General features: G+C 41.8%; 16 protein-coding genes, 2 long non-coding RNA genes and 3 other non-coding genes across 45 annotated transcripts; 11 read left to right on the forward strand and 10 right to left on the reverse strand.

The window, feature by feature from the left end:
- The first annotated feature begins 8,897 nt into the window (after window positions 1–8,897).
- On the forward strand, window positions 8,898–12,381 carry LOC124062974 (transcription factor PU.1). Its single transcript, XM_046396134.1, has 6 exons — window positions 8,898–9,661; window positions 9,862–9,896; window positions 10,642–10,858; window positions 10,979–11,088; window positions 11,253–11,391; window positions 11,564–12,381. Exons 2-6 carry the CDS (start codon window positions 9,876–9,878, stop codon window positions 11,869–11,871), a joined length of 795 nt encoding a protein of 264 aa, XP_046252090.1. The 5' UTR covers window positions 8,898–9,661; window positions 9,862–9,875; the 3' UTR covers window positions 11,872–12,381.
- A 1,234-nt stretch (window positions 12,382–13,615) lies between these two features.
- Window positions 13,616–14,957, forward strand: LOC124062989 (adenosine receptor A3-like). The gene is made up of 3 exons (XM_046396158.1): window positions 13,616–13,953; window positions 14,079–14,542; window positions 14,716–14,957. Exons 1-3 carry the CDS (start codon window positions 13,616–13,618, stop codon window positions 14,925–14,927), a joined length of 1,014 nt encoding a protein of 337 aa, XP_046252114.1. The 3' UTR covers window positions 14,928–14,957.
- A 379-nt stretch (window positions 14,958–15,336) lies between these two features.
- LOC124062991 lies at window positions 15,337–22,744 on the reverse strand. The gene is made up of 2 exons (XR_006844030.1): window positions 21,977–22,744; window positions 15,337–15,970 (listed from the first exon to the last, which is right to left on the reverse strand). It is a non-coding gene; the product is annotated as an uncharacterized LOC124062991 (long non-coding RNA).
- Window positions 22,745–29,133: 6,389 nt separating this feature from the next.
- tead3a (TEA domain family member 3 a) lies at window positions 29,134–43,181 on the forward strand. Its single transcript, XM_046398156.1, has 14 exons — window positions 29,134–29,154; window positions 29,380–29,639; window positions 33,007–33,248; window positions 36,132–36,196; window positions 36,731–36,793; window positions 37,965–37,976; window positions 38,390–38,500; window positions 38,609–38,652; window positions 38,751–38,812; window positions 39,340–39,473; window positions 39,556–39,726; window positions 40,991–41,131; window positions 41,239–41,391; window positions 41,499–43,181. Exons 1-14 carry the CDS (start codon window positions 29,134–29,136, stop codon window positions 41,610–41,612), a joined length of 1,593 nt encoding a protein of 530 aa, XP_046254112.1. The 3' UTR covers window positions 41,613–43,181.
- A 2,707-nt stretch (window positions 43,182–45,888) lies between these two features.
- Window positions 45,889–61,387, forward strand: LOC124062951 (plakophilin-1). The gene is made up of 15 exons (XM_046396088.1): window positions 45,889–46,360; window positions 49,103–49,218; window positions 52,466–52,705; window positions 52,813–53,006; window positions 53,755–53,896; window positions 54,212–54,419; window positions 54,558–54,726; window positions 55,142–55,259; window positions 56,519–56,683; window positions 56,788–56,958; window positions 57,283–57,436; window positions 57,549–57,735; window positions 58,366–58,450; window positions 59,005–59,118; window positions 59,286–61,387. Exons 1-14 carry the CDS (start codon window positions 45,904–45,906, stop codon window positions 59,077–59,079), a joined length of 2,481 nt encoding a protein of 826 aa, XP_046252044.1. The 5' UTR covers window positions 45,889–45,903; the 3' UTR covers window positions 59,080–59,118; window positions 59,286–61,387.
- A 1,711-nt stretch (window positions 61,388–63,098) lies between these two features.
- Window positions 63,099–71,826, reverse strand: tnnt2a (troponin T type 2a (cardiac)). 3 transcript variants are annotated; one of them, XM_046396132.1, is made up of 15 exons: window positions 71,668–71,826; window positions 71,445–71,514; window positions 71,191–71,201; window positions 70,670–70,684; window positions 69,002–69,058; window positions 67,886–67,915; window positions 67,193–67,217; window positions 65,792–65,855; window positions 65,409–65,525; window positions 65,225–65,302; window positions 64,998–65,108; window positions 64,786–64,895; window positions 64,571–64,661; window positions 64,440–64,480; window positions 63,099–63,357 (listed from the first exon to the last, which is right to left on the reverse strand). In XM_046396132.1, exons 2-15 carry the CDS (start codon window positions 71,480–71,482, stop codon window positions 63,324–63,326), a joined length of 822 nt encoding a protein of 273 aa, XP_046252088.1. In that variant the 5' UTR covers window positions 71,483–71,514; window positions 71,668–71,826; the 3' UTR covers window positions 63,099–63,323. The 3 variants fall into 3 exon arrangements, with proteins under 3 accessions (XP_046252088.1, XP_046252087.1, XP_046252089.1); XM_046396131.1 differs by having other exon boundaries at window positions 70,670–70,687; XM_046396133.1 differs by lacking the exon at window positions 70,670–70,684.
- Window positions 71,827–72,175: 349 nt separating this feature from the next.
- lad1 (ladinin) lies at window positions 72,176–79,431 on the reverse strand. 5 transcript variants are annotated; one of them, XM_046396113.1, is made up of 14 exons: window positions 79,257–79,429; window positions 78,391–78,576; window positions 77,574–77,859; window positions 76,066–76,139; window positions 75,370–75,526; window positions 74,955–75,038; window positions 74,588–74,631; window positions 74,460–74,502; window positions 74,048–74,097; window positions 73,862–73,928; window positions 73,621–73,755; window positions 73,443–73,532; window positions 72,863–72,973; window positions 72,176–72,770 (listed from the first exon to the last, which is right to left on the reverse strand). In XM_046396113.1, exons 1-13 carry the CDS (start codon window positions 79,337–79,339, stop codon window positions 72,890–72,892), a joined length of 1,383 nt encoding a protein of 460 aa, XP_046252069.1. In that variant the 5' UTR covers window positions 79,340–79,429; the 3' UTR covers window positions 72,176–72,770; window positions 72,863–72,889. The 5 variants fall into 5 exon arrangements, with proteins under 5 accessions (XP_046252069.1, XP_046252068.1, XP_046252072.1 ...); XM_046396112.1 differs by having other exon boundaries at window positions 72,176–72,773; window positions 79,257–79,428; XM_046396116.1 differs by lacking the exon at window positions 73,443–73,532 and having other exon boundaries at window positions 79,257–79,431.
- A 1,928-nt stretch (window positions 79,432–81,359) lies between these two features.
- On the reverse strand, window positions 81,360–87,706 carry tnni1a (troponin I type 1a (skeletal, slow)). Of its 2 annotated transcripts, none has more exons than XM_046396155.1 (8): window positions 86,142–87,706; window positions 83,943–83,974; window positions 83,790–83,796; window positions 83,600–83,641; window positions 83,234–83,365; window positions 82,781–82,870; window positions 82,492–82,668; window positions 81,360–81,860 (listed from the first exon to the last, which is right to left on the reverse strand). In XM_046396155.1, exons 2-8 carry the CDS (start codon window positions 83,954–83,956, stop codon window positions 81,759–81,761), a joined length of 564 nt encoding a protein of 187 aa, XP_046252111.1. In that variant the 5' UTR covers window positions 83,957–83,974; window positions 86,142–87,706; the 3' UTR covers window positions 81,360–81,758. The 2 variants fall into 2 exon arrangements, with proteins under 2 accessions (XP_046252111.1, XP_046252110.1); XM_046396154.1 differs by having other exon boundaries at window positions 81,360–81,863; window positions 86,142–87,697.
- A 1,319-nt stretch (window positions 87,707–89,025) lies between these two features.
- On the reverse strand, window positions 89,026–91,465 carry phlda3 (pleckstrin homology-like domain, family A, member 3). Its single transcript, XM_046396156.1, has 2 exons — window positions 90,697–91,465; window positions 89,026–89,627 (listed from the first exon to the last, which is right to left on the reverse strand). The coding sequence occupies exon 1, from the start codon at window positions 91,127–91,129 to the stop codon at window positions 90,707–90,709; it is 423 nt and encodes a 140-aa protein (XP_046252112.1). The 5' UTR covers window positions 91,130–91,465; the 3' UTR covers window positions 89,026–89,627; window positions 90,697–90,706.
- A 994-nt stretch (window positions 91,466–92,459) lies between these two features.
- On the reverse strand, window positions 92,460–99,014 carry csrp1a (cysteine and glycine-rich protein 1a). 2 transcript variants are annotated; one of them, XM_046396150.1, is made up of 7 exons: window positions 98,705–99,014; window positions 98,575–98,624; window positions 95,969–96,078; window positions 95,005–95,173; window positions 94,786–94,915; window positions 94,585–94,681; window positions 92,460–92,917 (listed from the first exon to the last, which is right to left on the reverse strand). In XM_046396150.1, exons 3-7 carry the CDS (start codon window positions 96,075–96,077, stop codon window positions 92,841–92,843), a joined length of 582 nt encoding a protein of 193 aa, XP_046252106.1. In that variant the 5' UTR covers window position 96,078; window positions 98,575–98,624; window positions 98,705–99,014; the 3' UTR covers window positions 92,460–92,840. The 2 variants fall into 2 exon arrangements, with proteins under 2 accessions (XP_046252106.1, XP_046252105.1); XM_046396149.1 differs by lacking the exon at window positions 98,575–98,624 and having other exon boundaries at window positions 98,705–99,013.
- On the forward strand, window positions 92,797–187,994 carry LOC124062944 (neuron navigator 1-like). 8 transcript variants are annotated; one of them, XM_046396064.1, is made up of 35 exons: window positions 92,797–92,932; window positions 94,053–94,151; window positions 97,916–98,022; window positions 108,956–109,139; window positions 112,892–113,775; window positions 114,499–114,590; window positions 124,534–125,358; window positions 137,288–137,390; window positions 138,915–139,244; window positions 165,936–166,074; window positions 169,358–169,661; window positions 172,780–173,608; window positions 173,732–174,253; window positions 175,209–175,250; window positions 175,975–176,123; window positions 176,225–176,404; window positions 176,532–176,584; window positions 176,816–176,839; window positions 177,038–177,115; window positions 179,059–179,142; window positions 180,168–180,276; window positions 180,388–180,509; window positions 181,499–181,683; window positions 181,773–181,935; window positions 182,023–182,218; window positions 182,333–182,421; window positions 182,519–182,617; window positions 182,822–182,993; window positions 183,408–183,673; window positions 183,773–183,924; window positions 184,021–184,092; window positions 184,196–184,401; window positions 184,493–184,611; window positions 184,728–184,916; window positions 185,229–187,994. In XM_046396064.1, exons 5-35 carry the CDS (start codon window positions 112,898–112,900, stop codon window positions 185,322–185,324), a joined length of 6,867 nt encoding a protein of 2,288 aa, XP_046252020.1. In that variant the 5' UTR covers window positions 92,797–92,932; window positions 94,053–94,151; window positions 97,916–98,022; window positions 108,956–109,139; window positions 112,892–112,897; the 3' UTR covers window positions 185,325–187,994. The 8 variants fall into 8 exon arrangements, with proteins under 8 accessions (XP_046252020.1, XP_046252022.1, XP_046252025.1 ...); XM_046396066.1 differs by having other exon boundaries at window positions 94,053–94,126; XM_046396069.1 differs by lacking the exon at window positions 176,816–176,839.
- Window positions 187,995–188,301: 307 nt separating this feature from the next.
- mybpha (myosin binding protein Ha) lies at window positions 188,302–206,020 on the forward strand. 5 transcript variants are annotated; one of them, XM_046396099.1, is made up of 14 exons: window positions 188,304–188,624; window positions 190,428–190,487; window positions 190,771–190,827; window positions 191,360–191,494; window positions 191,897–192,064; window positions 195,464–195,552; window positions 195,664–195,859; window positions 196,250–196,389; window positions 196,982–197,141; window positions 198,429–198,565; window positions 202,255–202,441; window positions 203,033–203,095; window positions 205,489–205,531; window positions 205,636–206,020. In XM_046396099.1, exons 1-12 carry the CDS (start codon window positions 188,387–188,389, stop codon window positions 203,071–203,073), a joined length of 1,608 nt encoding a protein of 535 aa, XP_046252055.1. In that variant the 5' UTR covers window positions 188,304–188,386; the 3' UTR covers window positions 203,074–203,095; window positions 205,489–205,531; window positions 205,636–206,020. The 5 variants fall into 5 exon arrangements, with proteins under 5 accessions (XP_046252059.1, XP_046252055.1, XP_046252057.1 ...); XM_046396100.1 differs by having other exon boundaries at window positions 188,305–188,624; window positions 190,774–190,827; XM_046396101.1 differs by lacking the exon at window positions 190,428–190,487.
- Window positions 206,021–207,353: 1,333 nt separating this feature from the next.
- On the forward strand, window positions 207,354–216,700 carry LOC124062947 (titin). Of its 2 annotated transcripts, XM_046396079.1 has the most exons (20): window positions 207,354–207,557; window positions 207,631–207,711; window positions 207,823–207,861; window positions 208,662–208,709; window positions 209,424–209,717; window positions 209,831–210,103; window positions 210,350–210,649; window positions 211,378–211,641; window positions 212,495–212,785; window positions 213,029–213,298; window positions 213,433–213,702; window positions 213,864–214,154; window positions 214,395–214,667; window positions 214,748–214,862; window positions 214,966–215,123; window positions 215,215–215,316; window positions 215,551–215,619; window positions 215,821–215,880; window positions 215,978–216,046; window positions 216,155–216,700. In XM_046396079.1, exons 2-20 carry the CDS (start codon window positions 207,681–207,683, stop codon window positions 216,217–216,219), a joined length of 3,282 nt encoding a protein of 1,093 aa, XP_046252035.1. In that variant the 5' UTR covers window positions 207,354–207,557; window positions 207,631–207,680; the 3' UTR covers window positions 216,220–216,700. The 2 variants fall into 2 exon arrangements, with proteins under 2 accessions (XP_046252035.1, XP_046252037.1); XM_046396081.1 differs by lacking the exon at window positions 207,354–207,557 and having other exon boundaries at window positions 207,564–207,711; window positions 216,158–216,700.
- Window positions 215,513–225,233, reverse strand: LOC124062954 (C->U-editing enzyme APOBEC-2-like). Of its 5 annotated transcripts, XM_046396092.1 has the most exons (8): window positions 224,362–225,233; window positions 223,862–224,098; window positions 223,455–223,714; window positions 222,721–223,318; window positions 218,464–218,741; window positions 217,462–217,642; window positions 216,945–217,288; window positions 215,513–216,838 (listed from the first exon to the last, which is right to left on the reverse strand). In XM_046396092.1, the coding sequence occupies exons 1-7, from the start codon at window positions 224,509–224,511 to the stop codon at window positions 216,947–216,949; spliced, it is 2,046 nt and encodes a 681-aa protein (XP_046252048.1). In that variant the 5' UTR covers window positions 224,512–225,233; the 3' UTR covers window positions 215,513–216,838; window positions 216,945–216,946. The 5 variants fall into 5 exon arrangements, with proteins under 5 accessions (XP_046252048.1, XP_046252052.1, XP_046252051.1 ...); XM_046396096.1 differs by lacking the exons at window positions 222,721–223,318; window positions 223,862–224,098; window positions 224,362–225,233 and having other exon boundaries at window positions 223,455–223,573; XM_046396095.1 differs by lacking the exons at window positions 222,721–223,318; window positions 223,455–223,714; window positions 223,862–224,098; window positions 224,362–225,233 and adding an exon at window positions 219,735–221,441.
- Window positions 225,234–225,373: 140 nt separating this feature from the next.
- ccdc115 (coiled-coil domain containing 115) lies at window positions 225,374–227,738 on the reverse strand. Its single transcript, XM_046396136.1, has 5 exons — window positions 227,456–227,738; window positions 226,957–227,060; window positions 226,732–226,844; window positions 226,440–226,631; window positions 225,374–225,853 (listed from the first exon to the last, which is right to left on the reverse strand). The coding sequence occupies exons 1-5, from the start codon at window positions 227,573–227,575 to the stop codon at window positions 225,714–225,716; spliced, it is 669 nt and encodes a 222-aa protein (XP_046252092.1). The 5' UTR covers window positions 227,576–227,738; the 3' UTR covers window positions 225,374–225,713.
- A 349-nt stretch (window positions 227,739–228,087) lies between these two features.
- trnae-uuc lies at window positions 228,088–228,159 on the reverse strand. Its single transcript has one exon. It is a non-coding gene; the product is annotated as a tRNA-Glu (tRNA).
- A 420-nt stretch (window positions 228,160–228,579) lies between these two features.
- Window positions 228,580–228,651, forward strand: trnah-gug. Its single transcript has one exon. It is a non-coding gene; the product is annotated as a tRNA-His (tRNA).
- A 676-nt stretch (window positions 228,652–229,327) lies between these two features.
- Window positions 229,328–230,672, forward strand: LOC124062975 (EBP cholestenol delta-isomerase). The gene is made up of 5 exons (XM_046396135.1): window positions 229,328–229,405; window positions 229,629–229,941; window positions 230,018–230,054; window positions 230,140–230,270; window positions 230,368–230,672. Exons 2-5 carry the CDS (start codon window positions 229,632–229,634, stop codon window positions 230,586–230,588), a joined length of 699 nt encoding a protein of 232 aa, XP_046252091.1. The 5' UTR covers window positions 229,328–229,405; window positions 229,629–229,631; the 3' UTR covers window positions 230,589–230,672.
- Window positions 230,673–230,868: 196 nt separating this feature from the next.
- Window positions 230,869–230,941, forward strand: trnaf-gaa. The gene has a single exon. It is a non-coding gene; the product is annotated as a tRNA-Phe (tRNA).
- Window positions 230,942–231,104: 163 nt separating this feature from the next.
- Window positions 231,105–233,340, reverse strand: fkbpl (FKBP prolyl isomerase like). The gene is made up of 4 exons (XM_046396123.1): window positions 233,152–233,340; window positions 232,629–232,802; window positions 232,222–232,502; window positions 231,105–231,893 (listed from the first exon to the last, which is right to left on the reverse strand). Exons 2-4 carry the CDS (start codon window positions 232,798–232,800, stop codon window positions 231,228–231,230), a joined length of 1,119 nt encoding a protein of 372 aa, XP_046252079.1. The 5' UTR covers window positions 232,801–232,802; window positions 233,152–233,340; the 3' UTR covers window positions 231,105–231,227.
- Window positions 233,341–236,580: 3,240 nt separating this feature from the next.
- On the forward strand, window positions 236,581–237,422 carry LOC124062993. The gene is made up of 2 exons (XR_006844032.1): window positions 236,581–237,170; window positions 237,342–237,422. It is a non-coding gene; the product is annotated as an uncharacterized LOC124062993 (long non-coding RNA).
- The last annotated feature ends 13,444 nt before the right edge of the window (window positions 237,423–250,866 follow it).

The following is a 250,866-nucleotide window of genomic DNA, read 5'->3' on the forward strand; positions in this document are numbered from 1 at the left end:
CATTTGCAACAGTGTGTGTGTGTGTGTGTGACTGATGAATGTTTGTGCCAACATACCCAGTTCTGCATGATAGTATCGGCCATGTCAGTGTGGAGGGAGACTGATGTGGAATGTTAACAGTGACTGAAAGTATTGGACCATCTCCATAGAGTCCCATCCATGCAGAACTTAGATAGGACTGGCAGGAGACTCAACACAATATAGTGAGAGATGAAGAAAGGAGCCTTATTATTGTAGGATTCACACGAGCCTCAGAGAAATCCAGTCATCTGAGAAGTACATGGCAGCAGTTGAAAGATTACCGCTGTTAAAACAAAAATTAGACACCTGGGAAGTCTGAGACTTATCATCACAGAAAGCATGATTACAATAATCTTATTAAATCATACCATTATATTGTGTGAGCTGCTGTTTATGCGCCCCAGCGTTGACTTTTCAATTAGCTGATGAACTGGCACCATCTTCAGGTAAAAGACAGAAGAGCACCACCACCACAGCAGGTCAGGAAATGTACAAATGTTGCCCTCCTGATCCTCATTCTTCACATATATTTAATCATTTAAATCTATCAGAAATTTTTGTCATTGAAATCTGTGTATTCTGTGATTTGTTGATCTGTCCTGTACACATGACATCTAGTGTGTGTCTGTCCATCCAGGTAGAGGTTTCATTTTTCCCCCACTCAGTACACATCCTCACCACAATTCTTTAAACAGCAACTAATAAAAATAACAAAATAGCAAAAATGTTTTTGTATGTTATACATTTTGGGGTAAAAAATACTGAGTTTAAGAGCTCCATCTGCCACAAAAATTCAGATTCAGACATTTTATACAGTTTATAATTGTAAACGAAACTGGCTGGTGTTTACCGCCATGACAGTTAGGACAATACAGTAGTGTAGATTTAGAGGTTGTCTCTCCTTTTTATCCACCTGATCGATGAGCAGCCTATTGAAACACATCCAAGTCCACACCTTCCTTCCTGAGAATATGCTTTGCATCTGTGATTTCCCTCTCGTCAGAAGCCTCCTCGCCTTAAGCCTCAATCTCTTTCTGCTGAGGGGGCATTTTCATATGCAGTGGGATCGGGGTCTTTCCAGTCGTCTTAGACAGAGGTTCATATAGTCTATTGTACGGTCAAAGAGCCCCCTCAAAGTTCTGCTCTGTTGGATTGTAGCAGGAGTTGTGAAAACTTTGCAATGAATATATACCCTTAAAAGGCTAATTTTAGCTAATATAAAGTATTCTTCCTAACCTCAAGAGTTTTTCTTCCTAATCATTAATGATAAAATAAATAATTCCAAACCCCAATAACACCCACAGTGATTCATGTTTGTAAAACAATAATTCAAGATAAAGTCCAAAGGGGAGTCAGTAGTTTTTATAAGCGTGACTCTTTGTGCTTACGAGTCTGTTGCTGCACTTTCAGCACAAACAGTCAAACCAAAGAAACTCACAGCACATCTTAACACAGACTGCCTTCTCACACATTCTGCTGACCACACTGTCAATATTTCCGCCAAGCAGAAGTGCTAAATATCCAATAGTCGCTCAGACAATGACGTAGTCTTCTGTGGAAAGAGGAAGCCTTTCCCCTGCCATAATATCGCAAGCTCTTACTAGTGCAGCCACACGAACCGTAAAGTGCAGTACAAGCATTCTGACACGATTATCCTGTCATCACTGGACACCCCTAAAGGTGCAGAAATCACAGCAGAAAAAACCCAAGTGAATGTAGTTTCCATAGATTAAATGTTAATCAAATAAAACTATGAAGTGCATTGTCGTGATATGTCCTTTTTGGAATTTCTCCTCTTTTTCTGATGGATTGAGTTTGTGGCACAAATGTTTTTCAGTTTGTGAATTTTTTATGTTTTTTTTCTCTCTTAAGATCATCATACTCATCATACGCAGAGATGTAGACCCATAATCTGTCCTTGCGTTTCAGATGTAAATTTGAGGATTTAAGGCACAGTTTGACAAAAGCATAAACTAATTGCAGCTCAGTTTGACTGTAATTGCAAACACTTGACTTGATATCCTCACTATTCCTAATGTCAGTCGGTCAATCAGGTTCAGACTGAAATATCTCAACAGCTAGTGGATGGATTGCCATAAAACTTTGTATATACATTTATGGTGCCAAGATAATAAATCCGACTGCCTCTGCTGATTCCCTGAGTGTAGCGCCACCATGAGTTTCAGATTTATGGTTGAGACTAAGCTTTGACAGCTTCATGAAATTTGGTAGACACATGTCCTCTTCTGGATGAATTGTATTCATTTTGGTGATCCCCAACTTTTCATCTTGATTATGTCTAATTTGTTTATTAGATTAGATTAGATTCAACTTTATTGTCATTACACATGTACAAGTACAATGCAACAAAACGCAGTTTGGCATCTAACCAGAAGTGCAATATAGTCATATTTGTTCAATATCTTATGATGAAATACTTGCAAAACTAAGGACATTCCCAGCAGACTCAGCTGCATGTGGTGTTTAACACTAATTAGCAGAAGTTAGTATGCTAACAATCCAAACTAAGATGGTAAATATTATTATTGCACAGCAGCTTATGTTTTCTGTTTCCTTCCAGTTGTTCTGACAACACTATCCATGCATCATAATAGGCAATTTACAATTATAGTACATTCTACAGTATATAGTATGTCTGTTAGCAGTTGTCTATGGACTTGAGTCAGTCAAGCTGTGTTTTCATGTTACTTTATCAGTATCATTTATTACGGCAAAGGGCAGAGGACAGCAAAACATTTTGTTCTCTAATGTTAGGATCAAGCACCGTCAGCTTCTGAACAATTTATATACCACACCAGACAGATGTTATATGTGAGTTTGTTGCTAAAGAGACGAGTTCAGATGTGGGAGGTTGATAAGAAAGCAGACTATTGTTTTCATCTACCCTCCCTTCATGACAACAGCTGTAGAGTGGAGGTGTGGGCCTCCAGCTGGGAATACACTATGATCTGGTCAAGCTGTGTTTACAGATAAATATGCATGGTTTCACTGAGTGTGGCGTGTGTGGGTTTTCCTCTGTGCAACAGGGACTGGTCTCAAAATGGCTCATCAAAGACCCTCAGGCCCTACATTGTATTCTTTGGAAGCAACATGGAAAATCTCATGGAGATGTTTTATTTCACCCTCCGTGCTCAGATAAAGTTTCACTCTCTCACTCTAGCTCCCTTTGTCTGTTGCTTATCTTGCTGTGAAAACAGATGATTTATGTACAGTCTTCATACTCTAGTTTATGTGTTATTCTGATAAGGTCAAGGTGTGTGTGTGTGTATGTGTGTGTGTGTGTGTTTCCAGTTTATGAGTGTTTATTGAGACCACAGATTGTAGGACTCCCTGCTAGAGGACACTATTCCGTGGGAATGCAAAGTCCCACCAGTTCCCAATCCTGTTCCTTATCTTCAGCATTCCCATATGAATGATGGATATTATCCTTCTGAACAGGGACCACTTCACCATTGCACTACTAACCATATGCAAATGATGTGAATTAAGCTGCACACTGCAAGGCTTATTAGATGAGTTAAATTGGGATGAAAATCTTGAGAAATAATTAAGCTGTGGAAATTAATTCACATTCAAAAATATAATGAATTGCAACTTCCAAATGTGCAACAAGCGTAAAACTAAAGTAATTAGAAAAGAAAAGTAGAAATGACTTTAACTAAAAATACTGAATACATTGGCTTCTTTCTTGCGTGGAGTCAAATCAAGATAGAGAGAGTAAACACAGAAAAATAAAGCAACATAACTGTGTGAGTGTGGCAGAGAGGTGGTAATGCTGAGGGTCAACCTCAGGTTTTGCATACTTGCCAGTGTCTCAGATACAGAGTCATATATGCCAACATTGCATGTCCAACTGCCTTCTCACCTGCCAGGTTGTTCATCTGAACCTCCAGGGCCCTACCCATGGGTGTGTGAACATCAGACAGACTTAAGAAAAAAAAACTGTTGCTCCTCACAAGTCACTGAAATCATTGTCTATCAATAGATAACACACTTACATGTAATAATGAATTTGAATTTCTGCCCCCAAGTTGAATGTCATTAAATCAAATATGTGTATTGGGTTATTAATATCAGTTATTCCACAGTACATAATACATGTTGGTGTTTGTTCATGTGGGATTATGGTTTTATCACTTTGATACACACTTGCAATCACACATACACACACGCACACACACACACAAACACACACACACCTTTGTGTCTAGGAGTTAGGGGAATTCCCAGTAACCTGTATGTGTACAGGTGATTTGCGTATGTTCACTAATCTAAGGGGTTTGGCTATAACTGTAAATCCACTACACCTGGACACGCTTAATGACTGACACAAACACACACACACACACACACTTGGCCCCTCACTCATCAGTAACTGATGACCATGTTGATAATAGCCAGTACAAACCTTTCTTAAATGTTTCATGACCTGACACACTAATAGTCACCATTGTTTGCATGTGGCTGTGTGTGTGTATGTGCGCGAGTTAGTTTTCCAACTCACCTGTCATTCTGTGACCGTTAAACATCACAATGACTCAGATGTAACGCAGACAGAGGGATGATCACCTTTCTCTCACACACACATACATCGTTAGACATGCTCAGCTACGTAAGAAATACGCACATGTGATTGATATTCACAGTAACTGCAACAACGTGACTATGGTCACTTCTTGTAAATTGAATTCTGCCAAGAGATTGATATAAAAAAAATCATGTCATATGTATATATGCATGTAGTTGTTATGTCACTCCAGTGATTGTAATAGTGCTTTGTGCAGGGCAGAAAGTCAGTGACCCTTGACATTTGTTGGACTCATTGAAATAATACCCATATTCCATTGAAATCAGCCTCAGATTCAGATTCTCACGCTCTGTTGGTCCCTTCATTACGGTGAGTTTATTTTTAGATGCAAACTCTTATTTTTAGCTCAGACGCCCCCTCTCATTCTCAACAAAGAGGAATGACAACATCTTGAAGGCATTGTTCCAAATGCACAAATCAGATAAATGTAATACCTACATGTCACAGTAAAGCAACTGCTCTCAGGTATCACCTGTCTCACTCTGTGTCTTTCTGACTGCAAAGGTTCAGTGTCTCACTCTGGTCTTATCACCTTGTCTGAATCCTCCAGGTGCACGCTGAGTTATAGGAATCCTAACCGTCACCCATTTCACTGAACACTGAGGGTATTTCCAAACACGTTTATCAAGTCTGTTTATAAAGCTTTTGAAAAGTGTTTGACAACCAATACTATCTAGTGCTGCTCCTCTAACATCTACTTTCACTATTAGCACCATTACTAAAAATATTACTGTTGTTAGTTTAACAGCTATAGTTTTTCCCACTGTGCTCACACTACTTCTGGGTATGGATTTTCGTGCAGCTGCCTAATGGTAAAGTCTGCCTCTGACTTTCATGAAAAACACTGCTGCCACGTTTTTTATTATCTCTATGCTTTGTTATGAATCAAGGTGGGATATCCTCCTAGATTTTTGCACCGACCACTGTGGAAATGCATCTATTTGCTTTCTTGCCCAAAAGCCAGATGAAAAGATATTGCTCTCGTCACTGTATGGCAAGAGAGGCCACCACAGGCAAGCGTTTAGCCTAGCTTAGCACACAGACTGGAGTCTTGTTCTTATAGTAACTCCAAAAAGTTACAGTACTTCACCCAGCAAAAATTATTTAGCAAATAACTGGGAAAATCTGGGAAAATCACAAAAAAAAAAAAAATAAATAAATAATACTATACATGATACATAACTAGTTAACTTTAGAGGCCCTGCCTTTGGACAGAGCCAGGCTAACTGTTTCCACCTGTTTCCAGTCCTTGTGCTAACTAAGCTATGCTACTGGATGTAGCTGCAAATGTAACAGAAAGATATGAGAGTGTTATTGTTCTTCTCATCAAACTCTCAGAAAGAGAATATATTTTTGAAGGCGTATTTTTACATGTATTTCCAGCTCATTCACTTCAGCATTTCTGTGTCACATAGCGACTTAAAGTTTGACTGAAGACTTGATTTGAACTCATCAGTTTCATCAGGCTTGCCTTGGGAACCGGAGGGTGACTTGTTCAACACCAGTGGGGATGATAGTATTAAGTGTGGTCTGGTAGCTGAAGGGATGTCAGTTCAGCTTCTGGGGACGCGTTGTCATGTCTTTATTTCAAACTTTTGTGTATATACTGTGAAGTGAAAAAAAATTATTTCCCCCAAACGAATTGAAGAAAGTAATTCCTCTATAAGACAGCACTTGGCAGGACTTGTGTAGGCATATGTCTTAGCCTGCAAGTTCACATGTATTTAGAAATTTTACTGACTGATCTAAGACATACAAGACCACTCTAGGCATAAAGATTGGCATATTCTTTTCTGTAACAGGACCAACAATTCTGAAATGAGTTACAATACTTTACTACTCATTATTTATATTTGTGTCCTGCTTGTGGTTGTAATTGTACTGACATTGGAATTGATATTGGTATTTGTACAGGTATGGGTATTTTGAATTCGTAACAGCATTTTAAATGGCATCGATATATGTATGGTACTGTATGGTAATTATGACTTGTATTGCTACTGGCACTGATATTATTCAGGATGGCATAAGGATTTCAAAATCAAAAAGAGGTGATGTAAAATATGCTAGATATGCTGTAATATGCTTGTTTATTATTTTATGTATTTATGTTTTGTATTGTATATAGTAGCTTATAGTAGCATGCATGGATATATGTGTATCAAGGAAGTTACACAGACAGCAACATGTGGGCACAATGTCAGTTTCATGCAAAAAAAAAAAATCTGTAGTGTTTGCGTCACTGAGTTATGACAGCAAAGACTCATAAAAGAGAATTATGATGCATATTGTGAGGGCAGTGGAGGGTGGTTTTATCTTCGTTGATGGGAATTATATTTATAACTTTTGCAGTGTAAGCAAATATTAGAGATGTCCCACCACATCGTAAAGATTATGGCCCGCTCTCCACTTTGATTTGTTACTTATGGATGTGCATACCATGGTTTTACTTATAAAGTTATCGTCCTTACTGTTTAAAAGGCTTGACATCATGTGTATAAAATACGGGAAACACTCCTGATATTTCACAAAAGTTATTTCCCTACCTTGCTGAACAGGTTCCCCTGACTGCTTCTGATTCTGCTTTAAAAACCACAGCACACTGGAAAATAAAAACAAACAACTTGTGCGTAACAATCAATTTGTGATCAGATTTGTCAATGAAACCTGAATCTTGAATCAAAGTGTTTGTGTACAATAGGTTTGAACTTAGTGCACAAGATAAACAAAATGTGCTGTGTGCATACAAGACGAGCAGCAACATTTCACAGTGCATGTGCATACAAGCGCATGGGTGTGTGTCTGTGTTTTGTGTGTGAGCGAGAGAGAGAGAGAGAGAGAGTCAAGTTCATAAGGAGTGCTATGTTCCAGGTGGTCAGCCTATCAGACTGGGGGAAATCACTGGCGCTATTTGCTCAGCTGCTGCACTGTTTCAATCAATGTTCGGACATATACACTGCACATAAACATCTATGACTGGGCACATGCACAGGTACACATACATTTCTGTAGGTACTGTCTCGAACCGGAGAGAATATATTGACTGTTTGAACTGTTTATTTGTATACCCTGATAGGTTTACAGTGAAGGAGCCTGGGATAATATTTCAGTGTGATGAATTTCTACACTAAACCATGACAAGTTGTAAAGTTACCGCGATGCCATTCCTGTAAGCACAGTTTGACTTTCTATCACGATGAGATGACTGCCCAGGAACAAGACAGGTTGTAAATACCAACCTCCCCTTACATATGCATCACATATCATCAGTCCAAGGAGGTCACAGGTGACTGGTATTTCTCTTTATTATGACACTGCTTACCATGCCATAAACTTCTGTGTCAAATGCATTTTTAACCAATATTTGTTGCTGTTTTGTTTATTTCTTGAGGTTAAATATGTACCTGTGAACTTTTACATGCTTCATCCCAGCATGCGTTGCAGGAAAACACCTTAAACGGGTCATTAATCTCTCAGAGAGTTAAGATAACAGTTTGAGTCTGCACTTGTCCTGATCATTCATGTCTTTGGACTGTTTGAAGGAACTCAAATGAGTGTAATCCCATGTAGAAAGTATCAGTGCACAGGAAATTGAGAGTTCCAGCCACAATTTTTCACAGTTTTACCAACAATAATACTTTAATCTGGATGAAATATTTCAAACTGAGGTTGTGGCTGCGTGGAAAGTAAATTCTGCCACTGACAAATCTTCACATCCAGGATTTGATTCCAGTTCAGTCCTAATTTCACAATTGAATGGCTATCTTTACTTTGAATGCTGAGGCACTGAGTTAGTCTAGAGGTTTAGACATTGTCTCTGTTTATACAGCAAGCTCTTTGAGATCACATGGACAAGTTCTTCTTCTTCTGGTTCTCAGTGTGTGAGTTGCAGATCTAGAAAGGTTCGGGTAAATCCCTAAGCTACACACCCTGCGAAAAAGACACATGTTGCACTGCCAGCAGCATACTGGAATCTACGTGAAAAATAATAACACACGTAACAGCGGAAAAAAGGAACATGTTCACTGACAATACACAATGTAACATGTATCGAAAGTGAACTGTGAATGACACTGTGTGCCCCAAACATGGGATGTGATGCAATAACTGTGAGTGTTTGCTTCCCCACACTGGTTTATGAAGAACTGTGTCATTTTTATTTATGAGTCTTAGGAAGCTAATTAAAAATATATATATTGTATATCATTCAGTTATGTTCTTGGATTTGAGCCTGGGAGGGTTTTTAAGGGGGAGAAAGAGATACTCTGTGTGACTTTTACTTGCTAATTAGTCAGTTAGTTAAGCCACTGACAACAGCAATATTCTAGAAGTGTTGTGGATAATCTATGAGTCAGTGACCAAGGTGTGCCAAGAGGAGCTGATGATGAATAAGCCTGCTTTAACAACTGTCATTAAAGCCAGATTAAAGAAATCCACTAAATGAGGGACATAAGTGTCTTTAACCTCTGTTTAACCTTATTAATTGCTAGAAATTCTAAGCAGTACATAAATTTAATAGTTTATCTTCTTTGCTCCTCTGTCTCAGTTGTCACTGCATTGTTTTTATGCAGAAGTCTGTTATGTTTGAACCCACCAGTAATGTAATGTAACTGTAATTTCCCAGTTATGGGACTTATCTCTTATCTTATCAGGATGTAACGCCAAAAATGTAAATTCACATCATCATCTTCCATGGTACTTCAAATTAATAAAAAATAAAATGCCATGCACGGCAAGTTTTGATTACAGAAAATAACGCTTCAGAAGCTACAATCACTCACTGAAAAAGCTGTTATATTAAAGAGACAAACAATGACAAGAGAGACAACCTTTATTTTCTAAGCCACTCCCACTAACAACACTCCTTCAGGGAGGGGCTTGGCCAAAAGTGTGCAAAGACTTATAAGAGAGTTGACGTCCAGGTGGAGCATCATTCAGGTGAGCACTCTCGTGCTCATGTCTCCACCCTCTAGTGCCTGAGGATACTGCCCCACTGAACCAGACACAGGAGTACGGCTCGGACTTATCAAGGTACAGATTTCCTCTTCATTGTGTTCATTCATTCATCCCCTCATTTGGTCTGTTTGTCTTTTGCTCACACATGACGTTCGCTATCAGTCTCTGATAAGTTAGAGAAGTGTGAAGTGTGTACGATAGCTTTTTTCACTTCTCTGTTCACGAGTGTTGAGCTCTGATATCTGGTGTCTCACAAGGGTCTTTTCTCTTTATAGACTGTCCTTTGAGTATGTTGGCAGGAATGGAGACGGTGAGTCGGATATTATTTTATTATAATAAGTTGTTTGTTTTTTAAAGTCAGTCCATGAATGGCAAAGAAAAGTGTGTCTATTGATTTAACTGGATGATTGAGAAACAGTGTGCTCTAAAATATTACCTTGTCCACTGTCACTGATGTGTGTTGGCTAAAGGTTAAAGGTTATTTGTGAAAACAGCAGTTAAGCCACACAACACTGTTACCTGACTGTTACCTGTTGCTGGTGAAGGCAAAAAACACTTGCATAAATTTGCTAGTCAAACTAAAATACACATGGTCACATCTGGCTCATTTTCAACACACAGACCCAACAAGGACACAGCTCATATCAGGTTGAATATGATGCACTTCACTGCACCATGTAAATGTCTTTGTTGTGTGTCTTGTTTTGGAAATCAACGCTACACCCTGGCTGGGGAAAAAAATCAGTCCTATCTGTTTGATCGCTGCTTTTAAAAAATTATGTAGAAAATTGATGATTCATATTCAGTGCATGGTGCACCACAGCACAAAAGTGCACAACAAAACATTAATGGGTTCTTGTGAAAACAACAACAACAACAAAAAACCAGCAGGTGTTCAGTCTGATGATAATAAACCCCTCAGGTTATGACTGACACACTACCCATCATGCACAGCGTTTTCTCTTTGTCTGCATCACACAACAAGCACTCTCAGGTAAAAACCAGACTGTGTATGCTTTCTGAGCTCTGTTGCTGTCCTGCTCCGTCTCTGTCAGATGGCTTATGTGGCCGAGATCAGGCTGAGCGGAGATCGAGGGACCTGGAGCGGAGTGGCTCACTCCTCCTGCCCCGAGGTGGACCTGGAGGTCATTGAGGAGTATCTGCAGGAGCACTCCCTGGAGGTCCAGCCTGCATACACACCTTCGACTCCTCCAACAGCCATGGGGCAACACACTCAACACACACACTCCCACCAGGATACCAGGATCACAAGTTAGTGGGGATGGGGGCAGTGATGATGATGATGATGATGATGATGAAAAATATGATAATGGGTTATGTAGGTGCTTTCATATTTCTATACTTTTGACTGACTGTGTCTTCTTTCTATAGCAAATAGCTGGTCAGGTCAGCATCCATATGAGTGGCACTGTGGCTCTCACACTCCAAATGAGGAATATGAAGATCGAGCCCTGCCTCCTGCCTGGCCTTGTCCCCAATGGGTGAGTTCAGGGACTTCAGTCTCTTAGTAAATTAAAGCTTAATTAACCGTTTCATATCTGAATACAGCACATCACTGTGGGTCACATTTCAGTATTTTGAGGCTGACTTTAGACTTCTGACAGTCATTAGATTTGTGAATTATTTGTCTTTCTATCTGCTTCAGGACCACAATGGGTATTCCTACATTGACTCAGACTCCCAGTCCAGTAGCTCCCAGTACCAGGAATCCCAAGATTCTCCATCTCCATTGTCTGACAGTGGGGACAGGAAGGACAGAGACCTGCCTCTCACCCCACTTTCAGGTATACACACATCCTCACATCTCCACATGAGCACCAAAACACTCAACAACAACACATAGCAACACACCAATGTTCTAGGTATTTAGTGCAAAGAATACGCATGTTCGTGTACACTCATGTATGAGTCATTGTCACCTCATATTTGTGTTTACATCCCCTTCCTCCTTTGCAGGAAAGAGGAAGGAGCGGTTATTCCAGTTCCTATTTGAGATGCTCCAGACACCATCGATGCGAAGCTGCATCTGGTGGGTCCAGTCCTCCACTGGTACGTTCCAGTTCTCCTCCCAAAACAAGGAGCGCCTGGCGCAGCTGTGGGGCCGACGAAAGGGCAATCGTAAGACCATGACGTACCAGAAGATGGCACGAGCTCTGAGGAACTACTCCCGGACCGGTGAGATTCAGAAGGTTAAGAGGAAGCTCACCTACCGGTTCGATGAGAAAACGCTGAGAGGCTTACAAGGGGACTGCAACTTAGTGTAGGAAGCATGATGAAGAGTATATATAAGCATGGAAATAGCATAAGCACAGCAAGTCACTGTGGTTGTCACATTCATGTTCCTTTCTTCTAATTCTATTTCTATGTTATGTAGAAACAACTGAATACTGAGTATTTAAAAAGCCAGAAGATGAAACACTGTTTGTCAGAGCTTTCAGTGGACACAAAACCATATTGGAGATGTTATAAGGAGCAATCAAGAAACGTTGATTGTGATGTGGCGAAGCAAGCCTAGTGGACAGGCAATGTGTGAAAAGTCAGCTGGTTTTAAAAATTATGTAAATCTAAAAGGTTATCACATAATATCTACTTTATAAGTAGAACTTAACTCATTCTTGAAATAAAAGTTTTGGTGTTCTATTGATTCTGTATTGCAGATATTCAGCAGATACAAGATCATTTTGTAGACTTCAGTAGACAATTAGGTTGTGTAAACATAATCTGTTTGTGTTAAAATACCTTTTTTCAAAGTTGAATGAATAAATCATGAAATATTTTCGGAATACCTGGTATAATTGTTCATCTATCTACCTATCTATATATATAAACAAAGACACACTGTGAAGTGTGCATGTCATGACACACACACACACACAAACACACAAACCTGTAACCAAAATTGTATGCAAAGTTAGCATGCACTGAAAAAACACCATTAAAAACAGACCAGTTAATCAGTAACATCTGTGTCCCCAGACACACAACACACAGAATAGCAGGATACACACACACACACACACACACATTCTCTCCCTCCCTCCCTCCCTCTCTCTCGCTCTCTTTTTGAAGTTTGAAGTTGCCAAAGTAATTTTATTTCCATAGTCAAATGATGGGGACACACACTGATCCCACTGAGCCACAAGCTAATTACATAATATTCAGCACATATGGACTGTCTCTTGTATGAAATCAATCAGTAGTGGAAAGTACTCGTACTTTTCTTACAGTAAGTATGATTTTGAGCTACTTCTGCTGCCTAACAGCATATAAAATAGTTCAAATTAGTTCCAGAAGTTACAACACTGAAATGCTGCTTAACAACCAATATCAAAACATGACCCTTTTTTGGCAAAACTGAACCTGGCGGCATTAGATTTTTTATTTTATCATTAAGATTAAAATTGTTGTATTATGTGACTTACACCTTTGTATTCAACACACACGGAACTATTGACTGTTACGCTACTTAGAGGCATATGCTATAGCTAATATTCTAGCATAGCACTGCACAAGATTTCCTCCGCTGAAAGGGCACCATTGAGAGCATTTTACTATGTCTCCTATCATGTGTTGTCTACTTGCATGGGACCCTGCAGATCATTTTTATCTATCATATTTTTTTAAACATGGGGGAGCACCAGGTGAGGCAATCGCCACCGGCTCACCCACCTCTTTTGTACGCCAGTGCCTCAAAAGCTACTGAGGCACATTTATCAGCATGAGGAAAGTATTTTCACTCACTGATGAAATACAGATGGCGTCTCCATGGAGTACACGCCTGTTGTTGTGTGCGCACAGAAGCGCATGCATGTTTGCACATAAAAAGCATCTGTTAAATGTTTTTCTGGTCATTTGAAGAGAAGAGCCGTAAGCAGGAACGCACTACATGAACAGCAGACACAGGATTATGTTGGACTTAAGTCTGCTCTGGAATTCATCCCACCTGTCCACATCCTTCAAGGAAACCTGCTCTATCTTCACTGCCTTTCCTGAGCTCCATTTTCAGTGATGGCTGAATGGAGTTGGGTGGCCTACACAGTCCTAGAAGTGTTGATTGCTGTGGCCTGTTGCCTTGGCAATGCGTTGGTGGTGTGTGCAGTGTGTATCGGTATACGGGATTCCCTGCGGGAGCCAACCTTCTGCTTCCTCATTTCTCTAGCGGTGGCTGACTTCTTAGTGGGTGTGGCTGCTGTACCCCTGGCTGTACTACTGGATGGCTGGGTGAGTGTAACCCCTGACCTGTGCCTTCTTCTCAGCTGTGTCGTGCTCGTGCTGACTCAGGCCTCTGTGCTGTCACTGCTAGCTATCGCCGTGGACCGATACTTCCGGTTACACACACCCATCAGGTGAGGTCTGCACTCTGAAACACTAGTTTATATCTACAGAAGGCTAATGGATGACACACTTGTTGGTTAATGGAAAGAATCCTTTCTCTTTCATTGCCTCTCTCTGGTGTAATCCTCCCTCTCAGATACAAAGCCCTGGCCACACAGAGGCATTCATGGATGGCTGTATCTCTGTGTTGGACCCTTTCCTGTCTATTGGGGTTCACTCCTCTGTTTGGTTGGCACAACTATTCTTCTTCTCCATCTGAGTCCACCAGTACATCTTCTCCTTCCTTTGACTCTCCACCCTGTACCTTCCTCTCCGTTATCTCCCTTCCCTTCATGGTGTACTTCAACTTCCTGGGATGTGTCCTGGCGCCCCTGCTGGTCATGAGCTTCCTCTACACTCGAATCTTCTGGAGCCTCCAGGGCCGTCTGAAAGAAAGCTGTCCTCAAGCCCAGCCCTCTCTACTCAGTGAAAAGAAGCTGGCCTGCTCCCTGGCTCTGATTCTGATTTTATTTGCCGGCTGCTGGATTCCCCTGCACTTGATGAACTGTCTGCTGCTGTTTCACGGTCCCGAGGCTGTCACACAGGGGACCCTCTATACAGGCAGGTGACAGTAGTTTTTCTCATCCTTACAGACTGCAGTTGGTGGTTTTGGTGTTGAGAAATCTGTTTGAAAAGTTCCCCCACAGGTTTTTTTCTTTTCATATATGATGTTTACAGATCACAATACGTACCAGCAGTTACAGTGAAATCTGACTGGCTGACCGCTTTTCCAGGTATTCTCCTGTCTCACACCAACTCAGCAGTCAACCCTGTGGTCTATGCCTATCGCATCCCAAAGATCAAGCAGGCCTACAGTCAAATATGGAGGCGCTTCATCACGAACATAAACAGCGACCATGGGGACAAGCAAGTTCACCGAGTTAGAACAGGCAGCCGAGCCAATCACTCAGAGATGCGTGGATCAGGAGGGAAGACTACACCCTAAGGAAGCACCAAAGGCTCAGTTTTAGTCCAGTATGTTGGAAGTTTCCATTCATGGGACTTTTTTTGGTTAGAAGAAACACAGAAGAAAATCTGACCACCACTGTGTCCAACAATCAGTTCAATTGAGGCTTTATTACAGAAAATCAACTGAGAATGTTGAAGCAGACGCTGACTGTTTGAGTGAAATGCCTACGTGTGATGTTTGGTTGTAAACTTTCCCTCTGCCACAGCTTTTGGTTGCCTACCCTTTCCTGCACAACTTTATTTAAGTAAGTCTTATCTCATAAGTCCCCACTAGAGGATGCTGTAGACTAACAGACGCAACAGCTGTACACAACCGCAGTACCATCAGAATTGCAGTGGGTGACGAACAATGTCAAAATCTCAGTCACTGATTTCTGAACAATCGATATGAGGCAAAAATTACTTTATTGAGATGTACATGTTTTTGAGTAACTCATTTGACAGCTTCAGTCAATGCATCGCTAACCTTTAGCAGCACAGATCTACTCCCCTCCCCTTTTCCTGAAATCTGAAAATAAATGTGATACTTGGCCATGAGAGTGTGTCGATTATTCATTCGTGTTCAGTGAGCTCCTCAGGGAAGGCAATAGACTGTATAGTTATCACCTGAGCAGGGTGCAATCCCACCCACCAAACTATACAACCTACTACCTCACCCTGGCAGAACCCAAATCAGACATACCGCACGTTCACGCCCAGTTAAGGACCATGGAATATAACTCACCTGCTCTAGAAAAAATAAAACAATAATAATAATAATGATAATATTAATAATAATGCTTTTCACAGTGTATTATGTTGACTGCTGCAAGCGTATGTTTTGATCGGACAGCATGATTGCCCATCTGGAGACGACAGTCGACGAGTGGCTGACTCAGCTGTCTCCTTGGGAAAGACAGTAGATTGTATAGTTATCTCAAAAAGAGGTTACACAACCCCACAACTATTCAATCTACTACCTCAGCCCCAAGGACAGCATCCTCGCTGCTTCAGCATCAAAGATCCTCAAAGGTAACTCTCCTGCAATGGTACAAAGAAAAAGAGACAGAGAGGGTTATCTTAATTAAGTGTTCTTCACTATAAAATACATGCAGATGAAACTGGGTGGGATTGTCACTTCTGAAATGTATATTTACGTTAAATTTCTGACTGATGTGTTCAAATTCTGTCCCCGCACAAAAGAGCGTAGTCGTATTTTACAGCTTTATCTCTGTGTCTGATTCTTTGTTTTTCTTCCGGGAAATAGTTCAAAATCACAACATAAAGCTGAAAACCATGGGGGCTTTATGACTATAAGGCTTCAACTGCCAAGATTTGGAGAAACGTTTATCACTTCTCAACAGCAGAAGACCTTGTGAGATTTTGCATATTGGCACATCCTCACCGAGAAGCCAACATTTTTGCCTTAAAATCCCTTCCATTAAAATAAATCAAAGACAAGCAATTTAACGGTAAGCAGACACAAGAAAGTGAGCGCACTAATGTGTGAAAGCCCAACAAACAACTCACTGGCTTCCTGAGACTCGGGCATGTGATCGAAAGAAAAAAAAAATGAGCTGCTCAACTCTGTGCCAGGAATTCGTTTCCGTTTTTGCCAAAAACTGAGCTCATTCCAGTGGGCTATCCCTGTGTAGGCTGGCTGCTGCTTCGCAGACGGAGGTACACACACAGATGCCTGCAAATATGGCTCCCACCAGCTGCCTCCGATTGAATACAAGGCTGGGATTCTGCCCCCCAAAACACAACAAGGAAACACAAAATGGCGTTCGCACATCGGCCATTTTAGGGTTGCTTAAAAACGTTATAAGGTCTACCTTTTCAGGGGTTGTTTTTTTTTTCCCCCGAGCCTGTTGTATCACGAGTAAGACAGAGCGGCTGTTCAGTCGGGAGTGATGGAGAATCTTGTGCCAAGCACTGACAAGAAGCCAACAGATCCATACTCACTGACTCACAACAAGTACAAAGGAAGAGAGCAACTCTAACAAAACTTATCAGACAGCTGGAGAGTTCACTGAGAAAAAGCATCATCACACACAGGACGTCTGTGTTCCTGTGAATTTACTCATACCATTAACATTTGGTTTGATCAAAAAATTTGGCACTCTCACAAGGAAAGGAGGTTGTATTTTTGGTTGCTAAACTTTTATTAAAGTCACACAGAAAGACTTTGCTCATCCTCGGGTAGCTAACTTCTAAACTCTTCTGGGATAAAGGTTGGAATGGGCCAGCAGTTTAACATTGCAGCAACTGAAGGGTTAATTAGTGCCAGACTAAATGCCAGACCTGGGCCTCAGATCAACAGAAAAGGGACAGGGAGGTACACTGTTTGCATAAATTAGCAAACAGCCACAACCCCTGAGACTTGGTCCAGACCAGCTCATAGTTAGCATGCAGTAGACCCTGCTAGTCTGATTACCGAAGACTAGACAGACAGAAGCGAGTGGGGGGTGTGTTGGCATGATGCCCAACTCTGCCACCGTGCCAGCGACCAATCTATGAGCTCCGTTTAGTAGCCCAGAAGTGTCCCCTGACTGAAGCTCTACTTGGAGGACAAGGGGAACAGACTAATAGTGATATAACACAGTTTGCTAGGGCAAACGGGTGAAATTAATTAAGATTTAACAGGGCGTCTGAGCATGTCTTCAAATGAAAAAAATATTACATTAAATGCTTGTGGGGAATTCTGCACATCTATGTTAACTGAAAAAATTGGCATCTCACTCCCTGCACAACGCCGGTCTGCTTTGGAAACACTGGGGCCAAACTCAGTCAGTCTCTATTGGGTGCCATGTGTGTGATCATGGATTTTGTCAATGGCACATAAAAGGGGCAGCCATAGCTCGGCTGGGTCAAATCATTTCCTCTGTCAACAGTTCCACGGTAAATGTGCCTCCAGCGCGTGGGGCAGCTGAGAGGATCTTTAAGAAAAGACAAGAAATGTGGCCTGTGGAGTTAATCTCATCTTCCTATTAGGCCGTCTGTCTGTTACAGTAGACTTGTGGCTAAATGACAGTAAATTCAAATTAGCGGTATTTTGTGTCAGCCAAGGACATTGTCCCCTCTTGCCCACTGCTCTTCAACCAGGGTATGTTTTTCTGGAGACAACTTCCTACTTTAGTAAGGTCATTTGTCTGTGGGCAACAGTTACATGTGTTTCCACAACCCCATTTCAGCTGTAGCACTGGAAATTTTATCTTTTTCAACAAGTTTGGAACAGATGTACAGCGACAGTATCTATTCAAACATGCAACATCCAGTGTTTGCTTTGAATAAATTCACTTTTATTATACGACCACAACTATAAAACAGGAAATTTTAAGAAAATTATAATATGAACACCAAAAAAAGGCAAACTGTCAAATTGTCTCCTCATGTGCATTGAATTAAAAGAACAAATCAAAATGGCAGCTAAACTGAATACCCAGTGCTTATTGTGCACATTTTATAAACTTCTAACATCAATCTGCCATGCTATCGAAACACACTGAAAACCACCGCTCCTGCTCCATCTTTTATAAATCAAAACCCATGCGACGAAAAACGTGGTGGAAACATTAGGCCTCAGTTTCCTCCTCTACGCTGTGAAAGGATGGAAGGATTCGCCACATTTATTCCTCACGCAATACAAACGACGTAAACACACAGATTAATCAGCAAAACCCCAAACACACACACAGCACATTCAGTTGCCAATAAAACTCCCCAGAATTGGAGCAGGAAGCAGAGGCAGGGAAATACCTATTGGATTTCCTGGTCCCTTGGTCCACGAGACAGGATGAATGCTTGGCAGACACAACGGACGGGGCACCAGACGATTGGTACAGGTTCTTGTGTGTTTCTCCCTCTCTCTCTCTCTCTCTGTCTCTCTCTCTCTCTCTCTCTCTTTCTGAGCTTTGTGCCAAGAATGGGCAGTGTCTGTGTGCCAGGCAGAATTTCAATGAGGGAGGAAGGAGGTGGTGATGGTGGGCAAAGAGGAGGGGGAGCAGTGGGGGAGCTGGAGTTGGCAGAGGAAGTATGCCACACAATAAATGGCAGGATGAAGAATTCCCACAGATAAAAAAGATGCAAACGGATGTCTTGTCTTTACTCATGTCCAGTCTTAATCTAGACCGAAACTGTATGCAGGCATCTGGCGGATACGAGGAAGGGGGCTGATCCTCAATAGAGCGCTATGTTGATTTTATCATACCTGCCTTTTCATCTACACCACTCCCTAAGGAATGCCTCGTTTCTGCATTAAAGGATGAAGGATGGGAGCGCTAAGCCCCTTCCGTACCCACTTGGCATGGCGCCCGCTCTGATGTTCTGTATATCCCCATTAACCAAACGCAAACACACAGGGCTCATGCTCACATGTACATGAACGCAGAAATACTCTGCCATAAGCAAGTACTTAAACACAAACATGCAGGCACAACACTTGCTCAGTTCATGCATGTGAAAGGAGATCTTGATATACTAAATGTTAGTTCCAGTCCTTTGCTATCAACTCCTCTGTTTTGTGAGACACAGGGCTGCACACGTGAATGTTGAACTCACAGGCTTAAGAGCTAGGTAAACATGTCGGGCAATGTGTCTGATTATAAGATAGTATGACCCAGATAAGGCAGGGGTATAAGGAAGCCATTGTGTTGACTATCACAGCGTCCAACAATCATTTCAACCATAGATACACCCACAGATGTGGAGCGAAGTTGAATAATCTCTGTTTCAAAAGGTGGCAAGGCACACCCTCATTCCACTTTTGCAGATCTCCAATTTGCCAGATTTATACTACGTCACGATGACAGCAACACATTTTTAAAATATGTATATCAATTGTTTTCTTCAAGATAAGCTATTACAACAATTTCTGAACAGCTGTTGTATTAGCTACAGTATACCTTCCAACTACCCAGATGTGTTTTTTTAAACCTCTGAGTGAAGAAAATATACATCAAAGGTTTCTGTCCTCCTCTTCATTCACTCTCTCTATTCTCTCTCCTCTTCTCCACTTGTCTATGCTTCTGCTAATGTGCTGATGAAATGTGTGGTTACCATGGTTTCAAATGTTTCTGATAGCTCAGATGCCTGGCCTGGCACGTTGCTACACGCCCACATGTTACAGCATTCAGTAATGCCACACAGAGAAGGCCATACGCACACATGCACATGCACGCATATACATGGACATACACGGGGGAATGCCTTTTCGAAGAGGGTGTACTTGCAAATTTGCGGGCCTGTGTACAAAGGGTATATGTGCAAGAGTGCAAAGTGGCATGTGTCAGGACGCAACAGCTGCAGCTTCCTGCGAGAGAGGAGAAACTTCCTGTTGCCTCGCTGCAAACCGCGGCCGGTCAGCCAAGATATCAACCAATCAGCTATGTTGAGGCTGAATGCAGGAAGTTTGCCTGACTCAGAAACATTATGAGGCAACACGATAAGTTCATCTGAGGATAAGAGAGGGGCGGGGACAAAGCTCTCCCACTCCTACCTCTCTTTCTGTCTCTGTAACCCTTGTTCTCTCTCTTTTTCTCTAGCTTCTTCATTTTTCTCTCATCACAATCACATGTTGATATAAGAAAAGAGAGCTTCTTTCGCTTCTTTACCCCAGATTATTTTGCCACTTCGTGCCACAGCTGAGCTATCTGAAATGTCGGGGGCTGGTGCAGAGGAATTAGCAGTAGCATACCCACAAATTGTGAGGGGCATGTTGAAAGGGTCTGGCCATATTCACTGTTTCTTAAACACGTGGCACAAAGGCGCCATCTTAACCCACCCATATTTAGATCAAGATACAGTAGGGACAGTAAGTTAGAGTCCTAATTGTACATTTAGTATGCAGATATGAATGCAATCGTATTAAATCTCTCTACTCTAAAAGGAAGTCGAATGATTAAATCGATTGTTGATTGATTCACGTGTCATGTTTTATTTAACTCGAATAGTGAAACATCGATATTTCACCTTTTGTTTCATGGCATTCTGGCCTCTGACATGAAACTGTAATCGAAATATTCAGTGTAAGATGAATAAGTATTTTCTCGCAACTGAGTAAGATACACAACAAACAGGAAAACACCACTGCCATTTCTTTATCGACGGACAGATCACACTGGCGAAAACAAATCAACGGCGTCACCCATAAAAAGTGAAGAACACCAACATTGAACTGCAATTTTTGCGCAATAACCTGCTTTTTTATTTACGGCATTGTCTGTCTGTCTGTCTGTCTGAAACTCGGCTTCGTTTCTGCCTCAGTTTCATCTGAAGGGCAAAGTATCATGAACAGTAGCCTGTGACGCAGTGTGTTGAGACAAACATTGCAGTTGCAACCATTTGACAACCTGTCACACCTCTAGATGGCAGAGAGACAAAACTCATGTACATACATGCACATTTGTGTGAAACAGTTTTCACAGCTGCACACAGTGCAAACAGTGCATGGCAGGTATAAGAGATAAAGCAAAGAATGTCTTCGTATTAGTTATCATAACAGCTCAAGATGATAAGAATTCTGCAAAGCGACTCACTCCTGTGGGCGCAGCTCTACAGCGCTGGTCAGCCACTAAACTTGTAGTGACCTCAGCACAACAACAGCTCTCTGCCTCAGTCAACCCTCTGAGGTCGGAAAGTAACCAAGGAGGCCTGTCCTTCCTCCTACCAGTCTACTGAGAGACACCTGTTTAGTACGGAAAGCCACAGAAAGACAGTTCACACCCTGTCAGAGCCTGATGTCCTAGAGCAGACAGGAGAGAGGAAGAAGGGTACAGGGACAGAGAAAAAACAGATAATGGAAGCAGGAGAAAGAAGGGGGTCAGCGGGGAGTCGAGGGGGTCCCTCTGAGCTCTAGAAAAGTTTCTCCTGTTATGTCCATTGAATCAAAATGGCGGCGAGCGGAGTGCAGCGTGGCAACCAACGACGACAGACAAATTTTACAGTAGGAAGACCATAATGAAGGACAGTAAAAAGAACTGGAGGAGAAAGATTATAGGCCAGCGAGAAAGACGGGAAGAGGTGTCGCGGGATAAAAAAGAAAAATACCTGGAGCCTGTACGTGAGCGGCGGGCTGGGCCGGAGGACTGGAGGAGAAGAGGGCCGTGATGGCGGGAAGAAGGGAAAAGAGAGGAGTAGAGCACACCCTCTGAGAGCTACACCCCCTTCCCACAATCCCCTCCTACTGGCGTGAGTACGTCTGTCCGTACACAGGGTGACAGAGGGACGTCTGCTCAAACACAGCCCTACAACACACACACACACACACACACACAAAACGCACACAAGCAAGGTATCAAACAAGGTATCAAACACACTGTGCACAGCAAAAAGAGAAAAGCTCCAGAGCGGACTCACAATAGACTCACATTACTTGCAGTTGCGTATGACCAAAATGGAGACAAGCGCTCAGACAGACAGACAGACAGAGGACACTTCAAAACACAAACATACACATAATCAATTCGCCAGCCTTTGGATCGCCCTCTGCTCTGCCCTGTGCTGTGTTTGCCTCGGTCCGCCTGCCCACTTTGGCACCGCTGCCAAGAGGGAAGGGGAGAAAAGGGAGGGGAGGAGAGGGGGGGGGTGTGTAGAGACAGAAAGAGGAAGGGAGGGACATGCTGTAGCGAGAGAGGGGGAACAGAAAGAGGAGGAGTCAGAGAGAAAGAGTTAAGAAAGAGAGTGAGACACAGAAAGACGAGAAAAAGAAAAGCGAAGAAGCGTAAACAGTTGTGAGCAGACACAGTGGCACAAAACAGTGGGACAGCAGCTGGGAGCACTCTGACAATTAGTATGTTAATCATCTAACATCCAAAACACACCTCTCACCTTGTACTGTACTTATATACTATCCTGCAGCAGCAGACAGATGGCGAGAGAGACAAGCAGATCCCCGACACTTCTGCCATATTGTTCCGTCTCACCATAGTTTCACAAGCAATAGATCAAAAAAGCCCAGACTGGCTTGAGATTCAAACTCTAAACTGATGGACATTTGTTGCCAAGTTGTCTCGCCTCCAAGAGGAGTCCCGGGAGGATCACTGTCTCTTTTCAACATCTTTATTCTGCCTGCTTTTCTCCACTTCTCCCTGTATCCTTCCGTCAATTTGTTCTCTCCCTCCATCGGGGGATAATATCTGCCCTCCTAAGTGGGAGGGATTTGACGGAGTTCAGCTAAATGAATCAATGAGCGAGTAGGGTGGATATTTCAGAGAATGTCACTCCCCCCCCCCCCCCCAAGCCGCTGGCATCTTTCCCAGGTCTCCCTTTGCTTTCTCACACCAGCGGGACAGTTGAACACCGATGCAGATCTTGGATCAGTGAGCCGGCGCCTCTAAATGACCTCAATCATTAGCAGAGAAAACATAAATCCATCTGTTCATAAATGGCCGACCTTCTCTGTAGCCTGCTTGCGGACCAATCGCCGCCGTTTGAGCGGGTACCCTGAGACGAGCCAACCAATTAGAGTTCGCATCTGAGCTGACATCATTTTGAAAATGCTGAGTGTGGTTCTGAAAAACAGGAGTACTTTTCACCATTACACTGCAAGCAAATAGTTTTTCTTCTAATTCCAAAACTTATATTAACCACGTGAAGACAAAAAACACAGCTTGTTTTGTCTTTGGTATGTGAATCAGTTAATTCCCTTTTGCAGTGCCTGTAATTATAAAGTTATTGAGTCTTCAAAGTGACCAAAACACACATTCACACACGCATTTCTGGAGGGTTCTCCCGCTCCTTAAACACTCACCACGGAGACAAAACAGACCACAACAGTCCCGCTTCTCTGCTCAAACTCCAAGAGTCTTTTCTCAAGGATAGGACAATGGACAGACACACAAATTCATACTGTATACACACACATACACACACACAAACACACATGTGCTGCGTACAATTCCGTTCGTCCATGGAGGCTCAGATTCAGCCAGCAGGTTGGACAGCCCCTCAACCTGACGTCACGTCTCCTTTGTTGTTTATGCATTTATTTCTCTCCTCAGCTGAACTCTCTGAACCCAAAGTCGCCCCCCCACCCCCCTTCCCCATCCTGTCCTCCAGCCCTAACTTACCCCCTGCCAACAAAGGCGGGCAAATACAGTATGGCTTTAACAAGGAACAAGAAAAGAAAGAGAGACAGACAGACACAGAGAGGAGAGAGACAGGGAGAGGGAAAGAAAGAAGTTTAGATGTCTCTCTCTCACTTTTTCTATTCCTCCTTTTCTTCTTCGATCGTTCCCTGTGTCTCTTCCTGCTCGGCTTGTAAAAGTTTCAGCTGCATGGCGGGACGGCCTCTTTTGGCAACTGTCCAACTCTTGACTCTCCTGTCCCCTTGCAGAGAGAGAGAGAGAGAGAGAGAGAGAGAGAGAGGCGGAGGGGAGGACAAATATAGTCACAGCTAGACTACTGTACAGAGGCAGATGTTCTATGAATGCACTGCTTTTTATCTTGTACTAACACACACGGCAGGAGAGAAGTTTGTGACATTCCCACACCTCTTACAACAGCCAACAATGAAATATTATACAGTAGATCTAATGTCAAATACAAGTTGAGCATTGCTCCAGATGTCATGCAGAGTTTCAAAAGGTGTGCCACAGCTGTGATGTTAGTGTGCCTTTAACTGGCTGTGACAACTGAATCTGATAACAGTGAGTTTTGGTGCTCACACCCAGTTCACACAGGGACGCTCATTTTGAGATTTCTACTGATATCAATAACACGGGCAGCTCGGCTATTTGCATGTGCAGGCCGATTCACACAAGAACGTGTAAGATGACAAATATTTGCATTATTTTAAAACGTAAAGCTAAGTGGTTATTCAGTTTCATTGCCACTTGTGCACACACACACACAGGCTCAGGATATATTGTTATTTATTTACTAACTTCAGTTTGGTGTGCCGGGGCTTAGAAAAAAAAATAGCCGAAGCATTTAATAATCATTTTGTGTGATTTGTAGTTTTAATTTGCTGTCTTAATTAGCCTCATAAGAGCTCTGATTAAAATGCCTTTTATCTCCATTTTTTTAATTTGTTTCCACAGCTCTTCCAAAATGTGCAGTTGTTTCGTATCACCTATCTTAACATCATCTCAGGTAAGTGTAACATACAACATGACACACACTTAAAGTGGATCAGTCAGGACCTAAATCTGATTGAGGAAATGAGACGGGATCTGAATGGAAATGAGAAGTAGACCTTTATGTGCACATAGGCCCATTATAAAAATGACCAATAATTTTCTGAAGAAACTATTTTTGAGAAAAATTTAGATGTTGTGTATTTTGATGTATAAATGCTGTTGCAGTGAAATTCTGTTTCAAGAATATTTATGTTTTATCTCTTATCTCTATAGTGGATTGTGTAATGTAGTCTACATCAAGTGTGCTAAAAGGCCCAATATCATTTATTTTCTACTGTAACATTAACTCAATATTAGTGTATCGATCATCTGTGCGATTTTAAGAATTTTGTCAGATGTTTACCAACCTGGGAGAAAACAAGTTTGGACTTCTCAAAGTGCAAAGCTTTAAGAGAAGCAAACTAAGCAACATAAACATTTGATAAGTCCTGCACTGGGGAGAAACTTCTCACCTGGCTGAAATGCTTCACTCGGTACTGGAGGGACAACGAACAGGTCAGGGACAGTCGCCTTTAAGTGGCCATTGAATCCATGTGGCTCTTTTGAGTTTTCACTGGTCAAAAGTAGTTAAGCACATTTACTAGAGTACTGTAGTCCAGTTAATTAAAGTTTTGGGGTATTTGAATATTTCCATTTTCTGCTACATTGCTCCTATACTTGAATTCAGAGGTAAATATTGTATTTTTTACTCCACTTCATTTATTTGACAACTTAAGTTACTGGTTACTTTAGTTCACTTGTATAAAATCTAATCAACAAATAGAATCATGCAATATTAAAGGACAAAATAAAACTTAATTGATCATTGCAAGGAAAATTCACAAGCTAAACTGAAAAATAAACTGTATTAAGTCATTAAACCACCTTTACCATTTTCAACGTTGAAGTTATGAGCACATTAATCAGTAATTAACCCAATGTATACTATATCATATTCGGAAATATACTTTTACTTTTGGTACTTTAAGCATATTAAGTATATTTAAGTATTTTTACTTATGTACTTTTACAGAAGTAAACATTTAAATGCATGACTTTTACTTTTACTATATCTTCATGCTCCACGCCTGAGTAAGATTACAGAAAGATGAAGTGCTCTATCTAGTGGTAAACTCGTGTACATGCTTGAAGAGTAATCACACTTTTCTGCACATAGGTGTTTGTTTGTTTGTTTGTTTGCTTGCTTGCTTGTTTGTTTTTGATTTACAGGTTTGATTGTATTTATGTTATTCTAGGCACAGCACATAAGTGGGAAAGAAAAAGATCAATGGAGGAATCGAGAAGTGAAATGTTTGTTTTCTTTTTTCCAGTATGAAAAGCAGCCCAAACACTCTGGAAACTGAAATTAATAATCATGAAAATGATGCTTTCCTGGCCATTCCTGTGTGAGTGAGACAGGACTAGAGACTATTGAAGCATAAGGAATATTTTGAGGTTTACTTCTCATGTGCTTTCTCTTTAAAGTTCGTGCCAACGCCAAGGTGTATCGGAGCCATTCTTCTGCTTTACTCTTTGTAGTACCTAGGAAAGAAAACGAACCACCTGATCTCCACCGAGGGCCGCAGATCTCACTGGGAAAGGCAAAGAACTTTGTATAGGCAAGTTGTGATACAGACATGTTTGTACATGCCAAAAAGAAAGCAGGGAAATCAAGCTGATGTTAGTCCGTCTGTCATCTACTGTATATTTCCCAACACTAGACCACACACATGAGTATAAGCAAAGGTATGTAATTTTTTTAAATTTAAATTAACTTTTGACTTGACCATTTATCTTATTGCAACTGAAAGATAAAATGGCCCTTTGTGTTGAGAAAATTTTTCATAAACTTACCAGTAACAGACCAGTGACAACAAAACAAAACACCTCGAAAAAAAAAAACCTTGCTTGTTCACCATAAATGTGCGTTTATTTTATCAGTGCCATGTTAAGTGTGGCTTACTTGTCTCCTAAAATGCCCAAGGCTATGGTGATACTGCCCTCCAATGGTAATATGGGATGACAGCCGTCCCAAACGTCAAGGTGATGACCTTTATTCCCTGTTCTTCTTCTACTCCTGTGAGTTTTGTCATTACCGTTCTCGTCCTGTCACTTTTATTCTATAAGACACTTCAATCAGTCAGATCATTAAAGAACATTAAAGTGGATGCCGGAAGGGCAAGTGAGTCTTAAAAACATGAGGGTCATAGTGTTAAGAGTTCTGAATCACATCTCACTGACCGGTACTGATCTGACAACTGTTTAAATAAAAGGTCTAACCAGGAGTCCTGCAAGGTTCAAGATCTGATGTCAGCTCTTAATCTGTACCGTTTAACAGGAGCTTATTGTCAGCAGTTAAGGGGCGTGTTGAGGATAAGAGGGTTTAAATCTCTTTGTCAGTCTTGTGACATTTCATTCAGAGGCTATTACATCTCCTTTTACAATAGAGTCACTGTTAGGTGTCAGGTGCATAAGCAGGACCTTTTCCTCTAATTACTCTTACCTTGTCAGTACGAGAGAGTAATACTGTAGGTAATGTAAATCATTAACCAAGAGCCTGTTTGGATCTCTAAGCAGCTTCGACAAACCCCCCACCACCACCACCCCGCCCCGCAGTGTGCCACCACATCACTGGAAGGTGTATAGTTTCATGTAATATAAGGTATCATAAGAGGGGACTTCATAACTGGGAGTAAGAAAACAAACTAACCAAGAACACAAACTTAAGCAATGAATGATGTGAATATATAATTAGTATTTAAGATACTTGAAAATAATCATCATGAATGACTCTGTAATTGTCATGTTGCATTCAGTGCCTCCTGCTGTGTGGGTATATAGCCCTTAATGAGCTACATATGAGCACACACTCCATATATATTGTTATATAAACTGAAAAGCACAAATATTAGTGTTTGATTTCAGCCTCCTGTCTCCATATTAGGATTTCCTTGAGGTTCCTGATGTTTTCCAAATGAAGTTGCAGTTTATATCCATTTCTGTTCTGACTCATATATGTAACGACTAATTGAGAACTTTGCCACATGGTGCTATCACAATCCCCTGAGGCCTCCAGCCTCAGTTATCAACAGGGCACAAGCTTAAAAAGTAAGTTTGTCATTTCAGTCTGAATTGTTTTCATTTGATATTTCGATTAAACGTGAATGTGATCATGGGCAGAGATATTTTAAGACTGTCCAAAACTTTCAGGGCAAACATTTGAATTGAAATTGGATTAAAAAAAAGTTTAGGTACAGAACTGCCTTGAGAACCTTCTTACTTTTTATTAGGAATATTAACAAAATATGTTAAATACAACAATCACACATTACCATTGAGAGTCCTTCTTCTAACTGCTAAGAAGATGACCACAAACCCCCTGACCTCCACCCCCCACCCACAGTAACACAATGGAAGGAGAAAGTCAAGAATATTTTTTATCTAGAAAACATAACTGCAAAATTGCAATATCCGCAACTGCTGTATCTGTGGACGGTTGTTACTGTTCATTATTTATATTTTCTGTGTTTTCTCTGAAAGTGTTGGGAAGCATGTTTGTAATTTATTTACTTTATTCATCCCAAACTGGGAAATCACTTCTCTGCATTTAACCCATCACTGATTGAAACACACACATATGCAACATGCAGTGAAACACACAGGAGCAGTGGGCTGCATCAAGCGCCCGGGGGGCAAATTGGGGGTTAAGTGCCTTGCTCAAGGGCACATCAGCCAGCTAATGGAGGGTGGGGACATTATCACTCCACCACACTCAAATTTTTCCTGCCCGTCCAGTAGGGGAACCGAACCAGCTACTTTCCGATCACAAGCCACTTCTCCAGGCCACGGCTGACCCCAAAAATACGTTGAAATAAAATCCAGAATCCATGGTCTACCTTCTGAGACATTTATGCCTGAGTTGTGTTTTCAAACAAATGATTGCACAGTACAGTTGTGGTTGATGTTTGTGTGCACACTTGGATGTCATCAAAATATAGAAGACATTTAAAAGGACTTTACGCCTGCCATTAACCTGTGATGTGACAAAAAAAAGGGTTGTTGGGCCCCTTTTAACCCCCTACTGTCATGGCGTTGGACACACTTATTGTATGACAGATTGTTTGCACAGATTATTGCACAAAGAGTTTTATTTTGACACCTCTTCTAGGCCAGGGGCCTACCCAAGACCCTTTTCATAACACTTGATGTTATGTCAGAGTGTTGCATATTTCCAAACAGTTCAAGTATAGCTAAGTTGCTGTGACACTGAGTTGCCAACTGGGCCCGACTGGCAGTGGATCCTCAGTTTCTGGAACATAAGTCGTGTCGTAGGAGGAGTTTGCGTTGGGAACCACAAAACTTTTGCGTGTGCGCGTGTTTTCGACGCCACGCCTCTGTGCTGTGCGTTTTCCTCCGCGCGTTGATTCCATACCAAACTCATACTTGGCATTCCGCGTTTTTTCTGCCAAACGCGCTTGTTTTAATTTACCGAGGAACTACTCGCTATCCCGAAGGAAAATCTGCTGTAGAAACCAAAGTATACGGAGAGGAGTGTGCGGCCGTAGCAGCGGGGGTAGGAAAGCCATTGTGAGGTGAGTGCGCTCTCAGATACTTCTTTGTTGTATGCAGCAACTTTCATGCTGCAGCAGCTGCTTCGCTTCGTATGCGCTTGGAAGTTTTGGGATATTTGACATATTTCGCATTTTCCCGCTGGCACTTTGCTGATTCAGAACCTCGTGTGTTTAGCGAGGACTTCCTCTTTGGTTTATTCGTCCTCTCGTACTGTAATTGCCAAGACTTTAGAGGTGTCTCTCGGACTTAACCTAGTGTAGAGTTTGTTGAGGTATTATTAGCTCGCGAGCTAACAAACTAGCATGGCAGCTCGAGCCAGTTATCCACGGTCTGCCTGTAACTTAATACATCCACAGAAGTGACTGAAAATAACACTTCACCTTACATTTTAAAGTTATTACGACGTTACAGAGATTGTTTTTATCAACTCCTAGACTCGATTGCTTGTGAGGTTTTTTTTCCCCAACTTTCAACAAGGCGGATTTTGCCAACTCACAGCCTGCTAAACGGCTTCCAAACCGTGGAACGTGATTTCACCCCCCCCCCTCCCCTTCCATCGTTATATGCTAGCAGAGGTGATCCATTTGTCGTTATTGTGAAAGGGTCACCAACATGTTAAACTGGTCTTGCTGGTCCAACAGAGAGACAGATAGGAAGAATGCCACTTTAGTTCTTCTCCAGCACAACTATCCCGGCCGAGTTATCGTATTGGTCCATTATGATATGATCTTTATGTTAAGTGCTTCAAGCCTGATGGATTTGCTGTGTAAAATCTAGAAATGTTTAGCATTACTTCTTGTTGTAGTAGTGTTGGTAGTACTAGCAGAAGAAGGCATGAGTAGCTATGGAAATCAGAATCTGGAAATCTGTACTGTGATGAAATCTACTTTGGTTGATTATAATGTCACTGCTGTTCCCAGGGCAGCCCGTAATGTGCATGTGTCTTGTCAGTGTTTGCTGAGCTCATAGCTTTATTTAACTCGGTGCTCTACTGGCTCCTCACGGACCTAAACACCTGACCTTTTGGCCACTGGGAGCTATATTGAAACTGGCATATGCCTTCAGTACATAATATCCTACCTTTGAATCAGAACCACGCTGGCACAGAGGCTGTGATCCCTTAGTTTCATGACTTGATAAATCTTAGCCCGCTTGCTCAGCAATAACTTGGCCACTTTATGTATTACACTATAATGCAATCAAACAGAACAAATAAGTCACAAGTAGTGCATAAAGTTGACATGATTTAGTATGTGTAAAAACTTGAATTAAGGTTATTCAGATCCAGTCAGGACACCATCCTCCCCGCTGCAGTCGTCTGACACAGTCAGTTATATCTACCCCCACGTTCTATTGGCTTTGCTCTTTCTGAGCCCTCTCACCAGGGCCTGTCTGATCTTTATGGCAACAGTGCAGTCCTGTCTGCGATGATTGGAACCGGGAAGGCCCTCTGCCGAGTGTGTCCAATAAGCCCACCACAGCAGGAAAAGCTCTTTGACCACACTGATCCTCTGCGGTTCTTCTGTAGCAGGAACCATGTTAGCCTCACTCTGGAAAACATTACACACCAGGCAGCATTCATGTTGCATATGTGTGCCTGTGTTTGAGGAGACTTGGAGCATCCTCAACAATAACAGAAGAATGTGTAATTTCCTCATGTGGACTATGCAGGCAGAGTTGCAGGCATCTGGAAAGTTCATATGGCTCAAGCACTGCCTTTTTAAACTAGCTTCTAGGACAATTAGCTAAGGAAAATGACTGACTGTGGTAAATTTGTCATCTGTCATCTTCATCCACTGGTGTAACCTTAAGAGCTAGGCCAACTGGTGGTGTCTCCATTGATCTTGGCCAGTGTCTTAATAAAGTTACAAGCTCTTAATGTTATTGATGTTAATACACCCAGTACCCTCGGAAGCGGTGAACAATTGATATGAATTTGATCTTGCTCTTGGTGAAACGTGGAGACATTTGGAGTCCAAGATGTGTCTCACAGTTCTTTCCAGTTGTCCTGGTCCTGCCTGTCCCTCACAGTGTGTGTGATTTAAATCAGGGCCACTCTTTTGATTTTCTTGACCTGTCTGTCATTGGACTTCATTCATAAAACTAGCAGATTTTTTTTTTTTTATTGGGAGTAAATACAAATGAAGTACTTCAGTGGGATTCAGTAATATTCACTCATTCAGTTTTTAGGTAAGAATATTTTGTATTTCTATTTTGTGTGTATTTTTAAGTGTCAGCACCACAAATAGTGAAATAACAAGGCCGTTTTTAACCCACTGTCAATCTATAACCCAAAGACATGCAATTTGCTGTTATATACGGGAAAGAAAAACAGCATATCATAACATTTGAGAACCTGGAAAGTGAAATGACTTCTCAAAATGCTTGCCAATGAATTTTCCATATTCTGTCAATTCACTAGTGGATAAATTGACTGATGGAGTCAGAGACACCAGAGTTAGGTTGTAGTCCTCCAGGCTCTAGTACTTTTCCTTGGATATTTTTTTTCTGTAGTTCATGCTGCCACAGAATTCAAACTGGCTTTGGCATCATCTGATGCTCTCTGGTGCTGAGTGTTGTTAGTCATGTTGATGAAAAAGTTGTTTTTTTCATAATCAGTTGAAGGCTGTTTATTTTCCCTTGCTAACAAATTTAACAATCAAAGTAGATTTCCAAACTGCTTTTGTTGTGGCTGGTGAGTTCCAGCTGTTGGTAGAAAATTTCTCTCACCACAAAAATGTCTTTTGTTTATTATTACCTGTACACAGACTGTACACTTTTGGGCTTGCATATGTCAACGATTTAAAGCTGTACTGTGTTTTCAAAACATCCATGAGACAGCTGCATTAATTTCTTGAAACCTTACTGATTGCGATGCCATTGTTCCTCAGTTCATCAACTATCAAAACAAATACTGCTCTCTGCTCTCACATTGTGGTAGATATTTTGGGTTAATGCTTTTTTAATGTAGAAGAAAACCTGTCCTGAAACCTGGATCAGGACAAGCATTGCCATTTGCAATTTGTATTTGTGTTGGTATTCCATAATGGAATTTATGGTGATGATTATCGATTTATTTACCACTACAAGAAATACAAATCTCTCAGTGGAATTTTTAAATGTGACATGAGCTGTTGTTCCCTCTGTCCTACCTCAGCAGTCTCTACACTTAAGTCTAAGGTTAGCAGTCATATCCCAGTTACTCCTGTGTGATTTCAAAGTGCCATTTTTAAAAGTGTAATATCAATTTTGAGTATTAAATCTGCCACTGATATCTGTTTTCATGTCAGTACAGGAAGTTTACCACATGTAGTAGTAGTAGTAACTAAAAGAAAGGGTGTTAGCAAACAGAAAATTTTTATAAATGTCTTGTCCTGTGTGTTTTAGGTGTGTTGTGGCTGGAGCCGCCATCATTGCGTCGGAGTGGAGTTGCCGTGGCAGCCCTGATGGGGCGCAGGAGGAAGCTGGCGATGGCGAAGGCCTGGCAGACGGGGCGGACCGTGGATTGGATGGCGACCCCGAAGGGGTGTGGAGTCCAGACATTGAGCAGAGCTTTCAGGAAGCTCTGGCCATCTACCCTCCCTGCGGCAGGAGGAAGATTATACTTTCAGATGAGGGCAAGATGTATGGTGAGGAACACAAATGTCTGTCCTAAAATAGCAATTGTCATCCAGCTATCCTAGCCACCTCTTCCCTCCTCCGTCCCTCCGTCTTACATTCAAAGGCCAAATGTTAAATGTCTACTTTACATATGAAATGACAAAATGTAAAGAGAGAATATCAAGCTTCTTTTGCACAAAAATTAACGCATACATGTTTTTTGTTTTTTTAACTGCCAGTAAATTAGTTTGCCTTTCACTCTTTCTTTGTTTGTTTCCTTTTTTATGGTGTGTCACATTCAATGACAGAAATGTGCTGGAAAACAGGAAATGATAGAAAGCAGCATGGAGGCTTGTGACAAATGTTGTGGTGGTTATTGTCTCATCCTTTATTTCAGTTTCTCTGGAACTTCAGCATCCATGAGAACATCATGCCAGAAAATACATCAAGCAATGGGAGGGCAAACTGCTTATGCATTTAATACAATACATTTCAGGTCAAGTTAAAGTCTCCATATGAAGAAGTCACTTCATTGCTTATCCCTTTGGACATTAATTACTTTCAGACTGGTTCTTAATGGTCTTTGGGACTGCAAAACCAGTGCGGTAGTGTTTGTTTTTATTAGGATTTATTCTGGATGCTGCCTGCAAGTAGAGCTTTGATGTATTTCTGACTTTTTCTTTCTACCTTCTTGAAGGCCTTGGCTTGTGATGAACTTTTTTTTTTTTTTTTTTTTTAAACTGCTGAGGTTTTGCATTCCTCTCTGCAGCAGCCTGTGTCATGCATATGTGTATATTTGAGTGTGTGTGTGTGTGTGCGCACGTGTGTGTGCATGTTGTAAGTAGAAACAAGATATGTGATCCCATGCGTCAGAAAGGGAAAGTTTCTTTCAACATTGCGGGTTTTTCTCTTTTCGTGAAAGTGCTGGCTTTACTGGTGTCACCACCCCGACTCTCAGTTAACAGCGACAGTCCTACTAGCACACACATATTCACACATCGGAAAGCTACACTGACACTTTGAACATAATACCCATGCTCACTTTAACCCACTGAGGCCTCTCATGTTCAAACCAGCCTGCAGGACACCACCCTCAACACTTTGAGTCGTTGCCTCAAAACTGCGAGAAAGTTGAAAATTTCTTAGTTAATCTAAAGGTATTCTTGTATGTGCTTGAGTTGGCAGATGGCCAGTGCATTTTTCACATATCAGTGAATTGAAGTCCTTTTCAAACATGAGGTCAACCGGCAAAATTGGCAGAGTGTTTATGGATTGCATTTTATGTCTGAAAGCGGCTCATGTGGATATCATGGTAAAGCGTTTTACTGCTCATTTTACTTTACTGGAAATTAGATCACTTAGTTCAGCTGATAAAACTAATAGAACATTTTTAATAATGAAAATCAGTTTTTCTCTCAGTACATGATTTATTTACTTCCTGCTGGACTGAGCCAGTTGTAATTGAGTACCAATGTCTGCGCTATCTTTGTTGTCAGTCATATGTTGCCGTCATGATGTCACCCTGGATTATGGTGTCAAGCATGTCTTCCCAAATTAGGATGACCAGCAGACACATCACTTATGTTGCAGATGAGGGGAGCAAAAGAAAAGATAACTTTAAATGAAATTACAAGATTTTAGTAAGAACGAACAAGAAAGTTCGCCCTACAAAGTAATGTCATGTTTCCTAATTAATCTTCCAGTGTGCCTTCTATTCTTGTCTTGAGGTGTTAATCACACATTACAACAAATGGGACAGGAGTTGACTTCTTAAGAAGCCTTTTGCCTTATGTGGAGCAGCAACAGGCTGCAGGAAAGTGCATGTGTCCTGTTTTGGGAATTGAAGCAGACTGCTAGGTCTGACTCAGCCTCCTCTGTTGATTTGGGGGAATTCTGGTAACTCCACAGAACTGATGTGAGTCAGCCTGATGCGACCCAAGTCCCTACAGCATCACACAACTTCCCAGAAAGAAGGATGGCGATGCTGACGATATTACTGCATGTGTATATGTGATTAAATGATGACAGCCCTGGAATCAGTTTGTAAGGCTTCATTCAGTCACTTTTATCTTTAGCCTAGCTCTTATTCTGACATCTATAACAGGGTGAGTAGTTAGTTGCTCATCAGCTATGATTAGACAAGCAGATCATCAGGTGAGATTTAAAGCTGTAGGAGGCAGAGAAAGAAATAGCTGACCATGCAGTCTGTAGTGACCACATTTTGGAGGATAATTGTATGATGACCTTTCTTTTTTCCCCCCCTTTCATTCCTTCCATTTTCCGTTTACTTTGGTGTGTTATGATTGTGCTTCAGAAGATTAACGTTGCAAGATATAAACCAAAACAGAGACAGGGTGATTAGCTGTAGATTATAGTTCAAATACTGATTCATTTGGGCTTAATGTTAATGCCTGCAGTCATGATTTCCTTTTAGGTTTCTATTTGTTTCATTGAACAAATGAGATTGCTTGCACCAGTGGTTAGAGGGGTGTAATTAAAAACATGCAGTCTATTTTGTGAATGTACTGCAGGCCAAAACTAAGGAGGAGCAGGAGCTTTTGACATCTATTGTTTGGCTCTGGATGTGTGCCAATGGTCATTTTCTGTCAACAAAATGGTTACAGCTAATTTGCTTAAAAAGTCACAATGATGTTTTTGAAGATTTTTGATTCTGTCCATTTTGAGGTAATAAATTATAGGGCATTATAAGGCCCAAGATTTTAGATTTAGATTTTTTTTTCCAGCCGCACTTTTTCCAGTGATTTTGTATGAAAAGAAAAAAATGTCCAGTGTGCATCACACGAAGAACACCCCGAAGTTGCGATTCCTTATGCGGCCACCACACCCAAAGCAGCCCCACTCCTGGAGACTTTGTTTAAGTACTCCCTTCTGATTTCTGATCTCTGTTTCAGGTCGAAATGAGCTGATCGCTCGCTATATCAAGCTACGAACAGGGAAGACGCGCACACGCAAACAGGTAAGCACAGATGTTGTTGAAGACTGCAGTATTTATAGTGTGCTTGATGTATTTGGGGGCAAGTATAAACCAAACTTTGAAGGGTCCTATTGATTGGTGCAAGTGGGCATTGCCTATCATCTTTTTGCTTATAATTCAAGATGCCTTTGAGCGATCCTGATCAGACTTACTGAAGACACACTGCGCTATCTTCTCAACATACACATCAAGTTTTCCACAAATGCAGAGCTTTGAGTGTGTAGTTATTGAAATTCTGCAGGCTTTGCAATGATGAATCAAGTTAGACTGCTCTCACCCCTTCTTTAAACATAAACAAACTCTCTAAAGTGACCCTGCCTATCTTTGTTGCTGCTTGCAGCTTTAATTTTGGCCAGCTTTGCTGCTTCTGTTGGGCATTAAAGGGATTTTATTATAGTTTATCCACTCACCTTGTTAAAGTGATTGTCATTTGAAATCACTAAATCATCCTGTGAATGTGTGTTGTTGTTGTTTTTTTGTTTTTTTTTTCCACGGGTTGTAACCGTGGTCCCTTAGGTGTCTAGTCACATTCAGGTTCTGGCACGTAAGCGGGTACGGGAATACCAGAGCAGCATCAAGGTGGGTGCCCACTGAATCAACTCCCTCTTCCCTCTGTAGTCACATCCCCTCTTCTATTCTTTTCCTTTCCTTCATCCTGTCTTTCGTCAGGTCTCTAGTCACCTGCAAGTCTTGGCCAAGAGAAAGTCGCGTGAAATTCAGTCTAAGCTCAAGGTACACATGCTCACTGCTTGGCTCTGCATGTGGTCCAAATCCAACTTAACAAAGAAGTCTGTGTCAGAGCTTTCAGCAGATTTGTACTTCTCCGTTGGGGTACTCACTGTATGTTGAGAGGAGGCTCCAGATGCACCTTCTCTGAAAGGTTCTTACAAGTCATAGCCATAAGAGCTTTGTGGAGTAATTCTGTGATAAAGCAAGCCATTCACATTTAGTGTTGTGATGATACCAGAATTCCTTTAGATGCCTCTAAGGCAGGACCACTGGACACCTTAATGGAGAACTACAAATTCACCTCACAAATAGTTAGGCACATAATAGATAGGCTTTTAATTTTCACTTGTATGCTTTAAAGGTCTCACTGTTGTTTTTTGTCTGTAGTTGATTGCTCAGTGTTAAAGCCAGATGTTTTGAATTTGTTTTTTGTATAATATGTGGAGAAGAGTTTTTTTTTTTTGTTATAATGCATGTCAGTAACTTTGATCCGTTTACTTAGTTCAAGAGTCTTGTGGCTTTGAACAGATAATTGCATCAGATCTTCAGCAGCCGCTTTGGTTAAACTAAGCATGTGCATGGCAGTAGTATTTTACATGAAAGCTTACATACACACATGGAGGGGTTTTTTTGTTTGTTTGTTTTTTTGAAGTGCCCTTTTGACAAATTTCTGTTTTCTATTTTAAATCACTTCTGCTCTGCACATTCTGCATTCTGTCCTTTATAATATCTTTTTTTGTGTTTAAGCAATTTCCTTGTGGTTTTACTATGTTCTGTAATTAAGTTTTGTTGTTTTTCTTGTGACATTGTTTTGTATCAGGGGCATTTAACTTGCAGTTCTAATACACACTTGTGGACTGTAACGTATTCAGATCTAGGCTAGGAAAATTCCTGGTACAAGTGTGACTGTGTTCTGGGTGCAGGGTGAGCAATGTGTTTTTCATCATTGCAGTGAATCTGTGACCTGCTTGTATTTATGAGTGCACTCAAGTTAATTAATGATGTGTCTTCTTTGCCATAGGCCATGAACTTGGTAAGTTTTGGTTATACAACTATAGTTTTCTGCTTCAGGCTTTGTGCTTTGTGGTTGGCATCACATTACCTGATACTTACTGGTCCACATTGCCGTTCTCCTGCCAGACTCAAAAATTCTGCTCATTACTCCTTTGTTTTTAGTGACTTTAGTCATACGCTGGTGATGGCTCCAGTTAGCTCCCTTAGTCTGCTACTTGGTGCGCCTCTTGCTTTGGCATCCCCCTGTATTCGCTTTGCATCCTGTCCTGTCTTCCCTTATAGTTACTGCATCATACTGAAATACTGTATAATATGTTGGCTGGCTTGCTGTCTAAACTGACCTTGAAGGTTGGCTGGCTCTGGAAAGTTAACTGCAGTTATACTGGATTTTTTACGATGGAGAATTATCACTGTGAATTACTTTGTCTTCAGGACCAGGTATCCAAAGACAAGGCGCTGCAGACAGTAGCCAACCTCTCTTCAGCTCAGATTGTTTCTGCGAGTGTAATGAAACCCCAGACTCCGTTCCCTCCAGCAGTCAGAGTGAGACCCAAGCACACAGACACCACACACATCTGTTCTTTTCTGCCCTGCGCATATAGGTCTGAGTAATATGATCTGCTGTGTTTCCACTTCTTCCCCTTTGTTCAGTTTTGGCCCGGCCCTGTGACAGGACAGCCTGGCCATTCTCAGGAGTAAGTATCACTGGCATTTTGTTTGTTTAAAATCGAAGAGAGCCGTGTGCTCAAGCTGGTACAGTAGCTCATTTTTGGGTTTCTATTCCTCTTCACAGCATCAAACCCTTTGCACAGCCACCATACACTACACTACCAGCCTCTGTCCCTGCACCTATCAGTAAGTGTGTAATTACTCACCAATTTGAGAAATTACCATAAACTATTGTTATGGTTTTATTTTTGCACATAAAGAGATAATTGATGTTCATATCCTTTCTAAAATAGGCAGTTTTGGTTGTAGCTGGGCAGCCACTTGTTCCATGATGTTAGGATGGTTGACTTTTTGTCAGTGGTTGAGCAACAGTGGGAGGGTTAGACTTCATCCAATATTAATTATTTTTCTTGCTATCAAAAACAAAATATGCCTTTCATTGGTCTGTGGGAAACAGGTGTTCAGTCGATATTTGGAATAAAAACAACAGTGGATGCACGAGGATGTCAGTTTCCCAAATTTTCTCTTTCCTCTTTGATGTTTTTCCAGAATGTTTGTATTTTCGGGCAGTCCCAGAATATATGAGTATGATTTCCGATCACACCACAGTTCTCCCAGCATTTGTTCGTTGAATCGACCCTGCTGAAAAGTTGTTGGCGGAGTGCAATTATTGTTATGTTAATTGTGTTTTTTGTGGTTTAAATGTGTGGCAGGTTATGAGCCCCTGTCTCCCCCACGTCCTGCAGCTATAACAGCTCCTGTATGGCAAGACAGAACCATTGCCTCAGCAAAACTACGACTACTGGAGTACTCTGCTTTCCTGGAGGCCCAGAGAGACAGAGAGACGGTACAGACATCCAGACAGTGTAAAACATTGCCAAAACCAAGCCTTTCCTCTCTTTCTTATCAGCTCTCTTTCCTCCCTGCAGTATAAACACCTTTTCGTACACATTGGTCCATCAAACCCAGGCTACAATGACCCTGTGTTGGAGTCCATAGACGTGAGGCAGATTTACGACAAGTTCTCTGAGAAGAAAGGAGGTCTGAAGGAGCTGTATGAAAAAGGGCCACACAACGCATTCTTCCTCGTCAAGTTCTGGGTCAGTACTCTAATTAAAGCCTTGGCCAGAGGCGTTATGTTTTCAGCTTGTACATCTGTACGCCCCCTTCTCGTGAACGTGTTATCTCAGGAGCTCCCTGCGGGAATTCAGATTTGGCACAAATGTCCACTTGGATTCATGCATGAACTGATTAAAATTTGGCAGCCAAAAGTCACTGTGACCTGACAAAACACATTTTTATCCATGCCTCAAGAATTCATATGCTGGTTATGATATGGCATATGATATCTGAAAGGTTGAATTCACTGTGTGCACAAACACTTTTCTGAGCATTATTCAACACCATAACTCAGGAGGAGGAGAGGAGATTGTGACCATATTTCATATTTGATTGGATATTGAATTGGTGACCCTTTAAGAGGCTTGCTGCAGGAGAGGATGTCGGGGAATCTGATAAATCATCACAATAATTGGGGTACTGACACTAAGACATATTTTAGTTTTTACATTACATTTTATTACAACCAGTGCATTTGATAGTCTAAGTTCATGTTGAATGTTGTGTACACTGAATAGACAAAAGTGGGACACCTAACCATTATACCAGTGTGGACTTTGGAGATATCACATTCTAAGTAAATGGATATTAGTGTGGAGTCGGTCCCCTCTTGAGGTCAGGGTTCTGTGCTGGCCAGTCAAGTTCTCCACACCAAACTCATCCAGTCATTTCTTCTTGGAACTTGCTTTGTGTACTGGAAGTAAAGAGGGCCTAACCCAAACCCTAAAAAACAGCTCCATACCACACCTGAATTCAATAATAAAGAGGTGTGTCCCAATACTTTTGTCTATAGTGTAACTCCACTTACAGTCTGGAGTTATAACCTGTTAGACCACACGGGGGAAGCAAAACCAATGTGGAGTAAAGGTTAACACATGAAATGACTTATTCACTGATAGTTGCTTGTTAAACAGTATTTCACATGTTCACACGTGTGCCCTGTGTCTTTTTGTAAACAAATAAAGGTCATGTTTACCCTCATTTTTTGTATTCTTGAAGTCAAATGTTTCTCCCTCATCATAAAACATAAAATAATAGTTGAAAAAGCAAGGAATTCACCTTATTCAGTGCTTATTTCTTGTATAATTTAGAGCATGTAATGCGACTTAACGTAAAATCGCTGTGAAATTTTGCATGTGGAGCAACAGCAATAACAGTGAATGTCAGATATGTGCTGGAATACACAGAGATTAGATTGGTGTTGTCTGGTTTTAATCTAGTTTTCTCTTGCTCACCATCCATCAGGCGGACCTGAGCGGCGACATTGAGGAGGGTTCTGGCGTGTTCTATGGCGTGAGTAGCCAATACAGTGGAACAGAGAACATCACCATCAGTGTCTCAACAAAGGTCTGCTCCTTTGGCAAACAGGTGGTGGAGAAGGTTGAGGTAAGAAATTGAACTCTGTTTTTTTACATAAAGAATTTCATATGGGACCATATTAACATGTGGTTTTAATTGAGATGTGCTTGTCTGTATGGTTTCCTCCCATTCAGACTGAGTATGCACATATGGAAGGAGGAAAGTATGTGTTCCGCATCCATCGTTCGCCCATGTGTGAATACATGATAAACTTCATCCACAAGCTCAAACACCTGCCAGAGAAATACATGATGAACAGTGTACTGGAGAACTTCACCATCTTACAGGTATGTGTCTGTGCACTGTCTCTCTGGACCAGTGTTTGTTCATATGTTTTATTATTAAATCCTGACCTCCACATTTTTTTTTGTTTTTTGTTCCTGACTGTCGATAGGTGGTGTCCAACAGAGAAACTCAGGAGACTCTGCTGTGCATCGCCTTCGTGTTTGAAGTGTCCACTAGCGAACACGGAGCGCAGTACCACGTTTATAGACTAGTTAACGACTAGCAGCACATCGTGTGCATACAGAGACTCTCCACAGACTTTTTTTTTTTTGATACATACAGCATAAACACTACTTCCTGTTCAAACTCACAGAATCCCCGCTGCTCTAGACACGCATTTTAACAGACCAACAGTCGCGCTGTAGTCACACCTGTCGTTTCACGTGTATGCATTTGCATCAGACTGTGCACATATTTCAACTACGTCCCATGGTTTGAAGAATAAAGTGAGATTCATTTTTATAGATTTTGACCAAACTGTGGCACAATTATCACTAAGTGTTGTGATGTTATCCCATGTAGTTATTCACTAACGGAAATGTCTCATGGCACCATGGTTCATTAAAGCTGTTAGGTTTTTTTAAAAGTAGAACTTTAATTCACTCACTGACATAAGATATAGAAAACATAAAAGAGAAACCAGTAACAGAGCTTAAAACTTTGTAAAGTTTAATGTGTGATTTTAACATGTGATATTCTTCATTAATACACATCACATGATTAAATATTTGCAGGGAAATTTCCGAGCATATGCATTCACTTCATAGGTGTGACTGATGCGAGGCGAGTTTGAGTTTAGGTTGGCAAACAAAGCATTTAATCAGTGTTAATGGAACTCTGGCACAATGACTATTTCTTCTACAGTCTGTAGTAGGTGTACCAATGAGGAGGGAAAGATCTTTTGGTCAGATCTCAAGCAGGTGTTTGGAAAGTTTGGCTCATTTGTCTTTTGAAACAAAATAGCTCACAAACCCGTTTCAGATTCAGTTCACACCTTCGTGTCAGCAGCAGTTGGAATGAAAGAAGGAACTTTTTTACAGTTCATCAACACAATAATGTTTTTACGTAGACTCTGTGGGCTTGCTGCAGTATTTCTACCTCCATGCGAGTTGGAATGTGCTTTGGTTGATAAAGCCTTAACCTGAGGAGCACTGATGTATAGGAATTGTACACTACACAACACTTGTAATGGTACTGTTTCAAAGCCAAAACAAAGTATGAGTAGACTTGTTTTTTGTAAAGATGAGCTGAATCTTTTTTTTGTGTGTGTTTCACCACGGCTAGAAGTGTTACTCTAAACATCACATACGATGAGTGTTTCGGCTGTTTATTTTCTGATGTATGCACAATGTTGTATGGTACAGACCGTACCGTGGTCACCCACAGTGCACTGGGGTAGGGTTTGCCTGATAACACTAGCAGTTTATCCAGCTTACACATGCTTTTTTTTTTCTATGCAATGTTTTTGGTTTTTGGTACACGTTGGCTACCAGTATTTTTTTTTTTTTTTAATCTTTGACTCTGTCACACCCTCACTACAGGATTATGTTTTTACCATGTGGAAGGTGACTGGTGTTGATGTTGAAAGTAAAGTTTTAAAGGTAGGTTTTAAATAACCATATTCACTGTGTGGTCAGCCAGAATTGCTTTTTTTGTTTTGTTTGTTTGTTTCCTCCCTTGTCTGTGTACTCTGACTGGCTGTGCCGCATCACTCCTTTGGTCAGGTGTGGTCAATGAATTAAATCTGTGCCTTTTAATGCTGTACCAATAAAACAATATGTTGTTTGCAGAATCTTGTAGCCCTTAGAGTTTTCATAGTAGCCCTCAAACAGCTTTATGAGAGACTAGACGATTCTCATTGGAATATTTTTTTAAACATTAAACTCGTCCATATCCGTCAACATACACGGCAGAAATTTTCAGGTGTCCCTATAAAAAGCACATGTGTAAATGAGAAAATGGAGTATGGCTAAATTATATTTAACTGCTTCAGTTTCACAGTCATCAGCTTTTTGTACTGTGATAAGTCAAAAAATCTGTTGTGAAAAAGACCTTTTCCTGTATTGAAGGCGTTTCCATCCTTTCTTTTGCACAATGTCACAGTCATCTGGACAGTTTTAATCACTTTGATCACCTCTGGTGTTCATTCTGTCTTGCACACACTGTTGCCTCATAGGTTGCAATTCTCCTCTGGCCTGCTAGATGGTGGTGTCATCCTAAGATTTACAGAAGCTGTTAAGGATCTGGTGTGATGTAATTTCATGCAAGGACTTTACCCTCAGTGCCCTTACCCAATTAGTGTGTATCATTCCTCCACACACACACACATACCTGAACTCATGGTTATATAACCTCACTGGTATTCCAAGATCCACGATCTTGGTTTGTACTCTTGAGCAATGCTATTGTTGTTATGTTTTCTCAGTGTTGGGGAAAAATAGCAGTTGTATCAAAGGTACATAGATTTATGTGTTACTTTAAAGTATTGCAATTGTCTGCTTGGTGCTTTGGAAAAAGTAACTGTCACACGATACAGATTTAGACAGGTCTTTTGTGTCATCTCTTCACCTGCATGCTTCATACATGTACGACGCAGTACTGCGATTTTTCTGTAGGGCAAAGGTTGACATCTATCAACAAAAAAAGCTGCTGCTATATTTTATCAGTCTAGACCTGATGTAAGTTTTATGTTCAGTCCCATGCGTCAGACTTAAACCTATGCATTATGCTGTTTGGTGTGCATGTGTGAGCCTGTAAGTCTGCCTGAAGGCTCTAAATTTTTTCGTGATCTTTCAAAATCATATTTTAACATGGAAGGAAACTTGCCAACACGTTAAAGTTAGTGTGTAAGTGATAAGAGTGCTTTTATTGATTTGCGACTTCACACACTTTTCCGTCTGCAGGCATATCCAGACCCAGTAGTGACAGTGCTGACTCTATGTGACCTTGTCCCCGTCTCTGAGGTGATTTCAACAGAACTAGTTTTTCTTAACAAAAAAAAAAAAAAAATCAACAGTCTGTGGATATTTACACTTGCCTGCAACTGCAGAGCACATGGCAAATATTAAACATTTGTCTTTATAAAGATGTCCTAACTGTAGGGTCAGAGTTATGAACAACCTGTACACATGTGTTGACTACCTGTCACTTAGTCGTCTGGCTCTTTTGTCAGCAGACATTAGTCAGGGTGTTATCTGTCTGTGAGGGCTCGACTTACCAGTGCCAAGACACTGCCAAAACTTTAAGTGTAACAGTGAGACACACACACATACACAAAGCCCTCAGGCAGGGTGTGGTAATCAGCACATAAGCCTGCCAACATCGCAGCAGCCTAAGAATATAGCAGGTTGCTCATGTCTGTATCTCAATTTAAATCAAGTATCAAGTCCTGGACACACACTGATTTCACATGGCAGTCACTTTAAAATCTCACCAGTCTGACTAGAAGCTACATGTGGTTTGTCTTGGTTGTCCAACAGTATGGCCTTGTCTCCGGCCTATAATCTGCTCGGATGAATTTACTCTCAGTGGACCAAACAAATGTCAGACTCGTGCTGCTCCTCTCTTTGCTAAAAATGGCAGTTAGATGTATAACAATCAGAGTTTCTTTGTAGCCAGTGACTTAAACGGTCGTAAACGCGTGCGTGTTCACACATCACAGGTACATTACACACATCATATTCGTTTATTGCCTTGGCAGTGTTAAGGTGAAGGGTGTGGTGGGAAAATGTCATCTGTAGAAACTCTGCAAAAACAATCTGGTTCTGCAGGGAGGCATGTGCTCATATTCTTTCCCTTTCTCCATCTGTCTTTTCTCGATGTTTTTTTTTTTTTCTTCACCTCATCCATCTCTGTCTTCCTTTCTTTGTTCCGCGTGTCTTTGCTGTTTCCTCAAGTGGACTTTTGCTTGCTCGTGCCCTGACCAGCCTCACCTTTTGTCCTAAATAATCCGCCTGTGGATGCAACTCGCACAGTAATGAAAGAAATGTAGCCAAGGAGCTGCTGAGAATTTCGACTGAGCTTTACACACATGGGTTCATCAACACTTAAGCTGAGGTTAAAACCATGATGATCCAGTTCAGTGGCTTTTCTGTGTGCACATTTTACTTGTAACTTTAAGTGTTTTAAAAATGAAACTACTTTTTTTTTTTTTTTTTTTTAACAAAAAGATGCCAACAAAACACATAAAATTAATTAAATTTTACAAACTCATCATATTGAATGTTTTGTGTGTATAATCTTCAACTGTGAAATGTCGTCCTAACTATGGCTGTCAATAAGTATACTGTAGTAAAATACATTATTTCCTTTAAAAAGTAATGGAGTAGAAGTACCCTATGGAGTTGCATAAAATATAAATATGTAATATATAATTAACATGTACCCTACTTGGAATGAGTAACCTTAGATGCAGTTCTGCCTGCGTTTCACTGCTGGTGAGGCGCAACGCTGTCTTGGTGAGGGCTGCACACAATGTGAAGCTGTGACTTAGGACATGCAGTACAAAGGTATTCATGCTTATAACGCAGTTTGTATTCTGTTATGTATACGTGTCTGCCTCGGCTCCTCCCTTCGCTCGGCACCTGCATGTGAACCCTCCTCGGTCCCACCCCGCCGGGGTGCGGTCCGAGGGTGGAGTTCACTCCGCCGCCGCTTCTCTGCTGCAGTTCGCCTGTCAACCAACTAGGTACGCATCGCTGAGTCGAGCCGCGCTTGTCCTCCGTGTCGGGACCTTTTTCGGAAAGTGGTTCAATCGATCCATTCAAGAGGGGCTCCGAACTGGGAAGATGATGGCTCCCGAGCCGCTGAAATCCGCGATGATGAACCAAAGCGCCGAGGACACGTCGCTCGCGCTGCCCAACGACAACAAGCTGCGCTCGGGACAGCAGCGCGTGCTGGATCAGGTGCACACCATCAAAAGGAGCAAGTCCAAGCAGGGGAAGAACGGCACAATGTCTCTTTCACCAACAAGTAGGGCTCTGTTCAACATCTTTATGTTAAGAGTAATGCCGCTTAAACCAAATATGTTATGGCCTCGTTTTTTTTCCCAGGAATACTAACATTACTTTTACACCTCTTAAATGTTAACGCATTTCTTGCCTCAGTTTTCTCCGAAGTAGCTTAGTTGTTGTGGCCTGTCCTCCAGACGTGTTTCCCGTGCTGAGTCTGGGCTTGGCTCAAAGTGTGGAAACAACTGCGCTTGTTCACGCCGTAGGTGGAAGAAGCTCAAGCTAAAATAGTCTACTAATAAAACACCGTGAAAGTACGCCACTGCATGGGAAAAATGTAAAGGTACTCGTTGTGAGATAAGATGTTCCCTGTCAGTTTTCAACTCTTAACAGCTGATATTTTTGAATCAGTATTACTGCTTTACTCATGTGTCTGTTTCATTGTACTGCCAAGGTGGAGACACCTCTGAGATACAGTGGAGTAGAGGCATATAATGTTGAATGAATTGGAAATACTCAATTGAAGTTCAAGGACCTGGGATTTGTATAAGTACAGTATTTCATGTCTTTACTTATACTAGCTACTTTATGTAATTTTAAATGTACTTTGTGATATTCCACCACTGGTCTATGGTGGTGTAGTGTGAAAGAATGGCAGCTTAGTGGAAAAAGGTAATGCATTGGGAGTTACAAACTTTGTGTGTGTGTATGGGGGGGGTTTCAGGGTCGAGATGATAGGCAAAATTTCTGCTAGACTCAAACAGGCCATGCCACCAGTATGAAATGTGATCTTCGGGTCCCGTTGAACAAGAAAGGGATTTAGTTTTCCCCGTACTCATCCTCAGTATCCAAGTGCTGATTTTTTTTTTCCCCCTTGTGAGTTATGCTTCCCATGGCCTTTCAAAATCCCACATGCATTAAGAAAATTGCATTTTAGTCTTTCAAAACAGCCCTGGTGTTTGGCATTGCTACAAGAGGCATTATGGAGATCCACCAGTGTTGAGTAACAAAATATTTGGTTCTTGTGAAATGTGCAAGTCTTCCTGTTTAGTTGAGATTGCTGCATGGAAACAGGAATATATCAGTAGAGTTTGTTAGTAATCTGTAAATTAGGCTATCATATCTGTATATTGTTTTACAGTTTTGCTGACACTTTAAATGATTGTGAAATTTATAGCACATCATAAGGACACCTCAGGCCTGTTTAAAGAGAATGATTAAATTTACCTTTTTACAACGACAAGGGAAACTGGTCCGTTTTAAGTTTTTATTTGTAGTTCTGTCTTTCGTTCTGTTGTCATTATTTAAGAGAAAGTCTGAAAGGAAGAAAGTGGTCTTAAAAGAAAACTAAGCTTCTAAAAGTGAGATAAATCGTTTGCTCAGAGTAAATGTTCAAGCACGTAACAGGAGACAAATAATGAACGAATAATGAAACCGTATAGTTGCTCACAACCGTGAGGTTGTCAGCTTAAAGATATATTCCACAGGATTTTCCTGAAAAATAATCCCCAGGCTCTTCCCTCAGCCTGTGTTTTATTATTTCCTTTTTATTTTGCTGTTGTGTGGACTTGAATTTCCCTCGGGATCAATAAAGTATCTATCTATCTATCTATCTGCATTTCTGGCTTTCAATAATTCTTGAGATGCGGAGGGAGAGATACTGATGGCAATCCAAAGCCTCGACATTTGACACACAGCAGCTGACAAATCATGCAAAGCTTGCCCTTAACTTTAATACAGTGAGTTTTATCAGTATTCATCGGACCATCACCACTGGAAATGTCCCTGCTGGCAGCCAAGACCGGTTCTGTTCTGTCATGATTAAAGGGGCAGGTAAACCAAATATCAATAGCCTATCCCAAGTGTCAGCTTTGGTTTTATATGCTGAGGTTTTGAGGTATCATCCCTCGATTACTTTGCTTTCCCAGCACAATGGACGTGTCTGAATTTTTGTATGTCAAAGAATTAAAGGTAGATGGGAAAATATTACACAAGTAGGTCTACAAAAAGAGATTACCGGTATTCATGCACAGTAGAGTTTGTTCATCAAAATCAACAAGATCTTAGATCTTTCCGTTTCAGCACAAGGGAATTAAAAGCTCATGATTCAGTTCTTCAGTGTGAGATCTGTCCAATACTTTGTCCATTGTGTCTGGAAAGACGTGTTGCTGTTGTGTTTTTTTTTTTTTCTTTAAGCAAACCTAAAGCCATATACATTTAAAACAACCTGCTCGGCCAGATGCCACTAGGATTAGGATAAGAGAGAACGAGTGTGTGTGTGTGTGTTTGGGGGGGAGGGCTTTGAACTGACCCTTAAGGCCGTTTAATTCCTTGAGATACAATTTGGTCATTAGAGACAACCATAATTCTGTGAAGTCACGGAGTTACATTCGGCATGATGCGTAAGTAAACCTCACGTTCCCATGAGTCACCCAAGACAGTCAAACAAAGGACAAGAAACTGGCTAAACTTAAAGGCTGAATTTCCTTAAACTTAGACACAAAGTCCAACACAGAGCCTGCTGACTGTAACTAACACTGTGTCATGTCTGACTGAAGGATTAGCGGTCATTCATATCAAATTTTACACCTATGTGTTTGATACACATTTAAAGTCTTATTTTCCATGACATTTTTCCTGTATATGTGTGTTTCAGGTTTATTTTTATATATCATACGGCCCTTATCAATATCTTGAAGGTTAAAAAGTCATCCCTGGATTTACTCTGAGTGATCACATCCTTTTTCTCTCCCACTTTTAACAGGCCCAGTTCAGACTTTGACAGTAAATGAATTTGGATCATTCAAGTTTTCTCCAGTGAAAGCAAACGGCACCTTCGGCCGCATCAACTCCACTACGTCAACAAGCTACAACAAAGCGGTAAGTGTTTCTCCCATGACTTCCTTAAACGAAAACAAGAAGCATAGCACAATGTGAAGATAACATAACACTTGCGACAGTAAAATAATGACTACTATTGGCCATAGACGTGAAGAACAAGTAAGAGGAATAAGATGTTTTTATTGCTGTTGACTGGAAACTGTTAGCTTGGCTAACATATAACATTTCATTTGTTTAATCCATACAAAAACTGAGGTGTAAAAATGACAGGTTGTGGTTTCGAAAGGAGTTATGTGCAGGACGTTTGGCTGGGTGCAGTGGAGACTCCTAGAAGCCAAGAAATAGTTGGGCACCTAACCCAAAGGTGTTACTGGGCAGATTTTGTTACCTTCAGATAGCACCAGGCTAGCTGTCTCCCCTTTTTCAAGTCAAATTTATACCTGTAGCTAAGCTATGCTAACCGTCTGCTGGCTCCACCTTCATACTGAATGAACAGTTTGTTTTTTTATTGGTGTAATTATAATAAATAACAGAATCACAGAGATTATTGATCTGGTGTCCCACCAGAGCACAAACCATGAACCGATTCAGGCATGTCAAACTGGTCCACAGGAGGGCTGGTGTGGCTGCAGGTTTTTGTGCCAACCAACCAAGAGCACACCGTTTGACCAATCAACTGTCTGAAGACGGAGATCAGTTGATTAAATGAGTCAAGTCTGGTGTGCTGCTACTTGGTTGGAAAGAAAACCTGCAGCCACACCGGCCCTCCTGTGGACCAGTTTGACATGCCTGGATTAGATGGTTAAATTTGTGCATCGACACCTTACAGTTTAATTACCTTTAATTACATTTAAGGGAGTGTTGTGGGTGTGTGTGTATGTGTGTGTGTTAAACAAGAAAAGTCAATAGAACAAGCAATAGGACTTTGTATTTCACCAGGCATATGATTTCCAGATCTTTGAAATGGATAAATGTTGTTTTTGAATGTCATTCTCAAAATTTAATAGTTGTCACCAGGAGTCAGGGTAAGTTCAGCTTGCGATACTGGACTAATCCGAGTTCTGCTGAGGAGTAATGTTGACTTCGTTGGTGTGGGCTGTTCTCGATTGGCCTGACCTCACCTACTGACAGTGACATGAGGCATGTTTAGGCAGCGTGTTGATGTATTCTTGCTGATGAAGGCTCATAATCATCAGATCATGAAATGTGTTCGCGTCACATTGTTTTTGTCTTTCTGATTCTCTCAGTAGTATTACAGTAAAAGTTACCATATCACAGTACATTTTACTGTGTCACAGATCGATTGAACTCTAAAAGCTGCAGTTTGGAGACACTTCATGAACTATGAAACCGGTTTGCAGCACATGATATGCTGCCCAATAGAACAGCAGAGCAGACAAATGATCCAGTCATATTTTGCAGCGCTATTTGCCGCTGATATATTTTTTAATACTTGGCTATCCATTACAAAAAAATCCATGTTTGCCACCTTGACGTTTTTTAACCGTAATGATGGTGCCCTGTGCTGTCAGTGTGCCCCCTTGTTGCATCGCTGTCACTTCGCCTATCATCGTTCTCAGTTACGATTTCTGCATCAGCGATGGTGGCATTGCTTTTTAGGCTACACCGGTAATATCCTGCTCTCATTCATGTTTCCTGTCAAAGTAACAGCAATTACAACATATATGGTCACATTTTAGTATCCATTTTCTATACCTGCTTCATCAGTCGGGGGGGGGGGGGGGCTGGTGAATTGCAGGGTTGACACACAAAGACAGACAATCACACATGCACACACTCACACTTTTGGACAATGTACAGTAGCCAATTAACCTAATGTGCATATTTTTTTGGGAATTGTGGGAGGAAGCTGGAGTATTCGGAGAAAACCCCCGTGGGCACATGGAGAACATGCAAACTCTACACAGAAGGGTGGGGTTCCCAGGCTGGAATTTGAACCCTCTTGCTGTGAGGCGACAGTGCTAACACTGCACCACCATGCCACCCCCATATTTTAGTGTTGCTTACTTAAATCATGGACAGAGGACAGAGAAGCATCCTGCTGTTGTGCTCTGCTGAATTTGCATTGGTCTCTTGTGTCCAGTCTCTGTACGCAAATGAAGGGAACATGTCGTACTTTGAGGGTAAACACACTGTCAGGTCTTATCAAGCATGTTGTTGACAGACCTCTCCTCCATGATGTTTTTGCTGCTAAGTAGCAGAACTGGCATACAGCCGGTAACTGAGCAACGAGTCCGATTTCAAACAGGAAAGTTGTTCTGTACATAGAACGTACTCTCCGTGTGTGTGTGTGTGTCCATGAGCCAAAATCGCTTCCTGAGAAATTCCCCGAATCAAAACGTCAACATGCAGTGCTGCAGTGATTAACTGTGGGAAAACAGTTGTGAGCTCTTAAGCTATGAAGTTTATGATTTTTTGAGTGTCAGGAAAGGCAAAGTTTTTTCACATTTCAGTGGTGCACACCTCCGTCCCCTCTAACGTTCAGTGCATTCAGTGGCTGACGATAATATTCTTCTTCTGTCATTTTTTAAATAAGCCAGTAGGTGAGAAAGATTTAATTGCGAGTGACTAATCATTAAGGCATTAACAAGACATGTTCTGTCGTTTTACTCAGGCTGTGGCAAGTTTCTTTCTTGGCAAAGCCTGAATGTGTTTTGTACACAGAAACATACAGTACACAAACACATACAGCCAAAATTAAACAGTTCTAATGAATTGATGCGGAAGCATTATTTAATTACTTGAGATTAAGCAGGTTCATGGCATCAGGATTGTGATAACAGTTGCTGTGTCTGACTGCACAAAGATCCTCTGTGAGAAACTGCTCCTCTGCACCAGCAGTTTCATGGCATGACTGCTTGAGTTAGTCTCGAATGACAGATATTATGTTGCTTTGGTTTGTGCGATTGTTTGGTGCACTCTGCTGCCTTCAATATAAACTGAAGAAAAGGTTGAAAAGAGGAAATATGCAGGCTTTGTGTCTTGTCAGATTCCTCTGTCTCGGTTTACTGAAGATTTCTTTCGAAGCTCCTCAAGCGGGAAGTTGATTACCTGCTTTCTCTTTTTGTGACCTAGATTCTTGCTACAGAAAAGCCTTGAGGTGATGCAGTGATTTGCAGATAATGACGTTCCTGTTAGGTTTTGTCATAATGTGACTGCCAACTAAGACACAGTTTTCCACTAATGACCCATTTAAGCCTCCTTTAATGTGTTTGTGTTGTGTATGTTTGAAATAAAATACTGTTTTTACATTCTTTGTTTTTAGGTTAAAGGTCAGAAGAGTCGCTCTCTGTCCAGTAAAACTCAGAGACATTTCAGCAGCTCAGGCACATGGGAACACCAAATCAGCTCTTCCTCCTGGCCCAAGAGTCCCAATGGGCTGAAACCCAGTCGCAGTGACCCCTCCTTGGCTCCTCCGTTTTCTCCTGCTCCTGCTCCTGCTCCTGCCCCTGCTCCTGCTCCTGCTCCTGCTCCTGCTCCTGCTCCTGCAGCTGCACTCCTTATGGTGAGCAGTTATTATTTTTTCACACAAAATACATAAATAACATAAAAACTACAAGTACTCTACAGTACCATACAGTGTAAGAGGTTTAAATTGCTCCCTTTTTTTAGAGAGCCCGTGGGCAGACTGTCCAAAGCCAGCAGACCTTCCAGAGTCGAGTAAGTAGACACAGCACCTATTCTATCGCCAACGGGTCTCAGATGACCAACAGCCAGACCCGCATTGTCCGTCCACCTTCTGCTCAGTCTCAAACTGACGGCAAGATGGGTACCATCAAAGCATCCAAGATGGAGCAGCAGTCAGCGTGAGTTCAGCTGGTTTTTATTGACATATTCAGCCAATAAGAAGGGGTTGGCTTGGACAACATTATAGTTGTACATGATAGGGCTGACATATGTAACGGGTTACATCTTATTGGCACATTTACAGTAGAAATGCAGTGGCCTTTCAGCAGGGGCCTGTTCAATTGCTTGGCCTCTGGTGTTGCTGTTTGCAGCTTTCTTGAGAACTGCTCATCCAAATTATTTCACTGACTATGTAGGGTTATGAAAACATCATCGTCATTAAAAACCGATGCGGGGTATAATGTTATACTATCATAACAGCAGTGCCATGTTACCATAACAACAACAATAAAGAAACATTTAGAAAGTGCAGTGGCTTTGGAGAGAGTGAAATATCAGACACTTGGACTTTGATTTTTTGAGGTAGGCCTCCTTTTAAGTGGCTAAATACATTTTGATACTGCCCTGGTCCACAGCATTACATTTATTACTAACTCTCCAAAGTAAAAATGGGAGCATGTAATGATTAATGATGATTTTAATGATATGTATATGCATTCTACATAGTGATCATATGGCAATCTTATAGTAAAGTTTCACTTTCTTCATACGGTTTAGCCATGAATTTGTCTGTGATTGGGGAAGAAGGAGAGATATGCTACACCTACACTACATTAAATCAATGTTGTCTACTCAACTCGTAGCATAAGACTAATTAAGTATCTTGTTTCCAGACCGCTCTCACATTTTTTTGCCTGTTAACCGCAGGGTGAACAGTACGATAACTATGTCGGACCTGACCCTGAAGGAAGCTGTCGAGTACTTGTCTCACCTTGAAGAGAATTACCAACAGTGTGGCGCCTCCTTCATCCAACACGCTACTTTCAAAGAGGAGCGCACCAAACAGGAGGTATGAGCACCCCCTCGAACACTGATACTGTGTAAACGCTTGTTCTTAACATGTACAGACACACCCTTCAAACGTGCACACTGCAGTGTTGTTTATTTTCACATCATATTCGTGTGAGGATTATCTAGCAGAGGTGATACAGTCGTTGAAGCACTGAAGACCTTTTTGTAACCTGCCTTGAGGGAAAGGGAGGAGAAAGCATTTATTGTCGCACTTGGCTGTTAGTTCTGTTTGTAACTACTTAAAATGTCATAAACCCACCGACACGCCTCTTAAGTTTTCAACACGCTTTGCTTCCGTGTGTATCTGCTGCAGGTCTTCCAGCTAGGAGGTATCCCCACTCTGGTGTCCCTGCTGCGGAGCCCCAACACTGGGGTGAGCCAGGCTGCTGCTGGGGCTCTGAGGAACCTGGTGTTCAAACATCAGGACAACAAGCTGGAGGTTCAGCGCTGTGGTGGTATAGCTAAGGCCCTGCAGCTGCTGAAGGAGACAGATTCTTCTGAGACCCAGAAACAAATCACTGGTAGAACATTTTTATTGACTTACTTACTTTATTTTACTTATTTATTTCAGAAATATCGCATAGCGTATGTCTTGTCCCTAACATTTATAAACGTATAAAGTTATACACTTAAAACTTTAATTTTCTCACGGTGTGAAGGCCTGCTATGGAACCTGTCCTCTGCCGATGAGCTGAAGGCGGAACTTATAGCTACAGCACTGCCTGCCCTGACCGAGAATGTGGTGGTGCCATTCACCTGTTGGTCAGACAACAGCGCCAACAACAACATACACCCTGATGTCTTCTACAACGCCACAGGGTGCCTGCGGTGAGAACATTTACAGTAAATTTTCGTGTTGTAGGCAGAGATCAGACAAAAGACTCCGACGCAGTACTGACAGTTCACCAATAAGGTTAAAAATGAAGAGCGATGTTTTGTTGTCACGGACATCTTTGTGAAGGCGTCATGATGACATTGATAGCCAGATATTTAGGAAGGAAAACATATAAAATTTAATCGTAATGGTTATTTAATGGAAAGGTGTAGTAAATAATAGTTATCATTGCAGCTACTGCAAAATCGAGCTTTGTGCACCTTGTGCCTTATCACCTCTAACAAATTTGCTAACAGGGTGTAACCGTGCAAGTTACACGTTGAGGGCCTCACAGTTCTGTGTCCGTTATTATATTCAATATGTATTAGTGTTTCCACATGAATTTAAATGTATGATGAATGTGTGTAGGAACCTGAGCTGTGCCCAGCAGAAGGAGAGGCGGGCAATGAGAGAGTGCCGGGGCCTCATTGACTCCCTCATGAGTTACATCCAGTCCTGTGTGGCAGAGGAAAACCCCGATGACAAGGTACTTAGTCTCAGCTTTGTTAACAAGACCTTTTCCCATCCACCACTAGGCTTTGTAAACTTAAAATTTAAAGGCTCTGCTCATCAGACTGCATGAGTTGGTCAACTGATTTTTATCCTGGCAACTTTTCCAGCTTTGTCTTCTTTTGATAAGCCACTGCAGAGAATTTTTTAAAAATTATTTTTAATACTGATACATCACAAATTTTCAGTTCCTTCTACACAACCACAATCATCACTATGAACAAAATGAATGTTGTCATCAGAGGATAAGCAATGAATCAATTCACTGATTCATCGATTAACAGAAAATTAACAGCAGCTATTTTCTATTGGCAAATAGAAATGTCAAGGAAATAATGAGTAGCTGCTGACCTAGTGTCACTTACCACAGAGAGGAGTTGCCTTGTCTGTCAGACACATTTTCTTGTGTTTTTACTTTCTCTCTAACACTGAATTGGGGTTGTGTGAGCAGGCGAGAAAAGCCCTGAATGATTCATGTTTGCTGACATATTCTGGTTTCCTCGTAGTTGAACAGTCTAAGAGTTTGTTCAGTCTACATACTAAATATATCCTATACGCACACACATAGTGTACATACAAGTATGCACACTGGCCTGCACACACGCTTATCCAGTAGGGCGCACCAGTGCAAGCAGGTAAATCCAGGAGGCGGAGGCAGCATATGTATATATTTAGCAGGCTGAATGTGTACCTGCTCGTTTGTGGAAGTTTTGGGTGTGGACGTGTGCTAAATTCCATGTCTGTGCTAGTAGTTTAGCCTCTTTTAATGCAGTAGAGGGACATGATTGGTGTTGTCTGTGTAAAAGACAGAGGGAGAGTATATTATGTGGCAGCATTGTAAAGTTATTCTCTTCAAGTAAACTGTAACTGGAAACCTTGTGGTTATGGAAGAGGGCAACATGTTGGTTATCATCTATACTGCATGTATAGGATCTTTTTTTTGTATGATTTCATAGGCTTGTCTTTGAGTTCAACTGAGAGTAGTTCCCTTTGAGATCCAGATGTAGGACGGTTAAACACACGTGGGTCTTCCTTTGTAGTGCAGTTAATAAAATCGCAAATTAGACATATTATTTTTGCAATTTTTGCAAACAAGTATCATATTATTGTATCATATTTGCACATTTGTTTCTGTTCAGAGACACCGGTTTTGCATTGATAAGATAGGTACCATTAATATACCATTTGTGAGAATGATATGAAGATTAACAGTGTAGCTAACACTCTCTCTTCTAGTCTGTGGAGAACTGTGCATGCATCCTCCATAACCTGACATACCAGTTGGAGGCCGAGTGCCCTGAATGTTTCAGCAAGTTTCAACCTAAGACAGAGGACCAGTCTGGAAAGAAGAGCCCAACGATTGGATGCTTCAGCCCCAAGAGCACCAAGGCACAAAAGGAGGTAGGCATCAGCCACCGCACCTTTGTTGCCTAAATCGTGACGAGCCTTTAATCTAAGTGCCCACACCGTGTTCTCATTTCTCTTTTCTCTTCCTCTCTTCCCAGTTTTCATTTGATGCAGGAATGCTAGAGGCCAGTGCCCCATCAGGTGTGAAGTGGTTGTGCCACCCCTCAGCCATGCAGACCTACCTGACTCTGCTGGGCTCGTCACAGAAAGATGCCACCCTGGAAGCCTCCTGTGGTGCCCTGCAGAACCTCACTGCCAGCAAGGCACTGGTGAGTACAAGGAATAGAAATGTTAGGCTTACCGTTTGTGTGTGATATTAATGGATTATCTCAGAGACAAAGAGTTCATATGAATAATGTCTCCACAGCACAATTTACAAGAAGAACTGACCGGTTTTATGAGATGGGGTGGAGTTTTTTTTCTTCAGGGAACTACAGGTTATTATAAAATGAAAGAGGCATGATGCTTCAAGGGAAAGTGGAGGCATGAAAAGAGGGATTGGTGTCACAGTGGTATGAAAGTGCATTGTTACAGTTAAGAGTTAGTTACGAAGAAAATATAGCTCATATTTATTTTGTTTGCTTCTCTACCAGGGGTCGAATGCCATGAGCCAGATTCTGGTTCAAAAGTTGGGAGCTTTGGCACATGTGTCCCCTCTCTTAAAGTCTCCCAACCACAGCCTGCAGAAGAGCGTCATGTCTCTGCTTGGCAACATGTCTCGGTCCAGCAGTTTGCAGAGCACCATGGGTAACGAAAAGCATGAAATGTTGATGTTGTGTGATTGTTGTGCAGATACATAAATGTAGAGATTGTCCACGTGAAACTGGTGTGCTGTATGTTTCCTGTGTCTCCTCTGTAGCAAAGAAGATGCTGCCTGACCTCACCAGCCTCCTGTCCTCTAGCCCCCGGGAGATGGGAAACTCTGATGAGACTATAGCAACAGCTTGCAGCACAGTACGGACACTGTTGTTGGCAGATACTGAGATCAGCAAGAAGGTCATTAATAATGAACTGATATCATCACTAGCTGACCTCAGCGAGAATAGGTGAGTCTTTATGTATTCATCGCTGTGCATTTGTTTGGCCCGATGTGTGTAAAGCCCTGTGAACTCCCTCAGTGTACAAATAAGATAATCTTACTTTGCCTTAAGGGGTTGTTTTTTGTTTTTTCAGCGGCACCTCTTTCTAGAAACAATCATCCTGTTACTCTGGAGGACAATGCGTTCTGTGTATCATCCAGAGCAACAGGAAAATTGTATGTGCAAAGATTCAAAAAATTCAGAAAATTCAGTGCTGTGAGCACTACAAAGAAGTTTCCGCTGTATTGATGTGACAGCAGAAATCTCAGACACAAGCAGACAAGCAAAATAATCAGTATTGCAAAGGGAAATGAGAAAATGTGTTTTTATTTTATTTATTTATTTATGGTGACCCTTCAACATTTTCTGACATTCTACCTTCTTTATAACCTGTATGCATCAACAAACGTCCTGAACTTGTTTTCAAAAGGGTTTTTTGAACACATAAACTTCCTCTTTTGTCTTCTTTTGTCAAAAGTACCCGCAGAGCAGATGATATCTTCATAGTCTAAGTGGTGTGTGGTTTGCCTTATTTTCTTTCTGCATGTTCCTCTTCGCGATTGCTTTTCCATGATAACCTCTCCCTTTCTGTCCTAGAGCTTTCCCCAAAGGCAGCAAAGCGGCTTCCCTGCTCCTCTACAGCTTATGGAATGAGAAGAATTTACAAGGTGTTGTGAAAAAGGTAACTGAAATGTAAAGACACAACATGAACCGATTGTATTCGTGTATCGGGTTAAATCTTACACATCCTTGCACTGCCTTGCATGAGCAGTGGGAGGGCCCCTCTGAAATGTGTTTATTATTACTCCTCTGGCTCATACAGTCACTTTCCCTCCTGCCCCACCCAAAAGTTTAGTGAACACAGACACACTCACATTGGAATCCTGGCAGACTGGTTTCCAGTACTCATTGTCTATTATGGGAAAAGCTATGCATGTAAAATGGAAGTGAGATGAAGAAGAGGCAGTAGGAGTCAGAGGTAGACAGGGTGGAGGATGGACAGAATACATGGAAGATTTTCTTGAAATGCATGTATGAGTATGAGCAAGTGTGCTTCTGCTATGAACAGCAGCATTGCTTAGACGTGCTGTAAATTAAGAAAATGACTGTAAAGTAGAGCTGGTCAAGGCGCTGGGGTTTTCACAGAGCCATGATTCACCTCGGGCTCTGATAAACTACTGCTTGAATCCATGTGACACTCTTAACTGATTTCCTTTTAACCATTTTGATGCGCAGATGGGGATAAGCAAATCGCTTTTCGTCAATGACAACACCACAGCAGCTCACAGGTCGGTGCAAGTTATCGAGTGAGCGTAATTAACAAGCAGACCCGCACCACAGAGCAGAGAGGTATGACTTGCTCCTCAAAAGCTTGAATCTGCTTGTATGCAGACTTAAAGGCTCAGTGGGGCCAAAATGTACAGAATAGGCAATATGAGGATTAATACTCTTTCTCCCTGTGTGTGTCTTTTCTTCTCGGCATCTTTTCCTGCATGTGCTTGTGTGGGTTCTTGCAGATGGAAACCGGCATGTTCAGACACTGTTGTGGCCACACCCTTGGAACGAGGAGAGTAAAATTACATGTTTCACATGACAACTCCAAATGTCTTATGGTGTACATACTATAGAGAAAGGAGAGCTTTTAATTTGATGAATAATCCTGCGGCGTTGTATGTATTTAATTTGGATATGTTTCTGTGTGTGTATATAAGCAGGTGAGTGTGTTTTTGGCAGGTTAAGTGTGTGAGCAAAGAAACCCAGTTCTTACAGCTTTGGAACCACAATGCAGCAGTGGATAATGTGGAGACACAATGTTACCTGCAGTGAAGCTTATTTAGATTCATTAAAGGTATTTTTGTCAAATGTGTCTGTCTGCATTGGCTAAAAGAGTGTCTAAAAAGTGTCTATTGTGACTGTGAGGACTGAGCATCCAAACATGAAAGAAATAAGAAATATCTTTGAAAAGCTTAAGAGAAATGACTGCATTTGTGATCTTGTATGTCTAAAGGGTCCCCTTCATAAGTTTATAACAATTTATAACAACAACTCTTTTTAAGTATATTTTTTTTGTCTGTGTGCCTTATTGAATTAAGTAGATTATGTTCAATGCGCTTTATATTACTGACTGAGCAAACCCTCAGTGCATGTAACACGAAAGAACGACTTGGATTTCCAAGGTTTCCGTGCAAAAGCACAGAAGAAATGCTACATTTCTGAGGTTTGATACAGTGTGGTGGATTTAAAGTTACTTTATTATTGGTTCTCTTATTTTTGTTTTGTTAATAAATAACAAAAAAAATCTTTTAGCCTAAACGCTTAAACAGTTAAAGGAATAGTTAGGCATTTTGGGAAATGCACTTGTTTGCTTTCTTGTGAGTTAATGAAAAAGTCGATACCACTCTTATGTCTGTACATTCATTATGAGGCTGCAGCCAGCAGCTTGTTAGCTTAGCGCAAAGACAAAGAATAGGCAGAAACAGCTAATCTGGCTCCACCCAAAGGCAACAAAGTCCACCTAACATTATATCTTGTGTGTTTAATCTCAGCAAAAACTGAGGTGTTAAAAAGAAACCATGTTGTTTTACAGAGTTTATGGGACCTGTAAAGCCACACTGCGTTGTTTTTACACTTTTATTAGGCTATATACACAATATGTTAGTGGAAATATGTCACCTCTTAAACAAGATAAAGTGTTCCAGTGCTAAAGCAAGCTGAACAGCTGCCAGCACCAGCTTCATATTCATAGGACAGATGTGAGAGTGGAGAAAGTCATTAAGCACATTTCCCAAAGTACTGAACTTTGCTTTTAAGATGCCGTTCTAAGAGTCTTATTCTTTTCTGTTGCTTTGTTATTAACTTGGCTATTGATTTTTTTTCATATTGGTTGCTGAATTGGAGATGGAAGGATTGGAATATAGCCAGCGTAAAGTATACAGGTGCCCATTCACTTTGACTAACTATGTACAGAAATTTGGCATGAGAAATTCACTTTGAACTGTATCAATAATCGACAGAGCCTGACACAGTCAGTGTTCACTGCTGGCTGCACAATGAGAGTCTTTTATGTGCTCTTTGATTTAATTCAAGGGAACACACTAAGGAGTTAATGAAGGGGCTTCAAACGGTCTAATGAATTATGATCTGTGTGCAACACCTCAGATGAAAATAGTTGCACATTCAAATATATAGTGTTTAAATGTTTTATTTAGCAATGGACATGCGCTTCTACATCTAAAGCTTTTCATTGTAAACACAATAATGTATTATTTTCTACTTAACCAAAGTTTTTAGGGCCTACCACAGGGTATTTGTTCTCATAACCAAACTGCAGCTTTGTTTACCGAAACAGGTTTAAAATCAGCTTAAAAACTCTTGCATTCCTGCAAAGAGATGAGATGGTTTGCACCTGTGGGGATTCCCTGTGGTTCCAACAATAAACCACAGCGGACTGCTTTTACACTTGAGATATATAGTCACGCTGAGGTTAATTTGCCTCGGGCAAGACTGATGTCAGTATTGCTTAGAATGTATTTTTGGAGAAATGTGTGTGGCTTATCATTAAGAGCTGTCCTTGTCATTCGGTCTTTTCCTAGAATAAATGACACATATGGAAACAACATTGTGAGCGGTGGTCTTTTCTCGCTGACAAAAGGTGCACGCTATGTGAATATTTCATGAATACACAATACGAGCCATGCTCGGAGGATACTGGATTCTCTGTTTGGTATTTCTTGTAGGTCTCTTGAACTAATTAGGCTCCAAGTTTTCAGGGTTTTTTTGTGTTGCGTGTGCCATTCTCTGACTAAGAGAACAATTATGAAAACAAAATGAGAAGCCTTTCTGCTCCATTTTCTAAATCGGGGCTCAAAATCAGACTCCAGTGGGTTGGGTCAGATTTTTTGAAAGATTTAAATCCCCAAAAGTTGATTTTGCACACTGCACACTTTTCACATGATTCTCTAACATTAATTGTTTAAAGTCACATTATACTGAAAAGTTTTTAATGTGTTCTGAGTGATTTGGATATTGGCTACTTTTTTTTCCCCATTCCCTTTTTCTAAAGTTTATTCTTCACAAGATTTTTTGGACTTTTCTTTCTTCTTCATGCTTTAATTCTTCGAAGGAATGTGAGGGATGGCACTCTTTTATCTTTCTATCTAACCTGTTTGTTAACGCTAACACTACCAAGTCACTCTCAACTGTTGTCTGTCCCATATAACTGCTGACAGGCAACAGAATTTTTATTTTTTTTTTGTTAATTCATTTTGCAGCTGGCTCCTCTCCTGCCTCGGTAAGTGCTGAAGAAATACACATGGGGACACAGCAAATCCACCCTGTTTGTGTGTTTGCACTCTTAATTAATTAAGGTAAAGTTCATCCGGCAACAGAATTGTACTACCACTGAATGGGATGCTGGTTTCAGTACAAGTTGTAACCTCTCTATTACGTTTGGGGCCACACCTGTGGAAGCCAAGAGCAGCCGTGCTTGCAGTTTTTTTTTTTTGTTTGTTTTTTTTTTGATTATTTCATTTACTGCAAGACTCACACACACATCAGACTACTTCAGCTAAGGTCTAACACAGGCTGAAACTGGCTTGACGGATCAGACTTTGTCATTGAAGGAGAAGATTTTCTGCATGACTGCAGCTTTTTAGTTTTTGCAGATAATTAATTGTACTGTTCAGTTTTGAGTCCTCTCCAACATTCATGACAATAAGGTTTAAAGGCTGAAATCAGGTTTGATCAAATAAACCAGCCACGCACTTACAAGTTCTTCCTAATTATCCTGTGATAATGAGATAACCCATTAATTTTGTTATCTCAAGATAAGAGCACTTGAAAAAAAATAATTGCAAGCACAGCCGTTCTCAGCTTCCGTGCATATCAGATCCATACCGATGACTTAATTGGTATTTAGTTTTTCATCAGCATGCCTGATCAAAACCACAAGTGTTGTCACTTTGAGATGAGTTTTTACATGCTCTTTAAAGAAACTGAAAGCAATTAGAGGGATACCTTTTTTCTAAGAGAGGATTTTACTAGTTAAGTGAAAATGATTCATTCTCTTTCAGCTTTGTGTGGACATGTATACATATTGTGTGTGTGTGTGCGGGTTCGGTGGAGGTTTGGGTGTTGGCCCAAGGAGCGTTATGTCAATCCAAGTCCTGTCAGAGCCTGTCTCAAGACAGATGTCTGTTCCTATGTTTGGCTTCAGGCTTTTTGCATTCATGTCTTGAATGTGCTGCAGAATGTTTGTAGTCTCTGTAGAGTGCCAGTAAACAAATACATGCACCCACGCTCAGAGGTCTAAAAATTAAAGAAGCCACTGATTGAACTAAGATGGTTTTATTTACACCAAACACAGAGAATCTTCTTAAAGGGATGTGACTCAAAATGGAGGGAAGACTGAAAACCTGAAGTTAATGCTCTACAATAGGTGATGATATTAGAGGAACATGAGGGACTGGGGTGTGGCAGGAAAGCCAGGGCTTGGTTTGAGGCGGGTCCCGCAGGACTGGCCTGATGGTTACACTGCTCACACAGCACGTAAGCATCTATTTCCTCAGGCCTCTCTTGGTCCTTTTGGATCTGTTGAAAACAAGATTTACATGAGGCAGTAGATGCATTCTGAGGTTACAGTGGCCATCATCAGTTCCAAAAATAACACGGCAATGAGAACACGGTGACACATATTCAGACACTCAAACATTCATTCGGTGTATCTCTGACAGCTGACTTGCCTACCACACCTTTTGGTACGCATACAGCCAACTTTCCCAGAAAGGGGAACAGAACCTCAGGCAACTCATGAACTTTTCAAGGAAGATAAATGAGAGCTGACTGGGGGTGGTGGGGGGGTTGGTGCTACTGAACATTCAAAGGGCTGCTACATATCCACCATTACAACAAAGGATCATACTAACAAGTGCCCGACAGTCTTGTCCTAACCGTTTAATTAATTACAGGACAATTATAGCTCTTGACAACACAACTGTTGTGTCTGTGTCTCTGACTTGAATACATGTCTGCATAGCTGCTATATGTCTGAAGTAATCTTCTAGTTTGGAAACTCTTTGCCCATAGCTCTTTGAAGTTTTTCCAGTCATATTGCAGCATGATCTCAGGACCTCATCTGTGTTCCTACAACTTGATTTACAACATATAATTACTGATTTCAGTGAACTTTACTGAGTGAATGCTCGGTAAAGTTTTCTTAAAACTTTGAGAGAATAGGCCTAAGACCAAACTTCACGAACCAGTAGCTTCAGTAGCCTAAACTTAACTCTCACGTTAAAGGGGCTCTCAATACAGAATTTTACAAAAAATTAATTTAAAAAACCTTAAAACAAAAACTTGCTGCCTTAGTGTCAAAATGTTAAATATCAAGAGTTGTACTATACCCAAGTAGAGTTTTGAAGTACTTGTACTTTACTTGAGAATTTCAATTATTTGCTACTTTATGCTTCAACATTTTGGGGGTCAGACAAAAAAAATCCCACTGATACCGATAATGGAACCGATAAAGATGTTAAATATGTCGCTGATAATCGGCCCTAATCAAATAGATTGTTGGGACCGTTCTATTCTTATATCTGACTCTGTCTTTTCTTTATATCTAACCGTGTGGCATTTGACCAGAGAGAGACAGAGATTCAGAGTTTGGTTCTCACGTTTTCTGATGGTCGCTGACGCGGTTCCTCAGCACATTAATCTGGAACAAAGAAAACATGCAAATGTTACTCCAGCAAGCTCTATTAGATCCTGAGGCTTACTTCAGTGTACAGTACTGTAGCAAACACACCTCATATTTCTGTCTGCTGAACAGATACTGCAGTTCAAACTTCTCTGCCTCCAGCTGGTACATCCATTCCCACAGCTCTTGAGCTTTCTCCCTGTGACACACAAATATGGGACAGGTTGGTCGATGGTTGTCTCAAGAGTATCATGAAAAAAAGCTGCTAACAAAAAATACTTTATCTTTCTTGAGGTACAATGACATGACATCTCTCAACCTACTTGAGTCTTTCCTGGTTCAAGTTCTCAATGTCCAGAGATTTGCGTCTTTCACTGAGGATCTTCTTTTTCTTCTCTCTCTCAGTCTGCCTCTTACCACTTCGCTTTTCTGTCTGTTGGAAAGCGAATTGAAAAATTGCCCTCCTCAACCTTCACATTTTAGCTGGCAGTACTTTAACCTTAAACCACTCACGATGACCTGGCCATTTGCTCACCAACTTCTGCATGTAGCCTCCAAAGTGGAGGCTAGTGAGGGTTTTCTTCTTCTTGGCATCATCCTCTGCTCTCTTCTTGGCCTCCTCTTCCTCCTTACGAGCTCTCTCTTCCTAAAGAAACATGGGCGTAGAGGGAGAGAGGACCAGGAGGTATACGAGAGGAGGGTTGTTATCCAGTCAATGAAGGAAGCATAAATTACATTACAGCAGACCGAACACGACTATACCTCAAGACGCTTTTGTCGCTCTTTCTCTCTCTCACTGCGGATTCGTTGCTGTTCTGCTCGCTCTGAACGCCGCTTCTCCTACACAACAGATTATGGCATCTTAACGATTCTTGAAAGCAAATTTTTTATGTTATTTGCATTTGAATACGTTTACACCGAATTGGCTTTAGAGTAGGGCCCTCACAATCCTCTCCTTGAGATTAATGAGCTCGTCTTCTTCCTTCTTCCTGCTCTCAAAGTGAGCCTCAATCAAAGTCTGAAGCTCCATCAGGTCTTTCTCCATCCTTTTACGATGTATATCCTGCAGAAACAGAGGTTCAGTGCTTCTTGTACTTAACGTTATGGGTCTACGTTTCACTGGTTTCCTCATTACAGAATGACATGACACACATATATGTTTTTGGTCTCAAATTACAGACACTTGGACTAATGTAAAATGACTATACAGGGTAAAAACAATGTGGTCTTTGGTGTAACTTAGCAAAAATAGTAACAGAGACTCGAAAACACATTTAGCAGTATATGCGGAGAGGTAAACTCTGTTCTGATTCCCAGTCTGTCACTCACATCAAAATCCACCTTCTCTCCATCTGGGATCTTAGGAGGGATGAGGTTGGGCATGATAAAAGGCCTGAAGATTCAAAAAGGAAAAAAAAAGAAAAGAGTATGAGTGCTATATAATAAAGAATGGAAGAAAGGAACATAAAAACCGTTCACAAGTGATGATAAATTGCAGTTGGCAGGTTCAACATGCCAATCAAATGTCTCTTCAATGTATTCATGTATATGTGCCTGTGCATGTTAGGAATGCTTTGAGTCAGCCTCTTTATGTTTTAACTTTATGTTCTTTGAAACAGATTTGATTTAATTTTATTCCACAGTGTTACAGGATGAACTTTAAGTGACCCTGGTAATATAGACAGAGACAGGAACAAGTCATTATTTTGCAAACCAAAATATTTCTCCATAAGTATGTTGAGGTTAGCCTTAGGTTTAGGATTACAGTTACACGACCGTGTGAGGCTACATTGAGCTTTAGGTTATTTTTGGGGTTATGGTTCAGTTCAGACACAAAAAGCAATGGGACATATCTAGAAATATTTATAATAATACATATCTTATAAATATACATATGATATAGTGAAAATGTATTAAACCTATAATCTATTTATTCTTTCTATTTCTTCTGTTTGGTCAGTGTTCATTCTTTTGTATCAGTTGCCATAATGCTTCCCATCATGCTTTGGGGTATGTAAAGTGAAGATATGCTTTGCATTTGGCGAGTTATGCTAGAAGTTCTGTTTTCAGCCCTTATGTCTTTACGTGTTGATAAATTGACACCATTAAAAGTATGCTGAATTATCTGTTAACAGTTCCTGTTTGCAGTCTTCCCAGAGCCATATATCACTGGATTACATGGATGCTGAAGAAAACCTGAAAAAAGGTGAGTTACACAGAATCTTTTGTATATAAGATTTCTAAGCATTCTAAACAAGGATAGATGGATACAGGACACACTGGTATCCTCAGTGTTAGTCATTCCAAATTTAAAGATATGGCTGTATCATGTTTGTATGTTATGATTTAACTGAGAAAATTAATATGACTATTGACACAAATTGCAGATGTTGGTGCCAGTGGTTTTTAAAGTACCTTAATGTTAGCCTGGCTCTGCCCAGAGGTAACTTACACAGTAACTTACAGCACAGATTAAACAAAAAGGTATAAAATATTAATCAGTGAGCTTCAGAGATGCTTGTAGAAGGATTCAGTTGCTTCTGGACAGAGCCCAGGTAGCCTTTTTTCTCTGCCTCCAGTCTTTGTGTTAATCAGGGCTAAGCTAAGCTGCTATTGGTGGCATAGTAGATTAACATACAAATATGAGAGTGGTATTGATCTTCTCTATGAGTGAAAGCCAGTAAGTGTATGTTTTTTCTGTGTGTGTGTATATCATTGAGTGTTACTCACTTGAATTTTGGTTTGGCCTCCTCCTCTGTTGCAACAGATAAAAAACAATGAAAAAGAAAATACCAGTGAGCTCACTCAGACCACACACATTTTTCTCACTAAAAATGCACCAAAACATTTCATAATCCCACCAGAAAACATCAGTAAGCTATGACAATGGAGCCTGTGTACCCCTAGAAATTACTTTATTTTTTAAAGAAAGGCAAAGAGTTTGCACGGCCCAGGAGAGGAAGACTTTGCATTGCATGACTAAAACCACCCAGAACATCAGTGGGGATATCACTGAGGTGAGATGTCTGCATAAAGCCCAAAGGATATTAAAAAACAACACCCAGCCTAGCCATAGCCTGTTCATCCTGCTGCCATTTGGCAAGCAATACAGAAGTATCCTCTGCTGTACCACTAGACTAAAAGAGCAGCTTCTTTTTTCAGACCGAGAGACATCTCAGTTCTTCCTCCGCACTCCGCCATAAATTATCAATTCTTTCTTGCTTTGTGTGTAGCATAAAGGAACTACAGGGTGGATTTCGGTGTACAACCCTGTGTTGTTGAATAATAAATAAATGAACCCTTGTCTGTGCTCATACCAGCTGGAAATTTAGTTCAGCACAAAATTCATCTGGTGTAACTCAGATAAGGCTGAGTACATCCAAGAAAAACAAATCCACAAAGTGTAAGGCATGCCAGCCTAACCTTCTCCCTCCTCTGCTTCCCCTTCTCCATCTGAAACAAAAGAAAAGTAGAAAAAGAGAGGTTTGTGTGTTAGAATAGAATAGAAACTTTATTGTCATTAAACTAACTGTACAACATTTAACATTCACATCTGCACTGTTAAGATAATACATTGCACTGTCCCATAGATATTGCACTGTCAGAATAACATGCTTGCAATGACAATGTTAACATACTGATGTTAAGCATATGTACCAATTGCAGTGTTTACCATCTTATTTTAGTGTGTAAGCATGTTACAACAAAGTAGACTTGAGGCTGTTATTATTCTTCCATGTATTTAGTCATAAGTCAAATACCTAGATGACATTTGGAACTGATGGTGGTGCTACATAAAAAGGCAAAAGTTTCACCTTTCAAGTTTCAAGTCATTGTAAGATTCATCCTGTGGGCACCATGAACCTCTGTACGTGACATCCATCTAACAGTGGTTGAGATATTTAAGCCCGGACAAAAGTTGTGGACAGACCAACCGACAGAGTGACAACGCCCTCCCTGGCTTATGAAAAGAACTCTGGTGATAAACTGAACTGGCAGGAGCAAACGTTTTGGCAAGTCACCTGTCCAGTGCGTGATGCATCAGGTGACAGTTGACAGTAGCCACACAAGGCATTTACGGATTTGGATGTATTGATGAGACTGAAACATCCATCTTGTGTCATTGACAACAAGAGAGAAAAACGCCCAAATATTGCTGATGAAGTATAACAACAGCTAATAATTCCAATAATCCCAAATCTGACTAATAAGCAAGAGCCTTAGGGCTGGGAGGAACTGGGCCACCTGGGGATTACTCTCACCCAGTGACTGTGTCTGGTATGAGTGAGAGAGAGGACAGCAGGTATGCTTGAGTACATCAAGTACCTGTGAACAGTCACATACCAAAGTGCAGTGCAGATAGCAGATTATTTTCCTGTCTGACTGACTGATGGTTACAGGAGGTGTGAATTAATCATCATTACTTGGTTGTCAACACGTACATAACAATATACTTGGATCTTACTTGGTAACCGCTGACTACATGTCTGAACTCAAAAACTACCTCATCACAGTGTCTCCCACTTTGAAACCTCTCACCTTGTTCTTCGTTGGCTTCATCCTCTGCAGCAGGTTTGTCTTCTTCCTGCACGGCCTCTGGCAGAGAAGGAACATTAGTGACACGTCAGTGAGACATTTCGAGACTCACAGGGTGTGATACTGATTCACTGTGGTATTTGAACATTCACTCTCCCTTTTCGATAATCTCGATTCATTTTCTGTAAGTTCATGGCGAAAGAAATGAGAGAACAGCTGTTAGACAAGTTTCTGAAGACACCAGGCCATGCCTTGGCGAGAGATAACAAGTGGCTGGTTCAGAATGAAATATCTCCCTCTGGTATTTAAAGTGGACAGTATTAAAAGCTGGTGAAGTGTGTGTGTGTGTGTGTGTGTGGGTCAGACAGATGTGATGACACCACGTCCTCTCAACTCTTGACTTGGGATCTAATCTCAAATCAAGGGGAACGATTATGATTTAAACACAAAATTGCACGCGCAAGTTAATGAGCATTTCATTCAATATTTGGGAACTTTGTTGAAGAGAAGTTCCCAAATATATGATTTCATCACGTGATTCTGAAATACCTCTATAACTTTGTGAACTGGACCTTTGGGCTTTCAACAGCTCAGACTGCTAATCCAGGAAAGTTGGATTAGGGACAGCCGTACCCCACAGAGTACAAAAAAATGACTTTTCATAAACAAATAAATGCTGAAAAATATGTAAGGAATAATGAAACAAGTAAATCTAAATAAATATGTTAATACATACATGTTGGTAACTGTAGCTTAAATAAACACTCTTATCTTTATTCATTCTTTATTTCTGTACATTTACATTTCTTTATTTTTGTATTTTCTAAATTTCGACCTTTATTCATGTCTGTATTTCTGTAGCTGTACGTTAATAAGGCAGGTGATGCTAACCTCACTCAGAAACAGGATTGGTCAGCTGAGTGTGATCCAATTGGCTGTTACCTCTATGAGAGTTTAACACCACTTACCTCATGAACATAAACACACAGAAATAAATGAAAAAATGTACAAATCCATCAGAATTTATTTATGTTTTACTTAATGATCAATAAGTTGTTTCTTTGCTGACATTTCTTCTTTCTCAATAATACTTTTATGGATTTTAGGATATCATAACCCAGGACATTTCATTTAATACTCAAAATTCATTTGTATTATAATGTTTATGTTACTAGGCATGTGCAAAGTGGGCTTCATCATAAAGTTTCTGATCAGAAGGTCAACTTGTTAAAGGAGAAATAGCTGTCCACAGCAACAGCCCATTTATGGAGCTTCTTGAAAAGCGATGCTTTCAGCTCAAAGCGCAAGCAATACCTTCCTCTGCCTCCTCCTCCTCCTCCTCCTCCTGCTCCTCCATCTCATCCTCTAACCCCTGCTCCCCTGCTGAGCAAAAGCACAGAGCTGGTTAGTAAAGCAAACCAGCTAGCGCAGCAGCCAGCAACATCTAAACAAAGAGAGAGAAAGCAAGAAAGAAAGAATGATGTTGTCTTTTAAGGCATGATTAAATCAAGCGTGACTGATTTTAGTGTCACAATTCATGAAGATTTGTGTCAGAGCTGTAACTCTACAAAATCTTGCATGATGTGTTGAATTGAAACATGACCAAAAATCATCCACTGATGACCCAGAGTTTAATTTATTAATGTCAGGGCTAAAGACGCAGTCCCATACCTTCAGCAGCCTCCTCTTCTGAACCGCACAGCCAGCAATATACACAAGAGAAGGAATTCACAAATGTAATCATATAATGAGAGATGCAAATTGTGGTAATTACATGCAAAAGTAGAACAAGAAGAGGAAGTCACCAAGAAGACCTTGAACAAATAACTTTTATATCCTGTGGATCTACCTATTGCAATCTTTGACTAAACATGGAAGTGCTATAGTGCAACCACACTTTGTATTACAGTTATATTAGATTAACTGATCAATCGGACATTTTTAATTTATTTTTGGACATTTTTAACTTGTAAACAATGAGAATGTCTTTAGACAACGAGATTGTCTTAGACATTCCTTTGAAATCCATGTAATTCTGCATTGGAGAGTTTACTGGCATGAAGTTAGTAGATTAAGCCTGCTGGATTAGTCATAGAAAACAACTGTCAAAACAACAATGCTTTTAGTTTCAACAAGAGATCCTATCTATCAGTGCTGTACAGAGTGCGATGAGTCATGATGAGACTTCTTACCTTCCACCACCCTGTAAAAATCACAAATGGACATCATTATTCTGATACCAATCTGTCATCACATTAAAACAACATACAGCAGTCATCACTATAGATGTGAAGAATTGTCTGTCCATGTCCAGTTGTGCAACAGAGTGTATTTTCACATTCGCACAAGACACATCTTACATTTAAACAGAAATTATAGAAATATATATATATATAGCAAAGAACTTCTGTATGATCAATAAAACTGAAAACAAGCGTCAACCTACTCTTCATACTCCTCCACCACTTCCTCGCTGTCCGACATGGCAGAGAGCGCTCAGTTGTCCAACAGGGATTCTGAACATTAAACAAAGTCCATAAATTTTGCCTAGAAATCACGTTCCCCATCACATTCTCACGTCTTCATTTACAGCTTCATAACAGTATTTTACAGCCTAAATACTGTGCCTCTGGTTGCACACTAATGTTATAATCAACGACATTTTTTACCTGAAGTTCAGATGGAGCGATGAGGAAAGAGAGAGCTGATGTGCTGAGTGTGCCGCAGAGGAGAGGTCCCTGCTTTCACTCAACAGGAATGTGAGGTGAGTCTCAGAGGGTAAAGGGACGGACTGCAGAGTGGAGAAGAGGCTTTAGGAGCCCTTGTTGTGTTATTAATAACTTTTTAGATAGCATGCACTCTCCATTATCACCATTCCCAAAAAAGGCTGCTGTGTGCACAAATGTGGGTAGCAGTGCCAAAAAGATCCAGATAAAGCTGCAGTTGCTAACAGGCAATGATTCACACACACACACACACACACACACACTCATACTGAGTCATGCCCACATCATAGGCCTACACTTTTTCTCAGCCTTGTAGGGCAACCTGCCACTGACAAAAGGCAGGCATACAACTCTTATCTGCATCCTCCCTCACTGAGATAAGTAAAGAGCATTAGGCCAGACACCGTCCGTAGTGTTTAAGCAAGCACTTAAAATAAGTTTATGAGACATGTTTGTCATAATAAAACATTTTATTCCTCAGACAGGCAGCATCTTTGCCCACAAAACAAAAAATATATTTTGGCTGATTAGACAAAAACATATAATTACAACTCCAGAATTCCCACTACTGTAATTCAATAAACATAGCTATCATTAACCTTAAAACCCTCACCCGTTTAAAGTGCTTTTCAAAATTACACAAAGTTAAGGTAAGTAGCTCAAGTTTTAAAGCAAATATATCACTGCCTTCTCCTTTTTCTCACTTTTCTTTACGTCTCATGTCTAATTTTACTCTTTTCTTTACACATTGGAGTTTCAGTGCTTGAACTGGGACACATTTATACTTGAAGAAGCAATGCTAAAGTGTATGATTGAAGTTGCCTAACTTTAAAAGCAGTATCCTTCTTTTTAATCCTCTACAGCTAAAACTCAGCTCCCTTTATTCTCTATTTTGCATATCTGTTCCTCCTGTGTGCTTTGGCAGTGAAGAAACAAACAAACAAACAAAAAAAACCACACAAAAAAAACCACAAAATGCTTGAAGAAAGAATCAGTCAGACATGGCATCCATTAATCTTCCAGTTGTCTTCTTCTTCTCTCACCATCTTCTGAATCATGCAAAGAAATGAAGAGAAGGGAATGAAACGATTGCTCAAAACATAAAGTCCTGATTAAGTTGCTGGGACAGTAATCGGACCTGTTGGCTATTATAAATGGGCATCCTTCACTTTCCAGAGCTGGTTTTTGAGTCCCCTCCACTGCTCTCAAACAGGCTCCTCTTACTGGTGATGTCCACGTGTCTCAAGTCCTAAGAATAGAAAATGGAAGGATCATCACACTTATTTACACAATGCAATCAATCCTTAATAGAACAGACAGAAAAGGGAAACATACAGTAAATGCTCCATACATAAACCAGTCCAACCCGTCACCACACAGGGACATGTCTCTCAGAATATTACTTCAGAATCAAAATACTCATGTTTCCTGTGAATATAAATAATAAATAATAACAACTAGGGAGCTAAAGGATAAAACATGAACAACCTTACCACCTTTTTTTTTTTGCAAAGCTACGTATATAATAGCTCTAAGATACTTAGCTAATCAAAGTTAAGCAACAGGAACCAAAACAACCAATATAACCTGCTCAGGAGACATACAGTACATTATACTAGAGAGAGTATACTGCCCTCTGGCTGCCAAGTCCTACACTTGTATAACTTAGGTGTATAACATGACAGTTTTAGCAGACATGTCAACACAAGCAGCCTTACAACAGGACTGTGCGAAGGCCCAGTTTGGTTGGTCTTGTTGAGCCACTGGTTAATACGGTCTGACATTCCTGATGTGAAGCTCCTAAATTCCTGGAAACGACAGTGAGAACATGCTCATGGTATCAGTGTGCGTCCAGATAACATCAGATACCGAACAAAAAGTAGATTGTGAATGTACCTGTCTGGAAACTCCCGGGCTGGTGGGGCATGCCGCAGGCTGCTCCTTCTCAAAGAGGCCTCTCTTCCTGGACACCTCATCCAACAGGAAGAGGGTCCTCTGAGTCACATCTGGAGATCGCACCATTTCAGACTTCTATATATGTACAGGAAGCAGAGTCCAGCAAAAACATCAGAGCAACAAAATGATTGCTGCTTGCACAGTCACAGTAGCTTTCAGAATTATAAGGAGTTTTGCTGACCTGCGCAGCCTGAGCCAGTCTCTCCATCTTCTCCTTAATGGACCTGGACGAAATCCTCTGCCTCGAGCTGCACAAAATACAATGTGCATGTTCACAGGTCCAACTGTGTATACTTACTTTGACTCAAATAATTATTGAAACTTTCCCCAAAAGTTCATGAAAAATCATATAGCTATAAAAACTCACTTTCTCTGGAAAGATGATGCTTTGTCTTCATCTTCATTTTGGACCTGGTCCTAACCCAAAGATAATTAATATTACACACACTCTAAACCTTCTGTGTACAACATAAATAACATACATTTTAGTTTCAATAATATTTCAATGACTCATGATGTACATCAACATTTTGATCTTTTTACTCAGCCAAAATTGAAAGAATTCCTTTCTGTCCAGGCTGCAGAGTGATAAGATACTGCAAACCACACTGAGAAATAAAGCTAAAACCATAAAGCTACAAATCTAGCACAGCACCAATCTACCAATATTCCATTTTCTTAATTTTTTGATTGTTTGAAGTGCATTACAAAAGAAAACCTGATCGCAGTATTCCGATCACTGTCTTTTTACATCAGGCGAAGTTAAGAGGTTATCTTACTGTGTTGGTTTCAAACTTCTTGGAGGCAATCCTCATACTCGCACTATAAGGGGATAAAGCAGTCAGCAATCCAACTGAGGCAGACAGATACAAGGAAACTGAAAATAAAGACAAGGATGTTCCCTTACCTCCGGTGCAGTGGTGCACTGTCCTCTTCTTTCTTCCTCATCATCTGCGGAAAACCAGGCATGTGTGAATGTGGGCTAGCAGACCTTACAGTGATCCAAGTATCAGCAGCACATTCACACGGTCTCTTGTGGAGTGTTAGGATGTTAACAAAGCAACCAGTCAGCAGTAAAATTTTGGTAAATACTGCTGCAGGTATTAGCATAAGCCTGAAGCTTGAGTGGCACAAGCAAATTACCCTGAACTGATAGTCTAACGACTGATACGAGATTAAATTGTGTTTAGACAGTCAAATAGGCAAAAGTTAATGTTGGCATGTACCAGGGAGAACATGTGTGTGTGTGTGTGTGTGTGGCTGGATGTATTTACCCTGAAAGATACAGTCCTGGAGCTCTGTCTGACAAACGCAGGTTTGGTTGTTTGTTCAAAGTTGGTGCTGGAGGAAGACTCATTCTGGGGTAAAGTAAAATAGCTTAGAATTTACTGCTACATAGGATCAAGTTAAAACTATTCCCTGTCAGAACAATATTAGCTCCAGTGAGCATCTCTTCTTTCTTTCGAGAATGTTTACTTTGTGCAACTATGGAGCCATTTTTTTGTTTTTATTTGCAGAAGGCCTGTATCTTCTACTCTTTTACCACTAGAGGGTACTGTTGCTTTACTGCATTGATGAGCAGCAGCTCAGCACTAAGCAAGCGCTTTGCAGCCAGGTGACAAGCGAAACATGAAGCACAGATAGTTATGTTGCAAATGACATCATCTAAGTTTGTGTGTATTAAAATACCTCTCTTGCATGCCCATTCTGAGCAGGGCTTTGAGCTCCTTCCAGAGAGGGACTTTCACAAGGCGACGGCCAGTGTTCTTGAGGTGACACGGGAGAACAAGGGCTCATGGGAGTCGTGCAGGTGGAAGGACTTCTGTCGAGTGAGATGGAGACAGAACTGCAACACCAGAAATACAAGTCAGTTGTTTAAAGTTCAATTGAAGGTGTACATAAGAAAGCAAGCAATGATCTGGGACCAACTCGCAATCAAGCTGCAGAGTATTTAAGTCTTTAATTATCTGTGTCAACCTTTCTAGAGATAACAAAGTTAGTCTACCAAGTAAAAACCCTCAAACATTTACAAACACTGGAAACATCAGGTTGGTGGTAATTCAGGTATATCTCAAGTGTCCAAATGCTATAGTTACTGTCTCTCAAAGACGAATATGTAAGCACATATAGTTTTCTTTGTATGGTTGATCATTTAAACAATAACCAAAGCCATTCTGATGAGTGTAATGTGAGGAATTAGTTGCTTTCGGACACTACTCGACCGTTCCACTACACTGTTCTTCTGTTCTGTTGTACTTTAATTTCCCTGTGTGGAATCAATGACCTTTATCTTATCTTGAAAAAATGTTTGATCTGTATTTGATCCTTCCCAGCTCTCACCCTAACCTACAAAAAGAACAATAAACAGAAATTGTGCACATTAACCTGACAAACTTGCGAGTCGGGTTGGATGATGGCTTTGGATCAAGGTCCTTGCACGACGACTCTCCATTTTCATGCTGACAAAAAAACAAATAAGAGAGACAATCAACATGAGCACACAGCATACAAGCTTTTGTAGAGAGCTACCTGAGACACACCTTACATTATACAACACTGTACAGTTACAGCCTCTGAATTAAAGCCACATGCAAGTGCAATAAAAGATAAAGTTCAAATTATGACCTTAAGTATCCCTTATCAAAGTTTTATAGATGATTTGCATGGTCACTTGATTCACAGGAAGAGTCAAATAATAAGACAGCAGATGATCCACACACTATTTTTTTCTATTTTCTTTAATTATTGCGTTTTATTCTGATACCTGTATACTCAAAAAAGTTGTTTATAATGTTTTTCCCTCTCTCTCTCTCTCTGTCACCCTATGTCAGGATACTTTCACCTAATTCTCGCAATAATGTACGCAGAGTCATGTAACATTCATATGTTTCCCTCGGGAGGAAGCTGTTGTAAAATCTAGAAAATGATTACCATGGCTCTCTCTCTCTGTGTGGGGCAGCAGTTAACTGTGATTAACTACGCTGCAGGGTGGCACTGCTGGTGAACTGGGTTAGGACTGAGTGAAGTATTAATAGTTTGGATGTGAGTACTGGTTGGTCTTGTGTTTGTCTACCTGTCTTATCAGACGATTTGTCTGTAAGTGAAGGCAGTTATTACCTTGCCATTTTTAGCCCTACTAGCGGCTGTTTCTATTCAAAACTGAAATATCTCAACAACAATTTGAAGGATTTCCATGACATTTTGAGACTTTCATGGTCCCCAGAGAAAAATTCCTAATGACTTTGGTGATTCCCCTCCTGACTTTTCATCTAGTGCTATCACCAGTTCAAGGAACTTGGGCAATAAACTAGGTAAACAACACACCTGCTTAACATCAAAATGTTATACTCATCATTGTGAGTACATTAGCATTTAGCTAAAAACAGTACAGCCTCAAAGAGCTACCAGCATGGCCATAATCTCTTAGTCACAATGTCATATGAAAACTCAGTCAAGTTTAAAACTCAAACGATAACATTTTGACTAAATATTTCTTTAAGGTTTTGAGGTTTTCAAGATGCTGAGGTTTTCTTTGGGCGCGACCAGGATGGATAGGACGAGGAATGAGTACATTAGAGGGGCAGCTCAGGTGAGATGTTTTGGAGATAAAGTTAGAGAGGCCAGGTGGAGATGGTTTGGACATGTTCAGAGGAGGGATAGTGAATATTTTGTTCGAAAGATGCTGAGGTTAGAGCTGCCAGGCAGGAAGTCTAGAAGAAGACCAAAGAGGAGGTTTATGGATGTAGTCAAGGAGGACATGAAGGTAGTTGGCGTGAAGGAAGAGGATTCAGAGGACAGGATGAGATGGAAGCAGATGATTCGCTGTGGCGACCCCTGAAGGAAAAGAAGATTTCTTTAGCTCTGCTGAAAAGTAACAAGCGATTCCATCTTACTTGTCTGCTTGTGTTGTTAGTGCTGGTATTGCTGCTGTTGGTGTGACTGTAAGAGGCTGTTTTTGGAGGTGGTTGTGGTTTGGATGCAGAGTTCCCAGAGGGCAACACACTACCCTGGTCCTCATCTAAGTCCCCCAGTAGCTCCACCCTGGCTCCACCTCCGCCGGACATTGCTTCATCCTCCCCTAACTCCTTCTGTCGTCTCAGCGTCTCCACCTGCCTCATCCTCCGCTTTTCATCCCGCGCGCGCAGCATCTCCACAAAGTCCAGCTGCATCTGTTCCACACTGAAAATAAATGGTACACACACACACACACATGAATGACTGATATATATGACAGATAGTCTGTGTGAAGGGTGAAAGGGCCCGTCAGTGCTGTATCTGATCAGGTTTCTCTAATGAAAGCCTCTACAGTTACTCTCTCTCTTTGAAGACAGCTCCTGCTCAAGGTATTCAGCTGCTGGTGTTTTTGACAGCTTTTCATGCCTGGTGTCAGGTCTTTTTCATGTGTTCGAAAAGTATCTAGATGACACACTACCATGGGGCAAAGTGTAAGAATCATCTCTTGCACGATCAAAGAAGACAAACTCTTAGATACTAGTAACCCTGTGGTCTTACAGACACGAAACAAGGAAAAATGAGGGTGGAGAGCATAAAACACAGAAAGTCAGAAGAAGCGAAAGAATGTGTAAATTTAGTGTGTAAACATTACACACATCTACATGTAAAGCAACAGAATCATGTTCAGACAGTGTATTATCCAAGTTTTGACAAGCACAATAAGTAAACTGTGCTTTGCTAAACTGTGGGAATAACCTGTTGAGCCCCGGGGACGTCTCACTTGTGGAGCCTGTCCCAAAGGCACTGTCACTGGTGGTCGTGTCTCTGGGTGTTTGGCTGAAGTCCACATCGGCATCGGCGGTGCTGCTTGAGCTCCTCTCCTTCCTCCTCTTCTCCCTCTCCACCTCCTCCTCGTCCTCCATTGTCCACTGGCGTGCTAGGCTGAGGGCAGTCGTAATGCGAATCACACGGATGTAAAACAGAAAATGAAACAACGGCAGAAAAGGGACTCAGAAACTCAACTACAAAGTCATTCTTGAAATCTACAGAAATGAATCCAGTTATCTGCTTGTTTTGGTTGCTGGGAAGAAGATATTGTGGTTATAACGGTTACACAGAACCTGCTTTACTTGTTCATCAACTGTATATGAGCAGACTTGCACTTCGTTGCTGCTCTAAGCAACTTTAAATCTAACTACTAAGATCTAGTATTAAGCATAGTAAGAGTAAAAAAACACAGCATTTGTTCTTTTATTGGTGCAGCAATTCAGTTATTCGAGGGTAAGACAGTATAAATTTTCTGGTTATCTCTAGGTTTTAACCTGAAAAGAACCAACAACAACTTCACAGCATATCATTCAACTATCACAGCTCAGTGTCAGTAAAAATATGAATGACACCAAAGGAAAAAAAATGGATATTATGAATGGATATTATAAAATCATTTTTGCTTATGACAGTTTGCTTGGCTGTAAGAGTGAAATCGGAGAGCTTCTGGTTATGCGAGGCTAACTGAGTGAACAAAGTCAAACTCCATAACATCGAGGCTGCTGCTCGGCTGCAGATGGTGCTCACTCAGCCATTCCCTTCAGAAAACTCCAGATATAATGGTGCAGACGTACCTGGACAAAGCCGACCAGTTCTTCCGACTGATGGACATATTGGATAAATAAATGTAAAAGTTTCCGAGATGCACTTCGCTCATAGACGGAAAAGAATCTTCCGACTGGCACTGTGAGGGCGGCAGTCAAATTACAGTCTGTGCGCTACAATGCAGTCCACCTTTACCCCTGTGCGGCTCACCGAGGGGTCACGTGACTGGGGAGGTAAGCTACCCACCTGGGAGAGAGAGAGAGAGAGAGAGAGAGAGAGAGGCAAACAGGACAGACAAACAGGCAGGCAGACAGACAGAGAGCTTCTCCATGTATGGTGGTATTGTGGCGCTTATGATAGATGTGGCAGTCACTCTTTTGTGGCCATGACATAATGTTATAATAACTGCGTAATGATCAAGTAAAGCTGCAGTTCAGCAGCTATCCGTCAATTAATTACTATGTATAACTAAAGCAGAAAAATGGTTTTGGTTTGGTTAATACACCACTTCAGGAAGGACAGCCGCAGTGCCGCAAAATATCAGACTAGCAGGATATTAAAAGACACAATAAGAACAAAATAAATTTAAATTGGGACTTTAAAGATGACAAATGATCAAAATACATCAGTGAAAAAAAAAGAAAAAAGAAATGTCAGCTAAATTTGTCCACAGAGTGTCATGTAATGTTTTGACATGTCAGACTGGATTTTTATGCCTTGTGGCACTGGACAGCGAGTGTCTTTACAATGTGAGTCATTCTGTTTGCTCTTTTGTGCCAGGCCACACCTTTCACTGGAGCCCAGTGTGTCGGACTCTGACCCAGGATCAGGCTCAGTCCAACATCTGCACCCTACACCTCACCTGGATTTACACCACACCTGTGCCTGCTGTGTTCAGTGCAGAACATGAAGCCACAATAAAGAGGGTAACCTACTATTATGTTTACTGATAAAGTGTAGCACTTGATGCTCATCCAGATCCTTCCTTTTTGTGTGCCTGGATTAACAGGAGACTTCTCTCATATTTGGAAAAGGTTGGGTTGTAGTTGTACCATTAAGATGCTATCTTATGGAACTAGTTTGCATTTCACTCCCTGGACAAAGAAGTGAGGCATGCACCAGCCGCAGTGCTCTGTCATTCAAAACACTGAAGACTCTGTGTGTTTGTGTTGCTGCACTGTTCATTTCATATATTACAGCATTGCTCTGTGAGGGTAGTCTATATTTGGTGACATATGATGACATGCTCTTTGCATCCACTTGATTTGGCAAGAGTGATTAAAGTGCCATCAGAGAGAACTTTTCAGACCATGTTTTATGCGCATGCAAAGCAGATAGCAGCTAAAGAAGGTTGTTTAACAGCTGCAGATAGGATGCTGCCATGGACAGCTGGCACACAGGAGCATATCAGCAGCAATGTGCTCTATTGTAGAAGTGCATCTTTGTAGAACATTTCTGAGAGTCTGGGTTTATGTTTGCCCATATGTTTCTTTTTACAGTGCTTGAAAAAAAAAAAAAAAAAAAAAAAAAAAAAGATTAAGAGACTCCAGACAAGCTAGCAGTTCTTTGGGCGTTGCTTTGGCACTTTAAATTTGCTGATCATCACCAAATACAAAGAACAGCTGAGAATGATAATCCAAATGAAAAATCAGGGGATCAACAAAGTTAATGCAATTAATCCTTATTGGGATAAAAATATCTGTGCAAAATTTCCTGGCAATCCATTGGACTGTTATTCAACAGTTAACAGACATTTCTGACTTCACAAGAGAGGAGGGTCACAAGCTATATACTGACATTTTCATCCCAAGAGCCTCACTGCAAGCATAGCTACAAGCACAAAAGGCTGTGCAATTGTAAATTATTTGTGCATTTGCGGCTATGACTGAAAAGTCGCCTTTGATTCCAATCTGGAAAAGGAAAAATCATGACTGATTTAGTGCTTATAGTTCTCTTGCCAAAGGGATCCACATAAATCATAATCTATAAGGTGAAGCATTGATATCTTTGCTGTGTATGTCACATACATGCACTCACATTACATATACCCTACCTGTAATGTGGGTGAAGGTTGTTTTTCATTTAAATAAAGCTATTGTAAGAGCACACATCAGCACATAAAAATCCCACAATTAAATTAGACACATTTTGTGTGTTTTATTGTCAGTTTTCATATAAATCTGTTAGCTGATGAAGTGCACACAAAAAGAAGAAATCATGCTTACAGTGTGTGCAGTTTAATTCGACCAGGTCACATCACTGTTAGCTATAATATCATCTGACCTGCTGATTAAGCTACTATCCACATTTATCTTTCAGAGATACAAGTTGCATTTTTGACATTGTTGGGCAAATGTCAGTAATGAGAACAATGCAAATAATAATACATCACACAGAGATAAAGTAACATTTAACACCATGTCAACAAACAGCAAACAGATGGGTTGTTAAGGAAAGTGGAGAAAAACTTTTTGGGAGTCATTTCAGGAGCGTTCGTGAGAATGACAGCATTAGACTGAAATCTTCTGGGTTCACTGGGCAGGACCCTTCGCAGCATCGAACATCTTCTTCCTTCCCTCCATCCCAGACATGGCCTCCACATTCTTCCTCCAGTCACTGTCCTCAACTGGCCTCTTCTGTATATATGTGTACAGCAGATAGTTGGTACAACAGATAAAATGAAAGAATAAGAACAGTCTTTGTTGTGCTTTTTAAAGGAGACTGAAGTAGGGCAGGTTTACAAAAATCCTATTATCTTTATTGTAATGTCTTTGAGCCTCTGAGACCCATGATGTCACCTGGGAATCCCCTGTGAGAATACTGTATAACCATACTAGTACAACTGGTTTACACCATCTAATACACTCACAGACACACACATCCACACACACAGATATACAACAACACCTGCTAATCTGCACATGTGCAAACACATTCTCTCTCTCTCACACACACACACGGTGAGCAGAACCGGTCAGAAAAGCTTCTCTTCTGTGTACAATGGGATCTTTGTCTTGTGTGCTGTTCCTTCTCTCACACACAGCTGGCCTGCGCTGGCCTACCCTTCTTAGTATCTCAAACACACCCATAATCACACACATAAGCACACTTTTAAGGCATTCAATGGCCCTAACATAATGTGAGTATCTGACACCTCACAGTAACCACCTTGTACACTTGCCTTGAGGAAGGTACATATCTTGCATGGGCTGGTTTGATCGTGTTCTGTGTGTGTACATGCATCTTTTGTCCTTCTGCACACACCTTCTCAGTGTCCTCTTTCTTGACTGACTTGAGGTTGGCCCGGAGGTCCATGGAGACTTTGTGTTTGGAGCCCAGCAGAGAGCGAAGGATCGCGTCAGCAGATACACGAACACGTCGAAGGTTAGGCCTCTTGAATTTCCCCCTGAGGTCCAACACCTTGATGTTCAGGTCTTTAATCTGGACCAGGGATGAAGATTTTAACAGTGATTACTATAAGTACTTCAAGAATTTCTTATAATGATAGTTCTGCCCATAGATTTTTTGAAATAGGCTGAGTAATAATATATACCTCACGTGTATTGAGCATGACTTTGGCTTCAATGTCATATCTCTCCTCATCCACCACGTCTATCTTGATATGGAGCTCTCTGCAGAGGTCCTATACAAAAAAAAACACAAAAAAGTAAGTTAAGGAAGGTTAAAACATGTATTTTTTGATCACTTAAAATGCAGTTTACACCTCATGTTATTATTCATGTTCTCGCCTTCAGGAACAACTTCATATTTGTGCAGCTGGAAAACTTTAAGTTCCAGAGCATCATTCACAGAAACAATTTTAAGTGCCCTGAGATCCTTTTACTTGGGAGGATTGGCAAAATGTGACAAAATGTTGACAACAGTTGCCTGTGGTGGACGGGGAGATGCAGCCTCTTTAACAGGTTTTAGGTTACTGACAGGCCAGCAGAGCGACAGAAGAGAGGGGAGGAACATGCGAGATTTGGGAGAAATTTGGAGCAGTTACCTGTAGCTGCTCAAGGCTCAGGCCACTGGTGTTGAGAGGAGGAGCTCTCTCAGACAGATATTTCTGTTTCTCCTCTTCTTTAACCAAGATCTCCTGTTCCAATTCCTCCTTGGCCTTCGCCACCATCAGACTCTGCCAAAAATGTGAAGTGACATATAATACAAAGTAGGATGCAGTTCATCTGATACAACACATCAAATTTACATGCAAGATGAAATGTTCAGGTCTTCCAGTACGGACCCTGGATGATCAGGTTTACATGGACGGAATATGAGTAGAATATATATGAACTCTGCTGCTCTCCTGTGGTCAAACACGTGTATTACATTATCACAAGGCAGAAAAACTAGAGGTGAGCTGTCTTACCTTGAGCATCAGCTTTCTCGAAGCTGAGATCTTTGGTTTCCTCTGGACAATAATTCAGGACATTGCCAACATGGTTATAATGTTAGAACTTCACTTGCAGCATAAAGTATCATTTGAAATGTTTCTGTGGAATATTTTTTAGCAGCAGGGAATACTTTTGCAAATGATCAGTGATAAAAAATTGCATTACCTCTGGCCTGTAAAAGAAAAATAAACAAGATTTAAAGGAAACGAAAGACCAAAGATAATTAGTAAAGATCAAATAATATTTGTTTTGTGTTCATGTTTATATGTGTAAATGACTAAATGGTCTATAATAAGAACACAAAAGTTGATCACTCACACATGCTCAGGCATCCTGCTGATGAGATCTTACTGGAGGAGAGACAAAAGAGATTAGAAACACACACACACAAACAAACACTAAACAGTTGTCAGTGTTCATACATCAGCTCTTGAAGGACAAGATCAGCTTGCCACTGAGCGCTCTCTCAGTATGTTGAGTCCATTTCATTGTAGACCTATGTAAGCTGTCAGCAGGGCAATTATACTAAACTCTACACACACTCTTGTACCCTCCTGTTTGTTAACTCTGTCTTGACACTTGAAGATGATGCTTTATAAGGGTGTGGCCTCTGCATGGCTCACAAGTCAAATCCCTTCATTTTCACTGCATTAACACTGCGGGACTTTCCAAAAAGCAAAAACAAATCATAGTTTTACACAATTGGATTTCTTCACAGAGAGAGAGAACCTGTAAATGTCATCTCAAATCACACGTTTTAGCGACTGAGCGACTCTTGTAACCCAGAGGGAGTTGCTCATCAGTACGTAGAAAGGCTAAAATCATTTGAAAATATATATATGGTAGTTTTAAAAATGAAATTAATATCTGCATATTGAGTGAGCTGTTACATCTGAATGCCCCATGTGAGCGAACATTAAAACGAGTTAGCAAAAAAGCAAAGCATAGCTGAAAGTATTGGATAAACAGTTGTGAGTTGTCTGAAAGCTGTGTAGACTGTTAAAATAGACATGGGGAAGTAATAGATAAATAGTTGAAATAGATGGCTAAGTAATGGATAAGAAGTGTTAGCTAGAAATTATGGAAAAACCAACTGTAGTTGTATATCGTATAATCAAACATTTGGAAACTTAATTGGGTAAAAGCAATTCACACACAGTTAAAGAAGTTAGCTAAACATATCTGATAAATGGTTGAAATAAATAGCAGGCACAATGAAAGGGTACTTAAGTTCATCTAACAGGGCAGTGGGGGTAAACATTACAAAAAGTTACAAAAAAAAAAATCCATCTTTAAGACTAATATTAAAAATATAAAAGTTTTTGAGGTCTCTGCTGCTGAGTCTGCTATCTACCCCAATACAATGGAGATGCAGTTTTACTACTAGTGTATCAAACATTTCCCACTACATCACACTGTAGACTGGTTTGAAAAATGAAATACAGTCTACCAAATGCAAAATATCGCAAAGGGAGACTGCATTTTAAATCACACAGCCTGCCTTTTCAGCTCATCACTACAACATGGTTTGCACTTCTGTCATTCCGTTCCCTCTCCTCTCCCTTTGTCTTATGACCTTTTGCCCTTTTATCAAATCAACAAGCGATTTGCAGCACTCACACCTTCTCTGTCTCACCTTCTCTGACTCTTTCTATGCTTATGTCTCTCTCCCATTTCACTATTCAGTTTTAGCTGAGAATGACGACACCTAAGACCCTCAAGCATGATGGGGTTACAAACTGCTCCAGCGGATTAGGAAAATTCCAGAATGATAGCCACCTCTCCCGTCTCTCATCCCCATCTTTCTCTTCTGGATTATCTCAGGGAGAGGAATTTAGAGTGGTCTCTCTCCCCAAATAGACCAGAGGACATCTGATAGACAGCTGTGGAGGGTGATTGTGCTCTGGGGTGCCCAGTCTGGATCAGGGATTTACCGCCTGTAACTCATGTTGCTTATGAATCTCTGTGATGCAGCCAACTTGGCAATTCAAAAAAACAGCCAAAAGTGCTTTGGAAAATTCATGTCAGCCTCAGACTTGAACAGAGGTGCTTTGGCTACAGATTTAAACCGACTGGTTTGTATTATTTCAATTGATCAGCCTGTAGCATGTTAAGACATTTAAGGTTTGGGTGCAGCCATAGCCTCAAGGATGGAAACCAGGCTTCTGACAAAATGAAATTAGCACTTTATAGTCCTTTACAGCTCTACTCATACTCTTGTTTAGTGGGCTGACATTATCTAATGGAGACAAATCCCCCTAAAATACATGACATCAGCACTTCTCCGTCTGAAGGCAACTACATTTCCATTGTGTTAGATTCAGAATTGTTTGAAGATTTTGAATGAAGTCTGCAAGGCAAATTTTCATCAAATCTATACTTTTACCAGACAAATTCATATCTATTCAAACTTCCATCCATTCAGTTTCAGCAACATATATGCAGAGAAGGAAGAAATAGGCCTAACACCACACCTGAAAAGCTTTACAGACCATACCATGAAGGAAGGAACCTTACCAATGTATGAAGCAGGAGAAAGATGTGGCAACAGCAGTGGCAGGATGGAAAAATCAGAGATGAGGCCAACAATTTGGTGTCCCTCTATTTATCTGCACCCCCAATTGTCCCTCTCTCTCTTTCTCCTTTGTTAGTGGAGGCTATTAATAGTTAACCCCATCTATCTTACTGCCTAATCACGCTCTGTCCATTTGTCTCTCGCAGATTCATTGTATACCAGAGGCCAGCAGTTAGAGCACGGAGCTTTGGACTTGCACGACACAGGAGGAGGATGAACTGCAGGCAGGAGTTTAAATGTTTATACTGCTCAAATATTGCCTGGGAAGGAAAATGAAACTTAATAAAAATGGCATTTGTAGTTGTCAGACCACCACTTTGGTCCAGACTTTAACATCTCAACAATTACTGGGTGCAATGCCGTGAAATTTTGTACAAACATTTGTGACGGCCAGAGGATGAATCCTATTGTCTTTGAGATCCCATGACTTTTCTTGTTGAAGATGCACCATGAAGTTTTTATTTTTTCCCATTAAGCGAAATATATTGACATCTAATAAACAGATTGGCGCAAAATTTTGTAGCCTACAGACATTTGTGGTACACAATCACGTCAAAATTTTGTTTCTTTCAGTACTTTGGCCGACAAAATGCCTGTAAAACTAAGTTAAAACTAAACACGCCGCAAGCAGTGTCTAAGTACAACTAATCCTACTGACATTCCCATCAACCTCAGCTGTTTACTTTGTGTTTAGTGCTAATTAACAAATGTTAGCACACTAATAAGCTAAACTAAGATAGTTAACATAGCAAACATTATGCTAGTAACTAACACTGTCGTGGAAGTGCAAGCATGCTGACATTAACATTTAGCTCAGTGCGATGCTGTCCCCAAGGGACAACCTCTCAGAGCCGCTGGCACGGCTGTGCGCTCCTTTTTTACCCACATCTAAACCTCAAAGAGCAGATCAAAATGCTAGACATGATTGCAGGAAGCCCCTTGGGAGGTTTTGGGGTTTTTCCTATTTAGCTTGTGTTGTTTCAAAACGTAGCGCTTTAAGCAGTTCAGCTTATTTGATGATGTTGCTGCACTTGCTTGATTCTTGCAACTTTCCCTTCATATCCACACGGTTGAAAGCATTCTTGTAAGTTTGGATAAAAGCATCAGTGAAATAAAACCGGTGAAGTTTACAAAGATATTGCCCCATTGAGGTGGTGGCCAAATTGCGATGATGTCATTTTGCTGGTATTCCACTGGTATAAATTTGTAGTTATTGACAAAACAGTTCTTTATTTACCCAGCAAAGGCAAATTTATTATTTAACTTCTGCTGGGTTCACTTTCTCAAGATTTCCGTTTTTGTCTCTATTTCCATTTTCTTTTGCTTTAATCTCATTACATTAAAGCCAAATGAGGAAATTCCTAAGCAGAAACAGAACAGAATGTATGGCACCTTTCATGCTGCGATATGGTATGTTTATAAAGTATGTAGTTAGGAGGGTGTAAAGTATGTGACAGTGGACTGAGAACAACATAATCAAAAAAGCATAACAAGCATACACACATAAATATATCTGACAGATGATGTTATTCAAACAAGCAAATGGGAAACTGGACTACATGAAGGCTTGCTAAATATTTGATGCCTAAACCACAGAGATTCCTCTCTCTCACACACACACACACACACACACACACACACACACACACAACTAGCCAAACAACAGTGAACAGAAAAGTGCTCTTCGCTCAGCAGGAGAGAGACAGACCTCTAGAGGTTTAGCGCTCACACAGCAGCCAGCAGCTCCATTTGATAAAGCCTGAGAAGAAAAATGTGTCTTGTAAAACACTGTAAAGAGTAATCTTAAGTCCCTTGTCAAAGAAATATCCACACACAGGCTTTTCCTTTCTACCAGAACTGATAAATTAATCAGATGATGCCCTATCAGCATGTGTCAACACATTTATTCAACTCTAGACTGGCCCCCTGCTCTACGTTTATGAAATTGCTGTATGTGTCTGTTTATCTGCTGAGAAAAGCAGATATGCTGCTCAGACGTTATGGTGTTTAGACAGAGCATTCCACTGAGCAGTGTGAGCACACACACTCCACTTTAAGGACGTGCAAGGAGCGCATACACACACACTCATTCTCCACAGATCTCTTTCACATACATTATTCCATGTATCCACACCTGCCCACAGACACACACCAATGACCCTTCACTGGGTGTCTCCAGTTCTTGCAGTCCTCCTGGTCTCTTGCTGACTCATGCGATATGGCTAGCTTTGGGGTTTTCCACAGTAACAAGAGAAGTCGCTACACAATCAGGTCTTTATTCCTGACCCGCACTGAGTACCACAGTGGCACACAGCTCACACACAGAAGGCTATATTCTTGACACACACACAAAAGATGCTTGAATGAACAGTATATGCTAGGCCTCACTAAGGAGAGTCTGCTGATGCTGAGGCCCTGCTGAATTTCGTGCTGGTGATGCACATAAGCTTCTGTGGGTGAATGTGTGTGGGTGTGGGTTTGCGTGCACACGCCTCAGGCTCCCTGTGCTTCTCATTAGTCCTCCACTCTGTTCATTACAAAAGGTGCCCTGACTTCAGCACACACGCAAGAGCAGAACAGCAATGCCACAGTGTGTGTGTGTGTGTGTGTGTGTGAGCATGTGTGTCTATGTGTCTGCAGTCTGGTGTGTGTGTGTTTTCCAGAGGCTGTAACAGCAAGGTTACACCACAACTGGAAACAGATGAGCTTAGCAATTAATGGTCTGAACCTAAAATAAATTACAGCTGACCGTTTTGATCCACGAGACTTTATACGTTCCAGTGTAGAGAGCTGAACCATCGTCCAAAAACAGAAACTCAACGGAAATTCGCCAACACTTGAAGATAACTGACAAAGATTTATTTGATCTTCTTAAGGGTGTGATACTGTACATGGTTTTAGCAAATGTACTGACTAAAATGTGCAATGAATATGAGCAAAATAGTTCTATTATGTTCTGCTTCAGAAAAACATGCAGATCTGTTCAGTCTATAACAAAAGATTTCAAGGCCAGTCAAACGGCACTGTGTTTCCATCAAAAGCAAGAGCGTTGAAACAAAGTGACTCCTGTTTCAGAAGCGTTACAAAAACTTGTGTCCAAAATAGAAAGTATTAAGGCACACTTTTGCAGCTCCTCAGTTTCTGTCCAAATAATTCTGTCCATCTTTTCCTTATGCAGCGCTCTCCACAGTGACCTCGAGCAGTGAGGTCATGACATTTTCACCCAGGCGTACAGTAGATTCCTAGGCCTTGTATGACATTGTGATTAAGATCATGTAGGAAGACGTGAAGTGTGTCTATGACTCTTGGTCTCAGTCCATATTCGCCATCCGGTACATCCCATCATGCTGCGCACCACAGAATCAAGCCAATAGATCTGGTGACCCCTTTCTCCACTCTCATTGGTTCACTGCCGAGAAATAGAAAGGCTGGAAAAAGACGAGAAGATTTTTAATATTCAGTTGTTACTTGGGCAGCTGATGTTGTCTAAGTGCATTTGTAGTGAGTTACATTACACTGTTACCATGGCTGCTAAGCTAATTTGGGCCCTTGACTACTGCAGCTCTCTTAAGGAAGTATCACTGTGGATTCCTGGACTGTGAGCTCATAGTTCAGACTTACACACTCAGTTCCTGAGTATTTGAGATTTTAGTGACCTCCTTGAGAAAACGACGCTGTTGTCATGTGATAACACTGATTGAGTCCTCAATGCGGATAGGCTGAAAAGATGTATGACTGTCATCGCCCCAATATTTGTCTTAATGTCATTTAAACACATAAGACAAGGGTGAAGTGTGTGTGTGTGTGTGTGTGTGTGTGTGTGTGCGTTTAAAAATACTTGGCTGCCTAGTGAGGGATAGGCAGGCAGATGTTATTTTGGAAGCTTGCATTGCATCGTAATTATGTCCTCAAGCCAGAGTGAGTTTACATTGTGTGTGGTGCATTAAAGGACGATGACCATAGTAAGGAAAAACTGACATGACTTTCACCATACAGTGGAACATCTAAACACTGAAGCCGTTCTTGTAAATAACCTCAGCGTGAGCTTAGCCTCAGGCTTGAGGGCCTCCCAGCCGCTTGCCACCTCATCCCCAAGAGTCTGGATGTTTTCATTCCAACCAATCACTGCACCAGTTTGTTACTATTAACACCCCTTCAACCAGAGAGGGGGAGATCATCAGAGAAGTCAGCGACTGCACTAAATGGAGACTTTTTGGCACAAGGGCAAAATGGTTGAGAAGCTTCCACCAAAACCCTTGAGGTTTTGAAGATGCTTTGACTTGGGTTTCACTGTCAGTCTTGGTGACACAAAGTTGGTACTGGAAGTGAACCTGAGACATTCCACCTATAGGAGGATTTGGTGCCTCACAGTCTTCTAACCCACAATAAATTCACATACAATCCTAAACAACTATATAAATAGAAGCGCCTTTAACCTATGGGTTTAATTTAGTTGACAGCATCAGCCTATTTTACCTCCACCCAATGAAGGCTTACTTTAATCAGATCAGAGCTCCTCATCCTCCCCAGTGCTGCCCAGGTGAGTTGTGCACAGATGCCTGTTCCGTCCCGTTTGCACGGCCTGCAGGTTCTTGTAGCGCACCAGTGCCAAAGCGATCTCAGCGTTCCATGACGTGCCTTCCTGTGGACACCGAAAGTCGATCTCCTTCCCAGTAGCCATGACCACGGTGAAGTACACCAGACCTCGTTTGTACTCCACACAGTCCACCGTGGCCATGCGCTCAAAGCGGAGCTCCTTGGCTTTAGAGCGCCACGCCGAGCTCGGAGCATCGCCGTCGCCGCCCTTGCAGTTGTGTAGGCGCAGCCCTTCCTCGGTGAGCACACAGCGCTTCTTCTTCCACAGCTGGAGGAGCCCACTGCTGCGCTTCTCCAGCAGCCCGTCTCTCATCACTTTGGCGGGGAGAGACATGGCCACGCTAAACCGAAATCTTCACACCGGAGCCGAAACTATTAGAAAGTCTTAATCAGCGGTGCGTCTCAAGACTAATCCATTAAATACACATCTCACGTCTTACTAGGTTGATGTCAAGTGGCCCTCGTGAAAACATATCGATCTGAGCTATGACATGTCAGAAAACAGCCCATGCAAATACTGTCAATGTCTGCGTACAGCTCCAGCCCGTGCGCAATGACAGCACACTGTGGATGTTGGTAAGCTGCTCTGCGCGGATATGTTTGAACATGCCCGGTTCCTCTACGGACCTTCTGCCCCTTCAAGTAGTACTCCGCCTCCTGCTGGTGACGGCAGGAGATTTGCTGCTTGTGTGTGTGTGTGTGTGTGTGTGTGTGTGCGAGAGATAGAGAGAGAGAAAGAGAGAGAGAGAGAGAGCAGTCTGTGTGATGTTTGTGCGTTAATACTAGTAGGTGGGTTTAGTCACCTCCCACTTAGGTCACCTGTTTAGAAAAACCTGTCACATACCTGTGAGTGTAAACCACTAATAATAAAAAAAGAAGTTAGTAAAGTTACATTTAGCCGCCCGTTCAAATTCCCAGAGAGTCTTTATAACAAGCTGGCCTTCTTTTGTCTCTGGAATGTGAGTGGGAGGCAAAGGGTGGATGAAGAAGTCAGATGTTGCAATGTGTGAGACAGAAAGTGCAAGATTAACGCTGAGATGACTGATCAGTCACTTATTCATATTTGGAAACTATTTTATATAGTTTACTGTAGATTATATGGAAGGGAGAGATGGAGCAATTCTATTTATCTGATATGATTTTATATGTCTTACGTACACAAGATACTTACACCTCCTGAGATAACAGGCATGTTTGAAAGACAACTGAATGTCAATGGTTTAAGTGAAATTGGAGAAACAGGTTAGATTTTTTTTTAAGAACAAACAACATCAAAGCCTTGCTGATTCCTCTGAAGTCTGAGCTCAGTGTGCTGTAATTACCCTTCTATGAGTGAAAGATTAATTACAGCATTAAAAAAAAAAAAAATCTTTTTGTCATTCTTCACATCCCTGACGGCAACATGACTCTAATGTGACAGATGAGCTCTGTGGGTGGAGTGAAGCGGTAATTCCCCCACCTTGAGAAGATACCGGACTTATCTCAGCACTGTGTCACTGACATGTTATGAGAGGAATGGATACAATGAACACGTGTCATTTATTGAAACATTGCGATGCAAACTACTTTACTTCACTGTTCCGTCACACAACCACACACACACTCTTTCACTTATTTGTTCTATTGTATTTTTTTGCACCAAATAAGAAACACTGGCACCAAAATTAATATGCTCCCAGTTTATTTATTATCATCCTGTTAAGCATAACATATAAGCAAGCACATATAACTCTATTACACAGACTATTGCTGACATTTCATTTGACAGCCTCACAATAAGAAGAGGGAAATAAATGTACGGCAGAGTGCAAATCAATGCGGCTTTGTTGAAACAGATAGGTAATATTTCAGTATTGAGTGTTGGTTATGTATGTATGTGGCAGAACTAGCTATAAGTCTGAGACTAAGATGGTGTTAGTTTTTTGTGATGCAGCTTTTCATTGAGCATGTGTCTATAAGGTGCATGTTTATTGTCGCAGTCTGCCCTCTGCAGGATGAACATAGTAGTGCAGCATTCGAGAAAACACTGAAGAGCACGATGGCGTCTACTGAGTATGCGCCAACGCCCCGGCTCCAATTCCGTACCCAAACCCTTTGGGTCCAAAGTTTTTGCCGTAACAGGCTGTTGGAAAGAAAGGTAATGTTAAAAAAGATGCATCATATCGTATAAATATTAGATAATCACAGTAGAAGTAGCCAAGTTATCAGTTTACAGAGTCATTTTCCTGTCAACGCCATGTCCGGCAGAGGGAAAGTGGTTTTATCCCTTGCAAACATTTTGTCTTTGAGGGGGAGACAGAAGGTGTTTGTCGTAGGATCAGGATAGTTTTAAGGTGTAACATTAACTCACGTCTGGATGACGATAGATGAATCTGAATGCACAGATTCTTTGCTGTTGATAAAGTTTTTTGTGAAAAAAGAGGTCATGACAGGGGCTAACACTAGCTAGCTATCTAGCTAACTAGATGAGCTATCTTTATTCCTTCTCAACTTGGGTAGTAGGTTAAAATAGTTGTTGATATTCAGCATATTTATTTTTCAACATGAATAGGAGAGTCATTGAGGAACCTTGAAATAAATAAAGGCTTTTTCTTATGTATCAACATTAAAATGTCGAAAACTGGGCTAGCAAAGCTTGTGATAAAGCTTAGACAGAGGATTTGTGTTGTGCTATTTCCTGTAAATTTAGAATGAATCAACACCTTTAATGTTAGAACCGGAACTGATCTAAAATGCACCCTTCACTCTGCAGCAATAATTAGAAATTAACAAAAAAGTTAAACTGAAATGTTTAACTTGTACCAAAACTCGCCATTAATCAGGTGGCAGCAACATTTCATTTTATGAGAGCACTGCGCTTCACTAATGTCACATAATTCTGCTCTGTGGAGTGCTTAGCCCAAACAGTCAGTATTTTCTAGATTCAATATATACAAAAATCTTGAAAGATGTAGTTTAACAATCAAAAGAAGCCCACTTTTTTTTTCCTATTCCTGATATTATCCTGATATCGATTCCTGAAGATATCAGTCTGTGTTAGGGGGCCCCCTGCTGTATTCTTGTGTTCATTGCAACTCGGTGACCCACTGACAGGCCTTGAACAAAACAATTCATTTTCTCTCATTTAAGGCTGGAAATTTGGGTAAAGCATCCAACCATCCCCCTTTCCCCCACTCCAGTTTAGGATGTACAATGCTGCTCTTTTAATTGTGACCCTGTGTAGGTATAATGCATCACCTATATCATATCTCTTTCAGACAAATGCAGCCTGAATGGATCAGTTCGGTTCATCTGACCTGGCTTCACCACTTTGCACCAGCACTGAAAACAGGTGTGAACACAAGATGACTGTAGAGGTAAAGCTGCTTTAATTTTAGTATTGTCTTGTGAAAGATATTTTATTGGCCAGTAGGCATCGCAACCATAAAATATATCTCAAAGTGAAGTTGAACTTGGTTGCGAGTATATGAAGTATATGTTGTTTTCAATAAGACATCAAAGTAATGTAGACCCTATAAAATTAAAAAAATAATAATTTTTTAAATAAACACATATTCCTTCTGATATATTTGGTTGAAAGAATGTGTATGGAACTGCAGTTGCAGACCCAGGGCTTGTGTGACAGTCAGACATTAACCCATGACAGCCGTCTGTATAGACAGGTTAACTGTCTACTGAGAAATGCTTGTGCAGTACCAGTTACAGGGATCCTATGAGGTTGTGTAGCAATGTGTTATGACTTTGTTTGAAATCATTCTTGCATACGAAGTGAAGACATTGAAGTTTTACCTTTGCAGTATATTTCTCCATCCTTGTCAGCCAGTGTGGTTGACTCAAGGCTCTTCCCACATGTGACACAGGTGAAACATCCAATCTTATGCCATGCCTGTACATAAATAGAAGATCCATTTTAAAAGGAATGTGCTTTTGCAATTATTCACATATGCGTGTGTGTGTGTGTGTAATGTGCATTTGTGTGTTTTTCCTCACACTCCCAGCTCCGATCACTTTCTCAGCTGCGTAGACAGCCTTGCCACAGCGAGGACACTTGTCTGAACCTCCAAATTTCTGAGCCAGTCTGGATGGGTTTGGGTTGCTGGTAGAATGATGAGGAGCAGGTCTGATGGAGAGAAAGCGAGAGAGAGAGAAAACATGGATAAATGACCTTGAAAAGAGATCAAAAAGTGTGTGTGTTTGTGTGACACTCACTCTTCATGTGTAATACCCAGAGACTCTCCCTTGTCCATGCTGAGGGTTCCCGCTCCCTGGCCGTAACCGTAGCCTTTTGGTCCATACTTCTTGTTGTAGCATGCTTTGCAGTAAACTTCATCATTATGAACGGCAACAGTTGTGCTGTCCAAGTTCTTCCTGCAAACCACTGCACAAGCAGACACATTCACGCGCATGGACACACGAACAAACATATATTATTGTTTTGCATATCTGCATGTCTTTGAGCACATTCATATGTTCACATGGGCTCCTCACTGTTTCCTTTTATGGAACAGTTGTATTGAAGAAAAATGTCCTAATCTAAATTCCATCTCAGGAATGTTTGATTACAACGTGGGAACACAAATAACTACCCTAAAAACTTTAAGAACTTACACAAGTTGCAAGTTGAAGCAAAAAACAAACTTTTTTGATTTATTTTGATACATTTTTCACAATATTAATTTTTTTTTACAGGGAATGATACATGTATGATTTTGAGGTGTAAATTGTAAACATCAGAAAAGAGTATAGTTAAATTATCTTGTTTTGCTGGTGTAGTTTTGTTATCCCCCCGAGGTAACTGCCCAAACATACAAGATATGATATGACATGGATATGCAGCCCAATTATAATGGCGCTGAACAGAATCTTTTAAAATACCCTCCAATGTGCACTGATGTTCAAATTTCATACTCAAATAGATAGAACAGGAAAAGATAGAAATTTTCAAGCTTTTAAGTATCATAGCATGTGAAATGCAACAACTCTTTCCCATGCATGGTATCCTATACCAACCTTTTATTTTTGCTATTCCACCTGTGCATTATTTTTTGAGAATAAATCAACCAACATTTTACATGAGGTTAGTATACCATGATTGTAATGACAAATGACAAGGGCCAGAGCTTCAGCGGTTTCCACAATGACAAAGACAGGAAGCAGCAAAGAGTTTACTCACTGCACAGGAAGCAGGACTTGTGGAAACTCCGCCCGTCACAGAGTACCTCTTCTGCGAAGTAAACTGCCTTTTGACATTGGCCGCACTTGTTTCCTCCCCCTAGTGGCATCCTTTAGTAATGCATTCATCACGAACACAGACATATAAACACACATATGCATACATAGTGATAATTCTGATATATACGATATAAAAAACACCCAGAAACAGATTTGTTTCAGAGAGGAAAAGCCCACACGGATGATCTGAAAGAGTGAAAATCAGGAAACGGACGGACGCTGTCCAAATGAGCAAACAGTTTAAACGTTGTTTCCATGACCTGATTTAATAATGTAATTTTTGTCTTGAAGTAGGCCTTAAATAGAAAAACAAGTGAATGAATGAATGAATGAATGAAAGAACTAATAAACTCCTTCGTACAACCATCAAGTACGCACGTTCACAAGAGTTTGTGTTTTAAGAAACCCGCTTAAACACCCATATTTAGTCGCCTGTAATTTTGGCTTTGTCAAGCACAGCCCAGAGACTGCAGTTTCACTCCTGCCAGTTCTCTGTGGCTTATTTCAAGGGTCAGGAAGCCAGCATTGGGAAAATACAAGAAGAAAGCTTTTTCTGTTAAACTGACATGCTCCCTCTTGGAAACTTAAGACAACCAGTGTGAAAGCTTTGCGAAAAATGTGGCTTTCTGAGGCGTCTTGGAGCTGATGGGATGTGAAAGACCACGAAATTCTGCCTGCTTCGACCCAGTGTGTTTCCCAGCAGGACCCTCCCACTTTATTCTTGCATATCCACATCCACATTCCTGACCTGTAAACCCTCCCACCTCCCCTGACTCACACTATTTAGGCTCTGCCTGTCTGTCTGTCTCATTCTGCACCACTTCTGCAGACTGTACCTCTTAATCTGAGTTGTAGGTTTATTCTGTTTGGTAGGAAACGACTCTACGTGGGTCAACTCCTTTTTTTGTACTGGTCAGACCCATCTAGAGAAGTTAGAGAGGGAGACTGGTACAACCTAGCTGTACCAGTCTCCCTCTCTTTTTTTCCTGAAAAGTAAATACGACACCCTAAATTGAAATATAGCTTCTTTGGTAATGGTACTTAATGTGAATATGAGCTCATACATGTATGATATTTAAGCATAGCTTAGAGTAATGGGCGGAGTGGTTTGTGTTTGGCTGCTGCACCACTTTCCATCAGTATAAGCACTGACTGCTTCAGTCTGTTTCTGGGGGCTATTCAAGGCCAGACCAGACCAAGTTTTAAAGGTCTTGGGGATAATTAACTGGGAAGGAAAAATCTCTGCAGTTTTTAAAGGAAGTTTTCTGGGATGTAACTGTTGTAGATGGCAAATATCACACGGGTTGATATACATTTAGTATAGATTATTATTAGTGGTATATGAATCATTTACATCATAAAATAGGTGCATTTACATATCATATAAAAGCCCTATTATCCAAGTAAGCTAATTAATGTAAGGCCAATTGGTTGTTTGTGCTTGGTCATTGAGTCTTTATTGAGGCTTTATTTTTAAGTGCCCCAGCAGATGTCAGCTGTCTGTCTGGGATATGATTTCACAATCGTAAGTGACAAATATTGAAATGAAACAATCTAGATAAATCACAAACTGACTGGTGCAACAGCAGTAGGCTGAACTGAAGGTTGGGGAAACAGTGTTGAAGCAGAAGAAGTGTAGGATGTGAAACACACAGACATCAACTTCCATTTTCAGGATTATTTCAGTGTAATGGCTTACATTTTAGATATACTGCAGCCCCAGAAACAAGACAACAGTTCCAGACAAAACAGAAATGTCAGGAATATTTTTGTTCCAGACATTGGTAGAAAAGTATAACTTTAGAGCTTCCAGTCAGATTAGGAAAATGTGACTTCAAATGGTCAAAAGTCTCAAATAACTTTGAATCTCTTTCATTTCGCTTTGCAGGAATCTGCAGGGCAAGACAGTCAGTGAAGAGCACACAAAGAAGACATATGTGAAGATGCTCCCAGCACCAGGAGCATGTCCACAAAGCAGAAAGTGAAAAACAACAGGTGAGGAAAATGATGAAACATTTTAGTAAAATGATTGAATATTTATTTAGAATTGAGGTCTGCTCACACTTGTTAAGGCTAGTCATCTCACAGCAGTCAGTGTGACCGCAGAGGAGACACTGCAGAGAGGTGATACAAGGTAACGAGTCATAAAAGACTGTTCAAAAAGATGAATGTTGATGATGGTGGCTTACATGTTTTGACATGTGTGTCCCCACATGGAACATGCCGTTCCGCAGGAGGGTTCAGATAAAACAGTTAATGTGAGGGGCATAAACATGTAAACATGTAACTGCATGTGACATCTTGTGCAGTTAAGATGAGGTTAATATTAGTAGCTGTGTGCTATTCCATATTATCTTCTTCTCTTTGTTGCCCACAGCAGAAAGTATAAAGATCTTTATCTATTGTATTAGGTCTTCTTGTACGTTAAGTGTTTCACATTGTGTTATTCTTTAACTAGCAACTCCATCGCAGTACATGATAACTGTTCAAACAAAGAAGTCTATGCTGGCTTGACTTCAACCTGAGATTAACAGAAAACAAATTTACTTTGTGGCTGAGCTGTTTTTTTTTCTTTTTCCTCCCCCGTCATGCTTCGGCTGAAAGAGTAGGAAATTAGGTACAGTGAGTAGCAAACAGAAAGCAGGAAGCAAGTTGCAAGTAGATCAACGTTACATACCTGCAGTTTGTATCTGCTGTCAATCTGTGATGATGAACAGGTTGAAGTTTGACCCCGTGTTCGGAGAGGCTTTAAATGCAGCTCTGGGGTGCGTTCAGGAAACCAGCAGTGAAAAGTCAGGTGGAGCAGTTGCACTTGCAGTTTTTTTCTCACCAACTCAGGTGTAAGATGTTGTCCTGGTTAGTCCAGATGCAAAAAGACCCAGACAGAGTTGTTTTTATATGCCTCTCCGCTCTTCCACTGTTCCAGATGTGCTGCAAAGGAGGAGCTTCCTCAGTTGTTGCTTCGGTCTGCAAACTTAACGCGTGTTGTGTAACAAGGGAGTTGCCGACTAACTGGTTGAGAGAGAGAGAGAGAGAGAGAGAGAGAGTGTGAGTGAGTGAGTGAGTGAGTGAGAGAGAGAGAGAGAGAGATAGATATTTTCTGAGTTTGACGATGGGTAGTTTTATCTTAAGAGCTTGTGAATTCATCACACAATATCTTTTTATTGTCTGTCCAGAGGTTAACCTTTAACAGTTAATTTTAAGGAGCCAAATGGTAAACCAACGATCTTTTGCAGTAAATAGGATTCAATCTCAAAGTACTTCCAGCCTCTGTAATTTATAATCACAAGCGTACATGACCTTTAGGGACTTGCTGGTAAAGGTCACTCGTATGCTTGATGGATGAGAAAGCATTAATAGAAATTGACTGAAGAGCTGTTAGCTAATGCCAATGGAAAAGTAGGGGCCAGCGATTGACCTCTGCTGCCATCATGTGGTTACTCTAGGTACTGAACATCAGTACAAACAGTGACTATTTATGCTGTTTGTTTGAATGTAACTAAGAAAAAGTAGGGAAAGTCACAGTTTCCCTGGATTAAACTCCACTGATTTTATACATCATAATCTGTTTATAGGTTGAGTCTTTTGCAAATATTTACAAATTTACAAATATTAAAGACATGAGCGTTGCACAGTTTTAATGTATTGCCAGGAATGGCTGTTTTGCAGGACCTGCTGCTTCTTCAGCTTTCCATCTTGACTCAGTATTGTTCTTGTTCTCCCAGCGGGTCAGCTACAAAGTAGTGCACAAGTATAGGCTCCTTCAGATGCAATGTATTTGAGCTGCAGTCGCCAGCGATCAGTTTGCATATTATTCATGAGTCCATACTGGATACACCTTTCTTTGTAGATAATTTTTAGATAGATAGATACTTTATTGATCCTGAGGGAAATTCAAGATTTTTAGTATCAGAACTACCCTAACTTAAGACTCTCAAATACCAAAAAATAAAATTTCTGGATCTGGATTCTGGCTATCATTAATTTATCCATTTATCCATCCATTATCAGTTCTGAGATTTAATTTTCTCTGGGCACTGATCTAATATAGATTAAATGTTTCGAATACTCGATCCTGGTAGCCACATGCTACACTAACAGGAAAGCCATCACAAAGTCAGGGAGAAGTAAAAATTAAGAGTTGCAATAAAAATGTAAAACGTGTTATAGAAAAAAAAATATGTTCACAGGTAATTAAATAAGGGTTTATTAAGAAATCATAGCAGTCGCACACACATTCAATCCGGACATTTAAACTGAGCGTTGTTCCACTTCAGGCACAGCCAAAGCCGCTGTAACTGGTGGATATGCATGCACACAAATCTTGATGAAATGTTTTGTATGCTGTGTAATGCCTGGGCAGCCTCAGCTTCTCAAAACATGTTGAAGCTGTCGGGAATGTGGCCTCTACTACTTCCACCTTCATCTCTGTGGCCGGCACCTCCCATCCTATCCAGAACTTTATGAGGCTCTTAAGCTCAGCTGGAGACGCTGTGTTAAAAAAGCAGCTGATCAGGCAAAACAGAATCTGCTAAAAACAAAAAAGAAAGAGGCCTCTTTCTTTTAAATAATAATAATAAAAAAAATCACAGTGAGAGTTGTACATACCATTTTCAATAAACTTTTTTAAGTAGCCAGACACTCGACATACATCTGTGAACTCGGACTTATCTTCATCTTCATCTTTGACTTGGTAGCTCTCAAAGAAGACAGTTATAGATGATGGCCATATGATGCAATCCAAGATCATCTGAAATCACATGCAACACAGACTGTATTTAATATAATCTACGATCCTCTTAGTGTTGTGATGTCGGTGAAGTTTACAGCGCCATGGAAATGAGTCTGTACTTCTTGACGGTTATTGTTTGACAAGAAGTGTTGTTGACTATTTGTAGTTAAAAAAATAAACTTAGACTTAAAGTTCTTGTAAAGAATAGGCCAATCACACTGTGGGTTTCATCAATGTACAGTATCTAACAGATGACTATTTTGTTTTCTGTGCCTTTTTGTTCTTGTTGTCGCATGTTTCATGACAACAGTAAACACAATTAGGCACAGTCGAGTGCAGCAGAGCACTGCTGTTATAGATGCCTTTGCTGTTATACCTGAGGTGTGACTTGTGCTTCTGTTTCCCTGGGGAACAGGATTGGGATTACGTCTTGTCTGTGAATGAGAAGCGGCCAAAGACCCGTCTCTTTTAAGCCTTTTTGGAACTGATTGATTTGACGCCTTATTCGCTCGATAACCTGCAATACAGGAGACATGGCACAGCGTACATAAAATAATTCACCAGCAGTCGTCCCTTTGTTGCTTTAAAATGGAAGTTTGGGTTGTTAAAGTTCATTGGCGTAGCCAGGTGTATTGAAAATGTGATCTGACCTCACCAGAAATTATTAAATGTCTTCATGTGTGCTTCAGTTTTTGATGCCACAAAATAGCTCTTGGAAAATGTGACAGAGTGATGTCACTTGGTTATAAAACAGGAAGTCGCTCAGGCTTCTGCCTTCAAATGACTGGTAAGTGAATGATTTGTTGCTGATTCTGTTGTATGTATCAGTGCACTTCTGTTAGTGTGACAACACAGGGTGGAATTTCACCTGGAAAATCTTATTACATATTTATCTATAAATAAAAGTATAGCAAAATAAATGTGAGAAATGCTCTCTAAGGACAGAGTAAATTATATTGTATGTTATCCAGTGAGGGGAAATTAACAGAATTTGAGAAGCTAAAGTAGAATAAATAAAAATGCTTTGATATTACAGCATGCAAGAGAAGCTTTTCAAACAGCCATTTCCTGTTGGTAGCGTTCGGCATTGGCAGGTCCCACAACAGGCAGAGCTGATGGATGGAGTCAGATTCTTTTAATTCTGCATCTCCATCAAGCTGGAATAAAGCATAATGAAAGAGGAACATGTTTTATTGATGCAGCATGTATGGAATAAATTACACTGATTGTAGTTTATGATGCTAAACCTTTTGTAGAAAATATCGACCTCAGTGTTTTTTTTCATACTCACCATTTTAATGGTGTCACGGATGTCAATGTCAGGGCAGTCTTGTATTGTCAGTGGAGTTGTCTCCAACACACCTCCAAAGAGAATGTGAATAATGGCTGGGCTAAGCCCCGGAAAGCTCGGGCCGTTATGTAGGAAGCAATGGCCAATCATCCGACCTGCGACGGTGAACATGTCATTTTCAAGCAGCTCCTCTGAAACGGAGGGGATGAGGTGATCAGGCTCGCCCTCAAAGATTTTGATGATGGCCACACTTCCTGCAACAGTGATAGAATGTTTACAGCACAGCACAAGGCTAGTGACTAATGTTAGTGCCTTTTACCATTTAATGTTATTCTAAATTTCAATTTTTGTGTGTGTGTGTGTATGCATATTCCTGTCGTTGTGGGAACAAAAGTCTGTTTACATAGTCACATTGTGAGTGTGTGTGTGTGCTTGGGTTGTGTCAAACCTAAGTTTATATGGAATCCACTTATTAGCCTGAAAATCACCGTTGACATTATGTGACGGTCGACCCCATTTCCTGTTGCAACATCACCTGTGAAGAAACCCATTTTTTAAAATTGTTTCAGCTGAGCAACAGACTGGTTTTGTCACTACTGACTACCTTTAAGTTGGCATTTAAGCGGCAACGTCCACTTAACGTTGTCTCTCTTGTAGAACGTAACTAAAGCTCGGTCTTGCTCCTCTTTGTCTTGCCTGATGTCCATACTCAGAAACAGACTTTTTGAATCTCTGCTGCTGTGGAGAAGGTCTTGTGAAAATAGCCGACCAGCTCGTTTTGGATCTGAAACTGTTCTCCATTCTGAGAAAAAAAAAAACCCCAAAACAAAACAAGAAAAGAAAATATGAAATGAAATGTAAAAAGTCCACAAATGAAGCTTTAAGGGACACTGTAATGACTTTATTAAAAAAGATTCACCTGAAGTACTTGAAGCTTCTGTTTCTTCCATTTCTGGAGGTATTGACCCGATCATAATGGGCAGTCACTTTCAACAATCTGAGAGAAACAGATTCAAAGTAAAGTATGAGAAAAATGGCAAATCCTGTAAACACAACTCTGTTTGTAAATAACATTCATGTTCTTGAACAAGTCTTTACTGGAAGCATGTCAAATTAAAGGGCTGCATTTTTACAGGCATGCTGCGTGGCAGCTTTTCTTGAGTGACCCTCAGGCACAAAGGAAAGGAGAGTCGTGTCTCAGTCTGATCCTCGGTCAGAAAATTTGGTTTTCAGTCTATAGTATTGGTTTTGAATTTTGACTTTAAATAAGGAATAAATTTGCTTCTCACTAAACCTTTGAGTTGACTATCCAGACACACCATTTCCCCTGCAATTAAATCTTTTGTTAATTATAGTGTATAGACATCATGTTTCCCTTACGTTTTTTTTAAAGTTGAAAAATTGTTTCTTTAAGTTTGTAGAAGCTTATCACAGTATTACTATTGTTAAGATATGTAATGTAAGAAACCTGCAAGGATTTGGAGTGAGTATAATATAGTTTCTTAAGAGAGTAAACTGAGAAATACTCTGAAATAGTCACAAGGAAAACAGTGATACAGATTTGGAGTTTATTATAGGGAAAATCATTTTGACCAGAGTGAAAGAATGTCAACAGGTCCTGCTTGATGAAAGGAGTGTGATCTTCATTGAACTTCTTGTTATGCAGTCATTTTGATTACCTGGCAATAGTCTTCAGTAGTTCAAATACAGTAAAGTACATCTTTAAAAAAAACAAAAAACAAAAAACAATTTAAGTTATGCCTGTAGCTTGACATTTTTATCCTGTTCCTTTGTTTGAGTGAAAGATTCATGCAGGACCTGGAGAATAACAGAGAAAAAGAAAAACTAGTAATGGTGAGAAGGAGGTTGCAGCTGTGCTTACCTGTGAAGATCTGTGACAGTCTGCTCTCTGTTTCTTGTGTTTGCTGTCAGTGCTGTTATTGGGTTGGGCTTGGGTGGGAATTTCAACTCCCAGTGGTCCAAGCTGGTTTAACTTGTCAGTGCAGGTAGTGTAAAAGAAGAAAGAGTTAGCCTAAGGCACTTTTTAAGATCGTATATTTTAAAGCTAAAGGTCAGCTACTAACAGTTTGCGTCAACGACTGGATCACATGGTTGAAATCGGTATTATCGGAATATCCTTCCAATTTTACTTCCATCGCTTGATCATATCACTATTTATGTAATTATTTGTGACCAGACTGGCATAACTGGTGGAAAACAGTTAGATGGATGCGTTGTATCCTTAAGTTTACACAAATATCAGCTGCAGTAAATATGCTGTTGTAGTGTTTCACCACAATCCAAAATCCAGATGAACATATTAATGACATACTGGTGTTAAGACTCTACAGCCGTGCTAGCTGCACTGTGAGGCTGCACTTTAGGCACTGTGCGTGGTGTGTCATCTGTTTTGCTTGTATTTTCTCATACAAACTAACATATTGGACTGATTGAGATTATGACCGGAAAATGGTGCCAGAGGTCAGAGGATCAAGTATATCGTGATGGGGGACATTTAACCAAAGTCAGTAGATTATGTTATCTTGGCACCATGGTCGTCATTACTAATTTTAAATCGATCCATCTAATAGTTGTTCAGATATGTAACTAAAAGTCAAAAATGTCAAGCAACGTACAAAAGTAAAAGCCACCAAAGTCAGCAGGATTCGTCCTGTGTGGAGCAGGAACGCACAAAATGTCATGTCTGTCCAACAGACTGACATGCCCGTCTCTTAAACCATGCTGCTACCATGGCTAAGAACAGGAGATATGTCACTGCTTAGTGTCTGCCTGGTGAAATTTACATTCCTGCCTTCAGTGTTGGATTTGTTCTAATCGATCTGCCAAGACTGTTGTTTTGTCAGCAACAAATTTCTCAGTAATGATTGTGTCCATTGTGATAATAATTACACTCATGCGGGAGAATATCTATTATTCAGCTAAAGCTAATTAAACAGAATTGAGATGAAATAATAATGATCTTAATCTTAATATTAATTAGCTTGGCCCAGGCGTAAACAGACCAACCAATTTTTTTTGAGTTGGGTCACATCAAAGACAAAGACTGACTTCTGGACTTGTGACTTACAGCCTTTCTCATGTGAAATCTTTGTGATATTACTGTGAACTTTCATGTAGTGCTAGCTGTGCAGTCACATGAGGTCTAGTCAAACACAGAGACAAACTCAGGATGTGAGTGTAGTTTGGATTGAGCAGTGTGGTAATTAGATACAAGCTTTCAGAGGAAGTGGAAACTTCCTCCAAACGACATAAACACGTTATGTTTATCTGTTTGTTTTTGATCAGCACCCCGTCCGTCTTTTCTGTTTTCTTGACTGCTGTATTTTACTCATCTCAGTGATACTACACATCGGAGGCCTCGTGTTCCAGACGGCCAACATGTTAGCCCCCCCTCCATCCCTCCAGATGCCCCTCGGGGTGACAGTGACACAAGTGTCCCATTGTCACAATAGCGTCTGTGACACGAGGGAGGGGACTACATGCCTTGGGGGACATTGGAAGATTAGCTATGACATAAACCCCCCCACCCCAAAATACAGACACACACACATGCTCTTCACAGACGCTTGCACACTCTTACCCATAATCCCTCTGTAACAAGTCACTTCCCGTTTCATGAGCAACTGAGACAAAGCAACAGATCATGTGAATGCTTTGTGCTGGTGATCACTGGAGTTTCACACATTTTAATCCCCTGTTGGGAAGTGAAAAAGCAGCCGGACAGCCTTGACATTAATGTGAGTATCTGGAGGCAAGCTATTAAGTGACTGTGATGTGCAGCAGGAAGGGCATACTGGAGTGCATGTGTGTGGGGGAAAAGGTGGGGGGGGGAGTCTGTGTACAGGGTGCATGTGTTCTGTATGTGTGGGGGATGTGCCATGCTTCTCTGGCCATGTGCTGTGTCCTAATTGCATTTATCAATTTATCTTGATCACTTAATGCATTTACTGTACTTGCACACTGCAGTTTGAGGGGACACGTTTTCCATTATTTATGTATCTCTTTAGCGAAGGCTTGCAGAATAATGTTACCACCGCCGGTCAATGTCTGATCAATAAGTGATCAGCGAGAGTGCTCTCGGGCTGTACTTTAGCGCAAGATCAAGACTGTAAAGACCCTTGCTGACCGTTCAGTCGAATGATTGACTGAACACACAAGACCGTAAGAAGAAAGCAAATTGACATTCTCAGAAATAGCCCTTTAATTATCACTGAAATGTTTCAAATGTTTACTGTAAAAAAGGGAGCATTACAGACATATTTTAGGGGTCTGATCCTGTTGTGTATCACAGTATTCATGAAATATTCAGCAGTGTCCCTTAAGTCAGTGTGTCAAACTGTAAGCCAGCGCAGCAGAAATGTGAGAAGAGAGAATAGACGGGCAAATGGAGAGAGAGTGCGAGACTGAGACTCGGAGAAAGACACGAAGCGGCTGGGAGAAAACACAAACTGAAGAGCAACGAAGCAGAAACAAATCACAAGGTAACCTGCTTCTTTTCTGTTATATAAACAAAGACAGTAATTGGTGAAATCTGTCACCCAGTAGCGAAAATAGCAAAGAAAAAAACAACTTTGGTGATTTTTCAGTCGGCTACTTTGAAAGATGAAATCACAGGTTCACACCTCCATCTGTGAGGCATTGTGACAGTATACAGAACAACACTGCAAGTGAGTCTCACTGCTGTCAAATTTAAACAAGCTCATCCTGTGTTTGTAAACTGTCTCGAATGGCCTGACTACACTTGATGAGATTTTTACAGTCTGTGGTTTATGAGGAGAGATGAGCAGACTGGAGAAGCTGAGTTCAAGGTCAGATCTGGGGATGTGTGTCATTACTCTCTGTTTGTCAGCTGGGAAGAGTTGTCAATAGAGGTTTTACTGTGTACATGTTGATTTCTCCCTCACACCCTCCTGTTTCCAGCATCTCTCCTCTTTTGCAGCTCTCTTATTTCTCCTCCTCTCTCTGATATCTTCCACCTTTATTGGAGAGGTGGGACAAATAACATGAGTGATTTGAGAGCTGTTCCTCCTTCAGGATGCTTGTTCATCCAGAGACGCATGTTCACATAGACAGATGCATGTATGAGATTGTGTGTGTTTGTTGTTTTTTTTTTTTTTACGTCAGTAGCTCTATCTTAAGCATACCCTGTTTTTTCCCTGTCTTTTTTCATCCTGCTTTCCTTGACCACCAATAGACCGGATGATGGTCTTGAGATTTTCACATTTGTGGCTGCATCTGCTTAATTAGCATGTATTACTCACACTATACACACTACTGACACCCACACACACACGCACACACACACACACACAAGCCACACTCATCCAGCTAATGGACCAGCTTGTCTCTGCTTTTGCTGGGCTTATATTTCACCTCACAGAGGGAAGAAGCACAGCCAACAGGTCCATTACTGAGAGAGAGAGGGAGAGAGAGAGAGAGGGAGAGAGGGAGGGATAGAGATTGGGATTGTTCTTAGGGGAGGAAAAAATAAAGAGAGGGGCGGGGATACGGCTGCAGGCGTACTGCGGCAGCAGCAGAGCGGCATGACGCGATAGAGGAGTGAAATGTCAGACACACACACACACACATACACAAATGCACATGCTCGCAGCTCAAAGGCCGTCAACCAAAAGTAGACAGAGGCAAAGGCAGGGACTGAGCCAGACGCACTCAGTGGCATACAGATTGGAGACAAACTCACTTGCTGCTTTGTATCCTGGTCTTTGCACACGGTGAGTGTAGCCCTGTGTTCATTTTTAAATGGTTAACATTTTATATTTCTGTTTGTTGATGTGACTCTTGTGTATCTCCCCTTGTTTGTTAGTGTGAGTCTGTGTTTTCTCATTTCTGTGAACAGATAAATGCAAACACTGAGTATTTTAGAGGATGCCGATGGTGATCACAGGGATGTCACAACCAGCTGTGTAACAGGAGGATGATGGTAGAGTGAAAGAGAGAGGTTACCAGAAAGAAAAGCAGGGCTTAAGTGGGATGAAAAGAGGGGCAGAAGGGATTGATAGAGGCAGGGATGCACCATAACCGGGGGTGACATGATGCGATCAGCCTGAGTCAGCGTTATAGGGGCTGCACGACTCAGAGCAACACGCAAAGCGCCTATACTGTAGTGCGTGTGCCCCCTGAGAAAGATAAGTCAAGAGTGCTGGATGATGTGGAGAAGAGTTGTAGTAGTGAATCCAAATGGAGGAAACTGTTTGAACACACATGGGGATGTTTATGTGGTTGGTGGTCTGATTGCGCTCTGTCCTGTTTAGTTTGTGTGGGTGCTTGTGTTTTGTCTGTCCTTGCTTCTGTAATGAGTGGACGTGTGTGGCAGACATATATCGTTTTCCAAGGTTTGCGAGTGATTCAGACTCTTTGTAGAAATCTTTGAGAGACCCCTCAACTGATGACTTCTCCATGTGGTCATACTGCGCTGCACTGAAAAGCTTGTAACTCCAATTTTGGACATTTTTATGTTTTCAGTTCAGTTAAGTGGTTGTCCTCAGTGTGTGAAATGTTTGCATAAACACTTTTATGACATCGAAAGTAAACTGTGATGAAATGAACACCAAAAACAGTTTTTAATACTGTGTTGCAGCCGACAGTCTGGAAAGATGACTTATGTTATGTTGTGGCATCTTTTTCGGGATGACAGCATGTGTCATTGCAGGTCACGCAGGCCGAGTAAATTTCCACCTGGGCTACTGAGTCATGATAACCTAAACAGTATTCAGTTCATTGTTCAAACAGACATTTTGTGTGTGTGAAGCTATTCTGCCAAAAGATGAGAACACTGATTTCATCAAAGAAAGTGACTTTGAAAATGAGTCACCTCAATTCGAGTGCTCCTGATTGGCTGAAAATATCAGTCCTGTTTGTCACAGCTTCCTGTCTCGATGAATGGTGAGGCTTTTCGGACCAATGGGAGGGCAGCAGTGAGGATGCAACAGTGATCCAGGAAAAAACAGCCTATTGTTCCAGGGACGTCGGAGAAGTGTGACCTCCCTCCTGCCGGCTCTGGCTGCACAGCTTAACGGCAAACTGAAGGACCCAGTACCCCACTGACAGGTAGGACACTCGTGTGAGACAGCAAATCTGGCATGTGACATTTCTCAACAAGCAGTTTGTGAGCTTCAGATATCATTGGTTTTACTCTGTTTTGTCTTTACTCTAAGAGATCTGGCTTTCCAGGAATCTTAACAGTACCTTGGTGTGTTTTCATACCACTGTGTGACACTAGCATATTGATTTATGTTAGCATGTTATCAGTGCTGTTTCGGTTGTTGTTGTTGTTGTTGTTGTGATGAAGGTAATTGCAGGTATTTTATGTAGACTTTTCAAACTGTGTGACACACACACAATCACACAAGCGCTGCTAATGTCCTTCAGTTCACAGAGAGACGGGGCTGTGTTACCACCTCATTTATTGATTTGGTGATGAGTCAGAGGGTTGTCATCACAAGGGTGAGAGTGTGTGTGTGTTGAAGTGTGTGTAAGTGTGAGAGTGAGTGTGAGAAAGAGAAAGAGAGGGTATGTTTCTTTGATCATGACTCCAGTAACTTAGTTCAGGCTGAGTGTGTCACAAGACTGAGTAGCTAAAATGGTGTAATAAGATAAAGAAAGTTAGAAACTAACAACTAATGCCAGCTGCCACACCGTTCTTTCTGTCTCCAAACACAAACCACTGAGCTGCTGTGGTTTATGACTGTTGTGCAAACTATTTTAGTTGCCTCATGTTGTCCACCTTCTATCTTTGGGGAGAAAAATAGAAAACTAGATTGAATAAAAGATTTTCAATGGGAGAGGACTCACTGCTGCTGTTGCACACAACCTCCAGCAGATGGCAGTACCACCCTTGCAGAATAACTAAAAGGATTAGTTGAATGCAATAGTCATTACATTCAAAATAATAATAATGATAATAATGAGGAGGAAAAGAGGAAGAGGAAATTATTTGTATATTTTTGTTACTGGATTTGTACCAGTATATAAAAGTCACGATGTTCTCCAAAACTGCACATACTTTCTTTCTACTTAAATTACAATGAATATTAAGTTATTATTTATTTACTTAAATACAATGTAAGTGTTGTTTTATTTATCAATATCACAGAAGCACTATTCTATAATTAGCCACAAGGCTCACAGATTGCGTATTAACGTATTGATTAGTCATTTGATTAAATAGCAACAATTTTCAGACAAAAATGCCAGACAACCACTTGTATACAAAGTATATACTTAAGACTTTTGTCTGCAGACAGACAAGTCACAAGCAGTTAGGCCTGAAGGAAATGATCAACAAGCCAACAATTTAGCTATTGTAAATGCAGTTATGTAACAGAATAGATGAGAATGATCTTGTATTTGAAGCCTTTGTGCAGTCTTAACACATGACACAGAAAACATACCCAACACATTTAACAAACATCGCCTTGTGTCTGAGGGACTGAAACCTGAAATTGATTTGCCAGTTTTTCACTTGCTTACAGCTGTTGGTTTCAGTCAGCAGAAATGTCTTATTGTCTCTTTTTTTTTTCTTCTCAAATTACTTTTGGTGTATGCATACATCCAGACAACCTCACCACCAGCTGAGCCTTGGTATGTCCTTACGTGGGCTGTAGTAGTACAGGAATGACCCGAGCGTATCCCTGGGGAATTAACCAATTTCCATACAGATAGACACAGAACCAGACCACACCTGTGCTCCTGGAAATCCTAGCAGGAATTGTACCAGACAGACAGAAATTCTGATGCTTATTAGTGACTTGGCCTCCCAAGGGAAAGAGTGAGAGAAAAAGAGACAGAGAAAAACAGGGATGGGGAATACAGAGGGGGAGGAGGAGAAGGGGGAGGAATTTGGGGAGAGAAATGAAGGGACAGTAGGATGGATGATAACATCTGTCTCTGTTTACCTACTGCTGCATCACTGCTGCTGTATGCTGCTGTGCAGGTCATCATTAGCACTGAATCAACTATGACAGAGCGCCAGTCCTTGGCAAAATTTTCCGTGTCGGTGTGTGTGAGGTAGGTGAGACAAAGGTCTCATTCAGAGAAGCTAACCTTTCCTGTATTAGACACTAGAAGTTTTTGGGTGTGCGTGTGTGTTTTAGCCGAAGCAGTCAACCTCTTTCTCCTGCGGGGACTCTGAAGATTACATTTTTCTCAGACTGTGTGTGGGTGTGTGTGCGTGATTACACATTACACCGTGTGCAATGCTGCGAACGGATGCACTATAATAAGCCAACATTTTATCCTTGTGACTTTGACACCTTAATTTGACACATCTCTGCTTTACTAAAGACAGCTTCCCAGCGTTAAATCTGTGTATTAGTGAGTATGTGTGTAATTATAATAATGAAATCCAAATTGTTTCAAAGCAAAAGTTATTGAGTTTTGGTTACGTGGCTGTAGTAATGGTACCTCACTGGCAAACTGAACAATCTTGTGAGGACCAGAGTGTGGAGCCGTGTTGTTCTGTTTGTGCTGCAAGAATCACAAGGGAAGGGTAGACGACAGGAACACTGGGAATGAGAAAGAGGTACAGTCAGACCATGACAAAGTCCTGCACAGGATGTGTCCAGCAAGAGAAGAAAATGTTCAATATATACATGTCTGTGCATAAATGTATGTTTTATTTGTGTTGAATATGAGAGCAGGCTCTTCACCTTTTGTACATCTGGGCAGCAACAGCAACATGATTTGTTCACTATGTTAAGTGAGACAGTCATAAAAGTCTGGCTGAAGCATTTTTCACAGTTAATCTCAGAATGTTTTCTACTGATAGACTGACTGCTAAAACATAGATATATATTCTTCTTTTTCACAGGCATTGAACTCAAAATGTTAAAAATTAAGACAGCTAATTTATTGTGAATCTTAATTTAGGATATTATTGGATTTTCCCTAAAACCGTCATGTGAGATTCTGGCATTTTGTGAGGAATGCCAAATAATTTTCTCAGATACTGTGATCCTTTTCGCTCCACACTCACTCTTTCCTCCCTCCTCCTCCCTGCCTCCCTCCCTCATACCCTCTCGTCCTCCTTCCCTTCAGCACAGCAGCACAAGGCACTTAAATTATATGACATTACATGAAATGCTTCGCTTGACCAACATTTACGGTGGTTTGAATAGAACAGAAGCTGAGTTGGAGCTTCTTCTTGGGCGGGCCGAGTGTTTTTGAGAGAACAACAGAAACTGTGAATATCTGCAATCAAAGCAAATCAGGTGAGGATGATCCCCAACCTCCTCTGAAACAGTTACGTGTAAGACGTCGGCGTCTGTGAGCAACCACGTGTGTCTGTGGGAGTCTGTGCGAGTGTGTATCAGAATTCATTATGTGGAGAAAATCAGTTGCTTGAGAGCATAACGCTCTGAAAGCAGCTGGTAGACGTCGCTGTGAGCATGTGTCTGTGCACGAGTGTGAAGCTGTTTTTGTGTTTTAAACTCCCAGCAGGGAAATTTCATTGCACAGACACTTCATGCCTTCTTGAAAATAGGCTCATCTCGTGGTTTACCATGACTCAATTTGTTATGTTGTGCTCGATTCACATGTTCACATACCATGGATGTTTAACTATCTCTGTGCCGAGACATGGAAATTCTCAGCTCAGCTTAATCCAATCGGGTAAGATTGGATTAAGCTTTAGATTAGAATTGAACTTTAGTTTAAGTGTAATTAACCCTCAAAAAATACATTTTTGCGGGTGGGTGCTCGTAGTGTTGACTGCTGTGGATTTAGTTTAAAAGTGGAGCACTAACACCAGAGTTCAACTTTCTGACTCAGGGGTCTCTCTCTCTCTGTGTTTCTCCATTTAGGTCACTATGAGTGGGGGAGTTAATGTGAAGTCGGCCCCTCGGGCTCCTCCCTCGTCAGGAATCCCCCTCCCACACAGCCTTTTGCCCTCCTCCCCCAAAGCAGACACCCGCCGCAGGGCTAGTGACCTGTCCAGGTGCTCAGCACTGACCCCGAAACACACTCCCACACATACACCCACGCACTCTCCTTCACTTTGCCCGCGGAGCTCCAGCATCCCAGGGCCTTCCTCCAGGGACCCGACGAGAGACCATGGCCTGAAAAGTCAGCTCTTCAAGCGTCCTGTTCCCCAGGTGTCACGTTCCGCCTACAGCAGCCCGTTAACCCAGCGCAGGATGCCTCCACCACACTCCAAAGACACCCTGGATTTGGACAAACTCGTCCCGTCTCACCTCTCATCACGGTTTGCACATGATGGCAATCGCAACAGAAACACCTTCATCAATAAAAACCAAACGTGTGGCGCCTACAACATGCGTCCAGCGCTCCAGTTCAGGAGAGGGGGCAACTCCAACACTGTAAGCGATGCACCAAAAGAGGTTATACCGCAAGGACAGGGAGAGCCTCCAGAAAACCACGCAGACCAGTCCGCCATGTTGAACAACAGTAACCTATGCCCGTCGCTCACTCAGGTGAACTACAAGCACAGTATCAGTGGTCGCAGTGACTCCACCAGCCAATCAGATGAGGAGATGGGGACCCCTGAGGACAGCAGTCCGGCTTCCCCTCGTGGTCCCCTGCCCCTGCCACCGATCACGTTCACCCTGCCAGCAATGTCAAAAGTGGCCATCGATATGCAGGATCGAAACTTAGACAAGGAAGCTGCATGCACAGAGACACACACACCCAGAGTCAACATGGCGACTGTGGCTCCATTCAGTTACAGGTAGGTGGTCTACAAAACCATTCTCTTGTCATTATCGTGATCGCTCTCTCTCTTCATAGGATTTTATGTTCCCCCTCTCTGCTTACACACACACACACACACAGACACACTTTGACTGCCACTTTAAGAACCAGAGACTAACCCTGGAGGTCTGTCATAGCCATTTCGGTCTAATTCCTCTGTATCTTTTCGGGCAATATGTTTGTGAAGGAACACACACACACACACACACACACATATATATATAGATATAGATATATATACGCACACACACACTTGGTGTTTTCTGGAGCAGAGCTGATTGTTAAAGTGTGCTCTTGAGAGCCTCTGGGTCTGACTCTATATATTGCTCTCTCTTACACACTCATAGTCTCTCCTGATGAAAAAAAGAAAAGAGTGAATCAAATTTTTTATAAGTCAAAAATGCAGCATTACTGTGTCTGATTGTCTCATTGAGTGGTGTGGGGTGTTTTAGTTAAATGAGTCAGTCCATGAAGAATGAATCCGTCACAGCAGAATCACTGATTGATTCATATACAATACCATGTAAGATGAAGAACTGGAAAAACTCAAGACAAGAATTTAAATCAAGTGTCTTTTTACTTTTAGAATGATCAGTGTGAAAGTCACACTGTTTGAATGTCATACATAGTACCTAGAAGCTCTTGTGTTTGTTGGGTGGTCAGTTGTGGTGTGATGGCTGTGTTCATGATGTGTTTACAGGGTACTAGTGCAGGAGAGCGATTTTTCGCTGGACGAACTGAGTGACTGCTCGTCTGGATCCATAGAAGTCTGCTGTGATGACCTAACACCAGGTTAGACACACACGCTGACACAAGCATGAGTCACTCAAGCACAGATTATACACACTTTTTTCAGAAGCTACACACATCTCTTTTCATCTTCTTTCAAAAAACAAACAAAACAAACTCTAATCCATCTGCCCAATAAGCATCAGGGTGCAGGGAGCCCAGGAGTCCTGTGGGGGGTATGAACTTTCTGGCATCCAGACGTGTTTACTGGGACAGAGTCATAAATAGCGTCAGACAGGACATGCCAGAGGCTGACTTTTGGGTCTCACTGTGGAACCTGAATAGACTCAGGGAAGACTTAAGGGACAACCATTCTCTGTCTAAATGTATGTCTGTCAGGCTCCCACTCATCAGGCCTGAAGTTGTGTGGTGTTATTTTGTGCGTGTGTCTTAGTCTTGAGTTTTGCTGACTACAGCGGTTCCTAGAAAAAGAGGTGGAAAAGAGAGATGGAATCGGGATGTTAAGATGACGGAAGATGACAGCGGGGATGTGGGTCAGTAATGGGATGAAATGGGGCACTTCTCAACTCACTGCCAGGGAGTATTATATGCGCATTGATTTCAGCTTCATTCAAGAGCTGCTGAGGAGTTTGAACCCTTCCTTCCCGCTTCCATGGTTTCTCTCCACTCCTTTCTCTTACAGTTCCTCCTTTGCAGTTTCATTGACCTAAAAAGCCACAGTCCCAGCATGACCTCCTCCCCATCCTTTTGAGTAATGGTCTGCTCTGCACCCGCAGCTATAGTCATGCATTGTCGTGGGCAGCCTGAGTCGAAGGATGTGGACGTGGTTCAGAGATATGACTTTATCAGTGGCTTAGTGAATCACTCTTTTTGATGTGGTGTCAGTTGGACAGAAGGGGATCAAGTGCCCAGCTTTGAAATGTGCAGCACAGAGTTTGTGTGTGTTGAATTTTAATGGCCAAAATTTCTTGGCTTATACACATCTGACAGAATATGTGCAGCGTAGTCAGGAAGTATTGGAGTGGTTTTCATTCTTTGGCAATAATCCTGCACGGTGGAGGTGAAATGAAACATAAACAGTTAACAGTGCTCCATATCAGGTGGAACGCTGTAGGTGTCCCTATCCCTTTTTGTACGTGAACCTCAGTTTTGGGGATTATCGTGATTTGCAGATCTGGTAAAACTAACAATGCTTTTACCAGGCTAAGCGTTACTTTGTTTGTTTTCATATCAGTTTTCATATTGTTTTCATGTTTTTCTCTTGTTGTTCTACATGTTTGTCAAGGCTGCATTCAGTCAGTCAACTATGATTTCAGCAATTGGTTGTCACTTTTTTGTTATCTTATGTATAATGACAAAATGACAAAAAGAAATTTCAAACATCATGATGAACTTTTTTAGATCGCTAGTATCATTTCATTCATTTGCAAATGGCCTTGATTTCAGAAACACAATACAATCTGGCCATTACTATAACATCACACATGAAATAATCAAGTAATTTTAGTACTCTGCTTGTATTGTTATTAGTGTGAAATTAAAATGGCATTTTAATCCGTTTAAGCATATGTTGAACTTTACACATTTATTTCAATCCTGTATCCTGTGATACATTTAGCAAGTTTGTGGTTTTATCACATGCTTTAACTGAAACTGCTGAGGAAGTACAATAAAGAGTCTTGACCTTTGGTGGCAAGGGGTCAGCTAGGTCAGAAACAAGAGATGCAGAGAGAGAATACTGCTACAGAAAAAAGGCAATCAACCAAACAAAACAAAAATATTTCAGAATAGATGCTCTGAAATGAAACCGTTTCACAGTCATTAGTGGACCTTGGCTAAAAATTGCACATCTATGGTACATAGAAAACATATCACATTCAGATGTCTGATATATTATTACATATTAAACAGTTACTTTAACTCCAAGGTTTTTATTCTGCCAGTCTGGCTTATCTAAAACCACCAGCATAGAACTGTAAGCAAATAAAACTTTTTAAAAGCTTTTCGAAGGTTTTAGCCAGTTGGTTGGTTGGTTGGGTGGGGGGGTTTGGTAGCTCATGGTGGACCAGCCCCAGTCTTTAAAGGCCCTCTGGCTGTCTTGGGACTGTGGTTGTGGCCTTGTAATTGGACCCTAGAAGGCGTTAAAAACAGAAATAAAGTGTCTTAGGCTCCTCTGAAGCTGCATTTACGTGGAGGGTGGACTGATGCTGTAATAACTGTAATTTAGGAAGCAGAGGAAGGGAGGAAAACAGTCAGGAAGGCAAAGTTTGAAGGGAAGGAAAAGAGAGTGGAGTGGGGTGAGAGATGAAAAAAGGAGACCTGATAAAGTCAGCGTGGTAATGGATTTTGTGTGAGGAGGAAAGAGAACAAACAGAAAATTTGTGCGTAGTGATAAGGTGACAGATTGAATGTTGGTGAAATATTATAAAGCTGAGGACGCAAAGAGGATTTGGTGATTTGGTTAAAGCTGTACCAGTGAGTTTGGTAAAAGAGTAGCTTTCCACAAACCTAATGAATTCCATATGCTTAAATTCACTTCACTTGCATCAGCAGTAACGCACTCAGCTCTTACATCTTCTGTTCGAGACCCTAATGAAGACCTGAGCACTTAATATGACTGTAGTACCATGTGGTCTTTCAATTAGACCACAGACCTCCTGACCTTGTCGCTCTCTTGAGAGGTGCATTTGAGCATGTGTGCGTGTCTGAGCATGTGTGTGTATGTGTGTTGATGTATGCACGTGTGACAGTACACAGATGGTGTTTGAAAGATAGATGTGATGTAGACTGCGTATCATTTTTCATCTCCCAGTGAGAGTATGGCCTGATATTCCCCATGGACACTCTCAACGTCCAGTCCAGTACAGCTGTCTCTCTCTCTCTCTCTCTCTCTTTCTCTCACACACACACACACACACCATACCATACCACAGACACCTACGAATGGAGACATCTAACCTCCGTTCATAAGGATATGAAACAATGCACAGCATCCCACGGCCACTCTCACAACTCAGAGACATCATCTGACATTTACAGATAGAATAAAAGGAATCATGATTCACAGGTGTAAAGATGTGTTTCTCACAAATGCAGAAAGGGGAATTCCTGTATTTTTTAACCTGGGCATACATACTCTATATAGACAAAAGTATCCAGACACACCTCTTTATAGCGCTATTTTGGACAATGCTATGTTTCCAACTTTGTGGAAGCTCCTTTCCTATTCCAGCATGACTATGCCCCAGTGCACAAAGCAAAGTCCACAAAGACATGGATACATGAGTTTTATGTGGAAGAACTTGACTGACCCACACAGAGCCTTGACCTCAACCCCATCCAACACCTTTGGGATGAACTGGAACAGAGATGGTGAGCCAGGCCCTGTGATCTAACATCAGTGCCTGATCTCACTAATGCTCCACTGCATGAATGGGCAAAAATTCCCACAGAAACACAAAATCTTGTGCAAAGCTGCAAAGCTGTCAGTGTATTTAGAATGTAATGTCATTAACGTCCCTGTTGGTGTAATTGGCAGATGACCAAAGGCTTTTGTCTATATATTGTATTTTACATAAGCGTTGTCAAATGAATCACACTTACCAAACATTTGGGAGTTGGTCCAGTAGGTCACCCCAGTTTCGTTCACCTAGAAGTCCTTGTTTTTGCTGCTCACAGGTTGGGGTTGTTATTCTGTCTGATAACATTATGGAAAGGATCCATACACAGAGAGACCTTTTTGTTTATCTAGAAGCTCAAGTCTCGCATCAAAATCTTGCGAGAGAGTAGATGACGCAAAATTTATTTTCAAATTCCAAATCCCTACTCAAATCGTTTATCCTGTCACAGAGCAATGAAATGATCTGTTATATGTCATTAAGTCATATTAGTGGTTGCTATATCAAAATTTATCAAATTTTGAACCTGAGATTTGCGACAGTATAAGTCAAACTGGCACACAGACAATTTGGCAATTTTTAGAGCCAATGGAAACTGGCCATAATGTCAGCAGTTCTGACTTTTTGAAGTCTTTTTCTGAATTACATCCTGCCCTATTACACATTGTGTGTGATAAACAGTGTGCAAATTGAAACTGACCTAAAATATGGGCATACTCGTTGACAAATACAGGCGCCATTAGGGAGCTCTCACATAGTGAACAACATTTTGAAGCCCCCTTGTGCCACTCACTTTTAGAATCATAGAAGTCATCAAATCTTTAGTAATAAAGGTATGAAATCCGCTTGCAGTTTATATCACCATCCCTTTAATGCCACTGGACAGTTTAGTGAATAGCATTTTGATAACCCCAGCTGCATCTACTCTTAGACAGTGTGTAATCCTCTTTGGCCAATCTAATCAGAGAGACATATGCCGTGTTGGCGTTGGACAGTGATGAGTGGTTTAGTAGCTTTGGGGAGATGATCAGAAATAAGGGTGGACTAGATTATGTCCTCGCTCATCACCAGGAGTGGGGCAGTAATCACTATTTAAGGCTTAATGTCATGCCCTACTCAATAGTTGACCCTAACTTTGACCTGTCAGGATGTCTGTGTTCCCGTGCCAGGACAACTGAAGTGATGGCCTAGTTTTCTCATGTTTGAGTAAGGTTTTGAGGTGCTGAGGAAAACTTCACATGAGTGTTGGAAAGTGGTCATTTTAAACATACACACCAGTGCACATAATCCACACATGAGGGGAAAGGCACACATGCAGATACACGTGTGACTAAATGAGGAATATTTCTCCCAGACCAGCATAGAGGCTTCGTGTTCTCCCGTTCTTCTCGCACACACACTGAGCCATCCACCCTTGTTGTGTGGCAGTGCACTGAGATGGAGCTACCACATACTCCTGTATCCTCCTCCTCCTTGTCTTCCTCTTTTTTCTTTGCGCCCAGGGACATTTCCTTACAATGCAGGAGGCTCACAGTAATGTCTGCATTAGACAGAGCAAGAGATGATGGCATGGAGAAGGAGGGAAAGGGGTGAATTGATGAATGGGTGAATGAGTGCACATACTCAAGATCCTTTTTTTTTATCTCTGGGGTGACTCCCAACCCAGAGAGTCGAGTTATGGAGTCAGTCATGTGTGTAACCTCCCTGTGGGACCACACACACACACCAGCGCACACAGGAATGGAGTCACAAAGACATCTATCAATCAAATTAATAACCAATTGAGAATCAAGCACACACTTGAAGATGAGTAAATTCTTTTAGGGTGAGGATTCCTGATGTTAATTGATTTAAACGTTCATGTTTTCCTCATTATGTGTGTTCATGTTTTAAATTAATATTCACATATCTTACATTAGCAACCACTGTTTTTTTTCTACACAAAGAAGCATAATACCACAAGTGCGCACGCTCGCACACGCTGACAATATCCATCCCTGCTGTAAGCACACCACGCTGTAACTAGGCAACCGGCCTCTGCAGCACAGCATTGTGGGATACCCCTGGGAAGTGTGCTGAGAATGTCAACACTGGGAGGGAGTCTCTACAAAGAGCAGTATCTTTTTTAAAACACGCACAAATTCATTCCCTTCATGTGTTTGTTTTCCCCTGGATGGCAGTTGGTGTTTTTCAGCTCTCACCTGTGTGTGATTCACGATGAGTGTGTGTGACTTTCGCTCTGGGGAGAAGAATGGTGTTTTTGTTGGATTAACATTTGTGCCTCCGGACTCAGGGGTTAATATGAGTGATGCATTCACACTATTACCATGGATAGCCTTTAAGTGGCGGAATTGTCCAAATGCTTAAGCCACTGACTCATGCTGTTCATCGTCAGCACTGAGTGAGCCCACCAAGGAAGTGTCACTGTGGAAAAAACTCCCTCTCTCATTCACACATACATTTGTGACTCAGACTAGGAAGTCACACACCGTATCAGCTCTGTATCTTGTGTGTAAACAGGACATTAATAGCCATGTTATTGTGTTACAGTACTAATATGTGTGTGACTACAAGCCTTCCCTTGTGCATGTGTGTGTCATGGTCTGGTATTCATCCCTGTGTCCTGTGAGCCCTATGCGTTAGTTGTGTTGGCGGACATAAGCAAACGTAGCAGGAGTGGCGAGGCGGTAAGGCAGGATATCCCCTCTCTGTCTTACAGGCTTCCTCTGCTCCTCTGGCACACATACAGAGATCCTTCCTCACCCTATCCTCCTCCTCCTCTCACTTTCCTCATTGCTTTGTATTGTGTGCTATAATTTCACATTCTTTCTCCTTTTCCCTCACCAGTAACATCCACTAAGCTTTCTTTCATGGCTTCTGCGCTATCCTCTTCTGACCCGCTCCCTTTTTTCTCTCTCCTATTCTCCGTCACACTCACTCTTCTTGTCATTTTCTTCTCACATCTCTGCCCTGTTCACACTTGTCTCATCTTTAGAACAACTTTTATTTCTTCTTCTACTGAGACACAAAAAAGCAAAAAAAAAAAGAGGAATCAAGAGCAGAGTGGGTGTCAACAGGGAGTGGGTGAAAGTGAGAACGCACACCATCTGCTTAGTCGAATGGGAACTGTTCCTCTTAAAGTTTTAAGTGCTCTTATATGATTGGTTCCATCCATTTCAGCCGTGCTTTCTTGTTCTCTTGCAGTACTTTTCCTTTCAGAGATGGAGACCTTGTGTGACCTTATAAACATGCATATAATGCACCACACAGTGTCTCTCTGTGTGGGTGTGTCCTACTGGCTACTTCACATGACTGCTTCGTAGAAGTATAGTGGCAAATTTGTTCCTAACAGTTTAGAGGTGCTAAGGCAAATATACTCATGCAGAGTACAGAAACAGACAGCCTCTCTCTGCCCATCTGTCTGTCTGTCTGTCTGTCTCTCCTTCTATTTCAATCTGTCTGTTTTCAATCTAGCCATTCATCCTTGTATCTCTGTCTATCCCTGTCTCTCTTACCTTCGCTTACCTTTGCTTAAAAGTTTCTTTATGTGTGCATGGACTTGTTTCCCCCGTCATCGCAGCAAATTTCCTAAGACTCAGACCACTGTGGTCAGCCCGCAGGCGTGTTGACACACACACACATGCGCACACACACACTTACTTCTGTGACGTATTGACTGTGTGAGTTCGCTATGTGATGAATGTGTAGAGTACTGGCACTCATCACACTCTGAAACTGCCAGCTTCTCTGATGTCAGGCCAGATTGCTCGGGTCACCCTGCACAGACAACATGCTGTGTGTGTGTGTGTGTGTGTGTGTGTGTGTGTGTGTGGAGAGAGACTAAGCAGAAAGAGTGAGAGAATATATGTTTACATCAGCCATATATTAAAGTGATTAGACTGTGGAGCCAGAGAGACGAGTACTGAAACAAATAAGTTGCTGTATGCTGCCAAGACACACTTTACCTGTGTGTATACATGCTTTCAAGAGCGCTGGCATGTGTCTTTGCTTCACGTTCATTTGTGCGTTGTACAGACCTGCCTTATATGCGGTCACTTTTGTTTGACTAAACTTAATCCCTCATCAGGGAGGTATAAGAGCTGACATACAGCACCTATTAGCCTTAAATTACATCCTTTACCCCCTCACACACAAGCCCAATACCAGCCCCGAGAGCCCCCATAACTGTCACCACACAGCTCTGGCCTCAGTGTGGCATAACCACCTCAACATTGGCCCTTTATTTGAAGCTAGCTGCTTCAAATTAATGACTTTAGGCTTTACACAATAAAACAGCCAATGTATGTCTGTATTTTTGTCTGCTACTGAGCTCCTGTGTTACAGACGCCTCAGTCAAGGCCAGATGGATGTTAAGTGGCTGGCAAGTGTGCTCTGCACGTACCTTAATGTGTGTCATAGTCAGTTTTGGGTTCAGTTGGCGCCAGTTTGGGTACCGTCTAAAAATTTGCTCTTTTTTAAAGTACCTCTAATATTGAGAGTGGAATGTGAGCAAACAGGACATTGCTTGTTTGCACTCTAGTTTAGTGTCAACCGATTTATGCAAATGTAACAGAAATGGGCATTAGTCCAGTAGTCTCCTTGTCTAAATACCAGTCCTAACAGTTTGAGACCTGATAACATCACAGCTGCAGGCATTACCAGAGAAAGTGAAGTGCAGTAACTGTAATTCACCCCGGATAGTAAACAAAACAAAACCCGTTTGCACCCGGATGCATTAATGCATAAAAACAAGTTCTATAGCAGTATTGATTGTTAATGAGTATTGATGGGCTTAAAGTAAATCATAAGTACCTCTAATGGAAATTAAGGCAGATGAGAAATGATGACATCATATAATGTCTCTGTTATTGTTCCTCTCTCTTATCAGATCTGCACCTAGCTCTGTTTGTTAAGAAGAATTACAGGAATAGATTCTGTAGGTATCTGAAGCAAAGGATCCATGTCAAACAGAGAGATGATGATAGAGTGAAACAAGGGAAAAATAAGGAGGATGATGAAGAAGAGTCTGAGATACTCCTGTGTCTTGAGTTGATTGAGATGTGATGTCCAGAGCGATGAGATGACGTAGCTGAACGTGCCAGGGCTAACTGAGTCCCTGGATGGGAGCCTTGGCTCCTCTGAGCCTGTCTCATCAATGTGACACACGCGTAGACACAGACCCACGCACACACACTTGTACACAAGCAGGGGAGGAGAGACAAAAATACAGACACTCATTCAAACACCCACTCATGCACACGTCGCTTGTTTTTAAACCACTGAGGTATCACATTGGTCAGGGATGAATGAGACTGTGATGAATCTATAATATAATAATAGATCGCCTGTGCCTCTATATTAACTGTAGGGGGGCAGGATGATGGGGGGTGACATACTGTTGGTCCTGAGGAAGGAAGGAAGGAAGGAAAGGAAAGGATGAAATGACAAAAGGGCAATTAAGATGAATGGAGAGGTAATATGACGCAGGTGGGACTCGCATGTGGATGATCATTTGAGGTCTGTTGGCGACTAATTGAAGCATAAGTGGTAACTGACCTATGTCGTTGTATATTGGGCATTGGTAGATGTGTGTCCTGTTCTCCTCTTCTACGCTAATCACACAGTCATGGCTGTTTTTCAGATAATTTGAATCAGTTTAATCATGGGTGGGCCTCTGGTGATTAGGGCACATAAGAAAATCTGAATGTGAATGGATGAATGGAGCAGTTAATGTGATTATGAGTGATAGGATGTGCAAGGGTGTGCATGGGAGGGGGAGGTCTTTATTTGGCTCTAGTATTTAGTCATATAAGTGACATGCAGCTGAGGCCATTATACATTTCTTTCTTTCTTTGTTCCTGTCTTTCTTTTTGTCTTCCTTTCTTTTTTATTTCTTTCTTCACTGGTATGGAGGATAACACAGAGAGAGAGAGAGAGAGAGAGGGGGTATCGTCTGGTAAATCGGCCAGTGGGAGGAGAGAGAGTGAGAGACAACAAGAAAGGAGGGAATGACAGAGGAAGAAGAAGGAGAGAGAGCCAGCGGGGGTAGAGTGAGCAAACCAGCGAGTGAGGGAGAGGCAGAGGGGAGGAGTGGAGTGAAAGGGGAGGGAGGATGTTGCTGGTGCTGCTGCCGCTGCGACTGTTTCTCCTGTCAGTCGGCTGCTGCTTGCCTGGCAAGCAGGAGGGAATACAGAGCGAGAGAGAAGCAGCGGGGGAGACAGAGAGACAGGCTCGTCAGAGCTGTATTTCATTCTAGCAGCGCTATTGTGGCACAGGGAGCCTCAGACACGCCGTGAGGAAGTAGAATTAGGCACTGGACACAGATCTGCACATCCATGGATTACCAGCAGTGAGTACGGGTGACTGTTACTGTTTTCAGCAGAGGGGTGAACCCACGGTCTCCCACAGTGGGGAGTCTGGCTCAGTCTGGACCCATTGGAGACAGAGAAACAGAGAGGGAGAGCAAACCAGACACAGTCGTGGCGATATTACACCTATCCTTCTCCCTTTTTCTCCCTCCATTTCTTTCTGTCTGCTTGTGTGCATTTCAGAGTGTATCACTGATGCTGTTGCTTGGCTCCCTACAGGAGGGATGTTGGAGGCTAATGTGGCTAACATTAGCATGACGGCTAAGCCCAGAGAGCTGGATCTGAGGTCTGCTGCTGTCTCCTGCCAGGAAACTTCAGCCCAGGCCATGGCCTCCAGGAAGCCCACGGCCAAGCCCTCCGCTCTGCCCCAGGGACCTCCACGTCCCTCCGGGTCAGAACTCAAGGTGTACCGGCCCACGTCTGGATCTATTCCTATCCCAATCCCCAATCCGTCTGGGCTCCGCAAGCAGCGATCACTCAGCAACTTGTCTGTGCTCACTGACGCTGAGAAAAAGCTGCACCTTTATCAATCTCCACGTTGGAATGATGACGCAAGCCGGCCCGGCACTGGCAGCAACAAGCCGGGTCAGACTAAGACTGGTCAGGCCGGAGGTGGGAAACCACCACTCTCCCGGACCCTTTCAAAGTCAGAACAGTCTCTTTTTCAGGGCAAGCCCAAACCTTTCTGCTCCCCTTCTGTGACTTCTAATGTGAGCAAGCCCAGTCGAATCCCTGCCCCTGGTAAACCACGGGGACCTTATGCTGAAGTCAAGCCTATCAGCAAGGCTCCTGAGGCAGGCCAATGTGCAGACACAGACCCTGCAGACCACCCAACTAAGGCTAACTCAAATGGAGCTGGGAATACTGGGACTAATGGCAAAAAACTTGGGGAGAAGGGGCGATCTGCAGCTCTGTCAACAGAGGAGAGGAAAGAGAAGAAGGGGATCGAAGGAGAAGATGATAAGGGCTTTCTGAAGGTGGACCCAGAGTTAGTGGTGACTGTTCTGGGAGACCTGGAGCAGCTTCTCTTCAGTCAAATACTTGGTGAGTCTACTATATTATCTCTGTTTTGCAAGTATGACACCTATATTGCTTAGAACTGGCTACAGTTCTGTCAACAAGTTAGCCTTATTGGACATTGGATAGCATGGGAGCATCCTCTCCTCTCCTCTCTACACCCACCCTGTTCCCTCCAGCTCTGGCTGTAGCTCCAGCATCAACTGAATTTTAAATGAGCTCAGTCTCTATTGCAGCAGAGCATTATGCCCATGTGTTTTTCTAAATGTTTTTCACTATACAATGGTGAGAGCCCTCTCTTCGTAGCTGGAGAAATTCCTTGCTCCTTGTTGTGGCAAAATATTTTCCTTTTACATGTATGAAATTGATGTATGTTATATGTTTCTGTGTGGATGTGTATTAGCTCTGGGTGCTCCTATGAATCAGCTGAAGTAAGCGGTTCTCGAGGGCTGACATTGTTTGGTTGTTGATTCATTAACTAGCTCTGGAGCGTTTTGTCCTCGTCTCATCTGACCCACTGCCACAGTGTGTGTGTATATGTGCACACACATTAATTTAATACCTCCCTCCCACTTCATTGAGTATATCTCTTAGTTATCTCACACTTTTTCTTCTAACTCTACATCCCTGTTAGTGTGGCAGCATATTTTTAAAACTGATAGCAGTCCTCACATGTATGTATCTATGTGTGTGGTACTTAGAGCTTGAACTGCATGTGTCATGTCAATACGCAGCCTCAGCATGTCCTGGCTTACACCTAAATCAGCCATTCGTTAATAAAGGCCGTGTGAGTTGGACTAGTGGGGTGTGTGTCCTCAGTCGGTAAATAAAACGGCTGCATATTGAGTCAGTCTCCGGTCACAGTGGGCCACATATTTAGCCTTGCACCACTCCCACACTACCCCTCACCCTCTCCCTCCCTTCTCCCCTCTAGCTCCATTGATCTCCGGGCCACTGACAGATGGTCACTATCCACTGCCACCCCTCACTCTCCCCACCCCCGCCTCTTCTCTCTGTTACTGGGGGCAACGTGTGGGAGGAGAGAGGGGAATCTGATGGGGCAATGGCATCGGCAGGTAGTTAGTGTGCAAACATGCAGATGAACGCGCACATAACCTCATGAATACACACATGAGGGGCAAATGTACCGTGACACACAATATATCCACTGTTGGAACTAAAGGGGGTGTATTTGGGAATGATGACTGAGTTTGTGACTAAAAGGTCAACCCGGGGTCCAGATTGCACCTATCATCCATTATTCATTTATACACACAGACGCACACTCTGCATGTCTTTGTTTTCCTCTCTCTTTCTATTCCTCTCTCTTCTTATCCCTCCCTCTCAGCAGGAGCAGATAGCATCAGAGAGTGAGAGAGATGGGGAGAGAATAGTGTAGCGGGTTGTTATATCTGGCTTGATGTGAGGAAATCATTTTCTGTCCATCATCGAACCTCTCTCTGTCTTCGTCTGCTCTCCTCCTTGTTTCCTCTTTCTCTCTTCAGCAGCTTGCCTCCTGCAGCACAGTCCCAAATCACAGCTTGTGTGACCTTGCTCCTGGAGCCCTGTGTGTAGTGTGTGTGTGTGTGTGTGTGTGTGACCTTGTTCCTTATTTCAGTGCTTGTTTTAATGGTGCTGGCCACACCTAGGTCAGACAGCCAGGTAGAGAGGAGGTAGATGAGAATGGAAAATAAACAGAGAATGACAGAAGAGGAAGGAACGGGGCATGAAAGGCATAAGGAGATAAATTAGACTAGACTAAGAGAAAGAGACAGACACTGGGGTAAAATAATGGTAAAAGCAGATGACCTAAATTTCGACTTACTGTCCCAAGTGCCTCGGTGTTGTTTTGGGTCATTACAGTCTACCACAGCTTTCCTGAGGTTTATTCTGTAAACCACAGCAGGTGTGTAGGATAGCTGTGTGAGTAAACTCATGCATGTTGTGTGTGTGTGTGTGTGTGTGTGTGTGTGTCTGTTTGTGTGTTAGGGAGAGGTTAATTGTAACTTGCCCTGTAGCTTGCGGCTGTGGGCTCATCTTTTATTGTATCTGCTCCTCCATTTCCGATGGGACGAGCAGCTAATTGGTTTCTGCTCCGTGTGCTCTGTCATAGGAAGATTATGAATGTTCAGTGGATCATTCCCAGTGATCCCCTCCTCCATTTCCCATACACAGTCCCACCTTCTTCTCCTCCGCTTCCCACACACATGAAAGCAATGCGTCATTGTACTGTATGGTATATAATCATAACTCGACCCTAACCCGGTCATAGCCTCTCGTTATGAAAGCTACATGTTAGCTGTTAGCTCTGTTAACATGTCATGTTGCGTCGCAGCTAGCAGCATGCACTCTGACTCTGTCATTTTGAGATTAGCCAAGAGTAGTAGGCAAAGACCACAGAGGTCTAATTGGGATGTATAACCCAGGACCATCAGCTATGCACTTAAAAGGGATAACTAGCCACACACACACATACACACACACACAAACACAAACATTCAGTGAGAAAAAGAATAAAACAACAATCCAGGACATTTAAAGGTTAGGCCTATACATTTATCTTGCGAGGTGATTTAGGATTAGTGTCAGTATAATCTGTTTTTCCTTAATCGCACATACATGTTTTACCATAGAGTGATGAAGAGCGTTTTGTTAATTGGATTTAGAGAATTACTTGACTTCTGTGTCCAAGAGCAGCAGCTCTGGACTTGCAGCCATAATTCTCCCCTAATGCAGCATGTTTTAGAAGATATCTTATTAACAGTATTAGCATCAAGCTTAGAAAAGCTGAAAGCAGAAAATGATAAACTCTGTAAAATGTTGCCAATAAAATGGGTTAACCCGAATGGTAGCTTGTAAACCATATACCACATAGGCTGCCAAAGTCATCTAAAACCCTGAACCTCAGATGTGTGCCACTAATGACACTTCCCCGTCCCGTTCAGCACCCGTAATGAGGTGTATGTGAGAGGGTAAGTTCCCTAAAGCAGCGGCCCAGCCCAGCATGGGGCGGGCTTGGTTTAGAGAGGATCTGGTCTAAAGACACCACCAAGCATCCGGATTAGGACTTGCATAAAGATAATGAGAAGATTCAGCCTCCATTTCATTAATCACAAATCTATCACCCTGGAAAAGGCCAACCATCAAGACTAAAACGAATTACAGATTAAAGCCCAAAGGACATCTGTTTGGATGGAGATTTGAGTATTTGGGGGAAGTTTACTTTATGCAGGATCTGATAGAGAAAATAGATTAAGGCAGAAAGATTGGAGATGTGTGGGTTTTGCTGGCTGGCTGAGCTGATCAGAGGAACTGGGGGACTGTGTCACTTACATGTGACCACTGACGCTCAGCAGAAGACAGCTAAGTGCGACACGGCTTTATTGTATTGTGTGTGTGTGTGGGCATGTTTGTGTGGTTGATGGTTACTCTTGCATCCTTGTCAGCTGTCTGCTGAACAATAAACCTGACAGTCGACATCCCCAAAAAAGGAAGACATACGCAGGCAAAAACACACACACACACACACACACACAATCCTGTTCAAAAGAACTTCACAACACTGCGGGAAATAACAACAAAGCAGCGCAGCTTTAAATGTCCAAAGCTTGAACAAGGTCACACACACACTCATTCATTCATTGTGTGCCATATTCGGTCACTGAAATCCTCTCCTGTCTATATTCCCCCATATTTATTTTTTTGGCCGTGACAAGGTATTTTTCATACTCAGTCTCCTCATTTTGTGATCACAGTGTGCTGAGTTTCTAGCGTGATGCGGGTGCAGTCAGAGCGGAGCTTCCACCCCATGTCTTCGCTGACTGAGGGATTCAGGGCAGTCGTCCTCCCATCGAGGAGGTGGTGACAAGCCGAATAAACACAAACGCCCAAGGAAAGGGAGGAATAAATCATCCCACTGATTCTCTCTCTCTCTCTCTCTCTCTCTTCCTCTTCCTCTCTTTCAACTCTAATATGAGTTGACGGGTAGCAGTGTTCTGTCACCAGTCAGACAGCAGAGAGGATATTTCTGGTACAAGTGTTTCAGGAGGAGGACAGAGGACATCTTTTTACTGTGACAGGGATTTTGTCACCACGAGAATTCATAGATAGGAAAAGAGTTTTCGCACATATGGATGTGCGTGTGATTCTGCATTTTTTTTCTGCATTGTTGTGTGTGTGTGTTTACAATACTTTGCGGTCAGTCTCTAAGGACTTAATGCAGGAGCCATTGCATTAGTGCTGTCTGCTTCCTGACATCCTCCTCCTAAATCATATTAGTACTCTGTGTTTTTGTCTCATCAGCTCTTACTCAGCACACACAGACACACACAAGGCTTATCAGTAAAAAAAAAAAAAGAAAAAGAAAACACACACAAGTTTGTATTGAAAGATTTAAGTGCTTACTAATGCCACTGGAACACTCATCCTACCTGCAATGAGTGTCAGGGGAGAATGACTCTTAAATTGCTACCCGGTGAAACATCCACGCAGGCGCTTAGTTTAAAATGTCATGTAACGAAATAGACAAGAAGGATAAAGACATGTACGGACCATAAACATCTGCTCAAAAATATACATTTTCATGTATATTACATTACATTAGGGGGTCTGTTAGTTTTTCCCACTGTCATTCAGTTTCTGCCTTTGTTTTCATTTATTTTCTTCGTGATCTTACCAGACTGTAACAGAAAACTGGTGTAAGTACATGCAGTCTCCAAATTGATACTGATAGATAAGATATTGTTCATACTTTCATGCCTGTGAAAGAGAAAGAGGGGGATAACAACAGAGGGATGGTTATGTAGGCCTCCTTGTGATGAGGAATGCTTAGCATTCATCTATTTCTGTTCTGTTTGTGTTTTCCTCTTATGAACGGTCCCAACTAAAAGTACCCATTGTAGCTGCTGTAAAGGCACAGAATTAGCCCCACACACACGCACATCTGACTGAATCTCATGACAGCATCATGGTCAGCTCACACCACTGACACTGCATCAGCATTGTTACTGGTGTGAGCTGAAGATACAACAACGAAGTAAATTGAGACAGCTTTTTCACAACACCTCATCTGATCCTTTTTGTTGACCTATAAATGTACCTTAGCTCTGATCACAAGTCAGTAATGTGGGCAGTCACCGATTTAGTGGTTATGATGCATTTAATGGTTTGTTTTTGTAGTGAGGTTTTTACGAGGGATGTTCCTAATGACTAATTTCTCGGACATTAAAAAGGGACTAGTCGACTAGCCAAAAGAAAAGACTCAGAAAACAGTCAAACCTGAGCACAGTTTAATCTATAAATTAAATATTCTCAAAAAAATTGTGTGTATTATAAAACCCAATAGTTAATTGGTGTTGTTATCATTTGTAACTGATGCTTATTTTTTGTAAAGCAACATTTGACACTTGATATGTCGTGATATTTTAGTGCAAATTATGTCAGTATGTAATTTAAATGTGCAAAGCAGTCACTGTAGTGGGTAAACTTTGAGTGCTGAGCAGTTGATCAGACAAGACAAAATATTTGAGGCAGTCACTGTGGGTTTTTTTCTCACATTTTGACATTCTGACTAATATACAAAATATTGCATTTTGTGTGTTTTTAGTGGAGATGCTTGCTGACTCGCTGTCATCAGTTCTATGCTTTCACCCATCACCTTATTAACAGTGCAGGCGCTGTGCACAGAGTGCAGACCGTCTCTCTGACACGGGAGAGTTGAGCTGCAGCTGGGTTTAAGCACATCGTAAAAAAAATAGAGTTCCACAGGAAACAACTCTCTTGAACAAAAATACACCCAAACATTGCCACACATTATGGTCTGCCTTGGCTCTTTGCTGGGTTTATTTAGTATGTGTGTGTAAGTGTGTGGCTGTGTGCTTGCATGAATGTGTGTGTCGCTCTGTCAGGATTTAGATTGCCTCTTATTTAGACTTCAAGCAAAGACTCGGTAGGCACAAGAGATACTGCTAAAAACTCTGTAAATGTGACGTTTCAAGATGCCACACACGCAGAGCAACACAAACACACATCTAACTACTTGATTGTGTTTTTCCTTCAGGTGATTTTTTTTTTTTGCCATCCTCATCTGTACACCATGTGTGTTTATGTGTCTTGTGTCCTAGATTGGCACAGAGGAACACACACATGCACGCTCTGATTCCTTTTTGTGTTTTGAAACCTAACTAGGAGGGTTAGAGGTGAAATGTTCTTTTGGTATCACCTCAGTGATGTCTTGACCTTCTTTTCTGAGAAAGTAAACTTCTCTCAAGTCTCTTAAAGCTTCCTCATCTTCCTCTCTTAGCAGATAGCAGAAAAGGCTGTTGTTTAGGAGATATGGTCAGGGTGTTTATGTGGCGTATGTTTGTGTTTGGGTCAACGTCCAGAGCCAGGTTTTGGGGCTGTGGGGATCAGGACTGAGAGGATAAGAGAAAGAAGTTTGAAGGTTTTAACTCTTTACTGAATGCTGCGCAGAGATTTTTGGATGTATTTGTCACATCTGTTTGTGCATGTATGCAACTGTCCTTCAGCGCGTGCAGCACAGCCTTTTTGTCACTTTTATGGAGTCCACTCTTGCATAAGGATTCCCAATTTTAAATGGTTTTCTGACACAGTCAGATGCCACCATGGAGTATCTCTTGATATCCTCTTTCTCACACATGAGCATTGACACACTAATCGTTCTGCTATGGAAAAATTGCTGCTGAATGTTTAGTAGCCACAGATGCAATAATCCGCTCTGATAGGCACATTAGCCATTCATGTCCCATATCAGAAACAATCTTCAAGGGCTGCAATATCCTGTTGCGACATCCCGGTGAAGCGGATGAACATTTGTGCACGTGCGTGTGTGTGTGTGTGTAAGTGCGTGGATGCACATTTGGGTGCATTAGCGTGTATTTTTTCGGCCCTGTCCAGATGTGCAGGAATGACTGTGTGTTGTAATGCTTCCTGTTTTGCAAACTGTCTGGGGTCAGCAAAGGGCTGTGATTCTAAGCTGAGTGGAGACAGAAGGCTCAGAAAAAGAGATGAAAAGGAATATTACACTGAATTATCATGTCAAACAAAATACAAAATAACCAACCGTTTTAGTAGCTTTGCAGGCTCGTGTACATCTGGATTATCACATGTTCTTCCTTTGCCTCACTGAAAGAAGCATTATCAAAAAGACCATGACGTAAAAACAACACAAACAACAAAGGTTTACTAGCATCCTGTTTGTGAGATTCCTATATGTCACTCATCAGGAATGCTGAAAGGATAGTCTTTGTTTAAGACAAACAGCCACTTTGGAAGTGTGTGGCTATTGTAAAGACTTAAACACGTTGCTGGAGGTACAGATGTTTTGTGATATGGCACCAGTGATGCTCAACCACACACATCTATCTTGTGATAAGCGTACTGTAGCCCGAGGAGTGTTACAGTGACAGTAACATATGAGCACACACGTGGACTGGACAGGGACAAATGAAGTCCGGAGGGAAGGAAGGAGAGAATAGAAACAGGAGTCATTACTCAAACATTCATTCATATTCTGCAAAACTGAAGCTCTCGCTGGTAAAGACACACGGTCGCGTGGGCAGATGCATGAAAACGCATTTACAGCCACTGCAACACACTGTCAAAGGATGCAAAAAACACATACACATCTTTACACGCACAATGGTAGATTAGTCTTGCCAAGGATAAAGCCATTAGCGTGTCTTTGGAGAGTGTTTTTTTTTTCCTAATGGAGAGGAGAGTCAGGTGACCCAAGAAAGGAAACCAAGTGGACAGGAGCTTCATGCTCTTACTTTTCCCCTCACTCTGTCTGCTAGCGGGGGAAGCTGTCCCACATCCATATCGTGAAGCACACTTTTTCTACATCCTTTACTTTTAAGGGATAAGTCTGGCAATATTTAATATATTTCTTATTGTCAGCAAATCCTATTGCAATACCAAAACTTAAAATTAATTTCTCCCATTGACAAGCATTGCCTGTGTAGTCAGTGCCTGATATAACTTATTTCTCTGATGTCTGTAGTTGTCCAGAGACTACTGAAATGCATAAATAGGTCCCTCTGTTGCTTTGGGTGACATGTTCCTTTATTATGGTTAAACACAGCAACTGTAGTGTTTTGTTTTTTTTTCCAACCAATCTTAGATGCATCATTTGCTGCTGAAAACACTCACTCGATGAGAGCCACAGACAGGATGGGGAAGTGGTTTGGAGTGGCACACTAATGGATTGTTGCTTGTAATCTTTCCATGAGATTTATTTACAATCAGAAAAATGTGAGGAATTCTTTTATGTTGGGCAGCAAAAAGTTATAGGTTTCACAAGAGACAATTCTGAATTAGATAAAACTATTTCTGGATTTATATATGTCATTTAACCATCAGTCTTGACAACCATGTGAACATCTGCCTAAACTTTGCTCTTTTGAGTATTTAAAGACAAACTCTGTAATGTTGCTGCTAATTCAAACGCCAGCGGTTCTCTTTAATGGACTTGTGACCTGACCACTCAAGCACAATAAGAAAGAACAGGGTAGTGTTTCTCTTTATTGCCATTGTACATGTATGTTGTCTTGCCATCTGTACTCTTGTTGTGGTAAGTAGGCAGAATATGCCAAAATTAAATGCTTTTCCTCCTACTTTCATCCTTTACTCGTCTAACTTTCTGTCTGGAGTGCTTTCATGCACTCTCACTATAACTTGCTGACTCTCACTTTAAAAGTCTGTGTGAGCCATTATGGAAGGCTCCTCAGCTAGTTTCATAGCATCTTCAGAGCTGGAGTGTCTGTTCACGAATGTATGAAGAAGAGGCAGGTGGATCGCACCAGCACAGATACAAGCACCTCTACACAGACACACACTCACACACATACTCAGTTTAAACCAGATCAGTGTAATTCATCTGCACCCCTGGGGAGTTGCCAGGGTTGACAGGGATATTTGCATCCCTAATTCCCCCAGCACCACCAACCACCACCCCACCCCCAGCCCCATGCCAGCTGGGACCACCAGGGCCAGGGCAGGAAGTCTTTTTCAGATGCGCACTCACACGCACACACATAAACACAAAGGCACATGCACAATCATGCAGACCGTATCTAATCAATTTGACGCCGATGTTAAACAAAGCTCACGTTTAGGGTAATTAAAATCGCCCAATTAAAGCCTGCATGTGTGCGTCTGACACACACTCAGACACAGACACATGCATGAGTGTGTCTTTGTTCCCACTAAACCTTTGTATGAACAGATTCAGTGTTTCTTCATAGCTTGAATTTCCATATTGTGCATCACTTTTCATGTGAGCACCTTCAGAAGAACAAAGTAGTTCTTATTTAGTATGTATTTTTGGCAAGAAGCCTTTGCACTGTGTGTGAACGTCTGGGTCTATACAAGTGTGTGTGAGCAGCAGAAGGTTGGATCACAATGATTTCATCATCTCTCCACTGAGCTGCTTGTCCCCAGGGCTGCCTAATCAATTGTCTATGTGGCCATTCTCTTCAGAAGAAATCAATCCAGCTTTATAAATCAGGTATGGTGTCAGCATTTCTCAGTATGCACATATGAGTTCACCGGCTGTGCTTATGCATGTGCGTGTACATGAGCACTGTGTTTAGTCTGCAGCTGTTGTTGAGATTGACAGCTCTGGCAGTTCATGGTTTTCCCTCCTCACTCATTAGACTGTCCTCTTCCCCTTTCACCTCCTCACTAGCCAGCTGGACGGACTCGTAGGAGGGGTGGCTTTGAATGGAGTGCGTGTCAGGGGGTGGGGTGCCTGGTTGTTTAGGCTCATGTGTGTTTCTTCAGTATATAGACTACATTGTTCAAGGAGCTCATTATTTTTCCATCATCCATCAGGAAATCATTTTGAATGTTTAACAAGACCGAGAGTAGGCAACCATGCTTGAGTGCAATGTACTCTGAGGTTTTCAGGTTTATATAATAATGATAATGATAATAATATTTAACATGCACTAGCTTCGTTAGCATGTTAGCATGCTAATATTTGCTAATTATCATCAGCAACAAAGTACAGCTCAGAGTAATGGGAATGTCATTGGTTTTGCAGGTATTTGTTCATAAAGGATAGAGGCAAAGTTAAGGAATCACCAAAGATGTGATAGTTAATTCTTAGATGTATGTGTGAACTTTTGGTTGAAATCAATCCAAAAGTTGTTGAGACAATTTAGTGAACCTCATGATGGCGGAAAATTCAGGCAATCACCACAGTCAAGATCAATTGGACCATAACTGTCTCTACAAAAATTTGTGACAGTCCATCCAATAGCTGTTGAGTTATTTTGGTCAGGCCAAAGTTGTGGACTAAAATGGTGGATAACAGCAGCTACATGCTATAGGTTAGATTTTTCATTTCTTTTTTTAAGTTAAGTTTTTGACCTTTTGAAACATAAAATCCAGTTTAAAATCATCAATTGAGCTGTGCTATATTTTAATAAATTTGCTGCTAATATATAAACCTGAACATGAACATGTCAAAATACTGTTGTTGTTTTTTTTAGTTTCATCTAATCCAGTCTCTGTTATAGTAAATCTCTTGCTGTGCTCATTTGGGAGTCAGCTGGCCAGTTCTAATTGTCTATTGAACTGAACCTCAGGGGTTAACAGACTATCCCGTATCTTACCGCTATAACTCTTTTATCACCATCCCTCCATCACATACGTATGACTGAGTAGGAGAGTGCGCAAGGGTCAAGGTCATACGATGCAGTTTAGATTTCCTCAGTAACATACTATCTATGTGAGCCCATACTTTATCGATTATGTGCGTAGATCTGTCCTGGTTCTTGGCCGTACTGTACTGACAAGATATGAACTTGCAGCCCAGGAAATTCTATGACAGTAGCAACAAAAGTGGGAGCAGGACTGCATATCAAGCTCTCAGACTGACATGTTTTAAAAACTGTACACACACACACACACACACTCTTTCTCTCGTGTATTAAACAGCATTCTGGCTGGATGGCCCAGCATGAATCTACCTAGAAAAATCTGAGCAGATTACAGCATATTAGGAAGGGGTGAGACAAATGCCAGTGTGTCCTCTGGTGGGTTTAAATGAGAAAGGCCCTTGGTATATGCCATGGGGGGGGGGGTGTCTGTCTCAGTACTATCATATTTAATTTAGTACGACCCACTGCCATCTGGAAGAACAACAGTGAATTCACAACCACTATTACCTCTGTCATGTTTTTTTTCCTTCTGAGATTTTACACTTTAATCATTTCACCCTGATCCCCTGTTGTGGATTGAATGTTGTGTAGATGATTAGGTGTGGGCGGCATGGTGGTGCAGTGGTTAGCACTGTCGCCTCATAGCAAGAGGGTTCCAGGTTCGAATCCCGGTCTGGGCCGTTCTATGTGGAGTTTGCATGTTCTCCCTGTGCTTGCGTGGGTTTTCTCTGGGTACTCTGGCTTCCTCCCACAATACCAAAAACATGCACATTAGGTTAAATGGCTACTCTAAATTGCCCCTAGGTGTGAGTGTGAGAGTGTGTGGTGGTTGTGTGTGTGTGGTTGTCTGTCTTTGTGTGTTGGCCCTGCGATTGACTGGCAACCAGTCCAGGGTGTACCCCGCCTCTTGCCCGTAGTCAGCTGGGTTAGGCTCCAGCTCCCCTACGACCCTGACGGATAAGCGGTATAGAAAATGGATGGATGGATGATTAGGTGTGATGGTTGATTTTGGTATTGGGCGCAGGGACTGAACATTATATGCTTACTAGCATGGTTAGTTTTGAGCAGTCAGTAGAGGAAATGCCCCGGATCATCATTTTTTAACTCTCATTTGGTCATATTTCATGATGTATTTATTATTTTTAACTGATATAAATATTTGTAATTGTTTGAACAGGTAGGCAGTGTTTTTGTCTTCTTCTGCTAATTATGTCATATGACATTTCATAATATAATATCCCTTTGTGCATGTGTCTGTGTTCCCCATGCAGACCCGGAGTCCCAGAGGAAGAGGACTGTGCAAAATGTACTGGATCTTCGACAGAACCTGGAGGAAACTATGACCAGCCTGAGAGGGGTACAGCTCAGCCACAGGTCAGACACGCACACACACAAATGTTGCACTGTACAATAGAACAAAAAAAGGCAAACAGCAAAAAACAAGGCAGAAACAGCAGTTGAGATGAGCAGATTGTTATTGACACTGCTAACAGTGTGTTAGGGTGTGGTGGTTAACTGCCTGTGGGCTTTCTGATCAATATCAGTATTCCTGATAGACCAGTAGTCAGTCAGTCATTTTCTGCCTGCTCTGCTCTCTCTCTCTCTGCATTGGCTAATACAGAACTGAAACTGGATTAGCTCAAAGCTGACTTCAAAGCCGACCCTGCCAATGCACACTCACGATTCACATTTACACACACAACAAGACGTGCAACAAAGCCATGATTAAGTGTATGTGAACATTTGTGTGTCCTGTCCGTTCCTCTGCTTCCTGTCTTTCATTGGCTGACTCTGATGGCATTCAGTGCGTCTTCAGGTTTTGTCCTTGAGAGCTTCCCCTCTGTCCGCCTGTCCGTGCATCCCCTGCCATGTATCCTCTCTCAGTCCCTCAGTGGGAGCTCCCTATGTGAAGAGCAGATCAGCAGATGGTTCCCTGCTGGAATACGTTTCCTTTGCCATTCATACTTTTATCGTACTGTAATAACCTTGAATTACTCCCTGCTGTCCCTAAAGACATATTCTGCTTTGAGGCCCTCAGCCTGTCTGTGGAAGTTTCTTGTCCAAACAAGATGTCATATTTCCTGTGAAAAACGAGGGTTTAGAGTGTGACATTTGCATGAATGGATTGGTGAGCCAGCAGATTGTTTTGTCTGCACATAGTTTTCACTGATATGTACTGTATGCAAAACAAGCAGAAAGCCTGTGAAAATCCATTCTAACAAGACGGGTAGCATCCTCTCTCCGCTTATTTCCTGTCTGTTTTCTGTTCGCAGTTAAGCATTTCATATATGTCTCCATTGATGGTTTTTGTGGAGATGATTCTGTATCCTGCAGACAAGATTAATTTTAATGTAGCAGGCAAAAGCACGTACTGTCACACAGTTTTAGAGCCAGTAACTTTTAATATGTTAATGCTCATCATTCTCATCCCCGACACTAAGCAGTGATGTGCTGTGCTGCTGTAGCACAGCACATATGCGCCTGCATAAAGTGACATTGCTATGCAATTTCAAGCAGAGCGCAAAGAAACATAAAGGCATGTTTGCTGACAGGACATACACACACCACACATATTGCTTACAAATGTGTACAGATATACACCGGCATACTGCACATACATACAGACACACATAGAAACCAACTAATCCCTAAGGTCTGGTAAAATCAGTACTGGGCTTTATACACTGAGAAAAGAGTGCTGGTTGGGGAGTGGAGGAAAGATGATTGGACGGAGGAAGCTGATCCTAAGCACTTCTGAGAGAAAAGAGGAAATCACAGATCAATGTTCACTTCCTGTCTGTTAAAACTGCACATTACCTTTTGAGCCCTTTAGGGGACAAGATTGCTGTGAATATTTCTCATGGAATCCTGAAACATATCCTCTTTTTCATTCCATAGCTGTGTGGAGGGCACCGTGTGCTACGACAGCGATGAAGCTGCTGCATTCTCAGTGTCCAGCCTATCGAATCGTTCTTCTCCGTTGTCATGGCGTCAAGGTCAAGCCAGCCCCCGCCTGCAGGCTGGTGAAGCTCCGTCCACAGGTAACACGCAGTCAGAAGTGCCGCTGCGGATCAACCACACCTCTCGTATCCACCTCATCGAAGCACTGGATGACTCAGATCCGTCCCTTCTGAAGGGAGATTATCTCAGCAACAGCGACCTAGGCAGGAAGAGCCCAAATGAGGATGATGATGAAGATGATGATGATATTGATGATTTGGGGAATGGGTAAGTTAGGTTCTTTTCTTTTGGAATGTATTTCTTACTCCTGCTTCTTTAACCTGAGCAGCATAAATAATATTTATGAGCTCAGGATGCTGCAGTCTGCGAGAACCAGAACACTTGCGTCTTGTCTCATTAATGATCTTAACGTTGCTTGTGAGGTAAATCCTGCCACCTGCCAACTGTTACAGCCCCGCAGCTGCAGTCAGGCCTGTAGTTAGTGGTTTACCAGCACAAGAAGGCCTTGATCAGCCCCTCTGCAATGTATCACAAGCCCTCCCTCTTAGTGTCTGCCTTGACACTGGCAGCTGTAGCCCCTCTGGTACAGCTGGCTCTGCCATAGACAGAAAACTGCCCTCTGGCAGAGCCCTGGAATGATGTCACAATCACTGAGCCCCCTTGCAGAGATCATCCTGTCAGATTCAGCTGCGAGCCCGCCAGGTTTTGCCAGCGGGCTTCCATGTGGAGGACCCCTCACAGCGTTGGCTCACCAAAGGCCCCCTGGCAGAGCTAGAATACACATACTCTGGAAAACTGGTAGCTCAGTCTGCCTTGCCAATGTGGGATCAGTCAGAGCTGTCAAGGTCAGAATGAGTTGTAGCCATGGATTCCTTGGATCAAAAGATTTAATGTTGGGATCACATCAAGAAACAAAATGTGAACTATTTCAGTTTAGTTTGTCAGAAATGTTCAGCGTGTTTGCTATGTTGTGTTGTGGTTGTTACCCAGACGGTGTATGTCTTTGCAACTTTGTTCTTTCTTAAAATTGGAACGTCTTCTATGGCATTGTTCTCACATCACACATACACACCTGGCTGTTTCCATAAGGCTGTGGCTACAAAGACTGAGCAGTTTACAACGATAGACTCTCTAAGCCTCATTTGTTACCTGCTATAAAATGGACTAGAGAGTAAAAATTGTTTGTCATGTTAATGGTGAATGTGTCTGTTTGAGTGGTATTGGTCACAATAACACGATGACCCAAAAAGATTGTGTGTTGTATCGTTGTGAAAGTTGTTTTTGTTTGACAGTTGAATCAGTGGGACAGGTCATAAGAGAGAGCTGTCGGTGTTCAACTTGTTATTTAGCTCCTTGAATCTGCGTCAGTCTGTCTCATGAAGACAACACATTACCTCGTGACTTTGTGACCAGTCGAGAAGAATTCCATCAAGTTTCCTATCAATACACAAATAGAATAAATTAAGTCTATTGAAGAATGACCTAAGTTGTGTTCCTTAGACTTGTTAGTTTTGGAGAAATTGTATCCTTTGGCCCAGTGTGAGAAGGTATGACACAACATTTTTAACTCAGCAGCATGCAGCATCATGTTTCACTGACCAACTGTAAGCACAGCAAAGAAAAACACATTGTCTCATTGTAAACTAGGATTCTGGCTGTGTGTGTGTGTAAAGCCAAGTCCAATGAAGCTAAAGAAAAAAAAATGCTGGCCACAGCTTGACATCTCTATGGTAACCACAAAAATGCACCCTCCATCACCAGGAAATCAGTTGCAACACAGTTCAGTTCCCTGTCGCGTTATTGTGTATCTGGTCACGGCCTCCAATTAGTGGCTGTACAGGTTTATGTTGTGCTTTTTGTGTAGAGGCAAAACGAAAGGCAGCATTCGTTTGTATGCTAAAGAAAAACAATTGAGAAAGCATGATGATAGACAGACAGGCAAAGAAAAACTGAAAATGCATCTGTTTTTGTATCTCTTTCAGCTTAAGACTGAGTTGTGACTAAATTAATTTAGATATTAACGTACATGTTGCAATATGATGTGTTTAGAAACTTGTCGGGGGGTTCAGGCCAGGTGTGTAATATTGTGAACACGTGTATAATCTATCCATCCATCCATCTTCTATACCGCTTATCCGTCAGGGGAGCTGGAGCCTAGGCAGGGTACACTCTGGACTGGTCACCAGTCAATCGCAATATAGAGTAGCCAATTAACCTAATGTTTTTGGTATTGTGGGAGGAAGCACAGGGAGAACATGCAAACTCCACATAGAAGGGCCCAGACCGGGATTCGAACCTGGGACCCTCTTGCTATGAGGCGACAGTGCTAACCACTGCACTGTATAATCTAATGTAATGAAAAAGAATAATGATTCAATAAATTGTGAGGATTGTCATCTTCGATCTCTTGTTAGAGAGATGTTCTATAGCTACAGCTAACCATTATTTTTATCACTGAATAATTGCAACGTACGCCCTCACACACACCCAGAGTCCATGGGCACATCTTCAAGTTGTTTTGTTTTACCTTAAGAACACTCCAAAGATATTCCAAGTACACTGGAAAACAGAGAAAAAAAATACTTTTCTGATAATCAGCTTTTAATTTGGATCATTTATGTGGTGTTCTCTAGTCTGTGGGTTGTTGTCCGGTGCCTGCTGCAACTTCAAACTAACGTGTCTGTACCAGTAGAGGGCAGGCTTGTGCTGCTGTTCTGTCTTTCCTTGCTGCCCTCCACCCAGTCGACTTGAAGCCGCCTCATGCTGGATTAGTCTCCCTTATCTCATAATTTATTTCATATCCTCATCCATTATACATAGAGGCAGTGGCCCTGTCATGCAGAGGTCACAATACACTACCATGTCTCATCCCAGCATATATAATGGATAGGATTTCCCCACATGTATTATGCATCACAAACACACACATGTTCTTTGTTTGGGTGATGTAGTCCTCATGTCTTTGTTCTGTTAAATTGTGAGGAAACACAGTCTTGAAATATTAGAGTTTGGCCATAAACTTGTATGAGTGAGCAAGATTTTACTCATCGCAGGTCTCTCTGTGACTCACTTTCCTTATACTGTACAGGCGTGGAGCGCATTGACATACAAGGGTAGGTATACCATGACTGTATCGTGACCTGCCTGACAGACAGACCCTATACGCTCACACGGACACACTGAGTCAGGACCCCTGATGTCAGATATCCTTTTCCTGTCCATTTCTAGCCGGGGCCTCTTCTTGTCTTATGAGCACCACTTACATCTGGAACCGGACCCCTCCTGGTATCCCCCCACACTCTCATTCACGCAAGTCATTCTTGTCGGGAAACAGTGGGAAGGGGGGGACAGTAAGGAGGTCTTTCCCCTGAGTGTGTGTGAATGTAAACAGTAATGAGGTCTGGTTGTGGATTTATGATTTGGAAACTGTGACAGTTTTAGATGTTAGGAATTCTGCATTGAACAGTATTTGTTTTTTATCTTAAACAATGCAATAACTGACTGCAATGTGTAATGTGAAACCAACAGTTTTCAGATCTGCAGCTGTACAGATGTTTTTAAGTCTCTTTTGGTTCATTGTTCAGATTTTATGGCCCATGGTACAGCTCAGTCTCACCTCTCTCATCAACCCTGACTCCAGTATTAGCAGGCAGCAGTTTTCACTAAATAAGATCTGATAAGGTTATCTCCCAAATGTTAGGCAAAGAAAGTTTTTTTTTTTAAAAAAATGAACATCTAGTAACATATGGTAACATCTAGTAAGATAAAGACCAAGATGTTTTTGTCAGGATTTTGTGAAAACCCAACTGTCTTACTAAGCCCAATCACTGACATATGTAAAGATAGACTTACTGCTAACATGGAGGGGAGTGGATTTATGATCTGTACTGGAGAATGCCACCAGGAGACGATCAAGATGTTTGGCCTTTACTTTAGTGGAGTTAAAGACAAGCCATAAAGCATGAGCTAAACAACAAAGCACTAAAATAAATTTTATGCTTTGTCATCAGCTCGTTTCTCTTGAGATCAACACTTATCAGTCTTTTAGCACTATAATACTCACAGGCAAAGACATTGTGCTCAGAAAGGCAGAGTAATGGCTCCATCTGTGCGTGTGATTTTATGACAAATCTGCACAAAGGATAAAGTCTACATACAGTGTTTGCTGAGTCTCATCTGGGCTTGATAGTCGCTATTGATCGGCATTGTTGTCCTTTGAGTGGTGATAATGGGCTCTACATGCACACGCACACGTGCCGACGATTGGATGAGTTTGCAGCTTGTTTTCTGCTCCGCTGGGCGCAGCCGCTTTTGTTTCTGGGTGGAGGAGCTCCCATCCTCAGCGACCTCCCATTAGCAAACGCACAGTCTCTATGGTTACGCCAGAAGACAAGCTGCTTCACTGCACTAAATGTCTGAATTATGAAAACATTTGTTTGGAGCAGGACAAGCGCACACACAAACACACACACACACACACTTGCTCAACTCCCTAGAGCTTTTCAGAGTGTGCTCGTGTCAGTGTTTTGACTTTGTGCTGTCTGCTTTCTAGAAAAGCAGAAGTGAGCCAATTGCTGTTAGTGTCAACCCAGTGCAGTGCAGGGAACTGAAACAGGAAGAGGGACGTTTTAATAGAGAACTAATCTGTTTTGGGCTCAAAACATGCCTAGAATAATCTTTGATGTCATCAGTTGTTACTTCAGCTTTGTGCCTGCCTCTAAATTTTTGTAGTTATTGAAGCATTGAAGGTTATCATCTGTCCAATAACTCATGGCTAGCTGACTGCATCGTTTGTGCACTTCTAATTACCTGCATCTCCTAGACGTCATTGCTTTTAGACCTTAACTCCAGTGGGACAAGGTGGTTACTGATGACCACAGTCATATGCGTGTGTGTGTGCATGCACTTGTATGGTTGGGTGTAGAGAGCAGTGTTTTCCTCAGGTCAAGCTTAGTACTCTAACCCCATCTACTGGTCAAAACTTAGAACCTCATGCACACAGAACCTAATGCAGTCTGACACATCTGATTAATGAATTCCTCTTCCCACATCTGGACCTGATTTACGTTTGAGGTGATGGATCCGCTTACTCGCTTTCTCTTTCTTTCTCTCACACGTACAGTATACACGCACACGCACTCACCTCTTCCTGATGTGATCCACAGTGGACACACCCAGGGCTTCCCTCTTGCTAGGAGCCAGATCTTTATACTTTAGCCAGTGACTCATGCTGCGGTCCAGTTACAGACCCCCTCCCAAAAAAGAAAGCACAGCGCCCCCCCCCCCCCCCCCCCCCCCCCACACACACACACACACACACACACACTAATCACATCAAGGACAAAGATCAAAATGGGTTCTTATGAAATATGGTTGAGGAAAGGAAGAGAAAACTGCACTCTTTGCCTTTTTCAGTGTGAGATACACGCAAGAAAGTCCCACAGATAATATGTGTAATCTGACACGCTGTTAATTAAGTTCCATGTGGTTTTTATTTATTGCATCCAATCAAAGTAATGTTGTAATGTTGACACCTTGAATGATTTGAAGAAAAGATGAAATTTGTCTTGTTAAAGAAAAATGTGACTCTGGAGTGACTGATTTCCCACCACTTATCTGGTCTAAATATCTGATCACAGTTCTTTTTATGGCTTAACTTGGCTTTATAACTTGACTTACTTCTACGTCTATCGTGATGTGGGACTGAACTATGTCCCTCTCGGTTTATTTGTATTACTTTTGTAAGTTTAGCCCATTTTTTGCTGTTTTGCAAAATGTGCCTGGCTGTTTCACATTTCTGAATCTGCTTTTCCAGGCAGCTGTTGATTTGATGCCAGTCACATGTGTTTGGAAAATTAACTGGTGTGTCCTTGAAAGCTGTGTAATGCATCACATTAAACATCCAGTCTGCATTCATTTGTTGTCAAAGTTAGGTCATTGTGGTGAGGTAACATCAGTCTTTAGATTAAACCTGGATTCACTCTGTTGCAATATTGAGGGTTTGACAAGCTAATTTGGTGCTTACTGTGAGGAAAGACACAACTCAAACAGATTTCAACAGTTGACCTTTTGTTTTTTTATACCATATAGACATGAACAGTGGCCTGAGAATAATAAAAAACATATTCAGAACTTAAAAATTCTACAGCATGATTAGTAGTTAATGTGAATGTGTTAATTCATCATTTCACATCAAGGTTTCTGCCTTTCTCACCTTTTTGACCTTGCCTTTCTCTCTGTCTCTTTGTGATTGTGTGTCAGGATTCACGTGGAAAGTTGATGAGAGACACATTGAGGTGGGGTTCAGGACGGTCAATAGGACATGTGTTGTTCTTGTCATCCGCTACCTGCTCTTCTCTGAGGCTCTCTGCCTCAGTGTGGCGCACGCTGGGCTCTATCTGCTCAGCGCAGCGTGTAATCAATTACTTTTCCTGTCATTATGGAGTGAACTTAACTGAATGGAGGAGCGCACTCTTTCTTTGTTCCAGCACGTGTGAGCGAAAGACTAGGGAGAGAACCCCCATGGAGAACACACACACACACACACACATACACCACCATGATCACATGAGCTATATTGCAATTTCAAAGGCGTTTAATTTTCAGTTCACAAAGCATGACAGCTGTACTTACACTATAGGATATGTTGAACTTGTAGTTAAATGTATTGTTTATCTGCCTGGCTATTTTTCTCAGTGATGATGTAACCGGCTCCAGCTGTAACAGCAGGACGTCGCTGACAAACAATAATGACATTAATCTGTTTGTCTGCTAAAGTGGCACAAATACACACCCACACACACACACACACACGTACCGCTCATATACACACATAAAGGCATGCACACACAGATACACAAACACATTAAAAGATTTAACAGAGAGTAACATATGGGGCTGCAGGGGGATTTGCAGTCCTAGAAACCCCCTGACACCTCCTATTTCAGTGAGAACAATGTCTTTATGTACCTTTTTTATTCTCTCGTGTGTGAGCTCAGCAGTGTGATTTCATTATTAACCTTATTAATTCATCATTACACTACACTGTTTGGTCTAAACAAACAAGGAAAATTGACTTTCGCTTAATTATCAGTTCAATTGCATTGACTTTCACTGTCGCTAAAGAAAATATTTGCTGTACTTTTCTTTTGGTCACACTTTTTTCTGTCCTTGTCTGTCTGTACTCTCTCTCTCACACACACACACGCACATGTCCACACTTACAGTACAGTTACACACACTGCAGTTAGTTGTTACAGGAATGCTTGACTTATATCAAGGAAATGTTTAGTTTGACTACAGGCCATTTCATTATTGTGAAACATAGTAATATTGAGCAACAAAAACATGTTCTGGACCGGGGCCTGGGAGCTACACTTCCATCCCTTGAACAGATTTTCCATCATTCTGCTTTGGAATGAAAGAAAAGTTTGGGAAAGTCAAGGAATTTAATCTTTTCTCTGCTTCCTTGCTGTGTTTTTATTGAACCTGTTCAGGATATATCTCGAAAACTATCTCCGTCATTCAGTTTTATCCAAAGGAATACCAAAATCACTGTCATGGCTATTGTTGCTTAGACCCCCCCCCCCCCCCCCCCCCCCCAAAAACCCACCTACTGAGGCCTGGTAAATCTCTATGGAGACGCTAGGGCATAATCCCTGCTAATCCCTGGCTTCCTCTTATGGCAGGGTTGGAATAAAATAAGAGAACTCAGGGACTTGGTCAGCAGACAGCAAGGACAAGGGGGCAGGGGGGTGGGGGGGAGCGGCCATTGTATGTGTGTGTGTGTGTGGACCCCCACATAGTTCAGAGGGATGTGTTACCATGTCAACAATATGAGCGTGCAAAGGAAATAAACGGTGTCTGTGAGTGGACTTAGAGAGGTTAAAATGTCACGACTTCTGCTAGATGACCAATTCCACCCCATTTCCTTCAAGGGAAGAGACCGAACCGGTTCTTCCTGGAAATGTTTACAGAATTCACTTTAGTTTCTTTTCTTATGATATAATCACTCCTGACCCCTAGAAGAGATAAAAAAGGAGGGAATGACCTGAAAACAGCAACTGATGGTGAACATGATGCAAAACCAACAAGCACTGATCTAAACCATACAGACTGACATCATTCAGTCAATATACTTTTTCTTTTAAGACTTTAGATTAAGGCTTTAGATCGAATTTGTTACTGGACTTTGAAGACTATGACAGAGAAATGTGGGTGAACAATGCATTAAAATATGATATAATATATTAAGGGTCAGTGAAAAGTCTAATTGGTACCAACATTCATGGTTTCTAGATTACAATCCCTACTGACTTCCCCATCATATTCAGGTTTACAGGTGTGGTGATCCTATGACCGTCAACTTCCGTCAAGTTTTTCTATTCGTCCACTGCTTTGGTATTTTGATTTATGACCATATACTTGCAAAGCGAATTTCCTATTAGCCTCAGCATCACTTTGTGTTTAGTGCCAATAAGCAGAAGTTAACATGCTAACAAACATTATGCCTTCGAACCATCTACATGATATCTTTGTTATTGTGAACATGTTAGCATGCTGATGTTAGCTTTTTTTTTCTCTTACTATTTCTTAGGTGTAAGGGATGCTGCTTGTACTTAATGTTTTTTTTCACCCTTTAATATATTCAGAAGGTGGCAGGAATCTCAGAGGTCATTACATCAAAACCTGAACAAAACAATGGCTTGATACTACTAGTAGCCAGTGCAAACATTGTTGCTTTTATAGAATTTGGGCAAACAAACCCTTAAAAAGTGTATCTTGTTTATCATTTTAATGTAAAACAATGAGTGTGTTTATATCCTCTTTTAAGTCTTATCCTATTTTTGATCAAATTTGTGATCTGGTTAGTACATGGAACATGAAAAATCTGGTTATTCATGTGCCTGTATACATAATCATATCAGTATCCAGGTTTATTATTGTTTGCTCGCAGGTGTATGCTGATCTCTGATCAACTCATCCACTGTTCTGTGTGCTCAGAAACCAGAGTATTCTAAGTATCTAAGGTAAACAGCTTTCTGAAATCAGAATTTGATGTTCACACATAACCACAATACTCCAAAAACTGGAACACAACTAGGATACTTGTGCACATGTAAACGTACTCTGTTTTTGGTACTTTCCTTTCTATTAAAAGAGGAGTTTGAGGAAAGGATCAGGTACATTCCTTATCGTTGGTTCCCACAGTAAAAGAAAAGCCCGCCCACGTAAAAACACACACACACTCCCACTAACCTGCTCTCACTCATTCATATCCTCCCTTTACATCCACAGAGCCTTTTAAGTACCTGCCTAGTTCCACCATGGGGGGTAAATGAAAATGCATGGCCAAGGACAAGCTTTTGGAGAATTTTGGATGGAAGTTGCCTCAAATCTAAGCTACAGACATGCTCACAAGCATATGCACACACACTCACACACACAATACACACACTAGAGCTGAACCTTGGAGGGTTAACAGTGGGGTGTGACAGGGGGTTTGTAATGCGCATAAGAATTAACCTTTCTTCCCTCCCATTGACTCCCACCGTGTTATTCTCTGGAGTTATTTCGACATTAGTCACACACTTTTCTTTCTGCCCTCCTATCATTCTCCCTTCCTGTTCTCCTCATTATGCCATCTCTTAATCTCATACTTTCCTGCTCCCAATAGTGAACGTATCCTCATTATTTTCCAAGGAGACATAAGTTGAACTGGTTGCAGCAACCTGTTGAACTATATTTGATCTCTCCAGCATGCTGGATGTTTTTTGTTGTTCTCCTTGTATTTTTTTCTTGTTTTTTTTGGGAGGGGGGGTTGTCTCTTTCTTTCTCTTGAAAGACAACCCTTCTTTGAAGTCAAGTTTCGGAGCAGTCCCACTTCATATTGTCTTCAGCAGATTAGACCTTGATGATAGCATCATGTCAAAGTAAGAGTCAAATTAGATGCTTTTGGTGGTCCAGACATGGAGGGTCCCTCAATTAAAAACAAGAGCAGCTTTTTCATTCTGGGTCACATACTTTGATGTCCAGCCCAGAGTTTGTCTCTGTGAGGTCATGGTTTGGGTTTTAAAACCATGGCTTGCTGTTAGTGAGGGACTAAACTGAGCATACAGGCTGGTATATAAACTATGGCTTGACTCTTTCTCTGGGGGAGGTGGCTGTTTGACAGAAAGTCTGACAAAGGAATGTGTGTGCGCGCATGTGTGTGAGAGTGGACAGGAAGTGAGTGAGAAAGGCAAGTTTTCTAGTGTTAAGGTTTGTGAAAAGAAAAGACATTCCAGGCTAATAGTTAGAGAGGAAAATTAAAAGTTGACTAAGTAACAACAGTTTCCATGTGTGAAGAGGAGTATTTCAGTATGATTTATGTGTGTGGGTTTTTCAGGTTTGTTTATGTTCAGCTGGTGAGTTAGCAAGTGTTGCATGTGCCTCTGTGTGAGTTCCTGGTCTGATAAGGGGGATGAGCTTTCCCAGGTCGCTCATCTCTTTCATCAGCAGAGGAGTGACAGGTTCCCAGGGTCATATGGATGACCCTGCCTGTGTACTGTCATTACACAGTTACATCACTGCCTAATTATACTGGTCTACTGCACCAGTACAGCCACACACACACACCAACACCAACACAAACACGTACGTTGAAAACAAGCCCTGTGGTCTTAGATACTGAGTGAAAAGAAGTGTAGAAGTGAAAAAGAGACCCTCTTTGATGAGGAGAAGCAAACAAACAGGAAGGGAGACAGAAGACATGTCTGGACATGAGTCAGCAGTCGAAGTAAAAGCTGGCCAGACAGACGCACAGCCCTGTCCAACTACCCTTTCCAGAAACACGGATGAGGGTTGAAATGAATAAAAGCAAAGGCTCACACTGACTTAAGGCTGATTGTGTGTGTGTGTGAGAATGTGGGAATGTTTGTGCACACATGTGCACATAGAAACTGTTTTCTTTCTCTTTATTAGTAACGCTAGGCAAAAACGATGGCAGTGGCTCCACACACCTGCAGTTCAGCATGCCAATGTGCCAATCAGACCCCCCCAACACACACACACACACACTGTGCCCACCTCTCCCTCCATGGTACGGGTGAGCAGTGCCCCAAAGAATTCTGTCTTTGTTCCCTCTGCACTTAAAAAGAAAAAACTTATTTTTCTTTCTCTGTGAGTGTGTTTTCTAATCTCTCCATTTCTATCTCTTGTCTTTCCCTCTCTCTCAACCATTCACACCCTTTATTCTTCACTGAAAAGACAGTGTTAATTATCTCCATCTCTCCCCCCTCTTCTGGTTGTCTGTCTGTCTCACCCTTCATTTATTGAACAGACCCAGCAGACAGGCAGATCTATTCACTGGGGTCCACTCAGTGTTTAAAGTGTTTAAACACCACTGGATGTTGTGTGGGAGCAGGCAGAGCTCGAGGGGGGTCGGGTGGATGTGGATACATGATACCCACTCTATTCCTCTGCTGGTTTCCAATAGCCAATACACACTCTGTTACAATAGAAACACTAGAGTCATTTACCCTCCGTGCTTCATTACATCCTGATTGAGGCTTATTTATGCCACCATTGGTTTGGCTACCAGCCAGTATTTCTTCTAGACACTGGGTGACTGTTGAAAGACATTTACATGTAATAAATCAACAAGTCATATGTGTTCTTTTTTATTTTTTATTATATCAACACACATATATGGTCTCCTCATGATAAAGTCTGTGTTATGTAATATTTTTCTGTACTATTGATCCATTGTACAGGACGTATTTTGAGTACATTCACTCGGGTACAGTACGGTTTAAAAGTTTGGAACTGCTTTACTGATGTATATCCTTTATATGCCACTTCATATTCATGTTCCTCTGCATTTCACAGGGAAATATTGTACTTTTTACAGTTGACATCATAGGTTGTATATTAAGATTTTATATATAAAAAAACACATGATTAGAACACATATGCATCATTACAGATTAAAATATCCAACCACCTGAAATAGTAGCTCAGACATCCACTAGCTACAGCATTTAAATGAACACCCATGATGACCCATTATAAATGACTTACTCTGTACAATAAGCCATTAGATGCAGCTGCAGCTCCTTTCCAGAAGTTATGGATTAAAGTAGTAAAAAAAAAGCCAACGTAAGAGCTGCTGAAACAGGATATATCTCAGCCAAAGGCTTTTTCACAACCTGGCAAGCCAAAATTTATACTACTGATACGAAGGATGAATAAATTATTACCCATTAGTAAAGCCATAATTATAAACAGTATGTCTGATTTGAACGTGGTTACAAATTATACACTAATGCATCCATCAGCAGTCCAACTATGAAATCCTGATTAGGAAGTACATAAACTGATACATTTTGCTGATGTGTGTTTTGTCACCTTTTGTATTCGGGGCTTTTGGTTGTCGAGCATTGTGTATCACTGATACTTTTACTCAAGTAAAGGATCTAATTACTTCCTCCACCACTGAAAACTGAAATTAAAATGAATGTCAGCCTACACTTGGCATCCGAGGGCTGAGTGAGTGGAGTCAGGAGACTGTCTGGTGTGATGATTAGAGATTTAAGAGTGCGAAAATGTCTTTGACATGTCGTTTTAGAGAATGTGATGACTGCGTTTTTTTTTTATCATGCGGCTGAATGCGCGTTAAAGCCTCCATGCGCTTTTGAAAAAGGCACAGCTGGTCGCGATCAGTGAAACGGGGGCCGAAGGAGGAGGGATTCTGGGTGTTGCCTTTCTATCCATGCCTCCCTCCCTTGCTCATCGCCTCCCTCTCTCCCTGCGTGAGCGTGTGTGTGTGTGAGAGAGAGAGAGTGTCAGAGTGGAGGCGCTGCAGGAGTGGGTCAGTCGGTTAATGCTGCTGACTCTTACAGGCGGTTCCCCGGTTACCAGCAGCGGAAAGCACCGGGTGGATCTCTGATCTCTCTGCGTTACTTCCGAGCCTTAGCAGCAGGATATGCCTAACGGGAACAAAGCGGCGTAAAAAACTGGACGGTTGAAGAATGAGCGGACGCGTGCTGAACGGAAAAATGCTGCAGCTCCCGGCGCCGCAGCGCGCGGGGAGGACAATGCACTTTCTGTCAAGGTAACGGATGAGACCAGAGCATGCATGTGACTGAGAATACCGGATGAGTAGCCAATTGACACACTGGTGACATTGCTCTAGATTGTGTAAACGCGGTGCAAACGTGAGTGTGTCTCACAGGGCTGAATGGGCTTGTAGACGCACCAGCGGAACCAGTGCGTAAAACACAGCAGCATGCCTCATTGATAAAACCCCAACAGCTGCATGGTGGCACGTTTCATTATTGTAACTGACATGCGCTCAGATTAGGCTGTACTGTGGTGTTGTATCTCAGTCTAGACGCCGAGTGAAGAACGGGCTTTAGGTGAGCGTATAGATGGAGCTATAGACTATATAGGCACAAACCTCAATGCGGAAAGCCATATGTTGAATCAGCACTGCCTTTTATTGTTTCTGCTCAGACTAAAAGAAGCAGTCTATTAGAGGCGGGACGGTGTTTGTGCCTTAGCATCAAAGTAAACGTATTAATGCTGATCATCAAATGAGAATAAAGGATCTAATGGATCTGAGTGCTGCATCTGGATGTGTACGCGCATGATGTGCGCGCGCGCCTTAAGTGTTTCTGTATTTCACGGTCGACTGACGTGTCCATTGTTTTAAGTTGAGTGCGATGACAAGTGATTTGTTGGTGTTTGCTGGTCGGTCCGCAGAGGCAGGTATGTGTGTGAGTGGGTGTGTTCGCATCGATCCGCTGCGGGGACGGCACCGCATTCTACCGGACTGGCTGACCTACATTTTGAACGACGCCTTCACCCGGTATATCTGCTGCGATTGGGTGGACAGCAGCAAGCCTCCACCTTATCATCGTTATAACCCACGCCTTGTGAGAATTATCTAATTGTATTGTAAGAAGTTGACTTGTTTAGAGGTGCAGTAAGAAGGATGGAGCTGCTTGTTGATTCAGTTTGTGTGTGTGTGTGTGTGTGTATTAGAGTGTTTGGGGGAGCATTGGGGGTCAGCTTTGCTCTTTTTGGTCCACTGACCCCTGTAGCATCAATCGACCCTTTATGTAAACCCATTAGAGCAGAGTGGCCTGATATCAGGGCATTAGACACACACACCCAGCAGACACACATTTGCCATCTAACCAATGGACAGACAGGCACACACACGCATTTCAGTCGCAGCGCACATACTAGAATGTTTTTCTATGCCTGTTTGAGTTGGACATGTGTGCTTAAACAGATTGTCTGTCAAAAGACTGATAAACCATATGATCGAAACCAGAGCTGGTATTAGTAAGCCTGTGAGTTTATGTGCATGTAAGTCTATGTGTGGGTGTCAGCGTGCGCGTGCACGTAATGAAACACTAAACATGCATCATTAGCTAACCAGTTCCAGGCAACACAAAGATTTGATCACTTCTGTTAGTCATATTGAAAGCAATCCAACATCAGCTTAGCGCCTGTCCCTGTGTGTGTGTCTGTGTGTGTGTGTCATCATCTGAACAACAGAAATAAAGCCTGCTCAACGTGACCTACCCCAGTATCTATACCCACCCCTGGTTAACAGCACAACTGGTGACATCGGTCATTAATGTGTCATATAGTGTTGGTCAGCAGCTCTGATTGGTTAAATGCTTTGAGTGCCTCCTGCCATCAGCTGCTTCATTAGAGATCCCATGTGGTAATTAAAGCTGAAATCTGTAAAATCTTGAATTACTGTATTGTAATTATAATCTATCTGGGTGTACACATTCACTAGACTGTTAAAAAATGTTGGGTTAGTCAGGTGGCACCTGTCAGCCGACTGAGCCAATGTCCTCTAACTTTGACGCTGTAAAAGATGAAGTGTTATTGATGTTGGCTGGTTGGTTGAGGACATTTTCACTTCACTCCAACACTTTCTCTAATCCAACACGAAGATCATCATTACTGTCATTAGAAGATGTAGAAAGTAAGTGCTATCAGCTTTCACACCGAGAGTCACACTGATATTGTTTATTGTGCTTGACTTAAGAGATTCAGCAAAGATAAAGCTGTTTTGGAAACTCACTTTGCTGACTCAGACACCGGATGAGTTAGAAGGGTCAACGGCCTGTTGACGATGTCATCACACCCTCATGATTCACGATTCATGAAAAGGACTAAATAATCTTCAGCACACAAACATGTCAACACAAGTGTAGATGAATCTGAGAACACCAGGGTGTTGAGGTTTTGAAAACTTTTTATCCGCACAGGTGCGCTTTTGGTGTTTTTCCCAGAAAAATTCGTGTTCACCTACAAATGGCAGAGTAATCAAAAGCCTTCAAAACTACCTACTGCACAGGTGCAGGGCACTTTTAGGTTACCAACCAGACCAAAAGTTTACTTTCTGCATCCATCATTTTTCAAATTTAGTCACAAATGGATTCATTTTCAATAGCCAGAAACCTCCAGTCAGTTTGGATGGGGAGCCAAAATACAGAAAAACCCGTGACTGAAGTCATTTCATGTGACCTCTTGATGTTTGCCCAATTAAACGAACAAGCTAACTTGACCGTCCTACAAGGTCATTAGGGAGACCTGAGAGCAAAACAACAGATGCTTGTAACCTGTAACCCTCTAAGCCACATGCTCTTTTTTTATTGTACACACAGGAGCCTGTGTTCACAAACAGAGCTCATATTTTCATGAGGTGGTGCCCCCCCTGTGGTTTAGTGAGTTTCTCTGTTACATCAAAGCCAGAGAAGGACCTACAACCAGACAACAGTCCACCTTAACAGGCTCACTGGAGATGAGAGAGAAAGCTTTAAGTCTAACCTCAGTGGCCACGGGTTATAATGAACTCAGGACGTAACTTTCACCTGATAGTGAAGTAGTTTTCTAGGAGTGAATATAAAGTGTCACATGGATATAAAGCTGAGACAATGTCCTTTTGAGACGGATGGAAACGGAGACAGTTTCTTCCAGTTTGTGTAGAACTCGAGGGTGCAGATTATGGTTCTCGTCGTTTTATTTTTACATGTGTCTGTGCTCTCATGCCACGGTATGCATATGTGCGTCTGCATATGTCAGTGGATTAGGGAGTGGAACCCCAGAATACACTGGCTGGAATGTGAAGTGTATGTTTTGAGCAGTCTGAGGAATGTCGCCCAAACTCACTGTAAGAACTTTAAACGGGCGTGTGCTGTGAGTGACAGCAGGTGATGGGTGCGTGCTCATGCAGGGTGCGCCCCGAGGCCTGTTGGTCACCACCACATGTGTTCACATACACACACACACACATACAGCGACTTGTCTATCACCTCCACCACACATAGGAGTAACATTGTGTGTTTTTATAGGTGTCTGCTTTATCTCAGCCAGAGGAAGTGAAAGAGAATCTCTGCTCCAGTCAATGGCTCTTGTATTCTTTTTTTTTAAGGTGGTGTTTGGACAACCTCTGCCAGGTGCTCGGTGGTGTCCAACTCAGATCTCTAATCTCTTTCTGAAGCTTGATTTGATTTAAACAAAAGCTATGCAATCATATAATTCACGTGTTCTCACCTTGGGCTTTCTCTTTCGTCTGTTTCTTCCTGTCTAAACATATCTACTCTTTTCTTACCTCCCATCCTGACTTAAGAGACGCTGCTTGGTCTCTTAAGTACCATCAGCCCAGAATTCACTGATCCACTCCAGTCAGCACGTTTAACATCTCCCTGCGATGTAGAAACTGACTGCTGTTGTCCGTACTAATCTGGGAGATTAACACCTAATCAAGTGGTGGCTGTCGTCATCAGAAATTGCAGAGCTGGTAACAACATTGAAGAAATACATTTCATTAACGTGACTTTTTCTTTGTGTATGGGGACTCCGAACTCTGAAATGTTATTTATGTGTTCTGGGCATGTGCAGGTTGTTATGACTGAGGCATTTGGTGTTGAGCCACAGGTCTTTTCCCATGAACAGTAACTCACATCTTGCTGATATCATAGTTCCTCCATCTGCTGTGTGTGTGTGTGTGAGAGAGAGACAGTCTGTGTTCAAGGGAGTTATTTCCCTATTGTGGTGCATTTCATTGTGTTGCAAATGCAGACACATCCTCATTACTGTAAATGAATACCATCCTATCTCGAGAAGATTTCTCAGTTAACATCAGTGATTAAACTTTGGTCTGTGCTACATTTTCCTCTCCTAAAACTTAACAGGTTGGCTGTATCGTATTTAATTCTGTTTTGTTGTCATTGACATATCTGGAGGGAGGCAGGCCAGGGGTAATTCTACCCCAGGATCCAACCCCTGTCCCGGGCCTCTGCATGCCGGGGTTCCCCTTGTGAGCTCCTCCCCATTTCTTAGCCCCTGCACTGTGGCTGGGAAACTGCACCCCAGACTGAACTACTTATGGAGGTGATTTAAAAGGCCGTTCCACCTTGTCCCAGGAGTGCTGTCCCTCTTCTGCTTCCTGCTCTTGTGTGGAGAAGAGGGGTACTTTTTTAGGAAACTCAGGATACTATTGGGGGTCAAGGGTTAGTGGATCACCACCTAACACATTGAAGCATTTTAATATCTTCTGATATCTAACACACTTTGACCCAATTTGTGATGCTCTTCATATCAAGACGATGAGAAGCTTTGAGAAGGAACCGATTCACATTCTGCTTTAGCAATCTATGCTTTAATTTATGCTAAATGTGTTCAAAGGGCATTGTTTGTATTGTGACTGCATTCAAAGCCCTGCATAAGCCTTACTGAGACTGGGGGTCAGTAACCTTTAAACTTTAACCCCATTTGAGCTGAGTAAGAAGAAGACAAATACAAACAAGAAGCAGAGTTCGTGTGTCTTGTGTCTCTCAGTGAATCATCTGCACACCTCTCCCAACTTCTGTTTTCCTTATTGGGGCTTCGCAGTATGAGAAGCTCAAGACGACCCAGTTGGCGTCAGCGTGATCAACAGTCACACAGTTTTTGGTTCCAAGACTATTTCACCACTCAGAGTTCCTTATATGAAGCTTGGAGCCTTCCACCATTTCAACTGTCCTGCTTCATTTCACAGCGATGAAGTAGTTCAGAGCCAAGTCGTCTCTCAGCTGCAACGTGTTGAACTCTGAGCAAACCTCGTCCATCCACCCTGGGGAGGTCAGGAGGAGAGACAAGATTCAGAGATAATTTTTCTGCCTGGAGAGAATTTTGCTGAAGCAATTTTTCTGTACAGTTTTCTCTGTCCATCACCTCCCCCCACACACAAAAAATAAGGAAAAAAAATTACTGACCAGGATTCCTGATGCACGTGATTGCCTTTTCATTGCTTTAACTTTCCACACAGAAAGCCCTGAGCATTTGTCGAGTGTGTCCCCGTTCGTGCAGGGTGAACTTGGAAGAGTGATGTACCTTGATATTCTTCTACACAGAGACGCATACGTTAGAGCCAATAATACGCAGCCCTGCCTGGCTTAGTGTTAGCCTCAGCGGAGCAGTGACTTGAACAAAGCTGCTGTTCCCACCAGCCTTTAACATCACACACATCTGACAGCTAATTCACTCCAGGGGACAATGGCAATTTAGTACATGTGATGGGTTTGTGTGTGTTTGTATCCTAAACCCCCAGGCCATTGCTGTCAGGGATATGCCCATCAAAGGCACAACAGGGTTTCTCCACTGTGATGGCCATTTAGGGATGTGACCTCCTATTTCCCTCAATGGACTCACACATATATATATATACGCACACATACTGAACCTCCAGCTGACACCCCTGGATCTGCTCTGATCCCGGTGGCAGATGGAATTAGCAGTAATTACGAGCTCATTAACTCCAGCCTGTTCTGTAATCCCCTGTAATGCCCAAATACTGCTGCGTGTGGTGTGTGTGTATGTGCATGTGTGTGTACAAAAGAGTGTCCAAGCAGCTATCCCACATCGTTCCATTCCTCCTTGTGGAAATGGGATGGAGAGGAAATAATAAATAACGCTGAAGAGGAAATTAATTTCTCTGTTTAGTGTGTAACCAAAGGCAGGCCACATGTGCAATCAAGTTTTTAATTGGCTTTTGTCAATGATTTACTCCAAGTGTTGAACAGTACAACTCAACAGAGAACCTGTATGGGGTAGCTAATTAAAAGCCATTTTAATGGCAGATTTGTTGCTAATTACTTGAAGAGTGCCTCAAGCACCAGACAACAACTTGACGTCATTAGAAAGTTGTAGAGTAAGTAATTTATCAGTGATATTAAAATTCTGTATTACAGCAGTGTGTTTCTGATAAGAACATACAGTGGCTCCAGGGGGCAGCAGATGGCCGATGCTTTATGGAAACAAGCAGCTAAAATGACTTTTCTAATCTATCTGGCTGCATGTTGTATACAGTCACAGAAAGGTGACATGTATGATGATCACCATAGCTACAAAGTATGTACTGGTTGTGTGTTATGTCTTAACTGCACCTTATCTGTCAGAGTTTGAGGCTTTCAAGATATAGTGGATGCTTGGCCTGTAGAGGGAATTTGTTCATGGGCTTATATGGTGCTGCAGTGATGGATAATCCTACACAGAAGCTTCTGAAAAATTCATTGCGACCCACAGAATGTTTTAAATGTTCCACCTAACCAGAATATTTTGATCAGATTGCTCCTATTTCTACTGTCAGTTTGACCGGAAATTTTCTGTGTGTGAGTGTGTTTCCTGGTGATAAGCTGCTGAAGTGGTCCAGGGACCCATATTGTTAGCCATCTGTGCACACAAACCACAGTCACCCTCTCCTTCGGTCTTACCAGGTAAATGCTCATCCACACATATTTGATGTCAGTTAATGCGCATAGTCAGAATGATTCTTATCATAGAATTTCTAAGGCTTAAATAAAATCTAGAGCATTCTTTGTAAGACCCTGTCTCACAGATGGTCAGTGCAGCCATGAGTGTGTCAGAGAGAAACCACAGTGATGATGGGGTGTGGCCAGCCACACTGCTCTCTCCTGCAAATGAGTCATTTTGCTTTGTGACAGTGTGTGTGGATTTGTGTTTACATACAGTTGTCCCTGTTTGGGTTTACATCCTGTTTTATAAATCCAGACAGAAACCTGTAAAGGATGTGTGAACAGACAGCGAGGCATAATGTGGTTCCACTTACTTTTCACAGTTGATCTTTTTTTGTGAAATCTTGTCTGTCAAGACATTCTGAACATAATAAATAACATTGTTTATGCATCCTGACATCCGCTGCAGGTTGGATTGTGGCATTTCTGTGGTGGGATGGTTGACGAGTCTCTTCAAGATGGTGGTTTTTTGTGCATAGCCAGATGTGTCCTCTCACTGTCCCTCACCCATAACTTTGAGTCCAAGTCACTTGCTGTTTTCTCCCTCTTCAAGCTGATGTGAGATCTATCTGTTAATACTGAACTGACACACAAGCACAAGCAGTGAACCTCCCCTTATTGTCATCTGTAGTACCAGTGACAGTCTCACGTATTTTTAGTCTTTGGTGAAGCTAATGATCTCAGCAGCCTTTTCATGTGTGCCCCCTCCAGTTTCTGAGCCGACTGCCCAGTGCACGTCTGGCAGTGCCCTACTTTCCATTTGCCTGAAAAGGCATCTCTACAACCAGGAACTGGTCTGATTTATCCATTTTGGGTTCTGCCATGTGACAGTGGATTTTAATGGGAATGGAAAGTTCCTGTAGGACTGCAGAAACACTTTCCGTGCTTTTACACAAGTGGGAGAGTCTGTCCAAATAACACCCAGAATAAAACCTGTTAAACCCTGCGAGGGTACCAAAAGTTCAGCCCCTTTATCCATGTCACCATTACATATTTATATATCGTTCACAAGGTCTAGAGCTTTTTTGGCATTTTTGATTTTGTATCATTGTACCTCTTCTACAAATTGCTTCCTGTGCCAGCTAACACCTTCCAACTTCTTCCATTCTCTCATCTTATCTGCTCTAGTACAGTCCAGTGGGTCTAATTGTAATTTCCTACCTATTTGAGCTTAAAGGTTCTGTGTTGTAGATGTTTACAGTCCGTTTTACTCATCAAAGTTAATTCTGTGTATCCTTGAGGTCTTAAAAACATGTCCATGACACCATCGGTAAGATGCCTAAATGTGCTTGTGCGCGAGACAGGTATTCATTCATAGAAAAGCAGCTCTTTAGCTCCTAGATCTCTAAAACTCCACAAGGAACACATTCCCAAAGATTCATAATCATTTCAACTTCTGATCTTGTTGCTCAGTGGCCCTTAATTAGATAAATGGTAATGACATTTTGCTTCTCCTTGCTATTGATCTGTTGTTTAGTGGTAGACCTTGCGTAAGTGCACGAACATTCTCTATAATGTGCACTGGCTATTGATCAGGTAATTACTTAATTGTTGTTTTTTTTGTTTTTTGTTTTTTTAATCCTTTCAGTGTGGGACAGTAAGTCTGTCTCCTTCCACAATCACAACTCATCTTCTGACCATGCTGCAAAGTCAGAAATAACTTAATTTCTTCCAAAAGTTGAAATTCTACTCTCCTCAGTGCTAGAGCTTCAACATCAAATTCGTTCAAATGGCCTCCATGGAGTGTGAACACATTTTTGTTTAGATAAAACGGCTTATTAAACAATATTTCTGAGTCTGCTGCATGTGGCTGGCAAGACTCCAACTCCCAGCAAACACTGCTCTTATAGACCACAGGCAAAGCTGCTTTGTCTCTGCAGTGACTTTTCCTTCCCTCCAGATTGAGTTTATTTCTCTCACCTTTTTCTCCCACTTCTCAATCGCAGAGAGGTCAGAATGAGGAGAGGAGAGAAGAGAAGAGGAAAGGAGAGGAGGAGACGGACAGAGAAAGGAGTATGGTGCTCTCATAATGAGTAGCAAAAAAAGACCATTCGAGTTGAGATCAGCGCAATTAGCTCCGCTTCTGAATAGTGGAAGAATTCAGAAGCCTGTTAATAAAAGCCGACTATTAAGCTCTACAGCAGCTATTCAAGGGTTCTCTTGATAGTTTGTGAAGCTAAGTATTTGTGGGAATGTGTGGGTCCTCTCTGCAGACTATGAGGAACAAAGAAATAATGTATCTGTGAAAGCAGGATGTTGTTTATACAGACCACCATGACCTTTATTAAACTGAAATATTCAGATCATCTGAAATATTCTGCGGCTTGCAAGAAAGAAGCTCACTTCCTGAGTGATGATGAATTCTAAGATTGCCGTCGACTCATTGTGGTTGTTCTTTTCAGAATTGCAGTTACAATTTCATGAGTGAATGCAGTAGGAAACCAGTTGCGCGCAGCTGGCTTGAGATATGACAGAATATCATGCGTCCAAGTGGCACATTGTCAGCTCAGCTGGATGCTGCATTTAGCACATGATGCGCAGGGGCAGAAAAGTCCTCGGTCAGGTGAAGGTGAAGAATGAGTTTAATCAAGTGCATTTCAGACTAATTGACATTTATTGCAGCCTAAATCAAATTAACACAGATTTTCATTTTGCTCATGAAATTACAATCACAGGGCAACATTTTTCAAAGCTCTGATCCTTTTCCCTCCAGCTGTGTTATTTAGCTTAAGAGCAGGTAGAGCAGGTCTAAAGCAAATGAAATCTAACACTCAGGACATACAGATGTGGTCCATGGCCATCTTTTGCACTTCATTCTTTAATAACTTCATGCAATAATGTAATTTAATTAAACCATAGTGTCATTTATCACACCTTGCATGTTGATTTTCCAGGATGTGTTTATGTCCCATAGCAGGCTGGTTTTGCTTTTAAGAGAAAGAGTAAGTTTGAATACAAATGTTACAGGGAAGTGGCTTAACTAAAATGGTGCTTTGCAGTGACACATCGGCTAATGTGTGAAGGGGGGTGATGTAGATAAATTGGTTGCTAATATTATCCCTCCGTCTCTGCAGCTGCTGCTAAAGAATGAAAAAGGCGAGACGCAGTAAAGGAAGATTATAACAGAGGATTTCAGAAGCTGCTGTTAAAGGAAGGAAGGATGGTTGAGGTAGAGGAGGCAATTTGGTGGAAGTTTAGAAGGAGAGTTGAGACACTATCCTCATCATGTCCCGAGATGTTGAGGTTTTCTTTGTCATCAACAGCACTTCACTCTCCACGAGAGCTCTCTCTTTCTCGTGCTTGTCGTTTCAGTTCTTTCTTCTCGCCCCACATGCCACTTCACCCTGTTCTTTTGAGTAGCCTCGTGTTTCATTGCACTCGTTTCAAGTTCAGAGTTCCTTTCATCTCACCCAGTGGAGTTGATGGAGGACTACAGGAGGCAAAGAAAAACTGCATGACACCATATTGCATCTGGTGTGGCTGTGTGTTGGTAGACACTGATTGAGGATTTCAGATAAGAAAGTTTCTTTTTCAGCCAAAAGTCTTTGGGCTGACTTGAACCAATAGTGTTTTACCAAAAAAAATATGCACTTGCAATATTTCCGCCACACAAGACTAAGAAATGTAGCTGTTTGAAGTCCGATTGAACATGATTTTTGCTGATTGGAATTGAAGGAAGTCTAACTTGCTGCCAAAACAGTCATGCTGAAACACACACACACACACGTGGACTGTAACACTGACTTTTGATTATGTTCCTCTTGGCGTCCACATTGTCTCAACATGTCAAAAACTCTGCGGCTCGTTTTGGGCTCATCCCAGCAGTCTTTAATGAAGGATTCATTGGTTTTAAAGCTCGTTTTATTTTTCAGATGAAACAAAAAGCACAAGACAGAATTTCTACTTGGTGACTGAAATACTCAGATTTCTTTATTTAATCATATAAACTTCTGAGATCGTGTCACTGATGCCATTTAGTTGGAGCTATCCGAGATGATTGACCCTCGACCTTGTCTCTCTCTCTCTCTCTTCTGTGTGTTCATGTTTTCGCATCGGTCGGCTGAGTGAGACCAAGTCCAGCAGAGACCGTGTTTGTTCAGTTCTTATCAGATCAGAATTATTCATCTGAGAGAGTTTTATCATTCACAAAAGCTCCAGTGGACAGACAGCTGTGAAGTGTATAACAGGATATGAAGAGAAAGGTGTTGTTCAGAGAGGCGCTGACGGTAAAACACGGCTGTGTCTCACAGGAGGAAGTTTGTCTTCCATCAGAGCATTTGTTAAATAAGGAATGAATGATACACACTCAAGTATTATATACAAATAGATTCCACTCAGGAAGAGTTTAAAGGTTATTTGTTCCTCTGTGCATAGAGAGTCAGTAGAAATCTGGTTTAAGATGGGAATCAAAGATGAGCTTATATGGAAAACAACACACTCCTTAGAAAGTTAAATCTCTCTTAAAAACTGCATAATTTGTCATGAAATGAATAGTGATATCAACTACCAGCTTTCCACATTTTCACTGCATCCGGTCAGTTTTTGAGCAACTTCCTGGCTCAAGATTTGTTTATTCAACTTGTAAGTCAAATGATATGATTTGAAAATCCTACTACCTGGTTTTATTTTAGGGAAACTTTGTTTTTTTGGTTTGTTTGTTTTTTTCACAGGGAGACAGAAAATGTAGGTTTGTTCCCTGGATGTCTGTGACCAAATCTTAAATTTGCCCTTAATCCTACTCTGGCATATAGACAAGGCAGCATGACAGCCACTTCAGACGTAAAATCTCATCTGCTCTTTTTTGTGTGTCTACATATCCACAGGCTAGACAGGGAGGGCTTTCCCCCTCTCCCCTCTCCCCCCAATCCCCGCTGTCAAGTCCCCCAGGGTGCAGTGTGACCCACACAGGCACCCAACCGGAAGGCCCACACTGCTTTCTCGCCGTCCAGCTTCCCCTATGACACAGTGTGACCTCATTACCACAAACCCCACCCCCTCGACTTGTTTTACAGTATAGTACGATATCCATCTACCCTATTGACCCTAATAAGAGAAAGAAAAACCCACCCCATCCCCTAACTTCCTAATTATGACCCACTTAATGTATGCAAGCACACCCACATACCCGAACACACCTCCCACATGTGACTTTTCCCTGTTACTCTCCCTTTCTCATTCAAGTCATTGAGTTGAGTCAGACGACAGATTAGTTCCAATTATCTCTTGAGGTTTATACGCCTTGATTAGTCATATTACTGTAAATACAATATTCATGTTTTTATCATCAGATAGGAAATGAACAAACATCAACCACAACTGGATTGTTGGGATTTTTGAAAGGCGTTGTGTGGAAACAATAATGCTAACTTTATTTGAATTTGAAGGATTAAAATAAAAGAGCCAAGCCAAGGGAGAAACAATAAGGACAACAATACAAAAATAAAGTCCTGTTAAAGTGACAAAGAGAAGGAATTGGAGGTAAAGAATAGAAAATAAGATACAAAAACAAACAGAAAACTTCTTTCTGTGTTTTATCACAGTATATCACTGTCCTTTATATTGAAGGATTTGACCCCCGACTTTTAGACTGTATAGATGGATGAAGTAAATGCAGACAATAAAAGACCAAAAGAGAGTCTTAAAATCAATTCTAAAGGACACGCGTACAAAAGCTGGAATAATGTGTTCTCTCCTGGTTTGAGATTCTAGCAGTGTTTTATATCCATACATTCTCACTTGGCTTCCTGCATAGACGAAATAATATAGTTAACACAATAGCCCATATGAGTTTCTGTTTGACAAATATCTTAAATTACTTAATAATGATAGTAGAGCTAGACAAGACTGGTTGAGGTCAAACAGTTGTATAAAAACAATCAATTTCTCTTCATCACTGCATCATGAAATACTGGAATGTGCCAAGCGGACAGACTTCACAGTCCTGGCACAGACTTCCCTCCTGCGTTGCACTCGTGGGCGCACTCATCATTGTATATGTTCCTCGGTGTTATTTTTGTGTGTGTGTGTGGGCTGAGATGATGTCAAGAGCGCTCCAAATTCTAGTTTGCCAAGTGTTTGCAGTGTGAAAGTTAGGTATTTGGAGCAGGCAGTTTTAAATGGGGTCGTCTATGTCTATGAATATTTAATCAAAAGACAAACTGGAAGACACAGAGCCAACTGTTAATGCAGCTGAGCCGGTGGAGTTTTGATCGCTCGTGTAGTGTATAATTTCAATGAGATATCCAGCGAGCTGTCACATGTTGCTGTCTTTTTGTCAGGTTTTCTCAGGTATGAGAGCATGTGGTATGTATGTGATACCTGAACGATCATTGCAAGGAAACAACGAGATTTTCCACCTTTTTTTCGGATTTTTTGGAGTTGGAGAGGATTCAGTGTTTTGATGAAGGACACTTGAAGAGAAGTGGATGCTTGACAGTAAATTCAGGTTTATCAGTTCAATGAGGCCCTATTCTTCACCAAAAATAGACCTCAACCCTCTGTCTGGATTTAACCTAATTGCTGCAGTGCAGTAACTCTACAACTTCATTATGAATAAGCTGATTTAAGGCCAAAGACACACACTTTCTTAGCAAATGCATTGTGGGGGACTTAACATCTTTATCCCGACTCCTGTAATTTCTTGTCTCCCAGAGTTTTTTTGGATCCCCCCCCCCCCCCCACAGCACTGTCAGAAGTACCTCTACTGAAAAGATCTGACATGTAGCAAATGTGAATTGAGTTAAACTGAATGTTTGCTAACAGCATGACAAATGGTTATTGTCCAGTGTGTTTTCACACAATTAAACTGTCATTGTTTGGTTTGGTTCAGTCAGCTTTATATCTGTACTACTGGTGACAGAAACTAGATATTTCAACTATTTAGACATTATCTTTAGCTAACTATTTGGATTGCGTACTCATTACTTTTAACTTTTTCTTTTAATCATCTACTACTTATTACCACCTGTTTACACTTCTTTTCTTGCTTGCTATGTTCACACACTGTCTCAGTTTGCAGGTATTATCTGTTAGCCAAATAGTAATTTCTTGCTGCAGATGACACTTCCTGGATTACGTGTTCCGTGAGCTGGGAATGTCTGCTTTAATATATGAGCATTATCTGACACAGATTCTTTGTCGTTGTTTCCTTCAGTTGGGATGAGAGCAGCTCCATCAGCAGCGGTTTGAGTGACGGCTCAGACAACCTCAGCTCTGAAGAGTTCAACACGAGTCCCACCCTCAACTCCCTGCCTACCACTCCGATCGGCTCCCGCAGAAACTCAGCTATAGTGGTAAGTAACACACACGCACGCACAGACAGGGCCTTGTGATACACGTGGATTAGCAGTGTGTGTACAGTAGCATTGATTAAGCTTTTAATCCAGTGAGGTGTTAATGAGGTGCTGAATGATGTGTCATTCACACAACAGGCAGCAGGACACCGACATCAGAGACAAAACCTGATTAAGTATTCTTTGCACACCCATACTTTTTTTATGACATCTGCAATGATCAGCCGCATTGTTCTACATGGCTGCCTCTTGGGCCTTTGTGGGGGTTTTACAGTCGTGTCGTCATTGGTCATTGTTCTACACTAATCCTCTAAAACCTCTAAAGGTGTACCAGTTCATAGTTTCTTTTTTTCTAGCCAGGATTTCATTCATCTGATACTACTGAGCCTGTAATTTTGGTCCAGTTTAGTTGTTTGATTAACCTGACAGACTAAACTACAAGCAACTACATTGAGCAATTGTTTTTCCCTTGTATGATACAGTAAAGCACACTGATATATGCTCTGGTCGTGAAAAACGACTGTGATGCTGTTAGGATTTGGATGTCGTGACCTCGGTGCTTCTAAAATCCTGTCTGCAGCTCTACTTGAGGTTCTTAAAGAACCATCTGCAGTCGTATGGGTTCCAAGCAGTGTGTGTATGTGTGTATTTGTGTCTGATGTAGGTCACACCTCCGCAGTGTGGTTTAAGTGACTGATGCAGCGGGATTTTAGATACAGTGTAACCATAGCAACCAAAGCACAGGGATGCTGAAAGTGCGGGGCTTTGTCTTCCTTTCCCGTTTACTGAAGGACAGGTCTAGAACAACCATCTGCGCGCACACACACACACACACACACACATATATATACTGAGGGCCATCTGCAGTCCTGCAGCCGGGCCAGCAAGCCATAAGAACCGGGCAGCCTCCCTCTATCCACGCCTAGTTGCAGGAGTCATAGCAACCATTACCCCCCCATGGCATCATTACCATAGCAACCAGCCATCACATCATCATGCACCCCACATCATCTCACACACATGGCTCCCTGCTTGCTCAGCTGATGTTTCTTCTTTATCGGTTTCTCTTTGTGCCCTGAATCCTTTTCTGTTGCTCCGTTTTCTCCTCTTTATCACACCCCCCTTTTTCCCTTTTTCTCATGTCAATTTTAATTTCCTCAAAGGCAACTCTGGCTTTACACTCATGCCTCATCTCTCCCACATGTTATATAATACACGCAACAAGGATGTGAGTGTGTAGGAGAGGAGATTTATGAAGAAATGAGGGCACAAAGAAGACATGGTTGAGAGAGAAAGAGAATCAAAGAGAGGATATGGTGCATGTAGGTGGTACAAAAACCTAGATTTCCTCATTTCCACATGCAGGTGGACCAAGTTAATAGGCCGTGTTTTCTCAGTACTTCTTGTGTATGTGTGTGTGTGTGTGTGTCGGAATGTCTGCGTATGTTTGTGTTGATATCAGTGTTTTGCCACAGCTGTCTGAGCACCACCTCCCTATTACTATAATCAGGGAATGTGTCTGAGGAAATGACAATGTTTTATCAACAAGGTCTGGTCAAACAGGACACACACACACACACACACACACATGCATACCACCTCCTCATGTGATGTGAACCTGCCCATGGGGTCTATTGGTTTTAATAAAAAAGGAATTCGGCATATGAGTCCTTCTGAGAGCTGCTGGGTGAAATGTCCTGAACTCAAACACACACACAGGCGTGCACACACGCACACATGCACCCATGTTCACATTCACACATTTCCTGATGCGTTGTGCAACTGTTGGCCTCCTACAGAGAGGAGAATAATCTTCCTCTGTGGAAAAGAAAATAGTCATATTCATCCTTACGTTGACTCCCATAAACAGTCAGCATGTGCTTACACAGAAATTTTGTGTTGCGTGTATTGATCACACACACACACACACATAGAAGACCTTGACTTAATAACAAAATTACATCTTTTTCAGTTTAACATTTGACATCCTTCTTTATTGGGTTGTGTTTATGTTGTGTTGTCTGTCATGTCTCTGTAGGTGGGTGTTTGAGTCTGTGTGTGTGTTTTAATATTTTTGTGTCAGTACATACGTGATCGTATGCGTGTGCTCAGTGCACTTTCTTCCCCCACTGTTTCTTTTGAAGTGTTCAGATAAAGCGCACAGAAGGATTGAGACTGGCGAAATGAGACATCACTGAGTGTGTTTTTTGAGGTTGACTGGGCTAGACATGTTTTTCTGCTCAGAAAGCATCGACATGAGACAGAGTCTGACGTCCTGTCGGAATCCACACACCTCATCGAGTGCCCTTTTTTGTCAAACTGTGACCAATGACGAACACTACTGCACTGATTTCAAAAGGTGCACAGCATTTTTGCATAAATGATTCAATGAGTTGTTCCACTGGCTCATTCATCCCGGGCTCCCAAGCTAACTTTGTGAGATGGATTGTGTTAAGGGATGTCAGGAAATTAATAATTCAAAGTGAAATTAGATTTCTGAATAATAAAAAATTGTAGTACTGTGGTGGAGTCTGGAGGATTACATAAATGGAATATAGTTCTAAAAGGTGGGCAAAAGTTACGTTTGATTGTATTTTATTTTGTATTTTATTCTGCCAGAGTTTAAATCACCACCGAATGTGCAAGAATCATCTTCATCTTAGCATTTTAAATCTGTAGAAAGTTGCTAAAATATCCAGGTTTAGTGACATGGTGTTCATAAGCACACGTAGTTTCTTCGCTTCTCGCAGAGATAAATCTCTTGACACACAAACCTAATGACTGTTAGTATTTCCACCATAGCGCTATAAATCTAGATTAAGGCTAAAATAACTAACCTCACTTTAAGGCTTTGCTGTTGGAAGTACAAATAAAATGACAAAGGAAGCCGTTTGAACATGGACCACAACTCCAGTTGGACATGCTGATGTATGAAGATGATATGAAGATCCATGTAAACCTTGAGCCCTCCTCACTTTTAATCAAATATCACAATAAGAAGAGCTCTGAATCCAGTACGCAATTAAAGCCATTTTTATGTTCACTTAGAAAAACTTGGCTTCTCTTTGTTATGAAGCTTGTCCTCTTTTTTTTCTTCTTTGTATTTTAGGCTGCCAAAACATACAAATAAACATACTTAGATGGACCTTAGATTTAGGAAAACCATGACCTTAAAGCAAACAACCTACCAGACACATATAACTAATTTTTGGCTCCGTGTTCAATAAGTCAGATCTGTCACACTCAACTGTTTCTCTAAGCCTGTCTGTCTTCCTCTTTCTAGATGCGTACTGATGCGGAGAAGAGATCCCTGGTGGAAAGTGGTCTGTCCTGGGATACTGACGATACCAAACCCAGCCGCAAGAGCCAGGGAAGCGGCATCTACGATACAGGGAGTCTCAAGTCCGAATCAGGCAATAAATGGAAAAAGACGCGGACGCAGGGGGAGGGGCTAGATGGAGGCAAGGGCGAACTGAAGAAACCTCAGACCCTGGGTCAGGGAAATATGTTGAAGAAAGGAAGAAACCCACCTGTGGGAGTCACCTCCCCGATCACACACACCTCTCAGAGTGGGCTGAAAGTGGCAGGTGATTGGAGACACACACACACATACACACACACATACACACACACACCCAGAGTAAGGTGTAATATATATAGCTACACTTGAAACGGTTACATAACCTGAGCAGACAGAGACATTTCTATGGCTGTCTTTTAATATTCCCGTCTTTCTAGCAGTTTCACACCCACACAGTCACAGACACACTCTGTCTTTGTCCCCCACATTCACCCACAGCTGCAGCCCACCCTCGGGGCCTTTAGAAAGTGGTGCCATGTATCAAACGCCCATCACCGCCCACTCCCTTTCCTGCCAGCTAACCACACGCACACACACACACATGCACACACTGACCAGCAGTGGGGTTTTTTTTCCTTCCTATTAGTCCAGCCTTTCCTATCCATGCTTTATTTTTGTGCTGGACAATTTATAGCTCTTAAATAAAGGCCTTGTACAGAAAAATAACAACTGGACAAGAGACAGAGTGAGTGAGTTTGTGTGTGTGAGTGCAGACGCATATGAGGTTGTGCCAGCCTTACAGAGTGTCAACCATCACACTTAACACGGACACACACTCTGAATCACACACAGAGCACAATAGTGGGGACTGTGCAGCTGCCCTTTAAGCACACCATCTGTGTGCTGTTTTTGTAAGCACACACACACACAGACAACCAAAACAACAGGATATTACTTGATGCGTTGTGTGCCAGTCTAGATAGGCAGCGTCTGTATAAACAGCCCTCTTTCTGTGGTACTGTCCTGTGTCTGCGTTGCCAGCTGTTGAAATGACAGATACACTAAAACAAGTGTGTTGAACCAGCCTGTGATCTGTGTGCCAGGCTGTTATTGTTATTTTTGTCAGTCCTATGAATCTGCCATCAGTTCGTCACCAATTGCCACAGAGTTTGAGACTAATTAATGAGATGATGAAGTCAAGTGAAAGCAGACTAGAAAGGGTTCTTGCAGCTCATCAGTGTGGAGGAGCTCACGAGTTTAATTCAAATGAAGGGCAAGACACTCTTAGATAGAGACTTCTTTGCTGCTCATTCCTGAGATTAGTTGCTGAGGTTTGGCAGGATTATGTGAATGGTGTGTGTGTTTGGAGTGTGTCTATCATATTGTTATGTGTCTGCATGTTCACAGCATTGTAGGATTCAGAGAGGATGAGATCTTTGAAGGAGCAGCGTGTCCAGGGATGCACGAGCACTTCTGTACTGTGTACTTATTCTGTAGTACATACTGCCATGTGCTCCACAGAGCTGCAACCACAGTTATTTTCATGATCAGTTATTGTTATCGATTTACTGTTAACAGCATGAAATGTAAGAAAATAACAAAAGCTCAAGTTCAGGGCGCAGTTAACATTGTGAAAGTGATTGTTTTGTTTAGTTTACAGTGACATAAAAGCAGAAGGGGCAGCAAAACCTCATATTAACCCTCATATTGTTCATGTTATACGTTTGCGATAACCGATAATTATTCAGTATACATCACTGCATTATGGGACAATAATGTCCGTTAACAGCACAGTCAAACATCGACTGATTTTATAAGCATAAGGCTTTAATTTACTGATTTTTTTTGGTCACTATTTGGTGCACTGCAAACATGTTTCAGTTAGTACGTAGTTGCGCCGTGGGACACAGCGCAGGTGTTCATCATTCTGTGTTGACTTGTCTCACTCTCTGTCCTCTCTGTCACATGCACTCACACACAGACACACACACCTGCAGATACATTCGGCCACCTGTCTGCAACAAATGTTTACCGTCCTCTCACATACACACAAATAAACATTGATACTGTATTTTAACAACCGCAGATATAAGCATACATGTGTTGGTGGTGTGAAGGTTGATGGGAGACGTCGACAGCAGAACTGTGGGGGAATGAAGCGGCTCTACATCATGCACAGGATTACTCTGTCTGCCTGGGTGCTCAGACCTCTTCAGACATGCAGACCTCTTGCGTCGACACATGTGGTGATTCACAATCTCTTCTACATATGCCGCTGCGTCAAGCTGTGGGATCCACTGTCTCCACACTCAGTGTCAATAAATCATTCATTTAGGTCAAAAATGAATGTGTGTGGCTGGATTCTTTCAGTGTGAGTTTGCCTCGCACTGCCAACAGTGTTTCTGCAGCTTCAGATGTTCTTGGACCGCACAACATTGCGGTTATGCGACGCACTGAGTTTATGACTTGACATGTAAACTCAATTTTCACATGTACGAAAGGGCTTCGAGTGTAGTGTGTTTTCCCTGTCACATTCCTATAAGATCCGATCACTGAGAACTTTGTGAGTGTGTGTGGTATATATGTCTGACGCTATGTGTGCGTGTGTCTTTTGCGGGTTTATAAATACCCTTAAGTGACTCCAGATGTCCCAAGGCAGCGTGCCGGTGGGTCTCATTCAACAGCAGTTCTTTCACTCTGTTAATGCCTTGTATATAAACCTCCCTTAACAACTCCCATTAGATACAAATTAAGAGCGTGGGTAGTGCGGGCTCGCACTCATGTGGGTGGTGCACACAGGGCACATGTGTCTAATAGACTTTTTCTCCTAATAACTTCCAAACAAGTCCAATTAATTTGCCAACTGGGAAATGTACAAGCAGGGACAGGAATCACATAATTTTCTTCCACCCACCTTTCTAATAAGTTATCTCTCGCTCCACCCTATTTGCCCAAAGAGGCTTCAAGAGTGGAGCGATTTGGTTAAGCTGGGTGTTTTGTGCAGTGTCTGTGCAGCAGACACGCTTTGTGAGTGTGAACACCAGTTTTCCACAGCCACGCTGCAAGTTAGTCTGAGCACTCTGCAGCTGTGAGACACAGATGTGCACTTGGTGGAAAGCTTAAGAAAGCTTTTTCAGTTCATCAGGATGGAAAAGAGGAGTAACTGCATGATAACAGTGTGTGTGTGTGTGTGAGGGTGAAGCTGTATCAGAGTCTGGTCTACACACTGTCTGTCTACTCAGGGGTTTGTTTTTATCAGACAGTCAGACCATGTAGGTGTGCAGATAAGATATCATGTCCGACTATGGTTTGGCTAGTCTCACTCACCACCAGACTGTTCAGCCTTTACACTGTTGGACCTACTCATCAGTGATTGTTTTTTCTTTTTTTTCTTTCTTCTCTAGGCACAGTAAAGTCAGATGGGAAGTCACTGGATAAGTCTCGATTAGCGTTGAAGACATCTGGCCTTCAGCGCTCCTCTTCTGATGCTGGTAAAGAACACAGAAATGGCACCAGTGTGGCTGAGCAACGTAAACCTCCGTCCGGCCTGGTTAGGCCATCAACTGGTGGAAACTTTGGCTTCAAGAAGCCCACCACAGCTACCAGTAATGGCCCAAGCAATGCCAGCACGCCCACCGTGATGAGTACGGGTGGCAGCGCCATACCCTGCGGCTCTGCAACTGTGGGGAAGATTCCCAAAACGTCTGGTATTCCTGTCAAACCAGGGGCTGCTGGTGGAGGAGGACGAAAGACAAGTCTTGATGTTTCGAACAGTGACCAGAGTGGTTTTCTCTCTGCCAATGCCAGGACATCTCTACAGTACCGCTCTCTGCCTCGCCCAGCAAAGACAAGCACCCTGACTCTAACCCGGCCAAGCTCAGCTCGCCCAATGAGCACTACTGTGGACACAGGCTCGGGGCTGATGAAACCGTCCACCACAGCGCCCCAGAGCTCAAGACTTAAAGAGCCTGCCTCAGGGCTCGGTTCTGGAACAGGGTTGAGTAAGGCAGGGGGGCGTGGGATCCCGAGTCCCAGTCCTGTCAATCAGACAGACAGAGAGAAAGAAAAAGAGAGGGCCAAAGCGAAAGCTGTAGTCTCTGACTCTGAGTGTGGAGGTGGGTCTCTGAAGGGCAGCCCTGCTCAGACCCCTTCAGAGAACGGAGGCAAGCTGCAGGGTCTGAGACCTCCCAGCAGTGGGAAGGGCATGGATCTGCCCTCGCCCAATACGCACAGGTAACAGGGTTCATGAGCTACCACAAAACATACATGCTATTTCCCAGCATTTTTTCAACACACCCATGTTCACATACAAAGCAAAGTAGGAATGTATACTTAATTGTCCATCTTTGTCTTTAGGTTATCTGGGATGCGCAGTCTGGCAAAACCTCCATCTATGGCCCAGCTTGATAAGCTGAACTCCAATAGCCTAGAGGTGGGGGTTCATGACTTCCTGCCACCCAAGATTCCTCCCTACTCCAAACTCCAGGACCTGGCCAGCTCAGTAGGCAGCTCCTCTGGCCCCAGCCTGACCCCCAGCCTGACCCCCAGCCCTGCCCCGTTACTCAATGTGAACTCTTCAGCCTGCTTCTCAAGCTCGGAGAATGGGCTGGGGCCCAGACAGGTCTCTTCACTTGGTGTTGAAGGGAGCGGAGGGAGCACCTCTCCCCTTCTCCACCCTCGTCTGTCTGGGCTGCATCGCAGCATGGAGTCGCTGTCACTCCAGATGAGTCTGGCCCCAGAGCGCCAGGACAGTGAGAGAGGGAATTTGGTGAGAGGCTACACCACCATCGAGTCCCGAGACAAAGACAGACAAGAGGACAGAGGCCCTCCTGTCAGCTGGAGCTCTGGAAGTAAAGTCTCAATGTCACTCATAGACAGGTGAGATTCATTTCTCCTGAGCTTTAATTCTGTGTGTATTTTACACCCAATGACATCTCACTGCACATACTGTACATGGAAAGTGGACGTTTTGTCATTTGTGTTTCATAATGCTGCTATGTAGCACCACCTATTGGTCAGCTGAAGAACTGCACCATAATTATTCATTATTCGACAAAGGCAGGAGTGATTGGGGAAAGTCCTTGATATCTCATTCACTTTCACAACAATCATGCGTTACACTCCTGTTATTAAGTGCGCAGAGGAAAGGGTGCTTTAGTTGGCGTTTGATGGCAAAATGTTGCTCTTACTGGAAAGGGTATTGAACAATTTTTGACAGCAGCAGATGCAAAGCCTACAAAGACGAGACCATAATGATTCACAAAAATAAAAACACAGATTGTTAAGGATGTTTGTGATCTTATTAGTATGTATATAGTTCATATTTGTCACATATATGAAAATATGCTTAAGAATAAAACTCAAGCCCTGTAACCTGTCTCCGTATGACAATAATGGCTTTTACAGGAATTCAAGTTGTGATTTAATCAAACAAAGCAAAGCTCCATCACCATCACAATGTAGCCACAAAATGAAAGATAAATGTTTTGTACTGTAGATGCTGTACGAGGTGTTAAATACTTCCCAGATTGTAGTATATGGGTTAATGAGAAGGCTAAAAAGCATATTTACATTATGAACTCAAACAACAAGTAAAGGCAACCTCGTGCACATATACAGACACCCCATATACACACTGATGGGTTTCTCAGCTGTTATTACTACGGGCCTATTATCAGTGTTGTACCGGCTGCAGTGACTGAAGTCATAATTACTGGCTGACACCAGCTGTCTGCCAGTCTTACTGTGCTCCTTTGTGCCTGCTGCTTGCTCTTGAGAGTTTAATAACTCCCTGCACCAGTGGTTAAATAATGACATTGTTTAATCTCCACAGTTCTCAGAGAGACAGAAACACGCTGCCAAAGAAAGGTTTAAGGTAAGTGGACACACACATGTGCAGCCACACGCTCACACACACACACACACACTCTCTCTTTCACACTTACACACCAGACTGTCAGGCACTGATAGCCTGAAGAAAATTGGCTATAGTCCTTTAACTGAACACATGCAGAGATCCCGCTGATAAGATCCTCAGTGAATGACAGATTGTGTTAATCCTCATCACTCTTGTCAGTATTCCAGAAATCTTGCTTTAATCCCCTTAAAACTGTATCTCATTGTGTCCTGCGGGTGACATTTTGTTTGTATTTCCACTTATTGAAAGGTACTTGCACTAGCCAACACAACTCATTTTAACCTGCCCTATTTAGCATTCAAAAACTGTTAAATGGTTTATAACAAACTGTAATGTGATTGTAAGCAGCTATACAGTCTTTTTAAGTGTTTAGCAATGTAGCTTTAACAATTTTAACTCCTTCCATAAATTGGTATATAAACTTGTACGTAAACAGATGAGATTATAGTGTAACGCAGTTGTAATGTTGAAAAACATGTCTTCATAGGGGAAGTTATAATTGTTGAAAATACTGTTCTTTAATAAAAACAAAATACAAAATGTTCTTATATCTGCTTGTGACTCCATTGAAATGTGTGACATAAGTGTATTTTATATTCCCATGTTTTCATGTGATCTCTGATAGCGTTAACATGATGCTGTAATTGAATTCTGTAATGACTGAAAGTTTCTGTGGGTGTAGTTTCAGCGGAGCCTCGCAGGCTGAGGAGGAAGGAAAGGAGAAAGGAGAGAGGAGACACTCTCATACTGTTCTGAGTATGACCGACTCACTCACTCTTCCACTGCTGTCCTCACCCACCTCCCTCCCCCGCACCTGTAAGACCAATATGGGTGAGTATTCACGCATTCGCAGACACTCTTGGTTGGTTCTGCGATAAGTATTTGTTTCATTTCATGTGTAACGTTGGTAACTTTCCTCTCACCTTTACTAGTACCCAGCCCTGTCGGCGGACCCCCGAGGATGACTCGTTCTAACAGCATCCCAACACATGATGCCTCTCTGGAGCTGTACGGGGCGTCTCCGCTGGGCAGCACGCTTTCGCTGGCTGAACGTCCACGCAGCATGGGAATGGTTCGCTCCGGGTCTTTCAGGGACAAGGAGCCCGACGAGGGTGAGCCTGCCGATTTATATAAATATCTGTTTTATCTGATGTTCTGTTTGTTGTCGTTGTGCAGTATTGTTTCTAATTGAGCTTCTTATTGGTTTATTTTATTTTTCTCTTAATTTGGTGTTTTCAGTTCATGGGTCTGTGCTCTCCCTGGCGTCCAACGCTTCGTCAAGCTACTCTTCGGTGAGTGTGGGCGACATGCAGCCTCAGTTAGCTGCAGCTCAGTTTGTGGTGGGGTGTAGGGTGTATTTATGTGTGAGTGGCTGTTTGTGTGCTAAGTGGTGCCCTTTCTCTTGTTTCACATTTTAAACAGTACCCACTAGAGATAGGACTTTCTCTCTTGGTCTCTTCTCTCCTCTCCTCCTTCTTTTGTCTCATCTAACATCTTGACTTTTATTCCCTCTGCTTCCAAAGGCTGAGGAAAGGATTCAGGGAGAGGTAAGTGTGTGTTCTCTCTCTCTCTTCTGCTTTTTCTGTGTCATTTCCATCTTTCCATTCACCACTTCATCCCTCTTGTCTGTGGGAGAGTCAGTCATTCATTTCATGAACAACGTCATTGTTCATACAACTCGTCAGCTGTTTAATGTCAGTAACCAGGTTTTTATTGTGGTGTAACATATTCGTTTTTCCTCACAGCAAATCCGTAAGCTGAGGAGAGAACTGGAATCGTCCCAGGAGAAGGTGTCTAACCTGACAACACAGCTGACAGCGAACGTATGTATTGTTTGTCTGCTAACTTACTAATCATTAATTAACAATAACTCATTTTCCCTTGTAGGAGTCTCACCTGTGGAAGGAACTCCTTAAAAACGAAATTTCCATTCCACAAATATCCCAAGCAAAAAAAAATAAAAAATAAGGGGTAATACCACACTTTCTATCTTTAACAACCAATTCCAGATTTGCACTTTGTAGTGACTGTCAGCTATATAATAAAAGTCAAAAAAGCCAGTAAGCCAGTCAAATTAGGCATCAGTGCAAAGACAAACATTAGCTGATAAATCATAAGGAGAAAAACTTCTATTTCCATCTGAAATATTTCTGTCTGAATGACACTTTGCTTCCATAATTCATTCATGTCAGAATTTGCAGTAGCCCCTCACTCCAGTTTTGCGCCTTAATAAATGTCATTCATCTTGATGAACTGTCTGACATCTGTGACATCTACCCTGAGGCAGAAGTCACTGATACTCATAGGGACTCCACAAGAGTTGAACCACTGCTAATAGACAGAGAAAGACCAATGTCAGGATGCCTTCAGTCCTGTTCTTTTGTTTTTTTTTCTGCTTAATGTTAAAACAGGAAAGAATTACATAGAACATTAAAGTTTATTGCTGCCGGAGCTAAGCTATTGCAATAAAAAGACCAAAAACCACATTTAATTGATCCTTCTCTCAGGTGTTGTCTGTCTAACCAAAGCCTACTAAACCTTATTCCTCCACTGTTGTCCAAAAACTATTAAAAACGCATCAGTGAGCCACACTGTTATACTGGCTGACATGTTCATTGTGATGAGCAGTATGCACCGTAGTTTATTTTGGTTCAGTCGGACATACAAAGTCCTGCGGCCGAAAGTACTCACTACTGCGCCAAGTCAATGGCTGAAAATAGTCCCAACTCAAAATTACCATTTACTTGTCTCTGAGTAACATCTGCTAAAAGCTACAGTGTGGAGCTATTTTAGCAAATTATTTAGCCTTTTTTCTTTCCACTGGGGCTTTGGGCTGAGTGCCACATACAGTGCAGCAAAGTATTGAATGATGACTAACGCTAATTGTTGCTGTTGGTCTTGGAACTGAATCAGTAATTAGGCAGTAACACGAAAAAACAGAGTATCACCAGCCAATCCAATCCTCTCTTTTCCCTCTTTCAACTCCATCAGAGAGAAAGATTTAAAATCCAAGCTGTGGTGTGTCAGTCATGGTTCATTTTTGTGCAGCCTCAGCATATTTCTTGTCCATGTTAACCTCCTCTGGAACCACTCCTCAAGCCACTTAGCTATGACAAACACACACACACAGGTTCCTTGCCCTTTTCTCACGTCAAGGTTGTTTCTGTACTACCACCCTGTCAGCGTTTCCATTGATTCAAGTGCAGCAGTATGGTGCCGGCTTCACGCAGCACACATCAATCAAATGTTTCTCTGTCTGTGCGTCTTCTGCTGAGATTTTTTTTTATACTGTTTGACCTTATAATGCGAATGTGACAGTGAATATGCAAAACACACGCATGGCTCACGAGGTGATTATGTGCTGGATTAATGACTGGGCTGTGTCCATTATTTTACTGTATTAATACATTCTGTGAAGGAGATGGGAAAGTAATTTTCCATTCCTGCCCTGGGCTAAAGTGTGTGTGCATGTGTGTGTGTATGCATGTGCGTGAGAGAGGGAGATTAGGGAGGAGGTGAATTATCCACAGGAGACAACCTCTTCAGCCTTCGTGTGTTATTCAGCTTTTTTAGCACCTCATGCGAGGGATAAAAGAGCGAAAGGAAATCTACTGTATATGTTTTAATTTCACTAGCCTCCCTATGCATTGTCTGAATGATGCTCTGTGAAAAAACTATGAATACATTTTGATTCATGTCTTGCTCATTTTGTGTCACAGAAAACAATTTTTGGAGAAAAAATATAACTGTAACTTTGGTCTTTCAGGCAAATCTGGTGGCCGCCTTTGAGCAAAGTTTGGCACTGATGACAACTCGGCTGCAGAGCCTGTCAGTAAGCCACGAACAGAAGGTAACATCACAACGACACTTTGAAACACAAACACACACAAGTCTGAATTCCAGCTGCATTCCACCATTCTGTCCATCAGATGACTGACTTTGATCACAGCCTGCAGTGAGGAGCTGAATGTAGGTTAGAGGCCCAGGAAGCAGCCCCACAGGGCAGCTTGGTGTGGTGTGAGAAGAAAACAGAGGATCAATGAAAGACAAAAACCTTCACTTTAGGCTGAATGATAAGTGCAAAAGGCCTGCACATGCACCCACACCAAACATCACATTCCTGTGGATGAATTGAACAGCGCCCGAGGCAGTGCTCGGCATGTGCGTGTAGATGTAAGGAGTCTCTTTTGGTGCTTCATGCCTTGCTGCTCCCACTGAAAGGCCCGTCTAGACCGCTCCAGAAAATTTCTTTGTTGTTTGTGCCAGCGCGCTGACCTGTGCAGCTCAGCCTGGAGTACAGGCTCTTTAACCTGGAGGAGATGGGCTGGGTGGGATCGACTTAAGCACACAGTACGAAGCAAAGGGAGCGTGTGTTGTTCCCCACTCTTTGATCTGCTAACATCATGAGGAGGATCAACCCCAGCAGGCATATCAGCTCCTACTGTGGATTTGTGTTGTCGTGTTTGATTAAAACACAAGACAAAATACTCCTCCCCAAAATATGAGAATATATGAAAGATTGTATTTACAGGGTGAATAGCTTCGTGACTACTTTGCTCAGTTGTTTTTATCTCAGGCTAATGTTTACCCGTATGTTTGTGTTTAATGTATTTTATTGTGACGTTTGGTTTTGATAAGCAATTCCAAGAATCCAAGTTTTTTACCTTGAGTAGACAATAAAGTGATCTTGCAAAATGTGTAAAAAACAGAAAGTGATCAACAGGATTATATATAAATATCGATAAATCCACCACTGTCAATTACTAGAAGCATTTTCTGAGTTGTCCTAGCCTAGAGGACCTCATTAACTGTGTTATTTTATAAAAGCTCAAAGCTCCGGCCTGACTCTTTGATGCGTAACAAATGTTTGTGTAGGATTCGGAGCTGATGGAGCTGAGGGAGACCATTGAGGCTCTGAGGACCAAGAATGAAGAAGCCCAGGCTGTCATACATGGGGCCTTAAACAACCCGGATAACATGAAAGGTTTGGAGACTGACCTTTCTGATCCTTGTCCTTTACTCCTGTCGTTCTGCACGTCTGCCTGCATCTCTGCACATTTGCATCTCGTGATGTTTGAGTTTTCTTGTTTGCCAGATCTGCAGATACGACGTCAGAACTCATGTGAGAGCATCTCCAGTCTCAACAGTCTGACCAGTATGTCGAGCTTGGGCAGCTTGAAGGACCAAGATGCCAAGAAGAAGAAGAAAAAGAGCTGGGTAAGAATGCACCCTTCATGTGAGGCAGTGTTTTACTCACACAAACCTGTTTGTGTTTGTCTGTGCGCATTTCATTCTCTGCAATAGTAATGACATGGTAGCATGAAGCTGATAACAGCAAGTGTGACCAGCCTCTCCCTCCTCTGTGTTGTGTTATTTTCCTGTTTTAGGTCTTTGAGGTGAGTGCAGTCATTGTGTTCCTATACAGCCTCTAATTTTCTATCATACAGCATGATGGACCATGTAAAACTGCCTCGCACTCCTCGAGTATGCTCCATCTCCGCTCATTGACCTCCTAGGCTGCTGATTGGCTGCCTATTCTGTGACTATTAAATATGAATGGATGGCTGTAATTCAGTGAGGGTGGCGATCAGCAGACACGATGTTCCATAAAGGGTTTAATCATCAAAGTTTATTAAATGCTGTTTTTAATTATGGTTCTACTCATTTACACCAGGCTTTACTGTCTATTTTGTACAGCTTTGCCAAGTAACCCTGACTGATGCAGCAGCTGGGTACTAAATCTGCAAAAACTGACACTGACTACAACTTTGACCTTTTTGCAGAAAATGACTGGAAGCTAAGGGAACAGTTTGTCCCTTTGAGGAATGTGTTTATTCGCTTTCTTTCTTATATCTGTCCATTAAATATGAAGCTCCCACCAACTTAACTGTTAGCTTAGCTTGAAGACTAGAAACAGCTAGTCTGAAGGTTAACAAATTTAGCCTACTGTTGTGCCGTTTTGTACAGAGTAATCATAATATAATTTAGTCATTCATATTTAACAGACAGATATGAGAGAGCTACCAAGCTTCCCATCTCACTTATAATAAGAAAGCAAATAAGCATTTCCCAAGATGTCAAACCACTCCTTTAATGTTTAGCATGTATTAAATTATCACTCCTAACACTTTTTTTCTCTCTCAGCAATAAGTGCAGCAATCCACTCAATAGTGGTTCAACTGTCTATCTTTCCTTCCTCTCTGCAGTTGAGAAGCTCCTTCAACAAGGCTTTCAGCATTAAGAAAGGCTCCAAAACATACTCAGACATTGAGGAAATTGCCACTCCGGACTCCTCAGCTCCCAATTCCCCAAAGATGGTTCACGAGGGGGTAGAAGGAGGAGAAAACCAGCCCTCATCCCTCAAAACCTCGGCCTCTGCCACTTCCTCTGTGTGAGCACACGGACACCTTGCTCTAGCTAGATAGCCAGATTAGCCTTTTGGAGTGTCTGCCTCTGATCAGTGCCTCTCTTCCCCTTCAGGATCATGGAGACTGCAGAAGAGGGAGACAATGAGGAAACAGCGGTGTCACAGCTACGCTCAGAACTCTGGCTGAAGGAGAGAGAGCTGACAGACATCCGACTGGAAGCCTTAAGCTCCGCACATCATTTGGAGCAACTCCGAGAAACCATGAACAACATGCAGGTTTGTTTAGCCCCTGTGCACATATATGTATGTATGTACACATATGTATTTGAAGTAGAAATATTAACATAACCTGCCTTCTCCCAGTCAACGGTGGAGAACCTGAAGGCAGAGAATGACCATCTGAAAACAGGTCAGCCCCCTGTCCCTGCCTCCGGTCCCACTTCTTCCACTTCCCAGCCGTCAGGCCTGGCCTCCCTCCTGGGATCCTCACTGAGGCAACCGATGAGTATGTCCCTCACCAAGTCCTTCAGCCTCAGTCTGAATGATTGCAAAGATCCAGGTAAGAGACAAACAGAATTCCACCTTTTTTTTCCCAGCTCCTGCGTATATACTCTATTCACAGAAGTTATATTTCTCTTCTCCTTTCGTCCTTTTCTTTCCCTCACTCTTTCAGACATGTCTCCAGTTGACATGTTAAGTCTGTCTTCCCAACTGGATGAGGTGTGTGCACGAGTATTGGTCCGCATTGGAGACCAAGCAGAGGTAAATACAGAACACTGTTAATATCCACAATATCCAGTGATGTCAACAGCTTTAAATGGAGCAGCTAGGAGATTATGGACTGTCTCTGTCTCTGTAGGACAGTAAGCAGCCGCAAGAGTACTACCTGGGCTCAGTGCTGGTCAGTGCAAGGACTGACTGGGCTTGTCTCGACTCTCTTATAGCTAAGACCTTCAAGGTAAATCAATACTTGTCCACTTTCACTATGTAGACGTTAAGATAAGATAGCTGATATTTTATACAGTATACTTCTAACACAAAGAGTAAATAAACAATGAGTTATAGATAAAAATGTCAGACAGTTATTAATGGTCCTAATAAATATTACAGATGTGCTTTGGTCAGTGAGTCTTTAAATGATTTTCCTTTTCTGGTTCACCAGGATTACCTTACTCAAGTGGACCCGACTGACAGCCTGGGCCTGTCCAGTGATTCGTTGCACATGTACCAGCTGACCCAAGGAGGGCAGAGGGTGATAGGAGGGGACAAACCTCAAGCCTCACCTCATCGTTGTCTTGGCAGTGGTTCACCTCAAATATTTGTCACCTTGAAAGGTTAGAGAGTAGAAAAACCATGCAGAGTTTTTCCTTAAAATGTGCATAATTCACATGATTTTCATTTAGATTTATTTCTGACCTTCTAAGCAGCCATCAAAGAGGTTCCCAACCCGGAGAAGCTGAAAGTCAGATAGGGAGCGTTTACTGCTCACCACAATAAATGCAACCAAATATTAATTGTGATGGATTGCCTCCCTCAAGCGCAATTTGAGATTTATGCCTGCTTACTACGAAATTTTAAAAAGTAAAACTGTTGTCATGTTTTTCAGTGAGATTTGTAAATAATGAGCAAAAACGTAAAAAAAAGAAAATACTTTCACTTCTCTGTTTTTCCACATCCTGTGTTCACAAATATTTAATGAAAAAAATCAAAATTGCTTCTCTCTCTGATCTGTGTCTGCCTCTCTGTAGGTCTTAGAGAAAAATGCGTTGATTCACTGGTGTTTGAGACTATGATTCCTAAGCCAATGATGCTGCATTACATCAGCCTGCTGCTGAAGCACAGGCGTCTGGTTCTATCTGGGCCCAGCGGGACGGGAAAGACTTACCTGGCTCAGCGTTTGGCCCACTACCTCCTTGAGCGCAGCCGGACTGACGCGTACGAGGCCGATCACGAGACCCTGATGCCAGGTCGCAGCACTGCCGTCTCCTTTAACATGCATCGTCAGTCGCAGAAGGTAACACGTGACTCCACCTGTTCATCAGTTATCATACAGCGTTTTATATTTTCCGACACATATAGTTTAAATTCCCTTGTTTTTTCTTTGCTTTTACAGGAGTTGCAGTTGTATCTGTCTGATATAGCCAACCAGATTGACAGAGAGAGTGGAGCAGAGCTGCCGCTTGTTGTTATTATAGATGACATTAGTGATTCGACAGCCATCTCTGAGCTTGTTAACGGAGCGCTCACCTGCAAGTATCACAAATGGTGAGTCATTTCAAACGGGTGTTGTAAATCACTAAAGAGCTGAAAAAATAAGATTTGGTTCATGAAAGTGCATAACATCCTCTGCTGATGTTTCAGTCCCTACATCATTGGAACAACCAATCAGCCTGTGAAGATGACATCTAACCACGGACTGCACCTGAGCTTCAGGTGAGCACAAAGTGTTTATAATGCCTCCTCTAACTTTTAATACACCATTAAATTAAGCTATTGTAAAGAGAATGAATATAATATTTCTTGCACCTGACCATAGGATGGTGACGTTCTCTAACAATGTGGAACCGGCCAACGGGTTCCTGCTGAGGTACCTGCACCGTAAAGCCGTTGAAGCCTACCAGGAGAAGGAGCAGGACCCAGCATGCCACCAGGCTCTCCTCTGCGTACTGGACTGGGTCCCTCAGCTCTGGTACCACCTCCACACTTTCCTGGAGAAACACAGCACTTCAGACTTCCTCATAGGTGAGAGACGGTGGACACGAGGGCAGGGAACTGGGGACATGATTGGATCTGGGGTAGGACATCAGTTAATACAATGTGTTGCCTCCTTCAGGTCCCTGCTTCTTCCTGTCGTGCCCAGTATCGGTGACAGAGTTCAGGCAGTGGTTCATTGACCTGTGGAACCACTCCATCATACCGTACCTACAGGAGGGAGCCAAAGACGGCATCAAGGTGAACACGCTCACGCAGATGTCCTTCATATTGTAACATCCGTGGTAACAACGAGACGTGCGTTCCTTCACCTCCACACATGTTCTTATAAAATATATTTCTGTCTGTTCTCTCAGGTGCACGGGCAGAAGGCGGTGTGGGAGGATCCAGTGGAGTGGGTGAGAGGGACTCTCCCTTGGCCCAATGCACAGCAGGACCAGTCCAGGCTCTTTCACCTACCTCCCCCCAGCATAGGTCCACCCAGTGAGGAGAAGAAGCCCCCCAAAGATACACCTCCACCCAGCACATTGGAGTCAGACCCACTGGTGAGAGTGAACGTTTCTGTTGAGATGGGGACCTAGTCAAAGGCAGGAATTGTTTTGCTATGGATTGTTGGGAACAGTGAAACCCAAGTGAACATGTCCCCTCAGGTTAAATTGTCAAGAACTTTTCTTAAGCCAAACAATTATCTCAGTAATCAGATAAATGTTTGAGTTGCCATAATACGTGTCACGTGTGAGTTGCATTTTAAGAAGTATTTCCTCTATGCAAAGCTAAGTCTTACTTTGTCCAACAGAATCTGTTCATTAATCTGTAGTTTATCTCATTGTGGATCTTTGTCTCGTCCTGCTGCACAGATGGCCATGCTGTTGAAGCTGCAGGAGTCGGCCAACTACATCGAGTCTCCAGAGCGGGAAGGCTATCTGGATCCCACTCTGCAGGCTACACTCTGAGGATAGCATGCGACTGTCAGTCAAGCTATGGAACTGCAGGCTCTTTATGGCTGACACAGCGGGTACAGTCCCAGTGAGACTTTAAAGACTCAATAATTAACTTTACTGTGTGCTCAGTGAGCAGTGCTAAAGACAAATGTAAAGGACTTTACAGAGAGAGAGAGAGAGAGATTATGGACAAAGGGTTTGCTTTGCCCTGCTATCAGAAAAGACAATTAAACTGCTTTCATAGGAAGCTGTGATGATCATGTCAGGGAAAGACTTGTCTCTTCTCTGCCCACAATTTGTTCCATATGGGTTGTTGTTGAATCAGCAAGTGCATGGTAACCTGGAATAGTATGATGCAAAATATTACCTATAATCCTTTGGATCAAAACACATTCTTTTCATGTCTTGGTTTTGACTGCCACAACTTTAACCACAATTACTGGTGCTTACTGTACTGGTTTTCATTGGAGGCGCACGCTTCAGTTCGCAAAGAAATTGTTAAACTCTGATTTCTTCAAAAAGTAGGATTGTCACTCTCGACGACGGCCAAAAATGCACTTTATTTTCTACGTGTGGGAATTGGATTTGAGGAGGCTGTGTCAGTGACGCTGTGTTAAAATGGGCGGGGGGGGGGGGCTGTCACTTTGGCCAAATTATGCAGTTCATCAGTAAATCCTCTAGATGGCAGCATCTACCTTTTTCATGCCTCAGTGCTCTCCTGGTGAGCTTTCTGACTTCACAAAGGTGCTCAGTATAAAATATAATACACACTCTATAACACAACTATGAAAATGGCCTTGAATGTTTTTTTTTTTCTTTCTTCAGTTAAGCCATTGTGTCATTTATGAATCGAATATCAGAAGCTGTGAAGCAACATGCATGGGTGAATAATGAACCAGTTTTAGGGTCAGTCTATAAAGAAAACAGTACCCACTGGTTTCCTCCAGTAATATACTGATATTATAACCACAGAAACAGACAGTGTCTCTGCTCAACATTCTGTATTGTAAACACACGGGAAAAAAAAAAAAAAACAAAAACAAAAACTGCTTGTTTGTCTAGTCTGCAAAACCGGCCTACCATTTCTGGCTCTGCTTGCATATAATCTGTATTTAGATATGGTTTTAACACACATAATTCTCTTGTGATAGATGAGGATACGGCTTTGAAAATCTTGATTTTGTAGAATTTTATACTGAGTCATCTTCAATGGTCGTCTGTATACAACAACTATCACCAATGTATACCTAACATGCCATTATCAGATAGCGACAGACATTGTCGAGGTGGTGTACTTCTATTGTCACGTTCATCATCCCACAGGGGAAGGAAGTGGACAACATTAGTAAAGAAAAAAAAACAACTTCCATTACATGACAAGTAAAAAAAAAAAAAAAAAAAAATCCTCTCTCATTGCATTCTCTTTCTATATTTGATAAGATACCTTTTTCAGATTGTAAGAAATCGGTTTCCTTCTCACACGTTTGTTTTAAGTGTTACTTTAAGAGAGAGGGCTGGGGGTAACAAAGGTTGAAAATCGTTTATAAGCTTCCTCCTGTTTCTTTTCCTTCATTTGTTTGCACATAATATATGTTAGAATATTAGATTACAGAGAGTATTTGTTGCTCACATCTTGACTGTTCTTGTGATGAAGGAAGAAAGCATAAAAAAGATGTGTAAGAGGAGGAAAGCTGTAGGAAGTAGAGATATTCTCAAACCTCTCAGCCATGTACCCCTTGACCCTGAAGTACCTCAGACTGCCATATTCTGTCCAGATGTTCCTCTACTTTCCACAAAAGGGTGCTGGTGTAAAGTAGAGACATGATGCCTAAGTCTATCTGTGCCTGAAACACAATTTGGCCTGAAGCTGTTTTCGAGCCGCTTTAATCTACCACTCTGAGGCCTCAGTTTAGAGGAAACGTCATCACTTCCTCTCACCTACTCTGATGTCACTTTAATGTCGTCACCTTGATGCCCAGTTTCGGGTGGAGAGTGGGTTACCAATTTTTTGACCTTTGGCTTTTAGCCACGGTGATAAGCTGTTAGTAAAGACGATGTGTGTGTGTCAGTTAACTCTGCAATAGATGAGGGTGTGTATCGCGATCAGGCTGCTTGTGTGACACAATTTCGCACACTTTCGAGTGTGAAAGTTATGACATCTTTGAGAAGTTGCAAGGAGGAGTGTTGGGAGCAATGTGAGAACAGATGTCAGCCTGGAGACATAATATCAACACGCATATCCCTGTTGTGTTTCCCAAAGTCTTGTTTCATTGGACCTACCACACTTTACCTTATCATGGGAGGGATTTTTAACAACTGGATATCTTCCTCTTTTCATGTTGCTTTTAAGAGCAGACATTTGTTTTTTTCTTATGCAAATATTTGTAAAGGTTTATTTCTCTTTTGTACATGACATCACTATTGTAAACACTGTAAATAGTCTGTGCATCTGCGACAACAATCACTAAAATGTGTAGAGATCGAAGAGAAGGCACGGCCCCTCTATGCAGAAAATGGAGGTCCTCTGTGGTTTTATTGTCTTCCTCCAGTAGGAAGGAGCACTTGGCTTAAAGGCGGCGGGGGGCTAATAATGTTTGTTTGGCATGTCTCTTTAACCACATCAATCCCACATGTCTAACATTGAGCAATGGACACAATAAAGTCATGCCATTCTTCACATCACTTGTCAACTGTCTGGGCTGTCTGTTATCCAGCTGCCCCACTAGAGGGCGCTAATACTACTGCATAGATCATATGTTAGGCTGTTAGCATCATTTTATCTCTGTGTAGTGGTTTTTATTAGGGCAACATGTCATTTGATATTACTTTTGCTTGTACACGTGAAAAACTGTCGAAAAATTGCTGAAACAAGGCAAGATTTTCCTCCCTTTGTTGGCTCTAACTGACAGATGAGGATGTGACTGAAATATAGTCGTGGTTGTGGTGATGGGGGGGGGTATTAAAGTCAGGGAATGGGTGGAGTTGTCTACAAGCCCACCGACCCTCAGGCTATATATATTACCTAAGACAACCCTGGCTCCCTCATCCAGAGGACTGGCCGTTTTGTCAACAAGATGCCAGGAAAACCCGCCCCTATTAAGAAGTCCCCGGCGAAGAAGGCTGCCGTGAAGCCACCTGAGGCCGCCCCGGCGCCTGAACCCGCGCCCGTAGAGGCTCCTCCCGCTGAGGCTGCACCTGCGGAAGCCGCCCCCGTCGAGGCTGCACCGGCCGAGGCAGCACCGACAGCAGAAGGAGAGGCAACCCCCGCCGCCCCGGCAGAAGACACCCCCGCTGCTGAGGGAGCCGCTCCAGGTACCTGTCCTGAAGACACCCTGATAACCATCTTGAAAATGGGACCAAGTTGCTAAGCTATGTTTGCTAATCTTAGCTCGGTCAGGAGTTGGTCTCAGGTTTGATGCCCATATGACTGAGTTTGGGAGCACAGAAGTACATTTGGTCACATCCTAGAAGGTTATTACCTTCATTTAAGTTCTAATATTTAGTTTTTGTTGAAAGTGTTTCACAGATTTATGGTTAGTATGGAGGCTTCAGTCAGGTAATTGTGTTGCGTTCAATGTGTCACACAGTCAGATGTTTCTAATATCGTGTCCACGTCATATCCATGTCTGCCTAACGTCAGGCTAACAGAAACGCATGTCAGTATATAACGTTAAAGCAGCCTCCCAAATAACAGTAAAATTAAATCAACTCCTCACAAATCTCATTATTATTATAAGCTTCATGAAGGCAGGATTTCCAATAAGACTTTTGCATTAGACTGCATTAGTTTTAGCCAGGTGTTCTGGAGAGATAAAAACATTCGTTGAAAGTTGCCTGGTTAAAGGAGTTCATCTTCCTCCTTCCACTGAGAAGTAATATAATGACTTATCTTGCACCTGTGGAGAACAATGTGAGTCTCTAAGGTCCAGCAGAGGATCAGAATATAATAATTTTAAAGCATGGAATTATACGCTTTATGCATTGTGCGTTATGTTTCCATGCTGTTAGAAATGCTTCAATGCTAACACCAGGTCACAGCAGCAAGGAAGGCACCTGCCACAAACAAGACTGACTGCTGCAGGAACACCACCCTCCAAACCGAACAGGATTTTCTGTTTTTATACATGGTGGAGCTAAAATGTGACATGGCAGACTGTTGTATTGCCTCGAATGTCTTCCATTTCAGTGCAGTTAAAAATTATTATAAAAACTGGACTCTTCATGGTGGTCATTAATTGTCGAGGCTTTGCAAATTATGCAGAATGATTGAATTAGAATGAAAGTCGACTAAATGAAAGAGAGGAGTGGATTTCCTTCTGTTCACCTTTTCCTGCTGGATCTTCTGTGGATCTCTTCACCTGCCATCACCTGACATCTAACACACTGTGTGATTATTATTGAATGTTATTTTAGAATAGCCAGTGTTGAAATCCTTGTATTGTAGAGAAACGATTCCTGTAAGCACTTGGTAAAATTGCCAGACCAACCAGTGATGTCTACATCACCACCCTGGCGCTTGTACACTCAGAGATGAACTATATGCAGGAGACATCTCACTCAAAGACTCACCCCACCCTGGCTGTTAGAGTACAACAGTGGTGGATGTAGTTGAGTAACTGCCTGGTGTTGTCGTTCCCTGCTAACCTCATCACGTAGCCCCTAACTTCAGCTGATGCCACATCCACTGAAGAGCTAGCTGGTTTGATAACTTCTGCTCAGGGTAAACACACACACACACACAGTGTAATGCATAATTTATGTGTGCAGTGTTTGGTTGTGTTTACTGCTATTTCTGTCTGTAAAACTTTATGTTGTGTACATGTTTAACCAAAACGGGGGATTGTTTTTGTGCAAATGGCATGATGGTCTTCCGCTGGGTACAAATGTCTCTAAAAATGTCTCAGGATCAATTCAGGAGTCAGTTTTTGACCATGAAATCATCTGTTCCTGTGATTGTGAACATCTTACGTTTCCTCCCCTCTGCTCTGTCCTGCTGCTTGCTTAAGTGGAGTGTATCGTCATCATCAGATTAGCTGGAAACTGATTGATTCCCAGCATGAGTAATGTCATAATGTAAGTCACTAATTAGCTTTCCTAATGACATTTTAACGCTAGCTGCTGCGCCCGCTGCTGAAGACGGTGCTGCTCCTCCCGCTGTAGACGCCCCCGCGGACGGTAAACATAAACCTCCACACAGACAACAGCATTACCACTCGACCACCAAACACATGGCAAACAATGATGACTGTGTAATTGAAAGTCTCATCAGACAAGTGCGATCCATCATGTTTTTCCCCAGCTGTGAGGATTAGTGGATTCTTAATGAAACTTTGAGCATGCTGATATCTTCTCCATGAAAACCCTCAGGTTAATTATCCTTATTGTGTCCTGAGTGCTGGTGTTTTATTTTTTTGTAAACGACTTTAACCTCCTGTTTGTTTGATGCTGGCTGCTCCAGCAGAAGCTGCCGTAGTTGAGGAGCCGCCGAAGGCCCCCACCCCTCCACCTCCCGCAGGTAACTCCAACATTCACACACTGATGTTCGCTATTCTAAACCCAAACATATTCTGCTTTTATGATTATGTTTGACAAAGAAAAGCAGCAAATAACCATTTTTTAGAAGCTGGAAGCAGTAATGTTTGACATTTGATAGAACATGATTGAACATGATGATTTAGAGCTGAAACTGTTCGTCAAATAACTGATTAGTTAATGAACTGAGAGAATAATCCGGAAATATTCTGATAATCTGCCAAATTTTCCTTCATGCTTGCTTCTTGTTTATGGAGGTTTGATGCTTTTCTTTGTCTTATAAATTGAGTAGGTTTGACAAAACATGACATTTTAAGAATTGAATTTGATTCATCATTTGATTGATAATGAAAATAACTGTCAGTTGCAAGCCTTCCACCTAAAAATGTTGTAGAATGGAGAGTATGTGGTGTAATTATTTTCCTTTTTGTGTAGTTTTCAGTGTCATTTCAGCTCATATTTCTGTTGTCCACTTCAGCCCTTAATTGAAACTGCTGTGTGTGAACCTCCTTCAGTCCCCACCAGTGCTCCCCTGGAAGTAGCTGTGGAAGATGTTAACGACTCCAGCCTCACCATTAAATGGAAGACACCGGAGGCCATCGGAGACTCCGGCCTGGACGGATACACTGTCGAGTACCGCAAGGATGGAAGTAAGTTGCTGTATGTTAGTGTGAGGCTGCACCTGTCCCCAGAGTGTCAGAGGGCAGATAGACTCATAGCTGGGTCCAGGCCGTATACGGCAGGCAGCATTTCACCGGCTGTCACTCTATCCCCTGATACCACTTTTAGCTTCGCTCGTTTGCTCAGATGACAGCGTGCCTCCTAAGATTTCATCATGGTGGCCAAAGTGTACTCCTTATGGGCCGGTTGTTTGTAAACTTGTGTCGACAGGCGATAAACCACTTAACATGTCCCATTAAGGGATGTTTTACGCTTTCTAAAGGCGGGATGTGTAATTGAAAAAAATAAGTTGCAGTAGCTAACAGGACACTTTAAAGTGAAAATTGCACTAAAATCATACGTATTAACGTAAACCCCGGCTTTCCCTGCAGCAACGGAGTGGGTTGCAGCTAATGAGGAGCTGACCCCAGCTAACCGCTACTGCATCAAGAATCTGACAGCCGGTGACCTGGTGCACGTTCGCGTGGTGGCTGTAAACCCCGGCGGCCGCAGTGAACCTGGTGCACTTCCTGAGCCAGTGCCGATCCGTGAGATTGCTGGTGAGTAGCAGTCATTTCTCCAACAGACCACTGACAAGTTTCCAAACAGTTCAAACTGCAATAGTGAGCTTGCCGGCGTAGAAACCGTTGCAGCTCTACACTGTGAGATTTTTATTACAACCAAGGAAGCTACAGGAAGGTTTAGCTTGATACAAGGAGAATTTATTTTATCTACACGAGATATTGTTGGATTTCTCCACATACGTACCATAAAAATCCCTTCAGTCCAAACAATATGTTCCCATTAAAGCTGCTGCAGTGTAAAGACAGCTTTTAAAATGTCTGTGTGCGACCTCTTTATCAGGAGCTCTCTGATAGGTGTAACTTATGACCTATCCTTAAAATACTCATGTTGCAGCCAGGGAGGTAGAGGTGGTATTAACTGCCTGGGCCTCAGATGGACCGCACATGTGTATGTACATAAATCCCACAGGTGGTGACAAGAGCTTTCATTAGCTGTAAATCACGCTTTCGCTTTCAACCACCTTCTGTCATTACCGCGAAAATGACAAATGAAACAATAAGGAGAAATGCTCGCAAATTTTCTCCGTGCATTTTCATTTTCTCAGATGAATTTGAACTTTTATTTCACGCTGGTTGCACCGCAAAGGACTAAAAGCCATGTAAAGCCCAGTACTTATCAAAATCAGTTCTTTTCAAACATGCTTTAGCAAGCTGAGGGAAAAAAAGTAATAAAACTTATACTCATAAAATACAAATATAAGTTTTATGTATGCCAGGATTCATATTCATATAGAGGGCATTAACTTGGCACTGTAGGTCTGACAATTTGAAGCATTAATCGACAACTGAAATGTCTAAATGCAGAATTGATTGCAGCTAAAATTAGGGTAATTCATGGATACTGCATGTTTAGGATGTTTGTAGACGCACAGAAAATCCTGACCAGAGTTAGACGCACAGTCTTCAAGATCATTAAATGGAAGATTGACACAGGCAAAGGAAAAGGTTAGACTAATGAGCCATCTTGCGGCCATGTTTCTCCCCTGACCTCAGCCCTGTCACTGTCACCTCACTGTCACTTGTGCACTTCAGTGTATGTATGCCGGTGACTCTCGAGCTGTCCTGTGGTCTGGCACGGATGCAACTTGATGACGTCGCAGTAGATTAACTGTCTATAACATGTTGAGTTGACATTTTCACAGCAGCTATGCCAAATGCCACCAAAAAAAAAAACCTGCATGAAAAATGCCTTAAAGTGACCTCTTTGTCAGTTTCCAACAAACCGACGTTGGTTTTGTGACTGGAGCTGCTGAATTTCCATCAGCCCTCACACTGAGTCACATTGACATGTAGTGTGGACCTGACCTGACGTACCCCAGTTATCCACTTTCGGAAAGACAGCTTACTGGCTCTGAGGGTATTTCCTGGTCGGGGTTCAAACTTCTGCGAACAAACAGGAAACTTTAGTGGAGAAATGCAGTTATGCAACCAGAGCTGCTGGTCAACTGAGGGGAGCGAAACGTGAGCCTAATTGGTGGATTCTGGGTGGCATGCTGGTGTTAAAATCAGCTGTGTGTCAGTCACACACATTGTCCTGCACAGACACCCATCGACATGTACAAGCTTCTGATAAAGACTGTCCTGCATATGCTGAAAGCCCCCCACAATGACACTTTATCCAATGACACAGACAGATTATAGATTGTTTGCAGGAGGACTTGCTGGATGCTGGATGCTGTAATGCCTTCAACACTTCTGGGCATTGCTGGGAAGTGTGCTGATTAGCACAGATTAGTGCTCGAGCCAAATCTGGACGCGGACCTGATCCTCGTGGGGAATGATGGTTCCAGGAGCCGGATCCCAGCCTGTGTAGCAGTGTTGTGGTGACAAATGTTAGGACGAGGAGGATGAGACACACTGGGCAAGAAACCAGCTTTAGATGGGGAGCAACACTGGGAGAAAGTGTGACGGCCACAAAAAGCAGAACAGGAGGTTGATGGGGGACTTACATGAGAGGACGTTTTGAGTGGATGAGGAGAAGGGTGAGGAGAGGTGATGGAGGTCAGCAATTTAGTTGTTTCATGTATCCTGTAAGCCCTGAGAGCTTTTCAGACATTTGCTGCTTATGCGGAAACATGCTAGGGATGCTGTTCCTGATACTTAGCACCCAGCCTGAATGAAGCTATCCAGCAGGGTGGCGAAGTCACAAAGTCCCAACTCAAGTGCAATTTAATCCATATTATGTTATTCACAGCTACAGCACACTTGCAGTTATTTTATCATACTTGATTTGGGTGTGTACAGTTTCCGGTCTTTTTTTTACGTCAGTGTTTCTAGATGCAACGTTTGACCACTCCAGTCATTTGAAAGCGATGACATCCTCCTGCTGCTTCTTTGTGCATGACACGAGGGAACACGTGTTGGAGTTCATCCAAGTGTCTCATCACCAGAGCTATTTTAAGAGTTGCTGGATGCAGGGTCTTCTTCTTTTGCCTCTCTCTACCCAGATACTGTACTTCTCCTGTCACATGCAGGGATTTTCCTTTTCTGTGTATGACTAATCATCATCAATAAGACTTGGGACAGGGATTTATTATTTCAGTTATTGTATCATGAAAGTATCAGGAGAAACACTGGTGTCACTTCATTCATCTCAGTTTTTCTAGTCTGTTAAGATGAATAACAGTTCTTCAATTTTGGCTCTTACAAATATGCTAGGGCTGCAACTAGCAATCTTTTTGATTTTGAGTTTTTAGCCTATAAACTATTAAAAAAGTGAAGATTTTGTTCTTTGAAATTTCTAAGATGCCACACTGACGTCTTCAGTTTGCCTGTTTTGAAACGGAAAAGATATTCAGTCATTATTTATGTGGAAAGCAGCAAAGTTTTCTCATTTTAAAAGCTGACACCAGAGAAATATTTGCCAAATATTTTACCCGAAAAATGACAGAAAAAATAAATAGGTTGTCAAAATAATCGTAGATTAATTTCAGTTAATCTGTTAAATAAACTAGTCGCTGCTCTAAATCATAACAACAATACATTCACATCAAAATGATTAAAACTGACGCTTTTATGACAAGTTTGGATTGGTGGACAGTATAAGCTAAGTTGGGGGTTAATTTGAGCTCCTTCAGTCATGCTCTCTTTTGAGCTTTGCCGTGCTGTGGCTGGTCTATTTAGGTCCTGTTGACCTGTCATTTTGAGAATATATGACCCCACTTTGACGACGTAAACGAGAAGTGTGCATCACACAGTTTGTACACTGATAGCTGGTGATGCTAGCTAATGATGGATGATTTATTTAGATAGGTGTCCAGGTCACTTATCGGGGGATGTACTGGCATATGCAGCAGATTCAGTTGCTTAAGATAGAAGACAGATGATGGATGAGGCAGAACATAAACACACCTGACTTGACTCCCTGTTTTTCAGACCGTCCCAAGATCCGCATGCCCCGCACCCTCAGAGCCCGCTGTGTTAAGCAGGTTGGAGAGCAGATCAACTTGGTCATCCCCTTCCTTGTAAGCCAGCACATATACACACCAACTGCACAGTCAATGAATATCATACACCGTGAGCAGATTAAACTCTACAGACATTACCCTGCATCTTGTCTTGTCCTAACTCATCAGGGAAAGCCCAAACCTGTGGTGTCCTGGCTTAAGGATGGTCAGCCTTTGGATACAAAGAGAGTCAACATCAGGAACAGTGACAAGGACAGCATCTTGTTTATCCGCACCGCTCAGCGGGAGGACTCCGGCGTTTACGAGATGACCGTTAAAGTGGACAGCTTTGAAGACAAAACCACCCTCACCCTTCAGATTGTGGGTGAGTCACACGTTCATATGTTAACATTCATGGATGCACGTGCACAATATGTGCGACGTGTAAACATTAACATATTTCAGACCTCACGGTTTAATTTGGTCAGCTGTTTATGCGGCTGACCTTTTGGCTCTGAGACTTGTGACTTGCTCCCACAGAAATTCAAAGCACTAGCCAACATCTGTCACACCTCTAACAATGATGCCCTTTGACCCCAGAGTGCTTGACCCTGCTGTCGACTGCTGCTGCTTTTAAAATCTGTGGAGGCATTACTGTACAAATATAAGTTCCACTTTGGGTCTAACGTGGTTGGGAGCAGACACCTTTCGTGCTTTGAGGAACACTCAGGTTATGGTTTTAATCCTGTATAAATGCAGTAATGTGTCGCCTCAGAGCTGCCTGGCCCTCCTGCCAGTGTGAAGCTGGTGGACGCCTGGGGCTTCAATGCCGCTCTGGAATGGACGCCCCCCAAGGATAATGGCAACACAGAGATCACTGGATACATCGTCCAGAAGGCCGACAGGAAGACCGAGGTATGGCAGATGTTCACATACAAGTGAACTGCATTGTCAGACTGTTTGGAGTTGCGAACATAAGCCGGATTAGTGGGAGTTACAGGAAGATACCTGTGGTATAGTTTTTCAGTGTGTGATTCCTTTCCCTGGTACACAGTGGAGAGCACCACATTACACAGATGTGTACTGCTGCTAAGGAGCATTGAGAATAATAAGCTATAACACGAGGACATACGTATTGTCTCTATCTCTATCTCTCTCTCTCTTATGCATGATGGTGTAGTGAATAGGATTGGAAAAACAGGCATCCTAATTGTTGTAAAGTTGAGCTTAACAATTAATGTAAACATTATTGACATTACAGTATGGACAAGTGCGATATCCAAATCACAGGAGCTGCAGTTTTTTTGCTAAAGATAAAAATGTCTCGTCTTAGCCTGCAGATCATATTCTATGGATGTAAGGGAACATGCTTGTTCAGCACGAACCCCGACCAAAATCACATCATCTACCTTTTCAAATTTTCAGTGGAAATTAAATGCAAATATTGCCATTCCCACTTAAGTCATTATTTCACTAAACTGGCTGTCTGTCGACTTTCCGCCTGCAGGAATGGTTCACGGTGCTGGATAACTACCACAGGCTAACCGCCACCGTCTCAGACCTCATCATGGGCAACTCGTACAGCTTCAGAGTGTTCGCTCAGAACCGAGTGGGCATCAGTGAGTCCAGCGCTGTCACCAAGGGGGTGGCTACAATCCAGAAGACAGGTGACCTTCTTGATTGATTCATTAATTCTTCATGGGTTAGTTTTTTTCATAAGTAAGAGTTTAGCGGCAGGGCTTTAGTACAAGTTGGTACTTGCAGTTTAATGAGCTGCAGTAAGTGTGAGAGTCTTGAGTTTGTGTGTGTGTGAGACAGAGTGTTTAAAGTGAAGGCTTGAGGAGCGGAAATGGCCTTGGCACTGCTTTAATCGTAAGTGGGCAGCTCTCTTGGCCAGTGCTCAGCTACTACTGAAATAAATTTTAAGAGGCTCTGACAACCTGAAGGCAGCTTGTCAAGTGTCTGTGCATGTGTGTGTCCCATTTGTTATTCTGTCTCTTTAGTGATCAGAAAGGGGCTGCAGTTTCTGATATGTATCAGTATTGTTAAAATATTATAATTAATATTGTTGTATTGATTTCAATCATATCACTCAGCCCATCCCATGGCCATAATGTATCTTCATTGATACGGATGTGCCACACATTAAACTTCCGTCATAACTGCTCGTCGGATGATCAAATGATTTTAGTAGAAACCACCTCAGCCCACAGCTGTGCACTGTTGGGTTAGTGGGCGCTGTTTGCCAGTAACTTTTCAAAATAAACGATTCGACATTCAAACCCGCTTTGTATCTGTGATTAGCCAGTGAGACGGAAAGGTGGGTTCGAACTTCTTGCTCTTTTTAGTTTTTCTTTTTCTTTTCTTTTCATCATTTTTGACAAAACAACCTTTTCATGTTAACAGCCAACCACTTTGAATGTCTTTCAGGAGAGACTGTGTGAAAATGTGTGTTGTTTTTCTCATGTTTAAATGATTATCACATCTCCAACTTTTCTATGGTGGCCAGCTTTGCTTTACACGACCTTTAAAGGAATGAAAACAATTGAAAAGCGTTTTTTGTTTTTTTTGTTTTTTGTTTACTTTGCCATTTTACAAAATATTATATCCTGATTTCCTGAGTTTAATAACACTAACACAGTAGAATTCAATACCATAGATAAGTAAATGTACGTTTTATGATAAGTAGCAGTTTTCATACCGCGGTTTGCCTGGGTAATCTTAGTCACTTCTAGCTATAGTGGTGACTGTTCAGCAACACTTAGATAACTATATGTTGCTTCTTGCAACCACATGTAAGTCTCATGCGGTTACTGCTTAAACGTGATGTGGCTGCAGCTGCTTCGAAGTGAACACTTTCCTGTGCTGTCAGTAGATATTGCTCTTAAATAAGTACAGACAGATACAGTAATTTTATGTACAATACCAAGATGTACTCGCCCATGTGTTCACAGGTATCGTCTACAAGCCTCCCGAGTACCAGGAGCATGACTTCAGTGAGGCACCCAAGTTCACCACCACCCTCAGCGATCGTGCCGCCACCGTGGGTTACACTACCAGGCTGCTTTGTTCTGTTCGTGGATGCCCCAAGGTCAGACACACACCCCCGTAGCATATCTTATCAGTGTGTCCAGTCCTGATAGCTAAAGCCAGCAGCTGGTATTTTAACCTGCGATTGCCTGTTTGAACTACATGCTCGCTGGGGAAACATCTGGATTTGGGAAGATGTTCATATTGTAGGAAGTTGTATTCTGTTTTCCTCATTCAGCATTTGTTGTTCTATATTTAAGCAGTTTTGTTCTCACTGGGGAGCCTCAATAAATCATTTGAGTGTGTGATATATGGCATCAAATGAGGTATTAATGTCACAGCTATAAAGATCCACTGTAGAGCTGGGCCAGGGCTTACACTGGTATGTCTATGTGAAGTTTCAGGATGTCTCTCACTGTTCTTGGCGGCTGCTGCTCTGGTTAAACTTATCTTTACAGTTGTCTGGCTGACGCAGATGGCTTAGGTGGCAGGCCATGCTGGAAATTCAGTTGATTATGCTTCCTAGCTGTCCTTGGCTTCTCTCGTCAAGGACGGCTGCTGCTGGACAGTCTGCACATGCCACTCTAGCAAAGACAAATCAGACAGGACCAGATGTAGGCTCTTAACTGCACTCAGCATGCATGATTGTCACTGAAGAACCTGAATTTGATGACATGAACCAACACAAGGACTAAAGAGGAGAGGGTCTGGTACCAGTAGATATTCATGTTTGAGGGACAGCTGAGAGGGTCCAGAAACCTTGGTCTAATGTGGCATGTGTTGGCATTTCCCACAGTTGTGAGTGCATTGTGTTAACGGCTTATAGTGTGGAACCCTGGCTCATCATCACAGAGGTCCGAGTGGATGCCCGAGTTTGAGAATACTTATCCTGTTTGTCAGTCATGCCCTGAAATTAAGATCCATAAACATAGACCCACTGGGTCTAACTGAGTCTTTCGTGCCTGTCCTTGTAGACCAGCAGGCTTGAGTTCTGCAATCAGAGCAAGAGACTCATAGCAGGTGTATGAAAACATATCCACTGAGTATCTGCAGGGGACCAGGGAAAGAGAGGCACTGAGTACGTCCTTCCTGCAGGAGACCTGCATACTCTGAACATGTACTTAACCCTGGTTTGCCGTCTTAATTGTGAAGCTGCTGTCACAGATTAATCCCTGAATATCAACACTGACAAACACTTGATATGTATAAACTACATATTTACATATAATTACAAACAGTTGAAAATATAATTAAATAGTAATCTCACCCACTCATGCCCATTCACCCTCTCTTTCTCTCTCTCTTGCATTTTTTGATCTCACTCTCTTTATATAAGTATAAATATATAAAGGACATTATTTCACACTTGGGCTGTAAGCTTGTTATAGCATGTGTTTATTGAAACAGTTTCTCTTCTCTGGCTGAGAGAGGTGCTGAAGAGGTCCAGCAGAAAGGCATGTCGTGTCACAAGGTGTCCTGCTGTCTGATAAAGAGCTGTTGTATATAGAGGCAGAGACTGCGGGAGGAGCTGAGAGGGAGGAGGGAGAGAGGATAGATAAGCAGGGAAGACAAAGAAGAGACAATTATAACAAGTGTAGCCTGTTGTCCCGTCATGGCTAAGTGGAGATGTTGTGGTGTCGCAGAAGGTACTATTTTTGCCACCTGTTCAGACTGCAGCACTGCTATCAGTGTGGCTGACATCCACAAACACATACAGATGCCCAAAGACAGAAATATGATGGGACAGGAAAGAGAGCAAGGAAGATAAAATGATGATAAGAGCAGGAGAGATGAGTGCATGGATTTACATTATCTTTATCCCTGTCTGTTATCTCTCTCTCAACTAAACACGACTAAGGGCTCATGTTTTCATGTTGGTGCAGGGCACAGAACACGGTGTCAGTGGTATTTTCTGGGGTGCTCTACAGTGTTTCCTTGGTATCTTGGTGACTTGCCCTGTGCACCAGTGGGGGTTGGGGCGTGGTGATTCCAACAGCATACTGCAGTCTGGGAGCCAAGCACGAGAGCGTCCTGTGCAGGCCACTGCCCACTTGCTCGGAGCACATTGACAGCTCAGCACGCTTGTGTATTTTGGTCTAAACTTTTCTAAAATCACACAGGCGACGTCATCACACAGACGTGGTTCACTTTCTGTCTGACAGAGATTCATGAGGTAGACTTACCAGCTCTGTAATAAACACAGTGGGTAGCCACTGCTGACTGTGTCTCCTGTATTTTCCCTTTAACTCCACCTGAAGGCAGCAGGTATCTGTTCAATCTGTGGTCTCTAACTCAGATGAGGAGTCTGTTCTACACCAAAATCTGCATCTAGCTATTGGATCAGAATTCTGTGTTGTGTGTTGTGAAAACACAGTAATATCTGCTATGATGTTACAATGTGTTCACAACTTGATAGCCATCTAAGTTTGTCTGAGAACTGAATCCTGGGCAGTCGAAGTATTTGCAGATTAGACAGGGACTGGCCTTTGGATGTGACACACCAGATCTGGTTTGCCTGGCGTATGTTTGAATGTCAGATTTGTGTGCTCAGACATCTCTCCTAGCAGTACAGGAATGTGAAAACACTTCTCTAGTGACAAACTGTGACATTTTAAGGGGACATAAACATAAGAAAAACAAATTTTTGAGTGGTGGGGATTTTTTAACTTTAACTTAAACAGATAAACTTTCAAAGCAAATCTTACATGTTAAGTGCTAACGTTCCACATCCTTGAATTTATAAAAATGTCAGACTGGTGATGTCAGAGCCAAAGGTTTGAATTGAATGAATTCACTTGTAAGAATCTTGTTGCATTAGCTAGTTTATTAATATTGCTGTTACTGCATCAGAGGACAACCTACACACTCAACAAATGTTTGACCTCATTTACCGGTCTGGCTCACACAGTCAGTTACGCAAACTTCCTAAAACAGAAGAAGTGTCTATTTTGAAAACGTGCCGTAAGCAGCAAGAACTAAATATGTTTCGCACATCAGGAAAGGTTGAGAAACAAACTCTCATGAATTGCATCAGCTGATGTGAAATGCAGTAACCAGAGTCTCCTTACATGAAGCCAGACTGAGAGGAAATCCTCTCACAGTGTGTCACTGAAACCCAGAGCAGGACATACCTGATGTCAGGAAAAAGACTTGAGTTACTCCAATACTACCCAACCTTTACACTCAGCACAGACTGTCTGAAATCACAGCAGGACAAGCTGGCAACAGACAGAAAGCCTCAACTCAAATGTTCAGTTTGTCCAAGGATCTATGCAAAACAACCAAGCAGTCCTGACAAACATCTTCAACTGGGGAAAGACTGAAACAGCACTGATTAATTTGGATTTCCAATGTGATACAGGAAAGACTCAAAGAAAGTGTGGTAATGTTGCTGCTGTTTACAGCGAAGACCGGAAATTGACTGTTGTTGAAAGCCAGAAGAAAACTGTACAACCATTAAAAAAGAAAATGATGACCCCCCCACCTCCATCCACCAATTTCAGTTTTTTAGTCCTAAAATGCTTGATGTGCTGATATGAATTTCATTAAATGTACCATGTAGTCATTTTTGTTTTTTGTCTGATACACTGATCATCTTTTCAAAACATCAGCATGAGCTGAGAGGATATTTTTTGGGGTTTAGGAATGACACTGGACACTGTAAGAACAAGGTATCTTTGGGTTGCACTGTAGATAGGTGAATGAGTTTATTAATACCTCTCCTCCTCCTCCTCCTCTTCCTCCTCTCAGCCTAAGATTGAGTGGTTGAAGAATCAGATGGTCATTGGTGACGACCCCAAGTTTCGTCAGATTTCTAACCAGGGCATCTGCTCCCTGGAGATCCGTAAGCCCTGCAGCTTTGACGGTGGTGTGTACACCTGCAGAGCCAAGAACGCCCAGGGAGAGGCCACCGTCTCCTGCAAGCTGGAGGTCAAACGTATGTATCTGCAGACTAACAAAAATGACATTTTTCAGTGAACTGAGTCCAAATCTCTTGGGTTTACATGAACCATTGAAAGTGATTTAGTCTCCATTTTTAAGAAACACATTTTCTTGCTGAGAGTGACAGGACAAGATTCATGCCGCTTTCATGTGCGCTAATCACGAAGCTTAAACCAGCAAATGGTTTGATTAGCTTAGCATAAAGACTATAAACAGGAGGAAAACCCTAGAATGGCTCTATACAAAGGTTAAAAATTATCTGTTTCAATTATTGATAAAATATATCTTAATCTGTGCAAAATCAAAATGTGAAAACTCCACATTTTGGATATATGGGGACTTAATTTGGTGTTTCTTGGCTGTTTCTTGCACTTGTGTTTGTTCACAGTGAGTTATGTTAATTACTGAACTACAGGTGCACTTTTTTAAATGTTGGAAACTTGTTTGAACTTGTTACCTTGGTTCCAGTTGATGCTTCCAGTTTCCACAACTCCAAATACCAAACAGTGTAGCCTAATAACGTACCAGAGTTTAAATCTAATTTAAAAACCTAAATAATTTTTAGATCTTCTTTTTCTTCCAACAGAGATTATTCTCCCAGAGGCTGACAAGGAGAAAGGCAAATAAACCGACACCCAAACATCCAGAGGTACGGAAATGACACAAACATCCAAAGAGACTGAGATTGCCCAGTGGTTTGAACACCGAACAGGTTGCTTGTTGGAACACATTTCATTGCTTTGTATCTCCTCATGAAAAATATAAAATATCCTTTAATCACATGTCATAACCATCACTAACAGTAACACTGCTCAGTACTGCTTTCACACGTGTGTGACAGCTGTCTTTGGATTGAGTTTGGCAGACTGATGATGCTCCTGTGCCTCCTGAGCAGCCATAAATTACAAAGTTCTTAAACTGAAAGCATGAAATTAAAACCAACAGCTCATTTGTCCTTCTGTCTTGCCCTCTTCTTTCCTTCTCATATGTGTCACCCCACCTCTGCTCCTCCTCTTCATCCACCCTGTTCATCTCATACATTGCAAGGTCCTGTTTTTGGATGTGGTAATGTGGCAAAGATTAATGTCCGTTAAATAGAAATACCAAAATTGATGTTTTTACAGCTTTGACGTTCCTATTTATACCCTCACCATTAGGCAGCGACACTGGGGTTTTGGTATAGGCACTTGAATCTAAGCTGTTTAAATACTTGAGTGGTGTAGTCTTTCAGTGAGGATCGGGAGGCTTGAAACATGAAGTGGTGAGAGAATGTGGCAAGGTGGAAAAAAGTTAAAAAAAAAAAAAAAAAAAAAGGAGGGACAAAGGGGGGAAAACACTGAGCAGGGAAGTAAGATGAGACAGATGCCTCAAAGTGATGGGATGCACAGGATACCTGAAGGTTGTGAGAGTTAAAGAGTGAGTGATAATGGCTTTATGTTACTGCAAAGGACATACCACTGGTTCTTTTTACAGCACTGTGAAACACTTTAGCAAGGGAGCAATTATATTATTTAATATTAGCTACATGGCAGGTCCCTCATATATCTCATATATCCTCTCCTGTCAGTGTACTCACCACCTCTTTGACATAAATTTAACTAGAAATCTGTCTTCACCTAAACTTCATTAAAACTCACATGAGTTAAGTGAAGGCAGTTAGTTAAATAGTACAGTTCTCATATATAAAGAATGAATGACTGCTGAATGAGGCTTTTTGTGGTACCTTTGGGTCGACAGTGCTGTGGGTAAACAGATTCTTCAGTAAGAAACGTGTTGTGGTTTTTTTTTAGTACATGTGAATTTTAACTGCTGTTCCATTATAACAAGTTTATGATATGAAATCAGTGGAATTATGTTGTATTTAAATGTGAATCTCATGATTAGTCTGGATACAACGACAATGCAATGAAGCCCCAAGCAAACTTTGGCTTTGGATATACGTAACCAAGTGATCAAGGATTGACCAAGGCACTTTTTTACAGTAGTCTGATATCTAAAACGTTCATGTAGAGGGTTTTAGATATCAGACTACTGCAAAAAAGCAGGAAACGATCTGATTTTTAAAGGACAGCGTTGACAATCTGTGTTCTTTTTAAACAAATCCCATGAAAAGGCTAAAATCAGCAGTGTGGCTGGCAGTGTTTATCCAGCCGTTCTGTGCATCATAATAAAGCATGTCGCCTTGAGCATCTGACGTGTTTTTAATAGTTTTCGGACAAATAGTTTTAATAGTTTTTTTATTGAGAGGGCTTGCTGTGTCATTTTCGTACTTAACCTTGAATGCAGGGCCTCAATTCATTGTCTCTCTTGTTCGACATTAGCACATAAACTGGAAGCAGTTGTTTGTGCTACATGCACACTACAAAGTTGACCTTCAGTACAGTCAGACACACGTGTGTTCACGCCATACTGCAAATGGGGTCACATGCCTGCCTGACCACCTCCTGAAGTGGCTAGAGTGATTATTTCTTAATGCATCCTCGATGTCTTTGGATGAATTCACACCTGAATTTACAGCCGCCCACTTGTGATCACATTACCAAAGGCATGTTTTTCATTCCAAGTGTAAAGCACACCCTATAGATGACGCCATCGTGCTTGTGAGTCTTTGCGGGTTGTTGGGATGCAGTCTCGTAAAGCAGGGCCATACATGGGAGGGCCCCTCAAGGGGGGGATTAGGCTGGGAGCGCCTTTGGGTGGTGGGGTAAGGGGTGATGTCAGCATGGCACTCCACAGCTTCTAAAAATTACTCCAGATGATGTGATGCACAGCCAAACTCTTCACATTACCCTGAGTCAACAAGCCGAGAGAAGTGCTGTGAGGAGAAGGGAGAATGGGCTAAGAGGGCAGAAACCGAGCCAGATAATCCTCGATGGAAAAGGACACAGTGGATCTCACACACACACACACACACACACACACATACATACAAAACCTCAGATACATTCACACATACATTCTCCCAGAACTTTGCTAGCTGAAGTGATTATCAACACCCTGTGACCCTATTTAACCCTCCTCTTGCTTTAATTATCTTTCCAGAGCTTCAAAAGGACTAGCAGAAATCCAGGTCTTGTGTTTTGAGGTGAGTTAATGTGTGCTTATTTGTTTGTGTCTTCGTGCGTCCGTGCCCACATTATTACAAATCACCCTAACCCTTTGGATGTGTCTCTCTCTTATCTTGTCCAGAGTGTTTGAGGAGGTGTAAGAAAAGACTTGTGGCTGGCTGTGCAGCAGTGTGTACATAATAAAAATGGGACAGAACACAAACCAACATCTCCTATATCCATTTCCTCCCCCACACCCACCCTCACATGCCCGACTCACCCACTCCTCCCAATATGCAGGGAAGACCCACGCCCACTCAACCGGTCCCAGTTTGCCAAATGTTGTAGTGGTATGTTATTTAAGCTGGTAACTTGTATGTAAGGCTATATTTACCATGTTCTGCTTTTTTTCTGTCCATGTGCTGTTTGTTACAGTATATATGTATGTATGCCTAATAAAACAGCGAATTCTTGGACATGCTATTACAATGACAATGGATGGGTAATAAAAACTGTATTTTATTATGTATTATGTGGATTTCTGCACATATTTTGAGAGACTGTCTGATACAAAAATTGTTTCAGGTTGTGTAAAATTTTGAGGCTGAAGAGAATTGAGACTCAAGCTTTGGCATTGTGGTTGAAGAAAAGGTTAGTGCAAATGAAAAGCAAGTGGCCTGACAGGTTGCAGTTTCAGATTTAACTTGTGGGGTTTTGATTTATCCATTTCTAAAGCCCCTTTTTAATAACCTGCTCAAAGAAGACCTGTTTTGCCGTTATTCCACATGCTCATGCTGTACAAAACTTAGGCCTCTGACACCGGCAGTTGAGCTGGAGACAAATGGCTGGCTGTATAAAGAACCAGCAGAACGAAGCACACAGTCAGCACACTAGACATCAACACTGACGCCTTACAAGAGGCACGGTATCTAAAATCACACACTAGGGCAGCATTATGCAGCTGTTGTTTGGTTGAGCGGAGGCGGTGTAAAGGCAGGTCTTCATTACAGCAGTATTGTGATAGCGCATTGCAATGTAGAGTAGACAGTTAACCTAATTGAAGGGGGGGGGGGGGGGGACTCAGGAGTGTTTGCATGAGATTAACAAATATCTGTTTTGGAGAAAAATATATATATAAATCCAAGTAATACATTCTCAACATGGTCAAACATATTGAAAAGCAAGACAGACATAAGACAAAGCCAAAATTAATTGACATGAAACAAGTTAAAACAACCTAATATGACGAAATGCATTTAACTTCCACAAAAGTGATGTGGTTTGTCAGAGTAGGCAGGGCAGCCCAGCATCAGAGGCGTGATGGGAGACAAAACGACATCTGTGTTATACTGACATCTTATGGTGAAACAAAACCAATGACAGCAGAACAGAAACATTGCATCCGGGCACCACGTCTGAGCCATACAGGAAGTTATACTTTACCGCAAACTTCTGCAAACAAAAAGACATCATTTGACCAGTTAACATTATGTATAAATATTTAGATTATTTCAAAATGTCTATATGTGTGTCTGGACTGCAGTGGGAATTAAATTTTATTGAATGAGCATGTTTAGGGAATGCCTTTCAGCTGAAAGAATATGATGTTTGTAGTTAATGGACCTGTTTTGACAGTAGTGTAAAAAAAACTTCCGCATGTCCTCAAAATTACATCACGCCCACAGTTTTATGATTATGTGAAATTGCACCAAGAGAAACAAGTGAATGAAAATAGGTGACTTCCTAGAATATAGTATAAGAGGTATTGGAGTCTTGATAAACTTTTAATTGTTCAAGCTGGAACTGAAATCATGCTGTCAAACATACCCGACCTATTTTTCCTATACACACGGTACACAACAGACGTAATATTTGTTTGGTATTGTCAACGTAATCAAATTTTTGCATGCTGTTTCAATTCTTTAAGTCCTTTTCAGTACAAATCAGCAGCTGAGGTTCGTGCTTAGAGCACAAACATCTGAGTGTGGTTGACCAACATGTTTCCTGTTGCTCTAGCAAAAAAAAGCAGATGTCACACAGCTAACAGGAAAGTTCGCGCCTGAGGTGAGTTTAGAAATGAGCATGACACACGCCCTTGATTTTGTAGTCAGTTTCCTTTACTGAAGCAACTTCACAGCAGATGCACGAGTCTCATCAACGCATCCTGTACATGTGCAACTTAATGCAATGTGGGTTCTCAGGGTCTTCAGCGCCGTTTGTAAGTTTTTCTGCAATTTTATTACATTTCTGTGGTCTGTCTAATTGTGCTAAGAATACTTTTACAACATTCAAATGTGAATCCCACTAAACATTCGTCTTAATTTGACAGACCTCACTGCTGTTTGTTGGGCTCCAGATCCACAAAATGGTAAGAAACATGTTTTGCTGACTTCGCTGACAAATAACAAGTTTGATATTTTTAAGCAATTACGTATTTATCTTCAAAGTAGCTGGACAAAACTTCTATCACATTTCACAAGACGTAATTTAAAACTCAGTGTCCAGTGAATTCCTGCGATTAATTAAATGTCTTTGTATTGCTGGTACCGAGTAAGAAGCAGAACTAGACAACATTTAGGAAGTAGAGCATGAAGAAAGTTAACGTGAGGAACATAACGTACTTTGTTGTCATGAGTCTGGCAGTTCCTGCGATTACATGCCTACAAGTGCAAGTTCATATATTACTGATCTGCAGTTTCAACTTCCATATTTTTACGTGGTTAGCTTTTGTAAACTGTAATGCCCCTGTTTTTGTGTCATCCAATTGTACTAGTGGTGGATTAAATAACCCCTGATAAGAATCTTGGAATATATATGGTGCTCAGACGTGTGACTTTTGTAAATGTCTGAGACAGCAGTTTATGTGGGAGTTCCTGTTATTTTTTCCATTTCTTCCACCGCTTGTGTCACTCTGTTATGTAGTCTACCAACGACTATCACAATAGTTCGTGTGTTTGATTTTAACTGCGATTCAGTTCACCTTTCTGATGGCTTCAGTCGGGATTGAAAGTAACAATAATTTGACTAATTGACAGATTTTTTCCCTGAATCGTAAGATAATAAGAAAAAAAAAGATATTCAGTTGGTTGTTAGTGCTGCTGATGTAGAGCAGGAATGTTGACTGTTCTGATCTGAATTCTGTTCTCCACCCTTCTCCTCTCATCCCAGATAATACTTCAGCTAGTCCTCTGCTAACAGTGAGACCAACTGTCTATGGTGAGATTTTAACCTCAGTTGTGCCACAAAAACTTAGATTGAAAAGATTAAACAACTTCTGATCATGCATCATTAAATTTGTATCAGGTTTAAATTTTTGATTCCTGGAGACTTAACGTTGGGAGACGTCAGTGTTTCAAAAAGCGTATTTGATAGACCACATTTGTAAGGCTTATTGAGATAATTCAGCTATAATAAGTATGCACTTTTGCATTTATTTTTATTACACATACACAGTAAAATCTACACAGATGCATGAGCTAAACAAAAACGACAGAAAGATGTTTAACTGTTCTATTAAGGCTGATTTTTACTATCTGGTATGCTTTATATAGATAGATATGATCAGCACAATTTGTCTCTCCACCTTTTGTTTTATAGAAAAGCCTGTTAAAATCTGGTGAACTGTTGTGGAAATAATGTGTTATTGAAGTACTGATTCTATTTGGACTCTTTGTAAGCACGTGCTCTGAAATCATTTTAATTGTAATTTTATAAAATTTTAAATTGATGGTACCAATTGTATTGCAATCTTCATGTGATTCGCATTTAACTGTACTGAAGACCAAAAACCAAGACAAGAAGACTTTAAAAAAAAACTTTCACAGTGAGGCTTCTAATGCCAATGAAACTAAATATGCATGGATTTTTCAGCATAGTATTTTTTTTTTAATTGAAGCCTCTAATCAATGATATTTTGGAATAAACTTCCAGAGCCTCCCATACCATCTCTGCAGCAGCAGCAGCCGACCTGGTTGGATGTGTTCCCCTCTGAGAAAGTGGTTTTCATTTGCAACATCACTGGCAGTTCTGACTGGACCTTCACTTGGTCCAGGGATAACAAGCAAATACAAAGTTCGGACCCCAATGTGCTTACGTCTGCAGGTGGATCAGTGCTCACAATTACTGCAGCACAAATACATTCTGGAAGTTATACGTGTAAAGGTCTTCACACCACAAAGGGCGTTGCCACTGCAGATAGTAACCCTCTCACACTCAAAGTTTCTGGTAAGTTTTGCTATTTTTCATCACCTGTATTTTAACTTTAAGACAGTGTAGTCTATGCAGCATATGAAGCTATTTAGATTAATTGTACCTTTTGATTTCTTCCTCCTGATTAGCAAACAAACCCAAGCCCACTCTGAGCCGAAGTTCAAATTTTGACAAGATGTTCCCTGGAGAGTCTATCACCTTCACATGCAAGGTTGAGGAGTCATCCGGATGGGAATATTTGTGGTACCACAATGACACTGAAATTAAAGCATCTTTACTAAGTACTTATAAGATAGTATCTATCGATAAAACTAACAGTGGATACTATTACTGCAAAGCCAAGAGAGGCCAAGCCCCGTTCTACACAGACAAGAGTGAAACAACAATTCTGCAGGTCTCTGGTAAGCTTAATGAAGTTTGGCATAATCACTTACAGTATGACCACTTCATTTGGATTTACATGCTGTGTATGAGTGTTTATGCACAAAAGATAATACTGTGAAACTGCCAGTTTGGATGACGCACTCAACATTTGTGTTCCTTTCTCCTGGTGTTTTCTGATCCTTGTAGTCATTTTAATTGGGTCTTACCTTAAATTTCTTTCAAGATTTTTTTATTTAAGCCTTTTTGGCATTGCTTCTATTCAGACCCACCTAAACCAGACTTGAAGCTGGACACTCAGTGGATGGATGTGTTTGATAATGAGACGGTGGAGTTGATGTGCGAAATACCAGATCCATTCATCAACTCTGACTGGGAAATCACCTGGTACAAAGATCACCAGAAGATTGAAACGGACAACGATCTGGACGTAGATCCAGAGGAACAATTGCTCAACATCACCTCGGTCAGTCAAGCTTATCAGGGAGGCTATACCTGCGAATTTCGTGAACAATCCAGGGGATTCAACTCTGGAGTCAGCAACACAGTCAATATCACAGTTTATGGTGAGTGTCTCCGTGTAGTATAACATAGATATGCTTTATTGATCCCAGGCTGGGAAATCACAGTGCAGCAGCAGCGTTACACACAGTGACGATACCATGAAAGAAAAAGAATAACCTGTACTGTAAAAATAGCACATATAAAACGCAATATAAAAGCGTATATACAGCAAATAAGCTGTCTTGAATGTTGTGCAGAATAAAATAAATACCTTAAAGAAATAGCTTCACATTTTGTGAAAATAAAATATGTCACTTATTGCCAAGAGTTGGATGGGACAATTGTACGCTGAATACAAAAATGCTGCCAACAGCTGATTAGTTTAGCTTAGCACAAAAACTGGAGACACATGGCTACAGCTAGCCTTGCTCTGCCACAAAGGTAGCTAAACCGTGCTAAAGCTCACAAGTTTACACATTTTATGTGGTCTGTCTATATTTATGCTTTTACATCCCAGACATGACTGACTTGAGCAATAATTTCTTTTTCTGTGAGGTCGTCAATGAATTGTGTTACTTCTGGACAGAGTCAAGCTAGCTGTTCCCCTTAACGAGTCATGATAATGCATCTTTGTGCTAAGCTAAGCTAACAAACGTCTTTTACTTCTTAACGTTATTTAACTTCATGAATGTTTGGATGGTCAAATTGTTGATATACAGTATATGACTGCTTATAATGTTTTGGGGTTTGGTGCAGCAGTAATATGGTTTGAACTTCCTTTCTGTTTTAGATGGCATACCCAAACCAAAACTAAGAAAGGATCCTGATTCTGACCCGATGTATTTTGGAGAAACAGTTAACTTTACTTGCAGTGTTGATGTGTCCTCGGGCTGGGAATATAAGTGGTACAAAGATGGAAATGATCTCTCTGAAACCAGCCAAATCATCAGCATCCAAGTTGGGAGTCTAACTACTGGGAACTATATGTGTGCAGCCTCCAGAGGTGACACAACATCCACAGACAACAGTGAGGTAATACGACAAGATGCTCTTGGTAAGTAAAAACGGAAATGTAACTTTATCTAAGCACTGCGTCTACAGTAAGAAAATGTACAATATTTTGTTATAAATATCTAAAAGGCTAATTATGTACTATGTTAATTATAGGTTGTAATTTTGTAATTTTATCTTCAGTAACCTACAGGTTACTCCTGAATTCATGGGTGGCAACATTTCACGTCCGTTTTTTAAGCATTTTCTATTGAAGCAGGATGTTGAGGTGTAACATAAAGTAGGGATGACTCAGAACTGTGTTATACATGGAGGTGGCGTATCGCTTTGAGCAGAAAGAGAGAGGAGATGCTTTGACGGGAAGTGTAAAATTACTCACTTTAAACTTGCTGCCAAAAACCTGTTCTGGTTTATGACTAGAAGTCCACAGTTTGATGCTTTTAGGCATTTTGTTTGGTTGTTTTCACAAATTATAGACTTATTAATCTGTACTTTGATTTTTTTTTAATCTTCAAGTCCATTGTCGGTCTGCTTCTGTTTGTGCTCTTATATCTCTAGATGAAAGTAATGGTATTTAATTGTTGTGGTCATTAAAGGTTAGAAATTAGTTAGGCAAGACAAATTCCTGTATTATGTTGTTCATGAGACAAGTAGTGAAGATCTATTTTTATTTATTCGGTATTTAAGTACCGTAGATCTCCAAAAGCTTCGCAGCCAAGATATTACTTTGTTCTTTTTTTTATCTAAGATTTATTGTGTTTGTGTCAGTTTTGTTATGTATGACATAAGCAGATGCAAAACATGTGATTATGTTTGTACATATAGTGTGCTGTTATTAGTCAGGGTATGGACAGAAGTTGATATCTTTCTCTTTCTCTCTGTCTCCCTCTTTATAGAAATCCCTGTTCCATCTCTGAAGCTAATAACATCGTGGTCGGATGTTTTTCCTGATGAGAGCGTGAAGCTGAGCTGTGGGTTGAACCGCAGCTCTGAATGGACTTATACGTGGTACAAAGATGGACAGCAGGTCCAGGCTGATAATGTTGTGTCTTTTGAATCGAGAGGAGCTACTCTTTCTATCCAGTCTGCTTCAGCTGCGCATGCCGGACAATATAAATGCATGGGAAACTTGAAGCACAGGTCTGTCAGCAGCAGATTTAGTTCTGGACTCAATCTCTCAGTATATGGTGAGCTTTCTTTTTTAAATGGACATAAAAATACTCTATCTTAGTCTACTGAATAAATAATGAGAATTGATTTAATTTTACGGACAATTAAATGTTTTGGGGGATTAGAGCAAGAGGGGTGGTTGAGATAAATGTCTGTTTAAAGCACATCTCTGTAAATTGTTAGTAGTTGTTTTTTTTCTCACTGGATCCATTGTAATTACATAACACATTGATGACAATGGAATGTTTACTTACCCTCAGATAAGAAACCCACAGTCACACTGATGCAGGACCCAGACTATGATTTGATGTTCCCTGGGGAGTCAGTCTCATTTCGTTGTCACATTAATATCTCCTCTGGATGGGAGTACCTTTGGTACCAAGGCAGCAACCCACTTGGTATATCTGGAAACACGTATAAAATCAACACTACTAAAACAGATCAGGGATTGTACAAGTGCCAAGCAAAGAGAGGCACAGATCGAGTCTTTATCACTGATTTCAGCAAGTCCATACACCTTAAAGTTGAAGGTAAGTTTCTGTCAACTTCCTCTAAACAATCATTTGTTTGTATTTGATGATTGTTGATGATTTCTGCAGTGCAGCTGTGGTTGCTTAGTGAACCTTGAAATACTCACAGATGCATTTCTTCTTTGTGTATGTAGCTAACAAGCCCAAGCCCTCGATGACTCGACGGCCAGATGTTGACAAGCTGTACACTGGGGAGTCAGTGTCCTTTGAATGTAAAGTGGCACATTCATCAGGTTGGGAGTATTTCTGGTACAAAAATGGAACACAACTCCCTATCAACAGCAACATTTTTAACATAAGTAATACCGCATTATTGAGCACTGGCGTTTACAGCTGCATGGCCACAAGAAACAAAACAATGTACAAAACAGAGCACAGCAATGGAGGGATTATACACATATATGGTGAGTCAAAGAAAGTTACTTTTTGTTGACTTGTGATGCGTATTGCTTAGAGGAATAGTGCGGCCTTCATCTGTGATTATGGTTCAAATGTTATAAAAAGAGGAGAGATCTCTAAGGAAATCAGACTAATGTGTGGGACTAATGTTTTTGTTTCTCTTTAGAAATTCCTAAACCATCTGTGAAGCTTCAGACACAGTGGTTGGATGTGTTCCCCACGGAGAGTGTGAAGTTGAGTTGTGGGATGGATGGCAGTTTTGATTGGACGTATACGTGGTACAAACATGGAGAGAAGGTTCTGACTGATAATAATTTGTCTTTTGACTCGGATGCAACTACTCTTTCAATTAGTTCTGCTTCAGCCTTTCACAGTGGACAGTATACCTGCTTAGGAAAACTGAAGAGCAGGTCTGTCCAAAGCCACTTAAGTTCGGGATTAACACTCCGTGTTTATGGTGAGATACTTTTTCTTCTTTATTGACACAGAGGAATAGTTTTTAATATTTATTTTGACTGTTCACATCGTACTAGGCGGTATGTGTGATTTTTAAAGTTGGAAAAGAAGTAGACATTCAGCATATAAAAATAGCCATTGCATGCAGCTAATTTGAAAGCAGCTTCTTCTTTCTCTGGGCTGTGCGGTATGATGTGTGTTAAAATGCTGTCTTACTAATAGTAATGGTATCACCCCTCAGGTACAAAACCCAGACTCATTCTGACGCAGGATCCCAGTCACAGTGTGATGCACACCAGCGATTCAGTTTCGTTTAGCTGTCACGTTAATGTTTCTACTGGATGGGAGTACCTGTGGTACAAAGATGCCAGTCTACTCGCAGAATCTGGAAAGAATTACACCATCGCTTCCGTTTTAACAAAAAATACTGGATCCTATAAATGCCAAACTAAAAGAGGAAGTAATACTGTGTTCCTCTCGGACGAAAGTCAGACTGTAAAGCTTGACATTAAAGGTAAGTTTTTGTTCTCTTCTTTCCAAAATTTTTCTGTATGTGCATGTGTCCTCATCACAGTTTTGACTGTGTGTCTGCAGAGCGTCCTAAGGCTGAAATAGTCCTGTTAACTGGCTGGTCAGAGGTCTTCTCCACTGACAGCTTAGTGCTCAAATGTGGAGTGGAAGAAAGCCAGGACACATGGAACTACACATGGTAATGAAACGAGTCAATACTATAGAATACAGTTTTGTAAATGCATTCATTGTGTGTGCTGTGGGGACCTATCCGAAAATTTAAACATGGTAAAACTGAACAGGTTTAAGGAGGACCAACCAATTGATCTTGTGACCTCCGAGAGACATATAGTGACACCCCAGAATGACCCTGAGCAGAGCCTGTACACCTGCCAAGGCATTCGCTCTGGGAGACCATCTTACTCAGTAATCAGTGCTCATTTCAAGACCAAGAATCTCCGTGAGTATAACTCAGGTCTCAAAGTTTTTTACCCATATTGTTTCATTTCTTATGCTATATTTTTTGTTTGTTTTTTACTTTTAATCTGCAGTTTTGAAGAGGAGAGTGCTTCTTTCGATCTCTGGCTGTATCGTCTTTGGCATCGTTGCTGTCTTCTTTGGATGCATTTTCCTCAAAGTCTTCCGCAAACCAGGTTTTTATTTATTTATTTCTTTCTTTGTTTTGTTTTGTTTTGTTCTGACTTTTTGAGTATGTGGGTTCCAAAAGTCTGCATTATACAGTAGCTACAACCAATATTATTATGGTAACAGACAGCAGCTCGAAAAGTGATGACATGTCAATGTTTCCACTGTCCCAAGAATGTATTTCATCTCAAATTAAACAATAACCACAGTGACGTTGCATTTTATTTCTTCTCATCACATAGCCAAAGATGAATATAAACCAGAAGAAGCAGACCTGTTTCTCACCATGGACCAGCTAAAAAATCGTGATGGTATGTTGACACCACCCTTATACTGTGGTTTTGGTTGCCATTTCCTCATATGCTGCAGATACAGCCCCAGATTCATTTCTGAGCTATTTTTGAAATTACCATTTGTGAAACTATGTACGAGCACAACGGTTTGGGCCTGACTTTCATAGTTTGCTTTTGACCTTGATGGTCGTGTTAAGAGTTCCTTCCTCCCTTCTGTAGATGCACCCTGCCCACTGGTTCAGTACATCACCAATGAGGAACTGAGTGCTTCACCTAACGGTAAAGAACAAAGAAAGAAGACAATACAAAAATTGTACTACTATGCAAGTGTGTCTTAATAATATTTTCATGGTTGCTCTAACTATCTAACCTGCAGAAGGGGAGGAGAATGGCACACTGTGCAGTGAAACAACACCATTACCAATAACCCCGCAGGAGGACCAAGGTAATAAATTTATATTACAAGTGCACTTTTCCAATTAAACATTTTCTAGTCACTGTGCCAATTTAATCTAATGCATGTTTCCATATCTCATCTCTCATGTCTTTCCAGCAGTGACGGCTGAAAATCAGGAGGCAACAGCAAGCAACGGTGGGCTTGTTTCCTTTAAACAATGACTCACTGAGGGTGCCTCAGCGTAGATCTGGTCCAAAAAAATTGTATAAAGAATGTCCTAAGAGTGGCTTCAGGGGAAAGGCCAGGCTGTGTACAGTGGAGCCATCATAAGCTCCACTTGGTCAGACTCTCAGCCTTACCTGTGCTTTGACCTGAACGTACTACCAGGCATTGTTATATAAATGTGTACAGATTTGTTCTGCATTGCATGGTGCTGTTTTTGTAAAATTGTACATAATTTAACACATGCAAGTGCCATACATTTAAGATAATCTGTGGAAAATATTCAATTCCTAAAACAAACACCAGATGCCAGCAGATAAACCAAAGCCTATTTAATGTGTTACAGTAGCTCAGAAATTAATGTAATAGGCAACCAGTTGGCTATTGTATGATATATTTATCTAAACTGAGTTATGCTACTGAAAAGCCATTAATGCATTTTGTGTTGTGAAATTGTCAAAATAAAAAATACAAAATGTTGCCACGAGTGTTCATTCAAACTAATAGTGATCTGCACCATCAGATGTGGGCAAGAAACACACGCTCAACCAGTAGGAAATCACAAGTAGGCTGATTTGTGGTTGAGTCAGAGGGGAGATCTTCACTTTCATGTGCACCCTGTAAGAAGAGAAGAAATGAGATAGTCAGTTATCCTTATTAACCTTCAAATAAAAAAGTTTTTTTTTATTAACTCCAGCAAAACACACAGTATTTACTGACTCACATCTACTTGAGGATATCAGTCAGTCTCTCCATGTAGTAGTCATAGTTTTCCTGACAATCCTCCCAGGGTGTAAAGGTCTGGCCCTCCTTGTCCACATACGTTTCCCAAACGAGCAGGAAGTCACACGGCTTCATCATCCGCAGTTTACAGCCAGCTCTCACCAGAGTCCGGAGCCCTTCTACAATCTCCGGCTCTTCCCACTCAAAGAGACGGGAGCAGAATATGCACAGACGGACCTTTTTGCGCTGCTGGAGGATGTTGGCCAACTTGTTCGCACAAGACACGCAGGGACTGGATGATACGTACCATGTGATTTCATACTCTTGGGAAGTATTAGGGAGCACCTGGAGAGAAAAGGGGGATGGGGGGTTATGCAGGTGTAAAGGAGAAAAAAGCTGTTATATTACATGTAATATCATCACAAGACAAAATGCTTGCAAACCAATGGAAATCATACCACAGGGTTCACATATGTGAAACATGATACATCAGTGCAAAAAGAGTTAGTGTTTATCACCTGTTGAAAAAAGGCCTCTTCAGCATGTGCTGTGGTATGTTCATCCTCCATATAACCTTTTAGAGGCTCTGTGGTGCCCCCTGGTGTATCCACTCTGTAGCACAGCAGGGTCTTGTTCCTCCCTGATGAGTACTCCACATTCCTGAACTGAAATTTGAAATAGAACGGGCTCATCTGTTCCCTGGTGTAGATTGAAAGTGAGAGTTTCAGTAAATCTGATTGCAAGTGGTATGTTTTGGTTTTCAAAGTGAGATTTAGTTTGGAACTTTTTTAGTGGCTGAATGTCAGATTACTAAGAAAGAGCGATTAAACAATCAGCACGATTTATCTATCTAACGGTGCTTTCAAAGTAATCTGTCACCTTTAAATGGTGGTGGATGTCGGTACAACTGGAAATGCCAATTCAGGTGACACCAACGATAGGTATGAGTCATTCTTTTTTGTTGAATTTGTCGACCATCCAGAACACTTTAAGGGTATTGCTAGTGAGTCTTCTATATAGGCTATGGTGACACAGTGAATAGAATATTAATGAGGCTACCACTGAGTAAACTGATGTTTCAGTAAATATTTTTGGCTTTCATCATCTCGTGATCTGTGGATGTGCCAGATCCTTCACTGTTCAGCCACTCTATACATATAACCCTTCTGTCGTGGTGTATCAATCCATTGTTAGATTGCACATGAAAAGCCAGATGGATTGAACAATAGCTCTCGTAGAGCTTTGATATTAAACAGATTATACTCAGACGACAGAGACTGGGGAGCAGATGCTAGGCTGAGTGATATAGCAGAGGCCGGCATCTGTGACTCATCTCTATTCTTACTGCTGGGTTAGCAAGACGTTAGTATCCTGCCTACAACAACAGAACATGCACTGAGTACAAAGTAATTCAAAGAAAGTCACGAAAAACTACTTCTACTTCAATATAATCAAAAAGAGGATGTGTTTAAGGGCAAAACAGGTGTCTGACTCTTGTGTATGTAGTAAATCTTACCCACCCTGTGACAATCTCAAATGGTGGCAGCTCTATGGGCTGGAAGTCTCCATTTTCTTCGCCGTTATTCGCCTCCACTCCTGTTGCCCCTCCACTTGCCCCATTCCTCTTCTCTTCACCTGTCTTGGGCTGCTCAGGGGCCTTCTCTGGCTTTTTCGCAAGTTTCTCAGGCTTTTTCGAAATGTTCTCCTTTTCTTGGTCCTTCTCATCATTTGTTTTATTTTCCGCCTTCTTCTCTTTCTTCTTGACACTGAACCGGCTGCTTCGGTCGGCCATGATTTTCTGTAAGTGGGTGACAGTGTCAGAAAAAAACAGAGGGGGGGAGGGAAGGAGGGAGGGAGAGAGAGAGAGCCCCGTGTAAGTGGAGTGATAACCCTAGTGCATTTACAGAAATAGATCCTATTGTGTGCTATAGTTGGAGTCACAACATGAGCATGTCTGGCCTGAGCAGGGTTAGGTGGCTTACTTAACTCACCCCCTTCCTCCAATTTCCATGCCCTGGCTGTTAAAGGCCAAAGGCACACATGAGTAACTGCCCATCTGCTACAAGAAGAAGTTAGCACAAGACTACTCTTAAATCTCTTACACACTTTAGACAGTCACCAAATTAAGAGAGCAAACCAGCATAAACTGTATATAAACGTACAACCTCATCTAGAGGTAGAGGCTCTTTAATCCACAAGGCTTCAGCTGTCAACAAGCCAGCAACAGGCGGGTTATTAATAACGATACTTGGCTGTGTGTGTGTGTCTGTGTATACAGGGTAACCAGGGCTCTCTTGATACTAAACACCATTTTCGTTTGTGCCAGCTCCCATGTGTTGCAGCCCATTAGGCCTCAGGAATACACCAAGGCCAGCTAAAGGGCAGCCCAAATAGGGGAAGCCTGGGAGCAGTACAGTTCAAACAAATACATGTACATAACACAGCGTGTTAAGAGAGTATTTTTCTCAGTGCAATGAGTGAGAGTCCAGGATTGAAGTGTGAACCAGTGAGCATGTGCCTGTGAACAATCAATCTATGAAATCACCCTGCATCAATATGGCCCTCCGCTGAGGCCATTGCATGGGGGAGGGGCAAAATTGGTTTTGTAAGAGTGTGTGTACTTTCCTGTGTATGCGTGTCTATGTGAGGACGGAAAATGACTTTCTGCACTGCAGATGTAATAACTTGAGGCATAAGGGAGAGGGTGGGAGGGAGGGGGCAGTTCAATTACAATTTCCTACCCTCCCTCAGTCTCACTCTCTGCCAAGTAATTCATTTCAGAGGCAATTACCAATAGGACCGCAGCCCAACCAGCTCGTCTAACTCGTATGGATGAGCTGTCACAGCCGACGGGTGGGGTGGGATGGGAGGGGGCTTCAAGCTGCTCCATATACACTCACAAACAACAACACACCCCATGGGGATGAGCAAAAGAACAAACCTTTCAAAAACTGACATGCTGACACAAATCATGATATCCAGCAATGCATCTAAATCTACAGAGACATCCCGAGGTGATAATCATTAAGATCACAGCAATCTTTGATAATGATGATCTATGAGAGAAATCTCATTGTATCGCACACAGATTAACACACTTCCTCTGAAGTGGTTTTCAAGAACAACAAAAACAGTAACGCTGGGGTGAGGCTGTTTGCAGCTGGTGAAAAATAGATGTAATCCTTGCGACAGTCTTTATAATCAGATCTTTTGTAATTCCTTCACAGCCAGTCATCTTCGAATTGATTGATGCTGGTGTCTTACTGTTCCATATTAATCACAAAACATTTATCTAAGCATTGAAGCAGTTTGTGCCTCCTGTTGTAGCATTACAGAACAAGAATACAGTAGCTGCATACAGTATTGTTTCCTGCCATTTATTTCTAGGTACTTTAAGGTCTCGTGAGCCTGGCTGGCTTTGAGGAAAGGAAACACGTAGGATGCGGCTGCTGACTCAAATCTAACTGTAATGGAATTACATGAAATTACCATGCCTCCCCAATGGCCCAGCCTCATCCCTGAGCAAAGACAAACACACACTGCAACATTCACAATTTCTCTTTCAAAGTGAAGCCTTAAAAAGTCTTCAGTAAGGTCAGACAAAGCAAAACTCTCTGTTGTGCCATGTGCACATCCATTTTCTGGGGCAGAAGCAGGGTCAAACCCATTTCAATTCCTGAAAGTTCAGAAGTAGAATTGGACATGAAATTGAAAAAGAAAAAAAGCGCTGATAAAGAAAATGAAATGAAATTGACCTCCAGAAAGAGCAGACACGGAGTTATAAAGGACCAGCAGAGGAAAATATAAATGAATTGAGGTCACAAAATGAGATATATGAAGCAGATTTCGGCGTTTTTCCATTGGCGAAAATAATGGTGTGCAATGTGCACACACGCATGAGTGCACTCACATCTGCAAACTGCACACACCTCTGTGTTTGGAAGTGAAACTCATTTATTATGATGTCCCAGTGATGAGGCATACATACAGAGAGAGGAAAAAAAGGTGGTTGATGGACTGCCATATTGTTTAGCAGCTGACGCCTTCCTTCAAAAACAACATCAAATGAATCAGTCACAAAACCTCTAGGGTTGTTGTATATTAGTGAAAATAAATTATATGCTACAGTTGACCATTTGATCATTGTTGGTATGTCAGTGTTGACTGGCAGCAGCACAGACTGTCTTTGGGGGTTGGAAATAAATGCCAAAGTAAATGCTTTAGTATTGATCTGCTTCTAGTCCCCTCGGTCAACAGCACGTGGGATGATAGTCCATATGCAGGCTACATGGTAAACATACAGCAATCCACACCTACTGCAGTCTGGAAAAAAGTTCTTAGTCTAGAGTAGTGACTGAGCCTCAGCTCTGAAATACTGTGTAATTAGTTCCATCGCATGTCCGTAAGAGGACTGTGTTATGTTGCTAGTCCAGTTCACAGAGACTGGTATCCAGTGAGTAGCCTTTCTGCAGGTATAAAGCCTTCAGTTACTATTCATGTAAAAGAAATGCTTGACTCTTAGCTTTAAGTCCATAATAATCGGTAGTTGGCTTTGAGGTAGATGAGCGTCTCCAAGTTCTTTGGTAGGACGCGGCCTCTATCTGGCCGCAGACAGCGCCCAGCAGTAGTGAAAATGCTCTCAACCACAGTGCCACAAGCAGGTATGGTAAACGCTCTCTTGGCCACCTGGGCGAGCAGAGGGAAGTCAATTGCTTTACGTCGCCAGTAATGCAAAGCCTCCTCGTCTGTGGGTTCTTCTCGTAGGTACACAGCCAGCTCCTGCTCTAAGCTCTTGGCTTGTGTTGTGGGTCTCTGCTTAATGAAAGAGAAAAGCTTACAGGGCCGAGAAAGCGAGGAGACCGGCGAAGGAGCTGGAGCAGGAGGGGTCTGGGGTTGAGGATGTAGGTCTGTGTTGGATTCTATGAGACTGGAGGCTGTGGAATGTTTGGATAATTCCTCTATGAGAACTTGCCTGTGCCAGTCAGGATTGCTGCTCCAAGTGAGCTTGAATTGGGGATCCAGAGTGGTGGCAGTGATGTACAGGGGGTCCTCCAAGATAGGAGCCAGCCGACTCTCTAAAGCTTGGCTGAGGGCCACCAGCAGAGAGGGGCAGTGGGTTGTCGATGTCTCAGAGAGATGCTTACGAAGGCCCAGTACACATGGCAGAGCAAGGCTGATGGACACATGTCTGTCTGTATGTATGTCTGCTTGTCTGTCCCCATGCACCATGTCCCAGGCCTCAGTGAAGGGCTCCAAGGTGTCAGCGAGTTCCCTCAGCAGGGCTCTCTCTGATGCACCCAGTACCAGCTCCCCCGGACCACTCATCTCCTCCAGGAACTCTACTGAGTCCAGCAGTCGCCGAAGCACCTGCACCAAAAAAATTGAACAAAAAAAAAAGGCAACCCTTTTGAAAACTACAGACGTTTGATTTTCATGTTTGATTTTGTCCTTGCAGAAAAGCTCAACTTTGTGTGTCTCGTAATACAGCTACATAACAACTATGAAATTAATGTCACTATGGACACATACTGCATACTGCTAACGCTTTATTTTAACCCCCATATTTCGCATTTATAAGCAGTATATAGCCAACTAATAAATGCCTTATAAAACATTACAATGCAGTTTGGAGCAGACAGTTTCAAGTGTTATATTTGTATGTCAATATATTTCTCACTTTAACTCTTCTGGTGCAACCGGCTATTGACAGTATAATACAGTATATAAATTATGACTTCAGAACACATCCATTAATAAACGCTTAAAAATATCTATACCTTAAGCTGAGAAGCCCAGTCTCTTGCTGCAGGAGAGGTATTTCCTGGTCCCCCCATGATCAACCCAGGACTATCGAACACCTGATTAAGTTTCTCGGGTGGGACAGCAGAGGTAATGTAGTTGTAGAAACAGGCAGCCTTGGCCAGCGTGGAGGAGAGCTGTGGACATGAGCGTAACCCCTCACTGACACACTGTTCAAGCGAGCGAGAGAAACAGTCCACCCGACAAACACTCAGACCCTGCTCCCAGGAGTCACCCCATTCTCCTTCCTCTCCACCATCACCGTGGCCATTCTTGATCCCTTCCTCCACACTGTTATTACTGTCCACCACGTCTTCATCCTCATCTTCATTTTGCCCACTAGGGGACGAAACCAGGAAACCAGGAAGACAACACAGCTTTGCTGTTGCAGTTGCCAGGAAAGGGTCCGCAACAACACGAAATGCTCTCCCCGACACGCCATGAGAGTGACATACTTCTTCAAAATCGGAAAGCACACGATTCATAGAGCTGCCCCGTGTCAGAGGCAGACACGCCAAGAGAGCTGAACGCATCTGCCAATCAGATGTAAGAAAATGGCAGGTGACACCGAGGTAGCTATAGAGAGAAAGAAAGAGAAAGAGATAGAGAGAAAGAGAGGGGGAGAGAGAGAGAGAGAGGTGGACTCGCTCATCAGTGAGGAAATCAAACCAAGTCAGAATCAGGTTATTTTTACTTAATTTTACCTCCTTACCCTGAAGTGGCTCCAGTTATGCCCCTCCAGAGATCCAGGCTGAGGCTGAGGGCGTGCGTAGAGGCCAAGGCCTGACGGGTGGCTAGCTGGGCCTGGTAGGCGTAGGCCGGGAGAAGCTGGCTCTGGATGTAATGCTGCCGCTCAGGAGTGTAACGTGGCTCCAGGAGCTGAAGCAACTCTCTGAAACCTTGATTTTCCACTATGGACACTGGCTGCAGATCACGCACAATCATCTTGGCTATAGCCTCAGAGATCAGGACCTATGGTGACAAAAAAACAATATGAGATATATGACTTATTACAGCTTCACTGCAACACCACATTAATAACATAACACTTGTAGGATTTCAGAAACAGTAGCTTGGCTGTTTACATCAAAACTGATGATGGGGGTAGAATATACACACCTGACGTGGGTCATGTCTGTCAAACTTGGTCACCCCTCCTCCTACTCCTCCTTCGAGTGTTCCCATTCCTCCAACACCACCTCCTCCTCCTCCTCCTCCCACTCCAGTACTGATGGGCAGAGTGTAACGGGTATTCCCTCCATTGGTGGTGAAACTATGCAGGGAACCAGAGGAGTAACCCTCTCTCTTCATATCCTTCCTTTTCACAAAGTCATCATACATAGCCTGGTGTTTCCGCTGAATGGGAGAGAGACAACTATGTTATAAACTGACGGGCGGAATAGTTACTTCACAGTTTGGGTGTATACACCATAAAAATATCGCGAAGAGAAGCAACAGTCAGGTTTACGTAGCCTAGCTGACACTGTGCATAAAAAAAGATGCAGTTGGACCAGCTGTTTGAACTGACGCTGACACAAATACGAGACTGAGAATAAGCGTAGATGAGATGCCCCTGCATGTTAACAAAGGCGCACAACATTTTATTTTGAAATCATTACCTTGAGGTGCGTTACGAAGTTGGACGTGACACTCCGCTTCGCCTGGATTCTGGTGCCACAAGCCTTGCAGTTGGACTCGATTTTGCCATTTTCACCTTCAAACACAATATTAAAGTAATCCAGAATAGATACCTTCGATACTGACGCCATTGAAGCCCACAGTCCCTCCGCTCCGAAGTGAAATCAACTTGAGATCAAGGACAATCTGAGTCTGAGGTATCAATATCACCCCGCCTCTAATCATGAGCGCAGGCCGGCGTGTTTACTTCCCAATCCCTGATCACACATCGGTAATTGTTGTTGCCAGCGGCGCATACAAAAGGAAATTTAATTGCGAGCAGGAGTTGCGTCGCTCGCACGTCCGAAATCGGCCACAATCGGGCTGCACTGGCTGCTGCGGATGTCTGGAAACATCAATAATATGAAAGAGAGGCTACATCCGTTGTTTCTGCGCTCCCACCCGTCGTTCGGACGCAAGTGAAGGGGAGGCAGAGCGGAGCGCCACACGGGGGGGGAATAGACAGTATCGTAATTGGAGCAGGAAGTACACACAATAAACGGGAGTTTCGTTTCCCGTTTCGACTGTTCCCGGTAATATTCGGCTGTGCCCAGTCGAGATGCTTGGATGTGATGGCGCTCGGTCAGATGTTTTCAATTATAATCTGCTCGTGTCGTTATAAGAAGATGAAGCCATTTTTCTCCGATTTAATATCTGCCGTTAAGCGTGGAATAAAGACTGGATTTCTTTAATAGAAAACAGATTTGAAACTACAGTTTGAGAAGCAACATTAAGTCCATTTATGTATATATATATACATCATCATTAAAATATAAAATAATTTATACGCTAAACAAAATATTATTTCTAAAAAACAAAGGGTCTGCAGAGGACCCGGACCCACACCATGATTTATCATTTATATAAAGGTTTTAAAAAAATTGTCTATTAATAATTAATACATCCATTATTTGCAACTTCTAAATCCCTTATAAAAGATACCTTAACGGAAAGTGGTAGTGGTTCTGTTTATATTTATTACTATTTACAGTATACAACACATATTTTACTGAACAAGAGACTAAGAGAGCACTGACAAACACGTTGGTCTCACACAAGCCACATGGTTAGACAGTGACACAGTCAAAATGGCAGAAAATCAAAAAATATTTTATTATCAATTAATCATTAAAAAGAAACTGCTAAATCTGTAATATCCACTTCAAAATCCGACCGGGAGAATCTCTGTTGAGTTTAGTTGGCCCTGAAGCCTTACCTGCTGTTTCCTGTCACTCTCTGTGGCCACAGGCTCTTCCTAATGACTCACTTATCTCCACTAACTCAGCAGAGTGGTTTAGTCCGCTATCTTCTCCAAATGAGCTGCTGAAGCTTTCTCCTGCAGAACGCGTTTGTCTTTCATGCTGTGCTTCAGCTCCTGCCTGGTTTTCAGCACTGCAGTCTGAAGGGATGCAATCTCAGATGACAGCTCAATTACTGTGTGAAAGAAAAAAAAAAAAGATGAAAGATGAGAAAAGGGATTTACCAGCAGTACGCTAAGATCTGTGTCAGAGGTTTCATCTTGCACAAAGGCATTCAAATACCAAATACCACTGTCACCAATGCAGTTACAATGTTCTTCTGACATGCTTGATTCGGAGCATCGTGTCACAGATTAAGTGCTTTTGATCTAATGTTAATTAGTGCATATTCTCCAATTTAGACTTTGACTTAAATAAACAGGATACTACAATTTTCAATTTCTCTACATTCTATTCTCCTTTATTTCCACCTTTTAAGTTTATATGCTTCCAATGATGTCTATTTCCATATGACTAACATATACACTGAGTATACATGTGCACCTATGTACAAATCAAATGTGTACAGCTCTTGTAACATGGTTGTTTTGGTACATTATGGAGAGTGAGAAGACCTAGCAGCATCTGCTACATACATATAAAATCAAACTGATGACACAATCTGAAGTATATCCTTAAGCAATAACATATTAGCAGAGTAAATGATTGATTGCTTTAACACAGAACAAAGGATGGACTGTTTTGCTAATGTGACTTCATACCTTGCTTGAATGACGACTGTGCTTGTTTAAGAGACTGTGGCACCAGAATCCCAAACCATTTCAGTGGATCTTGCTGGGGACTCTGCTCACTTTTACTTAATGGCGTTACTGCAGGAGCTTTCTCACTACTTGCCTCTTCACCTGCCTCTTTCTCTGCGATATCCTTTTTTGGTTTGATTCTTCTCCTGACACCTATGAAACCACATAATTTGATTAATAAAAAATGCATTATTTCACGTTAAATGCAAACAATGTTCCTTCTGTAACGTCATTTGAACTATGGGGAACTCACCTTCCTCTTGAGGTCCAATATCCTCTACTGACCTTGCATCTTTTCCAACATCATGAGTGCTTTTTTGTTTAACCTTTTCTGTGGAGAACTTCAACTCACCATTGTCCAGTGTTCTGTAACACAGAAATCAAGGTAATTTAAACTTAATTTGACAGTCGATCAGCCGCAGTGGACAACGATTTACCTGGGAGCATTCATGTCTGTGAAACATGACTAAATTCTCACCTTGTATGGACACAGACCAGTGGTTCTATCTCACTCGCATACTGTAGAGCAGAAACCTGTTTGTTTCCCATGGAATATCGAGCCTTGGATATGGAAAACCATCCCTGTGGAGAGCAGGAAATGGCAGCTTTACACACAGGTGCTATAGAAGATGATACAGGATAAAATCTAAGACATAAAACACGAGTGTGATATGCACATACACTTACATTTGGGGACACACGTTTTAAAAACTTAGGCAGGTTTGATGTTGGTTGCTTAGAGGAGAATTCTTCCTGCTTACAACGTATGCTTGATAATAAGGCCTAATTTTCTCAACTAAGCATTTAATTAATTTCCAAAAATTGCCGTTTCAGCTCAATCATGAAAGGCATCTTCAATAACCTGCTTTAATCGTCGCAAGTTCACAGACATGCACATATAAAGAGATAAACGTCTGAAGGTGACAAGCTTGCTACAATGAAATTATAGATGAGCTGTACTTTTATTTGTGTGCTACCTGCTCTATGAGAGAGTTGAGAATGGCTCGTTTCTCCTCCAGTAACTCGAGCTGCTCCATGAAACGGAGCAGCTTTTCGTCCAGTGACAGAGAAGATTCTTCCAGCTCCGAAACAACCATGTCGACTTTTGTTACCAGTTAAAATACTTTTTTATACTGATTTTACCGCCGTCGTTCCGACTAAAAACAGCCGTTCAAAGGTAAAATACACAGCACACAACCATTAACGAGACAACAGAGGTTTGCTGCTTCCGTGTAGCATCATGTGACACTTGACATCACGTGATTAACATCAGCAGTTCATAGAATTACATACAGGTGTTACGTTCTACTACCAATTGCAGTTCAACAACAAAGTAGCGTGTCTCTAGTACTTAAGTTTTGAACTGTGAGTGTAATGTAACTGAAATAATTTATATGTTATCAAAGGAGGCTGTCTATCTGAACATAAGCTAGAGTTACAAAGAATGACGAGCGTCCTCTTTGGTTATGGTCTACTATTCGTATATATCAGCTCCGATTGATAACGATAACACAAAATAACGAATATATTTTCATAACAAATCTGACTTAATAAAGCTGAGTATTTGAGAACTTTCAGTAAAGGAAAAAAAAATTAAACAAAAGAGACGTTCCCATACCGGGAGTCGAACCCGGGCCGCCTGGGTGAAAACCAGGAATCCTAACCGCTAGACCATATGGGACTGGTACTGCGTATAACACCTAATTCCTATATGGACGCATGTTCAGAAACTGTCCTCTTACTTTATTGTAAATGCAGCTACTTAGTATTTACAATAGCAGAGAAAAATAATTACGTTAAGCTATGTAGCTTGGCTATATATTTTAGCTTGCTAATCGCTGACAGTGCTGCAACTTAGCTTGTAGTTAATTAGATGGTAAGTTAGCTCTGATTAGCTTTGCTTTGTGAAAACGACAGTTAAGCCGCTTTTCACGTTGGAAATTGAACACTAATATAGTTAAGTCCCTAATGTAGCAGATCTGGTATCTTGCTAACGAACCAACCCATTTGCTTTACTCCCCCTATTTGACTGTTGATTGGTTTACGCCATACTGATTCTTAAACGCTACAGAACAACGTGTGTCATGACTCCCAGTAGCTCGCCGTGATCGTATAGTGGTTAGTACTCTGCGTTGTGGCCGCAGCAACCCCGGTTCGAATCCGGGTCACGGCAGGGATAAATCCCTGACACGGCTTGGGAGTCTGCTTTTTTCCTTTTTAAATTTTGACATAAGTAATATTTTAAACTTGGATTATGAGGTTATCTCCCTATCATAACGATGGTTACTTATGTTCTGTAGCATGTCCAACTTATTGCTCTTTCATGAGCGCTCCTGTGTGTGTTTGCAAACGTTGCTTTCAGTGCGTGCACAAACAAGTCGGGAATCCATTAATTTGAAAAAAAAACAAAAAACAGCCAATCAAGGAAATAAACAAACAAAAACATAAATTACGACTGGTTTAGTGCTTTTCGTCATCTGTTTCATTATACCCACTTCAATTAGAAAATAGTTATGTATCATTTTTTAATACCCACAAAAATACTTTCTACCGTTTCTCTTTTCATTAAGTTGTATAATAAATTAATGTTCTGATCGAATCGGATGATACACGGACCTTGTATTATGAGCCGTAATTCACCCTTCACCAAATTATTAAATAGTTTACAACTAGTTCACGAAAAGAGAGAGGACTGCGTAAAAGCGTAAGACACGTTTTCATTGGTGGCTGTCAACGACAATGTCCATGTTCCGAGATCAAGAGCCAATCCAAAGGCGTGTAGATCGCATGTGCAGCTATCTCTATGCCTTCGGCCGTCTGATTGGTCTTCACTATCACAAGTAGCCGCCCCCTGCTGTAGTGACTTCCGCGTTGAAGTTTTAAGCAGCATATTTTTTTATTGCGGTTGGCTGGATTCATATTAGTAGGTAAGGACAGAAAACTCATTTATTATTACCCTTCTCTGCTATTGTGATCCTTGAATAATACCAAACCCTAACTATAATAACTGTCTGCAGTGCAAGCGCAAAGTAGAGATGCACAGCAAAGTGTTCATTCTTCAATTAATGACATGCAATGCGATCTTTAATATCACATCGCTGAAATCAATCAGTTCTGAAGAAGAGTGCTGACCATCTTTTCTCGAAATAGAGGATGGATACCACTTCAACTGCTGAAATTCGTCATCCCTTCTGGCCACGGGACCTTTTGATTCCCAATTATGTCGCCAATGACCGGTCGATGTCAGAGATTCTGGTGTTCCTGTTTTCCGTTTCTGGGGTGTTTCTGGCTGTGACCTGGCTGATCACGGGCTGGAAAAAGACCACAGGCAGGCTGGGGACATGGAGGCGTCTGGCTGTGTGCTGGTTTGCCGTTTGTGGGTTCATCCATGGTGTCATTGAAGCCTGGTTTTCACTGTATTATGATATAATTCCAGAAGACCAGAGCTTCCTGTCACAGCTCTGTGAGTACAACCAAGAAAAACATGTTTAGAAAACTGTGATGGTGCAGTCTGCTTTAATATGTTGTTTCTCTTCCAGGGAAAGAGTATTCTAAAGGAGACAGTCGATATATGATGTGAGTTAATCATTAGACAGAATAATAAAAACAGAGGGAAAGAAATGTAACTAATTCTTCCCGCTCATGTTTATTTTCTATGTAGAGCAGATAACTTCACTGTCTGTATGGAGACTGTGACTGCATGGCTATGGGGACCTTTCAGCTTCTGGGCTGTGTTTGCCTTTTTAACCAACAAGCCTTACAGATTTGTTCTGCAACTCATCATTTCATTGGGTAAGATAATCTATCGTCACTTATCTTCAGCTGCATGCAAGTTCCAGAAATTAGGGTTGATGGGTCATGGGTCATATATTACATACTCTGATTCCAGGTCAGCTTTACGGAGCTGTGCTTTACTTCTTCACGGAGCACAGAGATGGCTATACTCACAGTGAGTTGGGGCACCCAGTTTACTTCTGGTTCTACTTCGTGTTCATGAATGCGCTGTGGATCGTCATACCGCTGCTGCTCATTGTGGATGCATGGAGACAGATGTCAGCAGCCCAGGCACGCACTGACAACACAAAGTCAGTCAAGTCTAAAAGGAGCTAACCAGGGGTGGACTCGAGCTTTCTGAGGGGTGGGAGAGAAGAACATTAACTTTTTCATCAATAAATTTTTAATGTGTTCACACTACTTTGACGTTAGTCTTCTTTCTATTCATCTCATTACCGTAGTGGTGGTGAATAACTCTTAATCTGCCATACTAATGTAACATGAAAACTCAACTTAATTCAGTGTACTCTCAAACCAACCTACAGAAAGATAACTACAATGAAAACCTTCGTAGAAGATATACAAAATGACAGTATTTATGGGAAGAATATTACCCGCCGAAATAGCTCAGTTGGGAGAGCGTTAGACTGAAGATCTAAAGGTCCCTGGTTCGATCCCGGGTTTCGGCATTTTGACAACGTGAAGGACGAGTGGCTACACTGGAGACACCTTGTGGTCGTCGAGAGAAATGGCGTCATTACTGTATCTATGTACTGTATCTTAAACAGAATATCACCATGATCTCATGCACCCTTTATTATTAAATGAGTATATTAATTGCACCTAAATTACTTTTTGACATGTGGGTTTTATTTATAAATTACATTCAGGAATGCAGCATAGAGATGGGAGAAAAACATGCATTCTCAAAACGACAACAACAATAACTGATATTAATTTGATAATAATGAATATTCAGCTGAACATTTTGCTGAGTTTGAGTCCCAACTGTGCGTTCGTCTCTTTCTCTTTACTTGCTATGTTTTTAAGAGCCTTCAAAGCAGCAGGCGAGTCTGGCTGTAACTCCAGAAGTTTCCTAAATGCTTGCCTGGCCTCCTCCAGTTCATTCACCATCTGGCAGGCTTGGCCCAGTCGGTACCAGGCTTTAGCCCCACTGGGTTCCAGCTGAGTAGCTTTAGCTGCACTGGCCTTAGCCTGCTCTGGCTGATTCAGTTTGAGCTGGCACAGGGACAGGTTTGAGTGGAGCTCCGCTTTGGTTATTTGGAATTCATCAGCTGAAGGAAGGCACTGTGTTTTATCACCAGTGTTAGTGTCTCTCTGCTCCTCCGTTTCCCGCTCTTGTCCTTTTGTCTTCACCTCTCTGACGTGGCCGTAGAGAGTGATGAGAAGTCTGAGGGCTCGACTATAGCTGTCAGCTGCACCCCACACGTCTCCACTCCTAAATCTCACTCCACCCCTCTCTTTGTGTGACTTCACCCACTCCCACTTTTCACCAGGAGCCATCTCCCAGGATTCCTTGCCTGGCGTAAAAGTTTTCAGTTCAACCGTGACACACAAAGGCAGGTTTTCCTCAGCTGGATGGGGAACATCTGGTCCATTTTCCACTGGAGAAATCAGAATCTGAGAAACAAAACACAATAATTAAACTGGCTGTATACGCTCACACACAAAAATAAGACTAAAAATAAAACTAAAACTGTTCTGTGTAACTGGTAAGCCTGTAGTCTGTCTTTGAAAATTAAGGCTCTAATGTCAAGCAGTATTGGCAGGAGATCTGAAACTTACAATTTTCTTGCCACATAAAAGCAATATGTGATACTGCAAATAAAAAAAAACCCTAATGATTGATACTGTCCATTTTCACTTATCATTTGAATCAAACATTGTAAAAGATAACATGCCACCAAAAGTTGTACTGAATTATTTCACAGTTCATCGTCAGTCTTACCTCACATTTCTCTCCTGCTTTCATCCTCTCCATGCACGTTTCTGTGATATCACACTGACCCTCCCCAAGCCTCAGTGTCGTCCAGTCACCCAGTGGGACCTGCAGCACAGAGTCCTGACACCTCGGGAAGGCTGAGGCCACCTCTTCTGTCGCCTCAGTGTCGGACACCTTCTCATTTCCCTTTTCACAGACTGAACTCTCTTCTTCAACCCTTTCAGCTTTGAGCCGCACTCGAACTCGACACAGTGAACCCAACCTTGGCCAGTAACTGGACGGGCACGCTAGGCAAGACAAAGAGAAGTTACGTGAGCTGTTTAACTGGAACCTTCATATATTCCTATTGTAAAGATACAGAGTGAAAATGGATCACTGACATTAAGAAGGAAAGCAACAGAAAAGGATCATACACGCATCATCTCCAGAATTAACTGGAGTCTGTTGAATCCCCTCTCCTGTTCGCTTTAGCTGGACTTTCCAAAGGCCTCTGGGACACACCGAAATCCAGGAGGTGACACACACGCCATCATGACCACCGTCATCATGCACCGTCTCTGAAGACTGATCCATCCACTCATCCATCCCTGCGTTCATAAAAATATTAACACACAAGCAAGCCGTTTTCTTATCTTCACACAGCTGTTTTCATGCACAATTTGCACACAATTACAGCTATATTTACAGTAAAATCTTGTCATCCCGTTTGGGATAATCACAGGTAAATAAGTCATTCTCAGTCTCTGAATAAACAAAGCTGGAGCACAGAGAAACAGTGTCTTCATACGCATAACATGAAGTAAATTTACCAGCAGCATTAGCACACCTAACTAGCCAGATAGCTTTGGCGGCAAATCAAAGCAACTGAGTTTCATTATTCTAAATAACGCGCACGCTCGTTAAGTGTTACGTTTAATCAAAGGACACATATCTTACCTCATATACGAGTCTGAGAGTCGGAACTAGCTATCCCATCAATCAGAATCTCATAACTTGTCAACTGGTTAGATTAAAGACAAACGTCAGGTACTCTTCTTCTACTACTCCCAGCGCCCTTCTTCTTCTTCTTCATTCATAATGGCGTGTGAGAAGCCAGCTCATAGGCGCATTAGTGCCACCCATTGTACCGGAGTGTAAAATCAACTTATTTCGATCTGGATATGCGCTGTACTATATAGACAAAAGTATTGGGATAGGGCTGTTTTTGACTGGGTGGGTTGTTTTTGATGCTAACCCCATCCAACACCTTTTGGGATGAACTGGAACAGGGAATACAAGCCAGGCCCTTTCATCCAACATCAGTAATTGATCTCACTATTGCTCTACTTCATGAATGGACAAAAACTCCCACAGAAACACAAAATGTTGTGGAAAGCCTTCCCAGAAGAGTGGAAGCCGTTATAGCTGCAAAGCTGTCTAAGTATTCAGAATGTGATGTCATTAAAGTCCCTGTTGGTGTAACTACATTTATAGGCATATAGAGAAATGTAATATACATCACAATTGTCATGTAATAACATGACATTTGTCTATATAAAGTGTGTTTAATTTGGATATTTTCCCACCAATGTTTTTTGCATCAGTAAAATAGCATTACAAGTACACAAGTCATGCTCATGCATATTGCTGTCTACAAATTTCATCTCATCTCACCCACTTTTTTAAATCTGTCTGTAAGCAGACACACATACTATAACTCATGTTATACTCTGTTATTACATAACGTGTCGCAATATATTTCTTTATTGATACACACAAACATTAAGAAGAATTAATCATACATACTATTCTCATGTATACTCTTGCAGTAGGCTACACTGATGTTGTAATGTTAATGTTCTTATAATTTAGAATTTAATCACTCTTCTATAGTTTCTATCTATATTCATAGTCTTATTTCATATATATTCTAATTGTTTCTTTTATTTTTTTTATAAATGAATTCTATACTCTAAAAATTATTGAAAAAAGGATGCTTAGGTTGTTTTTATTGATACTTGGTGAATTATGGGCCAAAGCTTAATCTGTTAGATTACAACATCGGATTTAGAAAACTGTTTAGTGCCTTACTGCGTCTTTACTAATGAAAATACAGACACTAACACACACGCACACACAAAAACACACACATACTCAAGCACAGTTTACATCTCTGCCTGTGTACTGACCTTTGACTTGTACCACTCGTGTTTAAGGCCGGTGTGTTAATCTGTCCTGTCAGTATGAGTTAGGGCTCTATCTTCTGAGCACTAGAAACCATTAGGTCTATCAGAGGAATACCACACTGGGCCGCCAATGTGTATATATGTGTGTTTGTGTGTGTGTGTGTGTGTGTGTGTGTGTTAGTGTATGAGACAGTATGAAAGACAGAAAGAGAGAGAAACAGACAGAAAGGAAGAGGTTCTCTTGAGATACAATCTGTCCTCTTATTTGGAGCCTCCTTTTTGACCCTTGATGAGCATGAGATGTGATAATAAACTTCATCACCAGTTAAAGAGAACCATGCATGTTTAATGTTAGGTATACAGGAGTGAATCTCATGGCAGGCATCTAGAGCTCGTAAAAAATTTATAAAAGTCCAATTAAAATCAGCATTACTACAATTTCTACAGTTAAAGTTGATCTTTACATCACGGCACAGTGTATTTAAGGAACAACTAGTCTTCTTTACATCATCAGAAAAAAGTGTACATATACTTTTAAAATGACTGACAGAAAGTTCCTGTTCCTTATAAAACAGTCGGTCAGTGGTGTATTTATTAGGTTATGTATATGTGGCTGAAAAGTTACATCGCAGGTTGAGATAATTTGTGAGTTAAATTTCAGATTAATAAATGATTTGTAGTTTGATTGATTTGAAGAAATAATTAAATAATAATATTTTTTTGTCTTAAAAAAACTCACCACCACATCAGTATTGATCATGTGGTCCATCTTATGTCCTGTTGTGTCATTTTAAGTCAGTAGGTGGCAGCATTTAGCTGTGATGTAAAGTTGCTGGCTCACAAAGCAAACGGTTGCAGAAAGGAGCGACTCGCTGCATTCACTCACTGCTGTTAACTCATTTTTCCAGGTCAGTTTATGACTCAGACTATGTTCTCAACGTATAGGAGACTGTGCAAACATCTGTGGTTTTCTGGTCATCTTATGGTAAAATGACCCACAGCTGTCTGATGAGTGTTTTCCTGTGGTGTTTTTTTTTTTTTTTTAAATTAAGGGATAAGTTAGATAGCAAGGTTTCAGTTTAAATTAACACTCTGCATTAGTGCTTTAACAAATGCAGATGCACTGAAAGGGTCAGGCAATAAAGGACTCTGGAGGACACTGGAGGAAAAGAAACTGTTTTGGTATCAATGCGCAGACACGTTACGGTATCAAAAATGTAAGTTAATTTAAGCGTGGTAGGTGATTGCCTTAAATTCACTCTTCCAAAATGCTAATATTTTTTTAACTGTATGCATTTTGAATTTTCAATGACATTTCTTGAGAATATATAAAAGAAAAAAAAATCTAACTTAGAGCATACAAGATCAAAGGGTAGCAAAGAGTTTGCATCTCATCTCACAAACATCCTTCTCCTTTGAGTCTACAAACACCATCCCACCACAAACCAGAACCTTCTCCATGTGTTACCAATATCTTCTCCTTCTCCTCTGCTCCGCTTGTCGACCATCTCCCTTCAACCCCCTTCACCTTCCCCTTGGCTCCCTCCTGACTTCCCAGCTGGCCTCTTGTGAAACATCCCAGTAGGTAAGTTCAGAAGCATGTATCCCAGGGCTCGTGGACTGTTCGATGTTCGCCAGAAGGGCGTTGCAACCTGCCAGTAGTTGGGTCCAGGGAACATCTGCAACCTCAGTAGCCAGGGTTTTGCACTGCTCGGAGGATTGGTACGACCTCTGAGGGGTTCAACATGCGTCATTCAGGGAAAAGGTGGAGCAAGACAGGTGAATAAAGTAGAGATATGTGCCAGATAGAAGAAAACATTTAATGATCAGAACAAAGGATAGATAGATAGATAGAAATAGATAGAAAGTCAATCCCAACACACAGACTACTAACACAATTTAGAGTTTCCTTTTAATCCACGATATGGTTGCCATCTTCTTAATAGAATTGGACAGCAGCCCTCTTTGAAGACAAACTTGTGCCCCCACAAAAATATTCTAAACACTGAGCTTGTCTAACATTCTGCCAGTGTTTGTGTTTGTTTTTTCCTCATGAAAGTGGAGGCCACTCACCCGTAATCCCTCTATTACACATTCCCTAACACTCTCAGACAGTAACACACGCACACACAAATACACACACACACACACACACACACACAACCTCCACGACCCTGGCCGGCCAGAGGCTAACTCGTAAACAGATCGGGCCACACGACGGGGTGTTTATTCCTCACAGTGCAAGGGACCGCTGCACATAATGTTGCAAGCATGTACATGTGAGTGCGCTGAGCACTTTGTCTGGTGTTACTCCCTCCGGACTGTTTGTTGCGTTTAGTGTAAGACACTGACAACAGGCTCGGAGTTCACTATGTAAACTCAAGGCAGAAGGCAGAAGCTTTATTCTGTGGTTCCCACACTCAGCGCTAACACAATCCACAAATTAGATAAAATAAAGGGTCATCATAGCTCAGTCCGACTCCTCCACCCACCTGTGTTCAAAAATTAAACGTCAGATCTGAGCTTCTCTGGCTCAAGTCAAACCCTGAAAAACAGCATTATACACTTGATGAAAAACATTGTGATTGTAGTCATCTGAATTACTTCACCGTGTCCTATTGTACGGTGAGGTTTTTGGGCGGATGCTGTACTGTACCAATGAGCTGCCAGTCCTTAAGACTTTCATTTATTGAGGTTTCCAGGTCAAGTGGGGATCAGGGCTGATCCTGAGGCTGATTAGACCCACTGAAACGATAGGGTCAAGAGAGACAGATCTAAGGAAGCTGAAAGGTATCACTCTACAATATAAATGGCATATTGTATCTATTGCTGTTGTTTGAGTATTGCATTATGACCAATCAGTTAAAAAACTAAGCCTGTCTTGGTGCTCTGCCTTGTAATTCAGAATGATTGCCAGCAGAGTTGCACAAGCAGTGAAGTATGACTTTTCTCTTCCATTAGCAGTGATGGAGCAGAGTCTGCCAGGTCAGGGCTATTCATCTACATTATAATGTCATGATGAGATTACTTCAACTACAAGGGCAAAAAACAGGCTCTCAGTTCAACTCCCAGGGTAACAAGATATCATAGTATTGCATCCTTACGTGGCAGATGCGCTGCTACATGCACATTTTAAGCGATGCACTCCTGAAACTGTTAACTACAAAGTGTGCATTGACTGCTATTGAAACTAAATGATTTTTAGAACACGCAAGATATTTCAGCACTGTCCACACATCACTGTTCAAGCTTTCATAGAAAACACATCTAAACATTTTTACGGCTTTCTGGATAAAGACAGGATCTCTTTCAGCAACAGACCAAGACACAACCTCTGTCTCATTGCTGGACAGTGACAAGGAGTATTATCATGAACAATTGTCATATACTTGAAACCAATTCCATGGTTAACTACTTTTAATGAGATCTACTACCTGCACTGTGATGCACCGTTTAATAAAGTTCATACTGTTTCATTTTGTCATTTTTCTTTTCCATTAACACTTTATATTTTCTAATAAAAGAATTAATATTCAAACCTACAGAGCATATTTGCACATTTTTTTGGACGGTTTATTAATTGCCTGTAAGTGCCTGCACTTTCAGTGTTGATATGTTCATGCATATAGCACTTCCCTTTGTCCTGCATGTATTTCATACATGTATACTATGTTGTACCCTAAGGCTATGTACTGGATATATTTATTTTAATATATGGCATCTTGGGTACAAAAAAGAAAATCCTTTGAAAACTGAATGAATAAAATTTTATATCATCTTATCTCTCTTACTTACACATCACATAAATATGGTTGAAAACCAGTCAAGCCTAGTTTATCATTCTTGATAAAGACATACATTTTGCATCATATGCATTTTAGAGCTTGCATTGCAATAAGTAAAACATGCGCAACATACTGTGGTCTGTGTATAATGTATGGAAATCAGTATTATATTCACATCAAATTGTCTCACTCGTTACATTAAATGAGAGTATTTAACTTCTAATGCTGTTTAAGACAAAGACAATGGACTATCTTGCCTGTCGTTCTGTAGTGTGACCATTTGAAATGATTAAATCTGCTCCCTCGCACAGACACACACAAACACACACAGCGTGCCACTACTTGACCATTACTGAACGCATTTAAAACATAGCAGGCTAATAATGTGTGTGCCCACCAGCAATATGGGGAATCTGGCATTAAGCTAGGGTAAATTTGTTTTATCTGGAGCATAAACAGAGTTAACTCCATTATGTTGTTTCTCTGGGGGCCAGTTATACAGTCGGACCTGCACAGCCTGAGTGGGAACCCACTGAGGGGAGGAGATGGCTATCAGGAGCCACAGGGCAGTTGGGGGACCGTTTTTATCGATGCACACACTGTAATGGGGTTTTCCTGTGAGGGGGCCGGACAGAGGGTTTTGGTTTTTTTTTGACAGAGCTTTCATGTGTTCTTATGCTGTGGTGTGTGATCAGAGAAAGTCACTGTGAGCCATTAGGCCTCCGCACGCACTCATACTTGCACACATCTGGATATGCTTCTTCTAAAACAGTCAAACTTACATACAATCTGGCAGTCCATGTGACCTTTTAATACCATCTAAGCACTTTTAGATAAAGTCAGTTCAAGTGGGTGTATTCCACCATCAGTGAATGACCGCCGTATGTGTGTGCTCTCTCACATACACACACACATGCACACACCACCTGCTCATGTCACGTCACACTGCTTGCGTGCTATTATGTCCAAGATTTCCTGTAAATGATAAATTTATGTGCTCATTCCTGTCAGATATCTACAAAAGATTATTCAAGAATATTAACCAAGTAATCTCTATACAGCTGATCTACTGTCAGTAGAACAGTAGAAGCAGTATCTGTCTTGATGCAATCTTTGACTGGGTTTGAGGTTAAAGTTTGGTTGACATATACACAAAGATTTTACAGCTGTGTTTAGAAAAAAACCATGTCTGTTAGGCCTGTATAGGATTAGCATAGCAATGTATCAGCTGCTCAGAGTTAACTTGGCACATGTGAGGCACATCCACGTGCATCTCTTCTTAAAAAGCAAGTTATCTCATCGTGGGTTGAGAGAGAGTAGAGGAGGCACAGTTAGGTAGAAAGAGCCAGGCTAAGGTAGGCTAAGGTAGGCTAAGGCAGGCTAAGGTAGGCTAAGTTAACCAGTGACAAGAAGAAACCGACAAGATTACAGAAGTCAACTGGCCAGCTGTGATTTACATCAGAGTTAAGTTTGGTTCAAGGTCTGAGGTGCATGGAGGGGGTGAGCACCTCTAATTCAGACCAGTCTCCACTCAAAGTAACAGTTAGCAGCTCCACAGTTTGTTAGCAGCCGTGTGTCTGTCAGTTAGGTCTACACTTTGCGGTTTCACGCAGAGTTCTCGACAAGCTGCGTCAATCAGTCAAGGGCTGCACTTGGTTGGTGGTAAGTTGTCCACTAACCAAATGCCATAAGGAAAGGAAAAACTAAAACTGTGATGATAGGAATTAGTCGTGTTAATGTGGAACATTCTGAGGTTGCTCTTGATATTGCACTCCTTCTTCTGACCTTCAGGTGCCTGCTAGTCCGTTTGTAGTCGGGACTAGTTGATCTGTGAGAATCCAACCTTCTTACTGTGTGGTCGTGCCAGTCCATCTGAATTTAATGATGGCGGTGGCAATGCAGTCAGTGCCCCGTAAACAAGCAGATTTGCTCTCACTTGCATGTTTTGAATTCTCAGATTTGCCCCACTTACCCAATGAAGCTGCCAAGGTAGGGATCCATGTTTTTGAGACTGATGTTGTCAGTGTGAATCACTAGTGGGGAAGCTGTTTTGCAGCATATGCAACTTGTGTCTTCCTGATGCTCAGGGTCAGTCTCAGGAGCTTATACATTTGAGCAAATGCATTAAGGATGCTGCAGAACCACCTCTGAATGGGCAAAACGTGTTGCTCATCATTGAAGCACCTTAAACAATTTCCTTAGAATGACTTCACTGGTGAATTTCTGTACCCTATGGTGCTCTTTCATAACAAATTTCTGAGGGAATCATCCTGAAATACTGAAATCAGAAGTATCAGAACCAATATGTTCCCTCTAAGTTGTCAGAGCACCCCTGTACCCTGGAGAGAGACATAAGCCAGTATTAAGACAGAAAAGGGCAGCCCACCCATTGTAGTCCAACATGCGGGGGGCAGATGTAGAGGCATGCGCACCAGGCTCCTTTCAGAGTACAAAAGGTTGATCTAAATAAGACCCAGCTGACGTTGCTGTTTTCTCCTCATACCCAGCCTTCTCGCTCTCTGGTCCTCCATCTCTCACTCATCTTTTCAGGCCTCTTTTACCAACCCTCTCGCACCGTTTGACCTATGACTTGGTGCCCATACTTTTTCATATCTCTGCCCCCTTCTTTTGTTCTGCTTGGAGTGGGTGTGTGTGTGCTGCAGATCTCAGGGGAGCAGGTAAAGAATAAATCTGTAGTAGTTCTGACATCTCACAGTCTCTGGTTCCCATTTGGTCTGATGCCCTGCAATCAGTCACTTTTCACTCTCCTTCTTCCCTTACTTTCCCGTTCATTGTTCTCATTCTTACAAAGCCTTGTGAAGTTCTTCCTGCTGAACACTGAATTAATATCATGCACTTCACAAACACCCTCATCCAAACCAATGCCATCCACTCTGATCATGTCTCTCTTATATCTATAAGGCATTGTGAGGAGCAGTGTTATATTGCCACACAGTCTTAACGATTACATGAGCAGACTCTGTGAGTATTGTTGCTGACAGCTCACAGCAGCAGCAATGGTGGTGGTGGTGGGGGGGGAGTTCCTGCCCAGGTCTTTCATCTCCAGTCCTATCAGCTTGATCAGTGAAACCGCTTAGTGTGGACATGTGTTTCCCCTGCTAACAGTCTGCTACAGGGCACAAATGCACACATACACACTAAACAAGCGAGAGAGCGTCTGTTTCAAATCCGACAGAGAGCAGGCCGATAAGGCCATCTGCAGGATTTACAAAACCTTTAACTTGTTGCTCATGCAACACCATGTGAAGTCTGTCTTCTCTTGATGCTCAATTTGAAAAGAGGACAGCAAGAAATGAAAAGCAAAACTCTATTAATAGTTCACTCGTAAATTCAGAAATTATGCTTTGAAAAAGTCATACTTGATATGCTTGAAACTGCTACAAAGGGTATAACTTCTAGCTCCCCATCTGTGCACTATTAGATATGCAAGTATAATTAAATAAGTAAGAATTAATGCACTACTTGAGAATTTTGCTTATTTGCTTTCTTTCTTTGTTATATAAAACTCTTGTTGATATCACATCTGCCTGTTTAATATGAAACCTGAGCCAGGACACGGTTAGCATAAAGACTCATAACAGGAGGAAACAGATAGCTCGGCTTTGTCCTAAGGTCACAAAATCCAACTACCAACTATTTAATCTGTCCAAACATATTGTTATTTCTTAAGCAAAAATGGCAATAATTCACTAGTCCCAGCATTTGGACTGTAGACTGGACGGCACACATAATTTAAATGGGGATTGGCTGTCTAAAGTTATACGTTTCTTGTCAGAGTAATAGCACAAGTATGTAAAATAATGGTTTGACAAGGCAAAACTAGTGCTCGCTCAGAAGTACATAGAAGTGGTGACATCAGTTTACCAGCTCCATATATAAGCTTTTGTAATTTCCAAGCTGGCAAAAAGTCAAAAAGCTGCAAGGGAACGTCGGCTTCAAAGTGAAAACATTTTCTTGGTAAAGAACACCAGATTTCACGCCATATTTTAACAATGGTCTTGTTGTGGTCGGCTGAAGCAGCCCAGGAAAAATGGCGTATTCCTGGCAGCAGACTGGTACTTGTCCTGGACTGTCAGAGTGTGTTATACGTTTCTGCCTATCGGCACAGATAAGCTAACTAAGTGAACATTGTTCTCCTTGTCATCGAGTCGGTGCAGCTAACATGTACCTGCTCATTGGTGAATTTGTTTGCCGCATCGTCCACTGGGATCAAAGCCCCAGCGCATCCTCTCCTTGCTTTTACAGGGGTGGATAACCTGTAGCCGAAACGAAACGTGTTTTGGATGACAAAGATGGTGTTGCTTACAGACTGACAGGTACAACGAGAGAGATCCCCCTGAAGATGACAGGACTGATGGGTGTCAGTCCCAGTCTAGCTGCTCTTCAGTTCAGGGTCTCTAAGAGGTCTCTCTCTGCCACTATTTCCCAGTACCACAGATGTCACACAGTCATTCTCTTTACCTTCTTCTTCTCTGGATTTGGCAGACCAGACACTACAATGGTGTATTGTCACCATACAGTTTGTTATTAATGCTCCTCTTGACGGTTATTTGTATTTCATTTGTATATGGTAGAGAACTACACAGATGTTGAATCTGTTTCTTCATTTTTAGTCTAGTTATCCTGGCTGAAGTGTGCAGAATAAAAATAGTTTCTCAATAGTTTTGCTAAAAAGTATTGTTTATAAACCAGTGTTGAAGTCATATCAGTGCCAGTAGAATGAGTGAGGTTTGATGTGATGGCGGAGGTTAAGTGAAGAGGGCAGGATGCTTAAGGAGTCTGAGTGCGGGAGCTTAGTGCAGGAGAATGAATGAGACAGAAGACCACCAAAGAGGTCCTTGGAATGAAATCAGATGCACATGTTGAAACATCCAGGCATTGCAACATTTGTGTGTGAGGATCAGGGCTGGTAGAGCAAGTCGGACATGCATCAGGGGAGGGTGGGCTTAGATATCTGCGGCAGAGATGACAGCTAATCTCACAATGTAAGTAATCCTAACAAAAGATCCCAACACCCCTCAAACTTTCAGGTGAAAATAGCACCTAACAGTGTAGATTCACTCAAGGCAATTGTACTGTCCTTGCCTATTTCCATTTTATGCTACTTACAAATTTCAGAGGTGATCTTTTATTGCACAACATTAATCTCATGCATAAATTTAGTAGTTGCTTTTCAGATTAAGCCTTTAGATATTTATCTGCTGGGATCTTTCTATCATCTATACATCTACTAACAGCTATATAATCAGAAACTGCAGTACAGAAATGTCAAACTAGGCTTGAGGTCATTTAAAACCAGGGTTACTTAAGGCTTATCTACCGGAGAGGTCTGCTGAAATGATGCTCGATATACATTGATCGCTCAATATTAACGTAAAATACACCATTATATCAGAGTCCATATTTCTGATATTGATATTTTAAGTACATTTAGCTGATAATACCTCTACAGTAAAAACAGCTGTTTAAATGCAGAACTTTTAACTGTAATGGAGTATGTTTTAAATTGTTGTATTGCTACATTTTCTTACGTAAGAAAACCACTGCCTAAAACAAAGCAAAAGAACAAGTCCTAATGCTGATCCTCATCCTTCTGCTTAAACATGGCAGCAACAAACCAGCTGCTTCCAGGCCCTTAAAGGAGTCCAGAGGCTGACTCAAACCTCAGTGTATCTTGATGTGAGTCAGCTCTCCACAGACTGTGTGAGGGCCCAGCACAGTCAGAGAGATTAGAGTTTACTGACAGGTGGCATAAGGGCAACATTTCACTCTGACAGTCCAGGACAAGTACCAGTCCGCTGCCAGGAATATGCCATTTTTCCTGGGCTGCTTCAGCCGACCACAACACGACCATTGTTAAAATATGGCGTGAAATCTGGTGTTCTTTACCAAGAAAATGTTTTCACTTTGAAGCCGACGTTCCCTTGCAGCTTTTTGACTTTTTGCCAGCTTGGAAATTACAAAAGCTTATATATGGAGCTGGTAAACTGATGTCACCACTTCTATGTACTTCTCAGCAAGCACTAGTTTTGCGTTGTCAAACCATTATTTTACATACTTGTGCTATTACTCTGACAATACGCTATCAACAATACAAAAGTTATTGGAGTGCTGTTGATCCCACCCAAGCTGAAATCAAGATGTTTTGTCCAGGATTTTAACATGACAGGAAATTGAACGCCAGAGACAGGACTCACAGGGCTGCAGAGTCTTTCAGACATGCCTGCTGGGCTCGAAGGAACACGCAGGATGAGCTGGCTTTGACCTCAGCGACATTTCAAGACAACAGAAGATCAGAAGATTTCAAGACATCAGAAGATTGTGGAACTTTTCTCTGACTGGGAGAAGAGATGTGAATGTGCTTGCCACACACAACATAAGGTTTTTCCTAATGATGCAGTCAATCGCTACAAAAATTACTCACTCAAGACACCAGCGCATATGTTTCAAGGGTGTCAGAGATCTCACCATCACCAGCAACAATGACGATGGCTGCTCGATCAGTGAGTCACGATCCCAGAGAAGTATGTGTCACTGAGTGTAGGCTGATTTGTTTGGACGTGTGGGATGTGGAGAAAGTCTGGTAATTTGCTTGTTCTTGAGTGTCTGTTTATGTCACATAAACTATCTCTTACATCCTGTTGACGAACTCGTCGTGATGTCCTTCTTTTGTACAGTAGCACACATTCACATAATATCAATCTGTGTTGTGGGCTTGTGATTCAACATAAAATACGAATATGAATTAAAAGATACTGTATATGTCACGTAGCATTTCTGCATTAAAATGTCTATGACAAGATCTTGGTTAGATATTTTGTTGTTGAGTTGGGTACTCACATCATCCCAAATGTTTCCAGTGGTGTTCAAACCCAGAGAAATGCACAATTTAGTCACAATAAGGGGGCATGTCATTTTGTCACCTGTGACTATATGTTGCAGGAGAGAATCAGAGAATGAGAGAGGAAGCCATAATGCAGATAAAACTTTACAACATTGCCACATCTGCAAAAATTTCTGCCTGAGTCACTGGCAGTGGTAATTGCTTGACAATGAAGACAACGACAGCTATGGTCCTGAGCTACTGCTGTCTTTTTATATATATATATATATATATATATATATATATATATATATGCACTGCTGAGAGAGTGCTGCTAGAACGGCTCTAGACACTTAGTCTTCAGCGGTAATCAATCGGTAATAGATTTTAGTAAATAGGTATGAAGTCAATTTTCTTGGTTCTTTCTGTACATTCTATTATGTTCTACTAGGTTAACATACAGATACTCAAAATTAAATAAAAATGATCATAATAAATCATCCAAATACAGTACGCTGTCACAGACTGACCTATTTTTAAAATTCTTTCCACTACTGTCACCCCCCACTCTCACTCAGACATATTAGCAGAGGCCCGGCAGACAGGTATCCACAGGGTTTTATGGGTTTAATATTTTGTATAGAGGCTGTATATTAGTTGTTGTTACTGTTTGTGCCAGGATTACTAGTCTCTGTCTGAGCCCCTTGATGTCTGCTGAGTTCACTAGGGTTGGTAATGGAGAGAATGGGACTGGTGGGGGTGACCACCATGCTAGAGTCCTACCTCCCAGTGTGTGTCTGTGGGACAGAATGCCTGGGACTAAACCGCATTTGATTTTTATACGCTTGTGGCTAACAGGAGCCAGATGTAGCTGCCTCTAGGGAGCTTACCATCGAAGCAACAATTTATTTCCCTTTTTCACTCTCTTTAATGAGATATGTGTATGCATACATATGTATGTGCATGCTTGTGCGTATGTACGTATTGTTCAAATAAAAGCAGCCAATAAGCCACAGCAGCATTTGCAATATTCTCCATCAGCTTATAAAACTGGAAGCTTTGCCTTCTTGTTTGGCAGTGCCAAAGGCAGGATGTGTCCTGTTCAGACGATGAGGATGAGAGCCATGATTTCATCACATGAAGATAAATGAGAGACAATACATCAGGGTGTCAAAGCTCCAAGGACTCGCAGTTCTCTGGACGCTCAACCTGGCTCTGAGACACATCATGAAGCCTATGAGAGAGGCTTCATACACACACACACACACACACACACAGTCACATAAATGGTCAAAATCCCTCTGAAAAACAATCCTGGCATCATGACTGTGTTTCATTCTTCAGCTCATCAAGTAATGACAAACAGAATATTCAATTACTGCACCACCATTTTCAAGCTCTTCTCTTCTGAATTCATGCATACGGCATTTGAATATTAAAAAGAGAGCAGAAAGCAATAGAGCAGCGATGGGTAAAGAAGGCAAAGTGTTAATTGAAAGCGAATGTGTCTGTGCTGGCTGCTGGTCAGAGATGGGCCAGGGTCCCAGTTGGCTTTCACTTCAAAGGGCCTAACCGCCTGTCTAGAGCGCACCTGCTCTCTGTTAAATCCTGCTCTCATCACTCAGGGCGTGGAAGGACCTCTCCTACAACGAAGAGCTCTCACCACACGGTCTTTTGCCAAAGGGCAGTAATGGCCCACACTCAAGAATTCAACCTAAAACACCAGGTAGCCCATAGAACTTTCACTACAGAACAGAACGTTAATCATGAGTGCTCACAGAACATTCACAGCAGGGTTCCTGCAGCCTGAACCACAAGATCTGTGCCACCCCCATCACAGGTCACACGGGTCTCACATAAAAACCACAATATGGTCTAAACTGAGGGTCAGGACATGGAAATATACAAATTAGTCACAGAGACAGCCAGTGAGGAAGTGTTTTTTTTCTGTTCTTGTGTTATGTTCAGTTGCTAATTTATAGAAGTACAAAAACTATACTATACTTAACCTGGAATTAACATTTGGCTTACAATCAGTCTCTGACTGACTGTCAATGACAAACAGACAAGACCAACAGCAGCGTCTGAGTCCCGTGCCTTCAGCTCTGGTCGATAAGACAAAAAATGCCTTTTTTGTCTTTGCCATCTGAATACAAGTCAAACATTTTTCTCTGTGATGTCTTTGATGAACTGCTATATCGTGGAAAGATCATTGCTACCTTGCACCTGCCACACGGGTGCAGTGCAGCAAGCTGTAAACACAACAGCGATATATCAACGCCTTCTAAAGTTGTTACAGTGAATGTGTTATTAAACATTTTGAGTCCCGTTTTCTACCCTCTGCCAAGACCTGAGGGAACTATCTGGCTCTTTAGCTGCTACTGTACATACTCTACTCACCAGCTCACTGTCTCACCTCTGTTCACCAGCTAGTTGGTGTACAGTGGGCCATAATATCAGAACATTGACGTAAAAGATGCTAAAATGTTGTGTAGAGATGCTGAGCCAGGGGATGGTTCTCTGTGGGTTTGTCAGTAAGAGTGTCCACTTCGACATTACAGTACAAGTGCAACTGGGCTTGACTCGACTCACTTGTTGTACCAGGTACTTTTCTCAGTTTTCACAAATTTTCACAAATATTGCCAATGGAAAAAAACAAAAACAGTTCCAAGAGAGTCAAGCTGTACAGTGAGGCATCTAGTATTTAACTATTTTGAGGAGAAACTGAGGAATCTGAATAGGAAAAAAGCAAGACAAACATTGAAACTGTCATTTTCTTGTACAAAATGGTCGACAGTTTTTTGACTGCATGGCATAATGAGAATATATGAGACAAATTTTAATAATTACAATATCATCACCATATATATTTTTTAAAATTTCATCTGCATAGGGACTTTCATAAACACATTTGTGCGCACACAAGACCTTCAACACCTGCTCTTAATTCTAAAATAAGTGGTTTTGCCCCCAAATGGGAGGTGTGTATTTAAGTTTCTGTCATTTTCTGTGTTGATTACAGTCCATGTTCTGGTGCAACCTACTACATGACACACTGGCATGGACTAATTATAATGCTTACATTACCCTTTTTCAGCTCCTGAATAAATGAAAAACACAAGCTCAAACCTTGTAAAACATGGGTGGCTGATCTACCAGTGACTTCAGTCTTGGTTTACAGGGTAACTGACTCCTTATCCTGTGTAAAAGCTAGAAAGGCAGAAAAGGATTTGCTCTTTCAGAGTTCACTTCACTGATTCACTGCTCACTGTGCTACCTCAGCCAGCTACCATGTGACTAGCTGCCCATGACCTGCAATGTACGTCACACAGACAGTTCCCTACTAAAACAGGAAACTACTCAGCACAAACTAAGTTCCACCAAGAGGGAGCAAGGAGACGCTGTGCTGTAAAAATGACCAGCATCCATAAAGGTACATTTTAATTTGGATTCTTTTATCATTGTTATTGACTAAATTTAAATGTTGTGAATAGAAGAGAGAACCAAAGCAGTCAGATTAAAGTTTATCCCAGTCTTTCCCTTCTAATACGGATCATGTATGCCTGATTATTTCTGTCTATGTGACTGTTTGTCTGCATGCATCATTGTCCCAGGCGATGTGTTGCCAGCGAAGTGTGTCTGTTTTATTCCCAAGAAGTGTCTGAGATGTGTGGAACGTCAAAGAGGCCAGGCTACCCTGTTTATCCCTTTGATGTCATCTCTAACACCTGCTCCACAGAGTGTGTGTCTGTGTGTGTGCCTTCATGTGTGTGCATCCTCTGAATTTATCCAGCATGACGCCATCCTGCAGCAATCTACAAAACATGCTATTATAGAGTTATCACCATCACATCTATGGACACTTAGTGTGTTCACAGGAGCTATAAAATCTATTAATGACAGGCTATCCTGAGGATAAAGAAGGAGGGGTATGCAGAGCTTAGCCTTGTAGAAGCCAACCATGATGTAACGTAAGGGTACATACTGTCGCAGTGGTTATGGACGTCTGTGTGTGTGAGCATTTTTTGCACCTGAGCAAGCACAAACCTCTCAATGTATGTGCACTGAGTTGCACCCTTTTCATTAGGGGAAAGTGGACAACAATGGGTTCTGACACCTTCTCTAAGAGCTATCCAAACATTTTAGAAGCTTCTGGAGTTCCAGTGCCACTGTGTTTGCTCAAGGTACTTCATCTCTTTCAGCAGATCTAAATTTACAGGACAATAAATTATCACTGATCTGGTTCTCTGGCTTGCACTCTTGCATGTACGCATACACATGCACATGCACATTGTGGCTCGTCTGTCCCTGGAGGACGGTGTATTTTTAGGTTCTGTGTTGTATTCTGACCTTTCATTAGCTTTAGAGATAATGCTACTGGATTTCTAGCTGATTGTTATCTAAACAACTCTCAGGCTGACCCTTTTATCATTACAATTAAACATTAAAACATTTACGACGGTCATCCTGCAATAATTTTAATAAAATGTGCTGGTAACTTTCCTTTTCAGAAAAAAGACAGCTTTGGTCATTTGCTCGAACACAACCTGTGTTTACATTTTCCTCACAAGTGACCTCTTGTGGCCATCTGAGTTATGACAGATGCAAAGATTGAAGTAATGTGACCTTGTGCTTCGAAACCTCTTAAGGAGAGGGTTAAGGTGGATGGCTGAGCTGTTTTCACCCCATCAGTCAGCCTTGGTTTCTTCCAACCATGACCCTGATCTTCATGTGACCTTAACAAGGTAGTTTTAGCTGGTCCAAGTAGTAGGTAGGGGTCCAGTCCTGATTTAGAGCAATAGCATTGGGGGATTTCTACAGCTCTGGAAAGCTTTCAATCCAGAAACTATTTTACCTTTTGTCACAGCAACCCAAAGATAAACAGTAAAAATAATACATTACATTCAGATCACAAAGTCATCTAGCAGGAAAGTGTGCTTGCATTTATATGATTGGCCAATGCAGAGCCTTGCCAGATGATGTCACGTTATAAAAAAGTTAAACTTTTTTGCCAGATGACCGTTTTGTTTCTTTGTTTCTGCCAGCTTTGGCATCTCCAGGGCTTCCTCGAATAAATCATGGTGCAGAATCTGGTGAGAATGCATCTGGATGCACCAGACCACTTAATGCTCTGGCATTTTACCTTTTTTTCCCCACAAAGGAATGACAAAGCTTACCAAGTAAAAACTGCATTTCGCTGGATAGATGCACAGCAAGTTGGGCATTGCTTGGCTTTGGATCATCCATTTTCAACACGGTAGCCGGATGACAAACTTTTTCATATTACAGATAACAGTACACCATAATATGTTTCTGAAAATATTTAAGATAAGAAATAGGCAGAATTTTGATACATATTAATCACTGCCTTGTTTGACAATTAGATATGATTTTGCATTGCAATGGAGATTTCAATAAAGTCTGCGTCGAGTTGTGATTATGCAAACTGAGACACGTGGATCAGATCCGTCAACTTGCAGCGCCAGAGCAATGCACAGACGACTCTCCTGCTCTCCTTAGAAAATGAACAGGATCACTCAATTTGATATCTGACAGATTCAGTGTTTCTGTACTGTGAGAGAGTCAGTCTGAATACTAAATCATACATGTGCCAGGCCATGAGTAACTTTTGTCAGCGTATTGGAAGCCCCTAAAAAACAACGCTGTCCTGCTGATAGGAGAATGATAAGGAAATTAATTTGTTTTTTAGGCTGAAGCAACTGTTCTTACTATGAGATGTTATTCAAGGCAACCTTATTAATACAGCTCACAAATCAATAATTTGCCTCATGTGGTTTCAAAACCTGTACAACACATCCTCTATCCTTAGAAAATGAAGACGGATTTCCATAACTTG

This window comes from Scatophagus argus, chromosome 8 (assembly GCF_020382885.2).
Source record: "Scatophagus argus isolate fScaArg1 chromosome 8, fScaArg1.pri, whole genome shotgun sequence".
NCBI classification, from domain to species: Eukaryota; Metazoa; Chordata; class Actinopteri; family Scatophagidae; genus Scatophagus; species Scatophagus argus.

Bases quoted from the DNA above. Each gene is read 5' to 3' on its own strand.
- tead3a (XM_046398156.1), top strand. From the start codon at position 29,134: ATGGCGTTGGACACACTTATT. The intron at 33,249-36,131 runs GTGAGGAACACA...TCTCTGTTTCAG, and splicing joins AGATGAGGGCAAGATGTATG to GTCGAAATGAGCTGATCGCT. The intron at 38,813-39,339 runs GTAAGTGTGTAA...AATGTGTGGCAG, and splicing joins CTCTGTCCCTGCACCTATCA to GTTATGAGCCCCTGTCTCCC.
- ccdc115 (XM_046396136.1), bottom strand. From the start codon at position 227,575: ATGGTTGTTTCGGAGCTGGAAGAATCTTCTCTGTCACTGGACGAAAAG. The intron at 227,061-227,455 runs GTAGCACACAAA...TGCTCTCCACAG, and splicing joins TCAACTCTCTCATAGAGCAG to GGATGGTTTTCCATATCCAA. The intron at 225,854-226,439 runs GTATGAAGTCAC...TCTTTCACACAG, and splicing joins ACAGTCGTCATTCAAGCAAG to TAATTGAGCTGTCATCTGAG.
- mybpha (XM_046396099.1), top strand. From the start codon at position 188,387: ATGCCAGGAAAACCCGCCCCTATTAAGAAGTCCCCGGCGAAGAAGGCT. The intron at 195,553-195,663 runs GTAAGCCAGCAC...CTAACTCATCAG, and splicing joins ACTTGGTCATCCCCTTCCTT to GGAAAGCCCAAACCTGTGGT. The intron at 196,390-196,981 runs GTATGGCAGATG...TTCCGCCTGCAG, and splicing joins AGGCCGACAGGAAGACCGAG to GAATGGTTCACGGTGCTGGA.
- LOC124062974 (XM_046396134.1), top strand. From the start codon at position 9,876: ATGTTGGCAGGAATGGAGACG. The intron at 10,859-10,978 runs GTTAGTGGGGAT...TTCTTTCTATAG, and splicing joins CCAGGATACCAGGATCACAA to CAAATAGCTGGTCAGGTCAG. The intron at 11,089-11,252 runs GTGAGTTCAGGG...TATCTGCTTCAG, and splicing joins CCTGGCCTTGTCCCCAATGG to GACCACAATGGGTATTCCTA.
- LOC124062989 (XM_046396158.1), top strand. From the start codon at position 13,616: ATGGCTGAATGGAGTTGGGTGGCCTACACAGTCCTAGAAGTGTTGATT. The intron at 13,954-14,078 runs GTGAGGTCTGCA...CCTCCCTCTCAG, and splicing joins CGGTTACACACACCCATCAG to ATACAAAGCCCTGGCCACAC. The intron at 14,543-14,715 runs GCAGGTGACAGT...CCGCTTTTCCAG, and splicing joins ACAGGGGACCCTCTATACAG to GTATTCTCCTGTCTCACACC.
- csrp1a (XM_046396150.1), bottom strand. From the start codon at position 96,077: ATGCCACTAGGGGGAGGAAACAAGTGCGGCCAATGTCAAAAGGCAGTT. The intron at 95,174-95,968 runs GTGAGTAAACTC...CTGCTTGTGCAG, and splicing joins CAAGTCCTGCTTCCTGTGCA to TGGTTTGCAGGAAGAACTTG. The intron at 94,682-94,785 runs GTGAGGAAAAAC...ATTTATGTACAG, and splicing joins AAGTGATCGGAGCTGGGAGT to GCATGGCATAAGATTGGATG.
- LOC124062947 (XM_046396079.1), top strand. From the start codon at position 207,681: ATGTGGGTTCTCAGGGTCTTCAGCGCCGTTT. The intron at 207,712-207,822 runs GTAAGTTTTTCT...TTAATTTGACAG, and splicing joins CAGGGTCTTCAGCGCCGTTT to ACCTCACTGCTGTTTGTTGG. The intron at 213,703-213,863 runs GTGAGTCAAAGA...GTTTCTCTTTAG, and splicing joins AGGGATTATACACATATATG to AAATTCCTAAACCATCTGTG.
- phlda3 (XM_046396156.1), bottom strand. From the start codon at position 91,129: ATGTCTCTCCCCGCCAAAGTGATGAGAGACGGGCTGCTGGAGAAGCGC.
- lad1 (XM_046396113.1), bottom strand. From the start codon at position 79,339: ATGAGCGAAGTGCATCTCGGAAACTTTTACATTTATTTATCCAATATG. The intron at 74,632-74,954 runs GTAAATACATCC...GGTTTTCCGCAG, and splicing joins CCAGGACTGTATCTTTCAGG to ATGATGAGGAAGAAAGAAGA. The intron at 74,098-74,459 runs GTAAGATAACCT...TCTTTGGGTTAG, and splicing joins AGAAGTTTGAAACCAACACA to GACCAGGTCCAAAATGAAGA.
- LOC124062954 (XM_046396091.1), bottom strand. From the start codon at position 224,511: ATGGCGTCAGTATCGAAGGTATCTATTCTGGATTACTTTAATATTGTG. The intron at 224,099-224,361 runs GTAATGATTTCA...TCTCCCATTCAG, and splicing joins ACTTCGTAACGCACCTCAAG to CGGAAACACCAGGCTATGTA. The intron at 222,311-222,720 runs GTATAGATATTT...TTTTTGGTGCAG, and splicing joins ACTGGGCTTCTCAGCTTAAG to GTGCTTCGGCGACTGCTGGA.
- tnnt2a (XM_046396131.1), bottom strand. From the start codon at position 71,482: ATGTCGGACAGCGAGGAAGTGGTGGAGGAGTATGAAGA. The intron at 65,109-65,224 runs GTATAGTCGTGT...ATGTTTCTTTAG, and splicing joins AGCGACAAAAGCGTCTTGAG to GAAGAGAGAGCTCGTAAGGA. The intron at 63,358-64,439 runs GTGAGAACCAAA...TGTTTTCAACAG, and splicing joins GTCAGCGACCATCAGAAAAC to ATCCAAAAGGACCAAGAGAG.
- tnni1a (XM_046396154.1), bottom strand. The intron at 82,871-83,233 runs GTAACTGCTCCA...TTTTTTGTATAG, and splicing joins TGAGCCTTGAGCAGCTACAG to GACCTCTGCAGAGAGCTCCA. The intron at 81,864-82,491 runs GTGTGTGCAGAA...ACATATATACAG, and splicing joins AGAAAGAGGACACTGAGAAG to AAGAGGCCAGTTGAGGACAG.
- LOC124062975 (XM_046396135.1), top strand. From the start codon at position 229,632: ATGGATACCACTTCAACTGCTGAAATTCGTCATCCCTTCTGGCCACGG. The intron at 229,942-230,017 runs GTGAGTACAACC...TTTCTCTTCCAG, and splicing joins GAGCTTCCTGTCACAGCTCT to GGAAAGAGTATTCTAAAGGA. The intron at 230,271-230,367 runs GTAAGATAATCT...CTCTGATTCCAG, and splicing joins GCAACTCATCATTTCATTGG to GTCAGCTTTACGGAGCTGTG.
- LOC124062944 (XM_046396064.1), top strand. From the start codon at position 112,898: ATGAGTGGGGGAGTTAATGTGAAGTCGGCCCCTCGGGCTCCTCCCTCG. The intron at 139,245-165,935 runs GTAAGTTAGGTT...TGTTTCCTTCAG, and splicing joins ATTGATGATTTGGGGAATGG to TTGGGATGAGAGCAGCTCCA. The intron at 182,994-183,407 runs GTTAGAGAGTAG...GCCTCTCTGTAG, and splicing joins AATATTTGTCACCTTGAAAG to GTCTTAGAGAAAAATGCGTT.
- LOC124062951 (XM_046396088.1), top strand. From the start codon at position 45,904: ATGCTTATAACGCAGTTTGTATTCTGTTATGTATACGTGTCTGCCTCG. The intron at 55,260-56,518 runs GTACTTAGTCTC...TCTCTCTTCTAG, and splicing joins AGGAAAACCCCGATGACAAG to TCTGTGGAGAACTGTGCATG. The intron at 58,451-59,004 runs GTAACTGAAATG...TTTGATGCGCAG, and splicing joins TACAAGGTGTTGTGAAAAAG to ATGGGGATAAGCAAATCGCT.
- fkbpl (XM_046396123.1), bottom strand. From the start codon at position 232,800: ATGGATGAGTGGATGGATCAGTCTTCAGAGACGGTGCATGATGACGGT. The intron at 232,503-232,628 runs GTATGATCCTTT...TGTCTTGCCTAG, and splicing joins TAATTCTGGAGATGATGCGT to CGTGCCCGTCCAGTTACTGG. The intron at 231,894-232,221 runs GTAAGACTGACG...TTTGTTTCTCAG, and splicing joins AAGCAGGAGAGAAATGTGAG to ATTCTGATTTCTCCAGTGGA.